At 39.6% G+C, this 288,358-nt stretch overlaps 7 protein-coding genes across 13 annotated transcripts in view; 5 read left to right on the top strand and 2 right to left on the bottom strand.

The window, feature by feature from the left end:
• LOC137274352 (tryptophan 2,3-dioxygenase-like) overlaps positions 1-856 on the top strand; it is a 38,573-nt gene extending 37,717 nt beyond the window's left edge. For all 4 annotated transcript variants that reach the window (XM_067807506.1, XM_067807503.1, XM_067807505.1 and 1 more), the window contains exon 14: positions 1-856. This exon is cut by the window's left edge and continues 928 nt beyond it. The gene's annotated coding sequence lies outside the window, so the exon portion shown is untranslated.
• An 18,381-nt stretch (positions 857-19,237) lies between these two features.
• Positions 19,238-36,007, top strand: LOC137274350 (sodium/glucose cotransporter 4-like). The gene is made up of 14 exons (XM_067807501.1): positions 19,238-19,315; positions 26,448-26,519; positions 26,822-26,926; positions 27,059-27,118; positions 27,642-27,746; positions 28,279-28,384; positions 28,868-28,948; positions 30,114-30,328; positions 31,017-31,152; positions 31,425-31,532; positions 32,038-32,357; positions 32,634-32,855; positions 33,773-33,962; positions 34,975-36,007. Exons 1-14 carry the CDS (start codon positions 19,238-19,240, stop codon positions 35,175-35,177), a joined length of 2,001 nt encoding a protein of 666 aa, XP_067663602.1. The 3' UTR covers positions 35,178-36,007.
• A 1,305-nt stretch (positions 36,008-37,312) lies between these two features.
• Positions 37,313-79,503, bottom strand: LOC137274351 (uncharacterized). The gene is made up of 5 exons (XM_067807502.1): positions 77,987-79,503; positions 45,748-45,927; positions 43,731-43,988; positions 41,140-41,393; positions 37,313-40,408 (listed from the first exon to the last, which is right to left on the bottom strand). The coding sequence occupies exons 1-5, from the start codon at positions 78,310-78,312 to the stop codon at positions 39,678-39,680; spliced, it is 1,749 nt and encodes a 582-aa protein (XP_067663603.1). The 5' UTR covers positions 78,313-79,503; the 3' UTR covers positions 37,313-39,677.
• LOC137274712 (periaxin-like) lies at positions 68,423-69,355 on the top strand. Its single transcript, XM_067808061.1, has one exon. The coding sequence runs from the start codon at positions 68,423-68,425 to the stop codon at positions 69,353-69,355; it is 933 nt and encodes a 310-aa protein (XP_067664162.1).
• Positions 79,504-119,088: 39,585 nt separating the features above from the next.
• On the top strand, positions 119,089-208,913 carry LOC137274348 (rho guanine nucleotide exchange factor 17-like). Its single transcript, XM_067807498.1, has 23 exons — positions 119,089-119,144; positions 126,445-128,789; positions 173,576-173,653; positions 187,447-187,623; positions 188,898-189,014; positions 191,179-191,271; positions 194,565-194,732; positions 195,389-195,439; positions 195,765-195,868; positions 196,331-196,419; positions 197,225-197,337; positions 197,824-197,939; positions 198,850-198,941; positions 199,785-199,858; positions 201,220-201,425; positions 202,612-202,820; positions 203,422-203,563; positions 204,559-204,645; positions 205,560-205,642; positions 205,961-206,109; positions 206,846-207,017; positions 207,349-207,522; positions 208,552-208,913. Exons 2-23 carry the CDS (start codon positions 126,771-126,773, stop codon positions 208,830-208,832), a joined length of 4,794 nt encoding a protein of 1,597 aa, XP_067663599.1. The 5' UTR covers positions 119,089-119,144; positions 126,445-126,770; the 3' UTR covers positions 208,833-208,913.
• Positions 208,914-217,705: 8,792 nt separating this feature from the next.
• LOC137274345 (magnesium transporter NIPA2-like) lies at positions 217,706-261,979 on the bottom strand. 4 transcript variants are annotated; one of them, XM_067807492.1, is made up of 7 exons: positions 261,782-261,939; positions 249,076-249,140; positions 231,133-231,364; positions 230,523-230,579; positions 226,949-227,039; positions 225,771-225,931; positions 217,706-224,316 (listed from the first exon to the last, which is right to left on the bottom strand). In XM_067807492.1, the coding sequence occupies exons 1-7, from the start codon at positions 261,786-261,788 to the stop codon at positions 223,691-223,693; spliced, it is 1,239 nt and encodes a 412-aa protein (XP_067663593.1). In that variant the 5' UTR covers positions 261,789-261,939; the 3' UTR covers positions 217,706-223,690. The 4 variants fall into 4 exon arrangements, with proteins under 4 accessions (XP_067663593.1, XP_067663596.1, XP_067663594.1 ...); XM_067807495.1 differs by lacking the exon at positions 249,076-249,140 and having other exon boundaries at positions 261,782-261,979; XM_067807493.1 differs by lacking the exons at positions 249,076-249,140; positions 261,782-261,939 and adding an exon at positions 254,375-254,512.
• A 1,507-nt stretch (positions 261,980-263,486) lies between these two features.
• LOC137274344 (transcription initiation factor TFIID subunit 7-like) lies at positions 263,487-274,712 on the top strand. Its single transcript, XM_067807491.1, has 10 exons — positions 263,487-263,649; positions 265,895-266,026; positions 267,278-267,358; positions 268,203-268,296; positions 270,459-270,517; positions 270,713-270,929; positions 271,404-271,574; positions 272,140-272,249; positions 273,283-273,342; positions 273,707-274,712. The coding sequence occupies exons 1-10, from the start codon at positions 263,566-263,568 to the stop codon at positions 273,737-273,739; spliced, it is 1,041 nt and encodes a 346-aa protein (XP_067663592.1). The 5' UTR covers positions 263,487-263,565; the 3' UTR covers positions 273,740-274,712.
• Positions 274,713-288,358: the final 13,646 nt, after the last annotated feature.

The following is a 288,358-nucleotide window of genomic DNA, read 5'->3' as shown; positions in this document are numbered from 1 at the left end:
TACAGCACGGTCAAGTGTAGGTTGCCATGGTGGACTTAATAGCTAGTTTACGTAGGAGTGCAGGGCGGTTCGGTAGCCTAGTGGTTCAAGCGTCCGCTCGTCACACCGAAGACCTAGGTTTGATTCCCCACTTGTGTACAATGTGTAAAGCCCATTTATGGTGTCTAATGTCTTAATACTGTTGGAATATTACAAACGTTGCCTAAACCCAAGCTAAACTCACTCACCCACTCAATCACTCAATCACTCACTCACTCAATCAATCAACCAACCAACCAATCAATCAATCAATCAATCATGGTTGCATCATTCAGACAGACTTCACTGGCTCATTTTCACACTGTCTAGAATAAGGAAAATCTGGGTATACGCGTATTATTAAAAGAAATGTGTTCTTTTACTTAAAATATGACTGCTTCCTCTGAAGTCAGGGTAAAGAAAATGAGAAACGATATAAACGGTTATGGGATTTAAACCTGATACTCGCTTACAAAGTTAAGGACGATTCAGTAATCAAATGAACGCAATTAAACATCGATATCGCACTATGGTTTGATAATTCGGGCATCTTAAGTTTTTCTTGGAAGGTCCCGCCCGGTTTAATGCCGATATAATTTACATGCACACCCAGTTGTATGGCTGTTGAATTATTAAATCATTTTCAGTACGCCTCCTTAATATGCACATACAGTTGGATAATGTTTTCATATCGTGATCGTAAACGTGATTTACATAACATGAAACATGCTGAACTAATTAATATTCTGTGATTCTGCGTTCAGTTGCACAAAGCGAGTTTATGGTAATAGCTACATGACAGCCATTGTTTGAATAAATGTGATTTATATAAATTGAACCTGGTGAATGGTGTCACTGTTGCGGTGAGTTATTGTTTGTGTAGATCACCATGACAACTGCCAATACTCGAAACTGGACGTCGGGTCATGATGGTGACACGCAAGGAACTAAATCGCAAAGACTGGCCACCGACCTATTTTGTCTGCATGAAATCCCAAATTCCTCTGTGTAAGGGGTTAGCCTAATTGTTTAAGCGTTCGTTCGCCACACTGAAGGACCGGGGCGGGAATCTCCATATGGGGGCAATGTGTGATGCCTATTTCTGACCCACGGCTCACGGCGTGCTGTTGCTGGAATTGCTAAAATCGGCGCAACTAAACTCACTCATGGTCGTTTGGTCTTGCAAAATAAGGCTACGTTTACTGACATGCCACAGCATTGCCCGCGTATCTTCTACGAACGATGGCCCAATCTGCTTCGAACCTTACGAGAAGATTGCAAACATCCTAACGCCATGCAATGAATGGCAAAAAGTGACAGAATCTTTTCTTTAGTGATGTTTCTATCTGTTGCCTTATTTTGGCGCTCACATTCTGTCATGGAATAAGAGTGAGCACTCCTCCAAGAATCTCATTTTGACTATCACGTAGTTAAGTAAGAACTATGTCATGTAAGAGACCATAAATTCGTATTTCGTTCAGAGTTACTGAAAGGTTCGACCGTTCCTCAACGTGCAATGTAAACGCCACGTTTTAAGAGAGTATTTATAAGATACGATGCTTTGTCTTTATCCAAAAATTCTTCCTTCTTCCCACCGATAAGAAGGGTATCCTGGCGTAATGGGTTTTCGATCGGATAACGATAAAGCATTTCGTGAACGAAAAATAAATGCAATCTTTTAATATCGTTCAGCCTACCTTCAGACAAGATGAAGTTTATTTCATAAACTATTATATTCCCATGCATATCACGCAATTTCTATCGTTAAGCCGCCACTTCTATCGAAGCAATCTCAAAGTTTCGCCGGACGTGTCGTCATATGTTTTCGATCCTTTCATTGGCTGAATATTTTTAGCAATGTTGTGATAGAACGACGTGCCCCATGTATCAAAAACTCTCAATATACAGTAAAACATTTCAGATTGCAGAGATAATAAATTTCTCTAAATAAATTCTCTCTAATTTGCTCTAAAACTGTTTTAACTGTAGCCGGGAACAAGACACCTGCGTAAGTAGATTTCCCATGTCATTTATCATGGTGTGTATCATATGAGATGAAAAGTCATAGGATTCCCCGTCCAGCTACCCCTTATCATCATTATCTAGAGCCTAATAATTACACTGCCGGTATCTGGCCATTTTGCGTTGATAGCCTTCATGACGTAAAATAATCTAAACGACACTAGTATCTGCTTGGAAATTAATTTTGCAATTCAATTCCGATTTTACGCAATCAATTTTGCCTTTTTGGCGAGCCATGAAAATAAATCTAGCAGCGTGGTCATATGACTAGTCACGTGATCTTGTAAGGTAATGTGTAAACCATGCAGGCGATTCCCTGGTTAAATTAAATCTTTCGTTGATTTTTTACGGTTGTTGTGAATCATAATGGCCGATCGAAAACACATGACGATCGGAAACGTATGACGCCATACATTTTTCCAACTGAATAATGTGAATAATGTCTCCTCTTCGGTCATAGAGTCAGTATCTGAATCTGCATTAGTTAGCATTGTTGAATTAGCTATACCACAACCATCCATATCTTGTCAATCGGCAACACTAAACCAGATAATCCACACCATTGATACAATAACCAAAGACCAAGCAAGTCTCCTTGCCTAACCAACACATCCATTTATAGAAACCAGTTACTATCCAAAGTAAGGTAATGCAACCATAAGGTATCGACTATTATACAAACTGAGTTAAACACATGGTATTTACAGTGTGCATAATTAATGCATATAGTTTTAAACTGCATTTGTGTCGTTTGTGCAGTTCAGGTTAAAAGCATCAAACCTGGTATATCTATACCATGAACTATCCTCAACATTTCTGATGGCTCCAGCTGAGCTCGGGTTTCTAGTTGTGAAAAAACCCACACATGACCTCCAACAAGGCTGAAATCTCAGATACCATTTTCCATTCTCAATGTTATATCATGTTATTAAGATCATAGTAGCATTGTTTCAGGATTCAACATTAAATTGGAGAAGTTATTCAATCGATAATATTTCAACCATATCGTGACTGGGTTAAACATCAGTGCTGTAGATCATTGAAACACCATCATGAATGGGGTCAGTGTTGTCATCAGGTTGAGGGGCACAGAAAATACTAGTGGTTTTGTATTCTGATATTGGAATGCTACAAAATTCAACTTCAGTAGAAAAATGAATATATAATTTTGTAGGTAACAGAGGGATCTGCATGTGTATGAAAACTCTTGCTGGCAGCATGTTCACCAGTTCAGTGAAGTATGAATAGTGTCGTAATTAGATCAGGTAATTTACACTGACATCGGAAGTTAAATAATCGCCCGGCCGAATCTGCCAAGTACCAGATGTCCACACACTGCACTTCTCAAATGACTGTACTATTGTTGTCCCATAAATCTACCCGACATGTACACGTATTGTTTAACAATACGTACAATACGTTTTTGAAGAGCACTGAGCGGTAACAATCTACCAGGAATAACTAAACATTAAATTTTATTATAGTGCTTCATTTGAATTTAAAACCATTTAAATTAAGAAGGCTTGGTGATCAAAGAAGCGTTGTTTTGAACACTACATGCATGAGATGGAGATTGATGCATAAGTATTTAATGACAATACACAGTGGTATTCCATAAGGTTTGCATGGGATCAGACCTATTGCCCACATGCCCATGTCTCTCTTTATACCCCCTGAGTGCGGAAACCTAAGCTCACTCACTCTGTATATCGTTGAAATAAAGGTCTGAAGAGCCCAAAAACACAACGATGAAGTAATCTATCAAGATCTAGGACCAACTTGCATCAGAATAGTCTTCGAAAAAATGTCGAAACATCCAGTTTATATTAGCCTTGTTACTTGTGAGGCACTGAGCTCACAAGGCAAAAAACTTGATATTTGTGAGTGCACCTTGCTGATTTGATGTGAAATACGCGCAAAGCTTGATATTTGTTTGAGCACTCCTTACAGATTTGAAACATGGATCTCGTATTCATGCATGTCCAACAGAACCCACACGGTCATTCGATGATGACGACGCATGGGAAGTCATATTTAATATTACAACTAGCTAGAGACGCACAATAGATCAACAAACTGCTTTGGAAACGTTCAAGCACATAAAAACCAAAACTACAGTTGTGTGCATGTGTGCCTAGTTTTATTTAATGTTCCTGTCAAGATCTTGTTTTTCATTCCCTCGTCTGCAATATTATCCGACACAATATATTCTTTCATAAAACATTGTCCACACAAAAAAACAGGTGTTGAAACGTGCCATTTTGTTTTATGATTATATGATGTTTTTTCACATGTCATAAGAAGTTTGAGTTTGACGCAGTTTACAGGGATGTGTTTTTCCAGAGCATTTCGAACAAACAACTCGTTATTCAGAATTCTCACATACCTACCACATTGTAAAGTGGTGTTTTATGCTTTTGAGAGAAATGCAATTATTCACTACACATGTTAAGTTTAGATCACATTAAAAAAGTGACTTCTTCTTTCGAAGAACTAAGGATTCTTTGACATCGTCTAATCTCTCTTGTTTTAACTTACGTTGACAACCACGTTACAACCTGTATCGAAACGCCGCCTATACAGGATGAAGAAGTTGTATATCCATATACATGGTCCTCATTCTACGATAGGCACGTCATAAAAAAAGACATAAAAACGAAAAGGGCAAAATGTATACTGTTATACTCACCCCATTTTCAACAGTTATCTATGAGTTACAATTCAGGGTCAGCTCATAGGCTTGATATGTCGTCAGACAATTACACGATGATATTTAGAAACTCGTCAAATGTAATCTATGTTATATTTGGAGTTAGAGTTTTTTTAGTAAAGTTCAGATTCAAGCACTTCTGTTGGGTTCAGTCTCATCCGATATTCGAACCCAGCATACACAGTCAGCCGCCTAAACCACTCAGCCACCGCCGCCGCCTCAATGTTCAGTTTGTAAATGCATTCATGCTATGTGATATATGTATTGATAAACTTCTTCATTGACATTTTCGGCATTCGTGTCACGTCATACTTAGGATATCTGCATGACGTTTGCTGGTATGAATTATGCATTTACAGCACTAGCAATTTTGACCCTGTACTGAGTTGTACAACAGTAGTGTGCATGAGGGTGGCATTCATATTTATGTAAAAGATATATACAGTAATTGTAAATACCGCAACAGACAGAACCTTTTGCCAATGCCAATTGATCAGTGCCATCACTAGATCGTAACTCATTTGATCATTTATAGGTCAAAATGGGTTGATGCGTGCGAGATTAATATGGTTTTTTAAAGTTTCAAATTAAAATCCATTTGGAAAAAAATTCTTATGAAATAAGGAATTTCAATTTCGTTTTACCATAGTTGTATGTAGTGTCATCGTCTTAAATGGTTCGTGAGACTAAAAGCGGCGTAAAACTAAATTGACTCTGTCACTTATTCTTACATAAATATATTTAAACCAACTCCTATGTGTTTTAGAAGTATGACGCTGTGTGACCTAACTGCAGCAGTTTTATTGTCTGTACCTACGTGCTGTGTTTGTACTACAGTAATTAAAATTGTCGGCACGAAATCAATTCTCAGGACGACATAACCTGGGTATTAATGTGACTGCTTGAGTAACGACCGTGTAAGTTTCTGCACTATATAATTATGTCATTCCAGAAATGAAAGTGTGTCAAACCATGATCGCCTTTCACTGTCAACGCTTATGAAATATTTGCTTTCAAATATAAATGAACACCTTTCAGATTGTGCGCCAAATCTGTCTTTATTCCCCAAAACAGGAGGGTTTTAAAGGGACTCACTTAAATGCATGGTACGTAAATGGCATGGTCACTGAACAAAACGTAATACTTGGAGCACCAATATGGAACAGGATGAAATGTTTGTGTATATTGTATAAATTAAACGTTTTAATTTAGGTTTATCTGAATTAAATATTCAGTTTAGTATATTTTTAGTGTATTTTATAAAATTTAATTATAAACTTCACTTTGCAGCTAAATTTCTCTCAGACAGAGTTTTGAAATCTCTGCAGTTTGGAAAGAAGATGTCCGGGAATGTTAATGTAGAGTCGAGTCTGGAGGTTACAAGAGTCGCCATGAGTAACTGAAGAGTGTTGTGGTCCAAAAGGCCCAGGTTTTGCTGATGTTGAAGATATTGTTACGGTTAAGAGCCCTGGGGCTCTCATCAACGCAGTGACGTAGATTCTGAGAGAGCAGCTTCAACCTTGACGGATTAGCACCGGCCATATAAGTATGATTTCAATCAGTTATGAACTCTTCCTCTGATGTCTAACCTGGTGTTGAGACGCTGAATGTCGTCAATGGTATCAAAGGCATTTGATAGGCCAAGAATAACAATAAACGTTGCCTTTTGATTATCCATGGCGGACGTAATGTCATTGTGTAGTTGTGACTAAAGCAGTCTCCGCACTATGTTTTTGTTTGCTGAGCAGGTTGAAATAGTTTGTGCTTTTTAAGATGGACAGCAATTCCCTCCCTACATTTAGAGAGAAAGGAAACGTCAGAGACTGGCCTGTAATTTCTGAAGTCATCAGGGTCTAATGGTGGTTTCTTTAGTAATGATGTGATAGCGGCTTGAGGTAAGCTTTGGGTACCTCACTACTGTCGAAAGAAACGTTGAATATGTCAAGCGAAAAGGTGAAAGATGACCTCTGGTTGACTTGGTAAGCCATGTTGTTATAACACCAAGTGATGACATCTTAGTCTTAGCAGTGACGGTTGTCTTCTTGAGTCCCTGGCATATGATGTCCCTGAATATGTTATGTGCGCCCCGTCGAATTGCGTATCATCTTTAGGGGAGGATCTCTGGTTAGCTTCTAGGTCAGAGCGAATGTTGTCAATTGTACTGGAGAAGAAGTCCACAAACCACAGATACTTTGCATTGCTGTGCACAGGAAGTGTGGAAGCGGTATTATCGTAGAGCAGGCTATTGATGATCAGGTATAGCTGTCGTGGAATGTTCTTGTTATCCTGGATATTCTGTAAAATAAAAGAGGGTTTTGTGGATCTTCGTAGCTTGTTAATATCATTCCTGGCTTTTGTATAAAGTTATCGGTGAACTTCGAGCTCAATCGTCACATCGTTTCCGCTGCTCGACGTTTGTTTCTCATTTCACAGATTTCGTCTGTGTACCATCCAGTGTTGGGACGGATAACAGTTGTTATCATGGGTGCGTGACTGCCCATGATCTTCAACATTGTCTGATCAAACCTGCACACGTTTGTATATAATCCACTCTACCGGAAGTATTCTGCTCAACTGAAGGTCTGTTTGTTTCAATTTGGACAATCCCTTTTGGAGAAAGTTACAATCTTTGGGATTACCCAGAGAGTAGTGGACCTCCAGTGTACAGTAGTGGGTCTAGGTGTTCATCGGGCTTGCTTTTCTACCAGTGTCACATGTCCTGGTGGGCTTTGAACTAGTTGCATCAATGGCGCCAGTTGTATCCAAATGTGAACAATTCCTAAAATATATCAGAGTCACCTGGATGCAAGGAAACTATGCGATCATTGGTCATCGTATGGAATCACTTCAAGAATGACACACCAAGGACTAAAAGCAATTGTGAAACATATAAACATCGTCTATCCAAGTGTGCGCAAAAATCACACATGAACGTTTATGAGATTATCCTTCTGTTCAACTAGGAACAATCAAACATTGAAGCCTACCAGCTATACTTACTATCCTACCTACCTACCATCATAGAGGTCGACGAGTCGTGGACGAAAATACCAGGATCTACCAGCTTGGTTTGGTACTTATGATGTATGAGAGAGACATATAGTCATATCTATCATCCCGTAGAGTCGTTCTAGCAGGCACCTTGTGAACAATGTATGAAAAATTTGTGAACAATGTATGAACAATGTGTGAACAATGTGGGTAATTTGTGACAATGTATGAACAATGTGAGAACAATATATGATCAATTTGGGAACAATATATGGACAATGTGTGAACAATTTGTTGACAATGTATGAACAGGGTATGATGTATGAACAAAGAGACTTCATGTAGGAAACAGACTGATGACCCAAACTGGTTTGGAGCAATGGTTACTTGAATATGGAGTATCAAAACCACAAGAAATAGAAAATTAGATGTTGAGCTGGAGGTGCAACCTGTGTTTGTCTGGGGCCTCAGGGTAATCATGTAAGCTGGCGCCAAGGGCAAATAGATTTCTTTTCCCTAAATCGAGCTCGGCAATAAATGATGTTTGATGCCCAGCTTGGCGTTAATTCAATGGGATTTCAAATTGAACTTTTTGTTGCCATAATTGTTTGGCAAAGGCATATCAAATACTTACAGACTCTAAACGAAAGAGTGCTGTCGTCTTTGCAGTTTGTAATGCAAAGATTGTTCTATGATGGCAGAGGCAATTGCGCATTTTATGAAGAATTACTGTCCCCTCTTTAAACGTGTTTAGTTTAAGTACGGTTTATGACACATTGCTACTTGCATTTGGCTACGTGTGGATATTGCAGATTACACCTGTGGATTTTGTCATTTATCTTGGCGCCCTTGGGATCACTCTGAAGTCGCTTTCAATTTTGCGCAGTCTTTATATGTCTATGCGATATCTACAGATACTGTGTTCATGCGTTTGATAATGCAGTAAGTTACATGTCATTATTAAAAATTCAAGTAATATACAACGGATGTATGATTGTATAATGTGTGAATTCATTCTTACTAAAACTGGAGACTTCCCAATGATAAATTAAATAATGCATAAAAGAAAGGACATACGAATATGGTAAAGAGGTTATCATTCATTTATCCAGGTCGATAAGATAACCTGAGAATAATCACAATGCAACAAACAAATCGTCCCGAGTGGTTACAGAATTTATCATTTAAAGGCTTAAACCAAGTGTCAAGTCACAAGAAATTAAGTCTGAGTTTCAAGCTTTCAGTAACGTGTATGACCCCGTGCGTTCACACCTTCCTAGCAACGCCCCCTGATGGACTGTTTGATGCATATAAATATATTATTGGGAAATCGGCGCTTTTGTTCCTGCAAAGCAGTACCAAGATCCTGCAAATTTTAGGGTTGGTTAATGAAAATGGGCAAACGTCTAGCAAGAGCATCCCAGATGTGCTCGACTTCACTGAGATCAGGTGACATTGCCGGCCAGTCAAGAACGTCAATTCCTGCCTCCTGCAGGTAATTCCTGATCAAGATGGCTGTATGGGGTCGGGTATTGTCATGTTGATAGAGGGGTCCTGGACCATGTGCAGCCATGAACGGAATACGTTTGGGACTAGTACCTGGTCGCGGTAACCTGTAGCATTGATGTTCCCATGGATAACCTGAAATCGCGAAAGAGCAATCCTCCAGAAAGCAGCCCAAGCCATGACATCTCCAGTCCCAAATCTGTTCACTTCCTGTATATAACACTAAGCGTAAGGTTCACGGTGTCACCACCACGAACTATCAGCGAATCTGAATGTAAATCTTGTTCACAGAAGACAAATTCAAGTCTGTCAGAGTCATATGTGTCGCCCACAGTGTGTGTGCGTGCGCGTGCGCGTGCGCGTGCTTGCGTGTGTGTATCGGTAGGTAGGTAGGTACTGCCCCTTTGTATGTAACATATTACACACCGGATGTAACTGACAAAACACATCGTGGGTACGTTGTATTGATACAACTTAAAATAATGAGCCACTCCCTGATCTCGTAAAATATCTCGTGCAATGAAAGCTCCCTGAGCACATGTGTTACGCTATGATACGCCCGCTATGATACGAGTCGCCAGACTGTCCTTTTCAACGTTTACGTGTCAAAATAAATTATGAAGATTAACCCTCTAGAACCCACTCTATCACCAGTGATACAGAACATGTAATTGTTGGTATCTAATCACTCATTATACTGAGAGAATTAATTCCACAGCGTCCGAATTCTTAATATGATTTTGAAGATCACATTTCGTTTCGTGCTTCCTTCCTACTTTTCAACTCACCCAGCACTTCCTGTTCAATCTCTTGCATATGGGCTGATGATGCGTCAAAAAGTTGGAATTTATATCCATCCTCATTGACTCAAATGTAAGTTCCATTTATGTTTAAGTTGTTGTTTTCTTTCCTCTTTTACATGAATTTAACAGTAGATGTCAACATGTCAGTGAAATAATCATGCATTCTTAACAGTTAATTTTGGAAAATCATATGTATCACACGTGATACAATGGGACCAAGGCATATTTTGCTGTATCACCAGTGATACATTTCGGGACTTCGAGGAATGTGTAAACTAACTTACTGTTTTAACATCGATGGCAATGTATCATGAGAAATGTAGTTGTAAATAAATCGGTTACAGTATCAAAGAATGTGAAATACAGATACAATACCCTCCATTTCTTCAGAATGGAGAACATCCTAGATGAGGATTTGACAGAAAGTGAGTATAAAACCTCCTCTGATGAATACATTCCCAGCACAGAGGGTGAGAGTGAGGATGAAGTCGATGCCACTCCCCAAAAACAAAAGGAGAGGTTCATCTAAGCAAGCTTTGTGCAGATAACCTGTTCACTGAATTTTGTATTATGGAACAGTGAGGCTCAACAGATTGAAAGGTTGCCAACTTAAAGATGAAAAGTCCTTGAAAAATAAAGGACAAGGAAGTTTGGACTCCAAGGTGGATATTACATAAGTTACATGCAATATTCACAGGTATGCAACACGCGGTGTTCGTCAGAATCTGAAAGCCATTACTTCCTGGTGTGCAGCAAAGAATTCTGACTGTTGTGTAGCAGGAAATGTTGTTATGAATCTAACATGTGCAACAAACATCACACTTTGTGAGCAGGTACTGTCTTTACATGTTTCGTTTGGCGATTCCGGTACTACTTTCAACTGAGTGAACAGTGTTTACAAGAACGCATTCATCTTAGCCAAGATGTTAGCCAAAACAATAAATAGAATGTATATAGCCCTGTTGAGTAAGGCATACAAATGCCGCTGCTGCTGCTGCTGCTGTTGTTGTTGTTGTTGTTTTAAATGCTACTTTAAAAGATGCAATGAATGTTTCGAACTGTTAGTTTATGTATAATATGAAGATGCAATAAATTTCCATTGTAATTTGAGGATATTGTGTACAAATGAGAATTCTGTTCAACGAAAAACCTGCCATTAGGAATACAGGGATCGCGTGCATTTCGAATGTCCTCTAAAAATATGCCCACACTGGGATGAGTAATATATAACATAAAAATCATTTTAATTCAAAACGAGGCAAGCAAAACAATGACAATTGTCTTAATAATGAATTATATTTCATGACATTATACGATATTTGAAATGTCAGAATATAGTCTCCAAGTTCCTCTATATTAAGCCTGTCAATGGTCACATTAATAACGAGCAACTGACATATTCAAAGACCAGTATCTCTAAAGCAAACAGAGCCAAGGTGCAATACACGTAACCTCATTCCATGATAGTCACATCACGCTCGTGCCACAAAGACGGATACATGTATTTCACAGTGAAAGCTTTAACAAAAACTATAGAATCAAACATGCTTCCACACCCAAGGAAATATTCATATTTCCAATTCTAGTAAACTCAAAATAAATCGGAAATTTCAGCACCTATTACAATCCAACGGAATGTATTGAAAATCCTCTATTATCAAACATTTACTGAGGTATCAACTTTAATTTTAAATTCATGGTTGTCGGCATGACAAAGGTGCTTGTATTTCCTACTGTATTTATTTCAATGGTGTACTTCTCGGCTGTTGATACTGTGAATACCCATGTTTAGCAGATACGAATGTGACTTTTAGCATATCATTGAACCCATTTTTCCTGTATACTTCCGTGACCCAGCCTAGTTGCCTAGATAAGCTTGTGTTTGTTCCTGTAAATAATTCATTCATAGGACGAGCATGAATTTAAAACACGTTCATGTGATACTTATGAATGTATTCCATATCCATCACAGTATAAGAATAAGTTTAATCCGTTTCACGCAACACTTATGCATGCATTCAATAAAGGTGTTTTTCAACAATCAAAGAGGCCCGAAAAGAGATGATTCAGCACACTGTAACCGATCAATGTTCAGTTGATAACATCTGCCCATCAAAACGGTATAACACACATACTAACCATAAATATAAAACACTAAAACCATGGGTATATAAAACACATTAACCACCAGTATAAAAAACAGAAACCATGGGTCTGTAATACATCAACCACACGTATATAACACACATCCACGGCCAGTATATAACTTATATACATCACAAGTATATAACACAATTATAACACACTTACATCAACGACGAGCATGGTACACATATCTAAAACAACAACACAACTTACATCAACGACAAGCAAGTGATACATATTTACCACAACATAACTTACATCAAAGACAAGTAAGTAATATATATTTACCACAACATAACTTACATCAAAGACAAGCAAGTAATACATATCTACCACAACATAACTCACATCAAAGACAAGCAAGTGATACATATTTACCACAACATAACTTACATCAAACACAAGCAAGTAATACATATTTACCACAACATAACTTACATCAAAGACGAGCAAGTAATACATATTTACCACAACATAACTTACATCAAAGACAAGCAAGTAATACATATCTACCACAACATAACTTACATCAACGACGAGCTAGTAATACATATTTACCACAACATAACTTACATCAACGACAAGCAAGTAATACATATCTACCACAACATAACTTACATCAACGACGAGCAAGTAATACATATCTACCACAACATAACTTACATCAACGACAAGGAAGTCATACATATCTACCACAACATAACTTACATCAACGACGAGCAAGTAATATATATCTACCACAAGATAACTTACATCAAAGACGAGCAAGTAATACATATTTACTACAACATAACTTACATCAACGACGAGCAAGTAATACATATCTACCACAACATAACTTACTTCAACGACAAGCAAGTAATACATATTTACCACAACATAACTTACATCAACGACGAGCAAGTAATACATATTTACCACAACATATCTTACATGAACAACAAGCAAGTAATACATATTTACTACAACATAACTTACATCAACCACGAGCAAGTAATACATATCTACCACAACATAACTTACATCAAAGACGAGCAAGTAATACATATTTACTACAACATAACTTACATCAACGACGAGCAAGTAATACATATCTACCACAACACAACTTACATCAACGACGAGCTAGTAATACATATTTACCACAACATAACTTACATCAACGACAAGCAAGTAATACATATCTACCACAACATAACTTACATCAACGACGAGCAAGTAATACATATTTACTACAACATAACTTACATCAACGACAAGCAAGTAATACATATCTACCACAACATAACTTACATCAAAGACGAGCAAGTAATACATATTTACTACAACATAACTTACATCAACGACAAGCAAGTAATACATATCTACCACAACATAACTTACATCAAAGACGAGCAAGTAATACATATTTACTACAACATAACTTACATCAACCACGAGCAAGTAATACATATCTACCACAACATAACTTACATCAAAGACGAGCAAGTAATACATATTTACTACAACATAACTTACATCAACGACGAGCAAGTAATACATATCTACCACAACACAACTTACATCAACGACGAGCTAGTAATACATATTTACCACAACATAACTTACATCAACGACAAGCAAGTAATACATATCTACCACAAGATAACTTACATCAAAGACAAGCAAGTAATACATATTTACCACAACATAACTTACATCAAAGATGAGTAAGTAATACATATTTACCACAACATAACTTACATCAACGACAAGCAAGTAATACATATTTACCACAACATAACTTACATCAAACACAAGCAAGTACTATATATCTACCACAACATAGCATACATCAAAGACAAGAAAGTAATACACATCTACCACAAGATAACTTACATCAACGACGAGCAAGTAATACACATTTACCACAACATAACTTACATCAACGGCAAGCAAGTAATACATATTTACCACAACATAACTTACATCAAAGATGAGTAAGTAATACATATTTACCACAACATAACTTACATCAACGACAAGCAAGTAATACATATTTACCACAACATAACTTACATCAAACACAAGCAAGTACTATATATCTACCACAACATAGCATACATCAAAGACAAGAAAGTAATACACATCTACCACAACATAACTTACATCAAAGACGAGCAAGTCATACATATCTACCACAACATAACTTACATCAACGACGAGCAAGTAATACATATTTACCACAACATAACTTACATCAAAGATGAGTAAGTAATACATATTTACCACAACATAACTTACATCAAACACAAGCAAGTACTATATATCTACCACAACATAGCATACATCAAAGACAAGAAAGTAATACACATCTACCACAAGATAACTTACATCAACGACGAGCAAGTAATACACATTTACCACAACATAACTTACATCAACGGCAAGCAAGTAATACATATTTACCACAACATAACTTACATCAAAGATGAGTAAGTAATACATATTTACCACAACATAACTTACATCAACGACAAGCAAGTAATACATATTTACCACAACATAACTTACATCAAACACAAGCAAGTACTATATATCTACCACAACATAGCATACATCAAAGACAAGAAAGTAATACACATCTACCACAACATAACTTACATCAACGACAAGCAAGTAATACATATCTACCACAACATAACTTACATCAACGACGAGCAAGTAATACATATCTACCACAACATAACTTACATCAAAGACAAGCAAGTAATACATATCTACCACAACAACATAACTTACATCAACGACGAGCAAGTAATACATATCTACCACAACATAACTCACATCAAACACAAGCAAGTAATACATATCTACCACAACATAACTTACATCAAAGACGAGCAAGTCATACACATCTACCACAACATAACTTACATCAAAGACAAGCAAGTAATACATATCTACCACAACAAAACTTACATCAAACACAAGCAAGTAATACATATCTACCACAACATAACTCACATCAACGACGAGCAAGTAATACATATCTACCACAACATAACTCACATCAAACACAAGCAAGTAATACATATCTACCACAACATAACTTACATCAACGACGAGCAAGTAATACATATTTACTACAACATAACTTACATCAACGACAAGCAAGTAATACATATCTACCACAACATAACTTACATCAAAGACGAGCAAGTAATACATATTTACTACAACATAACTTACATCAACGACAAGCAAGTAATACATATCTACCACAACATAACTTACATCAAAGACGAGCAAGTAATACATATTTACTACAACATAACTTACATCAACCACGAGCAAGTAATACATATCTACCACAACATAACTTACATCAAAGACGAGCAAGTAATACATATTTACTACAACATAACTTACATCAACGACGAGCAAGTAATACATATCTACCACAACACAACTTACATCAACGACGAGCTAGTAATACATATTTACCACAACATAACTTACATCAACGACAAGCAAGTAATACATATCTACCACAAGATAACTTACATCAAAGACAAGCAAGTAATACATATTTACCACAACATAACTTACATCAAAGACGAGCAAGTAATACATATTTACTACAACATAACTTACATCAACGACGAGCAAGTAATACATATCTACCACAACACAACTTACATCAAAGACAAGAAAGTAATACACATCTACCACAAGATAACTTACATCAACGACGAGCAAGTAATACACATTTACCACAACATAACTTACATCAACGGCAAGCAAGTAATACATATTTACCACAACATAACTTACATCAAAGATGAGTAAGTAATACATATTTACCACAACATAACTTACATCAACGACAAGCAAGTAATACATATTTACCACAACATAACTTACATCAAACACAAGCAAGTACTATATATCTACCACAACATAGCATACATCAAAGACAAGAAAGTAATACACATCTACCACAACATAACTTACATCAAAGACGAGCAAGTCATACATATCTACCACAACATAACTTACATCAACGACGAGCAAGTAATACATATTTACCACAACATAACTTACATCAAAGATGAGTAAGTAATACATATTTACCACAACATAACTTACATCAAACACAAGCAAGTACTATATATCTACCACAACATAGCATACATCAAAGACAAGAAAGTAATACACATCTACCACAAGATAACTTACATCAACGACGAGCAAGTAATACACATTTACCACAACATAACTTACATCAACGGCAAGCAAGTAATACATATTTACCACAACATAACTTACATCAAAGATGAGTAAGTAATACATATTTACCACAACATAACTTACATCAACGACAAGCAAGTAATACATATTTACCACAACATAACTTACATCAAACACAAGCAAGTACTATATATCTACCACAACATAGCATACATCAAAGACAAGAAAGTAATACACATCTACCACAACATAACTTACATCAACGACAAGCAAGTAATACATATCTACCACAACATAACTTACATCAACGACGAGCAAGTAATACATATCTACCACAACATAACTTACATCAAAGACAAGCAAGTAATACATATCTACCACAACATAACTTACATCAACGACGAGCAAGTAATACATATCTACCACAACATAACTCACATCAAACACAAGCAAGTAATACATATCTACCACAACATAACTTACATCAAAGACGAGCAAGTCATACACATCTACCACAACATAACTTACATCAAAGACAAGCAAGTAATACATATCTACCACAACAAAACTTACATCAAACACAAGCAAGTAATACATATCTACCACAACATAACTCACATCAACGACGAGCAAGTAATACATATCTACCACAACATAACTCACATCAAACACAAGCAAGTAATACATATCTACCACAACATAACTTACATCAAAGACGAGCAAGTCATACACATCTACCACAACATAACTTACATCAACGACAAGCAAGTAATACATATCTACCACAACATAACTTACATCAAACACAAGCAAGTAATACACAACATAACTTACATCAAAGACAAGCAAGTACTATATATCTACCACAACATAGCATACATCAAAGACAAGAAAGTAATACACATCTACCACAAGATAACTTACATCAAAGACGAGCAAGTAATACACATTTACCACAACATAACTTACATCAACGGCAAGCAAGTAATACATATCTACCACAACAGAACTCACATCAAACACAAGCAAGTAATACATATCTACCACAACATAACTTACATCAACGACGAGCAAGTGATACATACTACTATCTGCCACAGCAGTGTAGCTTACATCAAACACAAGCAAGTAATACATATCTACCACAACAACACAACTTACATCAAAGACAAGCACGTACTACATATTTACCACAACATAACTTACATCAAAGACGAGCAAGTAATACATATCTACCACAACATAACTTACATCAACGACAAGCAAGTGATATATATCTACCACAACACAACTTACATCAAAGACAAGCAAGTAGTATATATTTACCACAACATAACTTACATCAACGACGAGCAAGTAATACATACTAGTATCTACCACAACAGTATAACTTACATCAACGACAAGCAAGTGATACATATTTACCACAACATAACTTACATCAAAGACATGCAAGTAATACATATCTACCACAACATAACTTACATCAACGACAAGCAAGTGATACATACTAGTATCTTCCACAACAGTATAACTTACATCAACGACGAGCAAGTCATACATATCTACCACAACATAACTTACATCAACGACGAGCAAGTAATACATATCTACCACAACATAACTTACATCAAACACAAGCGAGTAATACATATCTACCACAACAACATAACTTACATCAACGACGAGCAAGTAATACATATCTACCACAACATAACTTACATCAAACACAAGCGAGTAATACATATCTACCACAACAACATAACTCACATCAACGACGAGCAAGTAATACATATCTACCACAACATAACTTACATCAAACACAAGCGAGTAATACATATCTACCACAACAACATAACTCACATCAACGACGAGCAAGTAATACATATTTACCACAACATAACTTACATCAAAGACATGCAAGTAATACATATCTACCACAACATAACTTACATCAACGACAAGCAAGTGATACATACTAGTATCTTCCACAACAGTATAACTTACATCAACGACGAGCAAGTCATACATATCTACCACAACATAACTTACATCAACGACGAGCAAGTAATACATATCTACCACAACATAACTTACATCAAACACAAGCGAGTAATACATATCTACCACAACAACATAACTCACATCAACGACGAGCAAGTAATACATATCTACCACAACATAACTCACATCAAACACAAGCAAGTAATACATATCTACCACAACACAACTTACATCAAAGACGACAACAACATAACTTACGTAACATATGTTATATTTGGTATTTCTCTTACTTGGTTAAGTACAATTTCTAGTAGTACACCATTTTTTGTGTTGGGTCCGATCCGGGATTTCAACCCACACACTCAGAGTCAGGCACCTAATCGACAGCACACGATGTGTGGAAGTCGCGGTGACTGAGCGGGTTCGGCGGCTGACTTTGTACTTTATCAAGAAAGTGTAATCCCAAATATAAAATATGTTACATTTGACCACTTTTTGAAATGGCATTGTGTAATGATAACATAACTTACATCACTGATTATCTGCTTTGAACTGTTTTTTATATTTTATGCAACACCATTCCTTTGACTACACACGAAATGTTCATTCATGAGACTGACAGCAAATCAGCAATCTTTGATAACTGACACACTTCACGACCCAGTGGACAAGGTTGTATTTTCTATTGTTTATTCACCTCACTTCTATCGGTCACGTGTCCACAAACTATCCCATATACTCTCACCTGGCCATCCGCGTCCATACGTGCTGATTCTGCAAGAGAGACACCTCATCCCCTCAGACAATGGTGGAGCATCTGAAGGTTGGCGATGTTGTGGCTTTAGTGGCGTATTTTGTTTTGGTTATCGGCGTTGGGATATGGGTAAGTACATTGTGTACTCATATGGTCCGACTTTGCATGAAGCGTTCCAGCAACAGGTTTAACGTTAAATCGAACCCAGATAATATTTGCAAGGCAGACCGTTGCCCGTTTCATATACACGTTCTGCATATAACAGCGAATGGGCCCTGATATCAGATGAATGTATAAAGTGAATTATACGCATTCATCTTTGAAGTTTACGTATCCTTATTAATGTGTACCCAGCCTTTACTGTGTGTGAAATGTACGTGATGATGTTATATTCTAGATTGGTACATGACATGCTGTAGTGGTGTAAGTATGCAATAGCCAATTACACGCATGACAGTGTTGTCAATACAACGTGTCTCCATACAAGAGAGGTGGTAGAATTTAACTAGGCGCTATAAACACAATATTTGGAGAAGGATGATACGCACAAAGTAAACATGAACGTGAGTGTTAAAATCTCAAAAGCATAAAATAAAAAAACTGAAAATCGCCGGATTTATTTCTTATAAGTATACGCCTGTTGGATATAATAAAAGATATAGGAGATTGGACCTCGAAGTGCTGATGATTCGGATTAGATATTATATATTAGCAGTCTCTACTTTATAACCGCATTTTCTTTTTCTGAAAACTGGAAGGGAAAGGGGTTTCTATCTTTCAGCGAATAATTGGCATTTAGCATGGCAATTAATGAATGGGGACTGGTTAAAAGGGCCAAAGGACAGAAGGCCCAAAACTTGAAAAGTCAAAAGGACCAAGGTAACGTCAAAAGGGCCAGACTAATAGAAAATAGTAAGATTAGAAGAAATCCATTACTTGTTGTTGAAACAGTTCTAATATACCTCAGAGTGTCTCAGTGTTGTTTATATAGACATATCGCCTGGGGGTTAATTGTTTATTTTATGATTAAATATCTCAGAGCATCTTACCGTTGGTTATACAACTCTTCATTTAATGATTACAAGAGTCACTGGTGACAGTTACACTTGTGAGTAATCTAACGTTTTAATTAGTTTTTGATAGGTCCCATGACTCATTGTGCTTTATAAGCTGAACATAAAGTGTGTCGCGTGTGACAAGACAGTCAGGAAGAACCAGTAATGCCCCAGAGTTTGACCTTTCTCAGAGATAGACCCATCGAAGATGTGACACAAACATGACCAGATAAGAATATCTCCATCTTTGCGAAATCAGGCAGAAATTTATTTTGCCTTCCATGTCCGCTCTGAGACCGAGTCTAAGTCCGGTAATTTTACGATTGCAGACTTTTCAGTCTAGTGATGATGAACTTAAAAGATATTTCAATCATGAATATTTGAATTACTTACGAATATTTAATCACATACGAACACCTGAATTATGATCACTCTATGTGTCCTGGATAAAAATAGTGAGGAACTTACGTAAATTTTGAAATTATGATCTATTTATCCATTGACACACTGATGCAATATCAATCATGAAAATACCAATATCCCTAACTTAATTTGTCCAGTATATTATTACTATCACTACTACATAGTGATACAACTGCGATAAAACATATAAACCATATATTAGTTTACATATGTTCATGTTAACGGTTCTAAACAAGATGTAAAAAAAATATCCCACTATCTACAATGCTCGCTTCATATTGTTTCTTTTTAATAAAAATGCTGCAGCGTATGAAAGTATTACGTCACCTTTGTGAGAAACAAGGCACACATTAGAAGATGAAACCCACTTATTGCCATTTATATACTGATACAAGTGACTATAACGGCTGTATGTTCTATCCTAGGTTATATCTATATGGACAGTGCTTCTAATCTTATATAGTCCATTTACAATCACTTTTATCTTTAACCCTTTTTTGGTCGAGCTGCAACAGACATGACCCATGATATGTGTTTTTTCACTCAAAATAAATTTTTTATGTCAGAACATAAACGTTCATATATTTTTACCATACTCATTGACAACCACTTTTAGCTTCTGTTAAAAAAATGTTCACTCATTCTGAGTTATCTAGGACATTTGCTGTGGCTGACATTTTGGGTGTCGGAGCTCTCAAATTTGCTATAATTAAATTGAGGTGCATCTGTGCAGATATTCAAAATAATACTGTTTACAATCAGTATCAACCTTCAACTAATCCACAGAGTCACGTTGTTACTAATACAGATGTGTCATATTGCCAGTCACGTTGCTACTAATACAGACGTGTCATATTGCCAGTCTCGTTGTTACTAATACAGACGTGTCATATGGCCAGTCTCGTTGTTACTAATACAGATGTGTCATATTGCCAGTCACGTTGTTACTAATACACACGTGCCATATTACCAGTCTCGTTGTTACTAATACAGACGTGCCATATTACCAGTCTCGTTGTTACTAATACAGACGTGTCATATTGCCAGTCACGTTGTTACTAATACAGACGTGTCATATTGCCAGTCACGTTGTTATTAATGCAGGCATGTCATATTGCCAGTCACGTTGTTACTAATACAGACGTGTCATATTGCCAGTCACGTTGCTACTAATACAGACGTGTCATATTGCCAGTCTCGTTGTTACTAATACAGACGTGTCATATGGCCAGTCTCGTTGTTACTAATACAGACGTGTCATATTGCCAGTCACGTTGTTACTAATACAGACGTGTCATATTGCCAGTCACGTTGTTACTAATACAGACGTGTCATATTGCCAGTCTCGTTGTTACTAATACAGACGTGTCATATTGCCAGTCACGTTGTTACTAATACAGACGTGTCATATTGCCAGTCACGTTGTTACTAATACAGACGTGTCATATTGCCAGTCACGTTGTTATTAATACAGGCGTGTCATATTGCCAGTCACGTTGTTATTAATACAGGCGTGTCATATTGCCAGTCACGTTGTTACTAATACAGACGTGTCATATTGCCAGTCACGTTGTTACTAATACAGACGTGTCATATTGCCAGTCACGTTGTTACTAATACAGACGTGTCATATTGCCAGTCACGTTGTTACTAATACAGACGTGTCATATTGCCAGTCACGTTGTTACTAATACAGACGTGTCATATTGCCAGTCACGTTGTTACTTCATAGAAGCACGGCAAAGGTGAGACATATCACTCCTCACATTGTCATTTAATAGAAGTATGACAAATCACCCGTCCAATTTTTATTTAATGCTCATCACTTTATTATTTAAAAGAAGTACGACCTATTGATCGTCACCTCCTTATTCAAAAGAAGTACGACCTATTGATCGTCACTTCGATATTTAAGAGAAGTACGACCTATTGATCGTCACTTTGCTATTTAAGAGAAGTACGACCTATTGATCGTCACTTTACTGTTCAAAAGAAGTAAGACATACTGTTCGTCACTGGGTTATTCAAAAGAAGTACGATGCATCGCTCGTCATATTGTTATTTAAATGTACGACGTTTGGTCATCACTTTGTTATTCAAAAGAAGTGCGGCATATTGCTCTTCACTTCGCTATTTAAAAGAAGTACGACATACTGTTCGTCACTTTGCTACAATTTAAAAAAAGTACGATACATCGCCCGTCATATTGTCACGTAAAAGTACGACATATTGTTCGTCACTTTGTTATTTAAAAGAAGTACGACATATCGCCCGTCACATTGTTATTTGAAAGTACGACATAATGCTCGCCTCTTTGCTATTTAAAACAAGTACGCCATATCGCTCCTCACATTGTTGTTTAATAAAAGTACGCCATATCGCCAGTCACAATTGTTATGTAATACAAGCACGACATATTGTTATCTACAATATTTATTTAGTAGTGGCTGTAATAAGTTTTGACATTTGCTGTATAAAAGTTTACTTCAAAAGACTTTCATCAGAGCATTTTCAAACAGAGTAACATGGAAAATCGTTTGATCTCCACCACATGGTTCTATGTTTCATCAAGTGTGACATGAAGCATTTCATGTTTTAGCATAATTTTTCTGACATCACAAACATGCTAATGTTAAAAATGCAAAGCTTGTTAACAGATTAGATATGATTTGGTAGTTTCTGAATATATTTCATTTCCATGCGTAACAGGGAAGCGGATTTTCAGCTGATACACACATCAAACATTAAATCGAAAAACTCAGCAAGAAATTGAAGACCGATGTCCCAGCGTCTGTGAACGCATCAGTTCCATCTGTCTCGTACTGATGTAACCAAATGGCTGGTTACTTTATTCGTTCTTTTAATATGCACTTAAACCCCATTTAAATATATACTAATTCTTACATGGCTTTACAACTAACTTGTTCTCGTATCCCAGTTGTGTAGATGGATACTAACGCTGTTGATCACTGGCTTGTCTGGTCCAGACTTAATAATTTACAGGCCACTGTCATACAGCTGAATATTGCTGAGTGCTTCGTAAAACTACTCTCACTCAATCAGTCACAACTAGTAGTTGTTGTGGAATTAGACTGATTGATGCTGAGCTGGCGCTATTTAGATGCGCGCTGCATTATTCATGAATGCACGATTTATAAAAGCTTAACATTGACATTGCAGTGACAACATGCATCCACTTAGATTCATTATATATGTATTTACACGCATCAGAACGATGAATAGAGATATTATTATGACTTAAGCACTGTGTGGAATTGATATTAAGCATCTGATTGTTTGGCCTGTTAAAGTGAACATTGATTGAGTTCTTTTCAAATATGCCATGGGTCTTTTGTACTTCCTGCAATTCTATGTCTCGAGCATATAAAATACTACCAACGTACATTCTGGCGACGATAGCAAGACTGTTCCGACTATAACACAGATCATATTTTCCCAGACTTTAATGCTGGAATCAGTCAGTACAATGCCAGATGCTGTGCGAATTCATGTATGTTTATGGGTTATTTCGCTTATTCGCGGATGTTGTGAATTGCTGCCACTGCATGTAAGAGTGAGGCATTATTAATCACAGCTGATTGTGTGTAGGGAATTGAATTTGGTATTTATATTATGTTCATTTCCAAATTCGAATCATGATGTTTTCATTTCTACAGTGTAGGAATGTGAACATTCAGACATATATTAAAGTATATTCCTTTCTTTTTTACATTTTTTTTAATTGTAGTAGTATATATACTCAAGTTATTGTGATCGGAATTGTACGAAATATAAAAAAGAAAAGAGCTAAATCACAGGGTACTTGACCGAAGAACCAGGTGCTTATCATTTTCAACTAAAGTCTGTTTGACTCAACAGCGAATCAATGAATTGCATTCTAAGTCAAAACCCAATATACATATAATGCTCCATGAAACACCGATCACAATATCAGATCTGTGAGGGGTCTTTTTTGTAGAATTTATGTCCAAGTAGAAAGAAAAATCTCTATGCATCGTTCCGGAATAAGGTCGATCTGCTTCTCCTCGGGCTTAACTTTCTTTCCCATTTTGATATGATTTGTACATAATCGTGTATTTTATACTCATGCAGTCATTCAATGTACTCTCTGACATTATTGGAGGAAATAGGACAATTCATTCATTCATTACTCAGGGAACATAAATGATAATAAATTTGACATTTGTATACCGCATGATATCCAGAGATATTCCTGCTTGTGTGCGATGAAAAGCTATAGGTACGATCGCAACGTCGAAACGTGACTTTGTTTGTCGGTTCAACGTCAACCACATCTGGCACGTATGGCGACCTTTTCAGCAAAACAATCACGTTACAGACCACCCCCGTAGTGCACTCCGTGTGACATGACTGGTTGAAGCTTTAGGATTCTGAGAAAGGTTATATGCTACCAAGGCGTGGTCAGCACTGGTCATCCTGACCGTTGATGGTCTTTAACGTCAACAGTGTGCTGCTTTCTGGCCAATCAGCTGAAAGCTGACGGATGATAATTTACATCGCTTGAAATAGTCCTCAGTGACATGCCATCATTCATCATCATAATAACTTGATATCGTTGATCAGTTGTCACTTGAGGAGGTCCCATATTTGCTTATAAACAACGAATGCAATTGATTTCCCAAGATATCAAGCTGAGAGGGCAGTTTATAAAAACCTGATACTTGCTTCACTCGTATTTTAATGTACTAGATACAATAGCACGTGCATGCATGAATTAGTGTATGGTGCTTACCAAGGCACAGAATGTCCACAGAAATAAAAATGATTATGATATGAATATGAATAATGATATGTAGGGGCTCAACAATAATTGTTGTCAACATACTTTTTCATCTTATATATTAGAATATTAGAATGATAATAAACGTTGCGTAGAAAAACACACAATATTTTGTCATTTTGTCGAGTGCTCGTTTTGTGTGGCTCTCAGTTGAGATGGTACAGTGTGTAAATGTTGCTTTAAGCCGCATCACCAATATTGCACCTACTCGAGGCTACCAAATGGTAGATGAACTTTCCTGTCTAAATGATAATGAATATCAATAGTGACCTCAGTCTTCACTGTCAATGGACGTTCAGGTTAAGTGTGAGCTATATAGTTTTATCATCAAAAACTGTGTTCCACAAGAGAGATTGTGTGAGATCGCATGATATCTCCTAGGAGATATCATTTTGAGTATAGATTTTGTACAATGCCCTGATAATGCTATGATGTCATGAAGTTGATGAGGTAACAATCCAATGACATCGCTGTAGTGCAAATCTAATGTCAGAACCGTGTTCATAGATGTTCATTTTTCATTCAAAACTACTGAAAAATGATTTGGGGTGATAAACAGAATCTCACCCTTATGCCTACCGATGTCAGGTATGTCAACACTCGTTGACAAAGGTAAAAATATCCTCTGCAAGTCTCGGATATATGTTACATTATCTACTCGTGTGAATATATTTGATATCAGTAGACACATGGGTGAGATTCTCTATACGCTCTACCTTCTACCGGTATAATGAAGGTCAGTTTAGAAGTTGAACTGATGAAGAATGATGATCATTTTATGATATACAACTTTTCGACAAAGATTCTACTACCGAAACGTCGCCCTTCACGAAATAAAGAAGTCGTATATCCATAAAGTTATTATCATTCTTCATCTACAATGAGTGTGTTTCTTGCTTTGTTTTATCCACTGTATCTCTTATACATCTTTAATCAGTTATCGATGATTACCTACTTTCAGTCCGCCTTCATGCCAACCAGACAGGGAGCCATGGGCTACTTTCTGGCGGGGAAAAGTATGAACTGGCTCACGGTAAGATATTTATCTCCACCTTTAAGTCTTGTCACAATTCAATAGAATGTTGGGACACGCTTCTTCTTCTACAGGTAGCAACGATGCGAACAGTCTCAGTTCGAGGATGTCTACATCTAACTCATAATGGACGTTGATTGATTGATTGATCGATTGATTGTTTGCATAACTGAAGGATCATTGAATGAATGAATGAATGCATGAATGAATGAATGAATGCATGAATGAATGAATGAATGAATGAATGAATGAATGAATGAATGAATGAATATCCTCAAAGACAGATTTGCCTCCCTTTCCAGGTGGGTGCTTCGCTGTTCGCAAGTAACGTTGGAGCGCCAATGTTCATTGGCTTAGCCGGAGCGGCTGCTGCATCCGGGTACTCCGTGGTGGTGTATGAATGGCACGTGAGTATGTGTTCTTGAAATGCTTTATAGGTTCTTTTTCCATTTATTTCAAGATTTGATTGTTATCACCATGCAGTATTAAACCGAGAAAACTGCTGATGTCACTGACATCCATTTATGTTTCTGTTGTAGGCCATATATTTACTGATAGCCCTTGGTTGGCTTTTTGTACCAGTGTACGTGGCGAGTGGGGTAAGTGTCAGAGTATTAGCCCTCTTTGTACAGTTAACCCTCGGTAGTCAGGTAGTCGAGGTTTCGCTGTGTGTGTAAATTATGTGATAATAAAGATATGTGAATGGCACGAGGATCGGTTAATGTTTCAAATACCTGGCATAAGCATCACGACATTGATGTAAATAAAAGTTAATCAGTCAGTAACCTGAACAAATCCATTGACCCTACTCCACAACACAACATGTCGTAAGAGACGACTAACAGAATCGGGTGGTCAGGACAGCTGACTTGCTTGATAAGTGTCACTGTGTTCACTTTTGAGTGAATCGATGGCCACGGTGTCAATCTGTCCAGACTAAAATAATTTCATGGCCATATTGCTGAAAGAATGCTGAGTGGAATATTGAACAAAGGCTGAAACAGTAAATGTTTTCCAAAGGTTATTTTGTGACAAGAATGCACAATGCATTGCATGTTACTGTCAGTCTACAAATGACGTAGCTGGAGAAGGTGTAAGCGTGCTGTATCCCTCTGTTGCAAGTCGTTCACGATGCCGGAGTATCTACACAGGAGGTTTGGGGGACGACGACTACGTATCTACCTTTCTGTCCTCGCCCTGCTACTGTACATCCTGACGCGTATCTCGGTAAGGAGGACGTTGGGTGCGACACAATCATCGTGCGTGGTGGTTAACGTGCACATCTCACACAGCTGACGTGGTCTTTCCGCACGTTATTTTGTATGTCATGGTCATCATTCATCTGAATGAACATCGTTTTACATGTTTCACACGACTGACGTGTCTAACGGCGAATAGATGCGGTGGGGTAGCTAAGTGGTTAAAGCGTTTGCTCGTGGCGCTGAAGAGACGGGTTCGAGTTTCAACATGGGTATAATGTGCAAACCCCATTTGCGGTGTTCCCTGCCGTGGTATTGCTGGAATATTCCAAAAAGTGGCGTAAAACTAAACTCACTCACCGTGTGTTCATAAAGCATGTTTTGTTTGCAACAATTGAGAAGAGGGGCACACTTCATTTTCATTTTTAATGGTTATTTAACAAAATTTCAGGGCGGGGGGATGGGGGTGGGGCGCAGCCCTACACCCTTCTCTGGATGCGCCTTAGACGTAGTGGAAGCTTCATGAGGAATGTTTACATGCTCTCTGTGTTTTCCTTTAGTCTGAGATCTACACGGGGGCGTTGTTTATACAGCTACTGCTGGGATGGAACATGTACTACTGTGTCACCGGTATACTGACAGTAACAGCATTATACACCGTCTTGGGTCAGTACCACATTGACAACACCACATTCTTGTTTATAGCTGAGATTTAACATGCTCTCCTGGGTAAAAGGGGACTTACAACGATTTAACTTGAAATGATGATTTGAAACAATTAATATATATATAATTTATCTTATTTCATGTAATGTACTGACACTATTATATTAAATTATATGTCATTTATGTCATTTATTATGGTACATGATATTCTATTATTATATTAAAAATATTTTACTATCATAATAAATCATATTTTATTGGTATTATATTTGAATAATTACATGCATTGTTAATGTCTTATTGTTATCATATTTGAATAATTATATTTATGATTATATTACCAATACAAAATGAATCATCATGTCGGGCGTTGCAATATATGCAAGTATTCTGAGTATAAAACAACATGAGCTGAAAGAGATCCTTTTGGAGGAAATGCGGGAAGTATATGCATATGGACTATGGGAATATTTGTATTTGCAGGAGGACTGGCAGCAGTGATCTACACGGACACTCTACAAACTGTTGTGCTCCTGATCGGAGCGACCGTTCTCGCAGCCACCGGTAAGTAACATACACTTACGATGTTTGGTCATCATTGTGAAAACGTTCATATTGTTACGGTTTCGACAAAAGGTTTGTGCGTCCCATTTAAACTCACATAAGAAAATACAGACTAGTCTAACATATTCACTAATATGTTGAATAAACACTGAGCAAGGTTATACTGAATGAAAGTATAGATTGACACCACGCATTTCAACCTCTATTCCGACGTTGGTTCAGGTCGTTGTGACATGCCCACGGTAGAGACCAGGGTCACAACGACGCTTACAAACGGTACATGGACGTGATATTCTTGTCACTCGCCTAAAATGCAGAGTTACAAAAGCGTAACCATTGGGGGCGTTTGGATAGCCTAATGGTTAAAGCGTTCGCTCATCACATCAAAGACCTGGGTGCCACTCATGGTCTCAATGTCAGACCCCATTCTGGTTTGAAGCCCATATTACTGGAATATTGTTAAAATTCTACGAAATAACGTGTGACGACGTAGAATGGAGCCGGCATGTGACTGTAACATCATAACGTGGTGAAGATGTCACCTTGCCAGACTGGGATACTGTCTTTTTGTTTTCACCACTCTCGACAGTATTCTGTTACTTGTAGTATAAAACAGGATGTCAACTTACTGGGATAGACTTATTATATACTGAAAGATATATTATATAAAGAAAGAAACTGCGTAAAATTGGAAATGACATTGAAGCATCGATGGAGTGCTTAAAGTATGTATTTTTTAAAAACAAAAAAACCCAAACAAATACAGCGGAAGTTCGAAGGAAACATGAATCGTGGTCATACATAGTCTGTTTCTGCTCGCAGTTGAGGTTAGAAATGTTTTTGTGTATGGAAATCGAAGAGTTCGCACAAACACAGCAATGAAATCAAGATGCACATGTATCAGCCATGCATTCAGACTGACGGCTTTAATGATAATGGTTCACTGTTTTCTGGACAAAGCAGCTATGGCTAGATTAACGAGAGATCAACGACAACAAGTCATTGGATGTCTAGACGCTGATGAACGTGCTTGATGTTGACATGTTTGATTCTGTTATCCCATCGAATGAAAGTGAAATGGAAACTGACCATGTTCAAACTAAATGCATTCAATGATATTACGTTACCAGCTATTCAGTGTAACATGTATAAGTTTTTAACGCAGGTTTCGCTAAAGTTGGTGGATTTGAGGGCTTGCACGAAAAGTACCAGTTGGCAGCAGCAAAGTATACTTTTTCCAATACATCTCTGTATTCATGTGGACTTCCCCGGAACGACTCATTCCAAATATGGCGCCACCCAATCACAGGAGACATTCCCTGGCCAGGGGCCCTAACAGGGTTAAGCATCCTTGGACTGTGGGTGTGGTGCAGTGACCAGGTGACTTCATGTATAGCAGTGTCTCGTCACGTTCCGAGACTACTACTACTACTACTACTACTACTACTACTACTACTACTACTACTACTACTGCTGCTGCTGCTGCTGCTGCTGCTACTACTACTACTACTACTACTACCACTACCACTACTACTACTACTACTACTACTCATGTTAGGTGTTTAACATTTTAGAAGAAACAGGGAAGGTTTTGTTGATGAATATGCTGATATACTATGTACCTATGTCGGATGGTGGTCCAACGCTGATGGCGATGTGTGTGATACGGTTATCATTCGTTATACTTTGGACCTTGCGTTAAATGCAGTTTTTCACTAAATGTTTTCAGCTAAGTAAAATTAATTATTTTGGTGCAATCCAGCTTTCAAAGTTGATATGAAACATTGTTTTATGTGATAAAACGCACTTTCTCGTCAATACAAGGATAAAACACGGAAATAGACATGTAAATTTGTCACGGGCACTCAGATTTGGCAGATTTGCTTTTGTGCTTATCGTACAGATCATTAGAGAGTTGGATGTCTTTGTTTAGTTCCAAACATGTACTGTATTTGATCAATGCTACCCAAAAGAAGAAGATTTCCGTTTATTCCATGGACACTGGTCCAGTACGTTACCGGTTTGGAACTATCTACATTTTGAGTTATGTAGTACTCATGTGTCTCAGATCATCGTCCAGCGGTCGCTGTCGGCTAAGAATATGGACCACGCCAAAGGAGGTTCCCTATTTGCCGCGGCTCTTAAAATCGCCCCTTTCTTCTTGTGGATCATCCCCGGCATGATTAGCAGGGTGCTCTTCCCAGGTACATGTGCCACTAAATAGTGTATGTACCGCTGTTCTCCTAAATAGTGCATGCACTGCTAATCTCCTAAATAGTGTATGTACCGGTGTTCTCCTACATAGTGGACAAGTACACATACCTCAGTTCCCCTAGACAGTGTATGTACAGCTGTTCTCCCAGATAGTGGACAAGTACTCATACCTCTGTTCCCCTAGATAGTGTATGCACAACTGTTGCTCTGGATAGTGGACGTTTATTCGTGCACACCTGTACAACATAATCCTACTTTGCAGATGAAGTTGCCTGTGCATCCCCAGAAGCCTGTTATGCTGTCTGTCAAAACAGGGCGGGGTGCAGTAACATTGCCTACCCTCTACTGGTCCTCCGGATACTGCCAGAAGGTAGGTGGTGTCAGAACAGGGTGGGGTGCAGCAACATTGCTTACCCTCTGCTTGTGCTCCAGATACTCCCAGAAGGTAGGTTGTGTCACAACAGGGCAGGCTGCAGCAATATTGCCTACCTCTACTGACTCTTCGGATACTGCCAGAAGGTAGGTTGAGACAGACCAGAGTAGTGTGCTGAAACATTGTCTAACTTCTATCAATTCACCGGATACTGCCAGATTTATTGTCTGACCAGAGAGTTACTTCATATGTGACAATGTTCACAACAGGTCTGACTAGTGTGGTGTCAAAGGAAACCGCGAATAAGACAATTAGCATGTGGTATGAAATCCCACTACCTGACATCAGTCAGACAGAGGTAATTCTAATGTGTCTCACTTTTTTATTTATTTGCCAGGGTTGAGGGGACTGCTGGAAGTCGAGTATGTCTCACCTTCTGATTTATTTACCAGGCTTGCGGTCCTTGATGGGAGTTTGTATCACGTTCTAATTTAATCACCAGGCTTGCGCGGACTGATGCTGGCGGCAGCCCTGGCTGCCCAGATGAGCACGTTGACGTCCATCTTCAACAGTGCCAGCAGTATGTTCACGATAGACATCTGGCCGTATCTGAGGAAGAACCCGTCCAATAATGAACTTATGCTGGTTGGACGTCTCACAGTGATTGCTTTGACAGGGTTTGGGATTCTGTGGTTACCCATACTGCAGCAGTCTCATGGGGGACAACTCTGGGCATACCTTCAAGCGACAGCCGCTTACACTGCACCTCCATGGACCATGGTATTTCTACTAGGCATGTTCTGGAAGAGAACAACGGAGCCGGTTTGTTTGAGTCTATTGTTGTCTTGTTCTCTCAGTAGTGTTCGGGAATGAATTCAATTCATGCAGATAGATAGGTTTTGGGTAATCTCTAAATCGTCATTTGTAAGTCATAGGCAAATGTTATCAGTTCCCTTTTAATCCAGTACAATAACGCCCGCTAAGCAATAGGCAGTTATTGAGATCAGAGATCAGAATTTATTGAGAAGTCATTTCGCTCAACTTATTGATATTGTTTGTAACAGTATTGATCAAATTATACCCGATACATCTGCACAGGGTGCCTTCTGGGGTCTGATGGTGGGAATAGCGATTGGTCTGCCTCGGCTGTGTCTGGAATTCATCTTCCCCGCGCCGCTCTGTGGAAGTGGGGAAGCAGACGAGAGACCCGCCATCTTGAAAGATGTCCACTTTCTATACTTCGCCTTGATTCTGGCGGCTGTGTCATCCTTTGCCATTATCATTGTCAGTCTAAAAACTGAGCCAAGATCACCGGAAAAGGTTATAGATGGTTCCACTCAAATCCTGTCTGAAATATTTATTGTGTATACAAAATCTTTCATGTCACTATGTGGCTGCAATATTGCCGGGGTGAAGTTACAATTTAGCTCGTTCACTGATCTCATGTGATGTCTTTTGTGTCCAGTCACAGACTCTGTGACAAAGAAAAAACGATTTTGATACCAAATTATGTCAAGTGTCAAATTTGCCCTAGAAATGAATGAATCATACATATGATAGCAGGGTGAGTGAGTGAGTGAGTCTTGTCGAGGTTTGACAACTTAACTGATTCCAGGCTGGAGACAATTTAGCGGTGTTCATGTTCGTGTTCATTGTCCCTCCGCATACTGATTGTATACGTTACTGGTATGAGGGCGTTGTTTGGATGAGAAGTCCAAGGCAGCGAGAGATAACCGTGACTACGATTTGTGGATCCGAAAGAGTGGCAACCCGAGAGGTAATGGCATCGCAAGCCTTTACGAGGAGGGACGTATGTTTGCCAAACACAATTTTTGCATTAAGTCAGGGTACCACATAACCGATCGACAACAATGTTTCAGTATGTGAGTGAGTTTAGTTTTAAGTCGCACATATATGGCGGCGGCCTGTAAATGATTAAGTCTGAACCAGATAATACAGTGATCAACAGCACATGTTGAGTACGATGACATGTGTCAAGCAGGTCAGCGAGCCTGACCACTCGATCCCGTTAATCGCTTCTTACTACAAGCATGGGTTACTGAAGATCAATTCTAACCCGGATCTTCACAGGTGTTTGAGTATGTATGCTGCATTTCGAAATGCCATTGGCGTTTTATTGAATGACCTGTTTAATCTGTACACGGAAATATGGGACCGAAAGCTATGTTGTTTTAATGTTTCCATCACTTAGACGACATCAACATCGTTTGTTGCAGCTACGTCGTGTGACGTGGTGGACGAGGCATGAGGAGGACCCGGAGTTGACTGAAGATGAGGAAACCGACGCCGACGAAAGTACTGTAATGAAGATAGAAGAACCTGTGGAATCCGACGTCGAAGAGAAAATGAATTTCAAGGCTGGTATAGATGATGAATGTTGTCAAAGAGTCACAACTCGGAACAAAGGTAAGATATGGGTTTAGTATGATATGAAGCACTTTCAGGTGTACATGTCACACGACAGAGTGGATTTAATATGAAATGACGCCCAAAACATTGACTTTCCTTTGCATGTGTTTGGAACGGATGCTAATCTTTTCGCGAATCATCTATTTGATATTCAGAAATACATTCTTTAGATAATCAAGAATCTTAAAATGGACTATTCAAAATGAAAATTTTACGGTTCTTACTCTTTGCTTTTATTCAAAATAAAAGAAAATTTCTGACAGGACAGTCTCGTGCACGCTCCAAATCAAAAGTCGAGTATGTTTTACCGGAAATTTGTGAGTTTTCAGTTATTTGGTGTGTTTCTTTCATTGGAAATATATGTTTAGTATACTGTTTAAAGTTGTTTAGTCCAATTGCGCTATGTATGGATATGGTTTACGCATTAATAAAGACGATACTGAGAAGTGTGCTTAAGTAAGTATATGAAGCATAATGTGTCTGAGCGGGATATTCCATTGTACGTCAGCGGGATAGCGCTGTGTCTAGATATGCACAGGCAGACTCTCACGTACAGATCAAGGTGCAATGATCTTGAATCCCTCATTACTCCCCATTTCCTTTCACCCTTTTTGAAACTGGGACTCGAAAACATAAGTAGATAACAAAGGAAAACAAAGGGAACAAAGAGGCCTTATTCCGCACTAGAGTGAGTGAGTGAGTGAGTTTAGTTTTACGTCGCACTCAGTAGTATTCCAGCTATAGGGCGGCGGTCTGTAAATAATCGACCAGACAATCTAGTGATCAACGCCATGAGCATCGGTCAACGCAACGGCTAACCAATGACATGTAAACAAGTCAGCGAGCTAGACCACACGATACCGTTAGTAGCTTCTTATGACAAACATGGGTTACTGAAGATCAGTTCAGATCTTCATGGGTGTATTCGTCATGGGAAGTTTGAAGAATTACACAATGTTCATATCCGTGAAATGATTCAAGAAAACTGCACATTTCCGTTCATTTGCAGGATGCTGGAGAAAAGTCATTAGCTGGCTATGTGGGTTTCAACAAGTGTCCCAAACAAACATGACCAAGGAGGAGAGAATAGTGCAACGAACACTACTAACCAGTCTTGCTGAGACTGACAACGTCAAGCAACTCCTCGACGCAGGCGCCATTTTGTTGGCGACTCTGACGGCATTTCTTTTCGGCTACTTCAACTCGCAATGATACCTTCTTAACGGACATTTCCTTCAGGAGCACGCATTCCTCTCGGTTGTGATAAATATCATACATAATCTTTTGTGCTGACTCGTCCGTCAGACCTGATGCCAGCTCTAACAAACATTTTGTAAAATGCGTTTTAGGTACGAGATCAGGACAGTAATGGTCTGAATAATTATTTAACTAAGTAGGGTGTTGTCTGCCAAAGATGAAGGAACAGCTCAGAATTTACGAAAATCCTGACCAGGAGATGCCAGGTTAGAATCATGAGTCCCGGTTGTGTAAGGTGGTCGTTGGAGGAGACTCAAAGGTTACGTATCAGGATGGTTGTTTTGGTACCCCTATGTCGGTGCCATAAAATCAGTCAAGGTTTATTTGATCCAGACTCGAAATTACATAGTTTTTTGTGTAGGAGATTGTTGAATGCGCATATGGCAATGTTATCATTTTCAGCCATAGAGGCTGACACACGGATTCGAACCCAAGATCATTCAGAGGTATACAATCATGTTATATACCCCAGACTTTCCATCACAGCATGTATTTTTGTAACTAAATAACGCGGTTATGGTACAATACAGATAGATACCTATAAGAGATTTATTTAAAACCTCAGGATAAGTGCTCGGTTTCAAACCGTATTTAGAGGTATTATAATTTCATTATAAGCCTCTAATTTTCCAATATACGTTTACCTCCTAAGTAATCAAAAGCGTTAATTTGGAATTTAGATTCAAAATATTACTGGCTGTGAACGTACTGAAAAGACTGAAAGTTTTACAAATCAAAGTCACAACTATTTGTACGTGCATAAAATAAACATTTGTTTGTCATCACCGTCAACATAGATGTACATGTATTTAGGGAGTAACAGTCTTTTGTCCATCAGTGTGTTATCGTTCAGATGACTGTAATGAGCAACAGTTTGACCTGTGTCATATTAAGACTGACTGAGAGATGAGTGACCCCTTATGGTCTATATCATATCGTGTATGGTGGGACCCATGAGGTTCCGGGTTAGAACTGACAGTTCGGTAACCCATGCTGATTCTAAGAGGCGACTAACATCGAGGCATCGGGGATGTCAAGCTCGCTTACCTGGTTCATCCATCGAATTGTAACCCCAAAGCATGGATCAAAGGTGAAGAAGACCTTGGTAGTTCTTGGTTCTGATGACGTTCTTATGGATCAAAGTATGTTCTTGAGCATATTTATCAGCTTGGGTAGAAAAATATTATAATAGTGTCCAGTCTTCAGATGAGATGGACTGGATGAAAAGGAAATAGCGTTTTCATAGTATACTGAACAGCGAAAGAAACACAACTCTTGAGTTAATTGAGGTTTTAAATAGAAGACATAAATATATATGCTTACATTTTTTAGATTTCATATTTGTTGCAACATTCGTTTGCTTTGGTGCTTAGTAGGTATGAATGAACCACTGAAAATCAGTTACGACACTAGGTGTTCGGGAAAATGGATATGCCCTACCAGTAACACCCATTGTTAGATCACTCTAACAGGGATGGTTATGATTGGTGGGTGTGGGTGTTTACAGTAACAATGGAGGACGTAGCAATTGCATTTGTGATTACAGGTGAGTTGCTTATAAGTCCTATGATTGCTTTATCATAGTTAAAATACATATTATAACCAGTATTTTGAAATATCATGGACAGGCACAAGGTTTATTCACTCGTTATCATAAAAATGTGTCGGGTTTTTTTGTTTTGTTTCACAAGCGAGTCACCAATACTAACAGATGCGCATTTAGACTAAATCCACACATGTACCTGTCTTAGCTGATAGTTACTAACGATACGTAACGCAAATCCAACCCATGGAATCTATATCCGCTCACTTATCTGTACCTGTCTGTTCTTCTACGACGGTCTCTCTCTCTCTCTCTCTCTCTCTGTCTGTCTGTCTCTCTCTCTCTTTCACACACACAAACACACTCTTTCTTTCTCTCACTCTCTCTCTCCCCCTTTCTCTCTCTCTCTTGATATCAACCCAGGATACGAGTCAGTGTGCTAAGTAGTCACTGGCCCGCTTGACCATGTCTAGTAAAATTTTGATACCATTACCATTAACCATACTGGGTAGGATGCTTCCCACCCTCAATATTGGAAAATAATACGTTTAAGTATGGGGTATGTTTTATTTCTAAATGAACAGGGTGACTTACGAACAGCTGTTAAAACATGATAGATGCAAGCGTAACAATACGTATGTACAAGAAATACACAGTGATATATGCGACAAAAATGTGTAATTAAATTATATACTGAAGATATAAAGTTAAGCATTATGAATATGTCTTTGGAAATACGTCTTGTTTTGTTGACCACAATGTCAAAATTACATAACGTCATATTCTATATATACAGACATTCAATATGGCATCGTTCACTACCCCGAAGTGTGATATATACACATGAGAAGAGCTGAAAAAGGATATACATGAACTCATTATATCGAACTCGCAGAGAGAATCGGAGTTCGTGTAAAGAGACAGTAGTCATGTTCTTCCGAATACAACCAAGCGAAGGATAGATAGACATTATTATGAGAAATTATTATTATGCATCTATATCCAAAATAATTGACCAAGGTATCATTGAGTTCTATACATATTGTCAAGACATATGTATCTCGAGTGCACCTCGAGAAAAACAGTAAGTCGAGAAGTGTAAAACGTGGTCACAGCAGCAACATGATGGAGATATCAACAAAATCACACTTTTGATATCTTGGTCAAGCATGATCTTTTGCAAATGACTAAATTCTTGTGACAGTTAATGAAGACGTTTTTCAACTTGTTCGTTATCTGTATTATCGAGTGAGTTCTTACAATGGTCAATGGCTTTGGACAATGGTCAATCAAAGCGTCTTATCTTCCTGACGGGTGATATGATGGAACAGTGTGTGAGCATTGTTCTACGCCGCTTTTAGCAATATTCCATCCATATCACGGCGATGGACACCAGAAATGAGCATCACACATTCTGCCCATACTGAGAATCGAACCAAGGTCTTTTGCATGATGAGCGGACGCTTTAACGATCAGACCACCCCATCCTGAAGAACCTGGGAATGTGTCCTACTGTAGGGCTAGGATGGCCATACTGCAACCGGTCTTGGATGTGTAGATGGTGTCTGTTGTGTCCATGATAATTTCACGTAATACGAATGCTCATGTTGTCCTGGATGGCCATTACACGTTACGAAGACATACATGGTTATTGAGGTGGTGTTATGATACCCTTTGTGACTTAATAGAGCAATTTTGGGCTGGATCACAAACATGTATCGCACAGGAGCATCAGACGACAAATGCAATGAGTTAAAACTCCTTTGTATTTCCACTGTACTGCGGTGGTGGGAAACGTACCATGAAAGAGTGAGCGAGTTTAATTTTACGCCGCTTTAGCAATATTCCAGCAATATCACGGAGGGGGGCGCTAGAAATAGGCTTCACACTTTGTACCCATGTGTAGAACCGAAACCGGGTCATCGCCGTGACGAGCGAAAGGTATACCACTAGGCTATCCCACCTCCCCTACCATGAATGAAGGTACATGTTTAACACTTTCATGTCATCAACGAGCATGAATACTGGTGCTGACAGACGTAAGTTCACAATCACTGGATCCCGGCCCTGATAAGGCGCGTAACTATTTCACGGATATTTGACAGAAAAGCCACCACATTTTGGAGCATCTCAACTATGTATTCTTAACATTGTTCATGAGCATACATACGGCTAATGGAGAAAGTACCAGATACAAAGGGCTACGAAAGTACTTGTAAAGTCCACCGAGCCAGAGCCCCGTCTGTCCGATATATGTGCGTGTATACGAGTTTCCCCTGACCTGGATTTCAGCCTTGCATATGCAAACACTTTAATGTGGATTAGTTGAGACTGGTGTATCTAATACCCTTCAATTATATCTCTGAAAGGTATCGACTTTGTGATTTGTGACCCTTTCCAGAGCAGAAGTAGTATCATTGTTGATCAGCGCCACTCAGCTAACCCACAGCTATACAACCACATCCCAACCCGCCTTTATCCTGACTCCAACATTCGATCCCATTTAACACAGCCCCATCGAAAAAATCTTTGTTTCCTCCACCCTTCCTGATTCTCATATCACCCTATCCCCATTTATGCCTTTTCTACATCGGAAACCATCTCATCCAATTCCAAGGATGCTATCCTCATGAGCCTTCCCGCATCTGAACTAATCCCACCAAATCCCATTATCCTTATCCTAATCCTAACCCAAGGCAACCCTAATCCAATTTATGGCCTCCACCGTTTCCAGACCTGATACCAGCCCATCTTTTTTATGCCAATCCAGCGTCTGAGGCCATTCCACGTCATTCCAGTTTGCATCCCTCATCTGTATCCCCAACCTTGACGACACCCACCATCAACCTCGATATTCAGCTTGCCAATGTCCACCCACCTCAGCCACACTCTCAGGATAAGTACCTCAGAGGTCAAACACATTGTCTGGGATAAAAATATAGACTTGTCAAAATTGTTACGATCAAAAGTCCACGAGAGAACCTGCTCACTGATGAAATGGAGGACTGCGGGCAAGCAAACGGCCATGTTTGTATTGTGTCCAGGGGATAATAAGACCCCTTGCTGAACATGGTGCTATTGTACTCGGTATCTATGGAGTATATTAAACCAGATATCCTGTTGTCTTTATTTTTCACGAATTCCACTATCTCTGGCTTGAACTGGTTGTCAGAATCACTCATGAACCACAACGGGCCGTAGAAGCGACCGTGAAACATTGTCTCCGACTGCGGATACAGATTAAGCTTGCCAAACCTCCCAAACGTCATCCGCAGAGCGTCTTCTCCATCCTCTTTCAGCTCCACCCGTATTTCACCGAACCCTCTGTGGTAGTACGACCCCACATAGTCCTGAGCTGGCCGTGCAGTGACGACGGTGGTGTCCGTGACGGTAGGGGGGCTGGTGGATTCGAACCCTTCCTTCCACGGGGCTGGGTAGGAACAGATGGTAGATGCGTTGAGCCAAGGATCCTCGCCAAGCAGGATGTCAGCCGCGTAGCTCATGATAACCCTGAGGGCGAGGGACTTGGCATGCGTTTGAGGGCCGTTCACCACGGCGTATATGCCGACGTTCTTGTCTGGGAAGAGCCAGAGGCGCGATGAGTGTGTGATGATGCCCCCCGAGTGCCAGACCAGTTTGAAACCTAAATGAAAACGAAAGGAATTTTAATTCAGCAAAGATCTGTTTACCAGAATGCCATTAAAAGGGCGACTCCAGAAGGAGTGAGTGAGTTTAGTTCTACTCCGCTTTTAGCAATAATCCAGCAATTTCAGGGCGGGAGACACGAGAAATGGGCTTCAGATATTGTACCCATATGGGGAATCGAAATCGGGTCTTCGACATGACAAGCGGACGCTCTATCCACTAGGCTACCCCACTGCCGACTCCACTCCCAATTCCAAAATATTCAGTTTCAGAACATTGATGAAAATAGAAATGAATGTCATATCCTTTTCCAAAAGGATAAAGACTTGTTTTATTCCAGAAATCATTGGCATGACGCTTCTGGGTATCGAACCCCGCCCCTGCGGTTAAGCCCAACAGCAGTCTTACCACAAAATAGGCTCCAAATACAGTTTTAGGAGATTTGATATTAATTAATATAAGTGTCTGTATAGAGAGAGCAAACCTCTTAATGACGAGAATGTACATTCGTCTAATCAGGACCTACCTCTGTACATTTGTCTAATGAGGACCTACCCCTGTACATTCTTTAAATGAGGACCTACTTCTATTTATCTATATAAAGAGGACCTGCCTCTGTACATTCTCCTGATGAGAACCTGCCTCTATTTATTTGTATAATGGGGACCTACCTCTGTACTTTCTTCTAAAGATGACCTACCTCTGTACTTTCTTCTAAAGAGGACCTACCTCTGTACAGAGATGTCACCCAAGCCATGTCGTAGTACATCTGAACATCTCCAACAGGAAACGTCGGTCGCTTGAGGTTGTCCTGAAGAACCGGAGCCGCCATACCAGGTTCCTGGGTCTCGGCTATAACACGAGGATCCAACACCTGGACGCCCTGCTCTGACTTGCCGTTGTTGAGAAGCAGCTGAACCCACTTTGCCATGTCCGCCGCTGTGGAATACAAGGACCCGGCTGGGCCGCACGGATGAACGGCGCTGCAGAAAAGGTGAAGGAAGTATCATAAAATACTCTCTACGTTCAACAATATTCCGTCTTGGAAAATTGTATTCTTAGGGTTTTTTCGTATTTTTCATTATTTCTGTTTAAACCCACACTCAGCATTTCTCCAGCTATATGGCGGTTATCTGTAAATAATCGAATCTGGACAAGACAATCCGGTGATGAGCAGCATTCTACTAGGCAACTGGGATACGAGTGTGACCACCCGACAAGCATAGGTTAGTGTGAAATATCCAACTGTGATTTCATTCAAAATAACGAGTCATGTAAACGTGTGATTTGTGCGTAAGTAAGTGCGTGGGTGAGAGAGGAACATGGACTCACAAGGTACAGGGGCGTAAGGTTAGCTTTATGTTTAAAGCGTTTGCTCGTCACGCCGAAGACTCTGGTTCGATTCCCCACATGGTTAAAATGTGTGAAGCCCATTTCTGGTGTCCCCCGCCGTGATATTGCTGTAATATTGCTAAACGAGGCGCAAAACCACACCCATTCACTCACAAAGGCAGTGGCGCTTATGCTGTTTTTCCACCCATAATGGCACTACAATACTTCCAGGAACCTTGCAAGACTTCGTACAGTCGTCAGTAAGACGCCAATTACTATTCTCGTAGCACCCCATGCATGGCAGTCCTAACAGAATTCTTGGTTTTTTCGACTTGCTTTTTACATCACCCTGCCTGGCGTCATGTACCGTTATTTCCGCAAACACGGCGTGATTAATTCTGCCTCGTTAAGCCTCCCACGCGAATGTAATTTTGATGCATTCAACACAGGAATTTCATGCAGTAATATCCGGTGAAGATCTGATGATATCTATTTCTGCCGTCGATCCCTTTTGTGGCTAATCATTTCTGGGAAATGCATCGTGAGAAAATATGCTTAGTTGTTTTATTGGTGTCTCGTGTTCTGCGTAACGTTCTTCGAAAACAGTGGGGTTATTTTGAGTTGGGTAAAATGCTGTATTTGTGAAAGGAATAATGATGGACTCCTCTGCGGATTCCTGAAGGAATCCTGTACTTGAGTCGACAAGAGGGGATTAGGGTTGGATCCTTGCCCGAGCAGATAACATTCCCCCCAATTTATGACGGTGGTGGTTCTGGTAATTGGTTTCACTGATCTATCTTGAATAATACAGACCGCTGGGGTGAGTGAGCCTAGTTTTACGCCACACTCAGCAATAATCCAGCTAGATGGCGTCTGTCTATAAGCAATCGAATCTGTACCAGACAATTCAGTGATCAACAACATGAACATCGACGTACGCAACTGGGATACGATGACATGTCTCAACCCAGTCGGCGAACCAGACCATCCGATCCCGTTAGTTGTCTCTTACAACAAGAATGCCGGATCTTCACTGGTTTACAGACAGATGGTATAGAGGAATCAGTTTCCTGACTGCTGCATGAAAACTCACTCACTGTACCCTCTCGATCACTAAACCTACCCGTAAAGATCCGGGTATCGTATGGCTATAATATTGCTGAGTACGGTGTCAATCAAAAGACATACACACAAAATGCATAACCAACCAAATAAATTACCTCAATTTCACTTTTGCTTTAGGGAATATTGACCACAATATAATTGGCATACAATCGCTTAGCTTATATACCACCTGTGACAACTCACTGCAGTAAAAGTGGGATCCAGACAGTTTTGTTTCGTGTTTAATTGCGATGTATTGTGAAAACATGTGACAACTCGTTGTAGTTTATGGGATCCAGACAGCTTAGCTTCGCGTTTAACAGCGACTGTACCGAGAAAGCATGTGACAGTTTGTTGTAGCATATAGCATCCTGACACTTTAGTTTTTGTTTAATAGTGTCTGTACTGTGAAAACATGTGACAACTGACGACAATAAATGGAAAGCAGAGTTTAGTGTCGTGTTTAAAAGTGCCTGTGCTGTGTAAACATGTGACAACTGACGGAGCTAAATGAAATGTCTGTTTTGTAGTGACTGTCTAATAGTGACTGTTCTGTGAAAACACGTGACAGCTGCCAGCAATAAATGGAATGCGTACAGTCTAGCTTCGGGTTTAATAGTGACTGCTCTGTGTAAACACGTGTAAACACAGCTCTCAGCAATAAATGGCATGCATATAACGGCCATAAGATGTCATATAAAATTCACGTGTTCGGATTCGAACCCCGGACCTTCTGAACCTTGTCCATATGACCAAAGAGCTTTACCCCGTCATCAAGATGACAAGGTAAGGATGTTATTTATATGATGTCTCCAAGCCCTGCTACATGGAAACAGGTTAGTTTCGTGTGACTGTTTTGTGTAAATATATTAGTGACAACTCACTGCAACAGCATCGGATCCAGGTTAATGACTTTCCCGTGTTTGGTGGCGACTGGTAAAGCCATGTTGGTGAAGTTGAAAAGTCTGTCGATGAAGCCACTGTTGTTCATGCGGAGGGGTCTAAGGATGTAGTCTTCAACCAAAGTCTCCCACGACTTCCCCGTCATCCGCTCGGCCACGTAGCCGGCTAGGGTGTACATGTAGTTGCTGTACATGAATTTGGTTCTGATGGGTTCGGTAGCGGGCATGTACCGGATCCTCCTGAAACAAACGCCGACCATATTGTCATAATGGAGCTTTACGACAGTATTATTTCTTTCTCGAACAGTTGTTTTTGCTTAATCCCTAATGACTATATTGTAACGTATGTTATATTATTGGCTATACTTCATTAGTTAAACAGATTCTAGTACTTTTGTTGGGTTGAGTTCCATCCGGGATTCGAACCCACACCCTCAGAGACAGACACCTAATTGCCAGCACACAAAGTCAGATGCTGAACCCGCTCACCGTCTGCGACTTCTACTTCCTATATTGTGCATGCCAACGTTTACAGTTTGGCGGATTTCGGTTCAGAAATGGTTCCAACAAATATTTTCGATGGTCGCTCGGCTTTGTATGTCTAACAGTCAAATCAGTGACTTATATTGCCAAAGAACACATATGGTCCCCGTACTCTGTGGTCGCATTTGGGCAGAACTTGTCCCGACAACCTAGACCAAATTTGTCTCGCAACAGTGATAACATCCGCCATACCCGGGGTAACTAATCGTCTACTTCCATGGAAACGGTTCTTAGTATGAGTTTGAGTTACGTTTTACCCCGCACTTAGCAATATCCCAGGTATATGGCGGCGGACGGTAAATAATTGCATCTGGATTCGATAATCATGTGATCAACAGCATGAGCGTTGATCTACGCAACTAGGATACGAGGACGTGTCAACCAAGTCAGCGAGCCTGACCACCCGATCCGGGTAGTCGCCTCTTACGACAAGAGGACGATCAGTTCTAATCCGGATTTTCAAGGGCTCTATGTTCTCAGTGCTCATGTCCATATTTGTCTGTCTGTGTGGATTCCGGGTAGAATAGGCTCTCAGTACATGGAGCCATATTGGTCTATCTGTTGGAATTCGGATGGAGTAGGTCGGCAGTGCATAAATCTTGTCGATATAGGTTACCCAATAAGAATATGTAGTTGTCATTGTGTAACATTGTTAAAGGTGTCTTGTCTTTACTCTTTCTATCTACCATTGGTTTCTCTGCCCTATGTCTTACCCGCCGCCAAGACAGTGCCGAAAATAGTGCTGACTGCGGTATAAACCCACTCTCATACAGGCACACATCAGCCGTCACACGTGTCTAGTTATACATCACCATGACTCAGGCCAAGTCTGCGTTTTAACACGTTTCCATGCCAAGAATGCCAATTACTTTATACACATTTGAGCCGTGATGAAAAAAGAACATTGTGCTGCGAATCTTGATGTCTGCCAACACACGTCAGTTTCGTTCATGTTTGGAGGAGTTTCAGAGTTGTAATCAGTGGTCGTGATGGATGAATTAATAGTTGGTGCTCGGTGTCTTGGCGTATATCAGTGTGTGGAGGGACAGAGTATTTGTCCAAAAGGTGAAAGGTCAGGGGTAGAAAGAGATTTGAAAACGGTCTTGTCTACCTGAATGACGTTCGGTATTAAGGATGAAGAAATACATACCCAGACATACACACAAGCATATTCGCACGCACGCACGCACGCACGCACACGCAAGCGCACACGTACACGACGAGCTCAAGTTCTGAAGTGCAATATTCCTGAACGTACCACTATCTGATAACCACGACAGTGCAGAGTTCAATTCAAGGGAATCTTCGAGAATCATGTAATCTTCCGGACTAATGTTTTTCCTGATGGGTAAATATCCTTTTTAAGATACCTTTGTTTAACATCTAGGTAGAGTGGGGGTGTTTTGATCAAAGGTGGTTGACTTTTCATAATAATGCTCTACTGTATTAGACTTACCTCACTACTTCCGATCTGCCGACATTTTCCGGAAATCCTACGACCAGAGCTTTGAAGTAGGCTGGTACTCCCACTCGATGGGACAACAAGTCACGGAGGCTCACGAGGTTCGTTCGGACATCATCGGAAAGTTTAAAGGAGTCGCCAATGATGTCTCGAATAGGAGTGTCGAATGTCACGCTGAAACAAACACAATAAAGGTTTGAGTCAATTAACTTCAAATGAGTCGCTTGATCATTATGGAGGATGGGGAGGGTTGAACAGTTGCCTTAAACCGCAATTTTTTCGAACCTTGGTGTTAAATGTATCATCATGAAGTTTAACAAATAACACATTTTATGGCTTGTGGAGATATAGATATACTATAATTTTTGGCGTATTGCGATATTGATATTGATCCAGCTGTAACGTTTACCTGATACAACACACACTTTGTTTAATTGATCACATATACAGTACTTTCATCAACATTGCTGAATAAAAATCGATCCGGTCTCAGACCAGGATATTGTTTGGTCGATATACTTGAGCTTAAGAGCCTTCTTGGTTCTGTTTCTTCATGTATTTTGAATTTTGAACAAAGATGCTAAATGTCCTGTACAGGTAAATTGATATGGACACTGGATGGAGGCCTACGCGGTCTAGTGGACCGAGTGTCAGAATGGATGTTCCAACGAGGTTGGTTCGATCCATGGCAGAGTTGTGCAAAAACATTCAAGCATTCATAATTTATATTCTGTATAAAAGGTCAATGAAAAAAGGTATGACACAGGCACATTGTATCGACTAGTACAAGCAGACCGGCACAAATATGCTCGCTCTCACGTAGGCACGCACGCACGAACGCACGCACACATGGACATACACTCATTGAATGTAACTGCAAAGCCTTGGATGCGATTTACACCCCGTTTTTTCTCACCCCAATCGAGAAAGGATGTACGTATAAGCGAAAGACATCCCCCGCCTCCATTTACTATTGGATCGAGAAAATGAATGCAGCACGTGTATAGCACGTGTTCAGAGGGTACCCCTGTATGAATATCGGTAGCTACTGAACGGTTGACAGTAAGTGAAAACTACCGTATCTATGTTTGTTGTTTTGTGAGTCGACCGAAACGAACTCTCTGTGCCCTCGTTAGCCCTCTCGTCTAAACAAACATGTTCTGATACGGCGGATAACTCTCAGCTGATGATTGCACAGACCATACAAAGCTTCACAGCGAAACAGAGAATATGCGTTAGTGAACTGCACCCCATACATCTATCGTCCTGTGACACACTGTATCGGCGACGTCAGAGACGCTCAATGACACAGACAAGCATCTCCTTTGCGTTGGAGTAGGTCAACCATAATGAAAGCTGTCTGACGTCAATGAAAGCCACGTGGTGTTTATTTAACTTTTTAGATGTACGTTTGAACTACGTAAAGAACATTACGACTGTTCACTGTCCTTGCAGAAGGGCATAAGCATCCCGCCAATACAAAGAATGCCTAAATTGCTAAACAGATTTTAGGGGTGGTGTGAACTGTATGATGCAACGTCAGTGTAGCATGTTTACCCATGTGCATCGTCATATGTGAGGCTTGCACGTATTGAAATTGGTGGCGATGATGATGATGATGATGATGATGATGATGATGGTGATGATGATGATGATGATGATGATGATGATGGTGATGATGATGATGATGATGATGATGATGATGGTGGTGATGATGATGATGATGATGATGATGATGATGATGATGATGGTGATGATGATGGTGATGATGATGATGATGATGATGATGATGATGATGATGATGATGGTGATGATGATGATGATGATGGTGGTGATGATGATGTCAACAACAGTCAGACATCGTTCTTTAGCAAGCAGTGTCTGCCCAGCTACAACAAGAGCGCTCTTCATCTGTCACCTGATGTATAATACCTACAAATCTAAAAATCTGCGCTAATAGCCCTCTGGCCACATACACCAAAATAATCTTGCCGAATTTCCTTTTACAATCATATTTCATCGTCGGCAACTCTACATTCAATCCCTTCATAAGAAAGGATCTCCCGGAAATGTTTGAGATTAATGAAACAGATAGCATTTTGAATTCCCGTTGCCTTGGGAAATAGGCCAAGAGGGGCGTAAAGGACACGCTAACCCTTGTCTCAGTATTTTTAATATATAAATCATGATTAACCCGAACACGGAGACTTTCATGCAGTACCAATGCTACCGGTCCCCTTACCATCATGGAATAGGAGAACGATGGGTTACAGCGACCGGAGACTCGGGGTGAGTCCATTTCTGGTGCACCCGCCGTGATATTGCTGGAATATTGATAAATCGGCGTAAAACTAAACTACGACTACTGTCCTCGGGGTATTAAATGATGCTGTCTGACACTAGATACATTTCTCAGAGGAAAGGTGATCCAGCTTCTGGCGCAACACATAATGAATACGTTTTCCCTTCGTTTTATTTACAAAAACATCGAATAATCACGCTGATCTTAAACGTGTATGTTTCGTAAGACGATGAAGCAGACGTTAGAGATAGCTGCACACTATTGACGCCGTACACATCGTGATGTGACCGAACTGACTTCTGGGAGTTTAGTTGCACTGTTATTTGATACATGTGTCTGTTTTGGTTTCTGTAAAATAGACAGAGAGTGTTCAAGTCTCAACTCGAATCATAGACTATCACGCTGATGATAAACGACCTGCGGGTTGAATGGCCCCGTCACACTAAGGCTACGACAAACTTAAATATGGTTCAAGGTCTTGTGTTTCCTTAAATGAGTCGGCGAGTTTAGATTTACGCTGCTCTTAGCAATGTTTCAGCAATATCACGGCTGGGGACACCAGAAATGGGCTTCACACATTATATCCATGTACGGAATCGACCCCAGGTCTTCAACGTGACGAGCGAACGCTTTAACCACTAGACTACCCCACCGTCCGTTCCCTAAAGATGAGCGATCAAGAACACACCACGAGACAAACTTACCAGTTCAAGCATATTTGGTACCATGATCAAGATAAAGGTATCGTCATTTAATTACCTACTGGTCTATTCAAAATGGCCTCTATGCCACTGTTGTGTTTCACTGTTGTATTTTTTAAACGTCTCACTCAGAAATCTTACATCTGTGACGACGCTCTGTAAATAATAAATACCAGACCACCACTGATGAACATCATAACCATGGATCCACACAACTGGGATAATCTGACATGCATCAACATCAACCAAGTCAGCGATCCTGGTCCTCCGATCCCGATAGTCACCTCTTACGACAAGCATGAGTTGCTGAAGTACACACGACAGTCAGAAATGAGTGAGTTAGCTTACTTTTACACTGCACTTTTTTTCAGCTGTGTGAATGTGGTTCGTAAACAATCGAGCAAGAGATCTACTGTGAGAAATGCAGAACAATCAAGTCCCCACTTGGGTCCAATGTGTGAAGTCCATGTGTGGTGCCACCCGCTGTGATATTACCAGAATACTGCTATAGGCAGCATAAAACTGAACTCACTCACTCACTCACTCGGTCACCATTTGACAGTAATGAACAGTATTATGGTGCCAAGTGGAGGTGAAGTCTGATGCAAGTCTAGTTTCCAGCGGTTCACAGCTGAAGCGTGGTGTCGACGGGACCACTTGTATCCCCTGGGGATAAGATGGCGATTGTAATCTCTCCTGGACTGAACTACTGCCCCAGTGTGTTCTATCAATGAGAGTTATAGCCGTGAAACATCCAAGGAAGGCCGTTTAAGATAACCATCGTTTTGGTGATTTTAAGAAATCCACCGCCATTGTAAAGCAACATCAACGAAAAACTCCCACAAAGGAAAGGTAAGCTACCCTGCTTCATTGTAAGATAATGACACTCATGCGGATTCGTTTCAGATCTCGGAAAATACTACTTTCCACATGGCTACCCATCCTTCCGTTCAGCTCTGACGTCAAACGTCGGCTAACAATTGGTGGTGGATATAAATGACGTCAAACGTACGTCTTTACTCCATATATGGTCTATACGAAGTTAAAATTAGATTGTCGCTTTATGAATGTCGACAAAGGAAAGCTTCTCTCTTCTTAGCTGAAAGTCCCATTGTGTGATTTGTCCCGAAATACTTCAGGCAACCAGCTGTGCAATGTTGAAACAGTATATCGTGGTCGTGTTAGCCGTGGTCTCCTCTTGGTTTGTTCATTATCCTGGCTCAACATATTATACATTAATACGAAAGGTACAAAAAGCCCCAGACAGTAAACAAGTGGGATGCTGATAAAAACACCTGAATGAAACACGCACGCACGCACGCACGCACGCACGCACGCACGCACACAGTCAACATAGCAACGACAAAAGTACTTCCAGTATTATAAGAAAGCAGAGACTGTCGGTTTAAGCGTCTATCATGAGCGGCGGTGGGTTAGGCTAGTGGTTAAAGCGTTAGCTCGACACCCGAAGACCTGGGTTCGATTCCCTACATGGGATATATGTGAAGCCCATTTCTAGTGTCCCCGTCGTGATGTTGCTAAAATAATGCTAAACGCGACGTAATCCTAAAACCACTCACTCACTCATGAATAAGCATGACTGTATTCATGGATCATTATCAAACGGTGGTGACACCAAGTATTCATTGATGACAACCCAAAGATGACACCATATGAAGAGTTGTCAGCAACATGTGACCCGTGAAGATCCGGGGTAGAACAGGTCTTCGGCAATCCGTGCTCGCCACGAAAGGCGACTGTGGTTGTCTGAGCGACTAACGGGGTCGGGTGGTCAGGCTCGCTGACTTGGTTGACAGATCGGTGATCGATCGATGCTTAGCATGTTGATCACTGGATTGTCTGGTATTTACAGACCGCCGTCATATATAGCTGAAATACTGCTTAGGGAGGCATAAAACTAAACTCACTCAGCAAACTGCTACGATACGTATATGATACGCGACAACAAGTATATGTAAACTTTTTTCCCAGTTATCATCTGTTGCAGAAACATACTGTATCCTACGTATGTACACAAGAATAACGGTGTAAACAATATTTTTATCTTAATAGCTTTTCAGCTTTCGAGAAATAAACATTAAAGGGGACCATATTATGGAGAGGCGTTATTTTTAAGCTTAACGTTTTACAGCCGAAGAGACTTTAACGGGAATAGTTATGGCGAATGGTGTTTTCGATTAGATAAACCCATGCCATTATATCGGAGTTCATTACTATCGCGCCGACAGGCCTGGAATTTTCTTGTTTAATCCGAATTAATACAAAAACGAAAATATCATGACGTTTTTCAATGAATACAGTGAGTGAGTGAGTGAGTGAGTGGGTGCGTGGGTGGGTGGGTGAATGGGTGAGTGAGTGAGTGAGTGGGTGAGTGAGTGGGTGGGTAAGTGGGTGGGTGAGTGGGTGAGTGAGTGAGTGAGTGAATGGGTGAGTGAGTGGGTGGGTGGGTGAGTGAGTGAGTGGGTGGGTGGGTGGGTGAGTGAGTGAGTGAGTAGATGGGTGAGTGAGTGAGTTTAGTTTACGCCACTTTAAGCAATACTCAAGCAACATCACTGCGGGGGGCGGCAGAAATGGGCTTCACACATTGTATCCATATGGGGAATCGAACCTGTGTCTTCGGCATGATCAGCTAACTCTGTAACCTCTAGATTACCCCACCTCCCCTTGAAATACAGTCAGAGTATTTCACGCGTCTGTTTCATTATAACGATCTGTTTCACTGCGTATTTGATACCGTAAAAGTGCGATGACGAATTTTGACACCGCTAAAATTTATAAATGATATAATCACATACTATCAGTCGTCTAGGCCCCTAGTTACAGTACGACATTCAGTACGACATGCCTCCAGCCTCACTGCTCACCTTCACAAGTTGCACACGTTTCAAATGTGTGTATAGGTATACAGCTGTTCGTATAACTTTCTTATCTCGGCCAAGCAGTACATTCCATCCTAAATTACCTTGTAACGCATTTACATTCGGCGGTGTGAGGGTGAGGGTGAGATGTTGGACCATATCTGCACGTGTAACACATGTTTCCTTCAAGTAGGTGATTGGTTCAAGTGGATTCTGGGAGATGCATCTGGAATTACGACCAGCTGGTCCGCCACAAAGGCAATACATACTTCAAGATACCTTCACTGATATCATCGATGTGAAGGAATTCCTTTTACAGTAGATTGTATCTAGCGACTCAGGTAAAGTGCTGCCCTGCCTCTTTAGTGTGGACTCCCCAATCCGGAATCTGTTAGCCTGCGTTCCGTCAGTAGAGTGGATTTGAACAGGTTGGATGTAATCAGGGTGATGTAAACTGAATTGATGTCAGCTGAATGGATGCAAGCAGTGTGTGTGTGTACAGAAACCCTGACCCATGCACGAATTTTGTCCCCTGACTTGCACGCACTTTTGCGTGCCAATGAGGAAACTCTGCGTAAAGTGTTGTGAAGTGTGATTGAATGAACGTACGTGGGGCAGACTGCGCAACGTTCACGCCTTCTAGCGTGTCGTGAAGTGGCCAGGCGGGGCTTGTGTATTATCTCGAATTGTTCACGTGGTCATGGCACGACGATTTCCCGCATAATATGCGCATGACACGAATAGTTTGCATATGACATGAAAGTGATACGCAATGTTACGCGTACTTCACGCAGTGTTGGCGCACAAATCAACGATAACCGCATAAAGGCGAGTACATCGACAGCCCTCACATTCCTCAACAACGATCACCCAACAAGATGCCAGCCAAGAAGAGATATACCAGAAGAGAAGTAGAACCAGCAATGGATAGGAGACTTGAAGCAGAGACCGGACAAGAACCAGAGATACAGAGAGGACTAGAAACCGATGTTGCTGAGAGGGAGAAGGTTGTTTCTCGAGGTTCAGCGGACAGTAGCATTCTGGAGGCACCTTATCTCAAGGATATAGACGCTCCCCTCAAGATCCACGACACTGCATATCTTTAACTTAATCCCTCACTTGTAAATATGTCATTATGTTTTGGCATTCCCGTTTATAGTTTGTAGGTACATCTGTGGGTTTTTTTAAAAAAAGAAAAAGAAACAAGCTCGCTCTTTAAAACCTTTCTCTACCAAAATAATTTACAGAATAATAATGGCAGTAATTACCAGATATTAATGCCTGTCTTGCTGAGACGTCTTGGTCCACATTTGTGGTCACTATAGGACAGGGTGTGAACGTTCTCCCTTGAAAAGGAACAACGGCAAAAGGAGACAAGTAGTACACACAGACATGTATACATGCATGCAAAGTACAGTTCTTCATCGTTTCATCTGATGCACCACCCTCTGCCCCAAATCAACATACAAGAACCTGTATCCAGCATCTACAAGGGAGATAAGTACAATACTGTGGAAGTCCATATAATTGTAGTAGAGTCATCCCACTTTGGTTGCTTCTTCACAGCAATGCGATAACCGCAGATTCTCCGGTAATGTCTATAACCTCACGGATCTTATTTGTGGATAGGCATCTGTTCTTTTCTGCATTAGGAACTTGTTGTCTGGTGTTCAATATCTTGTAGATGCACAACAATGCATGACGCAGGGGCTGATACCTGCTACTTTATACTTTCAAGCGGGACCACATACATTATACCACGACTGTTTCACGCAGGCGCGAAGTGGCTGTGGCAAAGCCTTTCCCATGCTGGCACAATGCGTGTCCTGCCTACCGTGCCGTGCAGAGACGTAAACAATGCGCCAACAATACTTGACCTAGACGTAAATACGTCTTACGATGCCGTGCAGCTGCTGGACAATTCGCACCATTTTCGGTCACGCATTGTGCGTCAAGTGCATGACTTATACGTAAACAGGTCGCGAACAGTGCGAAAAGTAGGCTTCACGCTTTTATGAGTTTCATCTAACGTCCACGCATTGCCACGACAAATTGGGCGGCAGTGCTAAGGCACATTTCGTGTCAGGGTGGATTATGCAGACAGGTTGGGTGGCTTGCATAATTCGTGTAAGCAGGATGGTGTAAGCAGGGTGGGCATAAACAAGGTGGGTGTAAGCAGGATGGTGTTGGCAGGATGGGCGTAAGCAGGATGGTATAAGCAGGATGTTGTAAGCTGGGTTGTGTGAGCAGGGTGGGTATAAGCAGGGTGGGTGCAAGCCGGATGGTGTAAGCAGGATTGTGTAAACATGGTTGATGTATACAGGGTGTTTGTAAGCAGGGTGAATGTAAGCAGGGTTGGCGTAGGCAGGATGGTGTAAGCGGGCTGAATGTAAGCATCGTGAGTGTAAGCAGAGTGTGCGTAAGCAGGATGGTATAAGCAGGATGTTGTAAGCTGGCCATGGGGTGTGTGAGCAGAGTGGGTGTAATCAGGGTGGGTATATGCAGGGTGAATTTAAACAGGATGGATGTAAACAGGGTGGATGTAGGCAGGGTCTTTGTAAGAAGGGTGGGTGTAACCAGGGTCGGTGTAAGTAGGATGGGTGTAAGTAGGGTGGATGTAAGCAGGGTCGGTGTAAGTAGGGTGGATGTAAGCAGGGTGGGTGTAAGCAGGGTGGGTGTAAGCAGGGTGGGTGTAAGCAGGGTGGGTGTAAGCAGGGTCAGTGTAAGTAGGATGGATGTAAGTAGGGTGGGTGTAAGTGGGGTAGATGTAAGCAGGGTGGGTGTAAGTAGGATGGGTGTAAGTAGGGTGGGTGTAAGCAGGGTGGGTGTAAGTAGGGTGGGTGTAATCATGGTGGGTATAAGCAGGGTGAATTTAAACAGGATGGATGTAAACAGGGTGGATGTAGGCAGGGTCTGTGTAAGAAGGGTGAGTGTAAGCAAGGTCGGTGTAAGTAGGATGGGTGTAAGTAGGGTGGATGTAAGCATGGTCGGTGTCAGTAGGGTGGGTGTAAGCAGGGTGGATGTAAGCAGGGTGGGTTTAAGCAGGATTGGTGTAATGCACAGTGGACGTAAGCAGAAAAGAATAAACAGAGAAAATGTGAGCAGGCCATCGTGAGGTGCAAAGCCAAGGTAAGCAGAGGTGTAAACATAGAGGACGTAAGCAGATAGGATGTAAATACAGAAAACGCAGAGACGTGAACAGAGCGAAATGGAAACGGAAAATGGGCAATCGACTAAGAATCAATCAGACGGTACTTTAACCAGATCAGAACGGACACAGAACTAATTATTCCAATATAACTGTTCATCATACTTAGAACTATCCGTGATGTACCTTGGTTAAGGAGAAGGCCGTGACGTGACTGATCCACAGATTCATTAGTGACCACCAATCGTGGGGTTTGAAAACATGCGTACTAATGATCTGTCTTCAAGAAATAGCATATGTTGCATTAAGTCACTCTTTTAGTTTAGTTTTACGCCGCACTCAGCAATATTCCATCTATTTGGAGGCGGTCTGTAAATAATCGATTCTGGGCCAGACAATCCAGTGATCAACAGCATGAGCATCGATCTGCGCAGTTGAAGTAACTCCGGAATGAGGTTTACAAGAAATAGTACATGAACGGTGTGAACGATACAGTTATTGAAGATAACCAAAGTTCCAAATGTAACGTATTTGCGTTCGGGTGTGTGGGACTGCGGGTAAACAGCAAACCACCTTCCTGGAACCACCTAAAACAACTTAAGGACCCGGATTAGAAATGAACTTCAACAACCCATGATTGTCATAAAAGGAGACTGACCGGATCGGGTGATCAGGCTCGCTGACTTGGTTGACACATGTTGTATCCAATTTGCGTAGATCGATGCTCATGCTGTTGATCACCGGATTGTCTGGTCCAGACGGGATTATCTATAGACCATATAGCTGGAATATTGTTTAGTGAGGCGTAAAACTAAACTCACCCCCTGGAATAGCATCAGAGATGACTGGAAGTATATATAATAGTATAATTGTATCAAATGAGTTAGTAAAAATATTCAGTAGAAAGTAGTTGACAAGCAAAGTACTCATTCATTCTCATAGATGCTTGACTGCTGTGTCGCTTACATCCGTCCAGTGTTATCACATCTCGACCCCGACATTTTTCCTGGTCAGAAACAAAACCGCGCAGGTTTTATGGAAAAGAGATTCCGCCCCAGGAAACGACGGTCTGTTTTTATGTAACCCTATCTCAAATACAAAATACAATTTCGATTAAATAAGATATACGTGTTTTAATCAAGGAAGAGATGGAGGAGATATATTTTATGATGTGTGGCCTCCAGATCCGGAGATACAGAAAGGTTGATTGACTTGTCGATCAGTAAGCCCAAGTAATCACTTCCAGAACAGCTCTAATTGAACAATGGATGGCTGGATGATGCAGTGGCCGCATCACTGATGCGGAATGTAGAGTGATGAAACTGAGTGAGTGAGTTTAATTTTTCGCCCCTTTCAGCAATATTCCAGCAATTTCACTGCGTGGTACACCAGAAATGGTCTTCACACATTGTACCCATGTTGGGAATCGAACCGGGGAAAGGGGAGATATCTGAAGTGTACCTCTTCCTCGCCAAACCAGAATAGATACACAATGATGCTTGTTGTTACCGTGGGTTGATATATGTATTAATGGGTTAAAACAACCATAGGCCGTTTCGAGGTCAGTGTATTCAGTTGGGCATCAATATCCAACTGTGGGATAGTATCACAGTGGACAAACACAGGATTCCACAAAATGGAAGCAAGACAACCATTGTTTGTTGTAGTTGCTCTTTAACGCCGCATTCCCCTTTCAGGTATATCACGGCGGTCTGCAAATAATTAAGTCTGGAGCAAAACATCTAGTGATCAACTGCATGAGATTCTGTCTACACAACTGGGACACGAAGACATGTGTCAACCAGGTCAGCGAGCCTGACCACCCGATCCTGCTAGTCACCTCTTATAAGCGTGAGTTGATGAAGTCGTTCTAACCCGGATCTACTCGAGTCCAGACAACTATTTATTTTTAGATCACGTACATTGTGTACATGGATAGGTTGGTACAGCCCTATGACTGCAACCTATAAATTACACAATGCCTTTCGTGAAGTGGTCAGATGTAGTATGTCTTTAGGTGTGGAATCGAATCGAGGATGGGACTGCAAGAATAAAGGAAGTACTACAGCTCAGAATTTGTACTTTACTAAGTTACACAATTATGTTACATCTGACCACTGTCTAAAAAGCATATTAACGAGTCTATGCTGGGATGGCTAATCGAGGCTGGTGATTTGGACGAGGGCGTGTCTCCTATCGCAATGACGTGTTGCTCATGATCTCTATCACTGGTTGACTCGATTATTTGCAGACTACTGTCCCACAGCAGGACGATCGCTGAGTGTGACGTTACACAACAATCAAACAGTCGTCACCCGAAATCAGTGGGGATAATGATCCAGTTCCTTGAAGTTGCATCCTCCAAGGGAAGGTCAAGTTTAGAATGTTTTACGACTGAGCTAGAGCCCTACATACCGATCCTACAAGTTGCCGTAACATTGCTTCACATAACTCACGACCCATGAAGATCCTGGGTAGAAAAGATCTTCAGCAACCCATGCTTGCCACAAAAGGGGACTGTGCTTTTCGTCAGAGGCGACTAACGGGATCGGGTGGTGAGACAAGCTGATGCTCACGTTGTTAGTCACTGGATAGTTTGGTTCAAATTGGACATTTACAGACACACTCAGTCATATAGCTCACTACTGACGACGTGGTCAGACGGCTACTGAGAGATAATGACTATTAGTAAAAGACTTTTAGTGATGGTTTTGTTATGTTTCGTTGTGTAAGACTGGACTTGTTTAACTTCATAAACAGTTTTCTGCTTGGAATGTTATGGATAAACATTTACGTCGAACCTAATCCCGTTCCTCCAAGTGCTGTCAGTCTCTAATCTAGGTATAGAAACTGAAATATGTGCTTAGTTAAAAGCCGAGACATTGTGCCTGTGTAATTACGATCATTGATCCCCAATAGATGAACACGCGTATTTAACAAAATAAGAGTTGACACAATGTAAATGGATTAAATCAACTTGCTGCAATATTATTCGCCATAGCAAAATCACGCTTTAATTACAGCAAATACGTTTATAATTCAGTAGGACAACAACGTCAAATTAGTTAGACCCAGAGTTCGTAATACGCATGTGGAAAAAGATGTACAAGTGATCCAGACGAAACGACAGTACGTAATAATATGTAGTTCATAATACGCAGTTGGCCTAACATGTACAAGTGATCGAGACGAAACGACAGTACGCAATACCTATAGTTCGTAATACGCATGGGGAATAAAATGTACAAGTGATCCAGACGAAACGACAGTACGTAATAATATGTAGTTCATAATACGCAGTTGGCCTAACATGTACAAGTGATCGAGACGAAACGACAGTACGTAATAATATGTAGTTCATAATACGCAGTTGGCCTAACATGTACAAGTGATCGAGACGAAACGACAGTACGTAATACCTATAGTTCGTCATACGCAATTGGACTAACATGTACAAGTGATCGAGACGAAACGACAGTACGTAATACCTATAGTTCGTCATACGCAATTGGACTAACATGTACCAGTGATCGAGACGAAACGACAGTACGTAATACCTATAGTTCGTCATACGCAATTGGACTAACATGTACCAGTGATCGAGACGAAACGACAGTACGTAATACCTATAGTTCGTCATACGCAATTGGACTAACATGTACCAGTGATCGAGACAAAACGACAGTCCGTAATGCCCATGTGGAATTAAATGTACAAGTAATTGAAACAAAAGGACACTTCGTGAACACCAAAATTTGTAATACGCATTTGGACTAACATGTACAAGTGATCGAGACAAAACAACAGTTCGTAATAACTATAGTTCGTAATACGCATTTGGACTAACATGTACCAGTGATCGAGACAAAACGACAGTCCGTAATACCCATGTGGAATTAAATGTACAAGTAATTGAAACAAAAGGACACTTCGTGAACACCAAAATTTGTAATACGCATTTGGACTAACATGTACAAGTGATCGAGACAAAACAACAGTTCGTAATAACCATAGTTCGTAATACGCATTTGGACTAACATGTACCAGTGATCGAGACAAAACGACAGTCCGTAATACCCATGTGGAATTAAATGTACAAGTAATTGAAACAAAAGGACACTTCGTGAACACCAAAATTTGTAATACGCATTTGGACTAACATGTACAAGTGATCGAGACAAAACAACAGTTCGTAATAACCATAGTTCGTAATACGCATTTGGACTAACATGTACCAGTGATCAAGACAAAACAGCAGTTCGTAATAACCATAGTTCGTACTACGGTAAATGTATAAGTCATCAGGTCAAGAGTCGTTATAAGTGTGTTCGTTATAAACATGGTTAACCTGCAGTGGTAAATATCAACCAACACTGGAAAATAACACTCGACCCTTTACAAGTTAATCCACGCAAACCTCTGTTACCGACGAATACCTCTCCGTGTATTGACCGCTTGTTCTTTCAAGCCACCATAACGTTCCTTTTCGTATCTGTCTGAACAAGAGTCGGCGTTCATCAGTCACCTAGAACCGATCTACAAGCCGCGAGTCTTCACTGTTATACATACAACCACAGATCTCACGAAGAGTATTCCCCGCTGGATTAAGTTTGCTTTGTTTCTAGCAAAAAGCCCCTAAACCTCAAACTGAATTATGAAGAAAAATGTAACAAGCTGGAATTGCCGATAAGATCCATTAGGCCATAGTTACAAGCGACAGTTGGTAGTAACAGAGTTCTAACCTGCCCAAAGAATTAAACGCAACCAGAATCAATTTGCGCTGTTCGTGTTTTCACACATATTCTGACAATTTCAAAGTAAGGACCATCTGATGCAGTCAGACCACGTGGTAGTTATTTGGGCGGTAACGATTATGGGGGGTGACAAATGGAACCAAGGGGTAATGGATTTAACTGGAGTTTGAAAGCGCAACATCGTGCTTGTATTGAGGTATATATAGAAAGGGTCTGCAGTTTTCATGCATGACGATTTTGAACGAATTTGGCGTGACAGTTTAATTTGTGATGAACAGTCTTGGATGTGTCCGATTAATGTGAAATGGAGCAAGTCTTTGCGTGTGTGTTTACTTTTGAAAGTCTTGGGCTAGTCAGTTTAACACAAGACGAAGCATGCCTCGGGCATATGTGCTTAATGTGGGACGGAATGGGTGTTGGAAATAACAGATCAGTCTTAGAAGGAAGCCATTGGCATACCTGCTTAATGTGAGACGAAACGGGTCTTGGGTGAGTGCGGTTAATGTGAGGCGAAGTCTGTCTCGGAAATGATAGTTTAGGAAAAGCATGTCACTGGCCTATGTTATTAAGCAGAGACCAACCAGGCCTTGGGCCAGTGCGCTTAGTGTGAGACGAAGTACGTCTCGGAAATGAGCTAAGTGTTTGACGAAGCTGGTCATTACCGCATGTACTTAATATGAGGACACGCGTGCCGTTAGCGTGTGTGCTTCATATTAGATGAAGTAGGTCTCTGAAATGACAGTTAAGTGTTGGTCGAAGCATGTCATTGTTGTATCTACTTAATGCGAGCCAAAGCAGTTCTCGGAAACTACAAGTAAAAGTTGAACAAAGCAGGTAGTTGTCTTATCTTCTTAGTGTGGGATAGAAGAAGGTCTAGGACATGTGTTCTTAAAGACTAAGCAGGTCTTGGGCGTATGTGCTTAATGTGAGACGAAGCAGGTCTTGGGCGTATGTGCTTAATGTGAGACGAAGCAGGTCTTGGGCGTGTGGGCTTAGTGTAAGACAAAGCAGGCCTTGGACTTGTCATGACACGAGCCGATTGATATTGTCTTTACTCTTGTTAGGTACCAAGCCAGTTTCATCTCGGTAGGGACGATAGCGCCAGAAGATGAAGCCAATGGTTCTGATATATCATGACGATTAACATCAGTAGCATAGCTTTCTGCCATGCCTAAGCGGGGCACTTGTGTTTCGACGACTGTGCTCCTGGGCCTTCCATGCTATTTTAAAAATAGATACGCTTTCAGTTTAAAATGTGTTGATTCGTGTTGGTAAAACTACAGAAGTCAGAAGGATGTAAATGACCCACATCCTGTACAAAAGCCGGACATCTAGATAAGCTTTGAAGTCCTGTCAAATTACTACGGTGGTTTGATATTTGAATCCATGCTACAACAATATCGGTCGATGAGACGCTAGTCCATAACTCTTCCATAGAATAACGCACAGACAGACAGACAGACAGACAGACTTTTTGAGGTCAAGCAATAACTGGCCTCCAACCGTATTTACAGTTGATAGAAATCTTTGATATCGTTGAAAATAGATATATTTCATATCGCCTACCTAGAAACGAAACCTCTTAAGCACCACAGTAATCACATAGCTTAGTTGCTCATAGTTAATTGCTCTTAGTTACAAAAACTCCAACAACTAAACGAGTCTAGTTTTTAGCCGTTTTTAGCAATATTCCAGCAATATCACGGCGGGGGACACCAGAAATAGGCTTCGCACATTGTACCCATGTGAGGAATGGAACCTCGATCGTTGGTGGGGGGAGGGAACATCTTAAACATCAAATTCTAACTGCAGTGACTTTAAAGTCGTGACTTCGCCAGGCATGCGGTGATAGGTCAAGGGGTATCCACTGAGGTCAAGGGGTATCCACTGAGGTCAAGGGGTATCCACTGAGGTCAAGGGGTATCCACTGTAGTATCATATGTAAATGTCAGACCTATTTATTGAAATATTATGACTACTCTTGATCACTACTAAGTAGGAGAGGTGAATGTTCCAAATGTTTCAACCAATCAAGGTATTAAGTGAAAGGAATGCTGTTGCAACTAAATTTATATGGCAATTGCTGTATGAGGTTAACGTGTGTCAGTCCGGTCGTTGTAGTAGTAGTAGTGGTGATAGTGGTGGTAGTGGTTGTGGTGGTGATAGTGGAGGTGGTAGTGGTAGGAGAGAGGATAGGAGAAGAGAGATTAGCGCAGAAATAAGCTAAATTCGATTTTTTCCCAATGGCCAGAACGACTTATTTGGAACAGACCATGACTTTATGCAAATTACTGTGCGATGATATTGTATTAAAAAGGACACTTTTTAAATGTCCATTTTGGAATTAGACTTAGATTCATTATAAACGATAGCTGTTGAAAAATATAAAAAACATTCATACTGAAACTATTAAGGGTGTAGCTACCATTGAGTCTCACGATCACTATAAAAAGAAACAGGTAGGAGGGTTGGTCCCAAAGGCAAAACTAGGACGGATGAAGCAGACGATGGTTGGGGTCGGGCTAAGGGATGGAGATATGATATGATAATGCCATAGGGGAATTCAAATAGGGAAGTACACGACATGTCCAAACATATATAACTATACAGTGGAAGCTGTCAAAATCGGCACCTGTCCAATCCGGCAAGATGACAATACTGACATAAAATCTCAATCCCAACAGTGGCTTGTATATTTATCATCAGTTCTACAATCCAGCATATTGTCTAAACCGGGTTATTTCTTCAGACCAATGTGTGCGGATTTAGACAGCTTCCACCGTATGCAGTCCTGTCGATCTTCGGGTGTCACGCCATCTATATATTTTGGGAGATTCATTACATTGCTTTTCAATGGGTATGATATTCCTTTACATATTTTCACATAACCTTCATGAAAGAAAGTTACGTAAGATGTCGTTCAATGGAAAAAAAGAGCACAAAATTTCTTTGAGATGACCCCTTGCGCTAGTAGGACCATGTAGTATTGGTGGCGGTGGTGGCTGAAATGGTTTTGGTAGCGGTAGTACAATTCAGTAGTATACCTCACACTTTCTAGACAACTGCCTCTTTCAAGCAGTTGCCAGTACCTTCATGATTGCATTTAGATCTGTTTAAGGGTGTTCTGTGAGGGTAGAGAGGTATTGACATCAACCATCTGCACCCACGGAACACCAGAGGGCCCTCTGTCTCGTTTGTATGGGTGAATATCGACCTCTCATTCAACGAACTGTCAGTGTGACGATGTGAAGACACCATCGACGAAGGCCAGCGACCCGAGCGCTTCCACAAGAGCTCTGAATGCATGTCTGGGGCATGTAATTGCCATGAAAGTAACCGGTGCCTATTGATGAGAGGATTGTCCGGCTCAGCGGTCTCTGGCCTACATCCTAAAATGGTTAGCTCCATAAAGAACGGATCTTAACGCTGATAGTGATTAGGATAAGTTACAGTCAGCTCTCGAAACATGCACTTTCCTAATTTTCCTGAGTTCAAACGTTGCCCATCGTTCGTTCTCCTCGTGATAGGGGTTGTCAATATACGTTGGCCGATTTTATGGGATTTCCGCAAAGGCGGCTGGAAAAACTCTTACAAGACAGTTATGTGATAGGGTCAGACAGCAGGTGGATTGTTCGTTGAGGCTGGAAAAGTGGGTGAGTGAGTGTATGGTTTTTCGTCACGCCACATTCAGCAATATTCCGGGTATACATTTTGGTGTAGTTTGCGGATTTACCGAATCACTGCAGCATCGTAGGTGCAGCATTGATAAACGCAGTATTAACTGTGGTCATTATTCAGCAGTGAATTATTTATCGTAATGCTTACAGCATTTAACATTCTTGGAAAACCTGTCAGCAGAGAAATAAAAACTAATGGAAAACATGGGCTTCTGAAGACCAATTGTAACCCGGACCTGCACAGATCTACGTCACGTGGTATGTCTTGGCTACAATATGTGAAAATCAGGGATTCAAACGTACCAATGATCAGTGAATACCATGAAGACAAAGGGACACAACTCTATCCTAGCGCAAAATAGATGTAGCAGCATCATAAACAGTATTTCAAAGGACACGAAGCCTAAACCACAGTGACTTTTTTTATCTTAAGCTTACAATTTATTGAATATATTTTTGCCATCGTCAGTCTGATTCATTGACAAGGCTTGTTAAGTAGCTGCGTTTAGAGACCATAAACAATGCAGTTCACATTGTATCTGTCGAACCACGTCTATTTAGGCCAGGCGTCCATCCGACTAGTGATGGGTCTGTATTTAGCTGTGAGCCTCTCTTTACACGCTCAGTTCGGATGTGACAGTAATAGCAAGATGTAATCGCTGTGGGTATACAAAGATCTGACAATACAGTGAGGTGTAAATGTCAGTGAAACATGAGCCGTGCTCGAGATATGTGGTACAGATAGGCGTACCCTTCAAGTTAAGTGGTACACTGGTCCTAGATTTTCGAAGCTCTCTTAGCGTTAAGATAGTCGTAAGTGCCATTCATTAACTCACGACGTCTTAGCGCTAAGAGAGCTTCGAAAGTCTAGGTCCCGCCTATTACAACGACATAGCCGTCAAACCTCCATTGTAGTCATATAGCACTCCGGCTTAAACGAAGACACAGATAGCCGTCAAGCATTTAGTCTGTTTGCAGTGAAAACGTACCGATGAATTTCGCTTTGGGCAAAAAAGAAAATCAAATAAAGTGACATTTTTATTGAGTTTTATTAACCTTAGGGTAAAATTTGTGCAGCGAATGATCATACATTCGTTATTTTTTATTTGTATTACAAGGGGGTAAGCGCAATAGTTGGAACAGTGAGACAAATGCTCGCGCGGTTCCTGATTAGCGTTAACTCGGCAAACTCCACTTGTTCTCGCTGTTTCATTTAATTTGCACACGAGGTAAAATTATAAGAATTCGCAATCTTAATTTCACTTCTTTCGATTTACTTTCTGTGTTTAAAGTTAAATTCATCAGTACGATTATAGTACTCTACTACGAAGGCAAAGATAGATGTCCAGATCTCCTTGCCGTCACATAGTACTCTCATTATTTCTAAGGCACAGGTGTCCAGTTCCCCTTGTTTATGCAACATGTATGTTTATGCAACATAAACAAACATCGAGGGTACATCAACCGATGGGCGCGAGGGAGCAGTGAACAACGTACTTCTCTCATCGAACACCTCCATGTTAATTTGGAACTGTTTGAAGTATGGGTATCGGATCCTACACTTCAGCCAACCTGTGTGAATCAAACGATTCGAATCTTGCATCTCGTTGTTTTTCTCGCTGGTTTTGTCTTAATGAAGTCGCGGTGTAATTCCCCTTCTTAATTTTCACAGGGACTACATTTGAACGCCTTGTCAAAATTTAGTTATTGGCATCCGAGGCAAATATTTTCGAAGTCATCGCTAGATTTTGCAGACGACACAAGAAAAGCCATTCGTAACGTCTCGTCTCTTTCCGTGACCCTCGGCATCCGGCTTGCCGGAATGACACGAGTAGTTACGAATGAAGAAAAGCAGATTTAGAGTTATCTCTCTTCCATCGATTTGCATTCGCAAAACATAGGTAATTTCCATTTCCGTGCATCATGCATGATTCAATGTTATTCGAGGTAAAGGGCTACTACCACGAAATACCGAATGAGCTGCCATTGGCAGCGGAGTAATTGACATATGCCTCACTTGTAAGTGCCGCACACTGAAAATAATAGAACGCTTAGCCAATCAGAAAACGACATTAATGTGTGAGGTAAAGGACTTTGGAGCATTTATAATTAAACGTTTACCCGTAAGAAGCATGCCACTTATATTTGGACTTAATGCTACAGCACAGAGCTCTGATTGTTCTACACATCAGCAGTAATTTTCGCAACATCATAACATTTTCAAAGTGACCTCATTGTACACCCAGCACGACCGCAAAAACATCAATGGCTGTAAAACTATTTTCACAACATCAGATCTTTGCTGCCAAAAATATAGGTTAACTACCTATACCGAGGTGCTGATACTCTTATATTCATGTATTGTTATACGCAATTCAGGTATGGGTTACTTTCATTTAGAAGGAAATCACTATCCTGTTCAGGGCATCCTCAAGTGTTTCAAGTAATTAAGACCCTTGAAAATCCGGGTTAGAACTGGTCTTCAACCCATGATTGTAAGGAGCGACTAACATGATCGGAGGGTCATGCTGGTGGACTTAGTTGACATATGTTGTCGTATCCCATTAACGTAGATGCTGTTGAACACTGGTCTGAACACTGGTCTGAACACTGGTCTGAACACTGGTCTGAACACTGGTCTGAACGCTGATCTGAACACTGGTCTGAACACTGGTCTGAACACTGGTCCAGACTCGATTATTTACAGACTACTGATATATACCTGCAATACCGCTGAATGCGGCGTAAAACAAAATTCTCACGACATACGACACTGATTCCGACACGTCCATATGTACCCTTGAGGACACGGTCATCAAACATATCCTGGGTAGGGGGCTGTCATAAATACCTATCTCAGGTTGGTTATCTGGTGCTGGTTCTTGCTTTGTCATGCAGTCCGTTTCAAGCAGTTGTATTTATGATGGAAAACAAGAGTTCATCGTGACTGTCAAATGCTTAAACTACAACAACTGATCTATCATCGCCACGAGCAATAGGTCTGAATAAAGAAGTGTGTCAAGGCTGGATTGTAACCTGTTATTCTTATGATCGATACCAGCGTGATGTTGCATGGACGAAAGTGTTGGACACGTCAATGGACATATTAATAATCTTCTTTATCGCGATATACGAGTCATAACTCCCAACACGGGGCGATGGGGTAGCTTTGTGGTTAAAGCTTTCACTCGTCACGTTTGAGTCCGGGTTCGATTTCCCACATGGGTACAGCAGTGTCCCCTGCCTTGATACTTGCAGGAATATTGCTAAAATCGGCGTACAACTGAACTTACTCATTGGTTCAGCACAGGACAATGCTACTAGTAGTAATGGGTTCGTTACACATAATTATGACAGCGACAGTGTTGGCGTTTTCCGTACAAAAATGTGAGCTATCTCGGAACCACGCTTAACTTGACACGAAGGCCAAGTGTTTTAAGGCATCAACGAGACTATAATTAATCAATGCCACAATTTAATCACATTTTATGTGATAAGATCTGAATTTATTAAATGTCTCTTGACAGCGGTGTGGCAGGGTATTGATTTTTTGTCGTACCGCTATTATCGCCGCTAACAGAGTTTTCAGATACATGCGACGAAACACGGCACTTCCTGGTTGCATCAAAAGGTGTTCATTGTTATTGATCAGTGCCTTCGCAAGCCGTTAATGTCCAATTTGTCATCGCATACTCGAATTACGTCCTTAATTTCTCATTTATGCAATGGATTGCTATGGACAAGGCAATTAGATATTCTGTCTGGCTGTCTGCAGTTCGTACTGCAAATGTACGGATATCTCAAAGTTAGATCCAATCTGATTCCCTTCTTTAAATGACCTTTACGGGTAAGTTTTGATGCTGACATAATCTGCTGAGTTTGTCGTCATCGTCATCGTCATCATCGCCATCGTCGTCCGCCGCTGTCACATTGCTGGAATATCTCCGTCGTCGTAATGTTATATTTGCTTATCTTAACCTTAGCCACCATACTACATTACCAATCATCATCTTGACTACATCTCTGAATGTCCATCAAGTCAATATAGGTTTAGCATCATGTCCGTTCTTTCTGTATCCAGTCCGGTTTGAACTGATCATTCTTATCGTAAGAGGCGATTGGTGGGATCGGGTGATCAGGCTCGCTGACCTGTCCACACAAATCATTGTATCCCAATTTCGTAGATCGATGCTTATGATGTTGATCACTGGATTGTCTGGTCTAGATTCGATTATCTACATAAGCCGCAGTGTGGCTGGAATATTGCTGAGTGCGCCATTAAACAACAAGCAAACAGTCCTTACCCTATCATGGTCGGCATGAATCATGCAGAGTCTCCCATGTTCAGTTTATATTTGCCTGTATGCCATATGCCTGTATTTCAGACAGACGTACGCCAAGTATATGCTAAGCATACATAACAAGCGATGCACAAAGAGACAACGACATAAACACCAGCTACAACTACAATATTGATGAGAAGTAATATGTCAATAGAGCATTTGGCGACATTAACCAGCTTCCGCATTATGTTGCACGGAAACTGATGGACCATTGACCTGAATTCCATTCTAATATCTAACATTAACTGATAAGAATTATATTATTTATGGAAATCACGCTCTCTCTTGTCTACGATTGCCGTTTCCTAGTCACAATATAGTAATCATTTTTCGGTGCTAGCATGCTGGACACCTACATTACAATGAAATCACAATTTGTTTCAATTGCAATTTACATACATGAATGCAGTTTTCACACAAAAGTCAAATAAAACACGCGTTCAAGCAGAGCCATTGTTGCACGTATATACGCGTAAACACGACATGTAAAACCATGGCTACGTGCAAAAACGACATGTAAAACTAGTGCTGCATGTAAACACGAAAACATTGTAAAACTAGTGCTGCATGTAAACACTTCCTGTAAAACCAAGGCTGTTCGTAAACACATGTAAAACCAGGGCTGCATGCAAACATATGTAAAACTAGTGCTGCATGTAAACGCGTCATGCAAAGTAAGTGTTTTATGTAAACACGGCGCCATGTAGAACCCGTCCTGTATGTAAACACGAAATGTAGATACAATGCTGCATGTAACCACGCCATTTAGGACCAAAGCTACATGAAGACACATGTTGTACCAATGCCACATACAGCTGCATTCAAGGATGAGTGGAGGTAACATTCGAGTATGTCACATTCAAGGATGAGTGAAGCCAACAGGCCGAGTATGTCACATACAAGGATGAGTGAAGCCAACAGGCCGAGTATGTCACATACAAGGATGAGTGAAGCCAACAGGCCGAGTATGTCACATACAAGGATGAGTGAAGCCAACAGGCCGAGTATGTCACATACAAGGATGAGTGGAGGCAACAGGCCGAGTATGTCACATACAAGGATGAGTGAAGCCAACAGGCCGAGTATGTCACATACAAGGATGAGTGAAGCCAACAGGCCGAGTATGTCACATACAAGGATGAGTGAAGCCAACAGGCCGAGTATGTCACATACAAGGATGAGTGAAGCCAACAGGCCGAGTATGTCACATACAAGGATGAGTGAAGCCAACAGGCCGAGTATGTCACATACAAGGATGAGTGGAGGCAACAGGCCGAGTATGTCACATACAAGGATGAGTGAAGCCAACAGGCCGAGTATGTCACATACCTGGATGAGTGAAGCCAACAGGCCGAGTATGTCACATACAAGGATGAGTGAAGCCAACAGGCCGAGTATGTCACATACAAGGATGTGTGAAGCCAACAGGCCGAGTATGTCACATACAAGGATGAGTGAAGTCAACAGGCCGAGTATGTCACATACAAGGATGAGTGGAGGCAACAGGCCGAGTATGTCACATACAAGGATGAGTGAAGTCAACAGGCCGAGTATGTCACATACAAGGATGAGTGAAGCCAACAGGCCGAGTATGTCACATACAAGGATGAGTGAAGCCAACAGGCCGAGTATGTCACATACAAGGATGAGTGAAGCCAACAGGCCGAGTATGTCACATACAAGGATGAGTGAAGCCAACAGGCCGAGTATGTCACATACCTGGATGTGTGTAGTTAACAGGTCCACAATGAGGTGGGGTAGTCTACAGGTCGAGTATGTCACTCACAAGAGTATCTGAATTCTACAGGTTTGTTGAGTGACATATATAAGGATGTCTGGAACCTACAGGATGAGAGTATGTATGGAGCCTACAGGATGAGAGTATGTCTGGAGCCTACAGTTTCCCATACAAGTATGTCACACACACAAGGATGTCTGGCGCCTGCAAGTTATCTGTTGTTGTCCTTCTGAACAGTACATGTACCCTCACAGACGACATCCATCACCTTAAATTTGATTGTCTACGTTGAAACGTTACAATTGCAGTTTCGGGTGATTTATTTTCTTGTGGTAAATGATGCATCATTGTTTGGTGTAGGGCAATGCCAGACAGAAAAACATAGACCTTTGACTTAGCGATCAGTCAGTCGTACGTTCGGCAACAGGATTGCAACCATCTGCAGACAAAGCCCAGATCACTCAACAACATTAAACAATACCGCCCAAATGCTGATTGTAAGGAATCTACGATTTTCAGACATTGGTGAAAAGGACTACATATATCTTTTGTACTTGCATAATGTGACAAACTTGCAAGAGATTTTACTCAACTTAAATTGTTCATCTTGAGAAATGAAGCACGTTGTGTCAGGCTGGACCTTGACTGCAAGAGATCACTTGCCGTGTTGCTTCTTTTATCAAATCCGCCTTTTCGAATACACAAGATCGATTGCCTTAATCCAATTACATGTATAGACGACTAGGTTTCTAGATGTGTTTGACCACTCGCAGTGGGAACTCAGCGTTTCGCCATCAGATAAGGTTGTTGGGTTTGAAAACACAAACACATTACAAAAGCAGTGGGATGGTCTTTCCAATCTCGATAGCAAATTGAAAGCACATCCGTGGAGATAATTTCTCATTTAAGCCGGTGGATGTTTGGTCTTAAAGACAGTTCAATACTTCCTGGGGTGTTACACGAATCGGATTGACGATCGTGTAATGGAATGTTACAAACGAGCTTCGATAGTATGGATCCTTTACGACCCTTCTGAATTAATTGTCATTTTTTCCGAGGTTTAGTGACGAGTATAAACTTTATATTAAATAAAAGATTCTTTAACAGTCTTGTTGTTAATGAAGAAATATTTTAAGAGGAATCAACACACATGAAAACGTGTAGTAGTCCGCATAAAGCGACCATGGGAAAGGTCAAGGTTACAAGAACTGTTGACCTAACCACTCCTCTTATCTCTGGTGCCACAGCACTGAAACAATATAGTTCCCACTTATCGATTTCACCTTTAGTTTATCAGGTATAATATGCTTCTAACAATGTCAGAAGCATTATTTGATTGAAAACTGACCAATCCAATCGTATTTAACAGTATCATTTATCCGTAATCACATAACTCATTTCGATCCGTGAATGGGTTTCCTGTCTGTTAAGATCTGTAAACTGAGTGTAAACGTTCCCATCCCGGGCGTAGAGTTGAGACTTGCACGTTTAGTTGGTGAGGTTACTGAGTGTTCGGACGTAATGGAGAGATCTGTTGGAGAGAATACCAAGATTGAGAGGTCATCATTAAGGTTTATAGTTCAAAACGCTAGCTAGGTGAAGGTGTTTGTTTTTAATTTAAGGACAATGTTTTTGTTGTTGCATATTCAAAAATAGTGTGATATATGTTTTATTTGTAAATCAGTTTTGCAAGGTCAGTTTTTGCCGCTTTATACTGTCAGGGGAGTAAACAAAGTACTTGATCTAGACTACCAGTTGTAGACATTTTTGGTTGAAGTTGGTGGATGCGTGGGTTAGACGTCCTTTTGTGATAGCGATTTTTCTCTGACTTCACTGAGAGCGTGGGTTTGAATCCCCGATGTGAATCAATCAAGCGAAGATATCTGAAACATGGAAGCGTTATAGAAAAATGCTTCCGACTGGTTCTTGATCTCGAGACTGATTTAGAGGACTGTTTTACATTAGTTTACCGCTATGCTTCACTTGTGAACGTGCCGTGTAACTGTAATGGGGCTATCGTTACTAAGAAATACTAATACCCTATTTTACCTTCAAATGGCCCATCACTCGTGATGTAGATAACGTCGTGAAAGGGGATAAAGGGTACAGGGGCAGAGGGGGTACGGGGGAGGAGAGGTCATGATTAAATGGTGAGGTGTGTGGCGGGGAGCTGTTTTCAGTATTGTCTGTTGCTTATGCATAAGAGCGAAACACTGTCTGTTGTAACGATGAACAGATTAACAGGACGAAACTGCCCCAAAGTAACCTAGTTATTGCCTGTTGTACACCAATACACAGAGTGCATTGATTGTACTAGATAACTACTTGTAAGCGCATTTGTATTTTCCTCATTCAACATCAGGGGCGGTTCCTCCGAACACCCGGATTCGATTCCCCACATGGGTACAATGTGTGAAGCCTATTTCTTGTGTCCCCTGCTGTGATATTGCTAAAAGCCGTGTACAACTACAAGTCTTACTTGTTCATACAGCGTCACTGTGTTGAAAGGTTATACCATGCTCAGATTGCACCTCAAATTCGCAAAGTGCTTCCGAGCACACCCTGCAGATAAAACAGATGTGGGTGGTAGAGAGTCGTAAAGAGCTCTGAAATCCGCCGGGGCAAAGATGAGTGAAAATCCTATATTTTTGGTTAAAAACTCAGCATTGTTTTGTTTCTAAGAAGTCGCGCGTGAGGAATTCAGGTAAATGGCAAAACGTCATCGACCGTAACTGCAGTATTCTTCAAAGTTGTGTTAAACTCACTCACTCACTCGCCTTCTCGCTCGCCCGCCCGCCTGTCCACTCACTCATACACATTTTCATAAACAGTCTAAAAAACACAAGATGTATCTGACCAGAAAGCAGACAAGACCCGGAAGTTCTTTAAACTGCTACATTTATCTAAGGCTGCATAAAAGTTATTATATGTTTTTTGGGCACGTTTTTTTTTCAAAAGTGACGAAGTCGGTAAGAAAAAAGTGACCAGGGAGGAACACATTTTTACTTTTTTTTTTCTTTTCAGCTTGGGAAGTTTAGCACGTGTTAATAAGTTTCAGATTCAGTCAAACTCGTTCTTGCAGACACTCATTCTTATCGTCAAAAAATGGATGGTCGGGACGCGGTCAAGTCAATTTTATTTTTTTAAATCGCAATGAAACAATTGTTACGCGCACGAATAAAAGTGACGCGTCGATGTCTGAGAAACACTTAACAATCAGATATTGATGGAATACTGCTCAAAGCGGCGTAAAATTAAACTCATGCTTTACACACCCTCACATCACGGCTATGCACTATGGTCTAAATTAGAACAGCATTTACATGTGCTCTGTAAAACGAGACAAAACGTTTGTTTCGAAGCAACGTCACTCCTCCACCCCAAGGTCCAAACAATCTGTAAACCGATCACCCTGAAGTGATAACCCATTGTGATAACCCATTGTGATAACCCAAAAGCATTGTCTATGCAGCTAATCATGCTGATCAGCAGCCCTAATTTAATCCTTACACGGGTTACCTATCCTACGTGTTTCATTTAAACCGAATGAGGATGTATCTTAGCCATGAGTGCAAACGGTAGCCTTATTTAGTCTAAACCCATTCACTACCCCTAAAACAAGTAAACACTTATTACTTTGTTTCAAAAACGTGTTTTCTAATCACTAGTTTAATCATTCATCAACAAACTGGGAATATCAACCCGTCCGTTCCCTCTTCTCCAACAGGGATCCATTGCTGCATCAGATCTTGTCTTACACCAATACGTCACGTCATTCCAGTAAATTCCCAATAGTAAACTAAACAGGAATGAACCTTCTCACAAAGTAAAGGACATTTTATGTCTTAACCACATAGGAAAGGTTTTCTATCATAAAGTCTGACAACGGAGATGAAAATTGGCTTCCTCGTACAAGCTCTAAAGGTGTTTAATGATTGTCAGATACATGTACTTCATTCACAGCGCTAACGGACTGCGTGAATAGGTCGTATGCGTATGTGTCTCTTTATCAAATTAGCTTTACATTAGGGTGTAGTGTGGTGGGAAGGAAGTGTTGTAAGTGTTGAGCAAGATGCCTTTAACTCGTAGAGAAGAAAACGACACGGAGCTTTCACCGCAGGCGTCGGATTTTCCCTCCCCGGGATCTGGATCTGCTATCTTAACGGATTTCTGGTATGACGTGCATGACCCGTAAAACACTAAAATTGTTAAGTGGAAATATGGTTATATGTAATAAAGTTTTAGTAATAACATTGGCGGTAATTGCATTGTAACGAGGACTCGATGGTAATAACATATCGCTATCTGTTACTGCCATTAATGAAGAGAAGGAGCGCTATGCGAGTGTTGAAATGTAATGGAGCTAAGTATATGCATTACGAGACCATGTTAATGTATTGATATAAAATAGTAATATGATCTTTATGTATTAATACTAAACAAATAGTAAGTGACTGAGTGAGTAAGAATGGTTTTATGCTGAAATATTTCAGCAATATAACACCAGAAATGGGCTTCACGCATTGTACCCATGTGGGGAATCGAATCCGGGTCCTCGGCGTGACGAACGAACGCTTTAAAGATACCCCACCGTCCAACAGACCAATTAAGTGCATGATAGACTTTTACAAGGCCTGAACTTGACTCGCGATACATTAATAATAGATTCGTACAGTACAAGTGTTTTCAGAATGACAAACTAAAGTAAGCCACACAATAACAAATTTGTAGAAAAAATTTAAGTGAACAGTGTGTGAGAAAGTGCTAAAAGACGACAGAAAGAAGACATATAGAAGATTAGAAACTCTTTAGGGGTGAAATTTGACCTGTGCATTAACAGAGAGAGTCTCTTAGCCCTTACCAACTTTTCCTAAGGTTAACCTTAACCATTCGTTAACATTACACTAAGGTTACCTTAGTGACTTACGAACTCCTTAGTGCTTTATGAAAGGAGGCTCATGTTGGTAATATACATTACCAGGAATCTGTCCGTCCCATTTGTCTTGTGGTAGGGCGTCTGACCCAGAGAGCGGAGAGTCGATGGTTAGATCCCTGGTCACGTCATACCAAAGATATCATAACATGGCGGATGTTCGGCATTAATGGGATAACGATAAGTCTACCTATGGGTCAGTATACTGTGTATGGTATCCACGTGAAAATGTTATAGGATACCTCTGTCGGTGGGAACAACATACCTTCATCATAAGACCAGATTATCTAAATCATCAGCAAACACAAACACACATGCGCGCACACGCACACGCACACGCACACGCACACACACCCATGCACACACACAAACGCACGCACACACTTGCGCACACATAAAAACAGACATACACACATACACGCACGTGCGTCCCCTCCACCATGAAAGTGCAATAAACCTTAACGCGACTTTAAACCGCATCTCTGCAGCAACGCATGAAAAATAAATCAAACAGAGTCTGGTCGTAACTGGACACGGAGCAATTAAATCCCTCGTGCCCAGTTCAAACGCGGTATTATGAATAATGTACGAGTACTTAGTTGACACCGTTCTCGACTCACACTATTAATGTTCATGCCCCAAATTAAACGGCTGTATATTTTTATGAGAAAGGGTATCTACATAATCATAATGAAAGTAAGATGAACTGATATTCTAGTGGATATGTAACTCAGTACATTGGTATTATTTGCCAAACCGGTTTAACTTTTAACAGTTTACTCATAAACGTAAGAATGTAACAGTGTAATCCACACCCGCGTTTCACCTATATATTGGTTTCACTGCACATACACATTAATGTGAGACCGTTTGCATTACACACGTATTTTTAGCTATAACCGTTCATATGACACATAACCTTAAACCCGTAACAGTTTATACTAAACACACCCTTGAACCTGCAATAGGTTATACTACGAGCACCCTTGAACCTGTAGCATGTTATACTACACTCATGAACCTGTAGTATTTAGTACTAAACACACCCTTGATCCCGTAGTAGCCTTTACTATACACCCTTAAACCTGTAGTAGTTTACACTAAACATATCCTTAAGCCTGTAGTAGTTGCTGAAACTAAATTCAGTTAGGCACTTATCCTTGAGAAAAAAACAGAAAAAGTCACAGTCAGTAATCAGTAACCCTTGGGAAAGAAAGCAGAAAATATAACAGTAATCAGTACATCAACGGTCACAGTCCACCATAGTCGTGTTACATGCACTAATGACATAACAAAAGATCCCTTAGAAGCAGCAGCGTAAAGAAGGCGCGGTGATCTATACCCTGTGTTTAACAATGGTGTTGAACAACTTTCTTTTACATCAGACCATGTGCCCGATTCTTCTCATGCCGAACTATCTAGAACTGGTCAGTTGTGTTGAATCATTGTTGCCAGATAGAAGATACAGATGATAAGCAGACCCAAATATTTGGACAACCAGATGACTTACTTCGCCTACACATTACAACTCCGATAATCACAGGCGCGATCCCACTTGAGAGTTCTGAGAAAGGGAGGGTTCTATCTCATCAGTGCATGTGTTCTATCTCCGTGGATTGTTCCGAGACGAATGACTTGTCCAGACTATGCGAATGGGAAGCCTCGAGCAGATATTACTTTAACACTTTAAAACCAGTACGAAGATGGGTTTTATCTAGATCTGTGGCAAATACATGCATCCCTTATTCTTTCAAGTGTAGAGTGACTGAACTGGGTTAAACGACGCTTTTAACAGTTCTATTACAGCATTCCAGCTTAATGCGCTAGGAAATCGTGTGCGGAGTAGGTTGGGGCGTTTAACATGGGGAAACCCGTAAGCTAGGGATGGCTCACGCCAATTAAATGTGTATCCTAACAGTATGGTCTGTGTAGGGGCACAATGACTGCTTTCTTCGTCAACTGCAGCATATACTTAACATCTGCACACGCGATACCTTAATAGCCTCGGGGATCACACGCTTCATTGCTGAAGTTAGTGATACTGACGTGGGTGTAGTCTGTCTCACTGTCCCGGAACCGCATTATTTTCCCTGCTGCCAAGCCATCTCTGCAATGCTAAAGCCCTAACACCGAGGCATGTCTAGATTCCCACAGGTTCAGGGAATCTCGGATCTCCCTTTTCAAATTACATGGGTTTGTTTCAGAGACTGAGCATTAGTCTAAAGTGAGCCCCAAACTACGTTCTTGGGTTGAGAGTACAATACTGTATATGACATGGTAAGAGAATGACTCCAGCACCAATAGCAGGTGTCTGACGTCCACGGATTCATCCACAGTTCAGATTCATTGGCACAAAGGAACTCATATATATCAGTGGTATTAAGAAATACTGATTAATACTTTAGTATTGATATATTCTGGGGTATGCTATAAACATTTGCATTGAAACGTCCCGCGGTTGTGCTTTAGTTTATATTTTTATTTTATTGCCAGTTACTACTCGGTAATGGGCTTTACAACACACCTGGAGTGGCATTTGCATGGGTGTATGCTGTCGTCAGCAATTTGGTATTACTTTTGCCCGTGTCTTCTACGTTGTTTATGGGTTCCAAGTAACTCGATCGTGCTATAGTATGTGTGCTGACTTATTTGCGTCACCGGATTGGCGTATGTTTTACCCCATTTTTAGACCAGTGACACATGAACTTCATCTGTTATATCAAAATGACACGAACAGATGTTTTACTTTAACATTGGTATCAGTGACACGCGAATTTCATCTGTTATATCAAACTGACACGTACACGTTTTACTTTATCATTGGTATCGGTGACACGTGCATGTACATTCTGATTCATCTGTGACATTAAAATGACACATCTGAAGTGTCCTTTTCTTTAACTACGACAAAAGAATGACACATGAACGTATGTTTTGTATTCACCTGCCATAAAACAATGACATGCACGTGCGTTTTGTCTCACCTTTGATCAGTGACGCTTGATCTTCACCTGTTATATCAACATAACGTGCACGTACGTCCTCATTCATATGTGACAAACAAACGACAGTCACATGTTGTGTGTTTTTCATAAAGTACGGTAACAGAATGATACATGCTCGTATCTTCTACGTCATCTGTCACAAATGACACATACACATGTGTCTAGATTCATCTGTAACATCAAAATGACACTTGCACGTGCTTTTTACTCCATTTGTTATATATGAATGCCAAATACATGCGTGTCCTGTTCGTAATAACACATCCACATGTGTCCTACATAACACATAACACATATGTCCGTTTGTGTCCATGTATGTGTATTTCGCTGTTTACATTCGTGCGTGTGGATTCCGACGAGCATACGGTTGGGTTTTGTATTTTGTATTTGTTTTTCATGATTATTTCATCACGTCATAATAAATACTACTACAGTTATATGACGAGGGCCTTTATATGATCGACTCTCTGTCATACAAACCGGTGCATGATATGACGAGCATCATCAAACGACGTCATGTACGATGACGTACAATCAAGTCAACCAAAACGCATGGTACGGTGTGGGCTGAAATTGATTTTCAACAAGCTACGCTTGTCTTAAACAAGTCACTAACGGGACTGGGGTGGTCAGGATCGCTGACGTGGTTGACATGCCATCCTAGCCCAGTTACATATGACGTTCAAGCTGTTTATGATAGGCTTTCAGATTTAATGTAAAAAATGTCAAAAGGCAGTGATTTTAGATACTCACTTTTTTCGCTCCGTTACAAGCTTAGCCAAAATCGTTGAAGTGAATGCTTTCGTTAATGATCCAATGCAAAACTGCGTGTCATCCTTGGCATTAATATTCTTCTCCGGATCGGCCTTTCCAAACGATCTCTTCATCAGCACTTTCCCATCTTGCACAAGTGATATCGACGCAGCAGGTACATTTCTACAATGGAGGACCGTCTTCACAACTTCCTCAAACTCGGATAACTTTCTGTCTGAGAGACAAGCACACTGAGATAACAGGATCACCACACACATGTGCAAGATAAACAAGTGCTGAACCAACGCTTGTCTGCTTCTGCCCATGTCGTCGGCTGCTACAGCTGATAGCAGACGACACCCTCGCGGGCTTTTTGTCCGTCCGCTTACCTGTTCGTGTGACGGATGAGATACTTCCAATCACGACGCGGAAACCGTAGTCCCGCAGACACAAGTCAATGAAAAATGCTTATCCCTGGGACATTGACGTGATATGACCACACGTATTTCATCTGTTCATCTTCCCACCTAATCAATGCACTGTTTTCATGCTAACACAACAGGCCTCTACAATTTTCACGCACCTGAGTCAAATCACCTCCCCAAATCGATTCAGTCCCGAGCCTCTTATCTGTAGCCCCGGCTCCGTCAGAGAGCCTGAGTTGACTACCCTCGCGTGGTGATCAATGCTACGGGTAAACGCGACGCTACACCAGAGAAGAAAACAATGCATTTGTGGTGAATATAAAAGCCTGTGGGATATGTCTGTCTCTGAGGGAGTTTACAGTTAATTCAGCCTCTACTACAGTCAATACTTGTCTGTCGTGGACAACGTATCTAATATATCTATCCCCGAGCCGCTCAGACGCGTTCTGTATAAGCTTGGTATCGTCTACTTCACAAGCAGCCTTGCACCTCCGACATGAGGGACGTTTGGGTGAGGTCTCCTCCGCCAGAATTGCATCGCGATACTCCCGGGGCTTGTACAGATCTGACAACTGCATGTGGAGGTACACACAACACGACCAGAACACTTCACAACACTGTATATTTCAGTGTCCCTCTATCAGACACTTAACTGCACTGTCCCATAAAACAATCCATTTATCTCCATAGCGAGTGACTGAACGTCAGGAGCATGACATAAATGCGTAATCAACGTCGCCCGTTCCCGCAAAACGAACAGAAAGAAACACAGAACTGTGGGTTCCACGACGACATACGCGTGGAATCGGCTGAGTGGGCGATCCACCCATACTACACCCGTGAAGTCCAATCGCTCTGCGTCTTCGTGTCCATGCCGTTCGCTACTGAGGACACAAATCAATATTCGCACTTCACATCCCTATACACGTCAACTGGGAAATCTCATGGTCCAGGAAGCCCCAGTTTGGAGTGACATATCCTCTACACTTGCTTCATTCAAGGCAAGGTCATTAAGCCATGTAGTTCAATCGTAAGGAGATGACTCTTCCCTGCTCCGGTCCAGCTGATAAACTTGGTCCACGCATGCGTTATGACGTTGTAACGGAGATGTAGCAGATCTGTTTATTGCTGTATCAATTAAGACACTATGTTCTTTGAACGTCCATTTATGAGCCTTTTTTAAAGTAAGTCCACGTTTTTCAGGGGTAGGTTTTATGACGTTCGAAGAAAAATGCCTTAGGATGTCAGTTATATGTACAGGGTCAATTACACACTTTTTGTGGACTGTGTGAGTATATCAGTTATATCAAAGAGTCAGGTACACACCGTTCGTGGACTGTGTGAGTGTGTCAGTTATATCACAAGGTCAAGTACACACCTTTTGAGGGATGCGTGAGTATGTCAGTTATATCACAGGGTCGTGTACATATCGTTTGAAGAATGTGCGAGCATGTCAGTTATATCACAGGGTCAGGTACACACCGTTTGTGGACTGTGTGAGTGTGTCAGTTATATCACAGGATCAGCTACACACCGTTTGTGGACTGTGTGAGTATGTCAGTTATATCACAAGGTCAAGTACACACCGTTTGTGGAATGTGTGAGTATGTCAGTTATATCACGGAGTCGGGTACATACCGTTTGTTGAATGTGTGAGTGTGTCAGTTATATCACAGAGTCGGGTACATACCGTTTGTTGAATGTGTGGGTGTGTCAGTTATATCACAGGGTCAGGTACACACCGTTTGTTGACTGTGTGAGTGTGTCAGTTATATCACAGGGTCGTGTACATATCGTTTGAAGAATATGCGAATGTGTCAGTTATATTATAGAGACGGGTACACACCGTTTGTTGAATGTGTCAGTATGTCACTTATATCACAGAGTCGGATACACACCGTTTGTGGACTGTGTGAGTGTGTCAGTTGTATCACAGGGTCAGGTACACACCTTTTGTGGACTGTGTGAGTGTGTCAGTTATATCACAGGGTCAAGTACACACCTTTTGAGGGATGCGTGAGTATGTCAGTTATATCACAGGGTCATGTACATATCGTTTGAAGAATGTGCGAGTGTCTCACTTATATCACAGAGACAGGTACACACCGTTTGTGGAATGTGTCAGTCTGTCAGTTATATCACAGAGTCGGATACACACCGTTTGTGGAATGTGTGAGCATTTCAGTTATATCACAGAGTCAAGTACACACCGTTTGTGGTCTGTGTGAGTGTCTCAGGTATATCACAGGATCAGGTACACACCGTTTGTTGACTGTGTGAGTGTGTCAGTTATATCACAGGGTCGTGTACATATCGTTTGAAGAATATGCGAATGTGTCAGTTATATTATAGAGACGGGTACACACCGTTTGTTGAATGTGTCAGTATGTCACTTATATCACAGAGTCGGATACACACCGTTTGTGGACTGTGTGAGTGTGTCAGTTGTATCACAGGGTCAGGTACACACCTTTTGTGGACTGTGTGAGTGTGTCAGTTATATCACAGGGTCAAGTACACACCTTTTGAGGGATGCGTGAGTATGTCAGTTATATCACAGGGTCATGTACATATCGTTTGAAGAATGTGCGAGTGTCTCACTTATATCACAGAGACAGGTACACACCGTTTGTGGAATGTGTCAGTCTGTCAGTTATATCACAGAGTCGGATACACACCGTTTGTGGAATGTGTGAGCATTTCAGTTATATCACAGAGTCAAGTACACACCGTTTGTGGTCTGTGTGAGTGTCTCAGGTATATCACAGGATCAGCTACACACCGTTTGTGGACTGTGTGAGTATGCCAGTTATATCACAAGGTCAAGTACACACCATTTGCGGAATGTGTGAGTATGTCACTTATATCACAGAGTCGGGTACATACCGTTTGTTGAATGTGTGAGTGTGTCAGTTATATCACAGGGTCAGGTACACACCTTTTGTGGACTGTGTGAGTGTGTCAGTTATATCACAGGGTCAGGTACACACATTTTGTGGACAGTGTGAGTGTGTCAGTTATATCACAGGGTCAAGTACACACCCTTTTAGGAATGTGTGAGTATGTCACTTATATCACAGGGTCAGGTACACACCGTTTGAGGAATGTGTGAGCATCTCAGTTATATCACAAGGTCAAGTACACACCGATTGTGGAATGTGTGAGTGTCTCAGGTATATCACAAAGTCAGGTACACACCGTTTGAGGACTGTGTGAGTGTGTCAGTTATATCACAGGGTACATAACGTTTGAAGGATGTGTGAGTATGTGAGAAAGCGTTAAAACGTTAACACCAAAGACTTGTGTTGATGTTTAAGGCAGCTCTCGGCACATTCCAGTTATTTGTGCGGCAGTCTGTAAATAATCCCGTCTGAACCAGACAATCAAACGATCAATAGCATGAGCATCGATCAACGTAACTGCGATACGATGACATGTGTCAGTCCAATCCGCAGGTTTGACCACCTGATCCCGTGTGTAGCATCTAACGATAAGCATGGGGTGTTGAAGATCAATACCTATCTTCACGGGTCGCTTTAAAATGAGCATCGATTTGCTTTGCGTTTTATTGATAGGCATCAACGGATCTGACGACTTCGACACCAACGTCAACCCAACGGCGAACCTGAGGCGTCATATTTGGTAGTGAATGATGTTGTAGGATGGCACCACTGCCAATGAAATCCCCTCTGCTATGCCCAAAGAAACAGACCGACTGTACTATTCAAGATTTTGCCCTATTTGTCTAGAGGATACCGAAGACAAATATCATCTGTCATTTATTGGTGATGCACATGTCGTTTTACGAAAAGAGCACATTCCACAGAAATACTTGTGTCATCCTCCTACGAAATCCTTATCGGATTTTATCTGACGAATCCGTGCATGTAAAATTAGCATTCTCTGACATTAAGAAAGAGTCTTCACTTAATATTGGAATGCTCTTGCACGATTTGCCTACATTCATCCCCCAGCTACTCAACACCCACAGAACGCATTGGCATGCAAGGAGTGTATGCCTTACCTCATTGAACATGTCTCAGTAATGAAAGGAATGCGTCAAGGTCACAGGCCGTAAACTTTGTTATTCAACTCGGTCAGGCGCTGCCTAAAGAGGGGGGCTGACTAGAGATTCAGTACCTCTTGTTAAATGTTTAACAAATCGTGGTAGCATTATTTATCAAAACTCGTCAAATCTCATTTTTTTATCTTAACCCGGCGGTCAGCAAGTTTGACTTTACACAGAAACTCTGACAACTATGACAGGAAGTCTTTCAGAGGACAATTTCTAGCATCAAAGAACGTAGCATGAGGGACCCCAAATCGAAAATGTGAATACGTTCATCAAATCATTTGTTACTGAACTTCTAATTTCTTACGAGGGCTATGATGAGTGACTGAGTTCAAGTGTTCCAGCAACACCACAGTTGGGAACAGACACAGTGTCCGGAATAGACACTGTATCTATTTTGGGAATCGAACCCGGGTCTTCAGCGTGACGAGTGAAAGCTTTCACCATTAGACTGCTCAACAGCACCATGCTGTTTCAAGGCTTCCGACTCCTAATCCGGAACTCTATAGGTTTATCATCTGTACTGAGATTTTAGGTCGTTTTGATGCCGATTTCACCATCTTCATTGCACTGAATGAGTGTCAAGAACTATCAGACAGACACAATGCACTGTAAAACCATAGTAACATCAAACGTCACCTCTTCCAAATCTTGTTCCACCAGCTGGCAAAATAATAGCTTCGATTTCAAGGAGTTCTAACGGAATCTTGGTTTTGGACTATTTTCTGAAAGATCAATGAACCAGTAATGGCCAACATAATTGTAATCTGCTTATGAAGAAGACTATAGAGGTTAATCGTAACAGAAAATTGCTTATAGATGTTCTTCACCACGGCATTGAACCGGAGGACAAGTTTATACTACGGTGACTGCAATGCATCAATGTGGATTTGAACTCACTGGAATGCCATCTTGCTCACTCACTGGAATGCCGTGAAGATCCGGGTTAGAAAGGTCTTCAGCAATGCACGATTGTCGTAAGAGGCGACTGACTGGATCAGGTGGTGACTTGTCGACACATCTCATCGTATCCCAGTTGCGTAGATTGATGCTCATGCCGTTGATCACAGGTCTGGTCCAGACACAATTAATTAGAGACCGTCACAATATGGCTGAAGTTGTCCTGTTTGCAGCATCAAATAAACAAACATTTCTAAGCAGGGGAAAGCTGACTACAACAGCAGGCTCCACAGCATCGCTGAAGACAACCTACACGTGATGTGGAAACATCAACGCTGTCACTAGTAGCTAGGATCAGAAATTTTCAGCCACAAGCGAACTTACTGGCATGGAAAGCATGTCCGTATCTAAGCGAACATGCCCCTCAAACGGCACTTTCCACTCAAGGCGTCTATATTAATTCGAGCTGCATTCATCACGACCGACACTTTTGTATAGAGTGTATTGATTAGAGTACATTATCGGCATATAATTGTACAAAGCGTGACCCAAATTACGCACTCCTGCTGGCTCATTGCATGTGATGTACACCAAGCACGCCAACAGACTGATCAAAATCCATGCACCATATGAAGGCAGAACGCGTTACCCATGAGAGTCAGAGAAAAACAGATTCGTGCAACTCATTTAAGCTCACTGCATAAATGTAGTCGTGTTCTCAGCATCTTGGAGCAATAGGCATCGATAGCTGTCAGTCAGTCTGAAATACAATAGCTGTTAACATGACTCAAAGTAAAGAATGCTTTATCAATTAAAGAATGAAAACATTTCCTATATTCTGCTCTTTCATTAATTCTATGTCGTTCGATTTTAGCAAGAGACAAATATTGACCACCGGTACATTAAGGTTGTTTCCATACCTGCACGCTGCAAGTGCATGACGTAGGTACAGAGTTGTATTATAAAAGGATCATTTAAAGAACAAGAATATTTCCTTTTATTCTGTTGTTTCATCAATTTTATGCGGTTCTGGTTTATTGAGAAACAATTATTGGCCATCGTTACCTAGTTTTTCGTATTCTGTCTCAACGCGCTGCTGACATAAGACGTATGTATAGCGTTGTGTTATAAAACGATCAATGAGAATAAGATTAATCATTTCTCTTTCTCCTCAGTTAAGAAATATTTTTCTCTTTCGCTTCAATTGCCAATTGTATACCGGTTGTTTCGTTTTCCATACCTATACAATGGCATTGTGGGGCATAAGTATAGCTTCATGTTATAAGCAATGAGTTACAAGCAAATGGGTACGCTGTTGACGTGTTGGGTTATAAAGTGATTCCTTAAAGAGTAAGAACATTTCCTGCTATCCATTCATTCATCAATTCTAGGTCGTTCGGTTTCATTACGAGACAAATACTGATAAATATTACATTTCGTTTCCCATAGGTTTCCAATCCCAGTGAACGTGTTGCATTGAAAAGCTATCCGTTGCATGCAATATTGTGACTTGTAGAGAAATAAAGTTGATAGAGATACCAAACGTCACACGTTACCGAACGTGTTTAGATAACGTGTTGTTAGCGACGTGCTAAACAACTAGTTTGAAACCGTTTAGCGTGTAAATTCGTCTAGGTATGACGACATTTGTAGCCTGTAAGTTTTATGAACATGTTTGTCTAAGATTACAGTAAATTTGAAAACCGTGCTGTAGAGACTTATCAATGGAATATATATATATTCCATGAACAAAGTCCCTCCATACCTGTTTCCGTTTTTAAAAACTACAGATTTCGCCATGTTTCCGCCATGGTCTGTGGCTGTATGTGTTTTAGTTAAGTGGGCGTGAAATGGAAGCTCCACTGTAGCGTCAGGCGTGAGCATGTCGGAGTGATGAATAGCAACATCTGTTTACTCCAGGAACATGGTCGTTTACTCAACTTATCTTGAGTGCATTGTCTCAACGATATTAGCGTTGTATTGTAATGTTAGTACAGTGCCTGTATATTCTCTTCGATCTTTGGACGGTATCAGTGTTGTATGGTAATATCATTACAGTACCTTTATGCTTTATTCGATCTTTGTCTGAACGATACTGAGGTTGTGTGGAAATGTTAGTAGAGTTCCTGTATGTTCTATTCGATCTTTGTCTAAACGATACCAGTGTTTTGCGGTAATGTTAGTACAGTGCCTGTATGTTCTATTCCATCTCCGCCTGAGTGATATTGTGGTAATCTTAGTACAGTACCTGTACGTTCTATTCGATCTTTGTCTGAACGATATCGATGTTGTATGGTAATGTTAGTACCAATATGTTATCTTCGATCCGAGTGTAATCTGCGATGCAGGATACTGCTGTTAATGGTCGGTTGATGTGTCTGAAGACTCTTGGGATATAACTAAGATCTTTTGTCTGAATGACATGAAAGCATCTGAAGATTGTTGGGATATAACTAAGATCTTTTGTCTGAATGACATGAATGCATCTGAAGATTGTTGGGATATAACTAAGATCTTTTGTCTGAATGACAAGAAAGCATCTGAAGATTGTTGGGATATAACTAAGATCTTTTGTATGAATGACATGAATGCATCTGAAGATTGTTGGGATATAACTAAGATCTTTTGTCTGAATGACATGAAAGCATCTGAAGATTGTTGGGATATAACTAAGATCTTTTGTCTGAATGACATGAAAGCATCTGAAGATTGTTGAGATATAACTAAGATCTTTTGTCTGAATGACACGAATGCATCTGCAGGTTGTTGATATATAACTAAGATCCTTTGTCTGAATGACACGAATGCATCTGAAGGTTGTTGATATATAACTAAGATCCTTTGTCTGAATGACATGAAAGCATCTGAAGATGTATATATGTAATAAATTGCAATTTGATAAATATTAATAGGATAAAAAGATATCTGAGCCCATAATCCGAGCATAATCGGTTAATTGTCATGTTTTAACCTGTGGAACTTCGTAACATATATGATTACAGGACTTTTGTAGTGAAAATGTAACGTGGCCGACATGTATTACCATTTTGTGAATTACATATGTGAATCACACTGTACATATATGCTGTACCAGCATTTATTGCAGCACTTATTATAATATTGTAATGTTAAGTTTATCTATGTTTTAGTTACTTATATCACTTTATTTATCTATGAACATATGCGTTGTCTATTATTTTCGTTTATTTGCATCCGTCACGACCTTGAAATTGTCATGTTGCTGGAGCAGTATTTATAAGCATACAAATGCTTGTTTACCAGCCCGGGTTTCGGAAATAAACACATGTTTAAATCATATTTTGTAACCTGTTCCTGCAATTTCTTCCACTGCCACAGAATCCTTATCACCGCGACATGAAGATTGCACTAACGATTCCAGACTTCAAGTGTTTCCTTCAGATAGGAATCTGCCTGTTTTCAGGTGAAGACGTTCACAGTTATACCCCATGGTATACCATTCTAAGAAAAGGTATATTGGATTTACAGAATTGATAAAATGTAAACGATGAAGCCAAGGGAGAAATAGATGATGGAGAGAACTTACACGAAAATGTTAAATGACAATATATTCCATTCCTTTGAAAATCGTTCATCTGTATGTATCTATATCGCTTTTTCTCATATGAATTGGCATTGGCTAGTGGTATGCTCAAAAAATGGAATATCTCCTACTTTGTAATGGTATATATATTAATCATGAAATACTACCTGATAATCACATTAATTAGAAACGCCAAACCAAGGCTTTCCATCAAGCTAACCTCATCATTTAACGGTAAAGAAAGTCAAAGCGTTTATTTTTTCTACAAAGTTGTAAAGTTTACAAGCGATAAACCACATATTTTACTGATTATCATCAAAAGCGTTAAGAGCCAGAGAAGGCTGCTGATGGAGAGAGACTTAGTGTCATTTCGAGGTCAAGACGATATAAGTACGTCTCTAAGCTGGAAACACATTGCAGTCCGGCACAGACTCATTGCCACTAAGTTGACTCGTTATCTTTCAGTGCACAGATACAGGGGCGATATTGGTTCAGATAGAAGGCACTGGGGATTATCATGGAAGCTCAAGGCGACTTCACGGGGATTCATTTCAAATTCTGTGTTGGGGCTTTCCGCGATCGTCATAATATGTTCTGCTCAGTGTTTGTCGCTGAATCTCAAGCCACCTACTCATCTCAAAGCCTCATCAGCGTTCAAAAATCTGCTCAGTCAAAATGAGATTTTCTCACCAAAAACAACGCCAGAAACCTGATCTATTGTCCAAACATGCAACCAGTTACCAGCAACATATATGTGATCCACACGATGTGATCAAAACCTGGCATCTTTTCATGATTCCAAAGTGTGTCTGAATGTTTGTCAATGGAAGACTTTTCCACTCTTCTGAAAGAACGCTTCCGTGTTCCTATACCGTAACAGGGTGATCAGGTAAGGAGATCCATAGTCCTTTCCACATTTTTGTGATTTGCACCATGGTTCCCTGCAGTAATTAGACATCAGTGACCCCGGGGTCAAATTGCACCAGCATACGGCCCCACGTAGATATGCAGAATGCCATCTTTGTAGTGCGCGCCTGTCATCGTGCCCCGCTGTAAGACAGAGTTGGCTGCACCTTGCTCTACTGGAGGGCGCTGGGTTTGGATAACGGTTAAAGCGTTCGCTCGTCACGCCGAAGACTCGGGTTCGATTCCCCACACAGGTACAACGTGAAAAGTACATGTCTTGGACACTGCTGAAATACTGAAAACTCACTCACTCTTTAAGCGTTTAAGACGCTTTGCGGTTATAATGACTTCATTTGTGACAATTCTCCGTAGCATATTCTGTTTGGGTACAGGATAACGGTTTGAGATTCTGTCACGATACCTCAGAATACAGGTGCTTAAGAAGCTTTGCAGTACATAACGCACGTTGCAGTATATAATGGTATACTCCTTTCAAAAACCACTCTCAATGCTGTGGTTGAACGGCATTTAGTTGATTAAAGTAAATTTTCACTCATAGGCTATTTACCATTGATATGATCACACTATACATATCTGAAATATACATCAGCTTAAAGCTGGGCATGGGAAGTGGGGAGAGGCGAACCTGATGAGCCGCCGCTTAAAGATGGGCTGAGCACATGCGTGTAAAACGTCTACTGTTGTTCTCGCCCTGGTCCGCAGAAAGTACACACTGTTAAATTCACGAGAGGAATCTGAAATTCATTTCAGGATGTTACTTATCCGTGTTTTCCGATCCTGAAATGCACCAGGATATCAAGACTATCATTAAGTCCTTCAGTGGGAAAATAAACATGACGTAAAATGAAAATAGACGGTTTTGCCTATCGGCAGTCATTTCAATCCCAGTTTGGACTGACACAGTGCTGGTTTGTCTCCGCACGCCACATAAAATTCCTCTCAACGAGACTCCACACTTGTAAGTGCGCTGGAAACTCTCAATCTCTACTAGCTATCTGCAGGCGACGAAAAATTCGGAATTTTATTTATTATTACGGAGCAGTTTGAACAAGCGTTACTGAGGGCCAGGCGCAAAGAAACTGTTAACTTCAAGTCTTCGGTTTACTTAATACATGTGTGTTGCAACAGATAGGTGTAGGTTTCGCGTGGGCATGATTGATCATTGCAAGCGGTATTAAACCCAGCGGTGACTGGTAGGTCACTGTCACTCTCTTGGTTGGTGACAATCATTTGGTGTCAATGGTCTGATAGAGTGTGCTAACATACCCCGATGAGACTGAACGTTACAGTTACCGTCCGCTGCTGACTAGTCTGGTTCAGATCTGATCAGTTACAGGCCCCAGTGACATACCAGTTCTGGCTGCGGCATAAAACAACACTGCTCTCATAGACTGGTAAGGAGAGGCTTGTAATATGCGGTCGGTTGCTTAGATTGTTTATTGTTTAACTCAGCAATATTACAGCTATAAGGTGGTGGTCTAATCTGCTTGCGTATTTATTAACCCATATTGGTCAGCGAACCTTTTCCCTGTTTATAGGAGGATTGCTTCCTTTGATTGCTTGACTCTTGATATTTTACCTGATAATAAATAACTTTGAACATTCTCCACTTTGGCTAGGACATATGTTGTTTTGTAGCTATTTAATGGTATCATGAGCACAATGAACTTTCTCTCATTTATGTGCTGATTGATTGATAAAGCCAAAGCTGTAGTATAAAAATTGTTGTACCTTGCATGGCGTAAGAGCGAGAAACGGGATAGAATGGAAAGTCTCACCAGTTTGATTGATGCTTGTCACTGTATCCCGATGTTCGTGATGTCGCATTCAACAATTCAACAGCTATATGACACCGGTTTGTAATCGAGTCTGGAGTGAGAATCCAGTGATCAACAGCATGAGCATCGATCTACGCAATTGGGATACGCTGACATGTGTCAATCAAGTCTGACTGTCGCTTCTTACGAAAATTATTGGCCGCTGAAGATCAGTCTTCACGAGTGTTAAACTCAGTAAAATTAGGTGAATGGTTTACCCCGAAAAGTAAGCGTGAAGTATGGGGTAAGTTCTTCATTTTAGCTATATCGGGAAAAAACAGTAAAACTACTTTACCATAATATGCAATACAAAACCATCCATGAGATAGCCATTGTATAGGTTCACTCCCAAAAGACAGACCTCTCGAAAGGCAGACCCTGTGAGCAGACTATTTAACTGACCCATGCTGATCACCCCTATTTAGTTGATGAGCCGACCTAGAGTCACTACAGATTATAGTAACATAAACTTCCATCACCTGTGCCCTTCTCCTTTTACTGGCCCATCACTACCAGAATCAGATCAATTCAATTCTTTTGGTTACCTGGTGATGAACATAAAAATATACATTCTTAGTACAGACACGGAGGTTGATTCGGTACATATATAAGCATAAGGAGAACATGCAAACACATTTTACATTAAGTTCAGTCTTACATTTGAAGCCTTGAAAAGGAATGTACCCAGATTACAGAGCTGCTTAACATTTTGTATACTCAAGAGGTGGACAAGTTTGAAAACGGATGGCTTTTTCCAATGATAAAACTTTATGTACAATTTCTTTATATATTTATAAACAGGACATTTTAAAACAGAATGGAATTCACTCTCTATGTAACTGGACCATGACAGACATGTTCTATATTTTATGTCAATATTATAATGCCTTCCTGTTTCAATATATAAGTTTTGTGAAGAGAGTCGGAATTATACAAAAAAAATAAATTAAAAAATTATACAGGAATTGGTTTTTTAAAGATAATATTGCAAAGTGAAAGTATCGATAATATGTTGACACAATCTACACTTAGTAAAATTGGACAACTGTCTTTCAATAAGCTGGAAAGCATGATCAAAGAGTCTGACAGACAGATACCATATACTACATACCATATACCACATACCATACACCATGTACCATATACCATATACGATATACTACATACCGCATACCATATACCATATGCCACATACCACATACCATATACCATATACAACACAACACACCACACATCACATACCACAACCACATAGCATATACCATAAACCACATGCCACATATCATATACCATATACCATATACCACATACCACGTACCATATACCATATGCCACATACCATATACCATATACCATATACCATATATGGTCCATATGTCGCCAAAACCAAGAGTTGCAGTATGTCTTAATTATAATTCATTACATGAACTGATGAAACTATAGTTAATGTTTAATGTCTGGGCACATACATGTACCATTATTATCAAGGGTACAGATTATTTAAGCCTTATGCAACCAACCACAAACTGTGTTGTTTTAAGCAGTCTGTCTTTTGGGAGGCCTGTCTTATGGGAAGGCACTATTGTACAAATGCAGGAAAATATGAATATGTGTGAACGAGTTTCTTCATGTTTCACATGCCGATCAACGTTTGCAGCGAGGACTACAAACACGACGTCAGGAACAGTATCCCATGAGCAAGCACTACTGTAAAAATAATGCATGGTGTGAATAGGTTAAGAACTTTTGCCATGTTCCACGAGGAGTTAGAATAACACCGTTTACAGAAAGTAGGCTACGGTATGTTAGAGCTCCTGGACTAACGACATGTCCAACTTGTTGCTGCAGGAGACGTCCATGATGTAGTGCCCCGGCGATGATAAATGTGGTCGGTAAATGATACATTAGTTTTCTGATTCTCGGGAAAACACTGCTTGTTTTGCAAAAGGGAAAGAATATACTTAACACGTGATAGACAACATCTGCGCTGACGCGGACTTCGTCGCTCGCCGTCGTTATACGTGTACTCTCATCACTGCGCTGACGCGGACTTCGTCGCCGCCGTCGTTATACATGTACTCTCATCACTGCGCTGAAGCTGTTGCATTCATTCAGCCTTATCTACGTTAGGAGTCCCACAAGAGGAAGTCATGTAGAATCTCTTCTAGCGGAATGAGAAAATAAAGACACCAAAGTCTCTCCTTCCCTTAACTCGCCTCTGTCGCTCCCGGTCTGTTTGATTGCATCTCTGTGGCTCTGCGTTTGTCTGATTGGCTGTCTGTTTAACTCTGTCTATTTGTCGGTGTCTAGTGTCCGCGTGTCTACTTGAGGGTACCTGTTCATTGGTCGGTGGCTCTATGTCTGTCTTTCTCTCTGTCTTTATCACTATCTGTCATTGTCTCGGTGTCGCTATGCCAGAATGTCTATGTCTCGATGTCTCTGTCTACCAGTCAATGTCTCGGTGTCTCTGTCTACCAGTCAATGTCTCTGTGTCTCTGTCTACCAGTCAATGTCTCGGTGTCTCTGTCTACCAGTCAATGTCTCGGTGTCTCTGTCTACCAGTCAATGTCTCGGTGTCTCTGTCTACCAGTCAATGTCTCTGTGTCTCTGTCTACCAGTCAATGTCTCGGTGTCTCTGTCTACCAGTCAATGTCTCGGTGTCTCTGTCTACCAGTCAATGTCTCGGGATCTGTCTGTATACTGGTGTCTGAGTGTATGTGTGTCTCTCTCTCCCTGTCAGTGTCTTTGTCTTTCTGTCTTTGTCTACTCTTGTCTGTGTGCCTGCGTCTCCCTGTCCCTGTCAGTGCCTTTGTCTGTCTACTCGCGTCTGTGCTTCTCTCTGTCTGTCAGTGTATTGAGACCTGTCTGTCGGTGAATGTATTATCTGTCTGCCTGTCTGTCTGTATCTCTGTGCCTGCTATATACTTCTTCACCCCCGCGCCTCCCAACTACACCGAAAGACAACAGCAAAGCGAAACCAACGTCAAACTACACCGGAGAAAACAATAGCAAAGCGAAACCAACGTCAAACTACACAGAAGAAACAATAGCAAAGTTTGCCAAAGCTATTTCATAAAACAACGACCTGATCTAAGCAGGTCTCTATCCCGATGAACGAAAATATTACTCACTGGTAGACACTAATTATCACTTCCTCTCTTCCCCATTTTTCACAACCACATTAAAATAGTTTCATGATCATACAAGCTGTGTATGTTTTGTTCCCACAGTCTTTCCATGACACGCTCTCCATGTTCAAATCATGTGATCAATTATCTATGCTTTGGGGCATAATTTTCACGGTGCCGTGAAGTGATGTAATTACGCCTTCCTTGTGTTGATTGTTGTCACCTTTACTACTGCTGGAAATGCCGAAAATGAAAAAAGCTAGATGATTATGTGATAGAATGCCTACCATTGTTGTCCAAAGCTTATATACAATAGCATGTTTATAATTATCTGCAGTAAAGCTGTTATTGTATTAACTTCACAATATCTGTCTTCATACATACTGATTGTTGAACTTGCTTCTGATTCTGGATTGAAATGGGTTGACTAACACTTAGATTATTGGTTGTAATCGGTTGCCTGAGTGTTAGAATATGGGTTGAAATAGGTTGACTGACAGATTGTGTGTTGAAATGGGTTGACTGACAGTTAGATTCTGGATTGAAATGGGTTGAGTGAAACTTAGATTCTGGGTTGAAATGGACTGACAGACAGTGACACTTACTACAGTTGAAAGTGCTACGCACGCGTGAGTGTTACATTGCACATAAGTGTAAATTAAACATAATCTCAGTATAACAGCAATTTAAAAAGAAATGATCCAAACAATCGATTATACCCAACCATACTGGAACGCACATGTAAAACACGTGCTTCACACAGCTTCTCTCAAGCTAGGAGTAGCGCGTTCACGTGCTACGTAGGCGGCAAGCACATTAGGGTTTTTATTGCATAACTGCAGTATGTGCACTGCGGTTTTCAAGACAACAGCTAAAAACATGAAGATGTTTAATATGAAGGAGTGTGAGTGAGTGAGTTTAGTTTTACGCCGCACTCAGCAATATTCCAGCTATATGGCGACGGTCTGTAAATAATCGAGTCTGGACCAGACAATCCAGTGATCAGCAACATGAGCATCGATCTGCGCAATTGGGAACCGATGACATGTGCCAACCAAGTCAGCGAGCCTGACCACCCGATCCCGTTAGTCGTCTCTTACGACAAGCTGAGTCGCCTTTTATGGCAAGCATGGGTTGCTGAAGGCCTATTCTACCCCGGGACCTTCACGGGGTTTAACATGAAGGAAGTAGACTCTCAGAAAATCCACGAAGGCGAGTTATTGGCATTGATATTGGATGTACTGTCGGCTGCTGAACAGCGCCGGCAATGGAATAGGTGAGTGAGTTTAGTTTTAAGCCGCTTATAGCAATATTCCAGCAATATCACGAACACCAGAAATGTTCTCCCCATTGGACCTTGAGAGGAAACTGAACCCGGGTGACGAGCGACCGTATTACAACTAGGCTACCCTTCCACCCCTCCCGGCAATGTAGAGTCCGACTCTTCCAGACGGACTTCCGGTGAGAAGAAACCTCGTCCGACCAGACTTACCAAACTGTGACTCATGGATCACAGGCAGGTGTGGAGAACTTATTTGATGATGAGATGGACGGTGACCATACATTTCGGAATTGTCGATAATCACGTTTTTGTGTATTCCTATCAAACTACCAGTGAATTGTTGCAGTTCACCTTCCAGTTTTGCTGTTTTAATCAGAGTAAAACATGTTACATAAACAGAGCAGGTCGTGACTTAATACTCATAAAAGGAGGGTGGTGTCTATGAACGCCCACACGATAACTGGAAGAAGCGTGTGTAAAATATAGTTACAACCATGATGGCCAGCTGAATTGTTTCGCTTTCTTTCTGATGCGATTACCATTCCCTAAATGAATGCTTCATTTTCGTGTGCGGTGTGCGGTTACCGCGATGGGGCTATTCCTGGCGTCTACGAAATGCATGCCGTTTTAGTAATGGATCCGAATTTGGACATTTATTATGACATATGGCTCATTGTACGTCAATATGTGAGTGAGTTTGATTTACGCGCCTTTCTGCGATATACCAGCAATATCAAGACTGGGCACACCAGGAATGGGCTTCATACCGAAGACCGGGTTCGATTCCCCACCTTCTGGTGTGCCCCGCCGTGATGCAGCTGTTAGTTATTGTTATAAGTTACTGTTATAAGTCAGTTATTGCCAAAAGCGGCGAACTCACTCACTTGTTTCCACGCTGTATGCGTTTAAACACACAAATGACTTCCTCTCGACAAATGGTCTGCAACAGACTAATGGCGAGTCTATATAAATACAATTTTGATATCTAGAAATACAGCTCTATCTAAACTGTAAGGAACTCTAGTGAGAATTTGAAGAAACCCTATATTTGTGTTGTTTAAGGCATTTGTATTTCAGAACGTGTTGGATGTAAGAGAAAGATGTTAAGGTGGGATTGTGAGAAAGATATGTTTTCTAATCAATATCGACAGGGTGACGCCGCTTTTAGCAATATTCCAGCAATTTCACGGCCCAGAACACCAGTAATAGGCTTCACACATAGTACCCGAATAGGGAATCGAACAGGGGTCTTCTGCGTGACGAGCGAAAGGTTTAACCACTAGGCTCTCCAGCCACCACAGTCTCCGCATAAAAAGTAGTCATAATCGGGGCACGTAAAAGTTGATTTTATGTACGCTTCTTGTATTACTTTCGGTAGAGATTTTCTCATCCCTTCAAATACTACCGGAGACCACATGTAAACTGTGGCGCAAATGGGTTACGCAGCATAGAGAAAATTACCAGTCTTCTTACATGCGAGCGAAGCAGACTTGTCATACTCTGTATGCTGCGTAACCCCATTTGCGCTACAGTCTGCCTGTGCAGAGACATACACAAGGGTATACGTTCTGAACTTGTGTTGGAAAACAAAACATTGAAGGGACAGTCTTGAAGATATCTTCTGCCCGGGAAGGCTTGTCACGTAAGCGGCATCAGAAATGATAGAAAATAGCGAATGACTGAGGAGACACAATACTATTTCTATGTCAGGATTCACCTGACAAAGGACATGGAAAGACCCCAGAAACGCTGTGTATACAATAGAGAAGCAGTTGACATCCGTACTTCCTTGTCTTAGACATATTTCTATGTCATATTTCTTGCTGAATGGGCATATCTCTGAACAGGGCATTTTACTGTCACCGTCATTTTACTATTAAACACATCATCGGCCTCTGACATCTGATTCGAAAAAGGAACAACAATCGTGTTTTAGTTCTGCTCGAAGCTGATCCATAAAGGTTATTGCAACGATCTGTGACTGTGGACGAAACCGGGGTCTTTCACTTCATGTCCGTGGCGAAACATAAATGAAAACAGGAGAAACATTTGCCAGAATCACCACCAACGAACACCAACGCACCAAGTTTGAACCTTTTGCTGGAAAATCATGTAACTTAGAGAAGGGAAGCTGAGATCAGGCCCCGATTTCTCGAAACAGACTTAAATCAAATCACAAATTGAGTTTCACAATTCAAAACAGCTGAATTTTAACTCTACTGTATTTTTAAATATAAAAGCCCAAACAAATTAAGCAATCTCTTTCCTCCAACGTCAAATTGTCTACTATAGTTTGAGTTCTATACCGATTTCAGTTCGTTCTGTGAGTAAAAACTCAAACTTAATTGTGCCAGATGTGCTATTCTTTCAGGAAAATGGACATCTGTACCAACAGACTATTGCCACAATGGCAACAAAGTCGGGTTGTGAACTCCTTTAGAATTCACCTTATTCTCCTAATCAGGCTCCATCACATAACCCTCTGTTCCCCCAAAAGGTTTTGTTGAAATGTAGAACGATGACATAGCAGCTCTGCGTGGTTTTTGCTGAGAACGAAGGCTTCTACGAAAGTGAGGTAAAATCCGTCCAGAGTCATCGACGAAAGGTTAAATGTCAGGAAGGGGGTAATGTTGAAAAGCAAGTCATTTGGAGGTCGATCAGTCATACACCCCCGTCTGGGTCAAACGTAAACAAGCAAGAAATTGTTATTTCGGTATATCATTGTGTTTTGGAACATCGGATTGCAAGGATTTGGCGACTGTTTCAACTTGATGACGATTTAAGAAAGTTTTGGGGTCAAACCAATTTTCCATGTATAAAGTGTATGAAGTGTCTATGCAAGGCTCAGAATATAATATACATGTATATAACAATAACCTCTAGTAACGCATTGTAGAACATAGACGTGGTTTAAATACCATACACATACCCGGATACAGAACACCGAAAACAAAATCTAAAAGCAAACTGAATTAAACAAATAACATGAGTGTAAAGTCCCAAGGCTGTAATGAATGCCAAGCCCATGGACGTATGGTGATTCAGCCTTAGAAATTATCATTTAAACTAATATATTACCAAGGAGACTTGTGCAAGGCTATCCAGTGCCCTGTGCCGTGATATTGCAGAAATATTGCTAAAAGCGGAGTGAAATGGAACTCACTAACGTACTCAATAATTGCACACTAGAATCTGAGACACCATGGTCCTTGATACTGACGGAGCATGGCCGGGTGTTATTGAGGTGTTTTTGATATATTGTGTGTAAATATCATTGAAGCGACCTGTGAGTGAATATGTACTTTCAACACTCCAGCAACATCACAATGGGGCACTCCAAGCGCTACATTCATTGCACCCACGAAGGGAATCGAACCTGGGCATGAGGCATGACAAGCTAACGCTTAACCATTAGGCTATAATTCACTCTCAAACCATAAGGGATATTGGATACACAGAAGTGTGACAGAGCCCTAAACAACTAAACGGTGTGCGATGTTAATGAACAAAATACATGTAGACCTATCAGAGTAAACCTGTTTTCCTGTTAGACAGGGTCCCGTGATTGAGAAATGGTTACATAATTGATTTGGTTAAATGGTTTAAAAGGTGATTAACATGTATATGTACATGCAAGATCTAGATCGCCTCTACACGTTTATCAATCCCGTTCATCGACGCCTGTGCAAATTAATATCAACTGAACGTAAAGTACGCTCTCCATCTTCCGTTACCATGGTAACGAAGAGGCGTATAATTTCTTGGAGTAGTGCCTGCTGTACTGCCGCCCCCGCACGCCTGCCACAGCATCTTGCACTGATCTGTCAGTAAGTAGCATCACCAAAGCCACTTGTTGAATGGGAGAACGCATGACCTTGGTCGTGACGTGGCAAGATCTTATTGGCGTAGAGTTCGACTGATCCAAGAATGAGGTAAACTGCCTTGACCCTGCGCAGGATTGGTGTATGGACGTGGCAGGCCAGGTGTTTCGTTAATACACGCCATAAACAGTAGCCAGTGAATAATTAGTGACACATTTGTTTCCAGAAAACCTTTTGATTATAAAACTGAAGAAATGTATTTAGGTTTATAGCCGCCGCAATTTGTCCATTACATGCCATGCAGGAAGTCATTTACAAAGAGATGTCTGTGGTCCATGTTTGAAATATTTATGTATACTCCCAGATAACCTTGCTACAAGACTGTACTGAATGCAAAGCTTAAGAATGTAAGTATTTCTGTCCTTTAAAGAGGCAAGTCCAGATGAATGGACAGTACGCCAGCCTGTTATTTTATCTTTTTTTAGAAATCATCAATTAAACTATGAAGTATTACCTAAGAGACCAGCTTGAATGTAACAGGCTATAAAACATGGCATCACAATTTTTATTTCCTCCTCTATAGGACATTATATGTGTATTACATCAACAAAACGACATGAATATGTACATGGGAAAGAGAGTTAATTTACTGATAGAGAAATATGATGTTGTGGTAGACATATTGCATTGAGTAGCATTGCGTGATGCCAACACGACTTATACTCGATGGATGTACTAATGTTACCCAGTTAATTGTTCCGGAGTATGTATTACCGATTACTGTCGCATAGCATATGTCCACGATATTATTTGGTTTAAACAATTTTGAAAAAAAAACGATTTTGATTTAAAAGCGTTTAGCACTGTACTTACATCGGTACTTGTCTGCTGTGAGTTAGTGAGTGAGTGAGTGACTGAGTGAGTTCAGTTCTACGCTGCTCTCAGCAATATTCCATCTATATGGCGGTCTGTAAATAATCGAGTCTGGACCAGACAACCCAGTGATCAACAACATGAGGATCGATCTGCGTAATTGGGAACCGATGACATGTATCAACCAAGTCAGCGAGCCTGACCACCCGATCCAGTTGGTCGCCTGTTACGAAAAGCATAGTCGGGTGACAGGGGGCGAGCTAGAGGGCAAAGCGTAAATTTATGGATGATATCGATTTTTAACAGATTGCCCTTTAATGACTGACGTTGAATGAATAATATAATGATTACTAATACAGCGTCACCCTCAAAAGAATATGTTTGTACTCCAACAAACTGTAAGTAAGATACTGTCAGAACCTCGCGGCACTTGCCCTGGTCGATCGTGCAGTAAGTAATTGAAGCGGCGATAAAATATTACCATCGCTTAAGACACTGTGCTTTACTTAAAATATCTATGAAAGGAAATAATCCAATACATCAACATGTACTCAAGTAATGACCGCGGAGGTCATAATGCTGATGGGGAGATAACTCGACCATGTGATGGACGTCCGCTTAAGTGACCGGAAATCTCTCAAGTTGAATAAAAAATTATGTGTTTTAAGTTAAGAGTGCAAATGTGGAGGACATGACACTAAAATGGGCTTCACACATTGTAGCCATTTGGGGAATCGAACCCCTGTCTTCGGCGTGACGAGCGAACACTGTAACCACTCGACTAACTACTGGGCCTCGGTGAGGTGTTGAATGTGATGGAATTTACATTGATTTACTTTTGTCTCTCTGTGTCAACATATGCAGCTTCTGACTTATACATCCGTGAACGCCCGGGTTAGAGCTCATCTTCAGTAATCCACGCTTGTCATAAGAGGTACCCGTGAAGGTCCCAGGGTAGAACAGGCCTTCAGCAACCCATGCTTGCTATAAAAAGCGGCTCTGCTTGTCGTAAGAGGCGTTTAACGGGATCGGGTGGTCAGGATCGCTGACTTGGTTGACACATGACATCGGTTCCCATTTGCGTAGATTGATGCCCATGCTGCTGATCACTGGATTGTCTGATGCAGACGCGATTATTTGCAGACGGCCGCCATATAGTTGGAATATTGCTGAGTGCTTACACACTCTCTCTCCTCTGTTATATTCTGAGTTATTGACAAAATGTATTTTTGTATTGTCACCCCGTCTGCTGTGTTAAGTATGAGGTATTTATTATTTGAATTTGCTTCATTTCTATTGAGTAGAAATTTGGTAGCTTAGTGATCAAAGCAGAGAAGTTCGATTCTCTGGTAAAATCCAGTTTCCTTTGCAACGCTACATCTAGAATATTCCTAAAACGACGTCATACTCATTCGTGATCTTTTTCTTTACAACTTACCTTCCACAATGAACTGACATGTCGTCAAAAAACTCAATACTGTTCACACTGGTGTAAACCTCACTCACTGGCGATGGGGTAGCCTAGTGGTTAAAGCGTTCGCTCGTCACGCCGAAAACCCAGTTTCGATTCCCACATGGGTGCAATGTGTGAAGCCCATTTCAGGTGTCCCCCGTCGTGATATTGTTAGAATATTGCTGAAGGTGAAGTAAAACCAAACTCACTTACTCGCGCTTCCTAAAGGAACGTAGTTCGGGTTTCGGACTGGCAATGATTCAGAATCTTAACAAGTGTTAAATCCTAACACAGACCGAAAAGCTTTCTATTGAATCAAAACATATGTATATACAATTACATTGAATCTAAATTCGGAGAGCACTCCTCATTTATCTTATCCGATAAAGGGTTGAGAAAATTCTGTTAGTGGTCCCCCTCCCCTCAAAGTCTTTATTACATATATTTCACCTGTACAGATCTCACTGCTGCTGTGTGTATACCTCGTTGATAACAATACACAATGGATATGCAGTGGTCTGCGCGAGCCTCTCAGGTATGGAGCCATCTAAACACAAGAGGAAACGGTATCCGGTTGAAATACCTATTATAAACTGTAAATAAACATTATTCAAGAGGAGTGTGTCTATACATGCTTGCGTTACACATTTGCATGTATTAAGTCGAGTGAGCATGGGTATTAAATCGATGGTTGCGTGGATAGAACTCTATGCTGGATTTACGAAGCGCACCTGTGATAAACACAATGAGAAAACAGGAAAGATAGATTACGCGATCATGTTAAATCTGTGATATTTTTCAACGCACCTTATAACATTAGCTCCGAATGTATGGTTTTGTTGTTTAAAGTACGTGCTGTCAAGTTCGATCTGCAGATTTGTCTAAACTTTTCCATTTTTTTTCCCTTCGTTTTATTTCGCTTGGGTACAGTTTGGTGACCTAGTGGTTACAGTGTCCTCTTGTCACACCGAAGGTCCGGGTTCGATTCCTCAAATGAGTACGTTGTGTTGTCCCCCGCCATGATGTTGCTGGGGCATTGCTAAAAACGGCGTGAAGCTAGACTCACTCACTCACTCACACATTTTCGTTAGTGGGGTCATACCAATATGATACAGTATGTTTGGGACTCTCGAATGTTATCGAGGCAATGCTATAAGACATTGCAAGAACTTTACAACTGTAAACTGACAAACCTATTACGGTTCATGTTTGATCTGTGTGACAAACGCGAGTTCGGCAGTCGTCGGCGACGTCGCCAAAGTTGGGCATACGCAGTCTGTCAGTTGTCATGGCAATGGAAATAACGATAACTCATGACATTTTGATTAACCTGTATACCACATTAGTATTCCGTAAAGCACGATGTCTAACGTGGTTTAGTACGACCTCTTGGTAAACTGCGGTGTACAGTGATGTAACGCATTGCCACTAATCATGTAGATGGGGGTTGGGATGACAACGGTAGCGTTTGACAGACGCGTTAAGGTTCAGCTGTTGATTGTAATGTCGTCACGGCACATCGCGGGCTAGGTAGATACTAGGCTATCTGCAACATGCACGAGTAAGCGAGCAGACTATGAGGTCAAATCGACGAGTTTCCTCTGCCGCGAATGAATGAATATGGCTTGACGCCGCTTTTAATTATAATCAACCAATATCACGGCGTGGTGCACCAGAAATGGGTTTCACATAATGCATCCATGTTGGGAATCGAACCCAGGTCTTCGGTGTGTCGAACGAGCGCTTTAACTACTAAGCTACCCAACTGCTCCACACGGACATGGGGTGATGCAGGCTTCTCTAAAAAGGTAACACTCCTGGCCGTGATATTGCTGGAATATTCTCGCCGTGATATTGCTGAACCATTCTCACCCACTCACTCTGAAAAGATGAAGGATTATACAAACAGTAGTGCATCCATACATAACCTTCTCACGAACAGATATCATATTCCATGAAATTTTATAACGGAGCCTCATAAAATGTCATAGAAATGGAGAGACATTTCTTATAAGTAGCCTTGTCGGTCATGTTTTGTATCGTCAATATATCATTCCATCCCAGTGAGTGGAAATTGTCTTGTTTTCAACGTGTCTGTCGTGTTAACGCGCTTTATCGAGTGCAACAAGGCAAATCTGAAACCCAGTGTAATTCACCTCCACAAACAAGTCATTAGCACGGCAAAAAAATCTATAAATTCATTCGTAAGCGAAGACCTGATAGTACGTGAGTATCTCCCGTGACGTCACTCGATTGATCTACTTAGCAGCACGCTGACAAGGCAAATAACGGTCTAAGTGATTACATTTTTAAGTACTGCAGAAAGAGAACAGTGTCTTAATTATTTTAAGTAAAACAAATTGACTACGCGTGTTGGTCGCTGTTTGTGTCCTGGCGTTGTGACGTGGTCACTCCGCGCGACGTGACGCGATCACTGGAGACATTTAAGCTAAAGGGGGATGAAAGCGTGTGTTTCGTTTCTTCAGCTAAAATATAGATTTCCACACACAAGAAAATCAATCTATAGCTATACAGCTAATTGAATCAAGCCAGTCGCATCCTGGTTTCCTGGGTCTGTCACGCCTGCGCTAAAGCTCCTAAACTCCAGGCGTTAGCGCAGGCGCTACATACCTAGGGAACCGGTTTGAACCAGGCGCTCCGTGATAGTTTAGTGAGTTTAATTTTACGCCGCACTCAGCAATATTCCGCTCCTTGATAGTAAAACATGGACAAATATACAGAGCATCGATGCCACAGATACATCCGTTGTTTGAGGGCCCAGTTTAAGGTATTTTGTCTGATGACATTTTTTACTAAAGGTTCGAGTGAGTGAGTGAGTGAGTGAGTGAGTGAGTGAGTGAGTGAGTGAGTATGGTTTCTCCCAATATTCCAGCAACAGCACGGTGCGGGACATCAGAAATGGGCTTCATACATTGTACCCATTGGGGGGTGTCGAACCCGGGTCTTCAGCGTGACAAGCATACGCTTTAACTGCTAAGCTACTCCACCACCTTAAAGGTCAAGGAGGATGTATGGCGCGAACAAACCAAAGATCGTAAACAAATCATACCAGAGAAAATCTTCCAGCCCCGAATCGGCTCTGTACTGTGTCTGGGTGAGTGAGTGACCTTGGTTTTACGTTACTGTTAGTAATATTCTAAAATTATCACGTTGGGGGAGTGATAATTCATGGTGTACTTTTGGTAAGCTAGTCCGTGAGTTTACTTTTACGCCATATCACAGCGGGGGCATCAGCAATTAGCTGCAAACATTGTATCAATCTGTATAAACCAACCTAGGTCTTCAACTTGAAAAGGGAACGCTTTCACCTCCGAGCTACCTCCGCGGGACCCATTCACAGTCAAGGGAACGCCTTAGCTTCAACAGAAGCGCCTGAATGATTCCCGAGTTTTATTCTCTACAAGATCACATGGGTAACATTGAAGTAAATCACTGTTCAGGCTCATTCTGTTTGTGAAGTTCAATCTTCTGCTTCATTTAACAACACGGCACACGGAGTTTCATCAAAGTTTCACCAGGTAATAAGATAGCGGCACTAATAACACAGATCCACATGCTCGTGTGTAATCTTGATACAGAAACATCATTGTCCTTATTGGGCGACCAATGTCGCCCGGTTTAATGGTTTGATCTCTGGCTAAATTCGCCATACAGCCTAATGGGTATGAGGATGTAGACGAGGACCAACGTGATAGGACGCGTTAAAGGTCAATCCCGTCGTTGACGTAAACGTGTGCTACTGCGGCTCTCAACGTCACCTGAACGTGGAAATCTGGTGATCACTTCGAGGGTCCTCTATTTGCCATGGTGGCAGTCTGCCTATCGGTAATAATGGGATTCGTCTGAGTATCGTGACAATTAGATCGAGAGGGGACGGTTAAGTCTACTTCTTCAACGTCAACGCTGCAAGTATATATTATGTGGTTATGCTCATGTAAGTATTTCACGGTCACCTTCCTTGAATCATTTAACCTTGAGTGAATGAGTTTAGTTTTTCGCCGCACCCAGCAATATTCCAGCTGTATGGCGGCGGCCTGTAAATAATCTAGTCTGGACCAGGCAATCCACTGATCAGCAGCATCAACATCGATCTACGCAATTGGGAACCGATGACAAGTGACAACCCAGTCAGCGACCCTGACCACCCGATCCCGTTAGTCGTGTCTTTGCAGTAAAATACACTAATCCACTGCTTTAATAGAAAGGTGATGAAGAAAACTGATAATTAATGAGAATACACTAGTTCTAGTCATTTTGTGTACTGCGGGTTTTTTTTACTTTAACGTGTTTTTAACCACCTAATATCACGATATACACGCTATGTACTGATATACACAGTGCTGTCCACAGTGGTTTGTCTACATGATATCTACGCAGTTAAAGTCACTTCACACTTCTTAAGTTCTGTCATTTACGACCCGTGAACATCCCGGTTAGAACTGATCTTCCGTGCTTGTCGTAAGAGGCGTGTAACGGGATCGGGTGGTCATGCTCGCCTGCTTGGTTGACACGTGTCATCGGTTCCCAACTAATTAGCTCGATGCTCATGTTGTTGATCACTGGATTGTTGGGTCCAGACCCGATTTTGTACGGACCGTCGCCATGTAGCGGGAATATAGTCGAGTGCAGCATATAAAGTTATAAACTCGATCACTCGCTCACTTCACACTTCCGTCGGACAGACGGCATAAAAAATGAAGTTCTTCGTATACTGTTCAGCTGGTCCTTAAGTAAGTCAGGGCGGGGAAACAGTCACAGTGAATCACATACACTTGACACCACAACCTGCAGTACACGTACACGGTTCCAGCCATATGAATGTGCACTAATTCACTAAGCACCTCAAGCATGTTTGTTGTGGAAAGCACAAAAATCTTCTCGCTGTAGCCGTCATCTGCAGCCCGAAACTGCTTTCTATCATGGGCCTCAGTCTAAACTTCTTGTAGATCGGCGTCTTCAAGGTTTCTGGGTATGGGATAGGTGGGGAAGGGGGAGGGGGGAATATTCTCGATTGATTACAGTACATGGCATGACATGAAAGTCTCAAAGTACGGCGCTGTTGCGGCAGTGTCATCATCACTGCCTAGTCCTCTGTTTTAGATGTCCAATAGTTGGGGATTCACCGATGGTTCTGCACTTCCCCTTGCATCCTCCAACAACACATTTCCAGCTTGTGGCAGCGTGCCTCTTCACGTTCAGACGGTAACGGTTACCAACATGGAAACCTTGCCGACCCTTTTTCCCGGAAATGCTCTCTGGAGTGTCATTATGCCTTCATCATAGTACATATTTATTTATTGCTTATATTTACATATTTACTTAATCCCCCTGAGAAGTAGATTAAAATGTATACATCCAACACATAGTTCTAACTCATTTCCTCTATACATCACTCTGTACAATAGCAAGACGCTGCTGTCATTTCATAAAGACGTATGGCTTTTTGTGAAACGACCCGTGAAGATCCGGGGAAGAACAGGCCTTCAGCAACCCATGCTTGCCATAAAATGCGACTATACTATGAGGCCAGTGACGGGATCAGGTGGTCAGGCTCGCTTGGTTGACACATGTCATCGGTTCCCAATTGCGCAGATCGATGCTTATGCTGTTGATCACTGGATTGTCTGGTCCAGCCTCGATTATTTACAGACCGCCGTCATATAGATGGAATATTGCTGAGTGCAGCGTAGAACTGAACTCACTCACTTTTTGTGAAACGAACGAACACGGGAATGAAAATGAGGAATCAAGGACATAAATCAGGAACCATTGGAACGAATGATCAAAGGCAATCACTGTATATTGAAACTACTAAAGGACAGAATTCTAACTCAACCTATGTGATGTGATGGATCAGCATCAGATATACATGGCCATTGCTACACGACACGATATCCAACAATTAATTCAGAAAACCCGATTTCTCTCCATGGGGTTTGGTCGATGAAATTCAATTAAATTACCGATGTTTACAACATGACATTGCTTACGGACAGGCTCAAATATTAAATCGAATCGAAGGTCAAGGTCTAACACCATTGCCAGGGGCAGGTTACTCTCAAAATTGAGTTATGTACCTTCATGCTACTCAACCACTTCTTAAGACATAAGCTAAGCTCATTTTAGCGTACTCCCGGTGCAACAAGAGAAAGAAAGACCTTTTCCAGCAATTTGAATACAATAGATACATATGCTTGTACTGAATCGCAATGACAGCAACATAAGCTAACGCCCACAAGAATCTTGGCAGCCGATTTGAAGCTCGATAGCGAAAAAACAACGAAACATAAATGACCATAATAAACGATGTTGGAAACATCAGTATGTGCTCAAACCTTGTGCAAACAGTCAAAACAATGCAATGAACAATGAATCGAAGATGGTTGGCAATGTCCATGAGAGGTACGCAAAACAATACAATATATATCCAAATGGCCAGCTCGGCACATGACCACAGGTGGTGTTATGTGTCAGCTGGTAGCATGTGTGATGTACATTAGCTTGAATCCACACACACTCTTCTACGCATTGAATTTGTCTCCTGATGACGTGACATGGGATGCGTCGCCATTCTTCACGGAAGGACGCAATGACTTCATCCCGGCTCTTGTGAGGTTGTATGTCCATGTATCCAAAGGTGCTCAGTGGGACTACGGTCAGGAGACGAGCTGGCCAGAGTAACACATGGACGTCGTTACCTTAAGGACGTTTTGCACTACGTTAGCAGCTTGAGACCTTGAATTGTCATGTTGAAACATTTATCCAGTGGCAGTTAAAGAAGGAATGGAATGCGGAAAGGGGTGTAGGACCTCATCTCTGCAGCTTACAGCATTCAAATTACCATCAATGATGACCGATGGCGTAATCTCGTCACCATAAATGCCTCCCCACCCTTGACAAGAATACATCCTCAGGGTACGGCCTCTTAGGGTACGCAACGACGTTCTCCTCTTCTAAGATAAATACGTTGCCTGCCATCGGAATGGAGCAAGTAGAATCTTCTGTCGTCGGTGAAGAGGCCGCGCTGCCAATTATGACGTCGCCAACGTTTCGCTGTTCTTGGACGTCTTAGTCTAAGGTAAGTGGTCAACAGCGGGCTTCTGTAGGGTGTGATGACGACAGCTCGTAGTTGCCTTGGTAGTGTCCGTCTGTTGACCACACGACCCAACACACTGGACGCCGATGACGTCACAGGTACGAATATGTTACGCAGAAGCAAGATGTTTAGGTACGCCTCTTCAGAGGGGTAATTCACTGTGCGTAAAGGAACTATTTACAGGACCACAATGGTCCTTTCGCTCGCCCTCTGCGATCCCGTCGCGACCCCTCACGTCACTTCCGCTTCTTGAGAAGTTCCCTTACAGCAACATCGATAGTTTCCGGAGGTGACGCTGTGGATCTCCGTCTCAGGATCCTGTCTGAGGGTGGTCGATGGGAGAGTTTTAGATAGGTCCTGGATTGTCAGATGCGTAGATGTTGATATACGATATGCATTCTGTTGGTAATGAGTTCTTGTGTTTACACCTAGACATGTGTCCCGTAGAACCTCCTCTGTAAGTAGATCGAGTTACTTATTTTTATATTTTCATATCACCGTGTCCCTGTCGTGTAGATACTCATGATGTCAATCACTGGTTTCGTTGGGCCAGATTTGGTTATTTGCAAACCACCGTCGTATATCTGGAAGTTGGCTGAATGCTGCTCTAAACATCAAATGATGAAATGGCACGTATATGTTATATGGTTCGAATAATCTATAGCTGGAGTGCGGCGAAAAACTAAACTTACTCACTCACTAACTGATAGTTACGTTTTGTTTTTAACCCGGCGTACAAGATGTTTCATAAAAGTATATGTGTTGTACGCGTTAGTCGTATAGTATGTTCCATCCATATATACTGCCATTATGTATAGGGACACATACCCAGCGGGTCTTCATGGTTGCGCTGACATCTTGTGAACCCTCAGACGTGGTATATTATGTTCGCATATCATGCACAATGACAAGACCATTCATCATTTTCGATAATACCGATTTGTATCCATTAAATTCACTTTCTAGGGACTGCAGTGCTTTAAACAACCCATCGCCATCGATCAACGCATGTCCATCGGTGCAGCAACTGGTTGAAGACTGGTCTTTTGGGAGTCTGATTTTCTCGGCGGTCGGGCGAAAATTCAATCCTTATGTCCGACAGTCTACCTTTTGTGACTAAATTAGATCACATTCTGAGTAGTTACCACATAGGGTCGGTATTAACAGGAAGGAAACGGTTTGCAATCGCATCTATGAGGTAGTCGATATATATCCCAATAGCCAATATAAGGTCGGTACTTAGTCTGGACTAGTCTGTTAGCCTTAGTCTGGACCACACAAGCCAATATCGGTAAACTGAATAACTGACCACGCCGTCAGAGATCAATGACATGACAACGTCACCATAATACGACAAGCTAGATTTAAGTTTAAAAATATTTTCATTTCTATGATTCGGGAGATGTTCCTGTAAGTAAGGAACCTGTCTCTACAGATACGTGAAGTATACACTTATACACTGAACATAGAGATGGCTGATAGTGAGATGGAGCGATGTCTATTTAGAGATGATAAAGTTAGATTAAAAATGAACTCTATTAAAAACGGTAAGTAGGCCTTATTCATTTCATCTGTAGCATCCTGTAGTCAGACCCTATACAGTTCATGTAGTCTGTACTCAACCCCTAACTCTATAATTTGAGTATCATCTAAGTGACACCTATCCTCTTGCGTACCATGTACAAAATCAACGACGCCCTCCTCTTCCCGAATTCCCGAATTTTTTAAACAAAAGTTTGTAACAGTCAAACAAAAGTTTGTCGCCAGATCAACGTGGGTAACCCCCCCCCCCTCCTCCCCCCCAACTTTCACACTCACACACACACACGCACACACACACACGCACACGCACACGCACGTACTCGCTCTCTGTCTCTCTCTCACACACGCACGCACACACACGCGCACGCACACCTCGATATCATCATCACGCCAAGCTGGAATTTCAACGCTTGGGGTCAGTATAATGAGAGAAGGACAATCGTGTTTATACCGGTTCATGTTATGTCAGTAAGTTAGCTTATTGATAAGCGTAGACCGTCAAGATCTGCTGTGAGACGTGGACTACAGAAACCACTGAACCCAATCCTTGTATGGATTCCCTGTGTGGTTTCTTCTCAAAGATTACATAATGGATTGCCTTGATCCGAATGAACAGACTCGTCTCAACCTAAAGGTGTTTGTAGAGGAGTAATCTAAGTAGACCATAGTGAAAGTTTTTCAGACAGGTCAGATGCTCGTAATGTATGTCGACTCAGAAATCATCTCATCAGTCTCTGTAATCCCTCGATGTTTCTCCACAAACCAATAAGCATTGCTAACCTAACCACCTGTCGGTCGCAAGGTCAACCGAGGTCACGATGGACACTGGGACATGGAGGACTACTGGTCATAGTCCTAATCTCGGGATTAAACGATGAGCTCCAGACGGTGAAGTGGCCGCGGGTATCGAACTAACGGCGATAAGACAGATTCGTTACAGGTCCTCTAGAGGAATGTTATCATGTGTTTGTAGTTGGGGGGAAATATCACTTGTGAACAACATTCGGATGGATACCCTATGTAAATAATGTTTAAGTAGTTAGTCTCTTAGGTGGCAAACATGTGACTTATGTTTTACATTCTTGTAATATCTTTAGATGATTAACAATTGAAATTTCTCACCCAGATCTGCTTGCCAATACAAATATTGATGAACAGGATAAGCAGTTGCGTGAGGATTCTTGATAGAAGTAGTCCTTAGCAAACAATTCTTGTGACCAAGGTGACGAACGGGTGATCCTGGTTAACTAACGCTGGGTCTATGATCTTAAACTGTCTAGTCAAGAATATTTAGATCAAAGACCATCTGTTGTATAACAGGTAACAACCATCGTCAAAGAGCTGGAGTATTGGAGAGCGAGGCGCTCAGAGGCCCAAATCAAAAAACGTTTTTAGAATTTACAGTTTACTCACATAGTGTAATCCAAAACATTACCAATGAAGAGCCGAGTTAGGATTGGTTTTCAGTAATCCACGCTTGTAGGTAGAGGCGCCTAACGGGATCAGGTGGTCAGACTCGCTGACTTGGTTGACGCATGTCATCAGTTCCCAATTGCGCAGATCGATGTTCATGCCGTTCTAGTCTCAATAATTTAGAGACAGCCGCCATAGCGGGAATATTTCTAAGTGTGGCGTTACAAAACAATAACGTAGGCTACATTTTTCTACAAAAGCGCTGCGTGTGTATTCAACGTATATACATGCATCAATGTACACGTGTCGATAGGAGGCATATCAACCCGGCTATTACTATCAATTCATCGGGTTTAATGATGCTGTCACTATCATCGTATAATGCGCCAGTGTTGCCTTTAAGCGTAATGGACGTATCCAGGACAAATAAAAAATACGATCAATCGGGATATAACGTACTCTGGATACAACTAAATCATATTACCAGCATTTAGGATGTTGCGGATTACCATCACCGTATCCAAATGGGATTACCACTAGTTCCAGTTAATTTCTTTCATTAATATGGAAACGAACCTTGTCTTTCCCCTCTGCCATTTTGCATTATCACATGTATCCGAATTTGTCAGTTGTGATTATAAGCTTCACCTTTGAACCTACTTTGAAGTAGTTGGACCATAATAGTCCAAATGCAAAATAGTATCTTGGCTGTTTAAATTATACAAGCATTATCAATAAGGCCCATTTTGTCCAGTCACTGTTTACCCAATCTAGATTCGATAACTCATTAAAATTCAAGTTAGACTTCCATTTTTGATGTACAGTCAAACCTGCCAACATCGGCACGTGTCTAGTACGGCACACTGTCACAAACCGCATGGACGTTTGGTCCCGACAGTTTACGACGATATTATGTTTTAACATTCATCATCTGTTTATTCCGTATTCCGGCACGACCTCCGGTCCCAAGCAGCAATATTGACTGTAATTAACACTGTCTAAACTAGAATGTGTACCAACAGTTTAAATCCGAGTTTGTCGATTTTAATGATACTTTTAACCTTTGAACTATTTACTAGTGAGATCATAACGGTGGCAAATAAAGGCATTTTAAAAATAATAACCTAAAGATGGTATACAAGTAATAACAATAACACCCTTTTTATGCCCAGTTGTTGCCCAATCTAATAACGGTACTTTCAAAATAAAATACTAAACTTGGTATCATGTTTAAAAGTATTAACAATAACACCCATTGTTTGTCTAATCAATCTGTATTCAATATAATACGACTCACCGACATTCAAGTTAGATGAAGTCGTCCAGTCCGTGATAATTTTCTGTTGAACATTGTAATAATACGCTGTTTAAACGGCGTATACGGTGATCACCTTCAGACCTGATCAATGTTTGTCATGTGCGTTTCAGCCTTGAGTATTAGACCTGTCTAGCTAATTAAATACGTGCGTTGTTGTTGTAGCCAGAGCATACTCACTCAGTTGAAAATCTATTTCTCAAACATGTCTCAATATTTAGTTTAAAACGTGAGGCGACAAGTCGTAACACGTACGATACGTATTTTTGTTGTTTTGTTTAGCTAATGTTATCAGCGAAAACTGTTACGACGTGCCCTTGCGGGGATATTGCAAAAATCTAAACCTTAAGTCGGGAATCAAGTTTGTTAAAGACAAAATCTGAAAATGAAAAAAATCTTGTTATTTACGATAACATATATCTGTGCGTATAACGGCGTAATGCCACACTGCCGTTGGTGTTGGTTAGGTCTGGGATTACAGGACTAGACGTAATCCGTTCTTATCTGATGCCATTAGTTCAGGAGCTGAGATTTGAGTCATAAGTCATACCTGGAAGTTACTCAGTGACCTGGACGATACTGTTAGGTGAGGGGGCTTGGCGTCCCGAATAGAGTCACATGGCGTCCTGATGAGAGTCACTTGACGTCCTAAAGTGTCACATGGCGTCCTGACGAAACGTTGGCGTTAGTCGTCTCTTGAGAGAAGCATAGTCGCCTTTTGTGGCAAGCAGTGGGTTGCTGAAGACCTATTTTACCCCGGATCTTCACGGGTCCAGTACAGTCATACATTTGCAATCTCAAATACCTACCTGGGGTATGTTGATGAATATAAAGACCTGGGTATCACATGTAGTAAGAAATGTACCTTCCCAACAGCAAGATCATTATATGAGATAGCCCTTAAAGCTATGACAGTTAAAACAGTTTTGGGTTTTTTTTTTTAAATGTTCATATAATATTTTAAAGAAAACTACTTCATGTAAAGAAAAGTACTCCTTATTACATGCTATATGCTGAGACTGGAAGGAAGCCAATTTGTATTGATATTCATGCAAAAATTGGTAAGCTCTTGGAATAAAATTGACTTGAGGCAAATCCTTAAAGTTATATAATAATTATATAATACATGGTATGTATAGGTTAATCACCCACACAACGTACTTATTTAGTGCAATTTCGTGTTTGTTGTTGTTGTTTGTTTGTGTGGGTTTTTTTTTTTTTTTGTGTGTGTGTGTGGGGGGGGGGGGTCTGTTTTGTTTTGTTTTTTCTTTTTCTTTTTTGTAGTTGCCATAGGCCAGTTAATCAGTTATGTTAATGAAACACTTCCAAGAACAATGACATAAGTTTCCCTAGTTTAACATTTCTTAATCAATACCTCTTATAGACCACCAGATGATGGTAAGTGGATCTCATGTAGACATTATAATTTAGTTCAAACGTGATAATGTAGAACTGATACGGAATAAGGTAAAGAACATACAGTGTGTTGTTACTATACTCTGTAGTGACCCTGGGACAGTTCATTGACTGAATAGGGCTGAACAGCATGGCTCAGCTAATTAGTGTGCTCATTGAGTCTGTCTTTTGGGAAGTCTGCCCTATGGATTTTCGCTTTTTGGGAGTGAACCTGTTCGATTCTCCTCGTGGGTTAAGTGTGTGAAACACATATCATCGTGTCCCCTTCTTGATATTGCTTGAATATTACTAAAAGCTGTGTAAAACCATACTCACTCACTCACGGTACAGGAAACTCGTGATTTTAACGTTTCGTCGAATTTAAAATTGTCTCTTCTAACAGACTGAACTGCATAATTTCAAAACTAAACTGGACACAGGCCAAGTAAACTTTCAAAATCCACTTGACCGAATATTAATTTCACTTGACCACAATAAACAATTTGGTTTCTTTAATAATTCTTAATTGGTAATTGGATTTTCATTTCATCATCAAAATACATCAAAACAATGGTATTTTTCAACACCTGTACCTATATCTGTCAATCTTAGATTCGATACCAGCAGGATAGAATATCTTTAATGCTAATAGCAAATCAATACATCTTTTACAGTTTTACACGACCGAGAGGGTTTATCACAAACACAGATTTCAACGAGGTGGGTAATTTGGACGAAACACAACATCGTGACCTGTAGATAAAGCACGCCTTAGCCAAGTACTATCCAATAACTTCAGTTTTACTATTGATCGTGTTTCATGTCGTGTTTTGAGCTTCATTTATCAATGGAACTGATTGTTTGACGCGCTGTTAACAAAATGCTCCATTGCCAAATATGGGTAAACATGCGCAAACATCTCAAATGCAGGTCACGTGGGGTGTAAGGACGAGACAGCAGACTGTCAGAAACCATCCCTTTAACCAAGATAATGTCTAGGGAAACCTTTGTATCTTATCTTCCACCTGTGTAAATCACGATCAGGTCACAGACAACACGGCTTATATTGTAGAACTGCAAATATAATATGGCAACAGAAAACTTCGTATTTCTTGTAAAACTGCCTTTGTCTTAAATTTATACCTGTAATTTATCGCAATGACACACACACTCACACACACACACACACACACACACACGCGCGCGCGCGCGCGCATGAGTGTGGCTTTAAATAACCAACTAAAACATGCATTGCCTACATGTTCCTTCTATGTGGATATCCTGTTCTTTAGATTACCATCAAGGACTCATTCCAAACGTGGCATATTCCCAAAAGTCTCAGCAACTAGTTTCTTGCTGCTACTATTATAACTGGAAATTTTGACTGCTATGTCCAGTCCGCGAGAGCGGTTGGCTAGCCTAGTGGTTAAAGCTTCTGCTCGTCACGCCGAAAACCCGGGTTCGACTCACCACATGAGTACACCGCGTGAAGCCTATTTCTGGTGTGTCCTGCTGTGATACTGCTGGAATATTGCTAAAAGCGGCGTTAAACCAAACTCACTCACTCGCCGCAGTTCTGACGGCATATGGATCTGATGGGACATTCTCAGCAACTAGTTTCTTGCTGCTACTATTATAACTGGAACTTTTGACTGCTATGTCCAGTCCGCGAGAGCGGTTGGCTAGCCTAGTGGTTAAAGCTTCTGCTCGTCACGCCGAAAACCCGGGTTCGACTCACCACATGAGTACACCGCGTGAAGCCTATTTCTGGTGTGTCCTGCTGTGATACTGCTGGAATATTGCTAAAAGCGGCGTTAAACCAAACTCACTCACTCGCCGCAGTTCTGACGGCATATGGATCTGATGGGACATTCGTGTGGGGTGGGTTTGATGGGGTCGGGTGGAAGCCTTTATCTAATTTTGGAGTAAACCTTTCTGAATAATATACATTGTAAATTGCAATTACATGAGTGGTAAATACGAACACTGAAAAAACAGACGTTGTGAAAATTTCACAAATACTGGTATTCTACCTGTAATAATCATTTACACCTGTAATTCATCACATTGGTAAATCGTACTTCACAATAACATCCAAATGCTTCGTAATCCCAGGAATGGTTCCCCATGGACTCTTCCCTCCAGTGATGGGCTCGCCTGGGAGATAGCGGCCACTATTTCCGAGGCAAGAGGCAACAGTGGCACGCTAATCCAGGCTACGCATATGCTTATTGCCGTGGCGGAAGTCTACACCAAAAATAGAAACACCTAACCATGTAAAAGTAAACTAGAGATTTAAATTGTTATTTCGAAGGATTCCCTATTTCAGATTAACTTCCTAAGTTAGAGTTCTCTCTCGATACCAGTAGCTATTCCCTATGGCTGCGGGTCCGCAGATAAACATTTGCAAACTTTCCTCCTTCAGCGCCCCTTACCGTAGTTCCTGTAAAAGCGTGCGATACAGGATTGGATAAAGGCAGCATAAGTGATGCACGTCACTTCGTTCCGACTGCCGAAAGCCCCTGCTGTGATATTTACAGATGTTAACATTTGCTTAACTCGTAATACTTGAGCCTTTTATTCTACTTGTGGTCTGCAGTAAAAATCCATTAGGGACCACCTTAGAGTGAGTGAGTGAGTGAGTGAGTGAGTGAGTGAGTGAGTGAGTGAGTGAGTGAGTGAGTGAGTGAGTGAGTGAGTGAGTGAGTTAGGTTTTACGACACTTTTAGCAATAATCCAGCAATATCAGAAATGGGCTTCACACATTGTACCCATGTGGGCAATCGAACCCGGGCAGTCGAACCCGGGCAATCGAACCCGGGCAGTCGAACCCGGGCAATCGAACCCGAACGCTTTACTCACTAGATTACCCACCCACCACACCTTACCTGACGGCCGTATTTAATCTGGTGGGTGACACATGTATATTGTTTTACCTCGAAATGTGTGAGAGTGTATAATTATCGAAATATTGGTACAACAATAAAGCTTACGTCGTTACTGATAATAGCTTTAAAATTAAGTTTTAAAGGTAACATGGGCTTAACAAGGACAATCAATTCTTGCATGCCGTAAAACATGGTGAAATCCGAGAAATGAAAAATTTTGACGTCCCGAGCAAACAAATCGCATTACCTTCGGTGCAGCTGTGTTTCATGTAAACATGGTTTTGTCAGTTAACGCCTCACGTTCAACGCCAGCGTGACTGCTTCGACGATGTTGTCACGTACAGCGTTATCAACCTCACCATCGGTGACGTTACACTGACGTGAACAATACAACTTATGATAACTCTGTAGTGACAACACTAGGACGTCGATGACGACAACGATAACAGCAACGTTGTAATATAATGAGGCCTAGCTGATGCTATCTGGCAGTTGCCAGTGCATAAGGATCTGTCTCAAGGTATAAAGTTCTATATAAGGCTCTGTCTCACAGAGGCATTGTAACATGTGAGTGAGTGAGTATGGTTTTTCACCGCTTTTAGCAATATATCAGCACTATCACGGCGTGGGACTCCAGAACTGGACTTTACACACTGTGCCCATGTGGGAATCAAAATGTATAAGATATTCACATATTGAATAACATTTGAGTTTGGTTTAGTGAGTGAGTCGCTTTTAACAATGCTTCAGCAATATCGCGGTGGGGGGCACCAGAATTTATACACCACAGAATCCATGTGGGGAATCGAACCCGGGTTTCGACGTGACGAGTGAACGCTCTAACAACGGAGTCGTATTTGAGGGGCATATGTTAGTCAGTTCTGTGATGTTGGTCACTTCTATCTCTGTTGAAACGTACAAGGTAAATGGTGCTGATAAACCATGCAATCTGAGCAAATCAAGATCGACACAGCAGGTGGGGCCTCATCTAAAGGGAGGCAACTCAGCACAGAAATAATGAAATACACAAAACAGTTTTTGAAAGAACACCAAGGCAAGATATATAAATTAGGTACTGTTCATTCAAGAATTTAGGGTCAGGAAGTGGGTTGAGCGAACTGAGGTGGGCGGAGCGTTGTTGAGCTCCGTGAGTGAGTTATTGAGTGAGTGGAGTTCTACTTTGTTGACGTCCAGGTTACGATCCCCACTAATGTTTGTCGTAGGAGACCGCTAAATGGATCACGCGCTCCCTCCCGGTCACTTGTCACTCTCTGCTTACCAGGAACAACAACAACAATAATATCCGAAATCCGGGTTCACTGGGTATAAATCTCAGCTTTGGTATGCTGATATTGCCAAAACCATACCCGTTCTTCTCGTTAATACCGTAACATTGCGTTTCTCTATGTTAACATTATGTTTGTTCAATCCCAATCACTATACGTCCTGGTAAAGTGTCCCGGCTTCATGCGTGCTTAGGCCCACCGACGTACGTACTGGTAAAAACCCACCAACATACGACACCGACATGGAATATTTTTGTGTATTCTGTATTATAACGCAAGCGTGAGTCATTATGACATTCACATAGAAAGAAAACATGATCTTCGAGCTCAGTGAGACCATTACTGCAGCAACTACAAATACTATTTTGAAAATCTACCTTTTCCTTACGTATCATCATAACTTTCAAACGGTGCAAATTTATTCTTAACTTACAAAAAGCACGTCTTAAACATTTATCTTCTAAAAATGTAATAGATCATTCAACGTAAAGTAAAGATTTCACATTTGAGTAATGCTCTACCTATTTTGATGACGACAGTTTAGAAAACCAGTTTTGTGCACTAACACCTTGTAATCTTTCAATAAACTGGTGCCTACAAATTCTAGCATCGCCAACACTGATAATTCCATATGTATGAAAAACTATGAAAACATAATACATTTTTTTATACATGTTACCCAGTTCCGTTTACCTTCTTCGTATAATCTTTTAAGCAAAAAGTAACATAGTGCAGGGTGTCTAGACCTATCCATACGTAAACATTGCATCCAATATTTCACAGCTCGTTTCCGGCTTTGAACAAACATATAATGCCGACCAGTTGCACCTGAGATAGCAATATCTGAGGCATATTTACCAACATCTAAAAAATATTTAAAGTATGAAGTATGAACATTTTTCAATACAAGAATGATATTGTAACCCCCAAATTTCGGAGCCATATAAAAGACTCGGGGCAATTTTGTTGTCAAAAAGTTTAGAAAGAGTACTAAAAAATATGATTTCTATTGAATAGATTATACTCAGGAATACAAGCTTTCGTTGCTTGTGCAGCTAGACTTTGACAGGCTTTCGTCCAAATAAGCCTATTCAAGACCCACCGACATATGCCCTAGTAAAGACCATCGACAGACGTCATACGTCCTGGTAAAGACTCACTAGTACGTCCAAGTGACATGGTGAATACTCACAAATACACCCTGGTAAAGACTCACCAAATACGCCATAGTGAATACTCGCCAATACGTTCTACAGGTTGAGGCCCGCTGACACCCGCTCTGGTAAAGACCCTACTGCCAACACTCACGGAAAAGTACAGACCCATTTACCGATATACGTTTTTATCACAACTAACCAATATAAGCTCTGGTGAAGACCAGCCAGCACGCGCTCTGGTGAATACCTACCAATATACGGTCTGACCAATACCAACCAATACAGGCTCAGACCAAGGCTGCTTCTAATTGATAAGATCTCTGTTATCTCCCAACGCACCCCATATTAGGATCGCATTAAATCCTTGCTGTAAGTTACATTATGATTATATATCGACTCTTTTTATTTACGAAAGTCACGAGATCATGTGTACAAGTTAAAAACAGGTGCGCGTCAGCCATGAAACACGAGCGTACAGCATAGATGTCAATATCATAATCAACCGCTCTCGGCAATTCACCCTTTCAATGCAATTTTAAATTAAGATACAGTTACAACCTCTTCGCATTTTAATACATATTTAGTGTCACCCACGCATACACATGACTGAATTAACAAACGACAGAGCGTGTACTCGAGTGGTACCGAATCGCCTCCCAAATAAGATACACTACGGTAACAACACCTCCCCCCTCCCCACCCCCCCATCAGATTTGGGCTTGAAAGCAGTCGACATTTGGAACAGACGGATCCAAAATGGCGGACATACATCTTGCTAAATAGAGGTAAGGGTTTTAGCTGATCGCCAGCGAGCTTTATGCTTATGTGACCAGCGAGCGTTTGTGTTGTACCTGTTGGGTGGTACCAGATCAATATATTGACATATTGTCTTGTGTATATGCACGAAACAAAGAGATAATCTCGGTCGAAAATGACTGCCAACCCGAGAATGGCTGACGTGAGAACGGTGTGAGAAGACTTTCCTTGACGGGTAAGAAAGTTGTCGGTTCTAAGATTGTATCCCGTTATTACACACAAAGTGCATTATAACCGTACTGAGCTGATAGGAAAGATTTTGTTGTGTTTGTTTAACTGTAAGCGCCGGAGACTACCCCGGGGATTTTGTAAACAAACTTTTGGAAGGGCTCGCTTATCGCTATGTTAGGTTGAGAACCAAGCTTGGCATCAAGCAGAAGATATTTCTAATGAGAGGCAGAATTTCGCATCTCCAAAGGGTCATATCTTGCAGTATGTTGTAGTCTAGAGGGTTCGTTTATTAAATGCACTTTAAATGTGTTGCCGATGTTGTGGATAGATCGATGGGGGACACTCCTGTCAAAGTTTACGGTTGAAAAGCTACGTTCACCAAGTATCAGATCTGTGTTTGCAGTGTATATCGGGTTCACTTTGTGCAATAACGAGGATATCGCTTAAAATTCTGTCAAGTTTGCTTCTAGAAAGGTAATAAATTGCTTATGCAACACAGAAACAATTTGAAGTACTACATTTAAAAAAGTTGACAATCCTTGAACAGTTGTTGAAGGCAACAATTTCCTAAACTGTTGTATATGTTTTACTGTCTTACATATTTATTATGTGTAACTGTATATTTGTTATATTTATATATCTGTAATATTATGCGTGCAGTATGTTCATTACATTCATTACAGATGATATTTAATCTTTGTAGCCATACTAATTTTCAGTCGGACACTGGGTACTGTTATGAAAATATGAATACATGACACACCTTTATGGACAACAACCTCTTTTTATTTTTATACACCATTTCAGAGCTAAAATGTTCTCCCATACCAGATGGATTCTGTTTTGTGTATTCAGATTTTTTAAACTTCTAAATGCCTTTCAAGAGCTTCATGTTAAGGAAATAATGTTTATGTAATTAGGAGTGATATATGTATAGTCTTAGTACCTGATCACAGGTGACAGTATTTATGGCATGAAACTTTTTAACACTTATCTCTCCCAGTCAGCTATGAAAGGCTTTATGGAGCAATATTTTATCAGGAAATGTTTTGTACCCACTCATGTGATAAGTATATTGTCATTTCATATGACAGTTAGTATCTATTAATGTCAGGAGTATTAAAGAATGAATAAATATTCCATTTACTAATAAGGCTCTGTATTAGTGAATATGCATATTTTAAAATTGTTGTAGCCTTTGTTGGGACAAGAACTGTTATTTTATCTTGAATTCGTATCTCACTGTTTGATGCTTGAAGTAATTTGACAAGGATGTTTCATTGACGTATGTGAAGGAAATGTTTCCAAAAGTAATATTCAGTTATTTTTTGCTTCAGGGTAGTAATGAGGATATGCAGAAATACCTGACTATTTAAGCTATGAGACAAACTTCAGTTTCCTTCATTTGAAGTATTTTATTGCCATGATTTTGTTGTATTGGAAAAAAAACTGAAAGAGAATACTGAATGTACGCTGAAGTTGTAATGACGGAACACTTAAATGCTGTTTTGTTTGTGACATTTATATTGCACTAGTGTATTTTAAGTCTGTTGGTAAGGTGCCTTGTGTGACAAGAATAGATACATGTTGTAATGTGTAAGAAGTAGAATACACTCAGTATAGGCATCAGTGTATATCATATCTTATGGTGCCTTGTATGATGAGAATAGATACATGTTGTAATGTCTAAGCAGTAGAATACACTCAATATAGGCAACAGTGTAATATCATATCTAATGGTGCCTTGTCTGACGAGAGAATAGGTACATGTTTGTAATGTGTATGCAATGGAATACACTCAATATAAGCAACAGTGTATATACATTATTATATCTAAGGTGCCTTGTATGACATGAGAATAGGTACATGTTTGTAGTGTGTGTGGAATACACTCAGTATAGGCAACAGTGTATATACATTGTAATATCTTGAGGTGCCTTGAATGACATTAGAACAGATAAATGTTAGTACTGTGTAAGCAGAATGCAATACATTCAAGATGGGTACCAGTGTATTCTATGTCTTTTGTTGAGGTGCTTTGTATGACTTGAAAATAGTTACATGGTAGCTAAGTGTAAGCAGGAATACACTCAATACAGACACCAGTTTATTTTAGTCTATCATAAGGTGCCTTGTTTGACACAACCTCAGTGGTATTGCTGTCGTTAGTCTAAAAAAGTCGGTAAAGAAGTTCTAATCACCTTAGAATTACAACTTCTTTGTACAATTGCACCAAGAATGATAGCATTAATATTAACATTGGAGTATACACATTGTAGATGGTTCTCTACTGTCTAAGACTGGGCTGACATATGGAGTACTATAATTGACTTGGCCAATTGTACAATGGCACCGGAATGACAACATCATTATTAGCATCAGAATATGCACAGAATCTAGTACTCTAAGGTCTAGGATTTGACTGACAAGGAGGCTATATGGTCTGCTGTCAGTGACCTAGGTAATTATGTGTAATAATACCCCGATGCCAGGGATCTTTGCACATGTTATCAAATGCAGTATTCCCTCTCCCGGACTTGATTATTTACCGGATGCCACAATCCTGCAGCGGTATTGCTGACATCAGTGCAAGACAACATTTTCTCACCTGTATTAGATCAACGTCTTGTTTGGTGTACTTGTCTCCATTACTTAACTGTAGAATGAAATGGTGCTGTCAGTTCCTTCAAACAATCTGTTCTGAAAGATAGGTACATCTTACAGTTGATGCATGTCCTATGCATCTTGTCAGAGTTTTGTGAGCAATTATTGCTGAAATATTGATTGCTGTAGCATCAACCATGTTAAATGGAACCAGATAATCCTGTAAGGAAGAAATGTGCTTAGTATATTTGTAAAGAGCTTTTATGTTGTTAGTTGCTTTTCGAGACCAACAAAAAGGACCTAAACTTAAAATGATTCATGACAGCCTTTCATATTTCTATTTTTTCCAATTATTTTTCATTTAGGTTTATGTGAAATGGAAAAAGACATGTTATCACTACTTTTTGTAGGAAATGGTCTGTTCCAACTGTAATTATCTTTATTTGAACAAAATATGTAATCAATTATTTTTCAGTAATGCTGTGCAATTATTCTTCTTTTGTAGATATTGATTATTGGCAGTATTAATCTGAAAGTTGAAAGTTACTTATTTTGTCTTGAGTTTAAGACATTGTTTTCTAAACAAAGTAATCTATCAATAATAATTTATAGGATTTTTTGTTTTGTTCTGTTTGTTGTTTAATGCTTTATTCAATGTTTTCAACATGTATCATTACACATGTGACATGGTGGCCTTATGGTTACAGTGTTCTATCTGCACGGGTTCAGGTCTCCAGGCCTGATATTGATGGAATATTGATTAATCAAGCATTTTTCAAGAAACAGAATCTAAGAATCCATGCATTGATGAAAGGAAAATAGAGAGAATTAGGACAGGTTTACAAAACCGGCATTCATGTATGCAGGAAAATAGAATAGAAAATGTTGTGACAGATTTACAGAATAGATGTTCAAATTATCCAGAAAAGTTTACGAAGCAGATGTTCATGTATCCTGAAAGGTTTACGAAGCAGATGTTCATGTATCTAAAACATAAAAGTAGAACCACCAGATTTACAAGTAGACATGCATGCATGCTGTTGCAGAAGTGTAATAATCTTGAACGTTGCATTATGCCAGCACATCTCTCCTCTCTGTCAGGTATCTGGGGACCTACAGCAGAATTGCTTTATTCATGACCTAAACAGGTTTTTGTCAGATTATTGTGATGAAGAAATGAATAGTAAAATCTTCATTTCTTAACATCTTGTGTTAGAGCCCCTTTTCTACTGCCCTGTAGAAACCTGCGTATCATGTCATTAACTGCCTCCTTACAAAGTTGAATTCACGATCCACTAAAATAGATTTCAAGTGTAGCTTTCCACCTACAGCAGATTGATAATAAAACTGTAAATAAACAGCTCCTAACAGGCAGCAGGCATATTACTTGAGTTATTTCATTCATGTAAAGCCATTTCCTGTGGAAACTCCCACCCCAGTTGCGTGAGTCCTTCGTTAAATCGCAGATATCAGATTGTACTCGAAAGGCCTCATCTTGTAGGATGGACTCTCTTTGGCACTTTGTACCTGGGCCACAACCAGTACATACAACTAATACAAGTTGACTGAGGTCATCTTGTACTGGTTCATTCAGATCTGTCAACACCTGGTGCAGGCACATACAGATGTTTCAACACTGGGTAAATTTTCATACAGATCTGGCAACACTTGGTACAGGTACGTACAGATCTGTCAACACCATGTACAAGTACAAAGAGACCTGTCTGACAAGTCTTGATATAAGGTCATGCAGATCTACCTGACCACACTTTGTACAGATGCATACAAAGCTGACAACACTTGGTATAGACATACAAACAGATCTGTCTCACAAATCTTGGTACCGATACGTACAGATCTGTCTGACAAATCTTGGTACCGATATGTACAGACCTGTCTGACACCACTTGATACAGATACATACAGATATGACACCACTTGATACAGATACATACAGATCTGACACCACTTGATACAGATACATACAGATCTGACACCACTTGATACAGATACATACAGATCTGACACCACTTGATACAGATACATACGGATCTGACACCACTTGATACAGATACATACAGATCTGACACCACTTGATACAGATACATACGGATCTGTCTGACACCACTTGATACAGGTGATACAGATACATACAGATCTGTTCGAGAACAGCTGGTACAGTTACATACATGTTTGACTGAGAGCTTTTGTAGGCTCTGCATGGATCTGTCTGACCAGTGACCTTGAATCCTTATCAGTGAAAAACAGTTGATAAGGCTGACTGAAGACTTTGTATGTTCAGTTTTGAAGTTCCATGTGCTATATCTCAGTCTCATCCTATCTGTGATGTTGTGTGAGCTGGCGTCTATGCAACCTTGCGTAATATTCACCTTAACATGAACAAATCCTTTATTTTTGAATACAGGTGAGTTAACATGTTCAGTGGATTGTTTAGAGCTTTGTTGCACACATAATTTAAATCCCATTTTAAACATGGCAGCCATGAAAGCCATATTGAAAATGTCTTTTTGATCCATTACCAAGATTTTTCAGACATTTAGGCACACATGAAATGCGGAATGTGTCCTGAGGAATGCCTTTGATGCATTTACTTTCACTGGTGAGACCAGTGATGTTAACAACACATTGTGTGATGTGACAGGAAAAGAAGTAGCCTAGTGGTAAAAGTGTTTGCTCATCATGCTTAAGGCCTGGGTTTGATTCCCCACATGGATACAATGTGTCAAGCCTATTTCTGATGTCCCCGCCCTGATTTTGCTGGAACAATGCTGAAAGTGGTGTAGAACCATAAACCCACCCACTTACTCACTTACTCACTCACTCACTCACTCACTCACTCACTCACTCACTCACTCACTCACTCACTCACTCACTCACTCACTCACTCACTCACTCACTCAAACATGTTTGCCCTTATTGTCTTCAATTTTTCTTTTGTCACTTGATCAAATGATCTCTTTGTCTATGAGTATGACATTCCTTCATTCAGTTAATGGTGTATTAATTTTGTCACATTACTCGTGAAGTTGTTTGTTGATAACAAATATAAAGTCGTTTTTATCCATATACTGGTTGATGAAAGTTGATGTCGAAGGATACCAAACTCTTCAATATTACTGTTGTTTACCTTTTATCTGTCATGACATCTTTCCATCCCCCAATCTCAATCACTTTCGCTTAAATTGTTGAAGATCCAGGTAAGAATTGGTCTTCAGCTGGTTGAGACATTCTGGTAGATTTTAGGACGCTTAACGATTGTTCTACATTTTTTTGGATATACAGTCTTCATGTTTCCTTATCATGTTAAGGAGTGTCCACACATCTTTAAAGATAAGATAGCCGACATATGTTTGAAAATGTGATGAAAATAGGCCATGGCAATTATTTGTTTTCTGTACCAGAGTTATCTGCCCTTGAAAGATAACCCAAGTGAAAAATAAACAGTGATGTTTGTCCAGACACTTGAACATTAAGTTCATATTGTATCTTTGTTAGCTCACATTGTCAGTGATGGAATAACTTGTACCTAGGCGCTGTATTTAAGCTTTGAACTAAGACTAAGTTTCTTCAGACTTGTCTTTAAATGTATGAGAAAAATGTCATTTCAAGATATTTCTTGCTAATTGCAAACCAATTATTGTGGGAGTGTGTCACACCTTAATGACCCTGGCCCTCTCATGTAGTATGACAGGTGACAGTTTTAACTTTCAACCATTTCAACTTTGTTGTTGAAAGATAAGTTTTAACATTAATGGGCAAAATATGGCTACCTTCCCTGTTCTGGTTGAAATTGAGGAACAACCATTTCATTTTCATCAGATTGGACATGGAGATTGAGATCAGAATATTTAGACGACCTGTTATTTATGTGTGGTTTTTATTATATGAATATTTCTGAAACGTTTTCTTTTAATACTTCATTAAAGTATTGTCATGTTAATTATTTCTTACAATATGAGGTATCAGTATGTGATTTATGAAGCATTTGAACAAACTTCCCTCAGCCAAGACACAGTCGGAAGAATTTGGTTGGGTTTTTTTTAGATCTTTTTTTTCACTTCCTTATTTTAAGTAATGTTTTGAAACTTATTATTTGACAAAAGTCTTTATATCTTACTGGTACTGTAACAATCCAAGTCATGCCTGCGAGTATTTGTTTCTACTAGAACAACATGCCTTGGCAATTTCTTTGTTTTGGAACTGTTGCAGACATGTAGCATGATTTCGACCTATAATAAGATGTAAGTCCCTGATTATATTTGAGGATAAGGTGAAAGGAAATTTTAAAGTACAAATCTCTGACAAACAGTCTGTCATGATTGTCTGTCTCTGATATAAAGGTCTGCATTTTGTACTTTTATTCATCAAGACATTTAACTTGATTTTATAGGTAATTAAATTACTTGATTATTTATTACCGTATTTATTATTATTATTATGTGATTGTTAATTTGCAGTTTCTTTTTGTTTCAGATCATGAGAGAGAAGAATGGTTTCAAGTGTTGGCAACTTGAGGAATGTTCCTGCTAAGATGACAACCAAGTCAGAACTGTGGTGGAAACATTTCTATCCGTTCCTGTGGAATACTATACCAAAATGTGAAAGAACACAGTTTGCTTAAGTTTGTTTCTGATAATCTATTGGATCCTGTCCCTCTCAAACCAGTTTTCTGATCCCTTTCTTTGGTCAAAATTCTGATTTTTCGTTTTGTTGATCTCTCTACCATGGTATCTGTATTCCTTGGTTGTAGACACAATATTTTCTTGCGGCCTTCCCATGACTTATAAAATCGACATACGATGGACGAAAAAATTGAGGAGGAACAGCCTAAATTATCTATACCAAAGTCAAGTTCTTTTTCACCTAAAATCACGCGACCAAAACTGCCATCGTTTACCGGCAGCCGGTCCACAAGCCCAAGGTCAAAGACTGACCCGGGGAGAGGTGATATTAAGTCAATAATGGAAGATATCATGAACCTCAACAAAGTCGATTTCCCGAAAACCTATGGTCGAATGCATGGATTGAGGTCTCATGCATCCCCAGGAAAGTCCCAGTCAACAAACACATCACCTTCTGCGTCACCTGTCGTGGGCTCTCCCACAGTGGATGAGCCACGATCTGCCTTTTCAAGGAACCGAAGTCGCAGTTTGAAACAGCTTACAGACAAACTCAAAAGTGGTGGAAAGTATAGCACAGAACACAGAAGTGCTAACATTCCAGAGACACCTGATGTACTCCCAGACAGAGCGAAACCAACAAGTCCCATGGAGTCAGAAGTCGATGCTTGTAGCTCCAAAGCTGATGTTTGTAATCAGACTGAATCAGACACAGCACAAGAAGGACCTCAGGAGGAATACCCAACAGATATGGCTTCAGATCCTACTGAGAGACAGGTTTTGGAGTCTGCTGCCATGGTGCAGTCTCAGGATTCTGTTGACCTTGAGATGGAGGCTCTGACAGGAGAGAGCAGCACTGATGGGCCTGATGTGCTGGTGAGAGAAGATCTAGCTGAGAGTGCAGGCAGTGCAGATAGCCCAGACCTTATTGGTCTACGTGAAAGAACACCAGAAAGTGACGATCAACGAGGAGATGATATCAAGACGAGTCGATCTTTTGTTCGACTGAATATTGAAAAACCTGGAGATGATGAAGGTGTTGGTGAGGGGGAAGGTTCCAGCCCTCAAGTTAGTACTTTCACTTATCATCCTATTGGTCGTAACTCCCCTTTCCTGAAGTTAGCTGCGACTGCTCCATGTCCTAAAAGACGGACTGGAATCACAACTTTGGCTACATTAGGTCGAGTCCAGCAAATATATGGAAGAGAGGAAGCAGGAAGAAGTGATGACCAGCCTAACAAACGATCCCAGCGACGTGAACCTAACCAGAGCAGTGCTGGTCAGAAAGTGTCTCCTGTTCGTTTTATCACACATCCCCCTCATAGGAAAGCTACATTCCGGGAAGAAGGTTCCGTGGATAGTAATGGTTTTGGAGCTTTAAAGTCCTCCTCAGGAGAGAGTGAGGATGACCAGAAACACAGTCAGCTGTCTCTAGCTGACAGTCAGCTCTGTGCCAGCGAGGCAGGGGATGATCCCACCTACCAAGATGTTATGGAAAGTGTAGTAGGAGAAAGTAACGATCCTGGTGATCGGAAAAATGGTAAATCTCTAAAACAGAAATCCAAAAGTGACCCTAGTGGCAGTAAGACTAGGGAGATGTCTGACTTTCCCCAAGTCATGGACTCAAACCAGTCTCAAAGTGCTCCTATCTTGTCCAAGGAGGATCGAGAAGGAAGTCTTGATGACGACTTCCGGATATCTGAGGAAGAGACAAAACCGAAGTCTCGCTCAGAGAACATTCTCTCCTCAGGAAGCAACATTGAGGAGAGTATAGTAGAGCAGTCGTCGGATGAGGACGAGGAAACAACTGATGATGCAAACAATTTACTTAGCCCTGACTCCCGCAAACATGCGACAGTGTTCTCTTCAGCTCCCTCCACTCCTCATCGCCACTCTCCTGTTCCTTCTCTGGAGTGTACAGAGCATCTCCTCAGTGTACCTGCCCCAAAGAAACCCATTCTACGAAGTGCAAGCTCAGCCAGTGTGTTACAAAGGAAAGGCCATGGTTCCAAGGATAAGGACAAAGATAAGGATGTGATACGGAAGTACAGTATAACAACAGATGAGAAGCCAGCCTCCTTGGTTCCTGACTTTGCACCTATAGGAGATAACAGTGGATTAGCTATAAGTATGCCCTCAGTGTGGAAGGATAGGCTTCCCAGCTCAGAGTCCCCAGACCGAGAACCTTCATTCATAAAGGTAAGGTCCCCACAACGTTCTTTTGTGACAAGATTTGGGTAAAGTGTATTACTACCTCAAAATATTTTTTTTTTAAAATAGATATGGCTCCAATTCTTTGGGTATAATTTTTTTAAAATCATGAATAAAATTCACATGTGATTGTTTTGATATGCCTGCCCATAAAGGTATTTTTTTGATAAATTCAATGACGAATTTGACTGTCATTTTACCTGGATCTTTTTTTGTGTGTATTAATGTACTGAGTTCAGCATGTTCAGAAATATTCCAGCTGTGTGACAGTAGTCTGTACTTATTCAAGACTGAACGAAACAAACCAGTGATTGATGTCATGAGCCATAATTTACGATGACATACAGTCAACCAGGAACGAGGAATGCATTATGTCACCTTGTACGACAAGCATAGGTGAAGCTTGTGGTTAACTATAAATAGAGAGGCACATGCTTGACACTGTCCCATATGTCCACCCTTAAGGCACCCAAATCAAATTCTTCATTTTTACAACCACTAAACAAAAATGTAGGACCAATCAGGTCATTGCTTGTTTGATCAGGAGTTGATTATGACAAGCACAGGCTGCTTAAGATCGGTTCTAACCCGCATCTTCACTAGTATGCTAGTGTGAAATGAGTAATGTAATGCTGAAACACCTGCTGTCACATTCAATAAAGTTGACTTCATGTTATTCCATTGTTTAGTTAGAATTGGCAAAAGTTCGTTCAGACATAATCTGTAATGAAATATATTCTGATAATGAGTGAGTGAGTTGAGTTTTACACCGCACTCAGCAATATTCCAGCTATATGGTGGCAGTCTGTAATTAATTGTTCTGATGATGACTAAGCAGTAGGAAGAAATACGATGTATATCATGATATATTAAGAGAATGCAAGATTGTATTATATAATCCCAGTCCTCATGAAATATTTCAGACACTTAATGTAATCGTACTGTTCTTTTATGCTGACATGGTTAACATAAGAAGGAACAGCTGAATGATTTTTTTATTTCTTTTGCCAGTGATTCATGCAAGGGTGTTTAACGGTGTGATAAACATTCATATAACATGCATGTTACCACTATGGGTAGCTTAGCAGTTAAAGCTTTCGCTCATCACACTGATGACCCAAGTTTGATTCCCCACATGGGTACAATGTGTGATTCCCATTTCAGGAGTCACTGCCATGATATTGCTGGAGTATCATTGAAGGTGACATAAAACCGTACAGGGAAGGGTGGTCATCCAATTGTATGGTGCAAATCAATGCTCATGATATCAGTTACTGGTCCACATTCAATTATTTACATACTGTTATCACATAGCTGAAATATTGGTGTGTGTGGCTGCATATTTTCCTTTGTCACTTTGTGGATATCTTGATCTTTAAGGTAGCCATCAAAACCTCATTCCAAATATGGCATATTCCCAACATGACCCCAACACAACTGTGTCAGTAACTAGTTTTACAGTACACATATGTCTGGAAATGTTGACACTGATGTCCAGTTCATGGAGGAACTCTTAAAGGTCACATGCAATGTTAAACACAACTTTGCAAATTCTGATACCTTTCGGTATGCACTTACTGAAACAAATCGTCCAAAATGCCAATTCAACCTATAAACATGATAATGTTGAAAAAAAAGGCGATGAAGAAAAGCCCGCGAAATCAGAGTTCAAACGATTCTCTAATTTTCTCCCAGCGTTTGGGAAAAAGTGGTTTCAATGCATGCTCAGTGAATAGGTTCATGGAGCTTGAAACGGTATGCCTGCCCGGAGTATGAGGTTATGAGCAGTAGTCTAATCTTGCTTGTGTACATAAACGAGTAAATTATCTACTTGCATAAAGAAAAAACATGTTGATTGTGATGAACAGACTCTGTCATAGGGAAAACTCAATGTCTGTTTTATTGACTCCTATATGTCTGCCTGCCTGTCTGCTAATGACAATATGCAATGCACAACTTCTGTCACAGACCATGTGCAGTGTGAAATTAACACCTATCAGGCTTATAAGACATAAACAAAGATCTGGCTATGCATATCAGCAAGTGAACCAGTGGCCAATGAAAAGGCTTTGTAACACTTGAGCGCACACCCACCCACCCTAACTGGGTTTGGTATCGCGGCTGCTTCATTTCAAAGGTGATACACCCAAGGACAAATATTGCACTTTTGATTTGCAGTTACACGCTTATAATTTTCTTTATTTGTTTTTTATTCAGTGTCATGAATAAGTGATAACTGTGTTTTAATTATGTGTGATTTTTTATTGCATGTGACCTTTAAGTGCCACTTTTGATCTTCCAACCTTTGAGTATCAATTGCTTGTTACTTTATGATGTGAAGACTTGTCACAGTTCATGCACCCTTTTTTCAGACTGTGTAAGTACTGATTTGGTGTGACAACTAATGCCTGCATGATGTGTACTGATTTTTTATCCCTCTTGTCTAAAGGCAACGGTGGTTATGTCACATGGCCTGTTGAGCTTAAGCTCAATATCAGAGATATTTCTTATGTTATCCACAGTATGGGGAACCTTGGTCCACAGGCTGAGCTTATGAGATCACATAACCTTTTGACATATCAGTGTCTTTGGTAGTTGGACAACTTTCATAATGTATTTAGGAGATTAATGCTGAAATTGTAGTATCATTTCCTAAAGGACATAGCTCAGTTTTAAGTGGATATTCTTTTTATGGCCAAGTTTTGTTCATTCTTTATAGCTTAACTGATTTGATTGTGATGGAAATGTAGTTCAATAGAAATGGAAAATTTCCTTTTCTTAAGGTGTGCTTTTGTGCAAAGTACTGTTGCCATGGGAATAGATGCTGTGTGACCAGGTGTTACATGTTTGCTACTGGCATAGAAAATCCTAGTTTGAATCATAGCACAGTCACCATGGATGGAGCCATTCCTTTTGGCCCCCATGATTTTTGTGGAATATTGTTGAAAGTCATGCACACATAATTCACTCACTCATTACCCAAAGAAATGCATTTAGAACTCGAAGTACAACTTGAGTAAACAGGAGGCTTGGATTCAAATATTTGTTAATAATATGCTCTTCCACATGTGCAGTGGAACCTTGTATCCATGGTAACGATGGATAAATGTATTTTCATTAGATGTTTTATTGGGAAAGGTATGTTTTTTGTACTTTAGAAAGGAGTTTCATGATCTTGAAGCATCATATTTCTGAAAGATCTTTTATATTGGCATTGAACATGCTGCTGTTACCGTAATTATATCAATAACATCATCAGTATCTGCTTGGAAAAAGAACTATACCTGAAATAGATGCTATTAGACAATTAGTTCCTTTTGATGTTCATGGATTTGCTATATTTGTAGTGAGAGCTTTTAGACAGACACTGATGGTATTCACTCTTGTCATATCTGTGTAACGGGTAGGCGATTCTTCCATCTCATGGCTAATGGTATTTAATTACCAGCTTGTTTACCAGTCCATTTTTGAAGTTTCATCATGGCAAAGTAATGCAGTGATTTCTTCCTTGATCCAGCAACTATCCACAGGAATTCACTGGGTTACTGCGTATTTATAGACAGGAGCAATTTTCTGAGGTATTAGTCACTATGGAGGGAGTTTCCAGAAGGGATAGTGATGGAGAAGACTTGTCGCTGCGTTGCCAAGGGGTGCTATTTGTGTCAGGTTGGGCACCATGATGACTTGTCCAGTAGTGTCGATGACTTGTCCAGCAGTTTTGGAGTACTTGTTGTAGAGATATCCACATGGATAGATTGATATTATTTTTAGTCATAGTATCAGTCATAAGACAATCATCCATACCGGAATTGATAGGCCTTCTTGTCACAGATACTGTTGTAAAACTTGTATTGATATAACTGTTTGTCAATGGGAAAATGAAAGGTTTAGATAGACGATTGCCTTCCTGGTCCACTGTGACTCACATACTTTGGTATTGTTGATGAAAGCTGTTGTGTGTTCTTAAAAGTACTACCGATACATATTTACTAGCAGGTGTAGATGTCAGCTGTGACATACAAAAAATATTTATAGAACATGTGAATAAAAGCAACTTTGACATACATTACAAGCTATGTTTATAGAATGTGCAGACAGCAGGAGCTGTGACATACAAAACATTTACGAGCATGTGTAAACATCAACTTTGACATACAAAATAGTGGTACAAGAATGCATAGACAATGACTGACATACGTAGCATGTATCAGAATGCACACGATTTTAACATACACAAAGTTTATGTACATAGAATGCATAGACAACGATTTTTACATACACAACATATGTACCACAATGTGTAGATGATGACTTTGACATACAAAACATTTACCAGGATGGGCAGACAGCACCCATCTTTGAGATACAAAACATATTCACTGGGACCTAAAACATATTCACAAGGACACTCACAACATTTACTTAAAATCACAATTACATGCAGACAGCTTATTATCTAGAACTCAAGAACAACATCCACAACATGTAGAAAACACATCCACTTCTATGTTGTATATAATACAAGAGTACAACTATCTAGACATACTGAAAACTGAAGCACATAGCTGCTAATCGGAGTCTGCTTGTATCCAAAATACACTGCAGGATATTTTTTAGCATGGTGCCAGATTGTTTGTTGCCCAGCTTTAAGTGAATGACGTCTCTGTCTTTATCGCTAAATAATAGAGAATCTGTGGTATTCACCTTATTTTGTTTTGAATCTGCTCAGGTTGACTATACAAATATAATTACAAGAATTTCTTATATACACCATGTATGAGATAAGTCATACATCACCAAGCGTGTAAACAGTGTCCCTAACAACTGATTATCTCTTTAAGAAGCAACAGCAGCATCTGGTGGAGAGACAGATAACTGTATAAATACTGATGTCAATGAACTCATAACTAATGCTGTGCCATAACAAAACCTGCAAAAAAACAAGCTAGAACAAATCAGAGTTGTCTGTTAGCTCAGGGAGGTGAAGCCTAGGGCTATCAAAAACATGGAATGTTTCTTGTCTTCCACATGGAACAGCAACATTGTTGAGAATTTTGCCGAAACTTATACAGTGTTGCATGTGTGCAACTCCCAATGTAGCCCCTGTCATTGTTACACAAGTAAATTATCTATAGATGCAGTACCTATATTTATGCTGCTCACAAAAAGTTAAGGATACCATCATGTTATAATGTAGTTAATCTGTATTGCAAGGGTCAGTTGGTCCTCAAGCCAGAGATCCCGGCACGACTTCAGACATGAGTGCAAAGTGTGAAGCACATTTCTGGTGTACCCTGCTATGATATTGCTGGAATATTTGTAAAGGCGTTGTGGAACTTTTTACCCATCTTCCTCTATATAGAACTTGACTGTATTTTGAAATGTTTAATGTCCTCAGATATTTTCTCTAGATGTTATGGGTGTATGATGACTTTATAGCTCTTGAGTGAAGAACTGAACAGTCCTGAGTAAATTTTGTCTGGATGTTTATGTTTGTGACCCACGTTTGCTTGTGTAATTATTACTGTAAGGTAATACCTAACTACCTTCAAACACACATGATGTTTTGAAGTTCACATTACAGAGTACCACCAGATTTGTGAAATGTGTACTTGAAGACTTTCTACAGCTAGGTAATTAGTTAGTTGTCAGCTTCACATTGTTCAACATGATTTATCCCAAAATGAGTGGTGTTATAAAGTATATATTGCAGGGTTTATTACTTCTGTCAGCCCAGTGTTAGAGGTCAGCTGAAAAGTAGTTGACTGTACCTGCTGACTGGTGTTCAATTAATTCTGTGTTAGAAATATACCAGGCAGACTGATGGATCAGGTGGTCCAGCTTGGAATCTGGGTTGATGGTGTGTTGTACCCTCTTGGCATAGATCTTTGTTCTCAATATCAGTTTCTGGTTTGTCTGGTCCGAACTCGGTTATTTACAGATGGTTATATTATTGCTTTGACATTGCTAAGTAAAGGACAGTCATTCAGATGAAATCCCATCCTCTTCTAATGGTCTGAAATCTGTGGGCATGATAAGTCATTGTTTCCCAAGTAATCTGTGTAATTACTTCTGAGAGTTGTTATTATATTTCTTTGAGTTCAAATCTAGTTTTCTTTACGTTTTTATTTTGAGAGGGGCGGTGGGGTATCCTAATGGGTTAAGTGTTTGCTTGTCATGCTGAAGACCTGGTTTCCATTCCTAACATGGGCACAGTGTGGGAAGCCCATTTATGGTGTCTCTTGCCGTTATATTTCTGGAATATTGAGATGACACAACTTAAAGGATTATCAACTTCTTTATTTTTAACAACAGTGATGTGTTGGTATAGGTTCTTAAATCGTTTTCAAACATATGTTATATGCGTATACCAAAACGTTGCAATTGTTAAAAATAAAGAAGTTGATAATCCTTAAAGTTATGTCATCTCTATACCAGCTGCTTCTAGAATGCCACTCAAACAAGTCATTTTGGAATATTGCTAAGAGTGTCGTAAAACTAAAGTCAACCACTCACAGACCAAACTGAGATCTAACCACATCTAACCAGCCTAAGTGCATCTACCCATCTTAAGGCAAATCTAGCCTGCTTCAGTTGTTGAGATGTTAGTGTGGTTCTGATGTCATGGTAGTCAATGATGTCACAAGGTTTACAAAGGTAGGTTTTACTGAGCTGATCCAGGTTTATCAAAATGAGTAGCATGAACACAATGCCCAGGTCATGAAGTGACCTGATGTCGATTCAGATGTACTGCTAAACACAAGGTGCTCATACACTGCACCTTTCTCTAGGTCCACCAGTGCTCTATAGATCTTAATGAAAGATGAGAAATATTGATGAAGATAGCTTAAGAACCCTGATGATATCTGAGACAGCTCATGTATAGGGATCAACTGATGCTTAGCTAATCTCCTCATTACCTCCAGGAATCAAACCATCATCAGGCTGCTGTTGTTGTACCTCCTGAGGTAGACATCTTTGTCAACCTAATTGAAATATACTTGTTAGTCCCAACCATCATCAGGCTGCAGTTGTTGTACCTCCTGAGGTAGACATCTTTGTCAACCCTAACTGAAATGTACAAAATGATTTGTTCAGACCATCAGGTTGCTGTTGTTGTACCTCCTGATGTCGCAACAGCCTGATGATGGTCTGAATCCTGGTGGTAATGAGGAGATTAGCTAAGCATCAGTTGATCCCTCTAGTTTAGACTATCATCAGGCTGCTGTTGTGCCTCCTGAAGTAGACATCTTGGTCAATTCTATCTGAAATGTACTGGTTAGTTGTGAGTAGTGTTGGAAATCCAAAACCAAATCTACTATCGGTTACCAGATGACTTGTGAACTATTATCGATTGTAATCAAAATATATACATTTTTAATGTAATCACCAATTTCTATGGCTTTTACATAGTTTTTTTCTAATAAATGTTTTTTTATAACTAATGCTGTCATGTAATGAAATGTATGTATGCATGTATGGAACAAAATTCTGATTAGTAGAAAATATGTTTTTATAGTAGATAATTATTTTTAATCCTTCTTTTGATTGATTTCGATTTTATTCAGTCATTAGAACACCACCAGTGGTGAGTGTGGTTTATGTGGTTGCCATGGCCTTTATCTGAGTGGCTTCCTTGTATTCAGGAAGAACTCTTGTTTCTATAAGGATGACAAGTTTATTATGTTATGATGTAACATTTCGGTATATAGATACTTATCCTGCTGTCAAGGAAGAGATGTCCATGAAATATTTTCAAGCTGTTGTTACTTTCTAGAATGCCAGTCAAACAGGTCCTGTTTTTTGTTCTTAAGTGTATTTTCATGTGTTTCAGATCAGTGTTTTATATAAAGACTGTTTGGCACTTTACCTTTTGTTCAGATGCTTTTTATGTTTGGTAACTGTAGAGAAGAATGTCATGAGAGACAATATCTTGAAAGTATCCCATGTGCCACAAAGGCTATGCTGTTGTTCTGTCTGAGTAATACATATCCAGAACAAAGGAAATTAGGAAACAAGGAACTTGAATATTTACTATAATCCTTGTTTCATAATTGTGTTATAGGTCTTGCATATTACTGTACATGATTGATGTAAATTCTAGATACATGTCATCAGCTGACAGGGGTTGAACTGACTAATATTCATTCCCAGTCACATACTGTATATTTCGAATGAAACAAATTTAATGAACAACATTATAGCAGTCTAAATTTATTGGATAGTTTTGTCCCTGTAATTGGGACAGTGGGGTAGCTTAGTGGAAGTGTTTGCTGGTCATGCCCAAAACCCAGGTTTGATAAAATGTATAAAGCCCATTTCTGATGTCCTCCACCTTGATATTGCTGGAATATTGCTAAAAGCATCATCAAACTAAGTCACTCACTCATTCAGTCAACTGTAGTTAACTGTGACAATGCAAGATATCCCCAATACAAAGTTGCCAATACAATCAGCATGGTCCATGTCAAGTGTTTTAGTCATCTAGCCAAAACTTGACCTCCGGTTGTGTAACACTATGGATAATCTCAGCCCTAAGATGGCTTGTGGAATGTGGTTACATAACCCTTAAACTGATGTAACATATTTAGTAACTATCGGCTCATTTGGATTTGGGTGCTGGAACTCCTTTAAGGTGTTGCTTCAAGTCTAGTAGGTCACGTCTGGTCATAAAGATGGCAGTGAAGACTACCAGACTTGCCATATTGCTCTTTATTAAAGAAGGAGACTGTAATTGGTCATCGGTACCATTATCCAGCATCTCCAATAATCCAGCGACACCCAGATATCAAGCAGTCAGAGTGTACATCACTGTATTTCAGGTAAATCACTTCCATGCTTCAAATGCACAAGTTGGCACAATTTGAACCGGAATAGATATTTTGGTGGCAAATTAATATTGTTTATGGGGCCTGCAACAGTTTAGCGGTATCAGGCATTTTGTGCTCTTCCACTGACCCAGTACATTGGGAAGTGATCTGAAAATTGTCTTTCTGTCAGGTTTGGTTGGCTTCACCTTTGATTCCATTATGCATTTGATCGGATGATTGGGTTGAATCTAATTTTGTACCCTGTTGTACGTCAGTTCCCTCTGTCTGGTCAGAAGGCTTGACTGTTGAGATAGCTAAGAGAAGAACGTGACATGCCATCAATAGCTCAGCATGTGTAATAAATCTAATTATCATCTCTGCCTGTCTAACTTCATGAAACCTACAACTGTCTTGGTATCATGTGCAAGCTTTTAGGTTGTGTAGGGTCATGGGGTGGCACCGTTTGTGATGTGCTGGCTCATTATACTTTAGCTAAAGGTTTGATTCCAGGTGACTTGTAATGGAATGACAGACCTAGAACAGTGTGATGGCCTAATTGATAATGAGCTGGACATAAGCATGAGGTTTGATTCCATGTGACTGCTAATACTAATAGGCTGTCATGGCCAAATTAGCATGAGATTTGATTTCATTTGACAAACAATATGCTGTTTATGAAAGTTTGGTGGATATTAGACAGTCAAGGCGAAAGGGGGGTCTCACTAAAGTAGTTCTCTCAAGGATGGATGAAAGGTTTCCTTCCATGTGTCAGGCAAAAGACTATTGAGTACCCGTTTTATATGAGCCATAGATCTCTATCAATGTGAAAGTAACCAAGCCACCCAGGTCAGTGTAGTAGCCCTGTGAATAATGCATTAATTCATTAATCCAAGGTTTAACCTATGCGTTAATCTGTTAATGTTAAGCATTATCATGTTTGATTATATATATTTGTACAGTCAGTTAAGATCAATCTCGTCTTCTCACCAGTAATATTGTTACATGAATGCTGAATACACCTACAGGGCACCTAGGTTTAATGATAAACAAACAGTTTGACTCATTGCAACACTTCGTGCTTGAAAGCAACGTTTGTATTGCTACAACATGGATTGATAAATACATTATATGCACCTATAGGAGGACTACATGAGTCATGCAACTTGCTGATTGTAGAAAATGTATTAATAGTTTTTTAGGTGCTATAATAAATCTATCTGAATACTCTACCCCTAATACATTATACGCCTAAAGCCCACTTCTGGGGGTCAAGAAACATTAAAAATTAATTTTAAAATAGTATTTCTGATTATATGTTCTCAAAGTCAAACTACTGTTATTTTATTTGACTGCTAAAGGTTAGACCTATTTTTATTACATTAAGAGACTGACCTCTTCACAACCCAGCATTTGATATTCAGGTAGTGACGGCCTAGGATTACAAACAAACCTCTGTAAGCTCTGTAATTTTGCAAATGCTGTAAGCAAATAAAATATTTTTTTAAAAATTTGTTCACTGGACATGCTGGCTGTTTTGTAAAAATGAAATGTATTTTTTGCCCCAAAATATTTGTATGTTTTGAAGGCCGTGACTGAAACAAATATTCCTCTCAAACAGAAATGCAAGTCTTCTGAACATCATGTGTTTGGTTCTTTACGAACACACTTTATCCAGCTTGTTTCATTCTTATACAAACAGTGGAGCCTCACAGTTTGGTGCAGTTCATTTTTCATGACAACTAGTCATAGTGTTAAATAAATACAGTTACTATTGTTTGTTTTCATTAAAAATACACAGATGAACAAATGTAAAATTTTGAGGATTTGCAATCTGAATTCCACTTTGTTTGATTCCACTTTTTTTGTTAAATGTGAAATTCTTTGATTGTTTTCACAGCAAACAGACTAAAGAGCATGTGGTTAGGTGATTAGGTACTATGATTGGGTGTGGCAGGACACATGTCTGCGAGCTGCTTAACTTGGGGTTTTCTTTCTACAGGGTGATATGCCTCAATATAAATTAATTCAGTTGTTCTTCAGATCAGAGTTAGACCCGACTTGTGAAGGTCCGGATTAGAATAGACCTTCAGCAACCCATGCTTGTTATAAAAGGCGACTATGCTTGTCGTAAGAAGCGATTAACAGGAGCGGATGGTGAGACTTGCTGACTTGGTTGACACAACTGTCATCGGTTCACAACTGCGCAAATCGATGCTCATGCTGTAGACCATTGGATTGTCTGGTCCAGAGTTGATTATTTACAGACCGCCACCATATAGCTGGAATATTGCTGAGTGCAGCATAAAACTAAAGTCACTCACTCACTCAGAGGTAGACCCAACTCACTAATGTATTCTAGTCAGGCCTGCTGACTAGGTTGAGTCATTGTGTCCCAATTGCGTAGATCAGTGCTCATCACTAATCATGGTGATCACTGAATTATCTGGTCCAGACCCATTTATTTTCAGATTGTTGCCATATGGCTGGAATATTGCTGTGTGAAACATTAAACATCAAACAAAGAAAGTTTTATTGCAGTTGGGTTTAAGCAATCTGTGAACATGATATGGTTGTTTTTATGGCTTTACAGGAGCATTGGGGTAGCCTAGTGATTTACATGTTTGCTTATTGTTAGAGACCTGGGTTTGATTCCACACATGGGTACTCGGTGTGGAGCCCATTTCTAGTCTCCACTGCCATGATATTTCTGGAGTATTACTAAAAACGGCATAAACCTAAACTCACACTATGGCATTACATGAATAATGTGTTGCTGATTCCATTTGCAATGCTCCCAAAAATGTCTGACTGGCATAATCTGCAATCAGTTCTTGAAATGTATAGACAGTATCATTTCAGAACAGAAGCAGCACTGTAGAGCCACAAATGATGTATATTACTCCAAAGAACCTTATGAACACCTGACGGTTTCATGTCTATAGTTAATTCTTCTAATGATGGGTGTTCTTAAATGTGTTGTGAGTGGTATATTTGAAATTGCAGGGGAAGGAATGCAGGGGGAAATAGTTTGCGTTCATGACGGTTCTGTAGGTGGGGTGAGCAAGAAGCCCTTGAGGTAGATATGTCCCCCACTCTTACCATTCTGTGGTGTTTTTCTCACAGTGTATTTACACAGGCAGATAATCTGAGTGATTAGCATTCCTAGAGCAGGCAAGATGCTTGTGTCTCACAACAACTCCACAATCCTCCCAACCTACAACCTGGCCTGGAATAAAGGACAGATTTACACAGTCTTTGTCAAACACAATCCAACCTCCAGGGGGCTCAGTGGACCACAGGTCTGTCACTGTCACAAGGCAACAATGAAATGAGTGCTAGGTGTGTATTTATCAATGGTGTATGTGTGTGTGATTCTGGTTGCATGGAAGAATGTTTGCACCATCCCATTCTCCCACTCCTGATTCAGACCTTCACAGGTTCTGCTCACATTCCTTGGCCTTGTAACTCTGCTGCAGAGATGGCAACTGTCTGTTGTGCTGAGAAACAAGCCTTCATCATATTGTTACCATATTAGGTCCTCCTTGGGGATCAAAAGGCAGAAGGGGGTTCCCAGTACCTAATACACATAGTAAATGCATCTACAGCCACTCAGTCACATGGTTGATAAAATGTGTTGTGTGGTTTGTTTGTTGTTTCACGCCACACTCAGCAATATTCCAGCTATATGGCAGCAATATGATCGAAACCAGACCAGAGACTCCACTGATCAACTTCATGAGCATCAACATGTGCAATTGCTATTCAGTGACATGTGTCAGTTATGTCATTGAGCCTGAGCGACTAATCTGGTCAGTTGTTTCTTATGACAAGCATGATGACCAAATTGAAATCGAACCTCAGTGTGCTCAGATATGTTGCACCTGGAAGTATAGAATTGCTTCAGGTTAGGGTGTTGGAATTTCAGAAGCTGTTGGGGTTGAAGGAAAATAATGTGGTTTAGGGACTGTGACGTACTGTATGCATAGTAAATAACACAGTCAGCATTACTGATGTGCCTGTAAATAGGTGCCATAGATATGGCTGAAAATTGTTTAATCATCTTATATTGTCTAACCTTTGGGGTATCACCTTGTACATTTGTGTTTTTCTGCAAAAGAATTCCAATTTAAAAATATCACAAAATAAGTCCTTGTTGTTTATGTGGAATAGTTTTGTAGGATGACCCAACCTCACCCTCACTGTGCAAGCTTAACAAATTAGGATTGCTCATTGGTGTTTGTTTTTTTCACCTTGTTGTGTTTTGTTTCCTTGATGTCTGGTCATTTTTTCACCTTGTTGTGTTTTGTTTCCTTGATGTCTGGTCATTGTAATATAAATTCAAAAGGAAAAAGAAAGAAAAATTTTAAAATGCTGCAGTCTGAAACTTGCTAATCTAGATAACCTATGTAGGGTGAATGAGATTGTTTAGTTTGACTTGCATTGATTCCAGGTATTCTAATGGAAGGGGGACACCAGAAATTGGCTTCACATGTTGTACCCATTTGGGGAATCAAACCATAGTATAATGCATGAAGAGTGAATGCCTTAACCACCAGGCTACCCAACCGTGCCTTATATAGGGTAAGGGTGAGGTCATGAAGGTTTGAGTGTTGGCATTCCAGATTAGAATTGGCCACCATCTGCTTAATTTTGTCTTAAGGGATCATAAGTGTTATGATTTATGGATGACATCATGTTAAATCATTAGAGACAAAGCATTCATATGAAAGCACATTGCAGTGGACCTTTTTCAGATATAAATTAGACCATATTTCAAGTCCATAAATCTCATGTGATTTAGTTATTCAATATACACGTACATATTTGATGCTCATAATAGTTTTTTTTGATGGGGTTGGGGTTTGTACGTTTTAGAATTGGTCTTGTGTTTTATAAGCTCCTTCCACGAACTGCTGATAATGCACTTTTTCCCCCAGCTCATCCTTCCTCAAGAGGGATCAGCTATACTCATTGTTGATGATTGTGAATTGGGATTTCAGTGGAAGACTGTAAGGTGATTGTTTCACTCTGCATTTGCCTGATCACACTGGTATTTGAAGTTCTCCTCAAGGTGACACGTGAAAGCTGAGTAAAAGAAGAGCATTAAGTTCAGTTCCATCCATTCTCAGGACAATACAGTCAGTCCAGTAATGACTCTCTGAGGACTAGGAATTTCCTGTTGTTGATGAGAGCATGGGTCCATATGGAAGCATTAGTGGGATCTGTTCACTTCATGAACTAAGATGCAAACCTGGGCAAGAGGCTGTATTCATTTAGTTGCTGACCACCACAGGGACTTGTATCGCTTAGAAACAGCGCTCGAAAGACATATATGTGTATAGACCCTACCCTAGTACTATATAAAAGGAAAGGGATGTAACGAAGAAACCACCCCCTGTTCGATCAAAGTTACATGTCACCGCGTAAAATATTTTTAAGGCAGCGTCGAGGCCAACGGATCGAACGCTAGATGATTTCCCTACAAAACGAGCCATAAATGGCCACAATCGGATCATTATTTCAAAAGTTATACTCCACGAATCATCGAAAACAGCTACCTCCGCAATTTCACGCCAAAATCATGGATCACCAAATACGGCGAAAACTCACCTTTTAAATTAGTTTATTAATTCCAGACACGTTGACAGCACCAGCGCTGGGCTGGATTCGATCGGCTGCGGCATTCCGTGGGTCGGAAAACTTATTGCAACACCTACATGTCATTTTCTCGACAGTAAGCAAACATTTTCACCAAAATCGCTGGCAAACCTACTCACTTGTCGGCCATACGTGACCTTGACATTCATTGAACTGAGCAGATCCGCGCAAACAGACTCGGGCCATCCGACTGGCCACTGCCACTGTATATTTTATTTCCCACCAATCGGATGGCCCGAGTCTGTTTGCGCGGATCTGCTCAGTTCAATGAATGTCAAGGTCACGTATGGCCGACAAGTGAGTAGGTTTGCCAGCGATTTTGGTGAAAATGTTTGCTTACTGTCGAGAAAATGACATGTAGGTGTTGCAATAAGTTTTCCGACCCACGGAATGCCGCAGCCGATCGAATCCAGCCCAGCGCTGGTGCTGTCAACGTGTCTGGAATTAATAAACTAATTTAAAAGGTGAGTTTTCGCCGTATTTGGTGATCCATGATTTTGGCGTGAAATTGCGGAGGTAGCTGTTTTCGATGATTCGTGGAGTATAACTTTTGAAATAATGATCCGATTGTGGCCATTTATGGCTCGTTTTGTAGGGAAATCATCTAGCGTTCGATCCGTTGGCCTCGACGCTGCCTTAAAAATATTTTACGCGGTGACATGTAACTTTGATCGAACAGGGGGTGGTTTCTTCGTTACATCCCTTTCCTTTTATATAGTACTAGGGTAGGGTCTATACACATATATGTCTTTCGAGCGCTGTTTCTAAGCGATACAAGTCCCTGTGCTGACCACACTCCAAGCTAGATATATTGATTGTAGAATAGACTGATTAACCAGTCATGGTGAGAAGAATGGGCAGGAAGAATGACAGATTGGTATAGGGACAAGAGTTAAGGATAAGTATGTTGAGATTAAGTATGCCCAGAAGATGTGAGTGAGTTACAATTAATCATTTCTTTAGGCCAGACCAATTTTGTCTCTTGTTTTACAGATTTTTGTCCTTAGGAAACCTAGTGGCAAGAGGGAGAGATGAAATTACAAATGAAAGTAATATTATTTCTAAATACTCATAATATTTTATGTTTGGCAATTTATGAAGTGTATACGGCACAAAAATCAACGAAAAACCATTTTCTTGTAAGAGTACATATTTGGCCAGTGAAAACATGCGCTTTTTATTTGTTTTGAGAGGTGACAGGTGGATTTGTGAAACAAGAAAGAAACTTGGTCTGGCCTAAGCATTATTCCAGCAGTACAGCAAGATACTGAGAAAGTTGACAGATTGGTGTTGTGACAAGTGTTAGGCATATCAGAAACAGTTACAGATTTGGTATACTGGAGAAAAATCACTGGTTGGCCAAGTGACATTAGTAGTGAGTGAATGAGTGAGTGCATTTAGTTTTATGCAATATTCCAGCTATATGGTCTGTAATAATTGAGTCTGGACCAGATAATCCAGTGGTCAACAACATGAGCATCAATCTGTGGCACTGGGAACCAATGACATGTGTCAACCAAATCAGCAGACTGACCACCCGATCCCGTTAGTCGCCTCTTACAACAAGCATGGGTTGCTGAAGGCCTATTCTAACCTGGACCTTTCTCGGGTCAGTGATATTAGTATGAAATAGTATATAGGCATGATTTACAGAATTTGTATTGTGACAGAGTGTTTATTCAGCTGAGTGAAAAGATACAATGCTGTTCAGTCCTTTTTAATGTCTCAAGTCATCAAAAGTCACTCGATCATCATTAGATTGATCTGTATAGCAGGTTTTATCCTCACATGTTTAAATGTTTTACTTCTGCTCCTGAGACAAGCACAACTAAAATTTTATTTGATTCCAAATTGTCTTAAAACATTAGAACTCCCAAATCATCAAGAGCCTGAAAAGCACAATTTCACCACTCAACTGATCTTGAAAGCAAATTTCAAAAAGAAATATTCAATGGATTTGAACTCCTGTTTCAGAAACAAAAAGTCTTGACGTACACAGTTGCTTTAGAAGTACTTTTTATCTCATCTGAGCATATATGTCATCAGCAGGAGACAGGAACTGAAATGTTATTATTTCTTGTGAAAATTCAGGATTGACATGAGACGGGAAACAGAGAGAAATATACAGATAGTCTAACAGAGGGTGATTGAATTGTGATTCAGGTAAATGTAACTTCAGAAAGACCAGTGATATAGTGTGTATTGTTTCTTGACATGTTTGTTTGTTATGGTATCTCCTTCGGTATCTGAGTCTGTCTGAAGGGCCTGTACCCCAGGAAGTCTGTAAACAGTAGAGTTTCACCTAATCTCACCCTCCATCAGAGAGGCAAGTATTATCAATAATCATATCACTACAGTAGCTGTGTTGTGCAAGCACTGGAATCTAAATAAATCATATCACATCTGAAGTGTGTCTGTTTAATGTAGGTGCCCTCAGGCTCTGAAGGTCGGCCATTAATCTTCCTCCTGGCTCTCCAGATCTGGTAGGCACCATGTTGACTCTGACCCCCAGCGATGACAGCGATCCAATGCTGTATACAAATGCTTAACTACAGTTAATAACTCCTTATTTACTCTCCAAACACGCATATGAATTTGCAGCACTTTGTTATGATGTTATGCTTGTCGATCTACTGTTGAAGAATGGAAAGATGATAGTACTCCAATACCAGGGGTATAACAACCAATATAGAAGCCATCCCTGTGCGTTATTGACCCAAGACTTGTGTATTGATCCATGTAAAGATTATATATAGAAGCTGTTTATATCAGTTAAGACATGTATGCTGTGTAACCAGATCTTTAGGTGGACAGTGGGTGAAGTCATTCATTGGCCAAGCACACCAGAGGACAGGGATAAAGTATTTTTCATGGGTTGATAATTTTCAGGTTTCAGGAGTGCAGTAACAAAATGATCCATCAAATTATTTGTCTGAAGTCCAGATATATCTATGTTTCATTTATTTGATTTATACAATGTATAGTTTTTCATGAAGCCCTAAGCAGTTTCCACCTAAACTTGATTTTTATCATTCAAGGAAGAGAGCTATGTTTTCGAATCTGGTCTGAACATGCTAAAGGGGAAAAACAATGACAGTTGAGTCCATGAGTTTGTGACTGATATATTTTTGAACACGCTTGTTTTCTAGATCAACCTTTTTTTTCTATAACCTCTGACCTAGTAATTTGCGAGATTATTTTTGTCAACGCAGACCTTTGTTTTAGTGCAATCTTCAGAAGAATGTCCTCAATGTTGACTGATTACTTAAGAATGACGGCATTCAAAGGTCAAAATGTTATTCCTGAAATATTTCATTTTCTTTCAATTATTTCTGTTACTCTGATGGTAAATATTGTAAGTTCATATTTTTTGGAAGTTAGTTATCCCATGTTTTAAGAAAAGAAAAAAACAATTGCATGGTTGTATGTTCATGTAAAGTAATAACACCAGTTACCCTAACACACTTCCTTGTTCAAAACATCTATTAAAATGACTTAACTCATGGTACTTCTTTCTATTGTCTTTATTTTTGGAGGGTAGGGAGGGTAGCTTAGGGGTCAAAGTGTTCTCAGCATACAGAAGATACTGATTAGATTCCCAACAATGGAGCAATGTGAGAAGCCTTTTTGGAGTGCTTAGCCGTGATATTGATGGAATACATGTATTGCAAAAAGCAGTAGAAAACATACTCACTCACTCATTCAGTCTATCTTGTTTAGGGAAGGACTATTTGTCCCAAGGATAATTTCTGCTTAATACAACATTTAATTTCATCTAACCCAGGAAGAATCGCTCTTTGAGAGTGATGAAGTATTTTACTGAGTTTACATCACATGACCTTGTATAGTGAGACTGTCTACCTCAGAGGCATAATCTTGGTGGAAATTAATAAGACTGTCTAGGTCATAAGCCCCTTTTGTTGAAGAAAAGGAGATGGACCATCTACCTCCAGAGTACTGTCTTGTTAAAAAAAATTTTGAAAGTCATCTACCAGATAAATACTGGTATAAGTACTGGTCTTTTTCAAGAAAAGGTAAAGGATCATCTATTTTTTGGATATTGTCTTCTTGAGGAAAAGGATCATCACCCTCAGGTCAACTGTCCTGTATAAGCAAAGGTTCATCATCCTCAGGCGCTGAAGAAAAGGATCATCACCCTCAGGTCAACTGTCCTGTATAAGCAAAGGATCATCACCCTCAGGTCAACTGTCCTGTATAAGCAAAGGTTCATCATCCTCAGGTCAACTGTCCTGTATAAGCAAAGGTTCATCACCCTCAGGTCAACTGTCCTGTATAAGCAAAGGATCATCACCCTCAGGTCAACTGTCCTGTATAAGCAAAGGTTCATCATCCTCAGGCGCTGAAGAAAAGGGTCATCTTCCTCAGGTGTACTGTCCTGTATAAGCAAAGGTTCATCATCCTCAGGCGCTGAAGAAAAGGGTCATCTTCCTCAGGTGTACTGTCTAATTCATAAAAAGGATCATCTACCTCAGGTGTAATGTCTTGCTCAAGAAAAGGATCATCTACCACAGGTGTACTGTCTTGTTGAAGAAAAGGAGTACTTGCTTGCTCAAGGAATGAAATAGATCATTTATCTCGGGTGTGACATTTTGTTTTCACAATAAATTCAAACATGTCCAAACTTTCACCCTGTTGCAGTACCATGTTTTTTTTATACCTGAATGTTTGGCTGATCTTTATCATTTTCTGATGGAGCATATTGGTCAAGTTAAGGGAAATACTTGTATCAGTGGCTGGAGATCCTGCTGAAGTCGTGACATGCTTGCCATGTTGACTCCCAGGTAATTTCCGCTACACTGCCTCTCCACATATTGTTGTAATTCGAACTTTACTTGGCATGTTTGGTGCTGCAAGGGTTATGATCATCTATCTTTAGCCCTGTTACATGTCTTGGTTCTAAAGGCATGGGTGGAGGAACAGCGAATGTTTTAGGTTGTGGTTTAAATTTTTCAAGCCAAAATTCAACCCTTAAATTTGTTACTGGTGAGTTTTACACAAAAGATTAGTAACTTTGTTGAAAAATATTTGTGTTGTATTTGAAGTATACTCCAGTTTATTTTGAGAAATAATCTTCAAATGAACAGTCAGTTGTCGGGTCAGAATGCAGATCTTCCACCCGATTGAACGTGTAAAGACAGAATCATTGCTTGAGCAAACTTTATCACATAATGCCTGCTTCATAGATATGATTGAAAACTGAATAACAGAATAGAATTTTGTCAGCAAGCATGAACACGAGTGAGAGTGAGTGAGGTCTTATGTCACTCAGTACTCCTGCAACATTATGACAGAGTGCGCTAGAAATGGGTACATTTATCTGTATCCATGTTGGAATATATTTCCTGCCCTTTCATCATGAGAAATTTACCACCAAAAAATGATTCACCCCATGAAAGTGAATCACTGAGTGACTGAATTTAGTCTTTAGGAATATTCCAGCAATATCATAGCTGATTGAACTCAGGTCTTCGGCATGGGGAGCGAACACCTTAACCACTGTGCCACCCCACCACCCCTATTATTACATATGATTAAAAGATAACGACAGCTGATTAGGACACAGGCATCACAAAGAGTCAGACTGCAACCAAACCATAAAATACTATTATAAAACCAAAAGAAGACATGTATATTATAACCACTGAAAACTATAGTTTGAATTTGTGTAGGTAATCCTTAGCTCTTGCTGAAAGTAGCAGGATGTGTTCAGAACTAATTTCATATCCAGAGATGACAACACATGTGCCCATCATATATCATATACTCCAGCCGGGAACCGTTTTAACGGGTACCTGCAGGAAGAGCCCCGGAGGAAGTCCATATGTGAAGTACTCCTGGCCACGCCTATGTGTCCCCTTGTACCCCCAGCTGTTTTAAACAGGATGGATTGATGTTCCACTACTGTATCGTCTACAGTATCTCCTACAGCTTGCCTTTCATTAATGTGTTTTCCTTCTCTGTGGAGCAGACCTTCTTCTCCGATTAGTAATTGCCGTCCTACAGCTGGATGGGTGTGCAATGAAGCTCATGCTGGAAGGAAGAGGAGAATTCACCACTTCCTGTCTTACATTGATTTTTACAGCCGTAAATGTTGCGTTGATTTTTCTCTTGATTTTTTTTACACTTTTTCATATTTTTCTTTTAAGTGGGTGCTGTGATAGTGGAGTTATTATCTCCATGAGCATATGAGTGTGGATTTAGCTGGATGTTGTTCATTTTTGGTGATTGGTTGGTTTCAGTTCCCTGAGGATTTTGACATCTTTGATCAATTATTTTCTAATTATAAATTTTACCACCTTGTAATTGTATTTTGCGGATGATAAAATTGAGAATGATGTTTTTATTGTAGAAAGTGTTATAAACAAGATATTTAACTGATTGGTATGTGTCTGAGAGTTATAAAATATTTAAATATTTCAATTTTTGTCATCTGAATACAGGAGTATTTTGGTCTTCTCTCAGTTTTCAAATTTTTACTTTAAACTTCATTGAATAAGAAATGTTATGAAATATTAACTTTATGTACTTAAGTAGGATAAATGATAGGAAAAGTAACCGTTTTCCTTTCCATCATGAGTATGAAGTATATACTAACAGCTACAAGCTATGTTTGCTCTGTAGAGTGACATGCCTATGTTATGTAGTGTGATACTGTGTTAGACTCAAGTGCTGCTTCTGCCGACTCAGTGGTATTTTGGGCAGGTGATTAGAGCATGTGATTGCATTACCCTCAGATGTATGCGTGACATTGATTGGTGGGACTGGGAATGTCAGGGGAGTAGTCCTTGTGGAGAGTGCTCTTACTGTGATGACGCTGGTGTTTACATTGCCCTACAAATGAGGAGATGGCTTCTTTGAGCCAGTGTGTACTTATTGGTTCTACATAGACTGTTTGAATTTACAAGCCTCGGAGCATGAAAATAAGGGAAACTGTAGATCAGCCGCATCATTGAGAATTTCATTTTTGTGTTTCGTATTGTTGGTTTGTTGGTGTCTTTGTGTTCTTTGTCCATATTATCACTCTCATTTGAAGCTAATTTGCCTATACTTTATGAGGTGTCCTGCGGAATTAGTCTTTCTTTCTTCTTGATTTTTGATGGATATTTTTGTTGTTATCATGTAATCTTTTTGGTTGTCATTAAACATTTGCAGTATCTTTCATTAGAATCATTGCAATCATTGTCGTGAAATTATTGTCATTACCATTTAAAGTGTTCAGCTCCTCATTGTCATTGTCAGTGTCCATACTGCCATCATCAGTGATAACTTCATCATCATTAGCAGTGTCCCTGCTGTCATCATTTGTGATTACTTCATTGTCAGTGTATCTATTGTCATCATGGGTGAATAACATTATCATCATTATCAGTGTCCCTGCTGTTATCATTTGTGATAACCTCATTGTCATTGTCAGTGTATCTACTGTCATCATGGGTGATAACATTATCATCATTATCAGTGTCCCTGCTGTTATCATTTGTGGAAACTTCTACGTCATTGTCAGTGTATCTACTGTCATCATGGGTGAAAATATTATCATCATTATCAGTGTCCCTGCTGTTATCATTTGTGGAAACTTCTACGTCATTGTCAGTGTCCTACTGTCATCATCAGTGATAACTTTATAATTGTCATTGTCTTCATCATTGTCATTGTCTTCATCATCATTGTTGAACGGAAGGGTGGAAGGGATAATAGTATCGTTCAGTGACTTTGAGGCAAACTTTTCTCATGTCCCTACTGTCATTGTCAGAGACATCTTCATCATCATTGTGATTGTCGTCATCATCATTGAAGGTTGGAATGGAAAATATTATGGTTCAGGGACTTTGAGTTAGATTTGCATCATGACCCTACTGCCATTGTCAGTGATAACCTCATCTTCTTGGCATCATATCATCATCATCATCATCATCATCATCATCATCATCATCATCATCATCTTCATCATCATCATCATCACTGTTGACCGGGTGTAAGGGAAATAGTTGTTTTCAAGTACAGTCAAACCCCGTTGTGTCGAACTCGTCGGGTCCAAGGGAAAAGTTCGACTTATCTGTGTGTTTGACACATCCGTCAGCATTGAAAAGACCAAGAACCAACACGACCATGGTGCTTAACACATCGTTATTTTGCAGTAGGATACACATACGAACAATATATCTTTGCAATAAATGTTTACGGCAGTATTGATCTTTAAATTACAACATATACCAATGTAAATCAATTCAATCACTTTATTCGTCATGGCAAATAAATATGCATACGAAAAGATAAGAACAAAAATAATTTCACAAACTCACAAGCGATCCCATTTACTTGACAGCACTAATTCATTTTCAGTCAGTATAAAAAGTTGTATGGTTCATATACACGGAATCGAAATGTACATACGTGTACATGTGGGGAATTTATCTCTTAAAAAACCCCGAAATTACAGTCTGTTTGGCGTTCGGGCATGGCATCACAGCAGACGTCAGTGTCACATGCTTCAACAAATCTGATAAGGGTGTCGAGGGCGGCCCATGCTGCAGCTAGGGTAGGGGTGATCCTACACCTTAAATACTAAACCAACATCAATTTAGATAATCCAACTCTGTTTTCCTCACTTCTCATTTTGTATTTTCAAGGAAATCACATGACTGCTAACATAGACTGTCACATGACAACAACATGCGCCATTGTTTGTTTAGAGATATCCTGTCGGTCCGTGATCAACGTGTCACTGGTAACAACTTAATTATGGTTAATTGTTTGAGTAAAGTTCAGTTTTTAAGTGTGCTGACAATGTGTGTATAGATGCGTAGTTAAACATGTCACTTGATTGTTGAGTCCGTTAATCGTTACTTTTGATCTTTAGGTAGCACGTTTATGAGGATGACTTCCGATTGCGTGACTGAAGTTTTCAGTTGCAACAACCAGCTTTGACAGTTCGAGACAAAAGGGTAAATTTGTACTTGTTAGAGCCTTTGGGGACCCTAAAATGAGTTCGACACAACCGGGAATTCGACACATCTAGTTCGACACATCAGGGTAAAAATAATGATAAATATAAGGAAATCGGCAGGGACCGAGATGTCAGTTCGACACATCCGAGAATTCGTCTCAACTGAGTTCGAGACAATGGGGTTCGACTGTACTTTCAGACAGACTTTGCCAATGGCGTATGGCATGGCTACAAATGGTTTCTAACATATTGGAACAATGATCATTGGGGTAGTCAGATCTGCTAGACATCATATTTAGCCCAGTGATTCAACTCTATTAGATCTTGTGCTTAAATCTTGATTCACTGTCGTATGGCAAGAACAAAGACGAAATGAAATAGACCTCTGAGTTTCATCTCTCTTGATGCTCTTTAAAGTTGTTGCTGTCATGCCTGGTTATTACATCACTGTGTAAAATCAATGCCAACACTTGTACTTACTATCAGAGACAGATGAGGCTGTATATCTTTCTAAGTTCCATTATCTTGAAAATATTGTGATATGATTACACACAAAAGTTGTCTTTTCTTCATCTGTGATATAATTTCCATCTTCACATTTCATACAATTTCAGAAAGATGCTTTGGACTTTAAATTTGGAAAGTTTTTGAATTAAAAATATTGTAAGTCTGTCAGTTGTAAGTTGAATATGCTCTCAGTTTCCCCTTAAAAACGGGAACATGTGTAATTTGTTTTTGTGTGTTGTTATGTAAGCAGAAAAATGCACATGTCCAGGTAAGCAAATGATGAATAATAATATTTAAAATTAGCTTTCATATTTTATGGTAAGAATGGATAATTAACATGATTAAACAGCACAATTCTCTTATGAACTAATAAGAGATTTTCAAAGCTGTCAGTGGTGATAAAATTGTACATTGATATTGCTAAAAAGCATAGAAACAAGAACAGTTTTGATGTGGAAGTATATTTCAACTGGCAAATATTAAATACATATCTGCTTCTCATAAACAGTGCTGATTAGTACATATCTGTTTGGAGAATGGTGATGATGAGAATTTTTGGCTAGGCTGTAATTGGATGTGTAGAGGACAGTCTGGAAGATGGAGAAGAAACATCAGTGCTAATTTCCTCCAACTGCTTCCATAAACCATTCCATGGAGCTCCACCACTGTGAGGGTCTCTTTGTTGTGATTCATGGGGTAGAATCAAAGGAGAGGGATGTTATGAAAGTTGATTGTCAGGTTCATCTTGATTTTACTAGTACAGACAGGTTCAGACTTCATCACAGGACAGATAGGAGGCAGTTAGGTGCTAATTGCTACTTCTGGGAGCATGACATTCCATTGATGTTCATTATTTTGAAGGGGCTGTGGGGTCAAAGCATTTGCTCGTTGCGCTGAAGACACGGGTTCGATTCCCCACATGGGCATAATGTGTGAGGCCCATTTCTGGTGTTCCCAATATGATATTGCTGGAATATTACTAAATGCAGCATAAAATTAACCTTATTCAAAGTATTGATAAAGTTATTGATATCAAAGAAAAACATCATGGCCTGTGCTGGGTTTCATTTAGACCTGTTCAGAGAACAATATTCTGTGCTAACTGGCAGTATGTGATTGTAAAAAATTACCGTTCAAATGTGTACTTTCCTTTTAAATATTTTGAATATTTCAAAATATTTAGTTTTGATTTCTTTTCTCACTTTTCAAAGGACACATGGATATATCTATGTTTGTGATTTATGATAAAGTAGATAGTATATGGTAATTTAGTATCAATGTGTACCAAATATAGCTTTATGGCAGGATGTTACATTGCTTCTTAAATTTTCTCCATGGCAGAACTTGTTTTTAAAAACACCTTGTTATCATAGTATATATTTCAAGTAATCAGTTACAAGTCTTTGAGCATGTCCCTCAGTGATGTGGAACTAGCGCTGTATGAATACCCTTATTATTATTATAATTATTATTATTATCAGTACTGAAATGTGTTCTCATTAATCTGTCTCCAAGACCTATGAGAATATGATGATACAGGGATTGCATCTCAAGTCTAGAATGAGTGACTGATTGAGTGAGTTTAGTTTTATGCCACACAACAATATTCCAGCCACATTCCATTGGCGGTGGACTGTAAATAATCGAGTCTGGACCAGACAATCCAGTGATCAACAGCATGAGCATTGATCTGTGCAATTGGGAACCGATAACATGTCAACCAAGTCAGTGAGCCTGATCACCCGATGCTGTTAGTCACCTCTTAAGATAAGCATAGTCGCCTTTTATAGCAAGCATGGGTTGCTGAAGGCCTATTCTACCATGTACCTTCACGGGTCTCAAATTTATCTTGAAATTCAGCATGGCACTTATCTCAATTTGAATTGAACTTTACATTTTGCTAAGTGTTTCAGCGAGATGACTGTTTCAAGGACTAAATGTTAGCCTATTTTAATATTCCATTAAAAGTAGTGGATATTCCATTTTGCAGCCATACTACACAGTACAAGCCAGTGCCAATGCATATGAGAAAAAGTAATATGAGTACAGATGATTCATTGACAAGGGAATGGAATAAGTTGTCACATTTTCCCGTAATTTCTCTTCATCATTGTTTCCTTGTTGTCATCATCATCATTTGCTTTCAATCAATCTTGTAAACCCAATGTCTCCTACTTTTTGGGGTGGTATATGAAGGTCTGTCTTTATCATTTGCTTTCAATCAATCTTGTAAACCCAATGTCTCCTACTTTTTGGGGTGGTATATGAAGGTCTGTCTTCATCATTTGCTTTCAATCAATCTTGTAAACCCAATATCTCCTACTTTTTGGGGTGGTATATGAAGGTCTGTCTTCAATATTTGTAAGCAGCATACTGCTTTGAATTAATTTTCAAAAATGCCCACAGTCTTCACAATGTAACAAATACAAGTATCTTGATCTAGTAGTTTTTATTTGTATTCTGAAGTCCAGTTATTGCTTTTTATGAACAATCTCCAGTGTTAGAAGATAGGATGTCATGATTTGTTAACAAGTGATTATATTGTGATTGATGCAGGTAAAATGACACTATTGAAACATTTCACATTCGAGTTGTAGGTCAGATCAGCGTTTACTTGGAATAATTTCATAATCTGATCTATTATCTGGTTTATGATAAACCGAAAATCAATATTTAATTCTGTGGAAGCTTCATTTTAAAAGCATGAAATAAGATGGACTGTTTTACTATGGATTTGTTGTGGAATAGTATACAGCATTTCTCCAGAGGACATTCCTTCTTCCAAGGTTGTCATCATAATGGTTGCAGAAATGTGATACAGCATAAAAAACTGAAAAAATATATGATTTAGTATGTCTGCTTTCAGTTGTTTGATGAGTAAGTCAAACAGTGTGGTGGTTGATTCTTTTAACTTTGATAGATTTTGTCTGTAGATCTCTTGTTATTCTTTCTGTTGAATTTTTGAGGCAGCTATAGGCTCAGGCAAGTAACTTCGAATTTTTAAAAAGCATTCTTTTTGCCATCATGGTCAGAATTTGTAAAATTTCTTTTACTAAATGCCCATGAAAGTTTCTGCAGTGCAATATATTTATGGTAGCATTACACAAGTGTAGTACTGCTAGACTTATGACATCATAATGGTTTACAGAAATGGGCTTCACTCATTGTACCCATGGGTCATTGAACCTGGGTCATCAGCATGACAAGCAAATGCTTTAACCATAAGGCTATCCCGCTGTCCCTTAAACTAATATGTATTACCATAGAGACATTACAAGTCGAATACTTTAGCTAAAGGTGACAAAGGAGGATAGCCTCCCTTTGAAGAATGACAACATACATGACCCCCTTATTGTGAGCTACACAGCAGAGGAGAGTACCTTGGGGCATGTGTTGTCAGCCTTCTAACAGAGATAGTTTCACTGGAGGGAGTTGCTTCCTTGGCATATGGAGCTGATTGTTTGGATGCTGTTTCCTGCTTTTCTCTGCTTACCAAACCTTGCATTTCGCCATATGGCTTTCTGAAAACCTCAAATCAGTGGCACCTCGAGAAGGTCAAGGTCACACTGTGACCTGTATGTGGCGTCATTTTGACCAGTACAGAATTCCTCTTGACGTTTTGATCTACCTTTTGGTTTTGTGACCCTTTCTTTGGAAATAATTTTTATGAAGTGAATATATTTTTGGTTCTTGATTAGTTGGTGAAAGGAATGCATGTTTTATGGATGGATAATCGTGAGATGCCGTTTCATGGCTAATTCTTGCTATGTTAGCTGTGAAACATTCATTCATTCACATTTGTCCAACTTCTAAATGCATTTCAAGAACTTTGTTATAACCTTGATCGTAGATCATGTTGATTCTTGCATGGTGGGGATATCTGTGAATCATGTTTTCACTGTTTTTACAAGCTGAAGGGGAGCTCAGTTGTTAAAGTGTTCATTCCTCACACTGAAGACACAGGTACAGATACAATGTGTGATGCCCATTTTCTGGTGTTTCCTGGCAATGAGTGGTGTAAACCTAATTCAGTCACTGCATGCTGAATTCTTTTAGTTGAAAATGGTCAGAAAGACCAGTATTGATACATTCATCATTTAGCTTTCAAGGTCGATATATACATAGATCCATGTCCAGTCCAGATTTGTGAGTTTTGAGTTATAGTTTATTCATGTATTTTCTTGTGTAAATAAGCCAAATACAACATAAAATAACAGGTTGAACTCACCTCACTTTGTTGCACACAACAATCAGCAGTATTCTATATATTGTGGCAGCTGGTAAGTAACTGGACCTAGATTTTCAAAGCTCTCGAACTCTAAGTGCAAAGATAGTTGTGATTTGATGTTAATGTATGGCAGTTATGACTATCTTAGCGCTAAGAGAGCTTTGAAAATCTAGGCCCTGCTGGATCTTAGCCATACAAACTAGTGATTGTTCTGCTGAGCAGCATCACCCACAGGCAAGCTGTAGCGCAAATGGGGTTAGGCAGCAGAGAGAATATGACGAGTCTTCTTATATGTGAGCGAAGCGAGCAAAGGTTGGCAATATATTTTCCTTGTTTCCTATCAAAAAATATTTTTCATGTCAAAATAAAATATTGCCACCATCAAAGGTACACTTCCATTTCCTCACTTGGCTGTGCTCTCATATTTCTTATCCCGTGTTTAGTAATTCCTCACATGAAAAATGTTTTATTTAACATTTTAAGTGTCATTTGTGGTATTCTGACTGTTCTTCGCCTCCATTAACCCTGCCAGCTTCCCGGTTGAACAGAGTGACTGAACAAGTATAAGCAAAATTAGAAAGAAATACTGCATTGCCTAATTTTATCATTAACCTGTTCAAGTTTTTATGTCTTATCTGTCCTCACTATTGGTAGAATTTTTGTGACATTTATTCTACATAACAACACTTCTGGCGTAGGGGGCGAATGAAGCAGGGGAGGTAACTGTAAGTATTCTATATAAAATAATACCCTCCTGTTCTTCACTCCATTGAACTGGAAGCTGGAAGGGGGGGAATGGAGGCAAAGAACGGTCTGATATACCATGAGTTGTGCTTAAAATGTTGAATAAAAAATATTTCATGTTAGTAATTGTTCAACATGGAGTTGGAAATGTGAGAGTACAACCTAGTGAAGAAATTGGTATATGCTTTTGATGGTGGCTATATTTTAGTTTGAAATGAAAAATATTTGTCGAACTGAAGCGAGGAAAGTACGTTGCTAACCTTTGCTTGCTTTGCTTGCATGTAAGAAGACTGGTCATTTTCTCTGTGCTGCGCAACCCACTTGCACTACAGTTTGCCTGTGCATCACCATACCATTCTGACCATTCTGACATGACTTGATTAAGCAAATCACAGACCAATGCCACATGTCCAATTTTGTCACCATTTTCAAGCAATTATGGAGTGATGGACATCTGTTTTAGGCCAGATCCCTACAGTCAGCCATCACTTCCATTGACTAACAAATGTGATATTTGAATGCTGTTCTATAAATATACTGGGTCCATATGACATTGTCATCATAGTTCCATACCCAAGGTGTTGATTGAATGTAATCTGATCCACATTGTTTATGGTTGTTTTTGTATTCTAATCATGAATTGTATATCTGTCATTGATTTTGTTTCTATGGTAGGGTGATGGTAATATATCTTTTCCTAAACTGCTTCAGTGTTTTGGATTACTAAAATTTATTACGAGATAAGCAGAAAGAAAAAAATCATGTTTCTATAAATCAAATTACTCCTTTATTTAAAGGGGGCTTTGGTTAAGCCTAGTACTTCAAGCACTTGCTCATGACGCTAAAGATGTTAAATATGGTATCAAATGAAATGTGTAAGGGAATATAAATTTCCATGCTGATGAACATGAATTAATTGTGTAAATCCCATGGGCTCCTCAATGTTAGATTTTTTGTTATCCCAATGGAAGAGCCAGGGCTGGTAGCATAGCACGAGGTAATATGAGCTTACAACACACAGCGGCAGCAACGGCAGCATGGCACGATGCCCAGGTGAGGGGGAGTAACACCTGATTTCAAACTGCCTAATGCCATGCTGTATCTCACACAGTCTCAGACACACTGTATCTCAGGTGGGCTTTAACAAGTCATATCTCACATGAGCTATTCTAAGTATCTCATTTGGTTTGCCAGTCTGTTTCTCAGATGTCATTTATGATATAGCCTATTCTAAGCAGTGTCCTATTTGGTTTGTCATGTGTATATCTCAGTTTGATGTATACAAAACATATATCTCTTGAGGCTAGTTTGAGAAAAAACGTCATTTGGTTTACCAAACTCTACCTCATATTGACTTCAGCAAACATACATTTTAGTAGTTATTCTAATTGGTATCTCATTTGATTTGCCACACTGTATCTCAGACTGATTTTGATGGATCTCATCTCACATGAGCTAGCAGATCAATAACCATTTATTTGCCACATTTTATCTCAGACAAGTAGTTCTCACATGAACTGCTCTTGAGACATAGATCATTTTGCTTGGCACATTGTATCTAGCACAGATTGAGTCATGCTGTATCTCTGTCAGGCTTCAATAAGTCATATCTCACATGAACTACTCTTGAGATGGAGACCAATTTGGCTTTGCCACATTATATCTAGCAGATACTCCATGTATTTCACATAGCTGTTTTGAGCATTTCTCACCTGGTTGCTGTGTCTCATTTGGTCATGCTGAAAGAAATCCTTCTTTGAAAATCACTGTAGCACGAGATGCTTATGTGTAGAACAATGCATCAGGATATCCTGACTTTAATTGGTTCCATGTAGAACTGAGTATATTTAGTAAGTTCTGCTTCTATGTATAATGTTATAGGATGAGTTATGTGCAACAACACAGCCAGAAAGCAGTCCTAGTTGAGGTTAGCAAGAAATTGGTCCTGTGTAGAACTTTATATTCATTTTGCATCCCACTACAGATCTGAAGTAGCATGGAGGCAGTTGGATTATGAGTTAGTAGAAGCCTTGACAGAGTGCTAGTTGAAGCCTTGTGAAGATAAGTGAGATTCTTGTTGCTCCCAGAACAGAACATCCTGTGAAAAGCAACGTTGACTGGGAAGTGTTGAAATCCTCTGATTGGGGGCTGTGTCAAACTAACTTGAGAATAAGAGTTAAAGGTTTTTGTTTTAAAAAACATACATGGAGGAGACGTGGTTTGTATTCTGTCACTGAATCTTTTATCTTCAGTTTGGATAATAAGTAGCTTCTGGCTTTTGAGGAATACTTGCACAAATGCTTTGAAGGTGGAAATAGTTGGAAAGTTTTGACATAACCCCTGTTGTATGGAGGTGGGGAAGTTGACAGTGATAGATCTGTTTTCTGGTGGTGTGCAGGAGATATCTATGAGTGGCAATCAACACACACAAAAGAAAGTCAAAACAGATGGAATAAGTTTGTGCAATGAGCATTTCTAACATATGTAATGTGAATCCTGTTTGTCTGTGTGTAACAGATACTGGTAGCTCACAATACTTAGCCATTAGTACTGCATTTGTTAACAGAAAAATGAGAACATCTTTGAAGTTGAAGGTTTGGTGAAAGATGTAGGTTTTTTACAGGTGTAGAGGATACCATGACTGTCACACATGTCAGAGGAATAGCTACTAGGCACATGGACAGTCCACAACATATACATCACCTTGTTGCTTGTGTTGATCAGTTGGACAGTCCAAAATGTATACATCACCTTGTTGCTTGTGTTGATCACTTGGACAGTCCACAACATATACATCACCTTGTTGCTTGTGTTGATCACATGGACAGTCCACAACATATGCATCACCTTGTTGCTTGTGTTGATCACATGGACAGTCCACAACATATACATCACCTTGTTGCTTGTGTTGATCACATGGACAGTCCACAACATATGCATCACCTTGTTGCTTGTGTTGATCACATGGACAGTCCACAACATATGCATCACCTTGTTGCTTGTGTTGATCACATGGACAGTCCACAACATATGCATCACCTTGTTGCTTGTGTTGATCACATGGACAGTCCACAACATATGCATCACCTTGTTGCTTGTGTTGATCACATGGACAGTCCACAACATATGCATCACCTTGTTGCTTGTGTTGATCACATGGACAGTCCACAACATATGCATCACCTTGTTGCTTGTGTTGATCACATGGACAGTCCACAACATATGCATCACCTTGTTGCTTGTGTTGATCACATGGACAGTCCACAACATATGCATCACCTTGTTGCTTGTGTTGATCACATGGACAGTCCACAACATATGCATCACCTTGTTGCTTGTGTTGATCACATGGACAGTCCACAACATATACATTACCTTGATGTTGATTTCACATGGTATATAACACATTTTACATTTAGGATTACACTTTCTCAGTAAAGTGCAGATTGTGTTAACTGTATTACGTTTGTTTGTTCCATTCAGCAGTTGAACACACTCAGAATCAGGCACCTAATTGCTAGCACACAGTAAGCAATCTAACCCACTCAGCCAGGGCAGAAGTGGTGACTAAACCCCTCAAAAGTACTAGCTGTGTTTCCGCTGGCATTTTTAACTGCTCGATATTTTGACTGGCAAGCATTTCAAATACATTTGTAAATTTTATCTGTCAAGTGATCATTCTTTTCATTGTGCATGAAATCAGAAATGTAGAGGGTATCATAATGTGTGAATGCCACGTTTTTTAGCTATACATGTTCGTGGGACAAGTTAGTCATGTACTGTCAGTTCAACTATCGTTGAGTCCTAGAGCATATTGTGTTCTGAAGATGAAGAATGAATTGATCACAGCTTGACCCATTTAAGTTGCATGGCCTGAACCAAACTTTACAAGGTTAAAATTGTTCTGATAATATATTTTTGAGATGATAATGATGATTGCTTGGTAGGGTAAATATGATCCTCAGGAGGTTGAGAACAGTGACTTTTATGATCATTTGATCAAGGTAATAATTGTATTGGCTGTGAACATATGTTCAGTGAAACTATCTCAGCACAAATATACCATAAGGATATGAGTGAGCACAAATGTGTTACAAGGATTATTTCTATTTCTGAAAAGAATTATCTATGACCTACAGCAAGTAAACTTGGGAAGATTAACTATATGGAGGTTTCAAATATTATTTGGATGTATAGAGATGAATACCTGCCATAAATTGATGCACTGAACTGATAATGTAGAGCATTGTCCTTCAGCGTCAATAGTATTTCTATCTTTGTTCTTGAACACATGGATCCTCAGCAAAAGTGACAAGCTGAAGGTTCAACGTGCCAGGTTCCAATAATCGATGTGGTGAATTAAATAGTGAAATGGCATAGGTCAGACCCCTTAGTCCGCTCTGTGCAGATTGTGTTCCGAAGATACAGCTGCAGCTCCATCAAATGATAATCATCTCACTGGGGTCAGCTGTCTGTAAAGGGGATCTGTGTTCAGGCCACGGTGTTTGGTCACTGTCACCAGGCTGTAATTATGTTATGTATTTTAATCTTGCAGTTAAGGGAGCCTTTACACAGCAGACTCATTATAGTCAGGTCATTAGTGATCTAGTAGTGTCAGGTAGAGTTTATAATCAGCCAGTTAGCTTGGAATTTTGTAAATTATATTTGGTACATTTACGGTTCTATGTGTTAGCTGGACAGAGGAAAATGCTGTAAAAACAAACTTTTTTTTGTGCAGCTAGTCATTAACAGCCAAAGTGCACCATATCAAAGGGAGTTGGTTTACTTGTTTTCACATTGAAATTTTAAGTGTTGCAACCAGACTGCGTAATTGGTGGATTCCTGCTAATTGTACTTACCTTGGCTTTTTATTTATAAGTGTATGTGCCCAAAGTGGCACAGATTTATGAGTTGTAACACGTTTTTAAATATGGAACACATAATTAATCTCAGAATACGAGTATTTTCATTGAAAGTGATGTCAAACATTTGGAAGTCAAAATCAAAATGTGGAAACTTCTGGAATTCAGAATGGGGCTTCCTAAGTTCCACATGTTACTAGTATTTCTATTTGATTATGAAACTAATATAAATCACTGCTTGACTTGATGTACTGAGCTAATTATCTTTTTGGCTGCCAAAATGTCAGAGAGAAGGATTACAGAGTTCCAAATTTCTGGGTTTGGGCTAAGTTAACAATATAGTAAAGCTGATTCGTCTGGTTCGGTGACATCCGCTTGGTCAGATTTTATTATCTTTAACCTTGATTGGACAGACAGTAATCACATACGGTTTACTTGATATTACCTCCAAAGGAAACCATATCTACTTATTGAAAGGTTTAAGAGTAATGTTTAACACCAGATGTTAATTAGACTTGTACAAAATACATAAATGTCACTTATTAACAAAAGGGAAATATTTCTTTATTTATGGCATCTTTGTGACATAAAGCAATGGGTTTTTTTCAACCTCGTAAAAAAAACATGTATGAGCATTTCATTCAACATTATTTCAGTGTTAGTTCTAATGAGATAATACTGTTAATAAGATAATACTGTTTAAGTTTTTAGTTTTGATGCCAGAGGTGTCTTTACTAGTAATGGGTTTAAGTAGTGCCATGCTATGGAAGCTAGTGGCACGACAAGTGAAGTTTCTGGTAGGCCCATAAGAGGAAGTGGATGATCTGTCATACCATTTGTAAACCTGCTTTTGTGCAGATAACATGGAAAGTATGTTATGATATAGGTGCGAGTCTAGTATGTCAAGGGTAAGTATCTGAAGTACATTGTTTACGTAAGAGCAGAGTATCTTCACTGTACTTCGCGCTCCCTAATAAAATTTAGCTCAGCAGCATGTCCTTAGTTAACCTACGATTGATGTCAAAGGCTGATTGTGCTATGGGCTTACAGAGAGGTTTTTCTTGTACAAGGGGCTCCTGTAGTCTTGTATGGCCCAAGCTTGTGGGACCCTACAGCAGCGTAGCAGTAACTTATGCTTTATTGTTAAAGTCCTCTCATCCTCTTGTGGATTGATATTGGATGGTCAAGAGTCAAGTTATTGGCTGCTCTAAAGAGAATCAGTAACGTAGAGTTAGTAGTACAAAACAGCTCCAGTGGCATTATGGCATGTCAAATATTATTTCTGTTTGTATGTAAAGGATTGAGTTCCAGTTTGAATCTTGCTCTCCTACACAGAGTTCCATGTGGCGAGCCAGCACAGTACCTCTCCCACAGGCCAGAACGACCATTCATCACATCAAACACAGTTCAGTCAATATATTTACACATTTCATAACTGTTTTATGTTTTATGAGTCTACACATCTACTTAAACATCGTTGTTAAAATGGTTCAGTTTCACTGAGACATTTTCCTAAAATGTGTAATACTTTTTTCGATTTGCGTACCAATTCTTTGATTACTTGGGTTGTACAGCTCCATGTGCTGTCATCGAAGCCTAATGGGGAACAAACGATGCAGCCGCTTTGAAATATAAATATGTATTGTCATAAACCCTACTGACGCAGTTGTAGAAGAATATTTTCGTAGCAGTGTAAAACAATATAAAAACATTGCCAAAAATGCTTGCGTTATGCCAGTCTGAGCATATTTGTGAATATGTGCATTTGTTTACAAACAAGAGAAAAGTCCGGTCACGTGATATGCAAATTAGCCTGTGGCAGTGATGTTATGTCAAGTCATCGCTGCGCTGGAGTGTGTTTGAATCCTGTATCAGCTATGGTTTGGTTCAACTAGATAAGGTAATATCTGTGAAACATTGTTTGCTTTGCTTTGTTGCCCTTAGTTTGAACCCTTAGGATCGATGAAAGTTTGACTCTACCAGATTCAGTCCCCATGAAGGCAAAACATCTGTCGTCTTTGCCTAGCTGCATGGGTGACAGTTTGAATCCTCAGGATCAATGGAGGTTTGGTTCTACCCGATTCAGTCCGCATGAACGTAAAGCATCAGTTATCTTTGCCTAGCTGCATTGGTGACAGTTCGAACCCTCAGGGTTGATGAAGGTTTGGTTTTATAGGATTCTATCTCCATGCTGTAAAGCAGGTTTGCCGCAACTACATTCACTCAATATGGGATGATTGCCTTTCCCTATCTGCCCTGTTGAAACCTTGAAGCCATTCTCAGCCCACCCGTCTTGTCCAAAGTAGGTGGGTGTGATGCAGTGGGTATTGGTGGCAGGGATATGATTTTCACAAACGGTCAGTGTTTTGTGATCACTGTTGATTGCTCCTGCTGTGATGGTGCTCTACAGTTATTAATAATATCTGCTTTCTGTTACCTTCATGTTTCCATCTTCATGTTTCCATTTCCAATGATTATTTTATCAAGCTGATCATGAGAGTTTTTGTTTGTTTTGCCCAAGTCGGATTGGAAAATGATCAAACCTGAAGCTAATTTTAACTTTGAATACAGGATCGTTATGTTTAGACATTGACCCCTTTAGGTGGTTTAACATAGGAACATCAAAATATATAATATATTCATTTAGGAACATGTGTGGTAATCAAATTCGTTTTTATCCAAGATAAATTATTATAACATGTATTTTGTCAGGAAGTGGATAGAAATTAAGATATCTGAACAAACTGTGTGTTCAGATGTTAAGAAAGAACCTTACTAATGAATTAAAGTTTGAAAGTTTATGCCACAAATACAAATGTCCTTTTATACAGAGCAGAAATATATATTTTTGGTTCTGGGTTAAAGTTTAAGAAAGGGTAAACTTAGTTGAAACCAGTGATTATTCTGTTCACTTGAAATGTTTGTTTTCTAGATAATTCAGGTAAGCTTATATCTGTGTGACCTATCATTACAAAGCTAAAGGATATATTGTGAAATTATTCACCAAATTTCAAATGTGAAATTGGTTAAACATATTGCCACAGTCACAACATGGCAACATTACCACAATATGATAGTATATACTCAAATGATATATGCCGAATACTTTTGTATTCTATCTTACTAATACACTGAGCATGACTGATACACTTATAAGTAACACTTGCCACTAGATGTCACATGATTGGTCACGTGATTACAGGTGACCGTGTCTTGGAGCAGGAATCTGCTAGCTTTGAGATAATATGTCAGGTTAACTACATTTATGCTTTTGAGGAAACTTGGAAGAATTTGTTTGTTTCAAAATGTAGTTAACTTTGATGTCTAAACAAAATGTTTAATCTGTCATTTGATTGCTTGGCTATTCTAGCCCTGATGATTCTTGGTTTGTCCCCTGAAACTAAGCTGGTCATAAGAGGTGATACTAAGGATTGGATGGTCAGGGATTAGGTGTATAAGGAGTCATCATACTCTGTGGTGTTGTGAATCTTTGCTCATAATATCAATCATTGGGTTGTCTTGTATGACAGAGGTCAGAAAGGTCCCCAGAAACCAACGCTGATTGTAAGAGGTGATTTACTGGATCAAATGGTTAGGTGATTTGCTTTATTGCATGGGCAGATGCAGCTTTTTTGAGAAAGGAGGGTAGGGGTGGAGGGGGTTGCACACTATTGAGAAAAGGAGATATGTTCCCCGTTATTTTCACCCAAGTTTAAGTGGTCACATAACTGAATTTCTAAACAATAGAGGGGTTGGGGGTTGCGCACTCCAGCTACCCTCTTCTGGATCCGCCTAAGTATTGTGTGTAATTGTTCCTTGACAATGTGGATCTTTGTTCATGATATCAGACAGTGGATTCATTGACATCAGATATATTAAAGGCAAGAAACATTTCTAGATGACACCTCCGCAATTGTTACTAATTTTTGATGAACCCGAGGGCCATGAAGTAGAACTTCATACATATCATGAAGTAGTTTTCCATGTTTTCTTGACTACTTACGCCAATCTGGTGTGGTGGTAGCCAAGTGTGTTTTGCTGTCTCACCAAAGGCCCAGGTTTGATTCTCAGCACAAGTGCAGTGTGTAAAGCAGATTTCTGGTGTACCCTGCTGTGATAAAGCTGAAACCTTGATACAAGTGGTGCAGAACCTCACTCACTAACACACTTGGTCATTTATACGATTGTCTCTTCCATACAATTGCTGATCCAGATGCTGCTTTGGTCTGTCTTCCTAACTTCAGCTGACATGCTGTTATATAACAATATACTGGTTGTTGATTCAACCAGCCATTAGATGGACCTCATCAAATCACTCACTCTCTCTTTCTCACTCTCTCTCACTCTCTTGAACTGTTCATCATAAACTTCATCAAAATTACATGATTTCAAACAAGCTGTTCGTACATTTATATGTTTCATATTGACTACTAACATGAGAAAAGGAAAAAGAAAGTCATGGTATTAAGTGTCTGATGTTTGTCTATAACCTGCTTCTTCCATGCAAGATGTGGCACACAAAGGAAACAGGATATTTGTAAATACAAGCCAGGTTTTCTGGCAGGGAGGCAGCTAGTCTGTAGATAGTGACTGACAGGGGAGACTGTTGGAGATGAGGTGTTATGTGGGGGAGGGACTCAGGGAGGTCAGTGCAGGTCACCCACGTTACTTGGTGTACCCATTACAGCTGGCAGGTCAGGGTAGTCTAGCTCAGCTTAGGTTCATACTGGCTTCAGTGCCACAACAGCTCTGGATTCTTACTGTCTTCAGTGCCACAACAGTCTTGGGTTCATACTAGGCTCAAAGCCACAACAGTCTTTGGTTCTTACGGTCTTCAGTGCCACAACAGTCTTGGGTTCATACTATCCACAAAGGCACAACAGTCTTGGGTTCATACTGGCTTAGTGTAGCACCATAACAGTCTTGGGTTCATACTGGCTTGGTGTAGCACCACAATGGTCTTGGGTTCGTACTGGCTTGGTGTAGACAATAGTCCAGGGTTCTTACTGGCTTGGTGTAGCACCAAAACAATCTAGGGTTCATACTGACTTGGTGTACTTCCCCAACAGTTTTGGGTTCACACTGGGTTGGTGTAGCACCACATCAGTTTTTGGTTCATGCTGCCTTGGTGTTGCATCACAACAGTCTTGGGTTCATGCTGTCTTGGTGTAGCACCACAACAGTCTTGGGGTCACACTGGCTTGGTGTAGCACCACAACAGTTTTGGGTTCACACAATCTAGGTGTAGCACCGAAAATATCTTGGGTTCATACTTGCTTGGTGTAGCTTCACAACAGTCTTGGGTTCACACTGGCTTGGTGTAGCACCATAACAGTCTTGGGTTCATACTGGCTTGGTGTAGCACCACAATGGTCTTGGGTTCGTACTGGCTTGGTGTAGACAATAGTCCAGGGTTCTTACTGGCTTGGTGTAGCACCAAAACAATCTAGGGTTCATACTGGCTTGGTGTAGTTCCCCAACAGTATTGGGTTCACACTGGGTTGGTGTAGCACCACATCAGTCTTTGGTTCATGCTGCCTTGGTGTTGCATCACAATACTGGCTTGGTGTAGCACCACAAATATGTTGGGGTTCATACTGGCTTGGTGTAGTGCCACAACAGTCTTGGGTTCATACTGGCTTGGTGTAGCACCACAATGGTCTTGGGTTCATACTGGTTTGGTGTAGACAATAGTCCAGGGTTCTTACTGGCTTGGTGTAGCACGAAACAATCTAGGGTTCATACTGGCTTGGTGTAGTTCCCCAACAGTTTTGGGTTCACGCTGGCCTCCTATAGACCCTCTATTGCTTTGGGTTCATTGGTATGTTGCTGCAACTGTTTCATGTTCATGCTGTGTTACTTTAGCTTCAGAGTGCATTTGACTTCATGCTGGCTTAAGGGCAGCTTAAAAAAAATCTGGAGATTTTACTTTTCAAAAGATAACTGCAATGCTTCAGCAGTTCCAAATCGTGTTCATACAAGTTTCACAGTAGCTATTTTGCTTAACGCAGTTGTATAGATAGTTGGTACAAACTAACAGCTTGGTAGCTCAACACTGGCTCTCAAAGATAAAGGTATTCAGGACGTGATTACGTATGACCTGGACATGCACAAACTGAAATTAGTACTAAGATTATCACACCCGCAACACTTAAGTATCTGCTTACAATACTTGTTGCACTAGCGCACCAAAGAAGTATGTGCTTGGCTGAAAGCATAAAGGTCAAAAGCCTTGAAAAGACAGAGTGCATGACTTGTAAAGTATATGCCTAATCAGAGCAAGTGTTTGCCAGGAACTGTGTATGTAACATACTCTTTAGAAGTGATTATTTGATATGTTGTGAGATACTGACAGAATGAGTACAAGGTCTGTTGATGAGATGGCTGTGGGAGCACTTCAGAGTGCTTGGTTCAAGACGAGCCCTATGCCACCTTATGGCAGATGGGTACTTGAGATATGTAAACATAAATAGCCAGGAGATGTATTCACAACCATCCAACCAGGAGGCAGTGGCTACTGGAAGTTGATCTGTACATTAGGGGCGGTGGGGTTGTGTTCAAGGCATTAAGCATTAGCTTGTCATGAAGATGACCCTGGTTTGATAGTATATGTGGGTATGATATATGAAGCTGACTTCTAGTGTCTCATGCATGGATATTTCTGATGTATCTCTGAAAGTGACTTAAAACTATACTCACTCACTCAATCAATCAATCAATCACTCGGGGTCAAGATTTGGTTTGGGAATTTGGGTTATCCCTCTTTTTTAAGTAGCATGGTCTCCAATGACGAAACAAGACACATGCATCCTGGTACTTACAGTGGTCTGTCTAGTAGTGTTTACTTTCATTGGGGTATGGGGTAGCCTAGTATTTAAAACATTTGCTCATCACACCAAAAGCCCAGGTTTGATTCCTCACATGGGTACAATGTGTGAATCCCATTTCTGGTGTCCCCCACCATGATGCTGCTTTAATATTGTTACATATCTCTCACTCACATTCACCTATCTGGACATCTGTATCTAACCACTGATGATTAATGTATAAATTTGTAGATTGTTTATTATAAACTAGGAAGGTTATGGTGCTTATAAGATCGTGCAACCCTTATCACATTACTACTTAGGTTGATTACACAAGGGGAAGTTTTAGAATAAGACCAGTGGATTAGAAAGGTTATAGTCCTGTATTCCGATCCAGTTTCAGTTACTGTCATGGGTACATTGTAGTTGGGGAACTTTTAATCATGTGACCAGGAAGTTTATACTCCAGTAAGTGTGTGGGGGGTGTATTTATTTGAGAGTGCAATGTTGCCAATGATTTAGGAGAGGTCAACCAGTGTGTTCCCTGCTTCCCTCATGTTCATGATTTTTTTAAGTGATTCAGAGACTCGGATTGCATGTTACGTCTTCCATTGCATGTTTTACAATATGGAGTGCCTTTCAAAAACTTGAAATGTAGTTTGCATACATATGGATTATGTTAAGCCTGGTAAATAGATGCAGTTTTGTTGTGAATTTTTCATGTAGATTGAAATCTGTAGTTAAGGTATTTGGTAAAGCTTCCTGTTTGGCAATTCTTGTCTCTTTGATTTAATGCCACTTCTAGCTGGGGAGAGTTATAGGGTCTGGAATGCATGAATGCATGTTCGAAGTGTCATTTGCTGGGACAATATACATGTGTTATGATATGTATTGATTTATGGCTGGAAACAGAAGACACCTACAGCAGGTAAAAGCTGTTCAGTTATGTCGCATATAGTATTCAATCCCTGCCCTGCAGCTACAACAGATACAACACACATGCCCTATAGCTGTGACAGATATATCGCACATGCCGTGAGGATACAACATATCTCTGCCCTGCAGCTACAACAGTTATAACACACATGCCTGCAGCTACAAGATATAATGCACGTCCTGCAGCTACGACAGATGCAACACATATGCCCTGCAGCTACAACAAATACAACACACATGCCATGCAGCTATAACATATATATCACACCCTGCCCTGCAGCTACAACAGATAGAACACACATGCCCTGAAGCTATGACACATACAACACACTATCCTTGCAGCTACAATAGATACAACACATATGCCCTGCAGTTATAACAAGAATAACACACAAGCCCTACAGCTACGACATATATAACACACATGACCTGAAGCTACAACAGATACAACACATGTCAAACAGCTAAGACACACATGCCCTGCAGTTACGACAGATATAACAAACATTCACAGTAGCCATGACATATGCTGTTCATGACCTACATCTACAACAGACACAACACATGTGCTGTGCAGTTTATTTATTTATATTTGTTAATATAGGATATTTATGTAGTGCACATTTACATGCAGCTAATGCTTGCTAAGGGTGTTGGTGTTTGTTTCCCTCGACCATTGGATATCAGTCTCAGCGTCACATCGTATTATCAATCTCAGCTCCCTAGGGAGTATACAGCTGTTGTTGCCACTAGGCACACAGAGGTTATCGTGGCACTCTCATCCTAATGAGGTATCCAATTCATAACTGGGTGGACTGGGACACATAGTCACGTTACTTTGTCCAAGTGTACTGCACATTGCTGTACCGGCAATTAGGTGTATGCATGTATTCATGTGGCCACCATCTGGTCATATAACAGTAGATTCATTGGTTCTTGCAAGTGCACACGGTTGTGTACTGTACACTAGTTATGACATATACAACTAATGCCCGGTGACTATTATGGATACAACACATACCCTGCAGTTACAACAGATACAACACATGTGCCTTGCAGTTAGTGTAGGATATAACATGACCCTCAGGCATTATTGAAAAGTAAACCCTCTTTCTGTGGGAAATGCCCAAGGGCCTTTGGCATTTTCTATAGGAAGCAGGCTTACTTTTCAATAATGTCCATGGGTCATGTTATATCCAACTTATAAACTGACTGAAGATACATACCTTAGACATAAATTCAATATTTGGTTTTCACCGATGAAATCAACCAGAATGGGACTGGCAGCCGATTCCTTGCCTTGCAAGCACAATGCATGTGCTTCACAGGCGCTAATAGTGCACTGCCCACACTGCACATCTTGCGAGGAACACACAGTTCATACCGAGAAACAATCTTTTTCTTCACAGCGTTCCTTTGTAGCCTAGTGGATAAAGCCGCCAAGCAAGTAAGCAAAGGGTTATGGGTTTGAAACCGGTTGTTGACACTACATGTTGAAAAAATCAGTAATGCTATATTTTATGTTCATATGACATCATATCAATCTTCATGACAAGTAATAATTCAAAGTCCCGGAGCAGTGGGACATTATTAAGATAATACACGGGTCAGAGGGACATTATTAAGGTAATGCCCGGGTCAGAGGGATGTTTTTAAGATAATGCCGGGTCAGAGGGACATTATTTAGGTTATTGCCTGAGGAAGAGACATTGTATCAGACTTGAGGGATATTGCGAAAAGAGTGTCCCCCGAGAACAATAGAGTGATGTCACTGTTGGTTTATAACTGTAGATACAACGCATATACCTCGGAGTCACAACACACCGATACAACGGTAATACCCAGCAAGACTACAATAAATACAACAGCCATGCACTGCAGCTACAACAGGCACACTGCTAAAAACAATTGCAACTGCAGTCATAATGGATACAACATATTTCACCATGTGTATTGGATGAATTTGTTGTCGAGTTCAGAGGATAGGCCATATGAAGCCCATGCCAAGTATTGACAGAACTCCGTGCATTCTGTAATCAGCTGTCTGCAAATTGTTAAACGATGCAGTAAAACTACAAATGTTTTTCTGCAAAGTTATCATGTAATAGTACTCAGCCAAGGTTTGCCCTTGCTACTCGTGTACGTTCTGACAAAGAAAACAAACAAGGCAGTCTTAAACTTCCATACAATGGTTTAAACAGATGACTAGGCTTGTGCATCCACCAAGGACTCCTCCATGAGTCTTGTAGCTGTGGATGGTGTAATGCGTTCCTCCATCCTTCTTGCATGTCCTATCAGCTGTGCTGACTCTTGTTAAGGTGAGATCTTCTTTTGGGGACTCTAATTAGCTGCAGAATGTTTTTTGTATGTCAAAGCCAACGCAGGATGTTTCAGGAGGGCTGTTTTCCATGAGTTGGGTAGGAGATTGGAAATGTCCTTGAGCTTGGGCTGTGCTCTTCTGACATTGCTACTGTGAAGTATTGTGAAACTATACCGTAATTGAGAAAGTGGTGTTAGATTGACATTTCGGTTAGGGTTTAGTTACCTGAGATGATTTGAAAGGTCTTGTTTGACCTGGGGCTTGATTATTCTGCAGATCGCTGAAAAAAGGTTTTGTACTCTTCTCAATAAGGTATGAAGAAGGCAGCGCACAGTAACAAGAATTTTGGGTGGGGATTGTTCTCTGATTTGCAAGGTTATGATGTTCAGAATATCGAACTGTATTTTGCTTTTAAACTGTTCAGTTCATGCTCTCATCCAGTGTCAGCTTTTAACTTTTAACTAAGGATGTCATAGAGAAGTTACAACACTTCTTGTTGTTTGAACTGATGCATTACCAGGTGTTTCAGATGAATTAGTCATGGTGTTCACTGTTTAGAGTGATAACTTTAGAATTTGTGTGAATATGGCTAAACTGGGCAATCATACAAACACTTTCATCATTAAGTAGAGGTAAGGATGAAACAAGACAGTACCAACTGTCATGTGCTACTTTCCTGTGACTTTGGTAAAGATGAAAATGACATTTCTTGATATAGATATCAGTATGTTTATAAACCTATGGAAGTCTTTCTTCTTGAAAATGTGTTTATTTTAGATATTATTTTGTATGTTATAATCCATCTATAGTATTTTTTGCAGGATTATTCTTCTAAAACCTGTTGAGCTCAAATCTGCTTTCTTCCTCTGTTTGTTTCAACTTTCATAATGAGTTTGCAAGATTATTGTTGATATATTCCTCTGTGTGTTTTTCAGGACAAACGATACCATATTGTGGAAGAAATTTACCGAAATGAAAAAGAATATGTAGAAGCCCTGAAGACACTCAAAGATGTAAGTAAAGAACTTGTGTCAGGTATTGTGTATCCTCATCATTACTATAATCCAACATCACTCTCACCATTCAGTTATTGCATGTGTCTCTTGGTTTAATGGAAGCATTGTTCAGTTATCCAAGTTGCTTCGGTTTCCTGAGAATTGCTTCCTCGGGTTTGCAGGAAACCTATGGTCACCATGCTTGATCTCCAGGGCATACGTTCCAATAAATCTCCACTAGTACCCTCTAAGCATTTACAACTTGGTCGAAAATGTATTTTATTATCTCCCTTTGCTTCTGACAGTCCACCTTCTGACAGTAACCGATCAGATAAGGAAGGCATTACAACTGAGCTTGCAGTGTCAAAAAGATGGCACCTTTAGCCACAAAGATATAATCTCTGTGTGACTCAGATTTTTGGGAAAAACGTGCATCTGAGGTACTAGTTGAGATTTATCTGAATATATACTGGGGAGATTATTGAGGTTGATGGTCTCTGGATTGTCCCCAAACTCACCCAAGTTATGTTTCTTCAACTTGGTGCAGCTGTAATACTGCTGAAATAAACATGTACTCATGATATTTTTGTAATTGTACGATCAACTTATTTTGATTTTGTAATGCAGTTCTGAAGTGTAACTCTGTGCGGCCCAGTGCAAAAATGTGAAAAAATATATGTCTAAAGAACAGTTCGCTAGCCTGAAACTAAAATGTGGAACCTGATAAAAAAAAATTACAAAAACTGATGAGAAAAGGATGTTGTTGGTTTTCATCATTAGTTGCTAATATTCTGAGCAATTTTATCAGGCCTTAGTCTGGCATGATTTAAAATCTGCAAAATATCCCATGAAAGTTTACTCGCCAGTCAGACCAGTGACAGCAGAAATTTCCTGGTTCAACTGGATGTTTTCTAGCCAGTGGCTATTTCATACACTGCATGTGTCATCTATCACGTATCATATATCACATGACAGGTTTCAGTCGTCTTGCTGGTACCTGGGTCCTACTCAAGCCCTGGTACCAGAGTTACCTATCCTAGTGTTCGTTCGTTTCCATGTCAAAGGCAGACAGCTGGATACACTTCAACAATACAGTTTCCAGACGTGTGACTTTTGCTGTAACTATGTGAATTTCCTGTTTCATGAGTGATAAAGACATTTTTGTCAAAATCAATTTTCTGAGAATGAAGAACCCTCATAATTAAAATAGTGTGAAAAAGTTTTCAAGTGAGCATTTACACTGCCAGTTGTGCTCTGTTAATGAGATGAATGGTTAATGATAATACTGTTTGCATAGACTTGCAAATTTGTTGGCTTCTAACATTAAGAAGATGGCTGGTCATGAGTTGTGCCAAAAATTGGTGAAATGCACAAAAATCACATCATGAGAAGTAGCTAGTTTCTTATAAGGCAGTGATGTGGCAAGTACTTGTTACGGATTACATCACTAGGAACAGCTTGTCTCCTTCAAGGGTGTGATATGGCAGGTACTTGTTACAAATTATATCACTATGAACCGTTTGTCTCCCACAAGGGTTGTGATTTGGCAGGTACTTGTTACAAACTGGATCACTAAGGACAGCTTGTCTCCCATAAGGTGTGACGTGGCAGCTACTTGTTACAAATTACATCACTAGGAACAGTTTGTCTCCCACAAGGGTGTGACGTGACAGGTGCTTGTTGCATCAAGTTTGTCTCCTATAAGGCAGTAATGTAGTAGGTACCTGTTACCAAATTACATTTAAATGTGTTCCTCATTTATGACACAGATTATTGCTTATTTAGGCTGTTTTTTATCAACTTTCTCCTTCCTCATAAATGGTCATATCCAAACCTGTTCTAGGGTCAGTTGTCAATCCTTTGTGCTGACATCTTGATGATATTTCTTTCTCATGTGATTCTCAGTGTCCTGCTGTGAAGCTGAACAGTCTACCTATCCACTCATCAGACTGGAAACATTTTGCAAAGCTGAAATTCTTGAAGCAGGTCTCACACTGAACCTACCCCTCAAACTTCTTGGCTCTTCAGCAGTATTTGCTGCAAAAAAATGTTTGAAAGTCTGTACCTGAAAATTTACTAGCCCAACAAAAGGGTCATGGCCCTTAACTGCACCATTTTCAGTAGATTTTAGTGCTGTTTTGTGGACTAATCTAACCTGAGCACGCTAGACCAAGAAAATCTCAAGGGCCAGATAGGAAGTCTAGTGGTTAAAGTGTTAGCTTGTTACACTGAAAGACCAGGTTCAATTCCCCAGATGGGTACAAAGTGTGAATCCCATTTGTGGTGTCCCATGCTGTGTTATTGATGGAATATTGCTAAAAATGGTGTACAGCCATACTACAACTCACTCGACTATACTCAGTCCTTGGATTTGTGAAGCAGGTTACCCTGCATTCCCTGCTTCCATTTCAATTCAAGCTTCTTGAAACCAACTAGCAGTTTCTTGAAATTTATTTGTATCAATATTTCCTTCAGAATAATAATTCAGCCTTTTCAATATACTTTCTTTGGCATGAAAAACCCCTTTCCTCATAAGTAGTCAGAAACTCCCTATAAACAAAAGATCTCCCATTTTAGACCCTTCATCTGTGTCAAAACCCTCCTGATGATCCCCATACCCCCGAGCAGGAAGACCATGACAGTGCACCTGTACTTATTTTTGTGCCAAACTTGCAACAATTTAAGAAAGCAAACTATAGAAGGTTATGGTTGCTGCCTGCATACAGCTTGGTCCTTCCAACGGTGCTCCGATTGGGTCTGTATCGCCAGGGAAACATTAGATAAGTCAGTCCTAGCTCGCCAAGTGCACTTTCTGTGAAAGTGCTATAAAACCTGCGTTTCTCATACATTCACTGGCATTAACATGCCACAGGCTATGCAGCAATATATTCTGTTTCAAGGCTTATGTTTGTTTTGATTTTTTACATTTAAGTTGGCATTACTTTTTAAGCTACATGTATGGCTGGAATTTGAAGTTGGTTAACACGTGATTCCGACGAAATCATTTTATCCAAATAGGTGCAAAGCAAGTTTCGGTTGGAGCAGTAAAAGAGTTTGTCTGGTATCACTTTATCATGTTGCATTGGAGTAGGGTTAGACCCATGAGATGGATTGAAATTTAAAGTAAATCAAGGGATGATTTAGTAAGTTTAGTTTGTCTAGCAATTTAGGGTCCTGAAGCAAGGTTAGTGCCAAACAAGACACAAACATAAGGGTTAACGTTTCATGATTCTGAGGTCCTGAGGTCACTCAGGAGTAAGATGGTTATCCTGTGACAAGGTCTGTAAGGGCAGTGGGATAGCATAGTGGTAAAAGTATTTTCTCATCACCAGGAAGATCCGTTGATCTGAACAGATAACCAAATTCATTAACTGGCTTTGGAGACTATGCTTTACTGTTCAGATACAAAGGATTTTCTTCATGGGATGTCAAACCGTGAGCTGTTAAAGTCTTTATGTCTTTAACCCATAAACTACTCTCCTGTCTCCTGTCTCCTGTAACATCCAGTTTGTCAAAAGAAAAACCAGTTTAGAGTGCATTGGGAAAGAAAGGAAATAATTTGGTAATCCATGGTAGCATAGAAGGCAGACCACACAAGAGGTTGTGTCCAAGAGCTATAGTTCCTGGTTCTTAGATAATCAATAACTGCAAGACCCTCTGATCTTCAACCCTGCTCAGGGCAGTTGGTTAGCCTAATTGGTAAGGTAATTGCTTGTCTTGCCAAAGCAGTGGGTTGGATTTCTGACAGTGGTACAATGTTCCTTTCTTGCTGTTACCATGGTAACATTACCATAGTTGTGTTGTTGAATATGATAACAACAGAGTAAACTGGTACTCAGTCAATGTTCAGTGTTTAGGGTACTCTTTATTGCTGCTAGTAATTGCTTAAATTGTTTATAATCTGTTAGTGGTGGTGGGGTAGTCTAGTGGTTTTGTCAAAGCTCTGATTTTGCTGTAATACTGCTAACTGATGTAAAATATTACTCATTCACATACCTATAACACTCACATTCTAATCACACTCACTCAGTCATTTACATTTTGACAACTGTTTTGTTAATGAATTATCCTATCATGCACAAAGTAAACAATTACATCTAGAGGTGTTGTTACTGAAGTTGCTGAGCAAGTAAACATAGTTGGTCAATGCTGCGATCTGCAGAATACTGGAACAGACTATAGCTGAGATATGTAGATGCATGGTAAGAAGTTCCTGATAGGGGAGCCACGATGGTAGAGGAATGGCACAGCGTTCAGCTATCTGTCTACTGTGGGCAGGCTCAGCCCTCCTCCCCCAGCTGCCAGCTGGTCAAAGGCACAACCACAGCTGTTCCACTGACCTACTTAGCCAATCTTTAAATTCCTTTTTCAACATTACCTCTGTTTGTCTGTCTTTAGATGGCAAGCTGGTAGTACGCTGAAGATATGGTCCAGCAAACAGTAGGATGTTAAGCTTTGACTGGCACTTAACACAATTACAAGTGACACCTTAAGTTAAATCTCAAGGATAACTTACTTTTAGTCTCCTTTACACATTCTGAGGGTATGTAAGGATCAGCAAAATGTGTTTGGTTTGTTTTGTTTAAAAGCAAATAAGCAGTCTTCATCTTTGTAACTGGAGTATATATTTATGAGGTATGCGTAAGTTAACCTAAAAGTATCTTATAATGGAATGATTCTAGCAGACAAATAACCTTTGTCCAACTGAAACATGGATTTACATTTCTGGAATGGAGGAGTGGATTTGTCCATTTGTGGAGGGAATGAATGGATAGGTCAGTTTACGAGTTGTTTTGTCTTGTACTTGAGACAGATGGTCTATAGTAAGTGAGTGTGTTTGGTTTTATCAAAGCTATATCATAGGCGTAGGGAACACCACAAATGGGCTTCACACTTTCTACCCATCTGGGGAATCGAACCTGGTCTTTCAGTGTGACAAGCCAACGCTTTAACTACTAGGCTTCCTATCTGGCCCTTGAGTATAGAAGAAGTTTTTCTTGGTCAAGCGTGCTCAGGTTAGAACAGTCCACAAAACAGCACTAAAGTCTACTGAAAATGGTGCTACACACTTTGTACCTAAAAGGGGATTTGAACCTGGTCTGTGGTGTGATGAGTGAACTTTCAACCACTAGTCTACATCACCACCCCTAACAGTCTTTAATGTATTTGGGCACTGGTTTGTGTCACCTGTAGGGATTATGACTGGGACTTGACTCAGTTATAAGCTTATACCATGACAGTTCAGCCTATACTGATAGCTCAACTTATACCATGACCGCTCACCTGCTCATGATAAGAACTTTGCTTTCTTGACATTGTTAATAGAGAAAGTGGATTAATAACTGATCATGGAGGTAGTCAGTATCAAGGAGGACTTATTGAGGTATTGGTTTTAGAGATTTGTAATGCATGGTGATATATGCTGCTGCTGCTGATGATGAGAAAATGTTATTCATCCCATTCCTTTGGAAGTCTTTCATCTGTATCATAGTGTATGGATATATGCTACTTTTTCTCTTATGCATTGCCATTGGCTAGTGGTATGCTCGCAAAATGAAACATCCCTCAGCTTTCTGGAATGGTGTATTTACAATGGACGTCACAACAGGACAATTGTACAAATGTATTTTTGTTGACTATCACTAAATATGTGAATATGCTTATGTATTTATTGTATGGATTTAGAATTACTGTAGGGTACATATTGTGGCATCTTGTGTTAAAAGTACATTTGCTTGTTGTTTAATGCTTTTCTCAAAAATAGGTCCAGACACTTAAATACCATTACCAGTGAAGGTCTGGGTTAGAACTGATTTTCAGGAAGCCATGCATGTGTCGTAAGAGGCAACTAATGGGATCTGGTGGTCAGGTTCACTGACTTAGTTGACTTATATCATTGTATCCCAATTGTGTAGATTCATGTTCATGCTGTTGATCACTGGATTGTCTGATCCAGACTTAATCATTTGCAGACCACTGCTGTATTGCTGGAATATTACTGCATAGAACTAAATGCACCCACTCTCTCATCAGAAGAGACAAGTAATTTTGCTCAGATGAAAAATGTATGTTACAATGCTTAATGCAAACATTTTGTAACAACTTGTAACAGACTATAGATAGATAAAACAAGAGTCAGTCAGTATCTCTATAATTTCACCATTAAAGGATTCTTTTGATCAGTTTTTTATGCCCACTACACATCTTGGCCATATAAGTCGTGTTCTAATGATGTAGTTGAAGTCAAGCTATCACTTATTGGAAGCTTGCAGCTGAGACTCATGGTTTGAGTATCATAGACTATAGGTCAAATATGATGCATTATATACCAAACAAGTCCATTACATCTCATTATTGCGGCAGGTTATCTATTGCTCATGGCAAGGGAGTTTGTGAGTAGCTGATGTCATAGACCTTTTTAAGCAATGAAACAGGCCTGGTTTTTTGCAATTGAAAAATATGTCATGGAAGTTTTTGTTGTTTGTTCAACATTTGCAGTTTATTTAGGGTTGTTTGTGTATTGTATGATGCCTGTCAGCAATAATCTAGCTCAAAGTCTTTAAACAGTTGAGACAGGCCTGGACAATCTGATGGCTCACATCATCAATATTGGTGAATGCAGCTAGGATACAATATGAACCACATCAGGAAGTCTACCCTTCTGATCCCCTACCCCTTACAGTCCTTGTTACTGTCACAAGTATGGGTTGTTATGCCCATTTAATCCTGATCATCGCAGTCAGTTTGATGACGATTTATCCATACATTTCTAACACAGAGTTTCTTCATAATGATTGCAGATTAGCCATACAAGATGCAGGTGAACACTTAGTCTCTGAATATATATTATTTTAGTAGAAACACATAATTCCAAATAAACTGAATGAAGCCCAAGTGATAAGAGATTCAGAACCTGAGGAGATCTAGAGCTTCATTTAGGGCTTTAGTATTGCAGGAAGGTCTGGGCAGAAGGAAACTAATGTAGTTCAAGGACTGTGAGACAGTCTATTCAAGCTGCAGCAATACAGTGTCAGTATCAAACCTGAATATGTATAAACAACTTGATCTTTATTCAAATCATTTGGACAAGCATTACCTAACCAGATTGAAACAAGCACTGACGGTATATACCCAGCATGCAGCGTTCATCTAGCTTCCAGACAGACAACCAAGGCCTGAACACTAGCCAGGTTCATCTCACCACTCCAGATCGACTTCTGGTTCATATGCTGTGACCTTGATATGATCCAAAACCAGAGGAGGGGCACCTGTTCTCTACTGGAACTCATAAAGGCTATATGCATTAATACTGACAAGGGTCTGGGTTATTGATGTAACTGTTTGCTCTATTAGATAATTGTTTTTTTAAAGGTTGGCTCAAGATTGTTGGCAAAACTGCTGAATTGGTTATGACTGAATTGGCTATGAATGTAAATCATTCATTTAGGAAGTTTAGAGGAAAATAGGCCAACATGCATGTTTCTTGTTAGAGAGATTCACTGAGGCCCACTTTTGACAGGTCTGTGGAGGTTTCTTCCAAGTTACTGACTGTTACAGATACTGCTCTAAGATTCTTTTATTATTTCATGATTATGTATGTATACTTTTCAGAGCAAATTACTTTTGGTTATAAATAACTTCTCCATGTACTTAGTAACACATAGCTACACAGGTTCACACAGACTTAGAAGCCCTTGAAGTGTGTCTTTAAATGGCTTGAACTTTAGAATACCTTCAAAAGTATTGGAAAAAAATAAGGGTTAAAATAAACTTTGTTTTTTTGTCAGAGAATGTAGATATTTCTTTCATAGTACAGCTTCATGACTGTTATGTGCTGTGTGGAGTTGTGTGGCTTGATATTCCAAGCTGGTCAGTAGATAAGAGCACACACTATCATGGGTATAATATGTGAAGCTCATTACAGGTTGCTGGTGATGTAAAATTAAGATCACTCATTTTTTTTATACGTGTTTATCTTCTGTTAGTGAATAGTGTGGACACTATGTTAGCTCTCACTTCAGGTGATAGTTCTTATAAGGTATCCCTTAAGATGTTCTAAGATAAGCTAAGGTTTGGAATTTGGAACTTTCCAAATGAAGATGATTTAACGTAAAATAACAGAAAGGAATAGTCTTCAAAGAAGCACTATGCTCACTTAGCGTAAAAAATAGTGCCCTATTCTTGCAACTGTGAAATTGCCTGGATCAAATATTTTCCAGATTAACCAATCTTATGTACATAGTAGTTTCTCAAAATCTACATGTATGTGTACATCCCAAACAGCATTGCCTGAGAAATGCATGGCAGTGGACAGAGTTTGGGATTGCCTGAGAAAACAATTGCAGTGGACATTCTGTAATCTAGCTCGCCTAAGTCAGGTGAAGTCACCTAAAACAGATACCTACGATAACATTAAAGAGGCCTTGACGTTTGTTTGGTCTTTGTGGATGAGTATATGAGTATAAATTTTATGCTGATTTTAGCAATATTCCAGCAATAAAACGGCGGGGTACACCAGAATAGGGCTTCACACACTGTACCCTTGTTAGGATTTGAACCCAGTCTTTGGCGTAATGAGCGAAGAATTAGTAGCCTAACCACTAGGCTACCCCACTGCCCTACTGTTCATATGATGTAGCTTCTGTAGGATGTTTGAATGTAGTGCTGGTTGTACACAAGACTGGGGTTCCGCAACTAATGTCAGGTTTGTAAGACAAGACCTGATTGATTTTTGTAATGGTGTGCAGAGTGTCAGGAAATTAGGGTTGTGATTGTGCATTGTGAAGGTTTCAACCCCATGTTTTGCACAGATGCTGCGCTGAAGTTAACCTGACATGATATTGCTTTTTGAAGAGTACAACCTGTATTTACGATTTCAAGGGGAGATTGAAAGAAGATTTGTGAAGATTCTGCCATTATTAATCATTATGCCAAACAAAGTTTCTGCTCATTTATTGAAGTGTTTATCCCAAAGATGTTTGCAGCCAACATTCTTGTTTCTTAAATAGAGAACAGAGCTGCTTTGCTTCTTTGCTGAAATAAGCTTTGATTTGACTGAAGTAGAAAAGAAGACATTGTATTAGATGGTTAATGTACATTCTTTGTCCATTAATCACATGTTCTTCTCTGTACCTTAAATCTAAAAGACCTCAGTAAGAAATACTAGAAATGAGTGAGTGGGTTTAGTTTTATGCCACACTCAGCAATATTCCAGCTTTGTGGTGGTGGTCTGTAAAAGATCCAGTCTGGACCAGACAGTCCAGTGATCAACATCATGAGCATCAGTCTGCACAATTGGGAACTGATGACATGTCAACGAAGTCAGCAAGACTGACCACCCGACCCCGTTAGTGGCCTTTCGTGGCAAGCATGGGTTGCTCAAGGCCTATTCGTCCCTAGACCTTCACGGATCCTAGAAATATCTCAATGTTTTAGATGACTGATTCTATATTTTTTATTACTCTAGAATAACTGTAATAGTGAGTGAATTAAGCTTTACAGCAAACTCAGCAATATTCCACCTATATGGTGGCAATCTGTAAATATTCGAGTCTGGACCAGACAGTCCAGTGCTCAACAGCATGAGCATTGAACTGCGCAATTGGGATTGATGACAATAATATTACATGACACATGCGTACATTCTTTTTACATAAACCATGAGAGATTTTTTCTCTGCCATATATTCAACAGACCTCTTCGAGCATTGCCCCCAAAAATGGGATTGTTTATTTGCTTAATTCTGTATCCTTTGTTTCGCAGGGATGACAATAATCACAAATGATATACTCACACTCCTTTTCCATAAACTGTGGAAGGTTCTCTCTCTCCACCACAGATTCAACAGACCTCTCTGAACAATACCAAGAATATACCATTGTTTCAGATGGTTGATTGTGTATCTTATACTACACAAGAATGTCAGTAATAACAAATGAAACATACAGTCTGATTGTCCATGATCCTTGCACGTTTCCCTGTGTGACATATATTCAATGATTTGGTCTCAAACTGGAATGTGACCAGATGCATGATGGGCATTTAGAAGCTGGAAGATAACAAAACAAGGGATGGTATGGATTTACAACTTCTTTAAGATTTACAACATGATATTCCTTGGTCACTTCCTGCCCAAGAAAAGCCAGATTTATGGATGTCATCTTCATTTTTGTGGATAGCACGATGTTTCGTAGTGTATGCTTGCTCCTTCCACACCTGATGTAGGAGCAAGCATATGCTCCAAAACGTGGATAACACAATGGACTGATCAACGGATGAAAGCGCAAGAATACGCTCCAAAACGTTGTGTTACTCACAGCAAAGAAGTTGACACCCATCTGGCTTTTCTTATATTTTCCTCTTCTATATGCCCTTCAAAGATTTACTTCATAAGGTGAATGACAGAATACGATTACGAGCACAATATATTGTATGTACTGTATGTAGATTGTGACTACACTCTAATCTTGAGTGTAGGGGATTAGTTACAATCTGTATCTATGCACCTCTGTGCATTACTAAAAGTATGGCATTGTTTTAGAAGGTTACTGTGTTGATTGTGGTTCTGTTGTTGCACAGGACTGGCAGTTATGTCTTAGGGGTTCAATAATTACACTGCTCATGGTGAACTGGAAGATGTTAAATATGATAGGGACAGAAAAGGAAGATGATAGGATGCTATTTTTGATCGTGCAGCTTGAGTGTTGTAATGTGCACCATCTTTTCTCCCAGCATCCATTAGCAGCTTGAACAACGACACCAATGTCGACTACTCCCTCTCTCTTCATTCAGGGCCAACATCTACACATGTGATGTAGGCTATATATAGTGTGTATAGCTGCGGTAATGACACACGCCTTCTTTAATCGTGTAGGACTGAACTGTTCCAGGTGTACATGGTCCTCTTCAGACCCATTTGAAAAATGTCAGATAACGATGGTTAATGAAAACATTTCGTAACAACTTGTTTTTACTGGCTTTGATGCTGCCGATTCAATCAGAGCTGCAGTTTAGCAACTCAGAGTTTGTTGACGTCCAGAACACCATTTAAATGATCAAAACTCACATCAACGACACTTCTATGCAGTTTTATTGCATTGTTGGAAGGAGTAGCAAATCAGCTTGTATAAACATCTCTATTTTTGTACACAGGCTATTGCTTACTGCTGCAAAAGTGCTGATGCAGCCTTGAAGAATAATCACTCACTCACCCATCTCTCATTCCCATATATAATGTTTAAATACAAGGCAACAAAATTGAGAATCCAGTGTTTGACTTTGATGCCAGTCAACCTGCCCTGATTGTATGGATTGTATCTGTCAACACTGGCTTAATCTGCATCATCTATATATAGCTATAACACAGCTGACAGAGGCAAAGAACGTTCTCTCACATTCAACATACTCTATAGAAAGAAGAAATGTATCATTCTCAATTGAACTGCTCCTGTAGTGATTATCACTAGTCCATATAAAGCAAAATCTTTTCCTATTCAACAATTCCTCTGTCGACCTTTGCTCAGAGCATTAAACTGACAAATAATCAGGGGTTTAGGAAATTATTATCGTCAAATAAGAGGATGGACATGATAAGAAAGGAATGGAAGACCTCTTGGTACATAAATCAGCTTCCATGATAGGAAAATCAATAAGCAGAACAATGAGTTTTGCTTGAAACTGCCTTCCACAGGACTGCCATAGACCTAGAAGTACAATTAAAATTTGGAGTAAATTTCTGAGGTATTTGTTGATATTAAAAATTCTTGTGTATACTCCTTGTCTTATTTCAAAAATTAACTTGGATATTAAGATGGAACCTATTTGTTGAACATACCACCCTCTTTATTGTTTTCATCTTGTCATCTCTTACCAGTAGAAAGTAAAAAGTGGAATATACCATTCTTAAAAGAACATAATGTAAATTGTAAATTTGTTAACATTATTTTTAAAATAAAAATTCTCTGTTCAGAATATCTGTTGTAAATTTGACAACAAAATCAAAAACTACATGATAGAATTTTGCTAACAAATTGAAAGTCACTGAAGTAAATAAAGTAGGATTGTTACCATAATGAAAATCGCAAGAATACTCAAAAGAAACTGGGAATTTGTGAACAAAATAAAATTACAGTAATGTCTCAAAAGAAACAATGTAAATTTGTTAGTGTGATCATGAAAATCATTAAATCTCTAATTCAGCCTCTCTTTGTCACCATTTGTCCTTCATATATTGATGTTCTCTTTCTGAGAGAAGAAGAGGATTGGATGTTTCAGTTATATTTGTTATTTGTTTTAGGTGTTGACAATTCTGATTTTAATCTGATTCTGAAAATAATCTCTGTTATCAAGCAAGCCTTGTCTTTTGTATAAAACAATAGTGTGACAAGAGTAGTACCTTTTGTAAAGCCTGTAATGAAAAATGTGTAGAACTTCCATCTCCAGATTATAGTTAGTGTAAAACTTCTACTTAGATGGGCTTTGTAAACTTAGTCTGCTAATTGTGGTTTTAAGTATGACTAATTTTAGTTTATTATAATCGTAGTTCTTTCCATGCTTTTAGACTAAAACATGCAGCATGTTAAAGCAAAACTGCAGTTTCTTATATCCATAATTTTTTTCTGAGTCTGTTCATCATTAACTTAGTCTGCTACCGGTATATTGATTTCGTCATTTCCATGTATATCTCTATCCTGTGTATTTATTTGAATACTTTTTATGACTTGCAGGTTTGTGTTGCTGGCAGAATGTGATGACAAAGTAGTAATGCTCAGAATCAATAGCTTGTGTTTAATTTGTGTTTTACATGTTAACTGCAGCTGTTGGAACAGAGAGTCATACAGTCTTGCACATTCTGAAATACATTCCTTGCCCCTACAATATGTTTGTCTCTGGGACAGTGGGGTAGCCTTGTGGTGAAAGTATTTGTTCATCATGCTGAAGATCTAGGTTTCATTCCCCACATGGGTATAATGTGTGAAACCAATTTCTGGTGTCCCCTGCAGTGATATTGCTGGAATATTGTGTGTGAAAAAAGTGGTGTAGAACTAACCTAATTCACTGTTTGTTTCAAAATGAGTAAGATTTATTTCATAGTAGGTCAGTTTCAACCATATACACGTTTGTGCCCCCTCTGTAATGATGTCCTCTTGCACTTACAGAAGTGTGGTTCACAGAGTGTTCTTACTAATAGTATGGTTCACAGAGTGTTCAAAGACCAGCTTGGGCTTTTCTCCCACATCAGACCTTCAAAGATGTTTGCTGTATTCAGCCCAAAGACACTCAGGTCATGGTTTTAGGCAGCTTTGATGAGACCCATGGCATTATTGGCGTGAGTGTTTGATACTACTAATAATAGGCCATCATACGCATTTCTCCTGCACAGTGCATGCTTGGAGAGATGAACCAACATCACCCAGATAACCCAAACTGCCTTTGAAGCACGAGAATGTTAATGGTTACATGACCTATCCCACCGGGTACCCTTTTTCTGCTAGGTGAACAGAGGCAATTTTGAACAAGCTCACTTGCCTAGTGAGACCACATGTCATATGTGCTTCATTGTGGGCCAGGACGGAATGCCTAGAAGTTCTTAGGAGTTCAGCTACCACACATGGTCACCAATCCAAGGGTTCTTCCCACCCAACGTTGCTCAACTTCAGCTGATTTGTGACCTGAGTTCTATGCACAGTACCCCAAATCCCCCGGTTAGGATCAAACCTTTATCATGTTATGGCTGGTCTCATGAACACCAGTTTGCATAGCAGATTCAGTTTGCTGAATGTGCGTACTATGATTTTTTTCTTTTGTTTCAGAAATACATGGTCCCACTGAAGACACAGAGTAGCCTAGATGATACAATAGTGGACAATATATTCTACATGATACCAGAGATTCTCACACATCACTCTATTTACCTGGATTTCTTGGACAACGTGTGGAAGCACTGGGACACGGCTAACAGCACAGTGGGAAACATCATCACATTTATTGTAAGTAGTTAGAGGATACTACTATTGTGTCATGTAAGAAGAGCTGACATGTCACCATGCCTGTCACACATTAAGTGTTAATAGTTGTTTGAAAGTACAACCTCTGTCTGTCTGGTTTAGTAGTATTTGTTGTTGTTTGAAAGTGCAACTCAGTCTATCTGGCTTAGTGTTAATAGTTGTTGGAAAGTACAACTTCACTCCATCTGATTTAGTAATAATAGTTGTTGAGAAATACAGGAAAAGTCAATCTGATTTAGTATCATTAATTGTTGGAAAGTACAACTTTGGTCTGTTTGGTTTAGTATTAATAGTTGTTAGAAAGCACAACCTCAGTCTATTTGGCTGAGGATTAGTAGTTGTTGGAAAGTACAACTTTGGTTCATCTACTTTAGTGTTATAGGTTGCTAGTAACTTCAGTCCTTGAACAGTGTAGAAAGAAATCGCTGTAAGGTTTCGCTGTAACATTCCCATGATGTAACAAACTTTGAAATCTAACTTTAATCATGTTTGTTTATGTGTAAATTTATCATGTTTATGATTGCAGTGATTGCCATATTTTTCACTATATATTTTATGCATTTGCATTTTGTAATGCTGGAATATAATTATCTGTTATTGATCAATGACTTTTTCCCAGAAACTGCATCATCAGTGTCCACATTAATGCAGAAACCTGCGTTTCATGCAAAAAATTAATAAAAACACACATGAGATATGAACTACATGTTTATGATTTTATTTCAGCAAGTACTCTTACAGAACCTGCCGCTAACACTGATCATCCTATGGATGAGTTTGCAGTTTTAATCTGAGACTTATCGGAAGAAATCACAGACCACAGTCACAAAATTGTTACTCATTAACTATTTTGGCTCCCATACACAGATGACAGCTAGAGCACTAAGACCTCTTTGTTCAAGTATGAAATGGACAGGATCATGTCCCTATTGTGTTTTGAAAACTGTGAGAGTGATGACAGGTTGCCCAGTACAGGCAAAATTGGCTCATCAATCTAAGGACCCTATTTCAAGGATGAGTTAACTGTTAGAAGCACTCCAGCCCTGATGTTGGTGGAGCATGACTATGATATTGCTGGAATATTTCTAAAAGCAGCGTAAAACCATATTTGCTCACTGTTGTGATAAATGTCATGGATTTGTCATGCAGGGGAGAATTCTCTGTTATCAAGATAATTTTCTAGCTTTTGGAACAGATGCTACATTTTTTCCTTTTTGTGTTCTGCATTTTACTTATTAAATGTGGTTTTATTTCAGTTTTCAAAACAGACGGTGTTAGAGAGCTATTTATCATTTGTGGAGAACTATCGGTTGTCTGGAAAGGTTTTAGAGAACGCCCTCACCAATAAGTCCTCAGTACAGAAGTTTGTAGAGGTAAGTATTAAGTCTGTGAGTTAGGCTGTAGCTTTCAGGAGGGAATTTAGATCAGTCCAGTATCCTTTCTGCCATGATTGTATGATTGTGCCACTAGTGAGTATTGTTAGTTTTGTCACTTGTTTGTCCTTTTAACTGACTGAACAGATTTCCCCTTTCTTACTTGCATTTCCTTCTAAAGTCAAGACAATCTGATCAATGATTAAGATATTCATTTTGATATCAAGACAGGTCTTACCACTGCAAGTGCATCAAATTATTTGATCACTTTGATAAGTCATGATTTGTAATTCATCGGTCAGTGGCCAGCTGACAATACAAACACTCCTGCAATCGACCAAACTGATTGAACTGTTCATAGACTTGTTCGTCCAGCCATATCTACCAGTGAAGATCTGGGCTAGAATTGATCTTCAGGAACCCATTCAAATGTCATGAGAGACGACAAGCAGGATTGGTGGTTGGGCATACTGACTTGGCTGACACATGTCAACGTATCCCAGTTGCATAGGTTGATGTTCATGCTTTTGATCACTGGATTGTCTGATCAAGGCTCAATTATTTACAGACCACCGTCATATAGCTGGAATATTGCTGAGTGCAGCTTTAAACAACAAACTGAACCAAAGCATATGTCTATATCATTCCATAATTCCAGCCAGTATGGCAAGATTGGAAACTATAGTTACCTCCCTTGCCTTGGGAAGATGCCAATGGCTGTGCTCAGGAGACCCAATTCCAGTCTAAGTTTATCCCATGGTAATTCTGGGATACAATCAGCGACCAGTGATATATGATTGTTGTAAGAGGTAGCCTCAAATGAATAGACTGATCAGACTTGGTTGATGAAGTGAAATAGTAATCTGATTTCATGGCTCATTGCCCAGCCAGAATATACACAACCAGGTTGTCTGGTACAGACCTGATTGCCTGACCATTGTGAAATACTGTTGACTTCAGTTTTAAACAACATGCTTTCAATAACTTTATGGGTTTATTTGTTGTTTAGTGTCATACTCAGCAGTAGACTTACTGACTTGGATAATGTGTCATTGCATCACTTAATTGTCTGGTCCAGACTCGACTTTTTACAGACCTCCGCCATATAGCTGGAGTATTTCTGAATGTGATATTAAACAACAAATCAACCAACATTGTTTGAAGCATATTTAATAGTAATAATAACATGATAATTCGCTTATATGGCTTCTACTATCCACCTGACTAGTCGCTCACTGGATGCTGTAATCAGAATCTGATTATTATTACCCAGGATAACCCAAGCTGCTTCTTAGGCCCTGTAGGGTTATAGTCACAGGACTTCATCGCACTTGGTACCCATTTTTTGCTGTGTGAACAAAGGCAATGTTTAACAAACTCACTTGCCTAAGGTGAGACTGCATGTATCACATGTGCTTCAATGTGGGGCAGGACTGAAGTCCTAGAAACTCTCAGGGGTCAAGCTGCCAAGCACGGTTACCCATCCAAGGAGTGCCCAAGCTTGAAGGTTCTTAATTTTGACTGATTTGTGACCTGACCTCTATGCACAGGATCACTCGCCACCACTGTTTCTGGTGTCTCCAGTTGTGATATTGCTGGATAATGCTAAATTTTGCATAAGATCACTCACTCACTCACTCACTCACTCACTCACTCACTCACTCACTCACTCACTCACTCACTCACTCACTCACTCACTCACTCAGGGCTCTTTGTTAATTAAATGTAAGTGTAAGTTTCTATGCTCTTTATTGACAAACATATCCTACATTTTGCATGCTGTTTTGGTTAACTTTTCACTTAATCGATCAACTAGAATAAACAACAAAATACAAAATTTCAGAGAACGTTTATGTCTGTGTTTGTGTTAAATGCTCAGCATCAACTAATTTCAACTCTGAAGTATTTAACTTCAAAGCATGTGTCATCATCTTCAAGATGTATGCAACATTTGTCAAGCACATTCCTGTCTTTCTGATCTTTGCCTTACTTTTTGCCAATGAGTATAATTATGTGAAATGCTGCACTTCGAACACAGGACCCAGCACACCTTGGCAATGTGTTCCTAGTCCTGACTGAGCAAACCATCATTAGACAAAACCCTTTGGCGTGTAAGAGTTTGTTGTAGCGCTGATGTTTGTGATGTTGTTTGTATTGGTTGCAGCAATGTCAGCGAGACAGTGGCAGCAAGCTGTCGATGAAGGACCTTATTGTCCGTCCCATCCAGAGGATTCCTCGATATGAACTGCTGATACAGGTAGGTTGTCACCATTGGTAACTTCTGGATTCATCAGAGTGGCTCTACAAAGAGTTTTGTTGCCTGTCACACACGCTGTTTAATGTGAGCCATAAGAGAAGTTGGAGAAAGTTGATATCGAAACTGTCAGTAGACAGTTTGAATGTCAGACAATGGATAAAGTTAAAATTCTGAAGTTTATTGCTGACATTTTGGTGTGAAATGAGCAGATTGGGTAGAGGATACAAGTCAGATTCAGTGATGAAGCTGACCTCAAATTCATGACAAGTCATGAGAAGTGATGATGATAGGAAACGGAATGAGCCTTCATTCCAAGCAAATGAAACTTCATGTCCATTTGTTGTTATTTTCTGTGTGAACTTTAGATACAGATACTTGTACCATGAGAAAGGTAGGAGTACCTGAATTCAAACATCAGACATGAAAAGTTGTAAAACTTGGTTGACACATGTCATCACGTTGACATTTGGAAAGTTCTTGTGCAGCAAACATATTCATTACTTTTAACAAAAGTTTTTGTTTACATACATGAGTTTTGGTGACTAGTTCTGTGGTCAGAAATGTATTGAAGTTGTACAACAGATATATTGTTCTTTAGAACAAAGGTTTCCTTTCACAGACATTTTGGTAGTAATGGGTTTTGGTGACTAGTTGTGCAGTCAATAGTATGAGGCCAGCTACTACGAGACTTTACACAAGTATTTCATGTGTACTTATCATTTCAGGTTGATGTTTGTTGAAATGATGCTGTGTTATCGAGAAGTGTGGGAAGTATATAACAGTTTAGACAGGGGACATATAGCAGCAAGCGGGAATGTTCACTCGCTGTTTACTCAGTAAACACGCATTCATCGATTCCCTTGCTGGCTGCCTCTTTGTCTTTGTGTCTACTGATATCTTCCAATAGAGCAACATTGGGTTGAATGAGGCTTGCCTCTTCAACACTTCATCCAAAAGTGTGTGTAAATGTCACATTTTTGAGACTTTGCTTTTGTAAGTGGTCTGCCCTTTTTGAGAGCTGGATCTGTTTACATTATGAATTTTTTGTAAATATAAGAACTGGAACTGTAACTGATCGAATGATGAAGTGTTTCACATTGACACACAAAGTGTTTACATGAATCGAAACCAGGAAATATTTCGTGACAAACATTTCAAATAAATTGGAAACATGTAAGAGTTTTGGATTAATGAGAAATGTGGAATGTTTGAACTTTTTCTTGAAGCTGTCCCACAATGATCCTTACCAATATGTTAGTCTCTCACAAGAGTATCTTAATTAAGAATGTTGCATATTTACTTTTTACTTCTGGGGTTGAAAACAGGCTTGGTAGAAATAGGTGACATTTTCAGTATTTGCTAACTGAGCTGTGTCATCATGGTTTTCTTACTTCCAAATGACGGCAGTTGGGAAACAGTTGTGTAGTTTGCAGCTGCAGGGTTATGTGCCTTGGTTAGGCCAGGATCCATTGATTTGGGTTTGAATAACTGATTGTCCAATCACAAATTCTACTGTGTCATCATACCCATGGGATTTGCAAAACTGGAAACTATTTTGGACCTCATGCCTTGGAGAACTCATGAGGCTTTACATACAATATATTTGTTCGAGACACTGTTTAGAGCAACTCGGCTCAATCTCTTTATTTCATATAGAGTATCTATATGTTCAATGATCTGCCTCATTAAAGCTTACTGTGGAAATATATAGAACAGCAAAGTATAGAACAGCATTCATCCATCATCATTCAGTTCCTTTGGTGGTCTAGTGGTTAAAGTGTTCACTGAAACTTACAGTTCTATTCCACACATGGATACTATGTGTGAATCTGGCGTTACCACTGTGATATTGCTGGAATATTGACAAAAGCAGCAAAATACCTATCTCTCGCTCTTTTGTTAAAGCATCTGATATACTGAATGATATGTTTTCCAGGTTAATTTTTATATCTCAGTCATGTTGAAAATAGAAGGTGTACTTCCTTCTGCTGACTACTTGATACTTCTGCTGATGTGACAGTTTCATATACTTATGAGATTTAAGTACAGGCATCAAGTACATGTTTCACTTTCTGTCCTAACTTTCACATTCCGTTTAGCAGGAAAATGAAATTTCTTGAGGTCAACATGAACTATCACATGAAGTTAGTATTATTTACTTTGTTGTTTCAAGGCCTAGATTTTCGAAGCTCACTTTGCACTAAGATTGTCATGAGTTAATGTTAATATATGGCCAAACACACAGTCATGGGTTTCACCAAAGTGGTGAATGCCAAACACATGGTCATAGGTTTCACTGAAGTGGTGAGTGCCAAACACATTTACGGATTTCACCAAAGTGGTGAGTCATCACATCAATATTCGGCCAACACGGGGGATTTATGGGACACATCCTTTATGCATAAAAAATAACAATGGATGCAACAATATGTATTAACACATCCACAAGAACACAGAAAAAGTCCAAATACTTTTGGTAAAAATTTTGATCAAGTAACAATAAGTTATCACTGAGTCTGCTGCTACGTGGCTAACGGTTTCATTTGCCATTTAATTGATGTAACAATGTGGTGATCATGATACACAATACAGTAACAGTAGCTGAATTACAATAATACTACAATGTAGTATTATCAATAATATTTAAGTGTCTGGGATTGTCGTGGTAACCTAGGAGCCTTGAAAGTAAGCAGTATGAGTCCAAGGGACCCTCAAGTATTTGACTCAAGGTAAATCCCTGCAACACTGAGCTGAAATACTGTTCCAACAACACTATGCACAACTTACACACTCATTCGGCTAAAAGAAACAAGTCCCAAAAGAGATTAATAGTAGATAGTTTGGCCCTTATTCTTGAAATGTTTGTAGCCCTAAGAATTCTTAACTTTGATTGTAGCCAGTGTGTTAAAAATGGACTTTTTTCGAGAATAGCTAGCCATGTGTGAATTGCAACCTTTACTACATGCAGGACAATATCTGAGCTGATAAGTGAGAAGGGAAAGCCAAGATGTCAAAGCGTTGGCTCTCCATTGCCAACACTCCAGTTCAGTTCCCTACAGTCATACATATACTGTATGAAGCCCATTTTTATGTATGCCATTTGCTAAAAACAGCAAGAGGGCATTGGAGTGGTCTAGTGGTTAAAGCAATCGTTCATCACATCTAAATTTGTACAAAATGTGAAGCCCATATTTGGTGTCCCCTGTTGGAATAGTGCTAAGAGCAGGGTAAAACCATACTTGCTTTCTCAGTAATGTTGAGGATATGTTTTAAGTTTAGTCTTCTGTTTACAGCGTCTTCTGGAGAACACTCCGCGTGACCACCCCGACTTCCCCCTGCTCCAGCAGGCGGACAAAGTGATGCATGATCTGGCCATGCGTATCGGCAACCTCAACGACAGTCAGCATGAAGAAGACATGCAGGAATCTTTGAAGAAGTTGGAACTCCTTCTCATTACTGATGTAAGTAGAGATGTGTTGGTTAAGTCAGGGATTGGTGGAGTCAGTAGAAGAGCTGGTTCAGTTGGGATTGGTGGAGTCAGTAGAAGAGCTGGTTCAGTCAGGGATTGGTGGGGTCAGTAGAAGAGCTGGTTCAGTCAGGGATTGGTGGAGTCAGTAGGGGAAGCACTGATTCAGTTGGGATTGGTGGTGTCTGTAGAAAAACTGGTTCAGTCGGGATGGGTGGAGTCAGAAGGGGAAGAACTGGTTCTGTCAGGGATTGGTGGAGTCAGTAGGGGAAGAGCTGCTTAGTTGGGATTGATGGAGTCAGTAGGGGAAGAGCTGGTTCAGTTGGGATTGGTGGAGTCAGTAAGGGAAGAGCTGGTTCATTTGGGGTTGGTTGAGTCAGTAGGGGAAGAGTTGGTTCATTTGGGGATAGGTGGAGTTAGTAGGGGAGGAGTTGGTTCAGTCGGGATAGGTGGAGTCAGTAAAGGAAGAGCTGGTTCAGTCGGGATTGATGGAATCAAATTTTGGTTTCGTCAGTCATAGGTTATTGTCGGCAAGATTTTTTTAGAGCACTGACAATTGTCTGAGGATGTACAGGGGACAGTCTTGGAGACATGGGTTGTCATTCTACAACATGCACTATGTACATAGCGCTCTTGATCCTTTGTTTCCAGCTGGCGGTCCCAGACAGAACCTACATCAGACATGACATGGTGCAGATCATTGTGAGTTGGTTGGACATTCCTTTACTTTTACTATATGTGAAAATTTGACTTAATGGTACAAGAATGTTCAATGAATATTAAATAGTATTCATATCCAGTAGTTATTATTAAGAAATTTGCAAGTTGAAACCAGTGTATATTTGTAACTCTCATTGTTGAGAAGAACACATTCCAAGATGTCCTTTTCGGTGTTATATGGGTTTCCAGAATCACACATTTACAACTGGGTCTTCAACCTCTCGCTAATCTTCCACATCTAGTCTTATTGCTGAAATACTCTCCAAAGGTGAATTTATTCCAAGTCACTGACCTGAATATGTTCCAGGCCAAGAAGGACCAGTGTTGTATGTGGTTGTTCTCTGACCTGATGATCTTCAGTTCCATAAAAAGGAAGAGTGGACCTGTCACACGCAAAGTCTCCATTATTCTGTGAGTGTTACATTCTGGAATGCTAGGTAGTGATAAAGAAGGGATACATACCCAAGTCTCATCCTTTGAAGCATACCTATCATGTCAGTGTATGAAGACATACAGCTGAATTTGTTTGGTCATGCTCCACCAGAATAACAACTATTTCACTGATTTGGGGCATAGAAAATTAGACTGTTTCCAGAAAATATCTGAGCACCCATTTGTTTATGCAAAACTCTACCCTTTGAAGATCAGACACCTCATCAGATTCCAGTACTGTGAAAGAATCTCCTTTATTACCATTTTTGTAAATGAACTTAAATTGTTTAAATTAAATAAATTCGATTTGATACCTTTGTTATGTTTTTTTTTTTTAATTTTGTTGAATCTTAAAAATATCTTCTGATACCTGCATTTGACACATTTGTAAATTCATTTGTGTATGAGAACAGAATGTTTATTTATTATCTATATTCCCAGGAAATCCCCTGCCGGTCAGGATTTTGCAGAGAATATAAAACATAAAGTGTGGCTGAGGATTGGATTGGATGATATTGAAATATTCAAGAGTAAGTTCACTGGTATAGTACGTTCAAGGATTTTCCTGATAGTGTCGAACTGACTTGCTGCAAAGGCATTCACAACAGGTGATGCTTATTCTAGGAACAGTTATTTGCACCATAAACCATACACCAGTAAAGACCTTGATTAGAATCAGGATTGGGAAGTCGGTCTGTCTGACTTTGTTGTCATTTTATCTCATTTGGGTACATCAGATCTCAAAATGTCATTGACCGGATTGTTTGGTCCAGATTAAAAATCCAATAAAAGTCAGTATCAAGTGCAGGATAATCCTACCGTTATCATTCTTACAATTTCTTTGCCGAGTCTAAATTTTCAACCTACAAAACGGAATCTCTTGCTATCGAACCCTATTCTGTACACACTGGTTGGGTGCAAAATGTACAGTTCATAATTGTTTAAGGAAAGCCCTGCCCGAAAACCATTTACATCCAGGTACAAAACAATATGGTCATGCATACAATTGACTAAATCTTTATCTCTTTATAATATTTGTCTGAGAATATGAAAATGAATGCATTCGAATTTGGAAGGAAATAGCATTGAGTTACTTGCAGTGTAGAATGTGAATGTGTTACTTAGACCACAACTTAGTTCCAAGTTTCTGAGCCCTAATTCTTATCTGATCTCAAGATTTTGATTCTACAATAAAACTGGTCAAATGTTTTGTCTTGTGCCCCTTCGTTTGAAATATAAGTATCTAGGATTGTAATTGTACTTTCAGAGACTGCTAACTTTGTCTTCATAATGGCTGTAGCAGCTGGTATTTCTATTGTCATTTTGTTTTGACAGCCCAGGGTTCTCTGACCCGGAAGGCGACACTAGACCGGGACCAGGTGGAGGATGATCTGAACCTGGTCACGCAGATGACAGAGCTGGCTAACAAGATGGCATTCCCACACCAGGTGAGCCATGGACAAGGGGAGGTAACTCTTAGACAAAATAGGACATAGTGTCTCCATTCCCTCTCCTTCTCTGTATCAATGCTGGGGTACAAAACATAACTTAGATGTGAATTAGTAATTGTGTGGTTGGATAATGATTTCATCACAACATTGTCTGAGCACATATTAAGAGTTGGCCATGGTGTTCAGAGTCATCAGTAATGAAACAGAGTAATGCATTTGATTTCTCTAGTGGAGTGGGAATTTATGGCAAAATGTAAAACTATTGTTAGCTATTGTTAACTTGTTAGAAAATGTTAATTATTGCAAGATGGTAATTTTTAATTTTTCCTAAAATTAATTCAAATAATATCTAATATTTTAGCTGCTGCTTAAAACATATCCAGCCTCTGAACAAAAGGCAACATCATCTCCCCTCCCAGCAGTTGGTCCCTAATTGTGTGGATGAACTATTGTTTCATTGTATGTACCCATTTCATGTTGTAGGTGCTGGATGATGCACTGAAGGAGATGTCAACATCACTGTTGAAGCAGCTCTCTGAATGTCATATTCGCAGCCCCACCTCAGAGTCCAACAAGCTGGAGCTTCTAGTCACAACACAGTCAGTGTAACCTCTTACATGTGTAGGATAGTGGGGGATGGAGTTGGTTGTGTGCTTGGGAGCACTAATCCTGGATGCAGATTTACATCTGTCAGTGTATCGTCATATCATCTTATACCGGTCATATACAGGGTAGGGGGTTGGGATTTAGGGCAGTTTTTATGAGTGCAGTGGTCCATCTCTAGAGATGTTAGGTTCAGTAATTATAAATATTATGCTCATAATTATCGTTGTTTCATCAGAGGTATATCTGTCATCATGAGTTCCATCCAGGTCCCAGATTTTCGAAGCTCTCTTAGTGCTACGATAGTCGTAAGTCAATGTTAATGTATGGTACTTAATATCTTAGCGCTAAGAGAACTTTGAAAATCTAGGCCCAGGTGGCAAATGTGTGCAGGCCTTCAGTGACTCCCCAAGCATACCAACTCACTGGTTGTGACTAAAATACAATTCATATTTTCCTGTTTAGCAGTCCATTTACTCATTTTATGGCCAATAACAAACTACAGCTTTCACATTGGCTGATAAATGATTAGATTGTGTTGCACTGGTGAGCTCAACTATGCCACTGTTTTCATTTTGTTTGACTGTATAGTCTTTCTTTGCTAATGATCAGATAAGCAGTCTGTAAAGTTGTTGTTGACATATTGGTAAAGGTTGTATTTGTTCCCATCTGAAGTAGTAGTAATGTGAAAACTGGGCCGAGATTTTTTAAGCTTTCTTAGCGTTAAAATAGTCTTAAGAGCCATACATTAACATTATGTTACAACTATCTTAGAGCTGAGAGAACTTAAAGTATCTAGGCTCTGGTGTTTGTACTGTGTAAATCTGATAATCCTGGCAGTAATACCCTTTAAGTGGTTGAGAAGGCCCGCGGTTTATGCTCACAAGGCCTGTGTTGTACTTTCAGAGAGGGAGTCCACCAGTTTGTGGTCGTGTTCCCCTCCACTGAGAAGAGAATAACATGGGAAGCAGCCTTTACAGATGCCAAAACCAAACTCTGTATGTCTATCACTATCTCCATGATGTTACTGTAAATATTACATAGTATATTATTATAATTTGAACAGAATGATATTCTCATGATGTCAGCAGGAAAACCCAGGGGAGATCTGGGTTACAATTGGTCTTCAGTAATCCATGCTTGACGTATGATGTGAATAACAGGTTCTCAGTGGTCAAGCTCACTGGGTTGTTCGACACATGTTATTGTATCCCAGTTGTATAGATTGATGCTCATGTTGTTGATCACTGGATTTTCTGGTTCTGACTCAAGTATTTACAGACTGCTGCCATGTAGCTGGAATATTGCTGAGAGCAGTATTAAACAATAAACCAACAAACAATATGAAAATAGTCATTAAATATATAATTTGAAATAAAAATATTCTGAAAATGTGAACTTAAAGATTTTCAGATCAGATGAATTTGAAAAATTTTAGATGTTTTTTTATCAGATTTTGACAAATGCATTGGTTTACCACACAAACAATACAGTTTAATCAGTAAATTTGCAAATCGTAGATTTACTGAATGCACAGATGATCTATTAGACTAACTACTAGTCTCTGAAATGAACATATTTTACAGAGAAAAAATCCATGCAAAAATAATCTAACAAACTATAATGAACAGCAGCTCCGAGACTTTCTTCATTTTCTTAAGCTGTGGAAATCTAGACTTACCACATTTTATACACATGCATGTGCTGTCTTGGATTTGTTTGCTTCAAGGTCTGTATGACAGATTAATGATCTATATAAGAGCATGTGTTTTTCTCCTGACAGTTCATGACTCTCAGAAAGACTCTTTGGTATCCATGACATTTGGTGTTTGTTCTTCCAGCATTGTTGTCAGACAAGCGAGCACCTGAGTTCTTGCAACCTCTACAGATAACTAAAACGCGTGCTGGCATGCAGGTGAGTCCCTTCATTGTCATACTATTCATGTTTAACATATCGCCTTCTTCAGCACCATTGCGTAGATTGTGGTTGTAAGTATACATGACTGGGGCCATTTTCAGGTTTTCCCCTTATTGATATTGTTTCTTTCGTTTTCAGTATGAATAGGAGGATGATAGGGCAGCCTAGTGGTAAAGTGTTTGCTTGTTATGCTGGAGACCAGGATTTGATTCCCCACATGGGTACAGTGTGTGAAGCCCATTTCACTGTGATAGTGCTAGAATATTGCTTCGAACGGTATAAGACTGTGCCAACTCACTCACCCAGTGAGAAATGGTTCAGGGATCATTGAGGTTCGACTCTCAAGTATCTGAATGTCTGTTTTCTGAAGAATTTATCTTTTGAGTAGAGGGGCATTAGTTTCAATCATATTTTCACAAATGAGGACAGAAAAATGTCTATTTCCATTTCAGCGTTTTTAAGATCAGTCTTACATGTCTATATAAATGCACGAATTGTCAAATTTCAAAGGATTTTTCATTTTCTGAGGAAACCTGAAGCCGTTCGTGACTCTTGGTGAAAAATGCATACAACAAAGGACAACATCGATTTGTCATAAGATCATTTCTAATTTTGATGTCAACATTGTTAGTGGTATGCTTGTAGTTATGAATGAAATGCAAGCCTACCTTTGCTTATTACATGTGCATTAGAAACAAAGGATGCCATCTTTTACAGGTCTGCACCTGCATGCCCATTGTTTGTTTATTTGTATAGTATAGAATTCACCTTTTTTCATATTATTTATGCATTTTCTTTATTGACAATTTTCCTGTGTGAATTTATGGCTTGTAAAAGTAGTTGTAGTGATATCTGTTTAGATTAGCTTTGTCTAACATAGCTTAGCACAGCTTACTAAACTCTGATTTCTCTCAGTCCTGGGTTGGAATGTATACCTATTTAACACCTTTTGAACTCCAGAAAGAGCATACACACATCCACCTACTAGATACAAGCTATATCCCTTCCTTAGCAAGAAGATACAAGCTTTTTCCCCTTCGAGAGTAATTCTGTATTTTAGCTGCATGTTTTATTGTGTAAGCATGCTGATTTTCATTACCATAATAAATCCAGTAATGTATGAAATGAAACAGTTGGAATAGCAATTTTTGCACCAGTTATGCATGTTTCAAGCACAAAAGGCATGTTTTGGGTTCCATTGTTGTCCAAGTTCACAGTCAGGAAGGGCTTGGTTTCATCTGTGAGTGCACAGGAAATTTCTAGGTATGTCGGAAAGTACACAAAAATCTTTTCTTTATCTTTCTCCCAACTCTGCCTACCAGGGTAGCACTGAGAGTTACCTCCCCTCTATCTTGCAGTTTTCCTGTGCGGCCCCTATTGATGGCCTAAATGCTAACGGCTATCGCGATGTGTGGGTGTGCAACAGCGATGGCTATGTAGGTCACATGTGCTTGCTGAGTCTTCAGCCTGAGCCAATCGTCACTCTCAATACTCCTGTCCCAGGGTGCAATGCTCGCATCCTGTGCATCTGTGCTGTGCCTGCTTACATTGGAGCGTTTCGGAGGTAGGACCACGTGCTTGCTCATCATTCACAATCGTAGGAGTAGATATTTGACCAAGATGATCTTCAGGGAAATAGTTTGACAGGATAGCATTGCTAGGTTGCACTATATCAATGAGTAATCTGTATTGCTGATAGAAACAAATAAAGGAACAAGGAAAATTCAAGCCTTCCTTTATTATTTCATAACTTTCATCACCAGCTCTGAATAGCTGTGTGGGAGGAAATCTGAAAACAAATATAGGAACACTCCCACAAAGTAATGTTTCCTTATTTGTGTCCCTCAGTACATGCCCATTTCAGGGTAGGCTGAGGGACAATAAATGCAGATTTACCTTTGATTCTTAAAGGTTTCTAGAGTTAAAGTCATATGTCAATTAAGGACAGTGATATATGGCATTCATTCAGCTCTCATTAGTTTGATTGCAGTAATTTAGATGGTAACATATCATGTTTGCAAATGGTAAAATGATGATGAAATTGTGTAATGTGCAGAATGTGTGGTCTGAATATATTATTGCATCTCCACAATGCAAGAGGAGACAGTTCTGCGTCTGTTCTTTTCTGGGTTCATCTGTGTGCATCCCTAATAAGGTGCTGGGTTTCCTATCTGTCTCTTGATTCATGGTAACATGGCCAACAGCTTCCAGAGTAATACATGCAGATAGCTCACATCAGTTGTTAAAACAAATCAGTATTTTCTCTTTCAGAGAAAACATTTACACTGTTAAATGCTGACACTTTGATGTGATTGATTTTGTGTTAAGATGTGATCACTTACAAAAATCACTTGGGAAAATGGAACATTCTCACAAAAGTCTGTATGATGTTTCCAATGCCATTGCCATAAAATTGACCATTTCAGATTTATGTACTTGTGTAATTAAGATTCACAAAAATTACACAAATTCAAATTTTTTTCATGTTCAGAACCATGGAAACAGTCTTTTTGTAACTTATTTGGAACTGAATTTGACTTGCAGATTTGACCCAAATTTTGTTTCATCTTTACTACAGTAATTCCAAGAAGTTTCCTCTTGGTTCCTGCAATATTGCTTTTGTTATCATAGTTAAAACTAATATGCTGAATGATACATGCTGTCGACTTATGTCAGTGTACAGTTAGTAGGTCTTGCTAACTGCATCATCCTTTGTAAGCTACTTAGGACGTGTCGTGTGTTCATTTCAGAAGAAGCAGTACAAAGGGTCGGCAAAGGCAGCAGCAACGAGAGTCAATTGGCTCTCCCTCAGAGGGTCCGCGTATTAATGTAGAGAAAGTAGATGAGGATGTGGACAATATCCCTGAAGATGGGTATCAGTCGGACTCGGAGTCGGATGCTGAGTCAGACGATGAACCTTTGTCTTTCATACCCCATCAGGATGAGCTGTTTGTGGGAGGTAAGATGAAAGATTGACTGGTTTAGGTACACGATGGGGCGTTAACTTTTGCCACTGTTTATGATTTTGTCTGTCAGAGACTGACATTGTGTAAACTGCAGTATTCACCATTGCTGAGAATACAGTATCTTTTTATTTACTGCTATGATATTAACCCAATATAATGGCCTGTTGTCAGTTGTTCTCTAGTTCAAAACAATGACTTATTGGCTGCTGTAAGTATATGAAGCATTGCTGACCACTGCTGATAGTGAATGTCAGGGCATGGCTCACCCAGTTGTATAAGATGACAAAGTCTACCGTGCAGAGTTGTGCCCCTTTAAGCAAAGCATCATTCTGTGATCTAATATGCAAATCCTGGGCAGCCCCAATGCTTCTATGTTTGTCAATATCATATCCATTCTTGTGGATTTCACCAAAGTTGTAAACATTTGAGACCTGCATTTCTTTGGGTATTCTTTCCATATTCAGCTGCTAGACCCTGATGTAACCAAAGAATTGTTGAAAAGGGCACTAAATCTAACCACATCGCTCATTCTCTCATGTTTATCATGCTGTATGTAACAAATATAGCTGACAATAATCACAATTTTTGTTCCAGATCTGGCCTCTGATGATGATGCTCCTCCGCGGCCAGTTATCTCCCCTCTCACACAGAGCAGCCCCGACCCTATCATGACAACAGGAAACTGGATGCAGGATGCTCAGAGGAGTACAATGTGGCTCGGCACTGAGGATGGCTGGTGAGTTGTCCAGGAAGGAAAACCGACATTTGTAAAGACATGGCCATGCTAAATCTAGTGTGGTATTTGTTGGATTTTTTCTGAAAGAAAACTGAACATATTGTAATTCAAAGTAGGGGTAACAGACTGCGGAATTACCTTTGATTGAGATAGTGTCCTTGTTACTGAAGGACACCTGATGACATATCAAAAAAGCAGTGCAGCATTTTAGGCTAACTGGACAACATTTGATGACCATTCCTTCGGCTTCAGCAATTCAGTACACAGTTAACTGAAAATCAAATCTGACACCTTAGTTTCGATTTTCAATTAGGAGATAAACATACTGTGTTGGAAATCAGAGGTGTATAATGAAATTATAATAGCTCCAAATTTGATTTAAAACCGAACTCGTAGTGTGAGGTTTTAAATACAAAATTTAGAGCTATTATAATTTCGTTATATGCCTTTGATTTTCCAACACAGTACGTTTATCCCCATTCTACCATAACTGCATTATTCAGATTTTGAACAAATACATAATGTGCTGGAAAATGAGAGGTTTATAACGTGATTATATACCTCTGAATGACTTTGATTAAAAAGTCACAATCTAGTATTTACTGAAGTCATGACAGAATAACCACTATCATGCTTTCAATGTTATCTTTAAGTGATGTTCTGTGTTACTTTTATGAAGAATCAAATAGAAAATGATAAAATCAAGGGTTGAATATAAAAAGAACGAATTGAATCAAGGTCTGAGTGAATCGTGCAGCCCTATTATATCAACATTTGTAATGCCACTTGTAACATTGCCTAGAATTACATTTAATTACAACTGCTTATTATCTCGCACATTGCAAAATGACAATCACCAAGGTATTTATTTTGTTGGTACACTTAATCTCTTAAGAGATTGTTAAACATCTCCATGAGCATCCTGTTGACACTTGTATTACCTTTCTGTCATTGACCTCTGGTATAATATGCAATATCCTTGTTTTCTGTTGCAGCATCCACATTTTCCAGTGTACAGATAATATCAAAACAACGAAAAACAAACTCAAAATCCAACATGGATCCCCGGTGTATGGTATTGTGTAAGTAGATCAGATTGTCCTCACACCTGTATATGTTGAAAGGTTAGAATCTGTAGATTACATCAACCCCTTCCTAGAGAATGTGGGGCGGTATGGCAGCCTAGCGGTTAAAGTGGTCGCTCGTCAGCCTACAAGTGTGGCTTCCATTACCCACATGGGTACAATGTGTGAAGCCCATTTCTTGTGTGCCCAGATGATTGCTGGAATGTTTCTAAGAGGGGTATAAAACTAAACTCACTCACTCTCTCTCACTCTCTCTCACTCACTCACTCACTCACTCACTCACTCACTCACTCACACATCCACCCACTCACTCATTCACTCACTGCTCATTCCTAGAGAATGCAAGATCACTTCCTTACCCTCCAAGAGAATGCAAGATCAGTGGTTCAAGCCCAGGCTGTGTCATACCAATAGATGGTATTTGTTGTTACCCAGCCTTAGGGGCATTAAACAAGGACTGTTGGATTAGAGTGTGAGCGCCATAAAGGGTTATCCATGTTATTGTGCCATATCATATGTTGTCGAGATAGTGTTGTAAAGCTTTCTCGTATTTGTAAATTGTTATTAATATGACATTTGTTGGCATAAACTATCAGTTGCAGTAAATATATTGGACATGTCTAATGTCAATATTTAGCAATTTCCAGAAGTTGACATCTTCTCAGGGTTGATAGGGTCACTTAGTGGTAAAAGGGTTCACTCATTACCCTCTTGGGTACAGTGTGTGAAGCCCATTTCTGATGTCCACCGCTATGTTGTTGCTGGAATATTACTGAAAAACTGACATCTTCTCAGGGTTTTGAACCAAGACCTGTGGCATGAAGTTAAAACACTTAACCAACATCTTACAGAGAAGTCCCAAGACGCTGATGTTTGTATAACTGTACCATAGTCTGTTTTTGCTGTTTCAGATATCTTGATAACAAAGTGTTTGTTTCCCTGGCCAATGGGGATCTGATAGTCTACAAACGAGAGTTGGGCGTGGTATACAATGGTGAGGCGCAGTAATCTCCCTCTATTTTCAAATTCTCTCTTACCCTACATGAATAACAGGAATTAAACTGGAATGTAAAAATGTAGTGGACATGCCAGTTGAAGTGCCTTCAGCAGTATTATTATAATTCTCTTTCCCTGTTGCACCTTATTGTTCCTGTTAAGAATGAAACAAAGGTTTCTTGGTTAGGTTTTGACAATAACAAGACAATGTATTTGGGTATCAGTGTACTGAACAGTTGTGTTGGGGTATCTGCATCTGCGTTAGCCTTAGTAAATCCCTGTGTACGGTACTGATTTAATCCTTTGTGCTACTCAGAGGGCCTGTGGGACACAGAGAGACCATACACACGCACAATCGGCAGTGCCACGTCTCCGATCACCAAGATGTTAGCAGTGGCGGGAAAACTCTGGTGTGGCTGTCAGAACAACATCCATGTTATAAACCCACTCACGCTCAGTGTCGAGGCAAGTTTATAGTTCACCGTGTGAATTATTTCTCTCAGATAATCAAGTGTCACAGTAAAGAGAGCTGCAGGATACAAATGTTTGAGTAACTGTTTTTCGATATGTGTTATTTCTGGGTGACTTTCAGTGTGACAAAACAGCTATTTGACAGTCTTCATTGGGTTGTCTGGGTTATTGGCCAAGTGGTGTATGCAAACAGGTTGTTTAATCATTTCTGCAGTTTAACATGCTGACTGAGCAGGTCCTTGTGTAACTCTGTAGTATTTTCACCATATTTATGGTCACTTTGGTTGTCCTTCAAAAGTCAAGTTCATATGCTTGATGACTTCAGTTTTAAATCCAAAAATTTACAATTATAACGTAAACGTTCCCTCTGGATTATGGTAGTCTGTAGTTTATCAAAGGTTTTCTCTTGCGCTTCAGGTGAAGATTTGACAGGTTTTATTGTTAGATTTTACTCTCTTACTCTTTTGATATATAGTATGAGGTGAAACAAGTAGATACACAAGAAATATTGTGACATTTAAGACCATTCTTAGGTCTGTTGAGGTCAAAACTATATAGGGTAAATGTGTAGTATATAGGGTAAATGTGGTGTAGGGACTGTTGATAGGGAAAATTCTTTGGTCAAGAGAAAGTGAAACTGACAAACAGTGAAGGGATGAATGTCATATATTGGACGATTTAAAGTCAGCATTGGTCAAAGTGCTTAGACGCTTGCTGTGTATTTGTGCAGAAGTTCCAGGTGACGACAGACGCCAACCGCTCCGTGCAGTGCATGGTCTGTGCTGGGCAGGGTGTGTGGATTGCCTGTCAACAGTCTTCTAAAGTCAGCCTTTTCCATGCCACCACCTTCGAACCCCTCCTAGAAGTCAGCATAGCACAGGCTGTGTCCGCCAAACTGCAGTGTAAGTCAAAGAGGGAAGAAACATAAAATTTTGGAGGCAAAATGTACAACCTGCGATCTGTTTTTGTGTTTAGTGTTAAAGGCCACTTTCAGTAATATTAGTGTATATATGATGGAGATCTTTAAATAATCGAGTCTACAAGACAGTCCAGTGATCAACAGCATGAACATTGATCAATGCACCTGGGATACCATGACGTTTGTCAACCAAGTCCTCAGGATGATCTTGTTGGTTGCCTCATACAACAGTTACTGTTGTTGTGTAAAGTTAATGGGCGTCGACCTTGATCTTGAAGTGATATATTGATGATGTATGGCTTGGTGTGTTGCAGCGGCTGATGACATTATCCGGCAACACAAGGCAGCATGTTTGCGGATCACAGCTCTGCTCATCTGTAAGGATCTGCTGTGGGTGGGGACGAGTGCTGGAGTCATACTCACCATCCCCATCCCAAAGATCACCTCGACCACAACCAATGGTTCTCTGGCCATCCCTTCTGTCACAGGTAAGTTGTTACTGTTTCTGCATCTATGTAAACCCATAAATACCATCAGGATAACTAAGTGTGTGTTATTTAACACCAAATTCAGCACTATTCAAGCTGTACATATTCATGTTTAGAACAGACAATCCAGTAATTGACGTAATGAATATCGGTCGACATGATTTGGGTAGCATCACATGCTTCAACCAAGTCAGCAAGTTTAACCTCGCTTTTACAACAAGCATGAATTGCTGATGATCAATTCCAATCTGGATATGTGCAGATTAGATCAAAAGTGGTACCATTTGTGTTGAATCGCAGAACAGTTTGTCAGTGGTTTTGCTGTATAGATATGTGTTGTTAATGCAGGGTAGATACCTGTATGACCATACTTCCTATTTGAACTGACTGGCAATCCCTGACAGAATATTTAAAGGCAGCTGTGACATAGCTGAAATATTGCTTACTGTGCTCAGGTCATATGAGGTGACCTGAAATTGATCAGGTGCTTGTTGTCTGTGACTCTGTGAAACACATTTCAGTGTATCCCATGGAATGTTTTTCTTTCCAACAATCACTGGATTGTTTGGGCCAGTTCGACAAAGATACAAGACTCAGTTCAGAGTACAAAGATGCAAGATCAAATTTCAGTATATGTGAAACTAAGAGAGTTAGGATCACATTAACACTACAACAATTTTGTAGAAGATGGCAAATGGTCCAGACTTAATTATTTAAAGACCACTATCTTAACACACAAACATTCCATATCTTTATGATCCATGAAGATCCAGGTTAGAATTGACTTTCAGTAACCGATGCTTGTTGGAAGAGGCGACTAATGGGATCGGGTGGTCAGGCTTGCTGACTTGGTCGACATATGTCATTGAATCCCAGTTGCATAGATCGAAGTTCATGTTGTTGATTTCTGGACTGCCTGGTCCTGATCTGATTATTTACAGACCCCTGCCATATGGCTATGATATTGTTGAGTGTGGCATAAAACTGAACTCACTCACTTACTCCATGTGTTTATTATGCTTGTTTCAGGCCTAGTCTATGGGCACACAGGACATGTCCGCTTTCTGACGAGTGTGGAGCTCTCCGTAGGAGGAAGTCAGAAAAGCGAGGCTAAGGAATCTCAGGGCGAGGGGAGTGCCATGCCCGACCTTCACAGGCGGTCCTCAATGGCAGCTACCATTGCTACCATGGCAACACGAATGCTTGTGATAAGTGGCGGGGATGGTTACGAGGATTTCCGCAATACATCGGCCAATGAAGCAGCGGGCCGTGACGATAGCACAAATCACCTACTGTTGTGGCAGGTGTGAAAGGAACCGATGGACGGATGACTGACGTTCCCACTGGGTGGCAGATCACAGGGTTTCATTTACTGCTCAACTTAACCAACCTTTCAGTCTTCATACAGTCAGTCATCAGCCCGAATTCAAATTTGGGGATTGAGGATCTGTTCTGATAATCAAGTTTTAATTAAAGAAGGCCAAATGTTTAAAATTAGCTGGTTCCCTAATTGACCAACCAAAGCCTAAATCCTATTCATTATGTGTCATGTAATACAGTGGAAGCTGTCAAAACCGGCATCTGTCCAACCCAGCAAATTGTCAACAGTGGCATAAAATCTCAGTCCCATCCGTGGCTTGTACATTTATCATCAGTTCTACAATCTGGCACATTGTCTAAACTGGATTATTTCTTCAGTCCCAGTGAGTGCCAGTTTAGACAGCTTCCACTGTACATAAAACATATTATCTTTCTTGACAAGTGTTACATAGGTAGTAAAGCACACAGGCCTGTAAGGGAGCTTAAATATCTTCTTACGTTATTTTTTTATGTAATTTCTCAGGGGAGAAAAACAACAAACACTGATCTAAATTATTATGTTGTGATAGAGATATGTGATGCATAGTTTTTATGAATAACTACATCACCTTTCGTAAGTCCTGCATATCAAGAGACCCTTTGAGAAGACTGATCAGCTGTGTGTGAGTGCTGCAAAGTGACATTATCCATTGTAATGGATTCAGTGGCTTAGTCGATACATGGACATTTGTGAAAACAGTACTGAACTGTGCCTGCCCGATCTGCCCCCAGCTGGACATGGTGTGTTACGTGTGCATATCTACTTGGTGCTCATCTGAAAACAGGTTGTGAAATATTCATCAACCAGAGGTATTTTGCTTGCAAGTATTTTAAATTGTCTATTTATTTCAGTTGTACATAGTCGCCCATGCTGTACAGAGTTGGGAATTGAAGGATGGCTGGGATGGGAGAGAATTCTTGAGCAAATATAGTACCAATGTCATTCACAGGAGACTTCTTAATTCAGTGCGGGGCGGTGAGGTAGCCTAGTGGTTAAAGCGTTCGCTTGTCACGCCTAAGACCGTTCGATTCCCCACATGGGTACAATGTGTGAGGCCCATTTTCTGGTGTCCCCCGCTGTGATATCGCTGGAATATTGCTAAAAGCGGCGTAAAACCAAAGCCTAAATCACTCACTAATTCAGTGCATGAACACATGAGCACAAGAAAGTCTCTGTTGCACTAGTTCAAACTATATCCCATTGATAGAACAGAAATACATTTAGGCCATGTTGTGATGTGACAATTATTTTTAAGTAGGAGTTTTGGTACACGAATACTGTTTACTGCAGACATGTATCCAAGATTACATTAAGAAAATTAAGGTATGTCAAGGTAGACAATGTAAGAGGTTGTACAGTCAGATTTAGAGTTACAGGGTGGAATGTCCTGTAAATGTCTGAAAGTAATTTATGTAAATAGGCCAGTATTCTCACTGGAAATTTACTAACCCCTCCGTTTACGATTTAGAAGGGGGATCTCCCATTACACTTGTTGCTATCCCAGATGTGTCATAGCTCCTAGTCCCTATTTGTTCTATAAAGTTTACATGTTTAGGTAGACCATATTCAGGTGGGTTAGCCCTTTGGTTAATATGTTCATCTTTCTTCATGGGGTTGGTTCTCAAAGTGCTACTATCAGATTCTATGCTTTGGGCTTTTTTTCACAAAGCTCAAAGGTGATTGTAAGTCACTATGGTAAACTTAGTGCAGAGTTAAAGAATGTGAGTTAAGGTTAACCTTAGAAACAGTTGCTTTGTGAAATGAGCCCAACGATGCCGTTCTACAAAGCAAACTTTGTGCTATGCTAGTCATAAGCCTATGTTAAGGTATGAGAGTTATGATCACCTTAGCATTAAGATTGCTTTGTACAACAGTACCCAGGGGCCCAGTTCACAAAGCTCTCATAAGGATGAGATCTTGTAAGTTTCCTCGTAGCATCCTTACCTCCTATACTGTAACATAGAAGATACCAATGTTTCGAGTAAAGTCTTGACAGGCTTATGAGAGCTTTGTAAAACGGGCCCCTGGTCATCAGGGTGATATTAGTGCTAAACATACATCTTTGTTAAAGTATGACCATCTCAATAGCTGTAGCCCTAATATTTTTACAGAGAATTGGCTCTGATGTGAACTAGCCTGTTGTCAGGTTATTATGCCAAAATGTGTACTTTAAGGGTAAATTACAGAACTTTTAGCGAACGAATATAGATGTTAAAAGTATTTGAATTCTGTTCCGGTGTAATGACAGTTGGTATTATGTTTGGCTCCAGTAGCTGAGTCTCCTCCAAACTACTCAGCTGCACAGAGACAGAGGTGAATGCTCCATTGATGAAGATGGGGCGCTCTCTCCCCATGTGCCAAATACTTCCTTGTTACCAGTGTTATGTGGCTTGTTATTTACCACAGATGTTATTGAAGCATTATGTAGGGGACCTCGTTATACCCCTGCCATGGGGACACAAATGTGGTTCTTGAAAGGTGATGTGTCCTGTGGAAATGATTCAGGAGGCCTACGCCTTTCAAAGTCTTGCTCTTAAACTTTTTGTTGTCCATTTAGAGACATAAGCACTCTCAAGTGATTTTTTTAAACTGAAAGAGTTTTTATGTGAAATATGGTGTGTAAGGACATGTGTTTATGTTCATACAAGTTTAGAGATATTAAGTATTATATGATTGTTCAAATCTTTACACCCTCGTAAATTAAATACTGTTTGTATGCTGAAATCAAAACCCAGTGTTAAATGACTGTGTGATTGATCCGACAAGTGTAAAGTTATGATATGAATCTCCTTTTGTTGTTTTCATTACAGCATTATTACTGACACAGTTAGTACCTGCCCTTGCACCCCACCCAATTTCCTTACCCCCAGCCCAAGTCCCTCACCCCCTCCCCGCCTAGGCCAAGGTCCTCACCCCTCATGAATCAGTGCTATTTATGAAGCATTCAGTTTTGTCTCTACATTAGTGCCTTAATCGAGCTGAAATGTGTTCTTCACAGTCAACTTGTTTGTAATAAATCTGACTGTATTTATAATCTGATATCTATTCTGTACAGATTGACAGATATATGTGCTTAGAACATTGTAGGATGTGATATCAGTATGCACTGTGCTACATTGTAGAAGTTATGCTGTAGTACATTGTAGGATGGGACATTGATACACATATTACTACATTGTACATATATGTAATGTACATTGTAGTATGTGATATGTTATCATTACACATTGAAGGGTGTGACACGATATCAATACACATTGTAGGATGCAACATGATGTCTGATGTACATTGTAGGATGTGATGTGATATCAGTACACATTGAAGGATATGACATGATATTGGTACACATTTCAGGATATTGCTTGATATCATACACATAATGGGTGTGACAAATCAGTACACTTTGTAGGGTGTGACATGATATCAGTATACATTGTTGGATGTGACATCTGTACACATAGGGTTTGACATGATATCAGTACACATTGTAGGATGTGACGTGATATTAGTACACATTATAATGTGTATCATGATATCAGTACAAATTGTAGCATGTGACATATTGTTACACCTTTTATGATGTGACATGTCAGTACACATGGTAGGATGTGACATAATATCAGTACACATTGGGTGTGACATGATACCAGTACACATTGTAGGACATGACATGATATCAATACACATTGTAGGATGTTACCTGATATCAGAACACATTGTAGGGTGCGATATGATGTTGATACACATTGTAGATGTGACATGACATCAGTATACAATGTAGGGTGTGATTTGATGTCAATACTTGTGTATTACGACAATCACAGCAGCAGTGTACTGTATGACAAGAAGAATTGTCATTACAACAAGTCTATCCCCTCACACATAAACACATGCAAACATTGTCATGACTACAGAACATACAAGATGTGCAATGGATGCTTATATCTCTGTAGTAAATTGACTTATCAGCTGAATATTTCTCATTCCACGTGTAGACACTGCTCAGACCATACATTATAAACTGCAGAATTTGCAATCAGATGTTCAAATTTGGGCTTCATTTATTTGTTGTCTTGATGTATGAATTAGTGCAATGGATTCAATAATATCAATTCAATCGAATCCTGGAGACAAAATGCAAATTTAGCACAGACAATGTCAATTTTTCTGCTATTTTTTTAAAAGTGGCACTTATTGTGAAGTTTTCCTAGGTTACAGTTGTTACCAAGGATTTTGTTTTGTCATACCATGTATGATGTAACTGTCTCAGTGTTGCTCCTCCTTCAAAGCACATAATGTGCTCCCAAGGTGCTTAAGTATTCTACACGGTAAAGTCACATTTAAGTTAGGGATATGTTCATGACGTTTTTGTCATCCCCAATGCAAAGAATATGTTAGTACAACTGATAGATTCAAGTTTCCTCAGAATAATACCATTTCCCACATTTGAGAGGTTTGATCAAGTGTTTTTTGATCATTTTCGGGGGTTTTTTTTGCTCACATAACTAAGTTCATTTTGTAGAGATACTCTTATTCTCTGTTACTTTTTCTTCATTGATATAGTACATTTATGGTGGTATATTGGTTGGAAATGAATGGTTCTTGATTGTTTGAAAGAAAGTCTAATCATGCTATTCTTGCTGTTATATTTTAGTTTGAATATGATTTTAAATATTGATTTTATTGTGAATTTGAATATCAGAGAGCATATCATATGTTCAGGTTTTATTGATATCAGCTGCAACTCTTTTGGTTTTATTGTTTATCTTCTGTCAGTCAGAGTAAATTGATGACGTGTTTACTTTAATTGTCACAAGTATTGTGTGGGTGAACATATGCTGCTTAAACTGCTAAGTTGTACAAAGTGTTCAACTCTTCCAGAAAATAGGTTTTCATTTTTTGGTCATTAATATCCAACCTCCTAATGCATTTTTGTTACATATCTTCATATTTTGTTTAATGCAAGACAAAGTGGGCAGGAAATTGAAATGAATAAATAGGTCCATTGGTTTACTGAACTATTGGGCAAAAGGAAGTATACACTTGAAAACTGAATTTGACGAAATACTAACAAATGGTATGAAATGACATTAGACTGCTAAGTTGCCAAAGTACAAGAAATATGTTATCAGGGTTCTTTTGCTTGTTAGATTTATATCCACTGCCAAACATAAGTGTAAACAAGATTTATATCCAGCGTCAAACATGAGTGTATACTTGATTTATATCTACCATCAAACATAGATGTATACTAGGTATATATCTACCGTCAAACCTGGGTGTATACTAGATTATATCTACCATCAAACATGGGTGTATGCTAGATTTATATCTACTGTCAAACATGGGTGTATACCAGATTTATATGTACTGTCAAACATGGTTGTGTATGAAATTGATATCCATCATCAAATATAAGTGTATACTAGATTTATATCTGCTGTCAAACATGGGTTTATGAGAGATTAATATCCACCTCAAATATTGGTGTATGCTTTCATTTGCTCAACAGTTTGGTTGGTGACTTTGGGATGTTCTGAACCCAAAACCATGAAATGAAGATAGTGCTCCCTGTGTATTAGGTTTAATAGCATGTGCAGAACATATCACAGATACAACTTTATATCACAGATATAACTTTATATCACAAATACAACTTTATATCACACCAATAGAATTCTTGCATATGAAACAAACATGACAATCAGAAATATATATATATATTTTTTGAGTGGTGAATCATACCTTATCACGAAATCCTGTTTGTTTTTTGTAGAAAGTTTAAGTCAGTATTTTGAGCTCAGTGAGTCAGCTAAGAGCATGAGCCCAACCCACAAAGTAATCATAGCTCTAAGACGATCCTAACTCGAGCACTTTGACATAGACTTAAGACAGTAGTAGAGTCAGGATCTCTTTATGGAATGGGCCCAGTGCTAGTATTACATGAGTTCACACATCTATCGTCACTGCCAGTATTCACTGCCATGCAGTACAGGTGTAGTATATTCACACTGAAGTGTCGACATTTGACAGTCTCAGCAGCATTGTGTTGCCATAGAAACATGGATGTTGGTTTTGATGGGTGTACAACCAACCCAGTCAACAGGACATTGACCCAGATTGTAATTGTCACAAGTGATTAAACCTCCATCGTTTACATGCCTTTTATTGAGGCAGTTGATTAAAGGGTGTCTTACCAAGCAAGGATAGTGCTTCGACCGCATTAATGTATACATACACTTTAACGTGAAGCAGTTGTAGATCTAAACATTACCATGGACTGTCTTAAGTTAAGGACCTTTTTATGTTGACAGGGACCCTTGTAATTTGATGGGAATCCTTATGATATGATAGGGACCTTGTGAAGCTGATATTTACCCTTTTAAGGTAATGACCCTCATATATTGATTGGGAATCTGTTAAGTTGGCAGGGACCCTCATAATGTGATAGGAATCCTTATAATTTGATAGGGACCCACAGGAGTTTATGTTGACTGGGATTCCGTAAAATCAGTAGGGACCCTTTTGAGTTGACAGGGACCCTAAAAGTTGATAAGGACCCCTTTAAGTTGATAAGGACCCTTTAGACTGACAGGGACACTGCTATTGTTTTCCGTTATCTACTCATGGAAACATATAAGGGAACACGTACAAGTGTTCCTTTAATTATTTCCGGAATTTCACCCACACTTCAGTACATACCAAGTGAAGAAACCTGGAAATGAACAAAGGATCACTGGTACTTTCAAGTGTTCCCTTATTTGTTTCCATGAGTATATATTCATTAAGATGACATGGAGGTACTGGTCCACCACAAAGTGAACACATAATGCATGAAGTAGTGAGAGTCAGGAGTCATTTGTTTAAATGCATATTTTTGTATCATGTTATCTGGCTGTTGTATAGAACTAGAACCACCACTGTGACTGTCCCTGTTAGCAAGGCAGTGTGAGAAACTTGTCATCGTCTCTGTACTTCATCACCCCATCTGAAGTTGCAACAGGTTTTAGTCACATCACAATTTGTGTTTCCATAGCAACATGAACTTACTTGATGCTGTTTTTGTTTGTTGTTTTAGAGTCAATGTTTTTCTTTCACAGTTGAATAACATATGTGAACTTTTCTCAATCTTTCACGGTTTTCAGGATACAGGCGTGTTTCAACATGTGGTCATGTCAACCTATGCATTTATTTAACATTGTTTTAACAGTAATTTAATTGTGTTATGTAAGTATTTGGAGGTGGTCCACTCCAGTTCTGTCTACCGACATGTAGTCCACAAAAACTATGGTTGTAATTCTACACATTTGCATATTTTCACAAATACTTAGTCCCATCTTACATGGAAGGTCACAACTTGCAGCTCAGGCAAAACGTCAGTATGTTTGGACCCTGATTGCATCACTGTACAGTGTAGTAGTCATGTACATATGTACAGTGCTGTGTACAGTATCATCTCTACATCCTCTCCCCAGCACTTGAGTCCAACTCCGTTCTACCCCACCTCTCTAGTCTTGCTGACGGAGCTATATGTTGGTAGAGTGGTTAATATGTGCATATATTGTAGTGCAATTTATTTATAAATTTTTGTGCAAAGGAACACCCCTCGGTCTTCATGATCGTGGCTTCACATGTAACTAGAATGAAGCTAGACACGTGACAGTTTGGCAGTCACTTACTTGATCAGTTGTGCTTGTCTTGTAAATATGCACTTTTCAACCCCTTTATAAAACCGGCTGGTTGTGACTTTATTTTAGTTTCACTTGTGAGTTATTTATTTGTAGTTATTTATTATTTAATATATGATCTACAGTTAGTGAAAAAAATGCTATATACATGTTGCTAAGAGTGTAATAATTGCTTAAGCTGCAAAAAAAAAAAGAAATTCAGGCCCTCGTTTGCAGCAGGTTGTGATGCTGCAGGGTACAGTTAGCTCCCTTAGCATGGTGGAATACATTCAGAAATGGCTGTGACTTGCATGCTTGCATTTCTTCTATTGCTGACACCCTTTTGTTTGAGGTGATACCTAGTACCCTGATGTTCATTCAGCAAGCCAACTGATCACATAAGTCTCTGCATCATCACCTGGTGCCTGGTTTTGTTCCTGGTATTGTTTTAGGTGTACAGTTACCACGCCTGCCCGGTCGTTGACGTGTGTACCTATGGTTGGATGGACAGGCAGAGGAATGCTGTCTGACCTCCCAGTCTACAGGAGTCAAAGGTCATGTCAATGTTCATGCATGGTCAGTGTTAACAATCATAATACAAAAATAAAATCATAAAAATAGATCTTCCATGTTTGTCTTTCAGTGAAGTGTTACGTATAGTGACTCATATTTGATATGAGTGAAAGATTTGTTTGTTGTTTAATGTTGCGCTTCAGCAATATTCCTGCTGTATGGTGGCGCTTCTGTGAAGTCTGGACTAAACAATCGTGTGAATGAGATAGCGAACATTTTTCTACGCAATTAGGATAAGATTTCTTCAGAAAGACTGATTATGTGCCTAATAGTGCCTGACAACCCGAACCTGGTAACTGCCTCTAACAACAACAAAAGAGCGATTCTAAAGTTTCTGGGTTGGAATTGGTTCATAGCAGCACATGCTTGTCATAGGAGGCGACGAATGGGATCAGGTAGTCAGACTTCCTGACTTGGAGTGCATGATATTTTAGGCAGCTTCACCCAACATCACAGGAACACCATACCCATGTAGGGATTCAAATCAAATTCATTCGTATAAAAAGTGGGGCCTCAACCACTTGTCTACTCCACTGTCCCTTTGTGTCCGGACTGTAAAACATACAAATCCAAAAGTCATGAATATTCTGAAATAGATATTTATTTCATACAATCCTTATTGTCTCTGTATCACATAATAGGAAAACTTGTCAACAAAGTAATGTCTGAACAATTACACAACAGAAATATAACCAGATACTCATGGGCTACAGCAATGAAGTCAGATCTTCGATGTGATGAAGGAAGATACCAAGATGTTGTGATCAACATGTACCAACAAACATACATTTGATCCTGTGTATCTGCAGCTGGGATATGCTTCTTCTTGTGTCATGATGATAGTACTGAAATGCCATAAACTGAGATCATGGTGCAATTACAGAGCCAATTTTAATCCATGTCTTCATTTAGAGACTTCTAGTAGTTAGGGCAATCAACTTTTTGCATGATATAACAAAGGAAACACTGATGACAAATCATACAATCAATATATAATAATATGATGATCATGAAATTGATTGAGTATGGAGTCAATCTAGCATATTTTTCCTAATCTGGACTCTGTAATTTTAGAGTAAATATATATACTTCATATTTCCCACAACAGCTACATACATGTATGTAGTATTAGAAATCGTTTACTAATTCCCAGAGTGTGTAACATAATAACAGGATATTGGAGTATGGATTTCAAAGGAATGTGCATAACACTGTTACGATCTGTTGTTGGATCTAGGTATTAACTGTATTGTGCAAAATGATAGCAGTATTCAGAATCTGCTAACAGTGAAGTGTATCTGAGGAACAAAAGGAATCAAGTAGGAAAATGTATCAGGATACTGATGTCTTAACAGGCAAATTATGTATGTGGTTAATTAGGCAGCAGTTTCTGGACAAACCTGTGGTTGATAATGTGAACACCAAACCACATACTGGGTATCATGACATTATCGGCTAGGATTCAAAGAACATCATTAGCTGGAGTTATCACAAAATGTATGATGGGTCTATTCTGCCCATGAATCCACTAAAGATGAGTGAGTGACTTAAGTTCAACACAGCACTCTGCAATATTCCAGCCATATGGCGGCAGTCTGTAAATACTTGAGTCTGAACCTGTCAGTCAACTGATCAACAGCATAAGAATCAATATATGCAACTGGGATACAATGACGTGTCAACTGAGTCAACAAGCCTGATCACCTGATCCTTTTAGTCGCCTCTTATGACATGCATGGGTTTGCTGAATATCAGTTCAAACCTGGATCTTCATGGGTTGGAGTTTAAAGACGAGTGAAAGAGGCTTTCCTACTCCAAGACATAACTCAGTGATTTGTGAGCTGCAAATGTCAGCATTCCATATATGTCATGGCATATCAGTTTGGCGTGAAGGAAATTTTCAAGTGATACTGATCGCAGAACTTTACCACAAACCTGCACAAATACAGGTATGCTCAAGCAGCTCACAGATGGCTAGCCTGAAGGAACCTGGGAGTGAGTGAGTGAATACTGTTTTATACTGCTTTTAGTAATATCACAACATTGAACACCAGTAGAGGGCTCCAAACATTTACCCACTGTGGTACCTCACACTTCCTAGACCATCCTGGGATTCAAACCTTGAAGGAAATGACTCAGACATGCCAAAAGGATGTAACTTGGTAGCATATTGTATCACCTCAAAATATTTAGCATCAAGTCTTCCACATTCTGTTTGTGTATCTGCTGTGTTTTACACACACAATTATTTTATACTGAAGCCCTCTGTAATGTTAGCTAGTCGGGCATAAACACTGAAACATACCTGCCATGGACTGAGAAAAGTATGTGAAGAGTGTGTGAAATAGTTTCCAAAGTTTGCTTGCCAGGGCTAGCTAGGCCTGACAGTTAGTAGTCCACAAAATGATTCAGCGGGAAATCTGACCTATAAAACTAAGCAAAAGATTAAAACAATACATGTGAATAAGATACTGTCGGCATGACATACATTTCATCATTAAGCTGGAAATATGATTAACATTTCTATCGGGCCATAATCTTACATGATTTTAAAAATGTTTTATGATTTAACAGGTCGTGGAGAATGATATATTTACAAAATGGCTTCATGAAAATTCTCTAGCCACTGGGGCAATGCAGTGACTGGGGATTTGCTGGCCCAACTGGATTTTTACTAGCCAAAGGCTTGCAGACCAGTGACTACTTTGCACCCTGAATGAAGTCCTCTTTTCTCACACATTATCATGACAACAGTTATGTGAAACTAACAACATGTACTCTGAAAATATTTACAAAAGCACTGAAACTGTAATCATACACAAATAATTCCCCTTTTATCTTCAACAACTGTGACCAAAAGTAATAAAATATATCTCACAGCTGCCATATTCTTTGATTTGCTAAGATGTTGATGAACACCACAAATGTACATATATCGCTGGTATTCCTCATGCATAAGAAGGTCTACATTATCAAATATCCAGGTTGGGATTACACCAATTTGAATATCATTCCAGATACATGTGACTGTATGTTTAATGTGAGAGGAAAACATGAAGTAATGCAAGTCTGAAAATGGATCGTCCATCATATGTCCACATATGTCCACATGCATGAAATGAATACTACGTTTGTCCTCTCTGCAAACTATATAACAATTACAGGTATCTTGATTCTCTTAAGAACTTCTGAAATAATTTTACCTGTCTCCGTATCCTTATGGGTAATATTTGAATGAAGAAAATGCAAACAATCTCGTTTCCATGGTGTAGTCAGTGTTTTACCTAACTGGGGAACAGACCTGCGTTAAGTTGCACAAAACAATCCTTAAAATGTATGAATCCCAGATCAGAGAATATTCTCAATGAATCAAGATGGCTGTAATAGTATTGAAAAAAATCCACAGAAATGGTCCCAGCCAAGATGTGTGCTATCAATATTAACTAAGAACTGGTTTGGATATAACACATTTCCCATAAAGGACCCCAATAACTGGTTGTGGTTGTGACTTTAAACTGGCTTTGTGCCTGTGGTTGAAGGGAATGTAGTAACCTTTCATGTAATATAGCAGTCATTCTTGTAAGTAAGAAATCTTTCTTGTAACAAAGTAATTTTTCCTGAAACTAAGCAGTCTTTCTTGTAACAAAGTAATTTTTCCTGTAACTAAGCAGTCTTTCTTGTAACAAAGTAATTTTTCCTGTAACTAAGCAGTCTTTCTTGTAACAAAGTAATTTTTCCTGTAACTAAGCAGTCTTTCTTGTAACAAAGTAATTTTTCCTGTAACTAAGCAGTCTTTCTTGTAACAAAGTAATTTTTCCTGTAACTAAGCAGTCTTTCTTGTAACAAAGTAATTTTTCCTGTAACTAAGCAGTCTTTCTTGTAACAAAGTAATTTTTCCTGAAACTAAGCAGTCTTTCTTGTAACAAAGTAATTTTTCCTGTAACTAAGCAGTCTTTCTTGTAACAAAGTAATTTTTCCTGAAACTAAGCAGTCTTTCTTGTAACAAAGTAATTTTTCCTGTAACTAAGCAGTCTTTCTTGTAACAAAGTAATTTTTCCTGTAACTAAGCAGTCTTTCTTGTAACAAAGTAATTTTTCCTGTAACTAAGCAGTCTTTCTTGTAACAAAGTAATTTTTCCTGTAACTAAGCAGTCTTTCTTGTAACAAAGTAATTTTTCCTGTAACTAAGCAGTCTTTCTTGTAACAAAGTAATCTCTCATTAAACCGCTGTTTTCATTCAATAGAGTTATCATGACAATATTCAAACATTCCTCCAACAAAGAACAATCTTTTTCATAATAAAGTATCAAATGAGACAAAACACTAAGTTTTTTAAATGTTGTTTCCAGTAAAAAGGAATTTTTACTATGGTAGTATGCAATATAGTTGGTTGGTTAGTTGTCTGACATTGAACTCGGCTGTATTCCAGCAGTCTACAAATTTGTGTAATAAATCATGTCAGGACCAGACAATCGAGTGTTCAACATCAGGAGCATCGATCTACGCAATTGGGATACAATGACAGTGTACAACAAACCAACCAGCCAGCCTAAAGATACTTATTTTCATGTTAGCCATTCTTTGTGCTGGGAATGGTTGCTTATTATGCAATTTTGACAAAGACATTTTTGCTGTTAGTGTTTTTGTAACCTCTGAACACAATATGACAATTCTGTGAATGAAACTGCACCAGACAGATTCATGGCAAGCCAACATAGCTAAGAGACGTATCTCACTGCTGACATACTTCCTATCTGAAGTGCGAGATATCTCACAGACAACAAAATATCTGAAAATACTGCAGACTACTTCATAGGACCCACAATCAGAACTGCTCTTGATAAGAATATATAAATTTATAATTCATTTCAGTCAGGTGAAAACGGAAAACATCTACCATTCATATCACATTGATATTGCATCGAACATGGAGAAAAGTGGATGTTGTGCACATCTAATAAAAGTTTCTTCTGACTTCAAAAAAAAAACCCTAACCAACTCCATCCCTCCCCCCACAAAAAAACCAAAAAAAAACCCAACAAAAAACCCTGTCTCAACATCCCCTGAAAAGTAACCAAAGTTAAAAGATGGTAAAAATGCACCATGTATGACTGATGACTGTACTTAAAACATCATTTGAATAAAACATTTTATTCTTATTACATGCTCTGGTGAAATTGGGCAAGCGTTAGAAAACACGATTTATATGAACAGATGTTAATATCAAATATAATATCCAGACAGTTATAATAGAAGTAATATCACAGAAAACTGTCTTGTTATGGCAAAACATTTTTCAAGATAACCTGCAAACTACCTGCAAATCTTATAGCGACCTTTGTCAACCAAAGGTTGGTATCTTCAAAATGATGTTGATGACACTTGTCAATCAAAGGTCATCTTCAAAATGATGTTGATAATAATTATGTTGTCTCCTTATATTGTGCTTGCTATTGAGTAAACACTTTAACCCCTTGGCCACCCTATCACCTGTCATATGCTACTGAAAATGTTACAATCTGGTTACTGTTTTATGCTTTCAAAACTGACATGGGCAAGCATTCTGAGATCTAAGGGAGTTTGTCTTTTAGTGGTTTGTTATCATTACCATGTGTATATGTATGTGAGCGTGTTTGATTGCTGAAATTAGTGTGCTCTCATTCGTCTGGACACCCAACCAGTAACTGAACAACATTCAAAAATCACTGTCTGGACACCCAACCTGTGACTGAACACCATTCAAAGACCACTGTCTGGACACCCAACCAGTGATTGAACACCATTCAAAAACCACTATCTGGACACCCAACCAGTGACTGAACACCATTCAAAAATCACTGTCTGGACACCCAACCTGTGTCTGAACACCATTCAAAGACCACTGTCTGGACACCCAACCAGTGACTGAACACCATTCAAAGACCTTTCACTGTCTGGACACCCAGCCAGTGACTGAACACCATTCAAAGACCATTCACTGTCTGGACACCCAACCAGTGACTGAACACCATTCAAAGGCCACTGTCTGGACACCCAACCAGTGACTGAACACCATTCAAAGGCCACTCACTGTCTGGACACCCAGCCCAACCAGTGACTGAACACCATTCAAAGGCCACTGTCTGGACACCCAACCAGTGACTGAACACCATTCAAAGACCATTCACTGTCTGGACACCCAACCAGTGACTGAAAACCATTCAAAGGCCACTGTCTGGACACCCAACCAGTGACTGAACACCATTCAAAGACCACTCACTGTCTGGATACCCTACTGGTGACCACTAGACAATGACCATGAGGAACATCCTTCATTGAATTCATCACAGTGACACACAATTCCAATAGCAAATATACTCCAAGCAAAAATAATGTCTATACATAAAATATAGTCTTTGTTAAATACAAAAGAATAACTTAGTTGCTCTATGTGATTATTTAGACATCTTCCCCTGGAATATTGTAAAAGGAACACTGGCATCTGTCAGACCATACTCCAGTAATTGTCCCCTCTCAACGTTCATCACACTCGTCCCTTCTCCTAAGGTACTGTCAGTATGAGACCCACATCATTGGTGGTGATATTCTGACAGCAGCTGTTCATCATTCTGACCACTGGTCAGCAGACTTTCTTGATCACCATTAAAATTATCATAAGTGGTCACATTCCTGAGTTCTCCATTAGAACTGGACACTGCCTCTTTCCGCACACTGGCTACTGTTGATATACTAATATTCTGGTCCTTGAAGGCATTAAGTAGGAATATTCCTGATATAATCGTCAGGAAGCCGCACATATTTCCCACAATATCCATTACCTCCATGTTGCCAAACTCTTTGTAGAGGATGAGCGATGCGGCTATCACAGCAGACGTAAAAAACACATAGTAGATCGGTGTCACAACCGCCGTGTTGAACGTGTCCAGGGCACGATTGAGATAGTTGAGCTGGATAAGTATGCAAATGACCACTACTAGTAACAGCAAGTATGTCAGGTAGTTTGTGAACTCGTTCCTACCCCGGAACGTCTCCTTGATTGCCACCCCAACTCCTTTACAGCCCATGACGGTGAAAGACCCCAGGACGGAACAGATGGTGATATATACCAGAGGATTCTTGTTGCCATAGCGAGGGGCGAAGTAGAATATCCCAATGCAAGCTGCCAATATTACGACGACACCAAAAACAATGAACACTGCAAGATAAAGTAAAACATATGCTGAGTAAAGTACCCATGAAATAACTGTTTGTGTTGCAGTGCTGAAATCTGGACTTGAATGATTCAGGAATGGTGGAAGTTAAAAAATGTAGAAGGATCCTTAAGGGAGGGAACACTCAAATGTTTAACATTAAAGTATTGTTTTTGACAAGGATGACCTATGGAGGTCTGGGTTAGAATTAGACTGCATGTCACAAAAAGGGACTAACAGGATTGGGTGGTCAAGCTTGCTAACTCTGCAATCAGCAATATTCCAGCTATTGGACCAGGCAATCCAGTGACCAATCAATCGATGAGTGATCAATCTTTGCCACTGGGTCATGAAATATTTGTTTGTTTAATGCTGTACTCAGCAATAGTCCTGTATTCATCAGCGGTCTGCTCATAATCAAGTCTGGACCAACAATCCAGTGATCAACAGCATGAACATCAATCTATGCAATAGACGACGTGTCAGCCAGTTGGTGAGTCTGACCACCCAATCCCATTAGATGTCCTTCTTAACATGAATGGGTTGCTGGTGACCTATTCTAATCAGGTTATATACAGATTAAGAATGCATCAACAAAATTCTGATATATGATGACAGGCTGTAAATATTCAAGTCAATCCAACATTGTCAATACAGTGCACAATGACCCATGCCATCAGGGTATAAGATCATACAAAGTCACCATACCTGACTACTCATTTCAATTCCAGGATAGGTTACCATGGGCATATTCTATCCCAGAATTACCATATGATCATCAAGCTAGACATTATTTCCAAATCTGATATCATGGGCTTGGTTGCAAATTGCAATGGGCACATTCATATGATTTATTTGCTGTGACTCTTTCATATCTCTTATATGTCTTAGATGAAATATATAGATACAGTTTATTTTAGAAAGGGGTGTGTGTGCACAGATCATTTTCAATCGTTTTTATGGGAGTTTCAATGGTCATTTGATAAACTTTCAGGACAAAAGGGGAGGGGCAGGGTGAACAATTTAACAATGAGTCTACCCCACCACCCGATGACAATCAGTCTATGTTCTGAAGATGAATTAATCTGAAACCCTGCATATCAGACTTGTAGTATGCAAAATACAAGGGTGTTGCAAGAACTGGTCTCTCTAGATTTTCACTCAAACCTAACAGAATAGTTTCGGAGTTAACTTCTGATTATCATTCCACAAAGTGATCTCAGCATAACTACCCTCATACGCCTTCTGTGAAAGAAGGAAGATACAATAAACCAGTGATAAACTATAACATTGCAAATGTTTAGTTTGGGAACAGGGACCTGGGTCCCATTCCACAAAGCAATCATGAATGCTAAGATTATCATAACTCTCCTACTTTTACGTAGACTGATGACTGTCACAGTACTATGATTGCTTTGAGGAATGGAGCCCTGGGCCGATTTGCAGTTGATCTACCCACTTGGTTCGATGAGTTTCTCCTTGAGGGCCTCCATGCTGCCAACCTCCTGCTCCTTGGGGGAGTGTATGACCATGACAGTAGAGCCGAGGATACAGAGCAGACATCCCACCTTCCCCAGCAGGTTGAGATGCTCCTTCAGCACCCGCGATGCCAACACAGCACTGCAACAACATAACATTTACTGCTGACACACTGATAGACCTTATCCATGGCGTTAGATGCAATACTGGAGCTTGTCTCTCAGGCAGTAAATAATAAATTTAAAGAAATGGAATGAAATTCCAGTTCTGAACAACTGGGCAAGTCCGGACTGCTCCAGCTCAGAGAAGGTCTGAATTGTTCTAATTTGCATTTAATTATTTTCTTGTCGATACATATCCTTAACTCATTTTACTGTATCTATGGGACTTAAATGTCATTCTATTGGGAGTCCAAACTAAGTACCTTTGGAAAAGAATATTAATCTAGAATACAGTGTTGTTGGGAATACATTGTTCAAAGCTGGAATTTCGAAATTCGCATTATCTTAGCATTCCATTGTGACGTAAAGTTAGAATGACGTCACAAATGAGCAGCTCCAGATGCTACCATGGGAACCAGCTGAAACCTGCCAGCTGACAACACTTCACCGCTGTACCTGTACTCAATGTAAAGAAGTGCAGACAGTAAAACCCTTTGGTTTACTTTTTGTTTACAATGTCGATAAACACCATGTGTTGGCCAATTTCCGGGTATTATTGAGTATTTGAAGCCCGGGCATATTTCATTTGGAACCTCCGGCTGACGTCGTTGGCTCCAAATGTATTCCCCGGCTTCACATACTCAATAACACCTGGAAATTGGCCAACACATAATGTTTATCTCCTAATTCAAAGCCAGAAAACATGATCAGTTTGAAGCTAATATCAAAACATCTTCCTCTACATTGGTTCTGTTATCACAGAAATGAAAGGAACCTTTGCAAAGCCATACAATCGCTAACATTTAATTACTAACCTTTAGTTGAATATCTAAACCATAGACTTATTAGCTGAATAAAAGTATTTGAGCAAGTTAAGATAATTCAATGTTAATGCAGCAGTAATTCCATCTGTATCATGTTTACCTGAAAGTATATCAAGAGTAGTCTCCCTTGACATTTGCTAAGAACAGGTTTATCTATACTGTTCTGTACTCACCTTATAAGTACACTTAGGGCTCCCAGAGGAGTTACCAGCGTGGCCGGAGCAAAGGCATAGGCAGCAAAGTTGGCAAATTCCCCTACAATCACTGAAACATGATCAGATATGCATTATTTTCCATCCAATAGATACAAAGTCCTGAGTAGAAAATTATCAATTCTAACAAAAATCTTCACAAATCCTCAGTAAGAAAAAGAAGAAGGATCAGAGATTTCTATAATGTATTACTGTTCCTTTACTTCCTAAAAGAATGGACTACACACTGCCATTTAGAAAGTAATCAAATGTTGCATATCCCTGAAAGGGTGACACCATTGTCTCTATATGGTGGCGATAGGTGCCTGAATCTGAAAGTGTGGGTTTGATTAGAATGTATACTTTACTTCGAAAGTGTAATCCCAAATATAACATGTCACTCAAAAGAGGATAAGAACCACCTGATAATATTATTTTACTACATTTAATCCATCAAGTCATGACAGATTAACTTTGGCACTCTGAAATACTCATGTGGTCTTTAACTTCTTCTGTGTGCTACCTATTTGTTCAGTGTGTCATGATAAAGACATACAATTCAACATGTCTGACCTCTAACGTTTATCGAACATGCTTAAAAAATACCCTCAACAGCATAAGTGAGCATGCTTTTACACCACTTTTAGCAATATTCCAGCAATAGCACTTCTAGGGACACCAGAAATGGGCCATACATCTTGTACCCTGGTGGGGAATCAAACCCGGGTTTGACAAACAACCACTTTTACCACTAGGCTACCACACAACACCTTTAAGAGTTTGAAACAACAACATTAGTACCTCAAAGCCTATTTCTGATTTCCTAAGATCCAGTAACACATTAACTGCTAAAACACACCATCCTTATCCTTTATCGAGCTTAATCAGTAAAAGGTACAAGTTGACATTAATATGAATGGTTATGAATTTGCGTAATTTACCAAGTATATTATGCTAAAGATAACAATTTTCATGATGAGCTTATTTGTGTAGCAGGTATACATGCATGTTTAAACTTCTGTTTGTCTGAAAGACTTCATTAATATTTTCATCATCTTACAGATCTTCTTGGCTCATTAACAAAGAAGTTGAATTCAAAACTAATTATAATTATATATACCCCTTTACAAGCATTCAAAGAAAACTTTTGAACACAGATAGATACAATAGCAAGGAAAATCAAACTCACATTTACATAATTTCAAACAAAAATAACTGCACATTGGATCAGTTGTAAACAAACACAAAATCTGACTTCAGTTATCAAGAACAACCACAGTATACAGTCTAATCATTATTATTTTGAAATAATGAGCACTGGATCATCTGTGAATTAAACACAAAATCTTACTTTAACTATTAAGAAAAACCATAGCTTACAGCCTTACCATCAAGATTGTGATCAAAGTCAGTGAAATAATATATGTACTGTGGTTCAGGTGAGCTACATCTTCAAACACAAATCAATGTTAACAACTTCAAGGCTCTATCTTGCACAATGCCGGATCAACAGATCATGACGGAAAACTAAACAGACATCAAACCATTCTCCAAGGAATATGATGTCATGTGAGCGTGACATACTTGTTATACAGGCATCCATTGATTTATTGACTGCAAAGACCTGGGTCCTCTGCAGATCCACTCATATATAATACATCTGAGGTTACTATCATGTCTCTAGTTGCCATGGCAATGGCAGTGGTTTATTACCTGTGGTGAACAGTACTCAATACTTATGAAAGCTGGTGGGAAAATAGGCAGACTGCATTGCTAGATTTCACAAGAACCTTGTGTTGTTCCTGGATTTAATGGCTGCTCCAACAAGAATGTGTGTTGTGCTGATATGTGTTGTTCCATTTCAGAGCAAAGCATCTAATCACCAATGTAACCACTCAACCACTGGACTGAGAGTCTGACAGCTGTTAGTCCAGATCATATATTTCCCGTACACCTTTAACATGCATAAATTGGCATGGCTCCTGTGACTGAAGGCTACAATTACACAAAGCTTTTCACAAAGTGGTCAAATGTAACATACGTTGCATAAGAGATTATGCTTTCAGAGCAGAGTATGGTTTGCAGTACTTTACCCAACATATATTACCCCAGATTTCCATATTATCAGCATTACATTTCTTCTTGTCATCTCATGCTGGCAAAAAGGTATTTAATTGACGAAAATATATGATTCTTGTCTATATATCTGAATTTTCATTAATGTACCCATGTGGGGAATAGAACTCAGGCCTTATGCTTGGTAAGTAAATGCTTTGACATTCAGCCTTCCACTGAATAAACACTGAGTGAAACATGCTATAACATGGTAGCTTCCCTGAGCATTATCAAAAGATTATCATCTGCTCAATTTAAATAGTTATGCCTGTGTATCAGTGTAAGTGCAGGTAATTTTGTAGAAAGCTTCAGCATGTACTAAAAAGGCATTATACTCAATGGTTTGTGTGATATTTTTAGTCTAGCATTACAGAATTATGGGGTTTAACGTCACGTCTGAGGTAATTGTTTTGATAAAGTGATGAGAATACAGAAGTCTGTGTCTGGTTTATACAACAAGCTAGCCCAGTGAACTAACAGGACGTATCTGAAAACAGTTACCACACTGACACAGTATGCTGAGTCTGAGCTGAGCTAGTTTAATCCCCTCAATGCCATGCACTAGCCTGGGCAACAAAAAGTACCATCTTGTAACAATTTTGTTTGATTGTTAAACACCACAATCCGCAGTACTCCAGCTGTCTGATGATGGTCTATAAATAATTGAGTCTGGACCAGACAATCCAGCGATTAACAGCATTAGTATCAAACACTGCAACCGGGATACAATGAAATGTGTCAACTGAGTCAGCCAGCCTGACCACCCAGTTCTGTTTGTCGTCTCTTACAACAAGCATGGATTAATGAAGACCAATTCTAACCCTGATCTTTACGGGTCTAATGAATAATGTTAACATCCTTGGTGTGATGCTGCCATGTGATAAAACGATGCACCTTTAGCTGAACAGGCAGACGGTTTACATGAAGTGCTTTGTGCCAGTTGGAGGCTTATCTACCTACATGACTGGAATAATCGTTAATTGCGAGACTGACAACACAGTACATACATAATTAAATTATTGCTAGCAGACATGACTGTCTATTCTCTCGTTATTGTGTCAAGCACACCTTGTCTGACAACAATGAGTTTATTACTTTGATACATCCATGTCATTGCTCGAGAAAGACAATTCTGTTCTGTAGAGCTACATCTTACTCTGACGTCCCAGTCATTGTACGAGACAAGTTGCCTTGTTCAACAATATTACAGCTATATGGCAGCAGTCTGTAAAAAAATTGAGTCTGGACAATCCAGTGATCAACAGCATGATCATTAATCTAAGTAACTGGAAGATGATGACAAGTGTCAACCAGGTCAGTGAGACAGACCACGCCATCACATTAGTGCCTCTTACGACAAGCATGGGTTACTGAAAAACAATTCTATCCCGCATCTCCACAGGTCGCATGAGACAAGAAAGAGACAGAAGGCAAGACTTACTGAGGATCATGCCAGCCCACCACATCCATTCCTTGAGATAACCATACCCGCCTTGGCCTGAAATACAACACAATGCAGGACCATAACAATGGCAAACACTACATCATAAATACATGAAATTATTCACCATCTGTCCTTTTTCATAAGGAAATAATTTGGAATTATTGTCTCTCAAGCTCTGTTGTCACTTGAATTGTTATTTGTTTCTGCTCATTTTATTCTAAATGTGAAAGCTTAACCATTCACAGCAGACATAATGTGAATCTTTTCAGGCTGACTTCAGTCCTGATATGAAATGAACCCTGTCATATGGACTGATACATGCTCAAAGCAGACGTGCAGTGAACTTGCTCAGGTGGACTGATGTAAGTTCAGTCCACACATGAAATGAACCAACTGGACTCACACAATGTCAATGCAGACTGTACTGGCACAAATTCAATCCATACATGAAATGAACCACTGCAAACATGACAATAACCTGCCAAGGTGGACTGATATTTGTTCAGTGCAAACAAATAACTAAAGAGGACTGACACAAGTTCAATGAAGACATAAGCTAACAAGCACTTGTGAAGTGATACAGACAAATGACCACAAATAATCTCACCTGCTCTAGTGGACTGGTGTTTGGCGAGACGGAGCAAGCCAAGTTTCTTGAAGATGAAACTGCTGCCGATGAAGATACTTGAGCTGATAGCAAGGGATAGGCCAATGTAGAAGTCCCGCATATCCTGCAGTTTATGCTCATAATCACTCGTCATGTTGCCAGTTGTGTTGACCGTTGTGTTGAGATCAGGACTTAATGTGCTGCCATGCAGTGGCATGGGTTCCTCAAATACCTTACAGACAAATATACTTCTGTTAACATGAATACCCAAAACAACAAAGGTTTTGTAGAAATTTTCTTGATGGCAGGAAACATTTTATGAAAATGATGTTTAATGCAGCCTGCAGATATGTCACAGCCATCTCATGGCAGCTTGTTAAAAATTCTTTTCTTGGCAAAGTCAACCAACTGAAAGAAACAGGAGCTTCAATCCATGGCTGAGGAAGAAGTCAGCAATATTCCTGATATCAGTTTTAACTTTCCAAGCTAGTTTTTCATGCTAACTGTGATATTCTAGTTGTTTTACTGTCCTTTGTTGACAGGTTTTACAATATACATATAGTCCTTTTCATTGTTAAATGCTCTCATCACGATATGGTTGAAATATTGCCGATGTGACGTTAAATATGAACTCACTTACTCAGCAATATTCCAGCCATAGGGTGGGTAAGAAGACACATACTGGGACAGGTCACACATTGTCACTAATCAATCCACATTTTAATTAACATCAGGACTAGCAATTGAAACCAGGAACAGTTTCTTCAATAAAAATTACATTATATGTAATCAGTAATTATTGTACTGAATTATTGTACTGAATTATTGTACTGAATTATGACGAAATAATGCTGAAAGAAAACATTCAGGTAGAAAGAAAGTAAAAAGCACAGAAACAGAAGTTAGGAAACACCACCTCACTTGATTTGCTAGACACAATGACTACCAGCAAGCTATGCAATGACAGATATATTCTTTACAGTAAATAATCACACACATTCATTTGATTCAGTTTATCTCTTTGTTTGTGTCTTTATTCTTAATGCCAGACTCGGCTATATTACAGCTATGACTGTATTCTGCACAATATCAAGTCTGGACCACACAACTAAGTGATTGATATCATGAGCATTGTTATTTGCTAAGATACAGCGAGCCTGACTGCCAGATCGATCAGATACTTATGATAAGTATGGTTTGCTGAAGACCATCTAACCATCAGCAGCATATGTTTTCAGAACTGAGAGTATTTATAACTTCAGCCCTGGAAGGATAAATAAGGTACCTTTTGTGAGTAACTTTTCAAATAATGAAAAACTCTGAAACTCTATCACAAAGCAAAGGCATATTAAAATGAACGATAACTCAGGATTATTTATGACAGTTGTAAATCTTACAATTTATGTCTATTGATTGTGGACACGAAGCTATGCGATCAATCATTCATAGCAAAACAAACTAAGAACATGCCCATGGGAACAGAACCTATGGACTTCAATGATTACTCTCCCAATGTAACGCTATAATGGAGTCATGCTAGTGAGTGAGTGAGTTTAGTTTTATGCCAATTTTAGCAATATTCCAGCAATATCACGTCAGGATATACTAGAAATGGGCTTCACACATCGTACCAATGTGAGGAATCAAACCTGGGTAATCAGTGTGACTGACAAGCAAATGTTTTAACCACTAGGCAACCCCACGTACCTAACGATGCTAGTATCTTCACCACTTACTGTATTGTCATGGACGGACAATAATCTATCCGGAAATACTTCTTGGAAGAGTGCGAAGTTGAAATCTTGATTTGAATAACTGATATTACAGGTTGTAAATGCCACATATAAATAAATAGATGAATGACTCAAGGAGTAGTTTCCATTTGACCTACTCTCTGATATCCTGATGTACATCTGGTGATATTTCAAACATCAATACTATGATGAATGAACTGTCCATAAGACAATGACTGATTTTCATGACATATTCCCTTACATCTCCTACTCAAGGTATGTGTGGGTTCTTTCTCCCTGAGCATCCAGTGAGTGTTTTCTCTCTCTCTTTCTCCTTTTCTCTCTATCTCTCTCTCCTTCTCTCTCTGCGTGTGTGTGCCACTGTGTGTTTTTGTGATTGTGTGTTCTGTTTTTCTTGTTTGCTTTTGTTTTGTGTGCATGTCTGTTCTGGCTGTGTGCCTTTGCATCTGCCACTAAAGAAGTTCAAGACCATCCAATTATATCACCTAGTTATTGGTAGTATGCCATGGTAGGACACATAACAACAGTAACAGGAAAGAATCAGTTGCGTCTAACTTCTGATCTTCTGCCATAATATACACCTGGAAATTAATCAAGCAACACCCCAATTTTTTCTATTGGAGCAACTTTGAAGTGTTCTGACAATCAAAATATGCCGGGTTGATATAGTTTGACACTTTTTTATTCAACAGACGATCTCTGACAAACAACTTAAAGGGAAAAAGTATCAAGACTTTGCTTTATTGCAACGAAATCCAAATTCTTAAAACTGTCTTAAATTCATGAAAAAATGGACACAATTTACTATTCATCCACAGACGTTGTTGTCAGGTGTATTAACACAAATGTCACATTGAAAGAAAGAACAGTCATCTGAGAGTCTGCACACCGACTTTCATCAATATCTAGTGTGTCCTCCCTGCGCACGCACCACCGATTCCAGACGCCTCCTCATTCCTTGGATGAGTCTCCGGATCTGATTCTGGGGGATCCTGTTCCACTCCTCATGCAGGGCAGCCGTCAATTCGTTGAGATTATGGACTGGTGGGTCTCTCTGCCTCACACGACGGCCAATAAAGTCCCACAAATGTTCAATGGGGTTGAGGTCAGGGCTCATGGCAGGCCATGGAATTCTGTCAATTGCATTTTGCCGCAAAAAATCATTTACAGCATGCGCCCTGTGAGGTCTAGCATTGTCGTCCATAAATATGGGTCTCGTTGCCAGAGGATGGTTCTCAAAATGAGGTACCACAGCCCTGTCAAGAACCTCCTGTTGGTAACGAACACCGTTAAGGTTTCCACGGATGGTAATGATATCCAACTTGCAGTTCATGGAAATGCACCCCCATACCATAACGGAACCTCCCCCAAAGGCCACAGTCTCCTGGATGTTCCGTGGAGCCATTGCTGTGTTCCTCTGCCTCCAGAGCCGAGTACGACCGTCCACCATGTGCAGCAAGAACCGGCTCTCATCTGAGAAATGGACCTTCCTCCAAGAGGCAATGTTCCAGTGCAAACGGTCATTACACCAGGCCAGTCGGGCTGCCTTATGGGCTGGAGACAGTCTGGGTCGCTTGATTGGCCTCCTTGCCCGGTATCCTGCAGCTTTCAGACGATTCCGAACAGTCCTGTTCGAGATGGGTCTCCCTGGAAGCCACTCCTGTCTCAACCGAGAGCTCGAGTTGAAGGACCTGCGCCGTACAAGTCTCAGTAAAGCTCTGTCCTCCCGGACTGTGGTCTTCCTGGGTCTTCCTGGTCTAGGCAGGTCTTTAACTTCATTAGTGGCCCGGTATTTTTTCAAAAGTTTTGAAATTATGGAATGATGTCGTCCGATTTGAGTCCCGATTTGTCTTAGAGACATACCAGCATTCCTCATGCCGATTATTTGCCAACGAGTGGCCTCTGATAATTTCCTACGTGCCATGACATTGAAATGAATGAAAAACCGAATGCAATCGACAACCTGCGCTTGTAAACACCCCAGGGAAAAAGTGCATTTTTCGAAAGTTGAGGTTAAAGCAATGCACGTGCGCTGTGCAAGCTTCACGCGCGTCATATCAACCCATGAAAAGCTCATGCTGTATGTCAATACATCAAAATTGAATAATCAATCATCAAAATTACTTCGTTAAACTTTGTTAAGTTTTTATGTGTCTTTGAATTTGGTGTTGCTTAATTAATTTCCATATGTATAGTAACAATCTGCTTACACTGCGCTTATATCCAGGCACACGCCCGCTCACAGCGCTATGTACATTACTATCCCTTGTTATAGGACACTATCATACTTTGCAATTCTCTTCCAACTCCCTGGGGTTCATACAGCTGTGCTGCCTGTTAGGCGCAAGGAACAAAAACACTTACATTGCCAGCACACCCTCACGCGTAACCATTTTACACCTGGGTGAACTGAGACGATGGACTTAAGTATCTAGCCCAAGGATACTACACGCATGTGCCCATCTCGGGACAACTACCCCCAAACATGAATATCCTATAAACACATTGGCAATTATGAAAATATAATGTAATATAATCCCAGTACAATGAGAATCATGCACGTTTTGTACAGGTTGAATCAAACCTGGGCCTCCTTTCACAAAACACTAACTTGATCATAAGTCACTAAGGAAAAATGTGTTAAGTGTTAAAGAATGGGAGTTAAGGTTACCCTTAGTAAAGGTTGCTTCATGAAAGAAAGCCCTGGTCTTCAGCCGGATGAGCAAGCACATTAACCCCCAGGCTACTTGCCTAACCCACATCCATCCAATATGTCTGAATGTCCTTGACTTTCATATGCAGGTGGCTTGCTGTGATGTATCAACAACACAATGAGTTATACTGACACATTCCTACAAATATATTCATAATAATGATTTCTTTGTGTGTTGTCAGGCATGGCAATTACTAGAACACATGTGTATAACACCGAATGATATTGAAATAACCAAACCCAAATTCAAATTTTGCATTTAGTATGACACTTAAAAACAGAGGGTTTTCACAGTATAACCAATGTAATGCATAACCTGGGACTAATCATGACTATGAATTGCTTATGATGTCAACCATTGGCTATAGGTATGACATATATTTCCACAAATTAATACTGATAAAATTCCAACAGTCAGTATGATCTGATGACACTTTTAGCTCTATTCTAGCAGCATCACGGCTAGGGACACCAGAAATGGGCTTCACACATAGTACCCAATGTGGGAAATCAAACCTGAGTCTTTGGCATGACAAGTGAATACTTTAACCACCCGGCTACTCCTTTGCCCCCTTCATGTGGTCTTTGAGAAAAGCTGAACAGTAATTAATCATTAATTATTTTGGAATTGCAGGATCAATACAGATTTCAAAATGTAAGACTGAGAGAGCAGGTACCTGTATTCTACTCCAGCAAAGAAATCTTAACTTTTAACATCAGGGTTATGCATAGCACCCCTTAAGTCTAATGCTTACCTATAACATTAGCATACCACAGGCGGCCTTGTAGTCAATCTAACTCTATAATTTCAAACAGTTCTATACAGGACCAGCCAAGGAATTGTGTGACCAATTGTCAGTAGGCATACATAAGTATAATAACTTATAACTCCAGACAGACATCCAGAAATAGAAACGTGTTTGGTTGTTCACAATACTACATAACACCACAGCTGGAAGAGGTTGACATGATACCACATGACATGTGTTTCGTATGGAGAAGAAAAATGTTTATGTTCAAGATGGGGACAGAATAAGTTGTACCAGTCACATGATTAGTGACACACATTGATCAGATTCACGCTTGGAGTCTGCAAATACTCTCAACAGAAACCAAAACTTCATCTGAATTGGTGATTGTAGCTTCCACAAAATGGCTAACAAGAGTTATGACCTTTAAAGATCGCTTGGACTGTTGGACCGACTGCACACTGATACTGACATGGAGAGTCCTTAGATCAGGGCCCAGGAAGTGCGAGACAGACCATACATTGATATGAACACTCACTTGTTACATCCATTTGTACAGCTATATCATCAGGAGAAACACGCACATGATCCCCAGATGGAATTTTGTACAGTTAACCATGGTGGACAAGATCCAGCTGACATACTCATATAGTCACCCAACAATCACTGTATTACTGTGCAGCCGGTGGCCAGCTGGCAGTCCATATCACACCATATAGATATATTGAAGCAACTGATATTGTATATCCGTTAGTTTGCTGTCAAATGCCACAATGGAGCAATTGATATTGCATATCTGTTAGGTTGCAGTCAAATGCCACAACATTTCAGATTCGGGTGGTGATATGTAAATACATCCTGATCAGACAAACCAGTGATTGTCATCATGTTAAAAGAACTGGTGTTCGCTGAGTAATGTATACATAGTATTTAGCAAAGTGACTGAATCAGTATGGTTTTACCCTGCCTTAGTGACATCAAACAGTATCACTGCGGGGACACCAGAAATGGGCTTCACACATTACCCATGAGGGGAATCCAACTGAGGTCTTCAGCATGACAAGGTGACGCTTTAACAACTTAGACTACCCCATTGCCCCATTCAGCAAAGAACTAGAAACAATCAGTTGCGGTTAATGCTGCTGTAGAATTTCAGCAATATCACACTGGAGAACATGAACACTGGTTGAACATATACTTATGAAAGGATTGAACTCAGGCCTTCAGCTATTGAGTGAATGCTTAAACCACTGAAGCAAACTGAACATCGCAATATCACATAGGGGACATCAAGCTTCACCTACCACATGGTTTGATACTCGTCATTGTCATCTGAAATAGATACAATCCAATATATCCTCTTAATAACTAGCTCCAGAATGCTCTGTAACAATTTGAACACAACTAGGTTATCAATGATAAATGCGCACAGCATCTATCATACGAACTGGCATTTTATTCAAAGTGTGCTATCATGTTAAAAGTGAGCGAGTGCGAGTAACTTTAGTTTTACGCAACTTTTATCAATAATCCAGCAATATCATAATGGGGAACACAACAAATGGGCTTCATAAGTTGTAGGCATGTGGGGAAGCAAATGTGAGTCTTCACTGCCACTGCCACTGAACCAAGACCAATATTATGAAAAATATTACCTTTCAGCCTCTTCTTTGGACAAACTGAGTGAGTTTAGTTTTATACCACTTTAAGCAACATGCCAGCAACATCATGGTAGGAGACACCAGAAATTAGGCTTCACTCACCCATTTGGGGAATCAACCCTGGCAAACATTTCAACCATTAGACTTCAGCATCACCCCTAGGACAAGAAAATTATATTAGCTTCTAGCAACCTGGCTTCAAAGATGTGCTGAGTGCTAAGCCCATGGATATAAAGAAATTCTTATCTTTAAAGAGGCAAGTCTAGATAAGTGAACAGCTAGTCTACATGTGCAGACAGTTTAAGGATTCCAGTCTTATAGAAGGAAAATGTTCCTTTTTTGTATGTTTTTAAACAAATTTATCATTTAAACAAACAATATTACGTCAGAGACTTGTGCAAGTCTAAGCTTTCCACACAAGGTCAGAATACATAACACAAAAACTAACGTATAAACAATCACTCCCTAGGGGATTAGTAAGATAGTGTGTGTGTAACAGGTTTTAAATCATATCATAGTTGAGGATCTTGAAATTTATCTACAGACATGAGTCATAGCTTCAACAGACTGACCAAACCAACGCTGACCCAAAGGAGGCAAGAGACAAATTAACAAAAGTCCATTGTCAGTCACAGTCTGTCAACATGTCTAGTGATGTAGAATCATGTCACAGCTGGTAACCTTCAGACGAAAAATTATATTAGTGAGTGACTGAGCATGGTTTTATGGCGCTTTTAGCAATATTTCAGCACCAGTCCATTGGGGACACCAGAAATGGGCTTCACACATGAAAATGACATGAAATATCAAAAACTTTATCACAGGTTATATATCTGGAACACATCATGCTATATTTGGTCAGAATTCAATGACTGAATCGGGCAATCAATTTATCGTACTCATGAATTTACAATTATATTGACCCTAGAGCAACAAATTACTAGTCTAGAGTAAACATTGTCTGCCTGCTTCTAGGGTGGAGATGTAAAATTCATTTAGCATGTTGACTATTCAAACCAACCACCGTGCTTCCTTCTATACACATTTTAGTGTTATTTGTCTAACGTCATTAGCATCACGACAGCTAAGCAAAGGTTTGAATTGCCCACTGCTTATTTCTGTACAAGTTATGGCAACAGTAAATGATTGAGTTTAGTTTTACAATGCTTTCAGCTAAATTCCAGCTTTATCACAATGGGGATGAGTTCATACACTTTACGATAACCATGTAAGGAATAGAACCTGAGTCTTTGGTGTGATGAGAAAACGCTTTAATCACTAAATGGCTACCCCTTGCCAATGAACGACAATAAGGATCATGTACACACATGTGACTTCGAATGGAAAAGGCTGTTGTAACGTAGAGAATGGGTCTATACAGGTCCATACTACTCAAAGTGATTTGATTCTTCCATATTCCTATGGTCTATATTTCCAAGTCTATATTTCCCACTTATTAGCGTCCAAGGCAAGAAATGAGAGACATGGTCGATCTTAAGCACACTTTACTTGAACGTAAACAGTGAAATTACAATAGTGACAAAACAAAACCTCATTTCCTATTCTTTGATGCCCTTTAGCCACATCAATTGTGATTAAAATATCACATTGACTATATCAACCACTGAGACTTGGAATTTGGAGTGTACCTCTTACCAGAACAAAACAGACTTCAGATGTTGGTACACCATGACAGAATCAAGTGCTGACCTTCATCATGAATAGCCAAAGATTCAACCACTCGACTAGTCTACTTCACATTCACAGTAACTCGTAATTAGTACATGAATGTTAGCATGTCAGCTACTGCTACACTACAGGTTCATACATACATAATACATAGATATCTTGATATCTGATATGATCACCTTCATTACTTATTCACAATCTACATCAATTTGTAAATCACTGCTGATCACTGCTGAACAGGCAGTGCAAGGTGTATTCAGACAGAGTCAATACAATCACACCTCTCTCAAGATGGATGTTAGCTTAAAATGGTAACATTAGCAGACATATTCCTGAAGGAGGTCAACAATACATACATCCTTATTTGATATACTGACTAACTGACTTACTTCAGTAATGACAAATAACTAAGATTCAACTGAGTATAGAAGCTGATAATCTATAAAGTGTGTCCTCAACTGACTCTCCAACTGAAAAAAACCCACTCAAACATATGTCAGCAATCCTGACCATTCCATAAAGTTTTGACACCCCAGTGACAGCGATACTCTGCTGGGCAGCTATTGTAGCACAGCTCTCAGTGAGTTAACATAAACCTGTGCCTTATAGAAGGGGGGGATGATTAATAATAGTATCAACATCAGAGACACAACAAAAAGCATATCCCACACAAACAATCCATTACATCAACAGCATTAAGATTTATGGAGGCTAAAACTCACTTCACAACTTAAACTGCAAATATTATTTGCTACCTTGTATATACACTCAGGTTTATTTTAGAAATATCCTGCTCTAGCAAACTGGCGCCAAGTAAACATTCACTAGAAGGACCATACACACCTGATTTGTCAAATATAGCACACTGAATGTACCCTACCATACTCTCACAAATTGGGCCTGCAGCCAGGCTCCCTAACTGGTCTCATGGTGTGATACATACGTACAACCTGTATTTGTCTAATAGTGTCAGATACGTACTCCCTGCGTATGTGGGTGACAGATGTCTCTCCGCCATCAATATATAGTACAAATATCAAAAACATCCTGTTCACATAATATTGTCCTGTGTCCAGGGTATGAAATAATTTTTCAGGATCACTAGCAAACCCGGGTTAGTAAGTTTTAAAAGTTACTAGCCCAAATGAAAACTTACTAGCGAAATTAGTAAATGATGCGTCGGCTATTTTGATTAGTGTTTATTCCTTAACACTTCTTCTCACTTCGCATCTCAGGAACAAGTAAGGATTTCAGCTTCGAGTGTAGTTTCAATAATCAGAACTGTTGGCTTGAAAACAAAACAAAAAATTGTAAAAAAATAAATAGAAAATATTTAATGAAAAAAGGCCACAAAGAGAACTTTCACAGACTGAAATTTTACACTAGCAAACTAGACTGTCGTGACTCTATTTTACTAGCCAGGTGAAGTTGTACTTAGCATCGGGCTACCGTGTTTGTGGTTATTTCGAACGCTGTCTGTGTCCTGAAAGAACTGAACCAGTGTGGTCTGTGATGTGTAACAACTAGTGCACTTGCTGTACTATACATCTCCAATACATTCACCTCAATACACAAAAGGTTACTGATTATGATCAGCTGTCTGTTCATCAATGTCCTTGACTATGAGGGCAGCTGTTTATTGGTGATTTAGATACATCGTTTATGACCATGACTCAAAGAATACCCTATTAGTCAATAACATATGTACCTATTGACACTTTTACATTTGCATTGTAAGCATCTTGCTATTTCACAGTGACCTTGTGACAGATACCACATGCTACCTGCTGAAGGATTTTACTACTTCAACAATAAGCAAGGAAGTATGTTTAACTGTTACTTAGTCCTGAGAAGATCTGGTCAGGATCCATCGTCAGCAGTCCATAAATGTCATAACAGTCAACTAATGGGACATCATTTTATTAAACATGTGTGGATCAATGCTATATAAGTGATATATAAGTGTGGACTTACATATCCCTTAGACAAAATGAAACAAATTTAACTGCAATTTAAGTAATCTGCATGACAAGCAAATTCAAACTCTCTCTACTTAAATTGTTCATCTTACTCAATCTACCCAGCCCTAAAATGCCAAATAAGGTAATTTCAAGAGGAGAACCTTTAGCAGGGCAAAACACAAAGGTTAATTAAATCATTCAGCTCAAACATTATGAGTGTTTGTGTTTGGTTCAACATTGCTAAGACTAACCTCGAAACAGAGGAATTTCTGCAATAGTTGTTTTTATGCACAGAAGGAACACAGTTCACATTGACAGCTCAGGTGACACAATATTACCCTGGAGAGAAGCATACTACTTATACTAACTACTTATACTAACTACTTGGATACACATGCCCTACCTCAAGATGCACCTGCATAAACAGTAACAGCAGTAAACCTCAGCAGGAGTGAATACAGCTTTATATTTCTTTCAGCAATATTCCAGCAACATCCCAGAAGAGGACACCAGAATGGGCTCTTCACATGCATTGTACCCAGATAGAGAATCAAACCCTTGGTATAATGAGCGACTGCTTCAACCACTAGACTACTCCACCAAACACTTTTGTTAGGAAATAAAACGCCCTTTAAGATTTGTACTTGATTTTCTACTACTTTAACTGAGTTGTGTACCCCGGCCGTACCTTGTATGTCACTGTGCCATATAAATACACCATATACTTATTACTTGTATGCTATCCATTGAAGTACATATAGGCAGGAAGCCACTAAAAGCCATGATGTACATTCATTAGAGTAATAAATATCTCAAAAAGGTTGTTCATCGAGTCTTGTTTAGTGTCATCCAAAATATGTTGTTGTTGATTCCTGACCAACATTTACAAACAGACGAAGTACATGCAGTACATACAGGCAGGAAGCCACTAAAAGCCCTCATATACATTCATTAGAATAATAAACATCTCAAAAAAGTTATTCATCGAGTCTTGTTCAGTGTCATCCAAAAGATGATGTTGTTGATTCCCGACCAACATTGACAAACAGACGAAATCCTGATACGACTAGAAAAATGTATAATCTTTGCTACTATGGCTGTAATGACTCCAATGTGAGGTTAATATGATACATGTCATGGATATACGGCAATGCTTTATGAATATTTTCCACGAATCCCACAACACGTCACCCACTAACATAGCATTCATTATACCCAGTGAAATAATATCATCATTTGACATGTTTTGACCATTTTGACAATTTTTCACCACAATAATCAGTGACCATATTATTGTCAAATGGAATACAAGAGAATGTTGATGAATATGCTGCTTACCACTGATATAAACCATTTTAAAAAACTGACAAATTAAAGTGAACAATACTTTTTTTTATCAAAAATTGTGACTTTTTTTCAATTCTGGTGACTGTGAATAATGGCTAGGATTGTTGTCCATACAATTTGTCCTATTTGTACACCTCAACTTCTAAAATGCCACTCAAACAAGGAACTCATTTCAATCTGCCAAAGATGTGAGTAAATGGCAACTGCCTATGACATGCACTACCTGACTGGTAGTAAAGATATCATAGTGTTCTTCACAGTTTTAAGGTAGAAAGAACGAGGGTCAATTTATATTTTAACAATGTAAATTGCAATATTAATGAAATGTTTCAGATAAACTTGAACATACAGACAATAAATGAAAATAACAGCGTGTCATTTGTACATATTGCTTTATACTGCCATACTGTTGTCACAGGTCTCCGCATACAGATAAACCTCGATACAGATAAATGCTGTATTTCAGCTATGCTCGCAGTGATGAAAAAATATTTTTGGTGCCCTTATGGCATGCCTAATTTAGGAGAGACGTAACTCACCTTTAGTCATTTAATCCCCAAAACAATTATATTTCCAAATTAAATAATGCCATATATATTTGAAAGCTTATTAACCTGTGTCTCAATTTAACAATAAATTTCAAATAATCATAATCATTTCTTCTAAAAACATGTGGACACACTTGATATCTGAAAGGAACACCTTAAAATAAACAAAATATCAAGTGAGTGTCAGTTTTTCACTGCCTCTCAGGTGCCAGGAACCAGAAATGGGCTTCACACATTGTACCCATGGGAAATGAACCTGGCCCTTTGGCATGACTTGTGCGAAAACTTTAACTACTCTTCTACCCAGCTGCCCCTCACAATTCTAAACAGGTACCAGAGACCATATACCATATGGTCTCTGCAGGTACTCATCACATTTACAAAATTTAGGCAATCTGAAAGTTGTGAAATAATTTGAGTGGCCAACTGTGAACAAGAATAACAGGAAGGTGATGATACTCACTGACATTCTATCGCCAAGAAACATTAGTAATTGTAATGACATTCCCCCACTGCTGAACAACAACGAACCTTCAGAACACTCTGATGATAGAAACACATCATCTCCACCTGAACGTGTTACTATCTCGAGTCATACTCACTCCCAAGTGACCCTGTGTGAGTCAAGCGTGTCCAACATGTAACTGTTTATATGGCAAGGTCATACTGACATGAGGCAACACTGGGTGCAATGGAGTTTGCCCATTGTCAGTGGTAGCTAGGGCTGTCAACATAGTCAAACAAAAGGTGATTATGTTCAGGCAATATAGTTGCATTTACACATGTCAATCAGTGGGTATATGGGATATAGATGATCTGTGGGCCTAAGCGCATCCAGTCTGGAGGTGTATCAGTGAGTGAGTTTAGTTTTAAGTCTGACCACCCGATCCTGTTAGTTGCCTCTTACGTCAAGTATAGTCACCTTCTATGTTAAGCATGGGTTGCTGAAGGCCTATTCAACTCCGGAGATTATCTTCATGAGTTTTGAGGAATATGAGATATAATAGTAGATTTGTGGGTAAATGTGAAGAAGTTAATCTGTATTAATATTGAACACAGTCACTCTCAGTGGGTATATGAGAAGCAGTTCATGTGTATTTATATGGGACAAAGTCAGTCTGTGGGAACATAATAATATGGGACATAATTGACACGTGGGCGTATGAAATGGAATTTATGTGTTGGTATATGGTATATAGCCAGTCTGTGGGTATATGAGGTGTAGTCGATCTGTAAGTCTATATGGGAACTAAGTCAATATGTGATATATCAGATGTACTCCATCTGTAGGAATATTTTGTTGTAGTCAATCTGTGGGTTTATGGGATAAAGTTTGATGGAGTAGGTATATGAGATGAGTTTGATATACAAGCATATGGCACACAGTCAATCTGCAGGTATAAGAGATACAACTGACATGGAGCATTGGGAAAGTCAGTCTGTGGGTATATGGCAAGCAGTCTAATGGTTATCATTTATAAAAGAAAGATATGCAAAACAGAATAGATCCAATCCAGACAGAATATTTGTCACTCTTATACCAGCATATTTGATTTGACAAATGTTCATGACAGATTTACACTGTCAACACAGTCAAAACATATCTGGTTATTGTTTCATTGAATATGGTAAATAATACATCTGCTGTTGACTTGCTATTGTAATATTCAGGGTTTGTTACTTAATACTTGTATATATGTTATCCAATATTCAGGATTTGTTAGTCACTATTTAGGATTTGTTACGCAACATCCAGGATTTGTTACCCAAATATTCAAGATTTGTTACCCAACATCCAGGATTTGTTACCCAAATATTCAAGATTTGTTACCCAATATTCAGGATTTCTTACCCAATATTCAGATTTGTTCTTATCAGCAGATAATTGTGCTATTATGTTACAGCTTAGTTCAAGTCAGACGATTGCTAAGTGTCACATGACTAAAATGCAACGAAAGTACTTTGATGGAAACTGACACCTCATAGTGGTGTTGACACTGATGTAAACAAGGTCAACATCAATTCATATCATTAACATCTTCGTAAAACCATATATGAATATTAATGGCTAAATTGAAACCATTCTAGTGGATTAGAATATTCCAAAAATGTTGACTAGAAACCTAACTTTAAAAGGCAAGAGTCCTTAGCTCACAATATTCACACATTTCTACAAACCCTGAAATATTATCCATAATGTATGAACATGTTTTAACATGCAAAAAATAATCTCTTTACAAACTGATTCCATTTGTGAACTGGAACATATTTTCTTCAGGTTGAATTTATAAAGTGATAGATAATATTAAGAAATAGATCATGTGATTCTGATAACATAAGTCTTAAATTCGACATGAAGTGATAGGATGATAAAAATGTCTACTAAAAGAGAGAGATAGCGTGTGCATGTGCATGCACATATAATCTCAGTTGAAAACCAAATATAGATTCATAGTCATAATCACTTCCAGCAACAGACTTGTGTATATCCGTCAGACTGCAGTCCATGTGACCTGGCCTGGCTGTCATTACGACATCTACAGCCAAACTTTCACAATCTACAAGTGACCTGTCTAGTCCTTACCTAGATCTGTTTGTCCCCTTGTCATTCAAGTACAAACAAGCATTCCTCTGGGCCATACCAGCAGAATAACTTATAAAATGATCTCTACACCGAACAAATTTTCAGCTTAATAGCATCTTAGCTTCACCACATGGATCATTGTTGTTGTCTAAATACCCCCGGTCCAACTCGAACAATGTCCTAACCTAGTTTACCTAACTCAGCCCCACCTGACACTAACATCCACAACACTGAACATTGTCACACATACAGGACAAGGTATAACCTGGAATGTCTCACAATATGTTGTCCAGTTAAATCTTACCATATTGAAAAGGTAATCCAGGCATGTCCAAGATAGCCCCTACTCAACACTGGCCAAGGTTATCTTGTCATGGTCTGTTGCCACTCCCTCACCCCTACCAGATAACAATGGAATGTCCCAGTGTCAATATCAGGTGTGTCCATGCATTAATCCAGGGGTGCAGTATACAGTATAGGACAAATTCACCTGTGTAGCGTCTGTTCATCTCATCATTCACCCAGCAAACACACGGTCTGAGTCAGGTATAAACCTTGTACAATTTCTGTGTAAGCTTTTAGGTCAGACTTCAGCTTGTAATTAAAATAACTGTCTGTGTCTAGGACACTTAATATATAAGATCAGTGTATAAACCAGAGTTTATAATTCTCCTTTATATATATCCAAGACTAGCACAATTATGGAAGAACAAAGATATTTCCATCAGGAAAACATTAAAAAACATTGATCATCTAAAACAATTTCTGCATATATGTTTGTAGTATCAGGCTGTAAACTGTCATAGAATAATGGGTGAGTGAGTTTAGTTTTTAGCCGCTTTTGGCAATATTCCAGAAATATCACTGTGGGGGACACCAGAAATGGGCTTCACACATTCTATCCATGCAAGGAATAAAACCCAGGTCTTTGGTGTGACAAGCGAACACTTTAACCACTAGGCTAAGCTACCATCCGGTCATGGAAGAAATGTGTTCTTGAATTACATCAGAAGAAAACTAACTCTTATGTATATATGATTATTTAACTGTAATAACACCATTTACAGTGATTTTGAAACAGCAATGTCTCATTCTTGATCATATAATATGGAAAAAAAATCAGACTGAACACAATGATAAACAGGATTATTATTGACGGTGCAGATTAAATGACACAGAATATTATAAGCACACACAGACATGTCATGAAAATAAATAGTTACTGTTTATCTCCATCAATAAATTCTGACAGTCGCCATGGTCACACGACCATGATGATAGTGTCATCATGTCAGCATGTCATCCACAATATGTATCAGACAATATATCATATATCTTTCTATAGTGTGTAGCCTCCTTTATGTGTGTGTGTGAGAGAGAGTGAGAAAGAGATAGAGATAGAGAGATAGATAGATAGACAGATACATAGATAGAGAGAGAGAGAGAGAAAGAGAGAGAGAGAGAGAAGAGAGACAGAGACAGATTCAGCACATCTCATTTGAATTTCAGGTTAATCATCGCTAGGTGACTTGTCATCAACCCTGCTGACATCATTTGTTTGAGTATCATTCTACATATCAGGCTGACAATTTCCACATATAAGATAACTATCAACAAGAACTATGTAAGAGATTCAATCATACCAAAAAACCATGTATACTCATGGAAACAAATAAGCTAACACATGAAAGGACAAGTGTTCCTTAATTCTTTTCCAAGTTTCTTCAAAAGGTATGTATTGCACTGTGAGTGAAATTCTGGAAACAAGTAAAGGAAGACTTGTACTTTCATGTGTTCCCTTATTTGTTTCCATGAGTATATTTCATATTAAGTGTCCCAGTGACATCAGCTTGTTTTCAGAGGAAAAGTTAAAAAATGCACCGGCCACAAAAGTAAAACTTTCAAAACATTTATATATTGACAAAATGTAGCCTTATACAACAGTTCATCTGTACATCAAAGTACAAAAGATGTACAAATGAAGAGTGACCACACTTCATTACTATATGAAAATCGTCAGCCGATCTGAGACTAAACAGAAACTGTGAGCAAGTGGGAGAGTGAGTATATTAGCAATATTCCAGCTGTACACACAGTACCCATGTGGGGAATCAAACCAGTGTCCTAGGTGTGATGGGCGGACACTAAATAAATATGAACACTATGACAGGAATGGCTAAAGTGCTAAAGAAACACACTATCAGCAATAATGTCACAGGAATTTCACATTACCAAAGCATATCACAATCTACACCTATCAGACAACTACAGTGATCTAGGTAAGGTAAGAGAGAAGCTTGTGATCCAGACCTCCAGGACAGGTAAAATAATCAGAAAGAAGAATGGGAAACAAAACCAGAAGGAACTGAAGAAACCACAACAAAGATGACAACTGTACATCTCCGTGCTATGTTTAACATCACCAGCAACCTGTCAAAATGGTTCTTGCAGTTGTAAGAATCACGTCAAGGATCCGAGGATTAGGATTAGATTTGCAATGTATTTTTTTTATGAAACTCTCCTCTTGAACCTGAACCCTATGATAACTGTATTCATTGTTAAAAATATATCACTGATATATTATCACATAAAGGACATCAATTTAGTGCAATCTCTGTATAAACACATTAACACATATATATAATAGCATTCACTAGCATTCAGCTCAATATAACTTATCAAATATTTCATTGATGCACTTTTTACTTAAAACACTGTTCCAGTCTAAACTATCTCTATGTGGATATTTCTCCTGTGGATAACAGGAGGCAAACAATTACATACTAATTATGAAGGATATAAGTTTGGTTTAAATCCGTAACAGATCCCAATTTGCCAACTGTACTAGCCCTGGCTACCAACCGCCAGAGTTAAGCCAATGTTTATCCATGGCAGCTGGTGATGTCAACACAACACTGAGACCTACTGCCTGCCAACCTTCTTTATGCCATATGAGATTTCCCCAGCAGGGCTGCCGTACATTCCCTCTACAATGACCATAACTGCAAAGCAAGCACAGTGTTAGATCAGTCTTCATGCTATCCACTCCACTCGCATGCGGTATCGCAGACAGCGGTGGCGTGGACCATATTGATGGAGCTGCTGCTGCTACTGCTGCTGCTACAAAGCTGTTGGTGAGAGAAGAGATGCGGTCTGGCATGTAGTTATTCTCCTGCAGCTGCTGGTTATATATCATGACAAGGATGAATAAACACTCTACTATGCAGACTGTGTACCATCAGTAGTCATGGAATACAAACCATGTTCATCAGTTGTCTATATACTATGTTTACCACTAAAATGGAAAGTAAGTCTTACAGTACTATGTAGAGAGCAACTATAAATATCAATGTAACATTCTTGAAAGATTGTCTGTTCATGATTTACAGATTCATATGAAAAAGAGGGAAACAAAAGAACAGGAATATAAAGCATCATATGTACACCATACATTTTTTCCAAGAAAGGCAAGATGTGAACATGATTTAAACATTATATGTCTGAGTGAGCTGAATTCAGTTCCTACTTGATTCTGTGGTTGCAGAATAAATTAGGAAAATATCTTTTCATGCAGAAAAACGTGTAGCTCATGGGAAAAGCATTTTCATGCGGAATACCTACAGAACATGCCATTTTTTTTGCTGCAGAACTTACTTAATTTGAAAGCTGAATCAGGATTGTGTATCAAATGCTACAATATTCTGTAGAGTTTGTAATGTCATTCCTGATCACACTGCACTGAAGTCATATAAGCTTGAGGCTGGATAATAGCCAGAAGTTACACAATTTCATATGATCATCCTTTACTCGTTTCAAGAAACCCATTTGAGCAAACACTGAAAACTTACAAAAAAAACAAACAGGCCCACCTGAGGATCTACTTGAATAACACATGGACTCTGGCCTTAATACCACATGCTGTAGATTCTATGATACCAAATGTTACCGATATTGAACAACTATGAAATCTGAAGTAAACCCACCTTGATATGATTCTGAATTAGATTAGTTGGAATATATCGACACATCCGTTTGCTGTCTACCTACGAAGTTAGTTTCCAAAAGGCGAAATCCCCAAATATTTGTGGACCCTCTATTGTCTATTACTTTCTGTGGCCCTGTGATCAATCTACAGAATCTGTTCATTTTAATCAATGCCTGTTATTAATGTAAACAAAACATAAAAAAAGAAAGAAAAAATTCAAAATTTTTGTTCAGAATTAAATACACCAAAGAGACTAAGAGAGATGGTATGCTTATCAAGCCAGTTTCACTTTCACTACAAGTGTTGGAAAGGATGAAATTCAAGGCTTCCTTGACCTAACCCAAATGTTGAAGGTGAACAAATTAGTAAGTCCCTGAAAACCCGACACTTACAGTGTAAGAATAAGATTGCCACATCTGTGTTCACATTCACGAAGATTAGGTATTGATAACACAATTTCTTAAAATGTCAGTGACATGCAGTAAAGTAATTTCATCAGAACTGCAAAAACCTAGTACCAATGCTAACAATGACATCTGCCATATAAGTGAGTGAGTGAGTGAGTGAGTGAGTGAGTAAGTTTAGCTTTATGCTGCTTTTAGCAATATTTCAACAATATCATGGCAGAAGGTAGACTAGAAATGGGTTTCACACATTACACCCATGCTGGGAATCGAAAATATGTGTTCAGCTTGACAAGCAAACACTTGAACCACTTGGCTAGCATACTGCCCCTATCCCCTCCTGCCATAAAACTAAAATACTGACGGGTATAAAGTTAAAAACATACCACATACACACAATGCAACAGAACTGCCACAACTCAGCAAGTTTATATAGACTAAGCTGCACCTACGTCACACGATTAGTGACAACAGTTGGCTCGCTGGGTCGACTTTCCTTTGGAATTAGGAATGTTATATTGCTACCACTTGTATTATTCTGAGACTAGATGTACCATAACAAATAACTAAACCTGACATATTTTAACATCATCTGACCCTCAACTGTCCGCAACATGAGTTAAATCTAACACTTACAAAGCAAAAACTTCTGTCAATGAAGCAAAAATTTATTACACATATACTTTTCATGACATGCCAGATTCTACAAGATCAATAACACTACACCATTTCCAGGAAACAAAAAGAAATAAAAAACTGTCCAACATACAAAACAATCAGTTCTACTCTTACTTTATAGGTGTCTGTAATAGTGGAATGTAGCTGAGACACAATGTCTGGCAAGTTAAGACTTCATCACTGGCCATGTTATTGACTAGTGAGAAAGCCTCCCATCTTGAACACCCACATACTTCAGCCCAGGTATTGTTATACCTGTCCAGGTATTGATTCGGTCGTCACACAACCTTAACTCAACCGCCAGGTGATGATCAACACTCATCAAACTAGCTCAATATTGAAAAAGACAGAAATATGCCTATAAATATTTCTGTAATTATTAATCATCATGGTGGATTGGAAAAGGCAATTCAGCAATGGTAAGTGCCACCTGTTGCCAAGACAACAAAGCCAGCTTAACAAATTTGATCTAATACATAGATACATATCTAAATAGCCTGTTTGTAGCCTTGCCATTGACGACATATCTATTAGAAATTAGAAATGGGTGTGTTGGGTTTTAACATCTCTTTGAAAGAGAATATCTGTATAACAGCTAGTTGATTGTTTCATGCATTCAGCAATATTCTAACTCTCACACTGGCCTGGAAATAATCAGAACATAGTTCTAACATCATAAGCATTGATCTGCTATACTGGGATATGGTGACAAGGATGAACATAGTCACTGGGCATGTACACCTGGTCCTGATAGTTGCTCCTTACGTTTATGTACGTTGCTGGAGAACTACTCTAACCAGAATCTGTACGGATAACCTGTCAGTTTCTCTCTCACTCACTCACACATTGTGAGGCCACATGCTTACCATGTAGGTGGCAGTTATATCCTATCCTCAGATCACCTTTGTCAACTAGATCAAGGAGGTGGATAAGTTACTGCTGGGTTTCATACGACTCCAAAAGTTATTTCTACTTCTCTTAATCTGATCAGTCACAGATCGATATTTACAGTTAACATCTCATGGGGATGATGCTCACAAACTAAGGTTCACAACGAAGGAAAATCAAGATTCAAACTATAATTTCTGGTTCCTGACTCTGCTAAGTAATATAACTCTTCACAATCTTATCGAATGCATGTTACTGATATATATATACAACCAGGCATTGTGACAGTTTCATTATTTGTGTAATTTAATACATTTTAATTCCACACAAACATGGTGATGGTCCAGGTAGCTAAAAAACATGTATTTGATTAAATCTGCATTGTACATCTGGCACCGATCATCTCTTCACAGAGATCAACAACAATTGTGTTTGTGGTCGTAGTACTAGTAGCTGCAAGGGTACGTCCTCTCTCCTTGGTTATTGTATTATTGTATACATAACATCATCGTCTGAGTGAGTGAGTATTGTTTTACACAACTTGTAGCAGTATTCTAGAAATATCAATACATGGGATACCAGAAATGTTTTACACATTGAACTCATGTGGGGAATCAAACCTGGGTCTTTGTTGAGGAGGAGAATGCTGAAACCACTAGGCTACTTTACCACCCCTTGACTGATTCAGACTGATGGAACAATAAAATCTTGGTGTCATCTGAGTGAGTTTAGCTTTACTCCGCTTCTAGCAATATTCCTGCAACAATAAGGCAGGAAACACCAGAAATAGGCTTCACATATCGTACCCATGTGGGTAATCAAACCCAGGTCTTCCATGTGACGAGAGAATGCCTTAACCACTAGGCTACCCCACCGCCCCAAACATCATCTGACCAAACAGGGTTTCAAACAACAGCACAATCACAGGTTACTGGCAAGTTCAAAAGATACACTTCCGCACAACAGACTGCACCACCATGAACACCCCCATCACACACACACACCCAGACCTCACAATAAAAAAATCTATGTTCTATGTTCTGTTCTATGGCTATTTGGATTTTGGATATCTTATTCATGAATAATGGCTGTTTGGATTTTGGATACGTTATTCCTGAATGACTAGCATATGTGACACTAGAGCCTTCCGCAATCCCAGTTACATGTTGCATCTGGCATCACTCAGGTCTCGCATCTCAGTTTTCAGTTGGTTCCAGATCATTTCATTTTCAAGGGTCATTTTCATCCAACGATTCTTTTTCAAAAATTGACAGGATACTAGAAATTATCCTTTCATGTTTATGAACTAATGAAAATGTCGCATTTCATTTGCCACTGGGAAGTGTTTTGACACTATATATTCCCACTCCTGAGGCACTGCATGACAAAAGGAAAAAAGAGAGAACCACCTGATTCTTACTATCGCCTTGAAATAAACAATTCTGAACCAGACAGTCCAGTGATTGACAACATAAGCATTTATTTGCTTGATTGGATCAAGTACACCTGATCAGATTGGTCGCTTGTTCCTCCTCAACTGGTGTCTTGCAGAAGGTCAGTTCAAACTGGGAGTGGGATGTGCATGAATCGACTCAAGCACAAAACCTGTGAAGAGCACACATACATGACACAACAGATTCCCAAGCCTTAAATATACTACTCAAAAATAGTAAAGAACGAATCCATTTCTTAAGGTAATAGTATTTTACTTAATCTGACAAAATAACGTTTATGAAAACTGAAAATGGTGTTTCTTCTGCATTTAAATACTTTGGACATCTTCTCTCACACACACTCATGGACACAAGAATGGGCTTGGATGATCAGCTTTGATTATGATTTATTGAGTACTACAAGATCCTGAAACAAAATTTCTGGAGCACAAAAAAAAAAAATATGTCTCAAAACACTTACAATGAAACAAATTTTCACAAATTCATATTGGTTACACTATGATTTATGAACTGCTGAAAAGTAAGAGTTCCTGTCCAAAGGTCACATTTCAATGTGTTAACAATGCACAGGCAGACCAAGGTGGGAAGGTAGTGGGTTTAAACACCCTTATCCCCAACCCCGGATCCACCTAGGCAGTGCATACAAAAATGCATATGCTTTATGATTTTCCAAGTCGGAATACTTCATTCAAACACATTTCGACACACAAATACACTGATATATATAAGCCATGTGTATATGCACACACTTGCAGAGTGTAGAGAAGCAGCAGGATGAGAGTAATGTCCCTTGTTTTAGACAGCTCCCTGCACCAGCTATGTTTTACCTGCTCAGTAGGTGTTGCTGTGGAGTTCAAGTCGAGCATTCTGTTAAAGACACTGGCCTTGGTGAAACTGTATCTACACTGAACGTATCTAAGAGTCGACAATATCCAGCAGGTGACGAGCCCCAAACAAAGGAAGAACTGCCTCTAAAAAAAACAGCCACACATGCTATATGCCTATTTACAGGCGTGTTCTCACAGTGTGTAATATGTGTAGCATACGACACGTAGTAGCTACAAAGATCATAACAAATTCAGGTTTTATGTTCTGCAAGATTTTCACTTTAATTCGTAACACTAACATTATAATGCATAAACTAAATTTCATAATTTTTTATACTGGTGAATTTTGCAGATTCAGTAAAATTTTAATATGTTTGGGTTTGGTTTGCTTGAATGTTTAAAGCAACTTTGAGTAAGATATGTATGTATAAATGGTAGAAACAAACTAGAATACACTTTAAATATGTATGTGCACCCTATTACAAACAAATAATTCACAAACCAGCTTTACTCAATACTAGAAGAAAACAAACAGAGTAAGTTTAATACTGCACTTTTTGCTAAAGTGTTAATGACAATGCAGGACAATTTAAGAAAGCAAAACAGGTTAAACAAACTGTGTTATGTTTTGTCACAAATAAGTATAAATGGAAGTCAAATATAGTTTCTTTACAAAACAAACACTGACAAACAGAAACGTTTCAGTTGTGTTAGTGTGTTTATTTGCTGCTTGTGGTAGTATTTCACGGATAGAGTCAGGATGCTAGAAATAGAGATAGGTTTCTATGTACCTATATTAGGAACGGAAAGTGGATCTTGGTGTGATGGCCACCCAACCATCCAAACATTTTCAGAACAATTTCTTGACTTTTCGTATTCGTATGAAAGGCTTCTCACCATAACCAACTAGACCAGTACATTAGCAAGCATTTCCAATATGCTACTCAAAAGAAGTTAAAGACTATCTGGTGCTATAATGAGGATTTGTGTGCCAGCCTACCGTAATGGGAGATGACTCACTACAGCAAAGTCCAGCACTGATCATTACAGACCAATGTAGAATCTAGATGGCATTGTCAAGTTTCACCTTATTTCTGAAGGTGGTTTGTCAGTTGTTCAAAAGAAGTCAGATCCATATAGCTTAAGATGAAGAAACAGCTAAATCATAAAAATAAATCCACAGAACTAGAAACAGAACAATCAGATCCCCAACATAATTATTACCTCGTACCCAAAAGCCTCCAATACAATGCTTGTGCTTCTATCAGACGAATGAATTTCTGCCCACAGTAATCACTATCTACACTGATCAACATTTGAAATAGGTAACACTTTTCAATGAAGATTTCTAGCATACAACTCAAGAATTTTAACCCAAGAGGCTCCTATCTTTTTTGCATAACCGTCATTACAATACACTGCATACATATCCTAATGAAAGTACAAATTTGAAGAATGATTGTTAAGCAGCAAGACCAGATTTACAAGTATCAGTATGCCCTATACTATTGTAATATTTCAAAGTGACAGTGTGTGTGCAAATACTGTAAATTATGAAATAAATGTGAACATTTTATTAATGCGATAAGTGCATCTGTACTCCTCTCGTTTTATTAATATGACGCATTCAGTCTGACCTTGAGCACTAATTTCAGTGACAGTTATTGATATTCATTGAACTTATTCACCAGCAAATTATGTAACAGCAGAGGGAGTGTTGACAATACACATTACACCAATACAGATCACTTCCTTATTGGAGGTGTCTCAAATCACATGTAATTATGACTGTCACAATCACTGGTCATTGTTTAAAGTCGCTCAGGCGCATAAGTAGATCAGACATTCCGCAACATTTATAATGTTGTCATAAGACAAGTAGCAGCAAGCAAACACATGACCAAATATAGCAGAGTAATGAAAACATTGTCAGCTTATTTCCATTCATTGCTTAACAAGCCTTATTCAGGTTATTTGGTAAAAACAAGCATGAAAAGAAACTGAACAACATCAAAGATTCCGGGTGTCATATTTTATCATAAAATACAGATTATTGAGCTTCAAATAATTTTGTGATGCATTTTAGAACTGACCCTCTCACTCGTACTAAATTTGTGACACACATATTTCATCATTTAGGGGAAGTCATAAATCATAGGCTTAAATAGTCCTTAGTTTGAGACACTGTTTTCACCAGTTATAAGTCACTCTGACACTCTAACATCAAGTAACTTGTTGCACAACAAAGGGGGTTTCACCAATTGCTCAACATTTTAAGAACAAACATCTTAACCACAGCTGCCTCAGATACACTATTTCAGTGACCAAGTCTGGTAGAGAACCTTTTGGGTATCTCCTCTGAACAGTATTAAGGCTGAAGATCTTAAGAGGCATTTAGATTTAGGATGGACAAGAATACATGGCATGTTTTATGGATAACAACCTCTGTTCACTCTTTGTTTTAGATCTAATTATTGCTCCTTCATCAGATAACTTCTTTTTTCTTCACATAACGTTTCAGAGAATTCTCATCAGGTGAATGATGAATGGACAAGAATTAGCTCTGAAATGTCATGTAAAAAACATAAAAGAAGTTGGTAAAACATATCAAGTGAAAGGCTAACAAGTGACTCACAACATGAGCACAGACATATATTATGGTCAATAAAGTATGCCAAACACTTCTTGATTTGCGTCTGCTAGACTGAATGTGTTTGTTGGAACATTCTGACATAGTGTTCCCAGAAATTATTGAGAAAATCTTTGTTTCTTTTCTAATGATGCTAAGATTGGAAAAAGGGCTTTCACTATGCACTAAGCATACTAAGTAAGGGAGACAACTCTTGAAGGCTTAGAAGGCAACTCATTACGTCAAGAGTTATCTCCCTTGTCTGAGCAGACGGCTTCCTGTGTTGACATGGCAGAATTTACAGCAAGAGAGAAAAGAAAGCTCATTCTAGATGATTTTGAAAGGGGTGAGGCTGATGCTAAAGTGTTAGCTTGTAGACATGGTATTCCTCTGTCTATAGTATACAGAACTTTGAAGAATATTCAAACAGGAATCGGGATAGAGCACAAAGCAGGGGCAGGTCGGCCTAGGAAATTCAGTGTTGTGGATCGCCGAAGACTTGGGCAGATTGTGAGTAGGGGCAAATTGAAAAGTGTTGAGAACATCAGAAATGAAATGATTAGCAGAGGAAGTCCTCAGGTATGCAATGAAACAGTTAGGCAGGAATTACAGAGACTTAATTGGGTGAAAAAACGTGGAATTCCCTCGCCGTTGATGAAAGATGCACTAAAGGAAAAACGTTTAAACTGGTGTCGGGCTCATGAAATTAAGATTGGGATAATGTTTTCTTTTCGGATGAAAGTTCTGTTTGGCTTTTCCCTAATTGTGTGAAAATTTGGACCAAAGATACTGTCAAACCTATCTACCAGCGACCAAAACATAGCCCGAAGTTTCACATGTGGGGTGGCATATCGGCTCGCGGAGTGACACCATTGTGTGTTTTCACGGGAAACTTGACAAAAGAAAGATACGTTGACATTCTAAATGGTCACTTTCTTCCGACAGCACAAACATTGTATGAAGATGATTGGATTTTCCAGCATGATAATGACCCAAAACACACTGCACGCTACACAAAACAGTGGTTGTCGGGCGAAAATGTTCAAGTTTTAGACTGGCCCAGTTACAGCCCAGACCTAAACCCAATTGAGAATGTGTGGGGAGTCATGAAGGACAGAATAAACCAAAAGGGACTGAGAAATATTGAAGATATGAAGGCCAAGGTGGTCCAATATTGGGATACCCTGTCACACGATTACCTACAAACTTTGATGGGTAGTGTGCCTAGGCGTATTCAGGCATGCATTGCTGAGCGAGGAGGTCTAACAAAGTACTAAAACAACACTGAGACTGTAAAAGGATGATGTTTTAACATATTTATGTAAGTAAAACGCCAGAAGTTAATAAACGTAATGAGTTGACGCAACATGATTCTCAATAATTTCTGGGAATACTATATATGGGCCTATGGTCTATGATGAACTGAGCTTGCTGAACAGAATCTTCATGAATCTTTTGGACCTGTGGTTCTAGTTGCAGACTAGATTGATGACACTGTTGGCATTAACTGGATAATTCAGATGATAGTGCACACTGCCAGTTGTCTTCCCATCCACATTTTAGTCTTGTTACAGCAACTTCTAGCATGGGTTCCTGCAGGTTAGTTTTCCCTGAGTCTACAGTGAGCTAGTGAGTTTAGTTTTACTTGCTTGACAACAGTGTCAGTCAGATACCTACATGGAAACATTATATTCATTGCAATAAAGACGCTGACTATCCATGAAACAGTTTTCCTTTAAAAGTTGCCATTAATTGGTGCATCATCATCATCCTACCCTATCCTTTGTAAGTGTACAAAAATGCAAACTTTTGTTTGAAAGGTGAAGACAAATTTTTTGTCTACTTAAATAATTCATGATTAATCCTCATCTATTTCTATCTATCTCATAAACAGTTTGTGTCCTGTCTCTATTGAGTACACTTACAACAATAAAAGAATATTTGCCTTCACTCGTTTATTTCTGGACAAGATATCTATGTAAATGAGACGGGAATTTCATCTCATGCTTCTTATCCACAAACTCATGCCATCTGAAAATTAAAAGATATTCCTGACAAACCTTACTTGATTTGAAACATGTAGGTAAACCATGATATATGGTCTTTTTCATAGTTTCAAAAATGATAGTACATGTCTATTTTGTCTCAATACATGATGAATGGACAAAAATATAATGAAATTCCCCAGTCCTTAACTGTCCTAATGTTAAATAAAGAATTAAGAGTTTACATATTTTTAAAATATGACCAAAAAATAACCTCCCTTTCACCAAATTATATTTTTAATGGTCACCTTTATTAACTCAATTTCACATCAATAAGATCAAGAAGGAAGGGTAAACAAACATAGAAATGTTCATGAAATTGTTAGTGGATAAACACAAAATGAAAGTTACGTCTTACCCCTTAGGACAGGGCAACTCACACTGGCTGAATAAGAAAAGTAAACAGTAGTATACAGCAAGTGTGTCACACTCACACGCTAGAAAAGAATGAAACCTAGTCTAGAAATTCAACAAAAGTGAACGACTACCATAGCATTTCATATTACTACAAGTAAAGGTATGACAAATTAAGTTCAGGCATATGACAGAATTTGGTAATCCATATATTCCACAAGGATATAGCAGTAATATTTCCGTTGATTTTTAACATTTCACATAAAATATCTTTACTATGGTTATAAATGATACTCTAAAGCTTGAAAGGATCTGAAATTTAATTTGAATGAAGTAAGAACTATGAATATGATGAGCCTATGTTTATGACATAATCAAATAATGATTAGTATGACAAATAACAATTCTAGTCAGTGGTAAGGTCTGAATTTTAGCACTGAATATCCTTCAGCTACTCTTGTCATAACAGTGTTCACGATGGTTTTTCAAAGTAACAGGACACTGGGTCCTGTAAGTTTCAGATGTCTGTCTGACCCACTGAAAATTCGCAGGACCCACAGAATAAAGTAAAACAAACATTTCAGATATAACATTTCTTATAATTCGCATTGAAATTATTAACATTATATGATAACAAACATAAGACTTATAACAGGAAATAAGTGTCACATGACATAATAAGCAGAATTGTTAATAATTGTTATTTTAGTTCCAAAGAACATCCTCTTAGAATCAGATGTAGTGATTGAGTGGCTTTCCATCGCTGTTACCAGTATCCCAGAATATCCTGGCTGGGGAGACCAAAATGGGCTTCACACATTGTATCCATGTGGGAAATCGAACCTGGCTTTTGGGCATGATGAGCGAACACTTTAACTACCAGACTACCCCACTGCTCCAATAAAATTTAGTAAATAATTAAATACAAAAGTATCTACATAAGTGAATTGATATTAGAATTATACAGGTCGAATCCTTGCCACATAACTAATATGCATCTATTCATAAACAAATAAGCATAAGAAATATCTGATTCAAATACTATTCAACATTGCTTAAAACTCAAGGAATTGATTTGAAAACAACTAAAATTGATCAAAATATTGTCAGTGCAAACACTGCAGTCAGCCAAGCAGGGAGATTGTAATCCAATTCAGCGTGTTTCCTACTAGTAGAAGAGTTACAAAACCAGTAGTTAGTTAATCATAGTCAGGGTTATTATCAATGACAATGCAGAGCCACAGCAGATGCAATTCATAAACCATTGTCTACACAAGTATCAAGGTTGTTTGGAAAAACACAGAAACTTCAGAAAATCTGGCTTACACAACAAATAATTTTCATGACAGTATTTCCCTTGCTGAATACAGATACATGAAAACATCTGCATGGTTTACAATTGTTTATAATGATATGCAGCAGATTTTCTAACACAGTATAAGACAACTGATGACATTCCAATAGTGAGATTCACAAAATCATTTCAAAGCCTACCTTCTCAGATCTTATAGCCAGTGATAACAACATTAGTACTCTCTCTCCATGTTACAAGGATTCCTTGTAAAACTGTAAACACCTTGTGCAGGAATAATATCACAGTCCAGCATAAATTCCTTTACATTGGGCACTTATCTAATCCCTCCCCTTGTGACCCAGCAATATTCTTGGTGTCAGCCATTAAGACCATAGTGTGGCTTGTTTACATTGGTAGCCTGGCAACCTCTCAAGCCATCAATGAGGCTTTATGTTAATAGGTTATATCACACATCAAGTTTTGTGAGAAGGGACCAAATCATCGCCCATGACAAATTTGGGGAAATTTTCTATATGTTTATAAGTTCTATATGTAAAATTAAATTTGAATGATCTTCACAGTTAAATATTATTTGGTTTTCACACACAGGCGTGTTCGCTCATAACACACCCGAGACTCTAATCAATGGTCAGGCTTCAATGAATCAAGCTAAAAATAGAACAGGTTCGTTAAAAAAGCTTGGAACCTTATCTAAACACTCATCTATGGTATTTACTGGGCAATGTGCCATATTATTATGGAAAGAAATTCTGTTGTGTCACTCCTGTCGCGCCCGTACACGAGCGTCATTGGTACTCATAATAAAACCCGTCCCAATGTCAACAAGACAATCAGTGACGCGGAAATCTGACGAGACGAACTTTCCTGAAACAGAATCCGTGTAGGATGTGTGACGAAATGTACACCGTGGGCCTCATTATGTGCCCTACTGAACGAACCAAATATGTTTAATATATTAAAGATTAATACTGGGACGTGTCATGTCGAGTCACGGACGCCCATTAAGACTGTGGTGTTTCCTAATTTAGTGATAGCGTGCGGGTGGAACATGTGAATCAACTTACCACACATACGTTATTACCGCCATTTTAGATACTTGGACTGGATGAATGTATGTGACTTAGTCTCTATGTGGCAGTAGATAGAAAAAGAAAGGACCAAGATTGATCCTTTTACTATCTGACTGAATTTAGTAACTGTTGATGAAGTTGTTGCATTAGTCAATCAAGCATCCCAAGATACACAAAAACTGATGACGATGTGAACCGCAGCTTCAAATACTATTTGTGACACCACAAATTATGTAATATTCGTCGTCACTTGCCATCGAGAGACACAGTGGGCTACATTGAACGATTATGTGAGGAGGATTTGCATTAAAGATGCTTTACATCACAAAAGTTTGGTTAGAATGAAAGAAGATAAGGAGATAGCCACACTACACGTATTATCAGGTTTTCATTAACGCTTACAGGGAAGTTAGCAGCTTAACAGGAACGCCTCAAATCAAAAAACCCCGACTTTATGTTTTCCTCTTCCAAAATTATGTACTTATTTCTGTTTAACACAAAGCCCAGAGTTGTTACAAAAGCTCATGGTTGTTTGCTGGTTTACGGAAATGAAAGGGGAATATGTTAGTTGTAAAATTGACAGGTGCATTGATATCTCATGCATGACGTGTTTGGAAGCAGATTGCATTCTACAGGTACCTCGAGAGATTCTAAGCGATTTTAACGGGATCTCAGGATTCTTCGAAACTGATCAATGTCATCGATGTGACACTTCCGACCCCGTGAAGATGCGACTTGGACTAATGTTGAATCGATTATGTACAGATTGTTGTGATATGCCTGAAATACAAATGTAGCGCCGTAAAACAATATTTGACCGTAGAAGCAAACACCATCTCCCATCATAAAACGGTGATCTTTATCTGGTCGGTGGAGTTGCTTAGTGATTAAAGCATTCACTCGTCTTGCCGAAGACCCGGGTTCTATTCTCCACAAGGGTAGAGTTTCTGAAGCTCGTTTCTGGTGACATTGCTGAACTATTGCTACAAGCGTCGTAAAACCATACTCACTCACTGGACATTTACCAATATTTACCTGGCTTTTTTTCAAACACATTCCCACATATTTTTCCGGCACGAATGTAATTTTAATGACTGCTGAATTATTTTAGCTTCTTATACTTGATTGTACATCGTTTTTGTCAATGTATATACTAACGGTTTCTCAGAAAGGGCGATGGGTTTGCCTGGTGGTTACGGAGTTTGCTTGTCATGCCGGAGACCCGTGTTCGATTCCCCAGATGGGCACAATGCATGAAGCACATTTCCGGTATCCACCACCCGTAATATTGCTGGAGCAGCGTAAAACTACACTCAATAACCAGTGATTATCAGAAAAGACTGGAGACATAATGCCCCAAATCACGCAATTATTGATTTTTAGAGTAATTTCCCTTCCTGTCCAATATTTGCCCAAGACTGAAAAAACAAAGATAAGACATACACTACTCATTTTGTCCCTAAGGAAAACAAGGAAATACCCGGATGAGGTCAATACCGGAACAGAAATACATGAACAGATTCCCTTAGTTTTCGCAATATATGTTAGGTCTGACGTGTTTTAATACAATAAAGGATTCAACTTTATTAGAAAACCAGATTTCGTTAGTGACAACATTATCCAAACTAATGAGATTGATTTATGCAACGTGTTTCAACAGAGGGTTTTGTTAACAAACGTAACCTATACATATAGTTGTACGTCTAATAGTATGAAATGATGTAGTGCACAGGTACCTGCAGACAACAGTAATCGGTCCCACAGTGAACAGATAGAAGATGAGTGCCAAACCAACTCCGAAGAAAAAGGAGGGAAACGAGCCGTTTGAACTCGAACAACAATTCATACTGAGATTACCACCAGTAACATTTTCACGTATCTAAAGCATTAAACCCATCCGTAAATTACTGAGGGAAAAGACTAGATGTTTCTCAATGCTATTTTAGTAGCCTGCGACCTCGTTGTATCGCGGTACTTAGCATATCCGTAATCGTCAAAAGAATTTGGAACTTATGTGGCCTTTTTCATCATGAAATCCGATTACCATGACATTTAATCAGCACATTTGTGTAGAAAATATTATTTTAACTTTGATAGTGTTTCAGCGAGAGCCATTAGACGAACGGAGCCGGTTAATGTTTACCAAAGGAGATGACTCCATCGTATCGCGGTAAACTCTAAAACTCGAACTGCAAAGTGAAATAGGGAAAGAAAATGAAATTTCTTTACTCCCCTCAATGTGAAAAAGGTTGAGATATTTTTTGGCTGTCCAAATTGCACAAAACTGTGTCCATAATGAAACATTATCCCGGGAAATCACCAGACTTCCAAAAATAGAATGCACAAATGTTCAATCAAATTAGTTTCACAGTCATTTAGAGAATTTATTTACAATGTGGACAGAGAAATTCACTGTGGCGCCTCATACAAGTGATGTCAGTGCAAAATGACAAATGGGTCCAGTGCTGGCACTTGTCAGAGCCCACTTCACTATGACAAGATAGGGGTGGCAGCAAATGCTTGTCGCAAGGTAACAGGATCATACTGTCGTCTTGCCTTGGCAGAAAAATTGAGTTTTCTCTTAGCTTTGCGACAATCCTGAATAAATATGATTTTTTAAATTGAAATTATTATTTCAAAAATGATTTCTTTTTAAGAATATTTGAATAAAAAAGAGAAAAGAATATTTCAGAAAATGTAATATCTTAAAATATTTCATTTTCATTGTAATGTACTATATTATTTCATATATTGTTTGATTTTATACTTTAGGCATGATTTCAACCATATTTCAATGCAAAATATGATGTTAAATCATGAGAGAATTTGAATAAATAATTATGTGTACAGGAGTACACTAAAATTCTTTTTCAATTTCTTTTTTGTTTGAGTGTGCAAATTCACTTTCATTGATCAGGGATCATATTACATTTTCTTTCCTTATTTGTATTACAAATTTTGCCATCCACCGGTAGATTAATATAACTCCTAATGCCACTTCCGTTACCTTATATGGCATCAATAAGATGCAGGCGACCTAGTTCAGATCAAGTGGGAAGTGTCATAAAGGACACATAAATATTATTGCAATTATTTCATGGATGGGGTTGAAACAGATTCCAAAAGATTCCAGAATTTAATGTTAATATTTCTCCTGGATAATAGTTATAAAGATTTGATACATCGTGCTTGTTTTCCAAAATGTAAACAAGCGACTGACGTCTGACTGCCGATTTACATATGCAAATGATCTCTAGGAGGCGTGTCTCGATCGGAAAACCGGAAATACCGTTTGCCGCGATACCATGAATGCCGCGATACAACGAGGTCCGAGTGTACTTATTGTCAGTTTAACCGATATACATACCCCAACAACGGAACTCAAAGATAAACGTTTTTGCATAATTGATCATAGAAATGACATAGTACATTTGCTCAAGGGGATTATTCCAGCACTGAAATCTAGTTTTTGAATGTATACATTTAGGGTGAGGTATGCATGTCAGTTTGTCATGTTAGTTTTTGATTGTGGTCGGGGGTATGGGTGGAACTCTTACCTTACAATAATCTGTCCTTACATCGTGGATTCCATTTCTGATCAAACATCCTTTTATGATCATGACAATCACATTCAACTTTCTCTAAGGTTGCTCAAACCATGAAGATTCAGATAAAAAATGTCACTCCAAACGTTTTCAGTAACCCATACTTGTTGAAACACTAACAGGATCCAGTGGTCATATTCGTTGACTTGGTTCACACATGTCATCATATCCCATTTGAGTAGACTGATGATCATGCTGTTGATCACTGGATTTTCTGGTGCAGACTCTTTTATTAACGGACCGTCATATCGTTGGAATTTTGCTGAGTGTGATGTTAAGCAACAAACAGGCAAACAGACAACCATACATCCACACAACATACAATCATCACCCCTCTTAACAGTGTATAATTCAACAATTTAATGTTCTATTATCTATGATTCCCCACATGGGTACACTATGTGAAGCCTATTACTGGTGTCCCCCACCATGATATTGCTGGAATTGCCATACTCACTCACTCTACTTACGCAGTTATGTCTAACATTCTGTTTGTGTTTAGGGACCAGCAATTGCTCTACGACGGGATGTACAGTCAGGGTCTATGACTCTGAAAGACAAACTTGGTATAGAGTTGCAGAATGATATGAGGATGTGTCGCGTCCGATATGGAGGAGATATTTTTAATGCCAAGGTACAGCAAATATTATTAACTGCATTTTATGAACAAAATAAATCTATGGTTGAAAAAAAATCAAACTAGATAATTAATTTTGTTGCTAGTCATGACCTTAAATAATGTGACCAAAGGGTTACATTCCAACATTAATCCGATAGTGTAAGACGAGAGCTGAAATTCAACAGGACTAATTGTTTTCTACACAGGTCCATTTAGTACATGTAAACCACTGTTCCAGAATGAGCTGTGCTAGTTTTATTATGGTGAGAGTTTCTACCTCAAAAATCCCTCACAGCAAATTTAATCTAAGGCTTATGTTCTGAAAAAGTAGCTGATTATTTGCGCTAACACTCAAGCCCCCAAAGTTGCTTAAAGATTTAAAGATGACCTGTAGTCTGTTTGCTGTGAAAACGTACCACATTTAATGAAACAATTAGAACAAGTACGTTTGGTCTAAGTTAATGCTTATCACGTACTACACATGCATTTGTTGGAGCGGTGGGGTAGCCAAGTGGTTAAAGCGTTTGCTCGTCATGCCGAAGACCCGTGTTCGATTCCCTACATGGGTACAATGTGTGAAGCCCATTTTCTGGTGTCCCCCGCAGTGATATTGCTGGAATATTGCTAAAAGCGGCGTAACACTAAACTCACTCACTCACTCACTCACATGCATTTGTTTCACTGTTCCAACTACTGTGCTTACCTCACTTCAATACAAACCAGTAATAGTGATCTGAATCAACGATTGCTTGTTGAACCACTTATACCTTAAACTGGATAATATTTAACATTTAATAATGCAAACCAGCAGTAGCAATTTGAATCAATGATTGATTGTTAAACCACTTTTTTCCTAACTTTATTCTGAGATTTGAATGTTCAGTTGGCAAAGTAAAGTTATGAAGATTCACAATTTCAATTTTACTTTATTTGATTTACTGTTTTGTTGAGATTCTTTGGAACATTTTCACAGCACAGAGATTATATCTTTTCTCACCTAGAAATATTTCTCTGTCCACATGTGAGACAGTAGAATTTTACACCACTGGGTACATTATGTGCAGTCCAACACTACTGTGCTGAAAACCTTGTACTTTCTGAGGTTTTGACAGCAAAACCTATCATCCATTTAACTAAGGTATATGCAGTGACCAAGGTCTTTCTTCAGAAAAATCTTTAGTTTGACACGTCTGTGTTTGAGTGTATATTTTCATAACCAGTTGTTACTATGGATACACTGAAGGTACCTTTGCTTGAATTTTGCAGCTTGTTGACTTACCTTGCATTATTGAGTCTTTGAAGACTGTTGACAAGAAGACTTTCTACAAAACTGCAGATATCTGTCAGGTTAGTCCAGGGTTTTACCTCGACTTACAAACATGCGGGGCCCCGAGATATTTGTTTAAGGTTCCCAGTTGGTATTATGAGGGTCCTGTGATGGTGTAGAGAACTGTATGTTTTGATAATGTTCTTTAAAACCTGGACTGAATCATTCATCATGTGGAGTGATAGATGAAATAGGGATGTTTTAAATGTTTTCACTATTTTGTTAAATATGTGCTATTAGGAATTTTCAAATTCAGTTATCTGAAGACTTGGGGCACAATATTGGTGTCTAAGCAAGTCTGGCACTGTAGGGTGTAACTGTTTTGATATGGGGCAGTGTGGTTCCCTGCTTGTTGAAGAGTTTGCTCATCAAGCTGAGATCCTGGCTTTGATTCCATCACATTGTATGAAGCCCATTTCTGGTATTCCTGCATTGATAAGTTACATTTGTGATGTCATTCCATTGTCCACTGTATATGTGTTTATGTTGTGATATCAGAGTGTACTTATTTACTGTCTACCTTATGTACTTTATTTAACATTTACTTTCAAATGTCAATGCACTTTCATTTGTAAACCAAATTCCTCTCGAGGTAATAATGTATATCTTATCTTGTCTGCTCACTCCATTACGTTTTTGGAATGGAGAGTTATAAATTTAAGACTTCATCTTGTCATTTTGACATTTCATCTTCATAACAGAAATATTACTAATACTTTGAATGTAATTAGGTAATATCTGGTACTTCTCCATTCCTTAAGAATTCTGGTGCCAAGTTCCCGTGGTTAGAGGTACTCTGACATTACTCTGTACATATTGTTGGAATACTGCTGAAAGCATCCAACCATCTCACATGCTGTTTAGATGATGATCTGTACATATGATGAAGAAACACCGCAGGAAGAGGAAAGTCCAAAGAAGAAGGACAAGGATAAGAAATATGCCTGGAACCATGGGAGTAAGTTCTTCCCGCCGTGACACACTTTACCCATCAAGTCCCGGGATAGAACTGGGCCTTTCTTGCACAGAGCAATCTTAGTTACAATCAATCTTACGCCCCTACAATCAACTTTACAATCACCATACAACTGCCCTAATCCACTTGCACAAAGACGATCTTAAGGCAGCATGGATTTAAGATCTTGATCGTAACTAAGATCGAACTGTTCAAGGTTGGAGGTAGAAATTTCTTAAACTCTTACTTACAGTCTACAGTTGTCTGCAAGTGCGCATAGCATAAATAAAACGTGGAACTGGTTACTGCATGCAACTGACTTGCCTTCCTGAGTCGCACTTGCAGATTGTCTCTCGTCAGATTTAATTTTAGATTTTAGAATTAGAAAAAACCCCATAATTTTGTACATTATCCATCTGTAGATTACTGTAGATTATTTTAATGATAAACTAAGACAAAATCATTGACCAAAAATAAAATACCAGTATATGTGGAGATCTGCGATGTCACAGCATGGCATACATTGCATTTGGGCATGGCAGATTTTACGGCAACAGCATAATATCCTAAGGGAAACCACTCCCATCTTGCGTGAAAACTATGATTAGCTGCCCTTGAGTTATTGAAAAGGTCATGGCCACTGCTAATCGTTTGCAGACACCCTTCGTTACTATCCATTCCTTGTTTATCAAAAAGGTATGGTGTCCATACTTTCTTCAACACTGAATCGGGTGAGAATTCTACTTTATGATACTGACTCGATAATGAGTTTGTTCACTACCGTAAATATTGATATTTCTGACATCAAATCGATGTTGCATTCCCCGTGCTGTTGAAGTGTCGAGGTAAATCATACAGTTGTATGCAATATAACAGCAATCCCCAAATGTAAAGCTGATTATCTGCGTGAAACTGACACCAACTTGAGCGCCATTTTGCTACTGACTACAATGATCATGGCTCCTTACAATTGGTTCCGACCAATTGTAAGTTTTGATTGTAACTTACAATGATCTTAACCTACAGTCGCTTTGTGTAAGTGGATGGCAATTGTATCCGAAGCCAAAGATCGCGATCTTAAGGATTTACAATAATTGTTGTGCTGAGATCGTTTTGTGCAAGTGGGCCCTGGTCTTCAGTAACCCATGTTTGTTGTAAGGGGCATCTAATTGGATTGGGTGGTCGGGCTGTCTGACTTGGTTGACTCATGTCATTGTATCCCATTTGTGTAGATCAGTGATGATGCTGCTGATCACTGGATTGTCTGGTCTACATATTTACAGACCGCTGCCACATGGCTAGAATATTGCTGAGTGTGGTGACACACACACAGACACAGACACAGACAGACAGACACAGACAGACAGACAGACAGACAGACACACAGACACACAGACACACACAGACACAGACACACACACAGACACAGACACACACACAGACACACACAGACACAGACACACACACACACACACACACACACACAATGAATGGCTGCAAGTGATGGAGCAGTTCAAAAGTTCCATGTAAAGTTCTGAGGAAGACCCCTTGTCATTTGTAACAATTTCTTAGTAAATCAGAAGAACAATGTTAATATCCTCAAAACAATTTTTTTTTCAAGTGGAGCCTGCATCACACAACTGGAATGTGGAGGGGCATTTTCATTATTGTAATTTCACTCAACTTGTTTTGAGTTGTGTCCCTTTGCATGACAGGAAGCTGTGGATTCCAATCCTGGTTTGTCAGCACCATATCTGTGCTCTTGACCTGCATCATTTTGTGCTATCCACCTGCATCCAGCTGACACACTGTGACGTGTGGAACTGTTCAAAGCGACCATAACCCTCACTTTAACACATTTAACGTATGTGGCATAACCATGTAGGTATTAATAATAGCACACTCTTTATGAAACTCATTTTCTAGAGGTAGTCAGGGTTAATTGTGGTTTAACAACCCTCTAAGCACCCAACACTGCTATTCTCATGGTTACCCTAGGAAATGAACTTAGTGCTACAATCACTGAGGCAGACTGAACTTCTCGATCCCAAAGTATTAGCTTTATTAAAGTTGCAAACTTACACCCGTTGATGCTTTGTTTCAAACTATCCTGTGGAACAAACTGTTGCCATGTCTTGTTCTACTAATTCTTGTTTGCCCCACAGTTACTCCACCTCTCAAGAATGTCAAGAAAAGAAGATTCAGGAAGACCTTGAGGAAAAAGGTAGGTGTCAGTGGTGATCCACAGGACCAGAAAGGTGCGTGTCTTTTGTGTTCAGTTATCACTTACTTGGCTTCCTCTTGTTTCCATCTATCCATGAACCTTGGATCTCCCATGTTTTGGTGATGCTAGGGCTTTGATATTTATGACCTGTTTTCATGAAATTCCATTCACCCACCAACCCAATCCCACTTCCAGCACATAGACCAGCCCGAGACAGAGAAAGAAGTGAAACGGTTGTTTCGCTATGATGCCGAAGCCATTGATGTCCAGTGGGAGGTGATCACAGAGGAGGACAAGTCTAATACCCAAGACAACAGTCAAGGTCAAGGCCAGGTTATAGAGGCGAGTGGCAGTTTCCACAAGGATGAATCCCAGATGAAGAGAAGTGACACAAGCGTGTCCCTAGATCCTGGTATGCTATGTAGTGTTGTGCAGTTTGAGTTTTTCCCGAAATTCGCATTCAACAACCCCTTCAGTGACATGTATGAGAGCACACAACATAGTATTTGCACTAACAAAATCAGATTTGCACTTACGTATCTAAGCATATGAAATTTTCCATGGTTAAATGCTTGTGCACATCACTTACCAAAATGACTGAAGTTGTCAGATATGTTGGATTCTTGCCCAAATAGGGATTTACTTGATTTTGAGGGACTTGTAATCACATTTCCAGATTTCTACAACCACACATGCTTGAAGATGAATAGAAAAATAATCAGTCTCAAAGTTTGTCATTTCAGTCAATAGCAATCAAAATGATATGGCATATTCATTTTGAAAACAGTGTTGTCATTGAGTTAACGTTGCCTTAGAGTAGTTAATTTGTAGCTTAGTCTTTAGGCCGTGGATTTAGTCTTCTTACATTATCTGTGACTTTCCACAGCTTCATATTTTGGTGAGGTGAGCAGTTCTGAGGACGATGAAGACCGTGACATCAACATCATGGACAGTGGGGAAGAGGAGACATCACATGGGCCTTCCACACCAAGGGTGGGCTTCACTAGCATCGACAGGATGACCAGCGAGAGCATGGATGTGGGTGACTCTGACACAAGTAAGTCAGAAGGGAATAGTGTTTTCTCAACATGTAAGATGCTGTTGTGATATGACTAGAATTATGCTGAATATGGCATTAAATAAGATCTCAGTCACTCATGCTATTGGGTGTTCTAGTCTCTAGTAATTTCCTGGACTCTTCAGACAGATTTGGGGTACTGTACGGTAGCCAAGTGATGAAAGTGCTAGCCTGTCATAGTGAGGGTCCAGGTTTGATTTTCCTCATGAGTAGTGTGTGTGGAGCACATTTCTGATGTCCACAGCCAGTATGTTCTTGATATATTGCAAAAAGCAGCATTACACCCAGCTCACTCTCACCTATATGTCATTGATTACAGCTATGCTGAGAAGTATCCCTTTTGTGTGTCAGGATCTGATGCATACCTTTCCCATGGGTTTTTCTTCACCAAAGTCTAATACTTGCTTTTCTTCAGGATTTTCTTCATTTCATTAAGTGTTCAAATTTCACTAATTCAATTTATCTGTCACCCCCATACCTTTCAGGATATGCATGTGTTAAGACTGAACGCCAATTAATTGGAATGCTAACATTATCCTAACAGATGAGCTGAGCAGCAAGTTGACTGAGCTGACGCAACAGCTGGCTGAGATCCAGTTGAAGAAGACAGATCTAGAGGAACAGTTGGCAAAAACAGACTCACCTGAGGAGAGGGTAAGATCAGATGGTCAGGCTCGCTGACTTGGTTGACACGTCTTTGGTTAACAATTGCGCTGATCAAAGCTTATGTTGTTGGTCACTGGACTGTCTGGTCCAGACTTGATTATTTACAGACCGCCGCCATATAGCTGGAATATTGCTGAGTGCGGCGTAAAACTGAATTCTTTCACTTTCTCATTTAGATCTGAATTAATTCAGTTGCAGTGAACTATTATGGCCCCTCGATGCATGAACTGAAAAACGATTCTGAAATTCCCTGGTCTTATGTGAGATTTGATGATGGAGGTGATGGATATATGATGATGTGTGTGCTGATCTCTCTGTGGGAGATGTTGCTGTTTGTGATGTTGCTGCATGTGTGAGATGTTGCTGTTTATATGATGTTGCTGTTTGTGTGTGATGTTGCTGCATGTGTGTGATGTTGCTGTTTGTGATGTTACTGCATGTGTGAGATGTTGCTGTTTGTGTGCGATGTTGTTGCATGTGTGTGATGTTGCTGTTTGTGTGCGATGTTGCATGTGTGATGTTGCTGTTTGTGTGCGATGTTGTTGCATGTGTGAGATGTTGCTGTTTGTGTGCGATGTTGTTGCATGTGTGAGATGTTGCTGTTTGTGTGCGATGTTGTTGCATGTGTGTGATGTTGCTGTTTGTGTGCGATGTTGTTGCATGTGTGAGATGTTGCTGTTTGTGCGATGTTGTTGCATGTGTGTGATGTTGCTGTTTGTGTGCGATGTTGTTGCATGTGTGAGATGTTGCTGTTTGTGTGCGATGTTGTTGTATGAGTGTGATGTTAACTTTGCCGCATGTGTGTGATGTTGCTGTTTGTGTGATGTTGCTGTTTGTGTGTGATAATGCTGCAGGTGTGTGATTTTGCTGCATGTGTCATTGTGTGTGATGAGCATCTGGTTGATGTTGCCTGCTTGATGTTGCTGTGTGATAAGCATCTGGTGGTACTTATGTGTCATGTGTTTGTGATGAATCGATGATGATGATGATGATGATGATGATGATGATGATGATTTTGCAGGACAAGTTACAGGAGGGGCTAATGCAGCTTGTGCAGGAGGAGGGACAGAAAGAGAAAGAGGTAGCTACACATGAGTCATTGACGCTTAGCAGCACTGAGAGGCCATTCATCTGGAGTAGTCGTGCCACATTTGGCTTTGAATCCTGGATTTTCCCTGATAATGATCCTTAGTCTGTTACTACCATATAGTCCTGTTATGATTCATCTTTGTGATAAACGACACAGCTTGTGTCTTCTCTTGCTTTATGTGGACGATAAGTGATGTAACTGACCTACTAATCACTGCAACATCTCTTGTCTGCCGCTCACTGTTACAAACCAGTCTAAGTAAAATTAGTCTCAGTACTTTTCGTTACACTCCACTACTGAGTCTAACTGTATTACAAACATGTCTAATCATCATTTCAAATGATTCATTTTTCAGTTTGAAATCCTATCATCAATGTTGAACCAATGATGAATCAGATGAAGACAGCTGAGTCAAGACTCATCCAAGTGCTATTGTGAGGAGTGACGATATGGGAGATAACTCTGGCAGTGCTCTCTAGGTGGACTTACATAGCTTGGATAAAATGAAAAGTGACATATTTGGTAATGGAAAGGGAAGAGCTTGAGAAAGTTGTGCAAAGAGAGATTTGTTAGATGTCATCATAATCAATGTCCATTCAAGCACTGACCAATATCAGGGCCACTTTGGAAAAAGTGAAGATGGTAGTGCCAATGTAATCAGACCAATTCACCCTCATGGAATTAAGGTAGTTTGTAGAACATTAATACTATGGTTTGTTGTCCAGATTTACACCATAGGGAGCATAGGTTGTGACATCTCATTGTTCATCTGGGCATTGGGATAGTTTAATGGTTAAATATCCACTCAGCCGGGTCCAGTTCCCAACATATGGCTACACTGTGTGTAGCCCATATCTGGATTTGGTGTCCTCTGCTGTGATATTGGTGGAATATTGTTAAAAGCGGCATTAAGCCATACTCACTCACTCACTGTCCATCATGATGCATTCATTGACCATCTACAATCAATCACAGCCCTGCCATCTGCTGGTGAATTAAGGTTTGCCTGACCCTTGTGTACATTTCTGAATATGTTTTTCTCAGAATATGTATCCAGTGACCAATGGTTGTAAAGGCTGACCAAGTGGACTTACTGGTCATGCTTGGTGACTTGGTTCACAGGGTGTCTATAAAGGGTGGATGGGTTGTTCACTGTATCGATCATTATTTTATTGTTGACTGGATTATTTCAAGGGGGCTGTGAGGTTTGAGTTTAAATTTGGAAAGGTATCAAATTTACTAACTGGATGTAAGAAAGCTTTTGAGCTTCGTAGGGAAACTTGACTTGAATTTGTACAGGATGATTGTATGGAATCTGAGTATTATGTACATTATGTAAATAAACTGTGACCACTTGGCAAGTCTCTTGTTTTACCACAGTGCTTACCACGCCATTCAAATCACATTGAAGAAGCTATTGGAAATGTCAGCCACAGAGTTGGGTTCTGTCAACATCAGCTTCTCATAATTATGATTTTCACTGATCATTATTTTTTGTGATATGATATTGGTATAGCACCAGTTCAACTTATCTGCTCAAAGGTGCTGTGTTTTTCCATTGATCACAGGATGTCAATCTCAGCGGCAGATCATAGTCTTCAATCCCAGTTCACTGGGGATCATACAACATTTACGAGCAGCAAGGTATTGTGGCTTTCCCATCCCATTCACAGCTGGTTGCACTGGAACGACATAGTCACAGTACATTGCCCATGTTAATTGCATGTTTCTGTACCCACAACTAGGTGTTTGCCTGTATTCATGTGACCAACATCTGGTCATTTACCAGCACATTCATGGTTCTTTTAACTGCACTTGTTTGTATACTGTACACTTGGGTTGACAACCCTGAGTCTACATAAGGTTGACTCAAAGGTTTTTACACTGGCTCAAGCTCACCCGATGTCTGATGCGTTAGACTGCTTGCCATATGATCATTGGCTCCTGTCTGAAGAGCTGACATCTTGAAATGTTCATGTTCATTTGGATTCTGGGTTAGAACAGGTTCATACGCACTTTTTAAGATGCTAACGAAGTATTGGGTTGGCTGCTGGTTATGTTATATATATTGGTAAGTGTAGATCGTTGTTCACAAGATAGGTCACCAGATTGTATGGTCCATATTAGTCCCCATCTGTGTTATGTAAACATAATCTTACCATTGGCTTCCATCATTGTCATCATAACTGTCGGCTCCCTATCAGTGCTTGTTTATACTGGCTTCCAGCTTTTGTTAACTCATTCCACTTGTTACTCTGTTATTGTTTACCTGTACATATAAATATAGCTCTGTACCCCCTTCTCATCCACCTGATGAAGAAACGTTGTGTTCTCATAATAAGTTGATATCCATAAAAATCTTCATTCTTATATATTTCACTTCTAAATGCCCTTCAAAGACAAGTGTTTTGTCTACGAAATGGGTTGTTTCACTGGAGGTAACGGTAATCTTCAGTGTCTGTTGAGGTTAGTGTTGTGTTTGTGGCGAGAGCGTTGTAAGTAGAGGTGTGACGATACAGATAATTCGCGATACGATCATGATATCTTGGCACGATACGATAGGATTCGATTCACAATACGCTATCTTTAGTTGCCTACTTTTAAAACGTATGTTTTGATATCAAGTAGCAGTGTAAACTTCGACATAACCGTCAATTTCTAATGAAAACTAACAATTTTTAGGTCAGCGATACATATCACGATACGAAAAAGGTATCGAAATATTTATCGTCCGATAAAATATCACGATTATCGATACTACGGTATATCGTCACAGCTCTGGTTGTAAGGTTGCTGTCCTCAGCCACGATTCTACTAATCCGTTTCTGTTCGTGTATAATGGCGGTGTGGGCCTCGTTTCCGGAGCATAACTCAAAAACCGTTCAATATTTTTCTGCAAACTTGGTAGATATACCAGTCAGAATCTAAAGTGGTGCCTTTTGCTATTTACAGTTTTTTGTGATTTATATCACCAACGTTCTGGGCTTCTATGCTCTGATTGTCCGTACTGTAACATCAAAAGGCTGATTAGAGCCAACAGAGACATAATGCTACAAATAGTGTTGACCATGGTCCACCCATATTCTAACTGAAGAGTAACACTATCGTAATCACACACACAAAGTGCCTATGATGCACAGTGTCACACAGACCCATCATTGGTCTATGAATATTTATATAATTTCGGTAGTCATATCTGAATTGAAAAGGAGCCCCAGTGACGGAAATCTAACTTCATTTAGGACTTAACAATGGAGGTAGGGCTAGATAGTACGGAAAATATCGAGGTTTAGGGACTGTGTGACAAGTCTAAGTGTTACCCAGTCACGTGGACGAAGTAAGTGTATCTCACAGTCCCCGAAACATATTATTGTCAGTCGCTCCAAGCCTTTATGGCAAAAGATCAGGCAAAAGTCTAGATGTCTCTCATGGGCTCGGGTCATCTCACCGGGCTCCTTTTCAGTTTGCAAGTTCTTTGTTTCTATGAAAATGTGGGGCGGTTGGGTAGTCCAATGGTTAAAACTCGTTGTCGTCTCGTCCAGGTGTTCCATTCCCCACACGTGTACAATGTGTCCCTCAACCTGATAATTCTGATATATTGCTAAAAGTCGACAAAAACTAAACTCCCAATGAAAAGTATGCATATTGCGAGAGTAATTGTTGTTTACAGCATATTACCTTGATGTCCTGGTAGAAACAAGGCAACCTGGCAAACATACATGCAAATGTGTGAAAAGCTGAAAAAACGTGGAAACATTTGGATGCCAGTGGGAAATACGTGAACCACGGTGATGTGCGCTTTCTCCTCGCATCTTGCTCACCATTTGTGCAGCCGCCATCGACGTTTAATGAGTAAGTCATCTGAGTATGTAGTATGTACAAGAACGTCTTGGTTGTCCGGTTAGAAGAGGTCTTCAGTGACCCATGCTTGTCTTAACAGGCGACTAAAGGCTTCGAGTGGTCATGTTCGCTGACTGGGTTGACACAAGTCATCGTATCCTTATTGCGTATATTGATCCTCATACTGTTGATCACTGGTTTGTCTGGTACACACTGGATTATATACACACCGCCGCCATATAGCTGGAATATAGTCGGGAATTAAGTAACCAACCAGCCAGCCAACTAATCTTAGTGATCAGGGTCTCCTTTCACGAAGCAACCATTATTAAGGTTAACCTTAACTCCGGGCCCATTGTTGAACATTGCACAAAACTTACCTTAGTGATTTACGATCACCTTTGTGCTTAGTGAAAGGTGGCCATGCTCTATATTCGTCTGTCTTAAACTGCATGATATCGGAAATGTTATGTTTGCACGCAAGTCTTTGAATTTTCTGAAATTTCCAGCAACTGTTTCTAAAATTCCTGACAATTGACCCGTACTAGCATGTATGATTGCCGTCTTCTGGCGCGTGTCATTGTGAGTGAAGGGGTCCCAGGTTGTTCGTGATCAAGTTTAATGCGATGGATGAAACGTGAGAATCTTACGAGCAAGGCGTGTGCAGGTACGCGCGGAATCAATTTCATCGTCATGTAGAGCACGTGCACTAGCCTACATCTGTTCTCCCTTTCACAAACTAAATGGGATTGCTCATTGCCTTGTATACCTCCAACTTCCTCTTAATGCGTTCTCTCCATTGGTTCAACGTATCCTCGTGTCCCAGTAGTTCCTTCGACCAGCATTGCACTAGAAGTATTTTGTGTGAAACGTCTCACACTGGTGTACTGGAGTTGATTGTATCTAATTTAAAGTATTAATGGATCAGTTTGATTAAAGCAGCATGGAGTATGGTTTTACGCCGCTTTTAATAACCATATTCAAGCAACACCTCGGCAAGAACACTAGAAATGAACTTCATACAAATGTACGTGTACAGGAAAACCCACGTCTTCTGTGTGGTCACTTAAAATAGGGTACCCTAGCGTCGATTGTCAATCTTATATTAACTATACAAAATCTGAGACAATGTCAGGTCAGCTACAGAATCGGATATATCCTCTTTTTACAATACAATAGTGTCTTGTCTATGAAGAAACATTTTTCTATCCAATTCTCCTCACAGTTCCGTGATAGAGGCGCCTGCGACAGGTGAAGGCGCATAGCATACATAACACTGGAGCGAGGGAGTGATTTATTGCCCAAGGCAGCATATTTTCACAAGGACCATGCAGCATAAAAAACCCAATCTTCAGAAAGCGGCATACAATCTTGTTTCCATTGATTGCTGTGGCCATGAGAATACTTCAGAGAGCAGAGGGTTTGCAGCTATAGTAATCACTGTTTAAGGGCAAGGAATTTGATGGCGTCTCTGAGACCAGCCATAAATACCAGATTGAAGAACACAGATTTATGACCGCTTCATCCATTTTGACCAACGTCAGTCACACCTAAGTAATCAACGCCAATCATTACTCGAGCAATGTTTTGAAAATAGATCTGTTTGAGATTCTTTGGAATGAGATTCTTGCCGAGACGGGCAACAGCGAAGGAAGCGGACACCTATGGCTGAAACTGGTCGTCTGCCTGAAATAGCCGACACTCGGCCACCATTCTGCTTTGGCGGAACTCGCCACCATTAAAGTGATAAAACGTGCCACAGTCGGATTGATTAAATCCCGGATAATGCAACCAAACAAATTGAAAAGCCAGCTCTGCCTGTTTCTTCTATCGGCAATGCAAGGACAGGTTCATCCCTGACCGATAACGGAAACTATTTCTCTTTAATTTCCTATCCGTGCATTAGGAGGCATTTTGGGGGAAATGACGCGGTTGTCTCCCTTTGACCAACCATAAACCACACACGCAAGAGCTCATGGCGGTTTGAAGTACCTATATCTAAGTAATTTTCTTTATTTGATCTCCAGTAGATATGTGGAGATCAAGGAATCTTTAATTGTTTCCCATCTTGAACACATCACGCAACTCTCTTCTCGTTTCTCGTCAGACTCACATATCCTCAGACAGAACTGAAACATAAAAGACGGGCGTTGAAGACGAAAATGTAATCTGATGGGAGCTTTTCGATATTGCATCTTCATGAATTCATTTATTGACAGAACAGTTCTGACAGCGTTGGAATATCGCTGTCCATCACCATCAGGGTATTCCTGGGTAGAATGGATGCCCAGCAATCTAGCCATTCTTGTATGGCGAGATTCCATGCAGGGTTTGCAATACTTTATTTTACCAGCTGACCATCAGGGCCAGTTGCTATCTGCAGGCTTTAAGATCTGCGGGTTCTGAATGAAATCTGCAGGCCCACTGGTTTAAAGTCAAACCAATAAAAACAATATAGACTACGTTGTACACAATTCGACACTGTTTCTACATGACCAAGCGAAGCCTATGGCACGCTGAGGAATTTTACATTGTTAGGTGTTAACATTTCTACGCCAAGCGCTGAAATAGCGGAAAGTGAAACTGTAAGTTGTCGTAACATGAAGGATCATGGATGATTCCAGAACGTGAATATAGAAAAAGGGAGACAATCCTGTTGACACATAATTTACTGAAGGCCATAAGGGCCCGCACATATTTGAAACTGCCGTCCCGATACAATGACAACCAGCGCTGGGCGTCCGGGCCGGCGGTTATTTCGAACGCTGTTCAATGGTGATGTGGTGATGTGAGGTTAAATGGGGTTTAACGTCGTACTTGAAACTATTTCGAGCGCCAGGTAGGGACCAACAAGTACAATAGTCTGACGTCTTTTTGTATGACGGGACCGGGGATCGAACCGGCGATCTTCCGCACGGACAGCTACAACGCAGAGGCGTCCCAATGGTGATGAAGTTCGGGACTTAGTTGACTGCATGTCTTGTACTCATGATATCAACCATTTGTTTGTGAAGTCCATGCAATAATATTTTGCTTGGAAACAAAGCAAACAGTCACAAGCCAGGACATATGTTTAGGGGGTGGGTGATGGGGTGGCCTGGTGGTTCACTCGTCACTCGAAAGACCCGGGTTCGATGTGTGACGCCCATTTCTGGTGCCCCCTGCTGTGATATTGCTGGAATATATAATACTCACTGTTTAGGTGGCGGTTTTTAGGCTTGTGGTTAATTTGTTAGTTTGACATGTCGAAAGCAGAAGTTCGATTCCCAAGTTGGGTACAGTGCATGAAGCCCATTTCTGCTGTCTTCCAATTTTACTTGATTACTTGATTACTAAATGTACCATAAAAAGGATTCTCATTCATTGTTTTAGAGTTCCATTTTAAACGCTAATAAAACCCGGAAAGTTATTTTTCTAGATGAGTGTACGCAATAGAGAAATCACTACTCATGCAGGGACATAGATAGGCATTGTAGTATATGAACCTTTAACCTTTCAAAGCTCAAAGATTACCCATTAAGACAACTAGGTTTGCTCAGGCTAGACGCGACATATAACATTATTTCCTAATTCAATCTGAGTATCTGCAGGGGTTGATCACGTAGAAAAAAAACAGTCCAGCTGAATGACTCCCGGCGACTGAGGACAGATATGTTTATATTCAGCTGACAATGGACTGGGTTCCGGGTTACTCCATCGCATGTCCTAATGACATCGGGAGCCTTGGGCAGCCTCTTTTTGGGAGCTGGCTTTTTAACAAGAGCGATTGTACAAGAACAATTTCTCTACAACGAAATAATATAATAAGAAACTCAAGATTGTGTACCAACATTGATAGACGTCGTTGATCAAAGGAATGGATTAATGATTCTTCCACGACATTGATGAAAGTTTGACTCTGATTTGTTAGAAAATATGTTTGCATTCAGTCTAAGTAAACTTATCCTCAGTACTTTTCGTTATACTCCTCTACTAAAGTCTAACAAAACCATATGGGAAGTCGCGTCAGGTAACCTTTGAGATTGACCAACCAGAACACAGCTTACCAAATCGCGAAAGTGGACATTCGCACATACCTTTTTTTTCAGAAATATATAGCTAATGGTAACCATGTCAACAGAAAGCCCAAAGCGTATATACTGCAGGTCAAATAACCCTGTTATATACTGATTTTTGTTTGTTTGTGGAGAGATCTGTGTCAGTGAACTGAATATTTTGAAAGTCCCCCCGATTGGTCCCTGTCTGATTGGTTAAATCTGTTTAACCGCCTCGTGTTTGACTGGACGGTCATTGGTCGCTCAAAGGTTACCTGACGTGACCTACTACTAGGTTTTGTTATACTCAGTGGTGGAGTGTAACGAAATACACTGAGACTAAGTTTACTTAGACTGTGTTTGCATTTTGTGCGGAAGCTTCTTAAAATCAGTCTTTTCACGTGTGTATGAGTACACCGAAAATCTACACATCGATTTATAAAAGGTGGCTGACAATCCTCCTTAAAATACCAAATCGCTTTATTTTCAATACACATCGATCAGCATTTAATAAACAAAGTCAACCAACTACGTAATATATAGATGTCATAGTGGAACACGTATGTAATCCAACGAATTTGGACATATCTTTGACATGTTAAATGGCACGATGACAACTATAAACCTAAAGCATTATCAGAAATGAGAAAAAAAACTTATTTTTTCCCGCATCTATATCTACAATTTATGTAGTCGATATCAAAAGTGTGAAATATCTGTTAAAGTATGTTCAGCCTAAGTACAGTCTCAGCAGGGAGACCCGTGAAGGTCCCGGGGTAGAATAGGCCTTCAGCAACCCATGCTTGCCATAAAAGGCGACTATGCTTGTCGTAAGAGGCGACTAACGGGATCGAGTGGTCAGGCTCGCTGACTTGGTTAACACATGTCATCGGTTCCCAATTGCGCAGATCGATGCTCATGATGTTGATCACTGGATTGTCTGGTCCAGACTCGATTAATTACAGACCGCCGCCATATAGCTGGAATATTGCTGAGTGCGGCGTAAAACTAAACTCACTCACTCACTCAGCAGGGAGATAGGGAACGTAAGAAAAGGACTTTACTGTGCAGAAGCCAGTCATGAGTTTCTTTCTTAGTCCAAAGCGCATTATTTGGAACAGACCGTGGCTTTGTGTCAATTAGTGTGCGATGACATAGTATTACAAAGGACACTTTACAAATGCCCATTTTGAAATTAGACTGAGCGTCTTTATAAACGATAGCTGACGTAAAAAATATTTAATTCCATGCTGAAACAGATAGGCGGGGTCGTCTCAAACCAAAACCAGAATGGGTGTCGCAGATGGTTTGGGTCTGGATGGGGATAGAGATATCAGCTAAAATATGACAATCCTTTAAGTAAATTAAACTTACGAAGTACACACCATGCCATAACAACTTAAAATAATATCCATCCTGTCGATCTGCTTGTGGTCATGCCATCTATATACTTTGAAACATTTAATATGTTTTTCTATTGATATCAGGTATCAAACTCTTTTACATATCTCAACATGAACTTTATGAAAGAAAGACACGTGAGATGTCAATCAATAGAAAAGACACTTATGAAAAAGCACAAAACATATATAGATGTCTTGTTGAGATGTGTCTGTGGCCACCTTCTATTCTTTCCAGGTGAATCGTTGGTCCGTCGTCATACCGGGCCAGTCATACCAGGCTGAGCGACCAAATTGCCACATTTAGTCTAATCGATTGTTTTCTTCAGCTATCAGCTATTTTCCAGGGTTTGCCCGATTTTACGAGGAAACATGTTTATCTGGATAATCACTTACGCATCCCTCTGAATTTTCAGTTAGATCGAAGTGGGTTATTTCGAAGTAAACTATTTGCAGTTGTACACATGTTAGTAACAGTCTAAAAACAGTTTTCTGTTTCCGACAACACATCTGAATATCTTTTGTTTACCCATTCTTACGTTTACAAAACACTTACTGACATGTCCGGCTATCTCCTCATTATACGATAACAAGAGTAACATAAAGCACAATAAAATCACATTAGAGAAACTTTGTTCATGACAATATGATGTTTACCAATCCCTTTGTGATCGACATTCCTCGCCGTCTCTGCCAACTACCATCGATAGGGTTTGTCAGAAGGAGATCTGAAAGTCAGTTGGACAATTACTCCCCATCAGAAAGCGCGAGGAATCACAAACACATTTCCCGACTTCACCGTGCAGCTCAGACACTTGGTCTTTTTAGGTTATTGAACATGATGAAATCCATTTTAGAGACATATACTTGACCACCAGATCCCGTTTGTCGACTCTTACGAGAAGCATGGGTTATTGAGCTCTAACTCGGATCACGACTGTTACGACATATACGAGTAGTAGATTTTGTTGACTTTCTAAATTCTATAACAATGCCACCAAGCCCTGGGACTGTATTATTTCTAAGTTTATGAATGTCAGAGTTACTTCCAGGGAGTTACGGCATCAGTAAATACCACAGTACACACTGCAACAACCTCCAGTGGGTCACAAAGGGCGTTGGGGGTGGCCGAGTGGTTAAACCGTTCGCTCGTCACGCCGGAGACCCGGGTTCGATTCCCCACATGGGTACAATGTGTGACGCTCATTTCCGGTGTCCCCCCGCCGTGATGTTGCTGGAGTTTTGCTGAAAGAGGCGTAAAACTAAATTCACACACACAAACATGCAGTAATGAAATATCACTGACCCATTAATTTGAACAAATAAGAGGAGACACATTTGATCCCTCGAAAACAATTTTCAGTAATTTGCAATCATTTCTCGCCTAAGCACGACCTGTTTCACACCATCAGAGTACATAAATTTTAAGTAAGCATCAAAAGATATCAAAGTCTTTCACCGAAGTATCTGTGTTTCAAAATCTTTTACATCACCATCCCAGTACTATTATCACATTTATAAGAAATATGTATATTTTTCTGAACAAATATCAGTAGATTTTCAGGAAAAGGTTAAAACAGTTCAAACAGTTCCTTTGATAAAACTTTCAGCACGTGGCTCAATTTTGTGCTGAATATTTCCGAAAGATTCACGTACTTTTAGAGTGTTTCGTGGAAATAAACTTTTGGGTGCAGAGAAGAAACAATCAAATATCAGTGACTTTCCTTTTGAAACTCACGTGTCTGATGCTGACTCATTGGTACAAGCTTGTGCATGCTTTACGTAGAATGTACTTTGCTGTTGATAGCTATTTCCAAGGATTATGGAAACGTTATTGTTTCTGTTGCCAGATATAGATTACCTTAGGTAGAGAACGATAAAAAGACGACTGTAAACATATCGCTTTGACAAATAGCTGAAGGACGCCGAGGACAGCACGACCCTCGCGTCCTTTTTATGCTGCCTCTTTTTCTGATCAAGTCGGAGTGGTTGTCGATGATGTTACCGACGTGGCCTCTAGCAAAGTAGATGACTACTTTTTCAGATGGCTCCTACCTTTTGGATCTTAGGTCTGTAAACTGTAAACATATTGCTGTGTCTCACAAATATCTGAACGCAAGTCGAGGACAACTCGATCTTTACACCCTGTTTACGCTGCCTCTGTTCAGATCGAAGTCGAAGTAGCTGTGCACGATATTGCCAGCGTGGCCACGAGCAAAATGGATGACTGCTTTTACAGATAGTCCCTACATTAGGGATCTCATAGGTCTGTGTTAAATACACCATCTGTCGTTCATCTTCATTTAATGTAAAAAGACAGGGTAATTCAACAAAAGTGCATTGTATCCACGAATAATGTTCGTCCTGACTCTAGGGGAGAAAAGGCCGTACGAGACACAGAGTTGTATCGGCTAATGTGATTGCTGTAGATATTTGCGGCTGTACTGGGATCACGTCTAACTATATCTAGAGAGGAGAATGTGGTCAGAGGCTTGACTATTGTAACAAGGGAACCTTTTGTGAACAGCGATGGGTCTATCTATAGGAATATATTCGTGATGCGTTGTGGTTTCGACATTACACACAGCAAACTGACAACAATTCGCCAGACTTCTTTGATCACGATAAACCACAAGTGGGTGATTACGCATCGCAACTGTTTACTCTGTGAAATACTGAAGACAAAATGGGACCTCGTTCTCATGAGAGAAGATACACATATTCCAGTTAAATGGTTAGGTGCAAAGTATATTGACACACAATGTGCATTTGCGCTGGATTTCCAGACTGGGATATTCCTGAAAGAGACGATTGCGGATACACGAGGTCAGACGCATGAGGTGTTGCTGCTTTCGTAATGTAAATGATTGTTTGAAAAAGGTCACCTAGAATCAGACCAGGAAGGTATGAAGGGTGTTCCAGTCGTCAATACGTAGATTGCAGTGGTTTGGGAAAGTGGTAAACGTGATGAAGGGGTCTCTCTCTCACGCTGAGCTGATACTCCGAGACAAAATTAAAATAACCTTAAACGAAGAACTGAACTCATGTCACTCGCCCACTCGCCTTATGAGCTAGGTCACTAAACCAAGCTCAAATATACCCCAACGCTTTCTCTAACATGAACTGTCATAGTTTGCAATCGGACGGATCCATGAGAGTTCAACAAGGTGCTTTCCACGATGATGGAAATATATTACGTTAATCGCCAGAGTCCTGAGTAAATATTCGAACATAAATTGTCCACAACATATCTACCATAATACATTTGAAAACCTTACTAATGCCTTGATTGTAGTGACTACATCGAGAAAGACGGGTACCCTTTGAAATCCTCTTAGTGGGAACACCCTCGATTGCACCTCAAACATATGGCTCAGTGTGTGCACCATCTCAACCTTGTAAGGCATGTTTCACAAAGAAAAATACTGTTGCATCGGGCCCTGCTGACAGGCCCTACCTCGTACCCCAACCTCTCTTGAACAATCTCTGTACCCATATTCGTCGTCTGAGGAATCATCGTCTGTCACAATGCCCACAAGACTTATTCGGTTCCTGTCAGAGGCTAGAGACCACGAGGAAACGTAACGCGGACACAGGGCAATTAATAGCCTCCAGGATAGTAATGCTGGAAGAGAAGAAAATGTGAAACAGTCAAAGGGATACAGTACAGTGTCTGAGTCTTCCGTCGTCCGGGTTGTTGAACCATCATGGTTGAGTACATTTTGGGTTGGTACGGTACCTTGATCAAAGGATTTAGTAGTTAGCACAGGCCCTCCGAGAACAAAGCCGTCGAATTCCATTTCTTGTGATCAGATGCATTGATGTCCATGGTTTGCAAATACGATGATGGCTGACAGGTATGACATTCTGATGGAGTATGAACGTCGTGACTGATTACCTAACAACTTACATCATCCTATGGACTTAATACATGTACTTTCGTTCTCATTTATAGCTTCAGTTGCAATGATGTTGCCACTCACGAACTGAGTAAAGATACTACCCATCAACAGTTTAGACCCACTTACGATTACTCTTAAGAGGAATTTCTTTACTAACTTGGGGAACCAATTGCAAACCTTGCGCAGATAAATCACACAAGTATCATGCATCAGTTACTGTACAGCGTGTCCAAATATCGTTTCCTGCTGAGATATGTTGGCATAATACATTTACTGCTCCTCCCAATATTCCGACAATCTGTTTCTGTCTGCTACATAGTGTAGCAGGAATCCAACGGATGAAATTACATTATAATCGTAGTGTTTGAGAATATTCAAAGTCAACCTAGCCTCTAACTAGCCAACGACTGATGCACGTTCCAGGAGTATAACTCAAATGAAAAAGGTAATTTGTTGACGTCAAACTGGACAAGATGGTCCATTTACAACAGTCACCTGGAACTACGCAATAAGATTTTAACCTTGACCTATTGCATTGAGAGACAAACGACCTCATCCAGGCATTTCGTTGATGACTATCCCATGTGCAGGTATTCGATGTCAGATTTAAGGGGTCTTTAGCCCAAACCACATTTGCGTTATTTTCGCTGACACACTGCGGATGATAAAATGAAATTAACTTGAAAGATTTAGGCATGCACGCTGGAGTAGCAGTTATTTATCGTCACACCGTGGAACACGTCATACAAATTACATGGGGGCGAAAACACTTGTAACGGAAATTGTTGTTTTAAAAGGAAACCAATCATATTGTTTTGTTCCTTGGTGGTTTGTTCGCGAAAATTAATGTCTTTAAGTTGGATGTTGAGTTGTTTTCGTTTTTAATTCAGGTTATTTTGTGTTTTTTCAATTCAGGTTGTTTTGTGTTTTATGTCAAAATGACTACGCATTTCATATTTCGAGAAGAAGTATTCTCTGATTCTAACCGAATGTTTAAAAACACCTTGTGAAACCTTCTATCATTCCTTGTCTTTTAAGAACGAGTGCCCCAGTCTTCTAACGCGCGTCAGTGTGCTATTTAGAGATGCGTTCCTTTGGGGTTCCAGAAACTTCAGATAACAGGGTCGATTCACTTTGGTAAGGTTTCCATTTGTTGAAATGTGTGCGTGTGTACGTTGTGATAACAATTCTCTTCATAGCCTGGATGAAGGCTTTCTGGAGTATATGAACAAATAAGGCGTGTAGCGTGAAACCATTGTTTGAATAACAATGTCGTTCGCCCCATGTGCATGAAGGAGGCCACCTGATCCGCATCTATTTCTTCACAAGCATGGATCCAAGTCAGCATCTCCACGATCCTGGAGCGAACTCCATGTAAACGCGCTGGCGAGGATCATGAACCCTTTAACATATATCATTCATTTACTAACATTTCATAAAGACTTGCAGCATTTACATGAAAACAGAATGTCTCAACACATGTACAATATACGGCTCCACCCGATTACAGTTCTGATATTGATATGAATGGATAAAAGAGAGCTCCATTCACTTTGTCCATTAGTTTCTGAACGTCTCAGACTGTACTGACGTCAAAGTTTAGCTAATGCGGTCAGTGTGTTGCAGGGGCGGTAAAAGTAATCAAACACTGATCTATTATTAATTCGTGTTAGGAGTGGAGGCTTGTGGCGATCATTGTGCAGTAGCTCCTTACCAATGACTATGGTTATGCTCAGGTATGCTTGTAGAAAGACGGGAGTCTCTGAGCGGCAACGTCACCTATGTGTTATTGAAACACATCCTTCGGCAAGAAGATTTATATATGCCTTGA

This window comes from Haliotis asinina, chromosome 2 (genome assembly GCF_037392515.1).
Source record: "Haliotis asinina isolate JCU_RB_2024 chromosome 2, JCU_Hal_asi_v2, whole genome shotgun sequence".
Classification (NCBI taxonomy): domain Eukaryota; kingdom Metazoa; phylum Mollusca; class Gastropoda; order Lepetellida; family Haliotidae; genus Haliotis; species Haliotis asinina.
This window is presented reverse-complemented; position numbering and strand designations above follow the sequence as displayed.

What these genes read in the sequence shown, in the direction of transcription:
- LOC137274350 (XM_067807501.1), top strand. Translation starts at nt 19,238, where the DNA reads ATGGTGGAGCATCTGAAGGTTGGCGATGTTGTGGCTTTAGTGGCGTAT. An exon ending in TTATCGGCGTTGGGATATGG is followed by an intron (nt 19,316 to 26,447) that starts GTAAGTACATTG and finishes ACCTACTTTCAG; the next exon opens with TCCGCCTTCATGCCAACCAG. An exon ending in ACATCCTGACGCGTATCTCG is followed by an intron (nt 27,747 to 28,278) that starts GTAAGGAGGACG and finishes GTTTTCCTTTAG; the next exon opens with TCTGAGATCTACACGGGGGC.
- LOC137274712 (XM_067808061.1), top strand. Translation starts at nt 68,423, where the DNA reads ATGAGTGAAGCCAACAGGCCGAGTATGTCACATACAAGGATGAGTGAA.
- LOC137274351 (XM_067807502.1), bottom strand. Translation starts at nt 78,312, where the DNA reads ATGGGCAGAAGCAGACAAGCGTTGGTTCAGCACTTGTTTATCTTGCAC. An exon ending in GGCAGATCGGAAGTAGTGAG is followed by an intron (nt 43,989 to 45,747) that starts GTAAGTCTAATA and finishes CGTTTGTTTCAG; the next exon opens with GAGGATCCGGTACATGCCCG. An exon ending in GGTGACATCTCTGTACAGAG is followed by an intron (nt 40,409 to 41,139) that starts GTAGGTCCTCTT and finishes GTTTTCATTTAG; the next exon opens with GTTTCAAACTGGTCTGGCAC.
- LOC137274348 (XM_067807498.1), top strand. Translation starts at nt 126,771, where the DNA reads ATGGACGAAAAAATTGAGGAGGAACAGCCTAAATTATCTATACCAAAG. An exon ending in AACTCCTTCTCATTACTGAT is followed by an intron (nt 194,733 to 195,388) that starts GTAAGTAGAGAT and finishes CTTTGTTTCCAG; the next exon opens with CTGGCGGTCCCAGACAGAAC. An exon ending in GTTGGGCGTGGTATACAATG is followed by an intron (nt 205,643 to 205,960) that starts GTGAGGCGCAGT and finishes TGTGCTACTCAG; the next exon opens with AGGGCCTGTGGGACACAGAG.
- LOC137274345 (XM_067807492.1), bottom strand. An exon ending in GTGGGCTGGCATGATCCTCA is followed by an intron (nt 227,040 to 230,522) that starts GTAAGTCTTGCC and finishes ATCATGTTTCAG; the next exon opens with TGATTGTAGGGGAATTTGCC. An exon ending in GCCCTAAGTGTACTTATAAG is followed by an intron (nt 225,932 to 226,948) that starts GTGAGTACAGAA and finishes ATGTTGTTGCAG; the next exon opens with TGCTGTGTTGGCATCGCGGG.
- LOC137274344 (XM_067807491.1), top strand. Translation starts at nt 263,566, where the DNA reads ATGAGTGCCAAACCAACTCCGAAGAAAAAGGAGGGAAACGAGCCGTTT. An exon ending in ATATGCCTGGAACCATGGGA is followed by an intron (nt 268,297 to 270,458) that starts GTAAGTTCTTCC and finishes TTTGCCCCACAG; the next exon opens with TTACTCCACCTCTCAAGAAT. An exon ending in CAGACTCACCTGAGGAGAGG is followed by an intron (nt 272,250 to 273,282) that starts GTAAGATCAGAT and finishes ATGATTTTGCAG; the next exon opens with GACAAGTTACAGGAGGGGCT.